Source organism: Echiichthys vipera (assembly GCF_963691815.1).
Source record: "Echiichthys vipera genome assembly, chromosome: 2".
Lineage (NCBI taxonomy): Eukaryota > Metazoa > Chordata > Actinopteri > Perciformes > Trachinidae > Echiichthys > Echiichthys vipera.
Genome location: NC_139827.1, coordinates 36,602,233 through 36,836,442, shown reverse-complemented (window position 1 = coordinate 36,836,442; position 234,210 = coordinate 36,602,233). Strand labels below are relative to the sequence as shown.

The 234,210-nt window shown below is 40.6% G+C and overlaps 2 protein-coding genes across 2 annotated transcripts; both read right to left on the bottom strand.

The window, feature by feature from the left end:
* Positions 1–954: 954 nt before the first annotated feature.
* On the bottom strand, positions 955–164,677 carry tmem132a (transmembrane protein 132A; the record flags this gene model as incomplete). Its single annotated transcript, XM_083935957.1, has 16 exons — positions 955–1,905; positions 44,884–45,075; positions 45,169–45,388; positions 83,427–83,629; positions 124,915–125,058; positions 125,174–125,369; positions 133,144–133,296; positions 133,379–133,639; positions 133,732–133,860; positions 144,040–144,245; positions 144,339–144,551; positions 144,664–144,890; positions 154,732–154,872; positions 160,848–160,987; positions 161,842–162,011; positions 164,531–164,677. 16 exons carry the CDS (start codon positions 164,675–164,677, stop codon positions 955–957), a joined length of 3,693 nt encoding a protein of 1,230 aa, XP_083792083.1.
* A 17,950-nt stretch (positions 164,678–182,627) lies between these two features.
* On the bottom strand, positions 182,628–220,630 carry cd5 (CD5 molecule). The gene is made up of 5 exons (XM_083935619.1): positions 220,531–220,630; positions 187,926–188,057; positions 185,480–185,530; positions 183,065–183,130; positions 182,628–182,886 (listed from the first exon to the last, which is right to left on the bottom strand). The coding sequence occupies exons 1-5, from the start codon at positions 220,607–220,609 to the stop codon at positions 182,816–182,818; spliced, it is 399 nt and encodes a 132-aa protein (XP_083791745.1). The 5' UTR covers positions 220,610–220,630; the 3' UTR covers positions 182,628–182,815.
* Positions 220,631–234,210: the final 13,580 nt, after the last annotated feature.

Below are 234,210 nucleotides of genomic sequence, written 5' to 3'. Positions count from 1 at the left end.
TACCGTCAGCTCTTGTCAAAGAAAAATACAAACAAAGCACATTCATGTTACACTTCTAATCAGGTGCCCCTATCAGAAATAAGAAATCACATCTCTCAGTAACCCTCTGCTCAACAAGATTAGTGGACAAGACGTGAATCAGATTCGACTATGAAAATCTTTAGTCGGGAACACCCCTAGATTTTATTTATAAGCGTGTTTCAAAGACACTTTACAAAGACAAAACAAATGCAATAAAACCACAGATAAAACCTACACACAATATACAGTAAAATGGAACAATGCAATTAAATACAGTATGCTATCTTGTACAGATGAGTTTTGAGTCTGGGGACTGGAGTCTGCGAATTTGAAAAGATCCAACCACTATGGTGCACAGTATGGCCTATAAGTGCCTACAAAGTCTGCAAAACACATTAAAATTAACAGTTTGGAACTATAGTTGACATAAAATGAAAACTTGCACATACAAGAGAGTCCAGTCACAGCTTTTCAGACAGTTGGAGGGTGAAAGCTGCAAGGCCTTGTCTCGGGTTACTATCAGCAGCAGAGGCAGATATAATGGCAGTGACACGCTAGGAACGTACAGTACAGGAAACCTGTAGGAATGCATACCATACAATCCAATTGCAAAGAGACATTTTTTCTTTTTTTTTCTAGAAAACCTAATCTGCCTCAAAAGCAAAGGTGTGTAAACAATTGCTTTCTACTAGCTGAGAATGATGCAAGACAAGGCAGGGCCGGCCAACTGGGCTAACTCAATAAATAATCATGTCACTGTTCTGGCCAATGCTTAGGATTGATCAGAAGTGAATTTAGTGATGAAATAACATATGAAAATTGTAAAAACAAAAGAACACAAAGTTTATTACTTGCTAAAAAGCTGAATCAAAATAACTATGAAAACATAACAGAGACACCCAGAGCTTACACTGGCGAAGTTCATTCATTCATTCAGCAAATGATCTCTACTTCTTTAACATCCTCTTTATTGTTCACCTCATGCTTTATCTTGTCTTTAACTTCTGTCTTTTTCTTCTCATCCTCTTCCCTGTACTCAGCCTTTTTATTTTTCCTCTCCCTTTCCTCTTCTTCCTTTGCATCTCTCTCTAACTCTCCATTCCTCTCCTCCATCGTTGTCCTTCTGCCTCGCAGGGTGCAGGGCAGACAGTTTGCCAGGAATAGGACAGCAAAGAGACCGATCAGAGAGAGGACAGTGCCCACACCCACATCCAGCTCTCGAGCTCCCTGCCCATAGACTTCCTCCTCCTTCAACTCTATCTCTTTCTCCTGGCTTGGAGAAAAATACACAGCACCCTCCTCCTGGCTTGGCATCAGCACAGCTCTTTCCAGATTGTTCTGACTAACCATCCCTCCATTCCCCACCTCTTTCCAGTTTATACCAGTTCTTTTTCCACTGATTTTGTCATAGTAGTCACTGCTTACACTCTCACTTTCTTCCTGGTCAATGTTCGGTGCATAGATGTAACTGTCTGACTCTACCAGCATGTCAGAAATATCAGACTCAAACTTCTCGCCCTTCTCATTTTTATTCCCTACTGGCTCCAGGAAGCCCAAGTATAGGTTGACTCTTATCCAACCAGATCCTCTCGCCAGCCTCCTGGTCCCACCTCCAACTCCTCCTTCTCCTCCTCCTACAGTGTCTGTCCAATCCCTGTTGCCTATGATTGGCTGATATGGGCAGGTTGAAACCAGAAGTTCTGCATGCAGTAAAGGACCGCCTCCATCGCCCTGGGCAAGGATGTGTTGGCTGAGACCAGGCGTCACCAGAACCACGGTCTCAGCCAATGAGGAGAGACGCAGAAAGAAAGGGAGGTCGCTGTAAGAAGAGAGAAGGGAGGCGGTGTCATCACTGAACTGGAGCCAGACACTAATGGAAGCCTCCTGGAAAAACAAAACAGGGGATGAAAGGAATGATTATTAAATCTCATTGTTATTGTCTTCTTTAATGTTTCACATTGTTACTTTAAATAAATACATTCATTAATAACAGCCAGTTGTTTTCAGCCAACTGCATATTCTTAAATACTGGCCTAAATTTACCTCAACTTCAAAGAGTAGGCCATTAATGATAATTTCCCTTGTTTTTATGAGCATGTTTGATCATACTTAGAAGTCTCTATGTTGTCAGATCTGTTATGGTTTTATTTGTATTTTTTATACAAACCAAACACTTCCTTAAGGTGATAAGGTAAGAAAGTCATGTTGTCGTTATCCCCGCCTCAAGGACTGGGTATGGTTTTCACATGTAAATGACCATGCTGTGATCCATACAAATGAGGAGTGTGTGTGTCTCCACCGAAAAAGCTACACAAGTAAGAAAATGTATATATAGTCTAATCAGATAGATAGGTACAGTAGACTAAACTCTTAAAAGCCTTCACTTCCTTCAGGAATTTCAGTTTATATTTTGAAAAGGCATTATCATAAAAAATATTCTATGTTCAATAAATGTATTTGCATTTTTGATCTTATTCATTTTAACGTGCAATAATAAGCCCTCTCACTCAGTTTCACTCATATGATCTCTCAAAACTCTTGCTCGCTGCACTGCAGACCGCTGCATGAACGCTCTCAATCTCTCTTCTGTACACGCTCAACTTTGCCTTTATGTTCGCTCAGCTTGGCACAGCTTTACAAATGTGCCACAATATCAACCAATCAGAGATCATGAAAAGCTCAATTCAGATTGGCTGTTTTGCCTCCAATCAGCTCGCTAGTAAAAGTATGACAGCGTACATCCCAGAAGCATTCAGAAACATCAACAGACCTCAGTGGAGCACATGAGTTGTTCGACTAAAGCTGGATTAGTATTTTTTATAATTTACAATCGTGACCTTGGGTTATAGTCATCTATACTTGGTTAGAATAAGAAATAAAAGATACAGAAACTCCATTCACTGAACGGGACGGTGTACTATTTCTTTACTCCTCTCAAGTCAGACAAACTCACATCGCCAAAACTTCCACTCTATCCCCTTCAAAATAAAAGCACTCAAGAGGAAACTGGGATACATTATTTATACAGTGTATATTAGTGCTGTTGGGTCACGTTGTTTGGATTAACATTATGCCTCCATGTATCTTGAGACATCAGCTGTTGTGGGATGTTAGTTAACTCCCCCCTCTCTTTTGGAGCAGTCCTGGCCTACATAACTGGAAGATGATGTTTAGGTTAGGTTCTTTATTGTCCCCAAGGGGATAATTGTTTTCACACAAGTCAGTAATCTTTTCCATGGCAGCATCCATTAAAAAAAGGCGCAACACACGGACATCATATACAGATAACACATTCTCTCCCCACAACAAATAAACCCTCTTCACACATATCCCCAGAACAACAGAACAAAACTTCTTTTAAAATTAGCTTTCCTCCAGTCTAACACCTTGTACCTGCGGCCAGATGGGAGGAGAGTGAAGTGTGGGTTCAGGGGGTCATCCGGGATGCTGACTATCACATGTGCCAGGCACATGATAGCTAGGTCATTTGTTTCTGTGAGGCTGGGGGTGGGGAGATTGATTATCTTAGCTGCTGTGTGTGAGATTTTGGAGGAATTTGTCCCTGCTGGTGACAGTGAGCAGGAAGACGAAGCAGGGGGAACAGTACGTGAGGATAGGTTGGTAGATGCTTTTGTATTCAAGATTCAAGAAGCTTTATTTATCCCGAGGGAAATTATTGTGCAACAGTTTCAATACAAAGGTGGGAAAGGATAAGAGTGACAATAAGCTAACCTAATCAAATCAAAATAAAGCTAACATCAAATAAATCAACAATAACTAAGTGTGACAGAGTGCAACAGACATTGTGGTTAGGCGTTGGTATATATAATATACAGCAATACGCACTGTGCAGTTTAGCAGCATATTGAAATAAAATAAGCACAAACTAAATAAGTGATAAAGAGCGATAAGTGAAAACAGTGTTAAAAATGTAGCAGCATTTCCTACAGAACTAAGTTACAGTAAACCACAGTGAAGTGTAGCAGCATTTCCTACAGAACTAAGTTACAGTAGTACTGGAGAAGTCCATAAACAAGATTCTCACTGTGGTTCCCGGTCTGTCCAGGTGGGCGCAGGCACGGTGGAGCAGGAAGATGATAGCGTCCTCCACACCTAGTCTCGGCTGGTAGGCAAACTGTAGAGGGTCCAGTGATGAGCTGACCAGGGGCCGAAGAAGTGAACGGACCAGCCTCTCCAGGGACTTCATCAGGTGCGACGTCAGCGCCACCGGTCTGTAGTCTTCAGAGGTGCTGGGATGCACCTTCTTTGGTACTGGTACCAGGCAGGATGTCTTCCACAGCACAGGGACCTTCTCAAGACTCAGGCTGAGGTTGAAGATGTACTGCAGGACTCCACACAGCTGGGTTGCACATGCTTTGAGGACCCTCGGGCTGACACCGTCGGGACCTGCTGCCTTGCCTGGGCAGAGTCTACACAGCTCCTTCCTCACCTGCTCTGCAGTGAAGCTGTGTCTGGTTTGTGCGTTGGTGGGGGTGGAGAGAGGTGATGGCGGGGGGGCAGGTAGGGCAAAATGAGGAAGGAATTGAGGGGGAGGGGAGGGTGTCAGCAGGGCTGGAGGTTTGGAGGTGGAAGGTTGTGGAGGAGCCGTGGGGGGATGGTCCAGAGCCCTTTCATCAAATTTGTTGAAGAACAGATTCAGCTCATTGGCACGTTCAGTACCACCTCCTACTGTCTGGCTACCAGATGGTTTGTAGCCCGTGATGCTCCTCATACCACTCCGCACATCCTTTAAATTGTTCTGCTGGAGTTTGTGCTCCAGCTTTCACCTGTAGGTGTCTTTGCCCTGTTGGATCCTCTCCTTAAGCTCCCTCTGGACCTGCCTCATCTGCTCTCTGTCCCCATCTCTGAAGGCCCTCTTCTTCTCATTCAGCAGGACCTTGATGTCTCTTGTGACCCACGGTTTGTTGTTGGGGAAACAGCGTACAGTCACTGTAGGAACAACGCTGTCCACACAGAAATTGATGTACCCTGTTATGCAGTCCGTGAGATCATCAAGGTCATCTCCATGTGAATCACAGAGCAAATCCCAGTCTGTAAGTTCAAAGCAGCCCTGTAAAGCTTCATCAGTCTCCTGTGACCATCTCCTCACAGTCCTGGTGGTCACAGGAAGCCGCTGGACTTATACATGGGCTGCAGGTGGATGAGGTTGTGGTCCGATCTTCCAAGAGGAGGAAGGGCAGTGGAGCTGTAAGCCTCCTTAACATTAGCATACAGCAGGTCCAGTGTCTTGTTTTCCCTGGTGGGACAGTCCACAAACTGCTTGAAAGTGGGCAGTGTTGCAGCCAGAGTGATGTGGTTGAAGTCCCCAGATATTGCAATGAATGCGTCTGGGTGCCGTGTCTGAAGGCCCGCGACGATGGTGTGGATGACGTCACTCGCGCTCGCCACGTTTGCAGTCGGAGGAATGTAAACAACCAGGACGATCACGTGTGAAAACTCACGGCAAGCAGCTCAATGTCCGGGCTGCACACGCTCCTTTACAGTAACGTGTCCAGGATGACACCACTTGTTGTTAATAAGAATGTAAGAATGAAAGTCCCCCACCTTTTCTCTTGCCAGTCTCACGGTGACTCCTGTCCGCCCGAACAGTCTGAAAGCCGTCCACAGTTACAGTTAGTAAGAGGTGGGAGTTGGCTAACGTTAGTAAAGTAAATTCAAAAATTCAGAATCAACTAAAATGGAAGGAGTTAGCTAACGTTTGTAAAGTAAAGTCAAATGTTAGGATAAACTAAATTACTAAAGAGGGGGATAGATAATGCAAGTAAAGAAAAGTCAAAAATTCAGAATAAACTAAATGATTAAAGAGGAGGGAGTTAGCTAACGTTAGTGAAGTGAAGTCAAAAGTTACAATAAACTAAATGACTTAAGAGGAGGGAGTTAGCTAACGTTAGTAAAGTAAAGTCAAACATTCAGATTAAACTAAATGATTTAAGAGGAGGAAGCTGGCTAACGTTAGTAAAGTAAAGTCAAACATTCAGATTAAACTAAATGAGTAAAAAGGAGGGAGTAAGCTGACGTTAGTAAAGTCAAGTCAAAAGTTAAGATTAAACTAAATGACTAATAAGGAGGGAGTAAGCTAATGTAAGTAATGTCAGATAATTCAGATTAAATTAAATTACTACAGATGAGAGAGTTAGCTAACATTAGTAAAGTAAAGTCAAAAGTAAAGATTAAACTAAATCACTAAAGAGGAGAGAGTTGGCTAACTTTAGTAAAGAAAAGTTAAGATTTAACTCAATGACAAAAGAGGAGGGAGTTAGCTAACGTTAGTAAAGAAAAGTTGAGATTAAATTAAATGACTAAAGAGGAGGGAGTTACCTAAAGTTAGTAAAGAAAAGTTAAGATTAAAGTATGACTAAAGAGAAGGGAGTTAGCTGACGCTAGTAAAGAAAAGTCAAAAGTTAAGATTAAACTATGACTAAAGAGGAGAGAGTTAGCTGACATTAGTAAAGCCAAAAAATTCAGATTAAACTAAATGACTAAAGAAGAGGGAATTAGGTAACGTTAGTAAAGTCAAAAGTTAAGATGAACTAAATGACTAAAGAGGAGGTAATGTTAGTAAAGAAAAGTTAAGATTTAACTAAATTACTAAATAGGAGGGAGTTAGTTAATGTTAGTAAAGTCGTGAATTTAGATTAAACTAAATGACTAAAGAGGCGGGATTTAGCTAATGTTAGTAATGTAAAGTCAAAAATTCGGATTACACTAAATTCCTAAAGAGGAGGTAGTTAGCTAACGTTAGTAAAGTAAAACTTTCAGATTAAATTAAATGCCTAAAGAGGGGGAGTAAACTAATGTTATTTAAGTAAAGTCAAAAGATAAAGATTAAACTACCTGCCTAAAGAGGGGGAGTAAGCTAATGTTATTTAAGTGAAGTCAAAAGTTCAGATGAAACTAAATGACTTAAGAGGAGGTAGTTAGCGAATGATAGAAAAGTAAAGTCAAAAGTTTAGATTTAACTAAATTACTAAAGAGGAGGGAGTAAGCTAACGTTAGTGAAGTAAAGTCAAAAATTCAGAGTGAACTAAATGACTACAGATGAGGGAGTTAGCTAACGTTAGTGAAGAAAAGACAAGATTAAACTATGACTAAAGAGGAGGGAGTTAGCTGACGTTAGTAAAGAAAAGTCAAAAGTTAAGATTAAACTATTAATAAAAAGGAGGGAGTTAGCTAACGTTAGTAATGTAAAGTCAAATATTCAGATTACACTAAATGACTTAAGAGGGAGTTAGCTAACATTAGTAAAGTAAAACTTTCATATTAAGCTAAATGACTAAAGAGGAGGGAGTTAGCTAACGTTAGTTAAGTCAAAAGATTAAGATTAAACTAAATGACTAAAGAGGAGGGAGTTAGCTAACGTTAGTAAAGTCAAAAGATAAAGATTAAACTACCTGCCTAAAGAGGGGGAGTAAGCTAATGTTATTTAAGTGAAGTCAAAAGTTCAGATTGAACTAAATGACTAAAGAGGAGGTAGTTAGCGAATGTTAGAGAAGTAAAGTCAAAAGTTCAGATCAAACTAAATGATTAAAGAAGAGGGAGTAAGCTAACGTTAGTGAAGTAAAGTCAAATTCAGATTAAACTAAATGACTACAGATGAGGGAGTTAGCTAACGTTAGTAAAGAAAAGTCAAAAGTTAAGATTAAACTATGACTAAAGAGGAGGGAGTTAGCTAACGTTAGTAAAGTCAAATGATTATGATTAAACTACATGCCTAAAGAGGGGGAGTAAGCTAATGTTAATTAAGTAAAGTCAAAAGTTCAGATTAAATTAAATGACTAAAGAGGAGGTAGTTAGCGAATGTTAGAGAAGTAAAGTCAAAAGTTCAGATAAAATTAATGATTAAAGAGGAGGGAGTAAGCTAACTTTAGTGAAGTAAAGTCAAAAATTCAGAGTGAACTAAATGACTACAGATGAGGGAGTTAGCTAACGTTAGTAAAGAAAAGTCAAGAATAAAATATGACTAAAGAGGAGGGAGTTAGCTGACGTTGGTAAAGAAAAGTCAAAAGTTAAGATTAAACTATTACTAAAAAGGAGGGAGTAAGCTAACGTTAGTAATGTAAAGTCAAAAATTCAGATTACACTAAATGACTTAAGAGGAGGGAGTTAGCAAACGTAAGTAAAGTAAAACTTTCAGATTAAACTAAATGACTAAAGAGGAGGGAGTTAGCTAACTTTAGTAAATTCAAAAGATTAAGATTAAACTAAATGACTAAAGAGGAGGGGGTTAGCGAATGTTAGAGAAGTAAAGTCAAAAGTTCAGATCAAACTAAATGATTAAAGACGAGGGAGTAAGCTAACGTTAGTGAAGTAAAGTCAAAAATTCAGATTAAACTAAATGACTACAGATGAGGGAGTTAGCTAACGTAAGTAAAGAAAAGTTAGGATTAAACCATGACTAAAGAGGAGGGAGTTAGCTGACGTTAGTAAAGAAAAGTCAAAAGTTAAGATTAAACTATGACTAGAGAGGAGGGAGTTAGCTAACGTTAGTAAAGCCAAAAAATTCAGATTAAACAAAGTGACTAAAGAGGAAGGAATTAGCTAACATTAGTAAAGTAAAGTCAAAAGTTAAGATAAACTAAATGACTAAAGAAGAGGGATTTAGCTAACTCTAGTAAAGAAAAGTTAAGATTAAACTAAATGACTAAAGAAGAGGGATTTAGCTAATGTTAGTAAAGAAAAGTTAAGATTAGACTAAATGACTTAAGAGGAGGGAGTTAGCTAATTTTAGTAAAGTCAAAAGATTAAGATTAAACTAAATGCCTAAAGAGGGGGAGTAAACTAATGTTATTAAAGTAAAGTCAAAAGATTAAGATCAAACTAAATGCCTAAAGAGGGGGAGTAAACTAATGTTATTTAAGTAAAGTCAAAAGATAAAGATTAAACTACCTGCCTAAAGAGGGGGAGTAAGCTAATGTTATTTAAGTGAAGTCAAAAGTTCAGATGAAACTAAATGACTTAAGAGGAGGTAGTTAGCGAATGATAGAAAAGTAAAGTCAAAAGTTTAGATTTAACTAAATAACTAAAGAGGAGGGAGTAAGCTAACGTTAGTGAAGTAAAGTCAAAAATTCAGAGTGAACTAAATGACTACAGATGAGGGAGTTAGCTAACGTTAGTGAAGAAAAGACAAGATTAAACTATGACTAAAGAGGAGGGAGTTAGCTGACGTTAGTAAAGAAAAGTCAAAAGTTAAGATTAAACTATTAATAAAAAGGAGGGAGTTAGCTAACGTTAGTAATGTAAAGTCAAATATTCAGATTACACTAAATGACTTAAGAGGGAGCTAGCTAACATTAGTAAAGTAAAACTTTCATATTAAGCTAAATGACTAAAGAGGAGGGAGTTAGCTAACGTTAGTTAAGTCAAAAGATTAAGATTAAACTAAATGACTAAAGAGGAGGGAGTTAGCTAACGTTAGTAAAGTCAAAAGATAAAGATTAAACTACCTGCCTAAAGAGGGGGAGTAAGCTAATGTTATTTAAGTGAAGTCAAAAGTTCAGATTGAACTAAATGACTAAAGAGGAGGTAGTTAGCGAATGTTAGAGAAGTAAAGTCAAAAGTTCAGATCAAACTAAATGATTAAAGAAGAGGGAGTAAGCTAACGTTAGTGAAGTAAAGTCAAATTCAGATTAAACTAAATGACTACAGATGAGGGAGTTAGCTAACGTTAGTAAAGAAAAGTCAAAAGTTAAGATTAAACTATGACTAAAGAGGAGGGAGTTAGCTAACGTTAGTAAAGTCAAATGATTATGATTAAACTACATGCCTAAAGAGGGGGAGTAAGCTAATGTTAATTAAGTAAAGTCAAAAGTTCAGATTAAATTAAATGACTAAAGAGGAGGTAGTTAGCGAATGTTAGAGAAGTAAAGTCAAAAGTTCAGATAAAATTAATGATTAAAGAGGAGGGAGTAAGCTAACTTTAGTGAAGTAAAGTCAAAAATTCAGAGTGAACTAAATGACTACAGATGAGGGAGTTAGCTAACGTTAGTAAAGAAAAGTCAAGAATAAAATATGACTAAAGAGGAGGGAGTTAGCTGACGTTGGTAAAGAAAAGTCAAAAGTTAAGATTAAACTATTACTAAAAAGGAGGGAGTAAGCTAACGTTAGTAATGTAAAGTCAAAAATTCAGATTACACTAAATGACTTAAGAGGAGGGAGTTAGCAAACGTAAGTAAAGTAAAACTTTCAGATTAAACTAAATGACTAAAGAGGAGGGAGTTAGCTAACTTTAGTAAATTCAAAAGATTAAGATTAGACTAAATGACTAAAGAGGAGGGGGTTAGCGAATGTTAGAGAAGTAAAGTCAAAAGTTCAGATCAAACTAAATGATTAAAGAAGAGGGAGTAAGCTAACGTTAGTGAAGTAAAGTCAAAAATTCAGATTAAACTAAATGACTACAGATGAGGGAGTTAGCTAACGTAAGTAAAGAAAAGTTAGGATTAAACCATGACTAAAGAGGAGGGAGTTAGCTGACGTTAGTAAAGAAAAGTCAAAAGTTAAGATTAAACTATGACTAAAGAGGAGGGAGTTAGCTAACGTTAGTAAAGCCGAAAAATTCAGATTAAACAAAGTGACTAAAGAGGAAGGAATTAGCTAACATTAGTAAAGTAAAATCAAAAGTTAAGATAAACTAAATGACTAAAGAAGAGGGATTTAGCTAACTCTAGTAAAGAAAAGTTAAGATTAAACTAAATGACTAAAGAAGAGGGATTTAGCTAATGTTAGTAAAGAAAAGTTAAGATTAGACTAAATGACTTAAGAGGAGGGAGTTAGCTAATTTTAGTAAAGTCAAAAGATTAAGATCAAACTACATGCCTAAAGAGGAGGGAGTTAGCCAACGTCAGTAAAGTCAAGTCAAAAAAACAGATTAAACTAAATGACTAAAGGGGAGGGAGTTAGCTAACGTTAGTAAAGAAAAGTCAAATGTTAAGATTAAACTATGACTAAAGAGGAGGGAGTTAGCTAACTTTAGTAAAGTAAAGTCAAAAGTTAAGACAAACTAAATTACTAAAGAGGAGGGAGTTATCTAACGTTAGTAAAGAAAAGTTATGATTAAACTAAGTGACTTAAGAGGAGGGAGTTAGCTAACGTTAGTCAAGAAAAGTCAAACGTTAAAATTAAACTATGACTAAAGAGGAGAGAGTAAGCTAACTTTAGAAAAGTAAAGTCAAAAAATAAAATAAACTAAGTTACTCAAGAGGAGGGAGTTAGCTAATTTTAATAAAGTCGTGAATTCAGATTAAACTAAATGACTAAAGTGGAGGGAGTAAGCTAATGTTACTTAAGTAAAGTCAAAAGTTCAGATTAAACTAAATGACTAAAGAGGAGGTAGTTAGTGAATGTTAGAGAAGTAAAGACAAAAGTTAAGATTAAACTAAATGACTATAGAAGAGGGAGTTAGCTAACGTTAGTAAAGAAAAGTTAAGATTAAACTAAGTGACTTAAGAGGAGGGAGTAAGCTAACGTTAGTCAAGAAGAGTCAAACGTTAAGATTAAACTATGAATAAAGAGGAGGTAGTTAGCGAATGTTAGAGAAGTAAAGTCAGAAGTTTAGATCAAACTGAATGATTAAAGAAGAGGGAGTAAGCTAACGTTAGTGAAGTAAAGTCAAAAATTCAGATTAAACTACATGACTACAGATGAGGGAGTTAGCTAACGTAAGTAAAGAAAAGTTAGGATTAAACCATGACTAAAGAGGAGGGAGTTAGCTGACGTTAGTAAAGAAAAGTCAAAAGTTAGGTTTAAACTATGACTAAAGAGGAGGGAGTTAGCAAACGTAAGTAAAGTAAAACTTTCAGATTAAACTAAATGACTAAAGAGGAGGGAGTTAGCTAACTTTAGTAAATTCAAAAGATTAAGATTAGACTAAATGACTAAAGAGGAGGGGGTTAGCGAATGTTAGAGAAGTAAAGTCAAAAGTTCAGATCAAACTAAATGATTAAAGAAGAGGGAGTAAGCTAACGTTAGTGAAGTAAAGTCAAAAATTCAGATTAAACTAAATGACTACAGATGAGGGAGTTAGCTAACGTAAGTAAAGAAAAGTTAGGATTAAACCATGACTAAAGAGGAGGGAGTTAGCTGACGTTAGTAAAGAAAAGTCAAAAGTTAAGATTAAACTATGACTAAAGAGGAGGGAGTTAGCTAACGTTAGTAAAGCCGAAAAATTCAGATTAAACAAAGTGACTAAAGAGGAAGGAATTAGCTAACATTAGTAAAGTAAAATCAAAAGTTAAGATAAACTAAATGACTAAAGAAGAGGGATTTAGCTAACTCTAGTAAAGAAAAGTTAAGATTAAACTAAATGACTAAAGAAGAGGGATTTAGCTAATGTTAGTAAAGAAAAGTTAAGATTAGACTAAATGACTTAAGAGGAGGGAGTTAGCTAATTTTAGTAAAGTCAAAAGATTAAGATTAAACTAAATGCCTAAAGAGGGGGAGTAAACTAATGTTATTTAAGTAAAGTCAAAAGATTAAGATCAAACTACATGCCTAAAGAGGAGGGAGTTAGCCAACGTCAGTAAAGTCAAGTCAAAAAAACAGATTAAACTAAATGACTAAAGGGGAGGGAGTTAGCTAACGTTAGTAAAGAAAAGTCAAATGTTAAGATTAAACTATGACTAAAGAGGAGGGAGTTAGCTAACTTTAATAAAGTAAAGTCAAAAGTTAAGACAAACTAAATTACTAAAGAGGAGGGAGTTATCTAACGTTAGTAAAGAAAAGTTATGATTAAACTAAGTGACTTAAGAGGAGGGAGTTAGCTAACGTTAGTCAAGAAAAGTCAAACGTTAAAATTAAACTATGACTAAAGAGGAGAGAGTAAGCTAACTTTAGAAAAGTAAAGTCAAAAAATAAAATAAACTAAGTTACTCAAGAGGAGGGAGTTAGCTAATTTTAATAAAGTCGTGAATTCAGATTAAACTAAATGACTAAAGTGGAGGGAGTAAGCTAATGTTACTTAAGTAAAGTCAAAAGTTCAGATTAAACTAAATGACTAAAGAGGAGGTAGTTAGTGAATGTTAGAGAAGTAAAGACAAAAGTTAAGATTAAACTAAATGACTATAGAAGAGGGAGTTAGCTAACGTTAGTAAAGAAAAGTTAAGATTAAACTAAGTGACTTAAGAGGAGGGAGTAAGCTAACGTTAGTCAAGAAGAGTCAAACGTTAAGATTAAACTATGACTAAAGAGGAGGTAGTTAGCGAATGTTAGAGAAGTAAAGTCAGAAGTTTAGATCAAACTGAATGATTAAAGAAGAGGGAGTAAGCTAACGTTAGTGAAGTAAAGTCAAAAATTCAGATTAAACTACATGACTACAGATGAGGGAGTTAGCTAACGTAAGTAAAGAAAAGTTAGGATTAAACCATGACTAAAGAGGAGGGAGTTAGCTGACGTTAGTAAAGAAAAGTCAAAAGTTAGGTTTAAACTATGACTAAAGAGGAGGGAGTTAGCAAACGTTAGTAAAGCCAAAAAATTCAGATTTAACTAAATGACTAAAGAGGAGGGAGTTAGCTAACTTTAGTAAATTCAAAAGATTAAGATTAGACTAAATGACTAAAGAGGAGGGGGTTAGCGAATGTTAGAGAAGTAAAGTCAAAAGTTCAGATCAAACTAAATGATTAAAGAAGAGGGAGTAAGCTAACGTTAGTGAAGTAAAGTCAAAAATTCAGATTAAACTAAATGACTACAGATGAGGGAGTTAGCTAACGTAAGTAAAGAAAAGTTAGGATTAAACCATGACTAAAGAGGAGGGAGTTAGCTGACGTTAGTAAAGAAAAGTCAAAAGTTAAGATTAAACTATGACTAAAGAGGAGGGAGTTAGCTAACGTTAGTAAAGCCGAAAAATTCAGATTAAACAAAGTGACTAAAGAGGAAGGAATTAGCTAACATTAGTAAAGTAAAATCAAAAGTTAAGATAAACTAAATGACTAAAGAAGAGGGATTTAGCTAACTCTAGTAAAGAAAAGTTAAGATTAAACTAAATGACTAAAGAAGAGGGATTTAGCTAATGTTAGTAAAGAAAAGTTAAGATTAGACTAAATGACTTAAGAGGAGGGAGTTAGCTAATTTTAGTAAAGTCAAAAGATTAAGATTAAACTAAATGCCTAAAGAGGGGGAGTAAACTAATGTTATTTAAGTAAAGTCAAAAGATTAAGATCAAACTACATGCCTAAAGAGGAGGGAGTTAGCCAACGTCAGTAAAGTCAAGTCAAAAAAACAGATTAAACTAAATGACTAAAGGGGAGGGAGTTAGCTAACGTTAGTAAAGAAAAGTCAAATGTTAAGATTAAACTATGACTAAAGAGGAGGGAGTTAGCTAACTTTAGTAAAGTAAAGTCAAAAGTTAAGACAAACTAAATTACTAAAGAGGAGGGAGTTATCTAACGTTAGTAAAGAAAAGTTATGATTAAACTAAGTGACTTAAGAGGAGGGAGTTAGCTAACGTTAGTCAAGAAAAGTCAAACGTTAAAATTAAACTATGACTAAAGAGGAGAGAGTAAGCTAACTTTAGAAAAGTAAAGTCAAAAAATAAAATAAACTAAGTTACTCAAGAGGAGGGAGTTAGCTAATTTTAATAAAGTCGTGAATTCAGATTAAACTAAATGACTAAAGTGGAGGGAGTAAGCTAATGTTACTTAAGTAAAGTCAAAAGTTCAGATTAAACTAAATGACTAAAGAGGAGGTAGTTAGTGAATGTTAGAGAAGTAAAGACAAAAGTTAAGATTAAACTAAATGACTATAGAAGAGGGAGTTAGCTAACGTTAGTAAAGAAAAGTTAAGATTAAACTAAGTGACTTAAGAGGAGGGAGTAAGCTAACGTTAGTCAAGAAGAGTCAAACGTTAAGATTAAACTATGACTAAAGAGGAGGTAGTTAGCGAATGTTAGAGAAGTAAAGTCAGAAGTTTAGATCAAACTGAATGATTAAAGAAGAGGGAGTAAGCTAACGTTAGTGAAGTAAAGTCAAAAATTCAGATTAAACTACATGACTACAGATGAGGGAGTTAGCTAACGTAAGTAAAGAAAAGTTAGGATTAAACCATGACTAAAGAGGAGGGAGTTAGCTGACGTTAGTAAAGAAAAGTCAAAAGTTAGGTTTAAACTATGACTAAAGAGGAGGGAGTTAGCTAACGTTAGTAAAGCCAAAAAATTCAGATTTAACTAAATGACTAAAGAGGAGGGAATTAGCTAACATTAGTTAAGTAAATTCAAAAGTTAACATAAACTAAATGACTAAAGAGGAGGGAGTTGGCTAACGTTAGTAAAGAAAAGTCAAGAATAAAATCTGACTAAAGAGGAGGGAGTTAGCTGACGTAAGTAAAGAAAAGTCAAAAGTTAAGATTAAACTATTACTAAAAAGGAGGGAGTAAGCTAACGTTAGTAATGTAAAGTCAAAATTTCAGATTAAACTAAATGACTAAAGAGGAGGTACTTAGCGAATGTTAGAAAAGTAAAGTCAAAAGTTTAGATTTAATTAAATGACTAAAGAGGAGGGAGTAAGCTAACGTTAGTGAAGTAAAGTCAAAAAATTTCGATTGAACTAGATGACTACAGATGATTAGCTACACTAGTAGAGAAAAGTTTAGATTAAACTAAATGACTAAAGAAGAGGGAGTTAGCTAATGTTAGTAAAGAAAAGTTAAGATTTAACTAAATGACTTAAGAGGATGAAGTTAGCTAACGTTAGTAAAGAAAACTCAAAAGTTAAGATTAAACTATGACTAAAGAGGAGGGAGTTAGCTTACTTTAGTAAAGGAAAGTCAAAAGTTAAGAAACTAAATCACTTAAGAGGAGGGAGTTAGCTAATGTTAGTAAATTCGTAAATTCAGATTCAACCAAATGACTAAAGAGGGATTTAACTAACATTAGTAATGTAAAGTAAAAAATTCAGATTAAACTAAATTACTTAAGAGGAGGGAGTTAGCTAACGTTAGTAAAGCTGAAAATTCAGATTAAACTAAATGACTAAAGAAGACTGAGTTAGCTAACGTTAGTAAAGTCAAATTATTAAGATTAAACTACATGCCTAAAGAGGGGGGGGGGGGGTAAGCTATTGTTATTTAAGTAAAGTCAAGATCAGCTGAATGACTAAAGAGTAGGTAGTTAGTGAATGTTAGAAAAGTAATGTCAAAAATTCAGATTGAACTAAATGACTACAGATGAGGGAGTTAGCTAACGTTAGTGAAGCCGAAAATTCAGATTAAACTAAATGACTAAAGAAGAGGGAGTAAGCTAACGTTAGTAAATTCAAAAGATTAAGATTAAACTACATGCCTAAAGAGGAGGGAGTAAGCCAACGATAGTAAAGTCAAGTTAAAAAAACAGATTAAACTAAATGACTAAAGGGGAGGGAGTTAGTAAAGAAAAGTCAAATGTTAAAATTAAACTATGACTAAAGAGGACGGAGTTAGCTTACTTTAGTAGAGTAAAGTCAAAAGTTAAGACAAACTAAATTACTAAAGAGGAGGGAGTTAGCTTATATTAGTAAAGTCGTAAATTCAGATTAAACTAAATGACTAAAGAGGAGGGATTTAGCTAACATTAGTAATGTAAAGTAAAAAATTCAGATTAAACTAAATTACTAAAGAGGAGGGAGTTAGCTTATATTAGTAAAGTCGTAAATTCAGATTAAACTAAATGACTAAAGAGGAGGGATTTAGCTAACATTAGTAATGTAAAGTAAAAAATTCAGATTAAACTAAATTACTTAAGAGGGGGGAGTTAGCTAACAATAGTAAAGAAAAATCAAACGTTAAGTTTAAACTATCATTAAAGAGGAGGGAGTTAGCTAACTTCAGTAAAGTAAAGTCAAAAGTTAAGATAAACTCAATTACTAAAGAGGACGGAGTTAGCTAATGTTAGTAAAGTCGTAAATTCAGATTGAACTAAATGACTACCGATGAGGGAGTTAGCTAACGTCAGTAAAGAAAAGTCAAACGTTAAGATTAAACTATGACTAAAGGGGAGGGAGTTAGCCAAAGTTAGTTAAGTCAAAAGTTCAGATCAAACTTTATGACTAAAGAGGAGGGAGTTAGCCAACTTTAGTAAAGTCAAGTCAAAAAAACAGATTAAACTAAATGACTAAAGGGGAGGGAGTTAGCTAACGTTAGTAAAGAAATGTCAAACGTTAAGATTAAACTATGACTAAAGAGGAGGGAGTTACTTAACTTTAGAAAAGTAAAGTCAAAAGTTAAGATAAACTTTATTACTAAATAGAAGGGAGTTAGTTTATGTTAGTAAAGTCGTAAATTCAGATTAAACTAAATGACTAAAGAGGAGGGATTTAGCTAACATTAGTAATGTAAAGTCAAAAATCGAGATTACACTAAATTACTTAAGAGGAGGGAGTTAGCTAACGTTAGTAAAGTCAAAAGATTAAGATTAAACTAAATGATTAAAGAGGAGGGAGTTAGCTAACGTTGGTAAAGTCAAAAGATTAAGATTAAACTACATGCCTAAAGAGGAGGTAGTTAGCGAATGTTAGAAAAGTAAGTTCAAAAATTCAGATTGAACTAAATGACTACAGATGAGGGAGTTAGCTAACGTTAGTAAAGTAAAAAAATTAAGATTAAACTAAATGACTAAAGAGGGGGAGTAAGGTAATGTTATTTATGTAAAGTCAAAAGTTCTGATTAAACTAAATGACTAAAGAGGAGGTACTTAGCGAATGTTAGAAAAGTAAAGTCAAAAGTTTAGATTTAACTAAATGACTTAAGAGGAGGGAGTAAGCTAGCGTTAGTGAAGTAAAGTCAAAAAATTTCGATTGAACTAAATGACTACAGATGAGGGAGTTAGCTACACTAGTAAAGAAAAGATTAGATTAAACTAAATGACTAAAGAAGAGGAAGTTAGCTAATGTTAGTAAAGAAAAGTTAAGATTTAACTAAATGACTTAAGAGGAGGAAGTTAGCTAACGTTAGTAAAGAAAAGTCAAAAGTTAAGATTAAACTATGACTAAAGAGAAGGGAGTTAGCTTACCGTAGTAAAGTAAAGTCAAAAGTTAAGAAACTAAATTACTAAGGAGGAGGGAGTTAGCTAATGTTAGTAAAGTCGTAAATTCAGATTAAACTAAATGACTAAAGAGAAGGGATTTAGCTAACATTAGTAATGTAAAGTCAAAAATTGAGATTACACTAAATTAATTAAGAGGAGGGAGTAAGCTAACGTTAGTAAAGTCAAAAGATTAAGATTAAACTAAATGACTAAAGAGGAGGGAGTTAGCTAACGTTAGTAAAGTCAAAAGATTAAGATTAAACTACATGCCTAAAGAGGAGGTAGTTAGCGAATGTTAGAAAAGTAAGGTCAAAAATTCAGATTGAACTAAATGACTCCAGATAAGGGATTTAGCTAACGTTAGTAAAGTAAAAAAATTAAGATTAAACTAAATGACTAAAGAGGAGGGAGTTAGTTTACGTAAGTAAAGTCAAAAGATTAAGATTAAACTACATGTCTAAAGAGGGGGAGTAAGATAATATTATTTATGTAAAGTCAAAAGTTCAGATTAAACTAAATGACTAAAGAGGAGGTACTTAGCGAATGTTAGAAAAGTAAAGTCAAAAGTTTAGATTTAACTAAATGACGTAAGAGGAGGGAGTTAGCTAACGTTAGTAAAGTCAAAAGTTAAGATAAACTCAATTACTAAAGAGGAGGGAATTAGCTAACGTTAGTAAAGTCAAAAGATTAAGATTAAACTACATGCCTAAAGAGGAGGTAGTTAGCGAATGTAAGTAAAGTAAAGTCAAAAATTCAGATTGAACTAAATGACTGCAAATGAGGGAGTTAGCTAACTTTAGTAAAGCAGAAAATTCAGATTAAACTAAATGACTAAAGAATAGGGAGTTAGCTAACGTTAGTAAAGTCAAAAAGTTAAGATTAAACTACATGCCTAAAGAGGGGGAATAAGCTAATGTTATTTAAGTAAATTAAAAAGTTCAGATTAAACTAAATGACTAAAGAGGAGGGAGTTAGCTAACGTTAGTAAAGCCGAAAATTCAGGTTAAAATAAATTACTTAAGAGGAGGGAGTTAGCTAAGGTTAGTAAAGTCAAAAAATTAAGATTAAACTAAATGACTAAAGAGGAGGGAGTTAGCTAACGTTAGTAAAGTCAAAAGATTAAGATTAAACTACATGCCTAAAGAGGGGGAGTAAGGTAATGCTATTTATGTAAAGCCAAAAAATTCAGATTAAACTAAATGACTAAAGAAGAGGGAGTTAGCTAACGTTAGTAGAGTCAAAAGATTAAGATTAAACTATGACTAAAGAGGAGGGAGTTAGCTTATGTTAGTAAAGTCGTAAATTCAGATTAAACTAAATGACTAAAGAGGAGGGATTTAGCTAACGTTAGTAATGTAAAGTAAAAAATTCAGATTGAACTTAATGACTACAGATGAGGGAGTTAGCTAACGTTAGTAAAGAAAAGTCAAAAGTTAAGATTAAACTATGACTAAAGAGGAGGGAGTTAGCTAACGTTAGTAAAGTCAAATGATTATGATTAAACTACATGCCTAAAGAGGGGGAGTAAGCTAATGTTAATTAAGTAAAGTCAAAAGTTCAGATTAAATTAAATGACTAAAGAGGAGGTAGTTAGCGAATGTTAGAGAAGTAAAGTCAAAAGTTCAGATAAAATTAATGATTAAAGAGGAGGGAGTAAGCTAACTTTAGTGAAGTAAAGTCAAAAATTCAGAGTGAACTAAATGACTACAGATGAGGGAGTTAGCTAACGTTAGTAAAGAAAAGTCAAGAATAAAATATGACTAAAGAGGAGGGAGTTAGCTGACGTTGGTAAAGAAAAGTCAAAAGTTAAGATTAAACTATTACTAAAAAGGAGGGAGTAAGCTAACGTTAGTAATGTAAAGTCAAAAATTCAGATTACACTAAATGACTTAAGAGGAGGGAGTTAGCAAACGTAAGTAAAGTAAAACTTTCAGATTAAACTAAATGACTAAAGAGGAGGGAGTTAGCTAACTTTAGTAAATTCAAAAGATTAAGATTAGACTAAATGACTAAAGAGGAGGGGGTTAGCGAATGTTAGAGAAGTAAAGTCAAAAGTTCAGATCAAACTAAATGATTAAAGAAGAGGGAGTAAGCTAACGTTAGTGAAGTAAAGTCAAAAATTCAGATTAAACTAAATGACTACAGATGAGGGAGTTAGCTAACGTAAGTAAAGAAAAGTTAGGATTAAACCATGACTAAAGAGGAGGGAGTTAGCTGACGTTAGTAAAGAAAAGTCAAAAGTTAAGATTAAACTATGACTAAAGAGGAGGGAGTTAGCTAACGTTAGTAAAGCCGAAAAATTCAGATTAAACAAAGTGACTAAAGAGGAAGGAATTAGCTAACATTAGTAAAGTAAAATCAAAAGTTAAGATAAACTAAATGACTAAAGAAGAGGGATTTAGCTAACTCTAGTAAAGAAAAGTTAAGATTAAACTAAATGACTAAAGAAGAGGGATTTAGCTAATGTTAGTAAAGAAAAGTTAAGATTAGACTAAATGACTTAAGAGGAGGGAGTTAGCTAATTTTAGTAAAGTCAAAAGATTAAGATCAAACTACATGCCTAAAGAGGAGGGAGTTAGCCAACGTCAGTAAAGTCAAGTCAAAAAAACAGATTAAACTAAATGACTAAAGGGGAGGGAGTTAGCTAACGTTAGTAAAGAAAAGTCAAATGTTAAGATTAAACTATGACTAAAGAGGAGGGAGTTAGCTAACTTTAGTAAAGTAAAGTCAAAAGTTAAGACAAACTAAATTACTAAAGAGGAGGGAGTTATCTAACGTTAGTAAAGAAAAGTTATGATTAAACTAAGTGACTTAAGAGGAGGGAGTTAGCTAACGTTAGTCAAGAAAAGTCAAACGTTAAAATTAAACTATGACTAAAGAGGAGAGAGTAAGCTAACTTTAGAAAAGTAAAGTCAAAAAATAAAATAAACTAAGTTACTCAAGAGGAGGGAGTTAGCTAATTTTAATAAAGTCGTGAATTCAGATTAAACTAAATGACTAAAGTGGAGGGAGTAAGCTAATGTTACTTAAGTAAAGTCAAAAGTTCAGATTAAACTAAATGACTAAAGAGGAGGTAGTTAGTGAATGTTAGAGAAGTAAAGACAAAAGTTAAGATTAAACTAAATGACTATAGAAGAGGGAGTTAGCTAACGTTAGTAAAGAAAAGTTAAGATTAAACTAAGTGACTTAAGAGGAGGGAGTAAGCTAACGTTAGTCAAGAAGAGTCAAACGTTAAGATTAAACTATGAATAAAGAGGAGGTAGTTAGCGAATGTTAGAGAAGTAAAGTCAGAAGTTTAGATCAAACTGAATGATTAAAGAAGAGGGAGTAAGCTAACGTTAGTGAAGTAAAGTCAAAAATTCAGATTAAACTACATGACTACAGATGAGGGAGTTAGCTAACGTAAGTAAAGAAAAGTTAGGATTAAACCATGACTAAAGAGGAGGGAGTTAGCTGACGTTAGTAAAGAAAAGTCAAAAGTTAGGTTTAAACTATGACTAAAGAGGAGGGAGTTAGCAAACGTAAGTAAAGTAAAACTTTCAGATTAAACTAAATGACTAAAGAGGAGGGAGTTAGCTAACTTTAGTAAATTCAAAAGATTAAGATTAGACTAAATGACTAAAGAGGAGGGGGTTAGCGAATGTTAGAGAAGTAAAGTCAAAAGTTCAGATCAAACTAAATGATTAAAGAAGAGGGAGTAAGCTAACGTTAGTGAAGTAAAGTCAAAAATTCAGATTAAACTAAATGACTACAGATGAGGGAGTTAGCTAACGTAAGTAAAGAAAAGTTAGGATTAAACCATGACTAAAGAGGAGGGAGTTAGCTGACGTTAGTAAAGAAAAGTCAAAAGTTAAGATTAAACTATGACTAAAGAGGAGGGAGTTAGCTAACGTTAGTAAAGCCGAAAAATTCAGATTAAACAAAGTGACTAAAGAGGAAGGAATTAGCTAACATTAGTAAAGTAAAATCAAAAGTTAAGATAAACTAAATGACTAAAGAAGAGGGATTTAGCTAACTCTAGTAAAGAAAAGTTAAGATTAAACTAAATGACTAAAGAAGAGGGATTTAGCTAATGTTAGTAAAGAAAAGTTAAGATTAGACTAAATGACTTAAGAGGAGGGAGTTAGCTAATTTTAGTAAAGTCAAAAGATTAAGATTAAACTAAATGCCTAAAGAGGGGGAGTAAACTAATGTTATTTAAGTAAAGTCAAAAGATTAAGATCAAACTACATGCCTAAAGAGGAGGGAGTTAGCCAACGTCAGTAAAGTCAAGTCAAAAAAACAGATTAAACTAAATGACTAAAGGGGAGGGAGTTAGCTAACGTTAGTAAAGAAAAGTCAAATGTTAAGATTAAACTATGACTAAAGAGGAGGGAGTTAGCTAACTTTAATAAAGTAAAGTCAAAAGTTAAGACAAACTAAATTACTAAAGAGGAGGGAGTTATCTAACGTTAGTAAAGAAAAGTTATGATTAAACTAAGTGACTTAAGAGGAGGGAGTTAGCTAACGTTAGTCAAGAAAAGTCAAACGTTAAAATTAAACTATGACTAAAGAGGAGAGAGTAAGCTAACTTTAGAAAAGTAAAGTCAAAAAATAAAATAAACTAAGTTACTCAAGAGGAGGGAGTTAGCTAATTTTAATAAAGTCGTGAATTCAGATTAAACTAAATGACTAAAGTGGAGGGAGTAAGCTAATGTTACTTAAGTAAAGTCAAAAGTTCAGATTAAACTAAATGACTAAAGAGGAGGTAGTTAGTGAATGTTAGAGAAGTAAAGACAAAAGTTAAGATTAAACTAAATGACTATAGAAGAGGGAGTTAGCTAACGTTAGTAAAGAAAAGTTAAGATTAAACTAAGTGACTTAAGAGGAGGGAGTAAGCTAACGTTAGTCAAGAAGAGTCAAACGTTAAGATTAAACTATGACTAAAGAGGAGGTAGTTAGCGAATGTTAGAGAAGTAAAGTCAGAAGTTTAGATCAAACTGAATGATTAAAGAAGAGGGAGTAAGCTAACGTTAGTGAAGTAAAGTCAAAAATTCAGATTAAACTACATGACTACAGATGAGGGAGTTAGCTAACGTAAGTAAAGAAAAGTTAGGATTAAACCATGACTAAAGAGGAGGGAGTTAGCTGACGTTAGTAAAGAAAAGTCAAAAGTTAGGTTTAAACTATGACTAAAGAGGAGGGAGTTAGCAAACGTTAGTAAAGCCAAAAAATTCAGATTTAACTAAATGACTAAAGAGGAGGGAGTTAGCTAACTTTAGTAAATTCAAAAGATTAAGATTAGACTAAATGACTAAAGAGGAGGGGGTTAGCGAATGTTAGAGAAGTAAAGTCAAAAGTTCAGATCAAACTAAATGATTAAAGAAGAGGGAGTAAGCTAACGTTAGTGAAGTAAAGTCAAAAATTCAGATTAAACTAAATGACTACAGATGAGGGAGTTAGCTAACGTAAGTAAAGAAAAGTTAGGATTAAACCATGACTAAAGAGGAGGGAGTTAGCTGACGTTAGTAAAGAAAAGTCAAAAGTTAAGATTAAACTATGACTAAAGAGGAGGGAGTTAGCTAACGTTAGTAAAGCCGAAAAATTCAGATTAAACAAAGTGACTAAAGAGGAAGGAATTAGCTAACATTAGTAAAGTAAAATCAAAAGTTAAGATAAACTAAATGACTAAAGAAGAGGGATTTAGCTAACTCTAGTAAAGAAAAGTTAAGATTAAACTAAATGACTAAAGAAGAGGGATTTAGCTAATGTTAGTAAAGAAAAGTTAAGATTAGACTAAATGACTTAAGAGGAGGGAGTTAGCTAATTTTAGTAAAGTCAAAAGATTAAGATTAAACTAAATGCCTAAAGAGGGGGAGTAAACTAATGTTATTTAAGTAAAGTCAAAAGATTAAGATCAAACTACATGCCTAAAGAGGAGGGAGTTAGCACGTCAGTAAAGTCAAGTCAAAAAAACAGATTAAACTAAATGACTAAAGGGGAGGGAGTTAGCTAACGTTAGTAAAGAAAAGTCAAATGTTAAGATTAAACTATGACTAAAGAGGAGGGAGTTAGCTAACTTTAGTAAAGTAAAGTCAAAAGTTAAGACAAACTAAATTACTAAAGAGGAGGGAGTTATCTAACGTTAGTAAAGAAAGTTATGATTAAACTAAGTGACTTAAGAGGAGGGAGTTAGCTAACGTTAGTCAAGAAAAGTCAAACGTTAAAATTAAACTATGACTAAAGAGGAGAGAGTAAGCTAACTTTAGAAAAGTAAAGTCAAAAAATAAAATAAACTAAGTTACTCAAGAGGAGGGAGTTAGCTAATTTAATAAAGTCGTGAATTCAGATTAAACTAAATGACTAAAGTGGAGGGAGTAAGCTAATGTTACTTAAGTAAAGTCAAAAGTTCAGATTAACTAAATGACTAAAGAGGAGGTAGTTAGTGAATGTTAGAGAAGTAAAGACAAAAGTTAAGATTAAACTAAATGACTATAGAAGAGGGAGTTAGCTAACGTTAGTAAAGAAAAGTTAAGATTAAACTAAGTGACTTAAGAGGAGGAGTAAGCTAACGTTAGTCAAGAAGAGTCAAACGTTAAGATTAAACTATGACTAAAGAGGAGGTAGTTAGCGAATGTTAGAGAAGTAAAGTCAGAAGTTTAGATCAAACTGAATGATTAAAGAAGAGGGAGTAAGCTAACGTTAGTGAAGTAAAGTCAAAAATTCAGATTAAACTACATGACTACAGATGAGGGAGTTAGCTAACGTAAGTAAAGAAAAGTTAGGATTAAACCATGACTAAAGAGGAGGGAGTTAGCTGACGTTAGTAAAGAAAAGTCAAAAGTTTAGGTTTAAACTATGACTAAAGAGGAGGGAGTTAGCTAACGTTAGTAAAGCCAAAAAATTCAGATTTAACTAAATGACTAAAGAGGAGGGAATTAGCTAACATTAGTTAAGTAAATTCAAAAGTTAACATAAACTAAATGACTAAAGAGGAGGGAGTTGGCTAACGTTAGTAAAGAAAAGTCAAGAATAAAATCTGACTAAAGAGGAGGGAGTTAGCTGACGTAAGTAAAGAAAAGTCAAAAGTTAAGATTAAACTATTACTAAAAAGGAGGGAGTAAGCTAACGTTAGTAATGTAAAGTCAAAATTTCAGATTAAACTAAATGACTAAAGAGGAGGTACTTAGCGAATGTTAGAAAAGTAAAGTCAAAAGTTTAGATTTAATTAAATGACTAAAGAGGAGGGAGTAAGCTAACGTTAGTGAAGTAAAGTCAAAAAATTTCGATTGAACTAGATGACTACAGATGATTAGCTACACTAGTAGAGAAAAGTTTAGATTAAACTAAATGACTAAAGAAGAGGGAGTTAGCTAATGTTAGTAAAGAAAAGTTAAGATTTAACTAAATGACTTAAGAGGATGAAGTTAGCTAACGTTAGTAAAGAAAACTCAAAAGTTAAGATTAAACTATGACTAAAGAGGAGGGAGTTAGCTTACTTTAGTAAAGGAAAGTCAAAAGTTAAGAAACTAAATCACTTAAGAGGAGGGAGTTAGCTAATGTTAGTAAATTCGTAAATTCAGATTCAACCAAATGACTAAAGAGGGATTTAACTAACATTAGTAATGTAAAGTAAAAAATTCAGATTAAACTAAATTACTTAAGAGGAGGGAGTTAGCTAACGTTAGTAAAGCTGAAAATTCAGATTAAACTAAATGACTAAAGAAGACTGAGTTAGCTAACGTTAGTAAAGTCAAATTATTAAGATTAAACTACATGCCTAAAGAGGGGGGGGGGGGGTAAGCTATTGTTATTTAAGTAAAGTCAAGATCAGCTGAATGACTAAAGAGTAGGTAGTTAGTGAATGTTAGAAAAGTAATGTCAAAAATTCAGATTGAACTAAATGACTACAGATGAGGGAGTTAGCTAACGTTAGTGAAGCCGAAAATTCAGATTAAACTAAATGACTAAAGAAGAGGGAGTAAGCTAACGTTAGTAAATTCAAAAGATTAAGATTAAACTACATGCCTAAAGAGGAGGGAGTAAGCCAACGATAGTAAAGTCAAGTTAAAAAAACAGATTAAACTAAATGACTAAAGGGGAGGGAGTTAGTAAAGAAAAGTCAAATGTTAAAATTAAACTATGACTAAAGAGGACGGAGTTAGCTTACTTTAGTAGAGTAAAGTCAAAAGTTAAGACAAACTAAATTACTAAAGAGGAGGGAGTTAGCTTATATTAGTAAAGTCGTAAATTCAGATTAAACTAAATGACTAAAGAGGAGGGATTTAGCTAACATTAGTAATGTAAAGTAAAAAATTCAGATTAAACTAAATTACTAAAGAGGAGGGAGTTAGCTTATATTAGTAAAGTCGTAAATTCAGATTAAACTAAATGACTAAAGAGGAGGGATTTAGCTAACATTAGTAATGTAAAGTAAAAAATTCAGATTAAACTAAATTACTTAAGAGGGGGGAGTTAGCTAACAATAGTAAAGAAAAATCAAACGTTAAGTTTAAACTATCATTAAAGAGGAGGGAGTTAGCTAACTTCAGTAAAGTAAAGTCAAAAGTTAAGATAAACTCAATTACTAAAGAGGACGGAGTTAGCTAATGTTAGTAAAGTCGTAAATTCAGATTGAACTAAATGACTACCGATGAGGGAGTTAGCTAACGTCAGTAAAGAAAAGTCAAACGTTAAGATTAAACTATGACTAAAGGGGAGGGAGTTAGCCAAAGTTAGTTAAGTCAAAAGTTCAGATCAAACTTTATGACTAAAGAGGAGGGAGTTAGCCAACTTTAGTAAAGTCAAGTCAAAAAAACAGATTAAACTAAATGACTAAAGGGGAGGGAGTTAGCTAACGTTAGTAAAGAAATGTCAAACGTTAAGATTAAACTATGACTAAAGAGGAGGGAGTTACTTAACTTTAGAAAAGTAAAGTCAAAAGTTAAGATAAACTTTATTACTAAATAGAAGGGAGTTAGTTTATGTTAGTAAAGTCGTAAATTCAGATTAAACTAAATGACTAAAGAGGAGGGATTTAGCTAACATTAGTAATGTAAAGTCAAAAATCGAGATTACACTAAATTACTTAAGAGGAGGGAGTTAGCTAACGTTAGTAAAGTCAAAAGATTAAGATTAAACTAAATGATTAAAGAGGAGGGAGTTAGCTAACGTTGGTAAAGTCAAAAGATTAAGATTAAACTACATGCCTAAAGAGGAGGTAGTTAGCGAATGTTAGAAAAGTAAGTTCAAAAATTCAGATTGAACTAAATGACTACAGATGAGGGAGTTAGCTAACGTTAGTAAAGTAAAAAAATTAAGATTAAACTAAATGACTAAAGAGGGGGAGTAAGGTAATGTTATTTATGTAAAGTCAAAAGTTCTGATTAAACTAAATGACTAAAGAGGAGGTACTTAGCGAATGTTAGAAAAGTAAAGTCAAAAGTTTAGATTTAACTAAATGACTTAAGAGGAGGGAGTAAGCTAGCGTTAGTGAAGTAAAGTCAAAAAATTTCGATTGAACTAAATGACTACAGATGAGGGAGTTAGCTACACTAGTAAAGAAAAGATTAGATTAAACTAAATGACTAAAGAAGAGGAAGTTAGCTAATGTTAGTAAAGAAAAGTTAAGATTTAACTAAATGACTTAAGAGGAGGAAGTTAGCTAACGTTAGTAAAGAAAAGTCAAAAGTTAAGATTAAACTATGACTAAAGAGAAGGGAGTTAGCTTACCGTAGTAAAGTAAAGTCAAAAGTTAAGAAACTAAATTACTAAGGAGGAGGGAGTTAGCTAATGTTAGTAAAGTCGTAAATTCAGATTAAACTAAATGACTAAAGAGAAGGGATTTAGCTAACATTAGTAATGTAAAGTCAAAAATTGAGATTACACTAAATTAATTAAGAGGAGGGAGTAAGCTAACGTTAGTAAAGTCAAAAGATTAAGATTAAACTAAATGACTAAAGAGGAGGGAGTTAGCTAACGTTAGTAAAGTCAAAAGATTAAGATTAAACTACATGCCTAAAGAGGAGGTAGTTAGCGAATGTTAGAAAAGTAAGGTCAAAAATTCAGATTGAACTAAATGACTCCAGATAAGGGATTTAGCTAACGTTAGTAAAGTAAAAAAATTAAGATTAAACTAAATGACTAAAGAGGAGGGAGTTAGTTTACGTAAGTAAAGTCAAAAGATTAAGATTAAACTACATGTCTAAAGAGGGGGAGTAAGATAATATTATTTATGTAAAGTCAAAAGTTCAGATTAAACTAAATGACTAAAGAGGAGGTACTTAGCGAATGTTAGAAAAGTAAAGTCAAAAGTTTAGATTTAACTAAATGACGTAAGAGGAGGGAGTTAGCTAACGTTAGTAAAGTCAAAAGTTAAGATAAACTCAATTACTAAAGAGGAGGGAATTAGCTAACGTTAGTAAAGTCAAAAGATTAAGATTAAACTACATGCCTAAAGAGGAGGTAGTTAGCGAATGTAAGTAAAGTAAAGTCAAAAATTCAGATTGAACTAAATGACTGCAAATGAGGGAGTTAGCTAACTTTAGTAAAGCAGAAAATTCAGATTAAACTAAATGACTAAAGAATAGGGAGTTAGCTAACGTTAGTAAAGTCAAAAAGTTAAGATTAAACTACATGCCTAAAGAGGGGGAATAAGCTAATGTTATTTAAGTAAATTAAAAAGTTCAGATTAAACTAAATGACTAAAGAGGAGGGAGTTAGCTAACGTTAGTAAAGCCGAAAATTCAGGTTAAAATAAATTACTTAAGAGGAGGGAGTTAGCTAAGGTTAGTAAAGTCAAAAAATTAAGATTAAACTAAATGACTAAAGAGGAGGGAGTTAGCTAACGTTAGTAAAGTCAAAAGATTAAGATTAAACTACATGCCTAAAGAGGGGGAGTAAGGTAATGCTATTTATGTAAAGCCAAAAAATTCAGATTAAACTAAATGACTAAAGAAGAGGGAGTTAGCTAACGTTAGTAGAGTCAAAAGATTAAGATTAAACTATGACTAAAGAGGAGGGAGTTAGCTTATGTTAGTAAAGTCGTAAATTCAGATTAAACTAAATGACTAAAGAGGAGGGATTTAGCTAACGTTAGTAATGTAAAGTAAAAAATTCAGATTGAACTTAATTACTTCAGAGGAGGGTAACGTAAGGTAATGTTACTCATTTAAATCAAAAGTTCAGATTAAACTAAATGACTAAAGAGGAGGTACTTAGCGAATGTTAGAAAAGTAAAGTCAAAAGTTTAGATTTAATTAAATGACTAAAGAGGAGGGAGTAAGCTAACGTTAGTGAAGTAAAGAAAATTCAGATTGAACTAAATGACTAGCTAACACTAGTAAAGAAAAGTTAAGATTAAACTATGACTAAAGAGGAGGGAGCTAGCTGACGTTAGTAAAGCCAAAAAATTCAGATTAAACTAAATGACTAAAGAAGAGGGAGTTAGCTAACGTTAGTAAAGTCAAAAGATTAAGATTAAACTACATGCCTAAAGAGGGGGAGTAAGCTAATGTTAGTTAAGTAAAGTCAAAAGTTAAGATAAACTAAATGACTAAAGAAGAGGGAGTTGGCTAACGCTAGCAAAGAAAAGTTCAGATTAAACTAAATGACTTAAGAGGAGGGAGTTAGCTAACGTTAGTAAAGCTAAGTCAGAAGTTCAGATAAACTGGTGTTGGTTGGGTCAGACTTCTGGGGGTGAGAAGAGGAAAGAGGCAGGGGACGAGGATATCGACAGAGAAACTAAGAGTAAGACAATTTAATGCCAAATGTCTGAGGGGTGTGTCGTCATGTTTGCCAGGATTGTTGCATGTACGCAAAAGAAAAAACAAAACAAAACAAAACATTTGGTGGTGGGAACTATTCATTTTAAAATCGAGGCAGTAAAGGACCATGAGAGTGCCCGAAGTCATCAGGAGAGCCTAAAGAACTTGGATGTTAGATAGATATAGAAAGAAAGATAGATAGATCCCAAGCTTGAAATGACATTTCTGCACTTTCCTTGTCTATTTTGTTGTATGTATTTTAGATAGATAGATAGATAGATAGATAGATAGATAGATAGATAGATAGATAGATAGATAGATAGATAGATTATACGTTTGAAATAAAATGTTTGCACTTTGTGTATATTTTGTTGTAATTATTGTAGATAGATGGATAAATATAATTATAGATATAGATAGAAAGATATAGATATAGATCAGGGATGGGGCTGCTACTGGAGGACCACTGTCCTGCATGTTTTAGGTTTCTCTCTGCTCTAACACACCTGATTCTAATGCTCTGCTTGTTATCAAGCAGCTGAAGCTTGTCATGGGGTTTAATAACCGTTAGACTCAGGTGTGTTAGGGCAGGGAGAAACCAAAAACATGCAGGAGCATGGGTTCCCTCCCCCTGAGATATATATATATATATATATATATATATATAGAGAGAGAGAGAGAGAGAGAGAGAGAGAGAGAGAGAGAGAGAGAGAGAGAGAGAGAGAGAGAGAGAGAGATCCCAAGCTTGAAATGAAATGGTTGCAGTTGCTGTGTATATTTTGTTGTATGTTTTGTACTTGATATGTGTTGTTTTTCTGACAACAATGTTAATAAAATGATTAATGCATTCAGTGGCACTCATAATTTTCACCGGAAAAAAATTGGCTAGTGGAAATTTTGATTGGCTGGTAACTTTGCTGGTGATCAAAAAAGTTAATTTAGAGCCTGGTTACAGTATGCAGTGGAAGGATACATTAAAAATATTAAAATAAGCAATGAAGGGGACACTACGAGTGTCAAGGCTAAAGAATACCGGTCAATGGCAAAATTAGAGAAATCCCATGATCTCTACCTCAAATGCAACGAGCACAGCCTTGTGGACCAGTCATGCTCTTGCACTGCCGGGTAAGTTCTGGACACTATGCTTCAGGAGGATGTTGACTAAAATATTTAAATTAATATGATAGTTGCTGACAAGTTACAGCTCTGGTAAAGTTAGATAGCTAGTCAACATCCTTTCAACTATCCTAGCTAACAAGCAACATTATCAGAGTCTAACTTGTTACACTAGATCCATGGATGTAAAGTTATATGTCAAGGCACCCTAATATTGCACTAGCACTAACTAGCTAGTAACAGTATTGTCATAAGGCTGATTGACAAATGCAATTCATAGTCACTGCAAATAGCATTTCCAAAACAAACACCTACTGCTACTTCTGGCTTAAATCAGTTCACCAGGAACAAAGCCAGCCCCAGCAGCGGCACAAAGCCAGGGGTAAAAAAATAACTGGACAACCTGTGAGCAGTGTGGTGGTCGCCAAGGCCAAAGTCAACCGCAAGCAGAAAACCCATAATTTCCAGTTATATCCACAATAAGTAAGGCTTTTACTTTCCATGTACTCTGCGGAAACACCACCAGTCATACTGTTTTGAATATATTCCTGTGTACTGTGTTACATGATAGACCATTATACTCACCTCTGAATGTATTTGTTAAAGGACAGAGTAAGGGACCGGAGTGTATGGTCTACTGGGAGAGATATCATATGCACCCATGAGCTACATTGCCGATGAAACTGCACCTCAGGTAGAAGTTGGAGGCAGGAAGTATGCAGTGGGGTGCTGTCTAAGCCACCCGGTGAGATCAACAACAGAAAATTCAAGCAAGCCAGTCAGAATCAAGTCAAAGTCAGCTTTATTGTCAATTCTTCACATGAACAAGACATACAAGGAATCGAAATATGTTTTCTCACTATCCCATGCATAGACTAGACAAGACAAAGACAAGACACAATTAGTAAAGTGGCAAGACACAATGGTAAGTGACACAACATACATTTTCTAACTGCTATAGTAACAACAAAACAATACAATAGGAACAATGATAATAGAATAATAATAATAATAATAATAATAATACAAATGATAATAAAAGTGCAGATGATGGCTTAATAGTGCAAAACAATTGATATCAGCAAGTCCATTTGTGCAATTTGCATAGTCATTTTCTGTGTGTCTGTAATGAGTTCATCAAGTAGCACTACTTGCCGTTGTAGATTTTCCCCACAGGTTTATCAAAGTTTCATTAAAATTGGACATTTGCAAACTCTTAATGGTGCTCACGATGTAAAAAGGAAAAAAGAAGAAAGAATCATCATTGGGCTGAGCCACATAGTATCCAGAAATCTGTATTCCTATAGCATTTTCCACAGCTCAGGCTTACAGAAATGCTCCACAGTGATGAGTAAAATCATGCTTGAATTCCACTATGAGAGGGAATAGAGTGGAGAAAATCATAGAAAAGGCTAAAAACCACCTCCTCAATGAACGCGTAAGATAGTTCAATTTCACTATTGAAGGGCTAAAGGAGAAAGCGGACCTCTCACTACAGAAACTGACATCAATCTTACCTGTTTCTATCATGGAAAAAGTTGTGGATTTCACCCAGAAATCCCAACTATCTCAACGAAACAAGAACAAAGAAAGACAAACAAAGATATTTCACAATTTAAAATCCCGGGATATTGGCAAAAACACAGAAATACTCACTTGGAGGGCAAAAAACTGACACTCCGGCAGATAAGAAACACATAAAATACGGGTTAAGAAATTGTCGGACAGCGATCTTACCCACCCAGAGAAGGAGGTCTTAGCCAAGGGCTTGAACTTTGCCATGACACCAAAAGAGGTACCCATAGTGGAGTTGATTACAGCTACAGAATTGGCTATAAAGAAAAACAACCTTACTGGAACTGAGGCTGAACAACTAAGGTTAAAAGTGTCAGCAGCGTTGTCCCAAGCTAAGGTCTCCTCATCCAACCTCACCATTGAGGAGAGAAAAGCAGTAACAGCACTGAGCAAAGACCACAACATCACAATCCTTCCAACAGACAAGGGTAGATGCACAGGGGCCTGTTTCACAAAGCAGGTTTAGTGAAAACTCTGAGTATGTTAACCCTGAAATGAGGGAAACTCTGAGTTTTCCGTTTCACAAAGGGAGGTAACTCAAACCAGAGAGAGAGGGGTAACTCTAGCCTGTTTCACAAAGGGAGGTAACTTAAACTCTCGGTCAGTTACCATGGTAACATGCTCTCTGAAACTAACCTGGTCGGGACCAGGTTTTTCTCAGAAAACCTTGAGTTTCTCTCTGTCTCCGCCCTCTTTCAGCCACACACGGTGTTTCATTTCCTCATTCATTCAGTCAGCGGGCGAGTTTTGGCGTAATATAGTTCTGCTATAGTTCTGTCTGTTTTTTCAGAAAATCACTGCAAATATCAGTCATTAGAAGTTATATTAGGTGGCGACTATTTCACTACCATGGCGTGTCCTTCTGATAACAATCCCGTGGATGAAGCTGCAGCATTACTGCGCAGATAATTATATATTCGTCGGGAGATGATTATCAGACTATTGATTATAGATGTTCTTGCATTTCCAGGCAATTCTCTGTTTGAGCGGTACCGTTTCATATCGGAGCAGATATTCTGTGTTGCGCTGCGTTTTTTTGCAAACGGGAGTTTTTGTATACAACGTATAAAAGTCATTCAGTAGGCCTACATTAGAAGTTATATTAGGTGGTGAATATTTACACTACCATGGCGTGTCATTTTGATAACGATCCCGTGAATGAAGGTGACGCATTTCGCAAAGAGAATTAAATATTCGTAGAGAGATGATTATCAGACCGCGCATAGACGTCCTTAATATGCTGCTGCCATAATTACAAAATGAATGAAATGGATCTTTTGAGCAAGTTGAATATATTTGACTCAGCGTTTCTAAATATAATTCCAGCTTTTCTTGCAATTCATAGGTTCAAAAGTGTGTGCTTTTAGTTGGGTTACCGGTATATTAACTACTCCTATACTGTATAGCCTTCTGATCCAGAATATCACCTATAATGCGAGGGGGCTGAATACGGCACAACACCGTTTCATGTCACAGTCCATCTCACCCCTCCTTACATTTCCAACATTAACAACCAGTAATGCTCTCATATCACAGCAGATATTGTGTGTTGCGCTGCGTTTTTTTTTGCAAATGGGAGTTTTTTATACAACATTGATATGTTGTATAAAAAACAGCCACTTACGGTAATATTTACTTTACGATGTAAAACCTGCTCAAAATGAGGCGTCACCATGAGACTGTGCTGAGGTTTTACCTGTTTGAAAAATGTTTTTATGTTTCATCTTAAGCTGCGCTTCTCCCCCGCGGGGTTGCACTTAAATGAAATAAATTAATAGGCTCCCACTCAAGCAGTTTCCCCTGTGATATTACTGTGATTGCAACTGGACTACATTTAAACTTATGCACTGACCCGAGCCGCAATGTCCTCCAGCACCGTCTCCCTCTCTTTAGCTGCTGCAGCGGTGTAAACCTGCTCAAACTCTCCGTATGAGCGCATTAATGTTTCCATTTCCAGTTGTAGCGTAGCCCTTCGCTTCCCCGTTGCCATGGTGACTCGTCGAATCAGGGCTCCATTGATGCTGTCTTTTTTTACTTGTGGTGCACGTGCTTAACTCCAGGTCAAACTACTCTGAGTTGATCAACCTAACGCAAATCTGCTGTTCTGGAACCGAAAACTCAGAGTTTCCTATCTCAGAGTAGATCAACTCAGAGTTCCGGGTTAGACTCAGAGTTTTTTGAACCTGCTTTGTGAAACAGGCCCCAGTTGTTCTCAATACAACTGACTACCAGGGGAAGATCTCTGCACTGCTCAGTGACTCTAACACTTACGAAACTCTGAAAAGAGACCCTACCAGCGGTTACAAAAAGAAGGTTATAGAGTGTCTACAGCAACTACAAAAAGAAGGAGTCATTGACAAATCACAATATTACAGGCTCTACCCCCAGGACTCAACCCCCTGCTTATATGGACTCCCAAAAATCCATAAAGAAGGGGCCCCGCTCAGGCCCATTGTCAGCAGCATAAACTTGGTCACTTGTAACATTGCCAAGCATGTGGCCAATATTCTGGCACCACTGGTGGGCAACACCCCACACCACATCCAAAACTCCATAGAATTTGTGCACAAAGTCAGAGACTTAAAATGGATCCAGATGAAACCATGGTATCCTACGACGTGACTTCCTTGTTCACCTGCATTCCAAGCATGGAGGCTCTGGCCACAGTAAGAGAGCGGCTGACACAGGACATCTCTTTACACAACTGAACAAATCTCAAATCAGACCACATTTGCCAACTTCTGGATTTGTGCCTAAACACCACATATTTCCAGTTTAATGGTGTTTTTTACAGATAAAAACACGGCTGTGCCATGGATTCACCAGTATCCCCTTTTGTGGCAAATCTTTACATGGAGGAGGTAGAGGACAAGGCTTTGAACTCCTTCAAAGGAGTAACCCCCGAGCCATGGGTTAAAATCAAATCCAAAGAGGTGCAAACTTTTATCGAACATATAAACTCAGTGGACAGAAACATCAGCAAGTTCACCAGAGAAGAAGTCAAGGACAACAGTTTGCCTTTCTTAGACTGTAACGTCCATATGGAGAATGACAGGAGCCTCCACAATGGGGTATACAGAAAACCAACTCACACAGATCAATATCTACTGTTTGAATCCCACCACCCCGTGGAACACAAGCTTGGAGTTATCAGAACCCTGCAACACAGAGCTGATAACGTGCCCACCAGCTCACAGGCCCAAAGGGAAGAACGCTAGCACCTGAGAGGCGCCCTCACAACTTGTGGCTACCCCAGCTGGACCTTTGTGAAATCGGCAGCTGCTTCCAGAAAGAAAACCAAAGTGGTTGAGAAAGAAAAGGAAAACAAGAGAAACAACATAGTCATTCCGTATGTGGCTAGGGTATTAGAGAAACTCAGGAGGATCTACAACAAACACTGAATCCTTGTGTTTTTCAAACCCAGTAACACACTCAGACAGAGACTAGTACATCCCAAGGACAGAACACCACACACCCACAAAAGCAATCTGGCTTATGCTTTCCAATGCAACTAGGAATACAATAAAAGCTCTACATTGGAGAAACAAAACAACCACTGCATAAAAGCATGGCCGAACACAGGAGAGCTAACTCCTCAGGCCTGGACTCTGCTGTCCACTTACATATCAAGCCCACTCCTTTGATGACAACAATGTCCACACACTGTCCTGGTTCCAGTGACATCATCGGCCTTGTGAAAGGTTAAATACCTGGATCTCCACACCAGTTACTTGAACCAGTCCCAGCCTGGTCAGAACTGATGAAGCCTCTTGGATGAGAGGTGAATCGTCTTCCTAGACAAGCCTGTGAATGTAAATTACCAAGTCCAGTTGCTTTTGACTGAAATTGCTTTGGGGATAACGATGACCTGGACAAATGAGAATATTCACAGGGCCCTCGTCCTCTTATTTCCCTTAACTAAAATATTCTCTTTTCCAGTTTCTCTCTTCCTTTGCTCTTTTTATTATATATTACAATATTATTATTGTTGTTATTATTACTATATTATCACTATTTTTATAATCACTATGACTATGACAATGATTATTATATTTATATATTTTATATATATATATAGATATATATTATACAACTCACTTTGTTCAATGTGTTTATTAATATTATCAGCACAAATACGCATCTGACTGAATATTATGGTCATGATTGTAATTATTGTTGTTGCTATTGTTATTACGATACCATCATCATAACTGAAGTTTTTTTCCCCCATCATTTGTCTTTCATATTACCATAACAACTGTACTTAACACCATCATTATAGATATAGGTTATCTTATTAATCACTGATAACATCATCATAACTATAGTTTCTTATTTTTTTATTATTATTATTATTTTCCTTCTCCCAATAATTAACCACTATAATGACATTATTATTATTATACTATATCTTGACTACTTTTATTATTACTATGACTGTGATAATGATTATTATTATGCTCATTTGCTTATGACTGAATATTAGGATTATGAACGGTTTTATTGCCGTTACTATAATTAGTATGATTGTTACCATACCATCGGAATAACTAAAGCTTCTTACCTTACTTATTTATCATATCATCATTATAGATATAGTTTCTTAACTCATTCTTCATCATAATTATAATCTCTTATTTATTATTTGTTTATTTATTATCATTGATTTATCATACCATCTTTATATAGTTTCTTTACTCATTCATCTACGAATTTATCATCATAACTATAATCTCTTATTTATTGATAGATTTTTGAATTTGTCAATTTATTATATTGATTTGTTTACTTTATTATTATTATTATTACCATACCATCATCATAACTAAAGCTTCTTACCTTATCAAACCATCATTATATTGTTTCTCAACTCATTATTCTACAAATTTATCATCATAACTATAATCTCTTTTTTTAGAATTATTACTTTTTATTAATTATTATTCATTCATTCATTCATCTTCAACCGCTTATCCAGGGGTCGGGGTCGTGGGGGGTGCTGGAGCCAATCCCAGCTGACATCGGGCGTGAGACGGGGTACACCCTGGACAGGACAACAGTCTATCGCAGGGCACATAGAGACAAACAGAGACAGACAACCATTCACACCTACGGGCAATTTTAGAGTCATCAATTAACCTAACACGTGCATGTCTTTGGATTGTGGGAGGAAAACGGAGTACCCGGAGAAAACCCACGCAGACACGGGAGAACATGCAAACTCCACACAGAAAGTTCAGGTGTTAGAGTCTTCATTTTAAGTGTGCTAACTTGTGCTTTCAGCCTTTCTATTTCAGTTGCTTTTAAAGACAGTTTCAATTTTATGTTGTTGTTTTCTTCTAATTTCTTCTCCTTTTCAGTGCTCTTTCTAGCTGGCATCCAGGAAGTGGGGGTTGTTCAGGACTCTGTAAAGAAATAATGTTTGCATGTTAATGATAATCATATATCTTTGTCACTTTTTACAGCTGCCACTTGTTGGCCAAATTGGTTAGCCTTCTGTTGACCCTGGATTAACTCCTGTCAACCAACCAGATAACCTGCCCAACTCTGCCATCCCAACCCATCAGCTTCTGCACAGTTCTGAATGAAAATGCCATGAGTTGTTACACAGAACTGAATGCATTTATTTGCATGATTCTATTGCTCTAGAATGGGACACCCGAGAACAGAGCACAAACAATTTTTGGTTCCATGCAAGGTCTGCTGAAATCACATCAACCACTTTCAAAAGAATCTTCTCTAGGAGCGCTATAAAATAAGTTGAAATTACCTGTTGGGACGCTAGGTTGAACTTTGAGGACAAAACATAACATTAGCTAAAGCTAGGGCTAGCCAAACTTAGAGGGTAATGTTCTGGCAATGATATACTATTAATATACAATTTGCTAACAGTAACCATAAATTTGATATACATTTTTTTTTTAGCTAGCTAGCTATCACTACGCCGTTAGCCTAGTCAAGCCTTACCTTGGAGCAGATGTACGTATGCGTGTTTATTTTCATGACATTTAGCTGGGAGTGGGGCCTTCCATAGCCGTTTGATCCATCATAGGCACCGCTCCTGTTGTGTTTGTAGCTTTGGAAAGGGAAAGAACACGACTCCCCCAGCCAAACTCTTGGGGTACCTACTGCCATAGGCACATCGCTTCCCCATTTTGCTTGTCGGACCTTGTTTACATAATAACGGCTGCTATGATGTATGATTGAACAATGACCTTTTGGGGCGGGGTTTGCGAAAGGTTAATTGGCATCGGTCGTGGTCCCATCCCATAGCCTTTAAATGTGCACAGGCAATGGGTTGATATAAGGCTTCTCATGTTGGTGGTGAATAACCTCCACCTGAGATCACCAATGTCCGCCACAGTGGTACCAAGCTAGTACAGCCATCATACAAAAGCTTTCCGTGTAAGGACTCTGCTTTTCTGTAGTTCCCAGAGCACTGAATCCACATACCACCTCCAGAGGACACCAAGCCCCAACCACAGCGACTTCCTGGTTGATCCAATACGGAAGTGCCAAAAACCGCAGTTCTCAGAGTGACCACTAGAGTAGTTTGCATAATAGAGCAGTTTCTCATTGACCCCCATGTTAAACAGGTCGTTTTTTAACTGCATAATTAAACCTGTTTACGGCCTGGTACAAAAAAACATTCTAGTCTGTATGTTTAGGTCATATCTCCATGACAACACTGAGGGGGCTCTTTTTTTTTTGTACCGGCTAGTTTTAATTTTATTGGAGGTTAAAGTTAAGTAATAATTAGGGGCGTGGCCTCTTGAGTGACAGCTAGCCGTGACTGATGACTGGGCTCCAACACCTGACCCACATGTGATGTATTCATCAAAGGGGGGTGTTTATAAGACTCTGAGCCTGGCACGTTTACACGTGTTAAGGTCGTCTACCTACACCAGACATGACTCCTCTCTGTGCAACGTGGACCCAGATCTCAGTATTGTTCCTAACACACATTGGGAAAGGGGAAAATACAATGTTGGCCTTATTGAAGGAGCCGAACCAGTTGTGATCATACCTAAATCTACATTTAGGCCAAAAAGAGTAGCCTCCTAAAGCCATAGCCAGCATTCAACCAGTAGTTGATTCACTATTACAGGCTGGAGTAATTATCCCCTGTGACGACCGACCTGTGTGTACCCATTTTTCCTGTTCAGAAAGCCAGAGATCCCCCAGCAGAACCTGAGTGGAGATTTGTCCAAGATTTGAAAGCAATTAATGCTGCTGTTCACGCTCAAGCTCCAAATGTACCTAACCCATGCACAATCCTCACACAAGTTCCAACTGATGCCACCTGGTTTTCTGCGGTGAACCTGTCGAACGCTTTCTTTAGTGTCCCAGTCCATCCAGACTCCCAGTACTGGTTTGCATTCCAGTTCAATGGTAGAGGGTACACTTTCACCTGTTTGTGTCAGGGCTATTGTGAGAGTCCAACCATTTACAACATGGCTCTTCATGACTCTTTGGCACCCCTGAGGAAGCTTTCCTTGCGTTGAAGCTGTCTCTCCAGTCTCCACCTACTCTTGGTCTTCCAGACCCACACAAACCTTTCACTCAGACTAAAGCCTATTCCTCCAGCAAACTCGACCCTGTAGCAGCTGGTATGCCACACTGCTTACGAACGGTTGCTGCGGCCGAAAAGGCTCTGTTGGCCTCACGTGACATTGTGGGGTATGCCCCACTGACCCTGCTTGTTTCTCATACAGTTACACTCATTCTCTCTGAGCAGAAAACATTACATGTCTCTGCTGCTAGACATTTGAAATATCATACCTGTTTTTTAGACATGCCTAACGTCACCTTGAATAGATGTAATGTTCTCAACCCATCAACTTTGCTTCCTTTGCCAGAGGATGGTGAACCACACAACTGTCTGGCCAAGCTGTCTCTCTCCTGTTCCCCCAGATCCAATCTTTCAGACACTCCCCTGTCTAATCCAGATCTCATTCTCTTTGTTCATGGCTCTGCTACTAAATATGTACACACAGGCCTCAACAAAGTAGGGTTTGCAGTTTGTTCCAAAACTGAAGTGCTAATTTCTGCACCCCTCCCTTCTCATTCCTCTGCGCAGGCGGCTGAGTAGATGGCTTTGGCTGCTGTCTGTGATCTTGCGCGGGGTAAATCTGTCACCAATCTATACGGACTCTAGGTATGCCTTTGGGGTTGTACATGACTTTGGTCAGCTTTGGAAACATAGGGGTTTCCTCAAGTCTGATGGTAAGCCCATTCTCAACCACACACTTGTTGCAGATCTTTAGAGGCTATTTTACTACCATCTGCTGTTGCTGTCTGTAAATGTGTTGCTCACACAGGAAACACCGAGTCTGTCTCGAGAGGAAACGCCAGGGCGGGTGCTGCTGCAAAGGCTGCAGCTTTGCTCCCCCCTCTCTCAGACCCAGACACAGTTGAACACACCGGCTCCTTTGTTGAGCTGTCTGCTGTGCAGTCATTTGTGACTCCTGATGAGAAGCGCTTGTGGTCTTCCAGTGGTGCCTTATTCTCGACGGGCATTTGGGTTGGCCCTGAAGGTAAACCGTGTCTTCCAAAACCCTTTTGCGCACTATGCCAAATTGACAGATGGGTTAGACCATGTGTCAAAAGGGGGGATGTGAACACAACTGAACACCGCTTGGTTTACAAAAGGGTTGCTGCCTATGCACAAAAACATTGCCAAGTACGTGTTATTTGTGCCACACACAACTTGGGCAGAACCATCCATCCAACACAACAAGCAGCACACCCACCTCCCATAGACCATTTGAACATCTAATGATGGATTTTGTTGAACTTTCTCCTTCTGAAGGTAAATCACATTGTCTGGTCATGGTGGACATGTTGTCCAAATGGGTCAAAGCGTTCCCATCATCCAAACAGACAGTCTCTGTGGTAGCCAAAGCACTGCTCACTGAACTAATTCCACATTGGGGAATACCATCCAGAATTTCCAGTGACAATGGCCCAAATTTTGTAAGCAGTGCCATCACAGAGCTTAGTCTTTATTTGGGCATAAATCTAAAAACACACTGGCCCTCATTTATCAAGCGAACGTACGGCAGAAAAACGTGCGTACGACCATTTCCTGGCAAACTTCGGCATTTATCAATTTGGACGTGAGCGGGAGCTACGATCAAATCTCACATCTGGTCTGAGGTCGTGTACGCAAATTTCAGCCTGTGTATTTAAGGTGCAGCACAGCAAAATCTGGCTGAAAATAATGAACAAACCTCAGCTGTCATTAAGCATAAGCAGTCACATATTAAGAACAGATCAAAACGAATTCTTAAAACGAATAAAAAAAATAAAAATTGTTGGAGGAATTGATTGTACTCATGTGCGTCTGAAGGCACCATCCATGAATGATTACGCATTCATCAATCGCCAAAACTACCACTCGATAAATGTACAGGTGATTTGTGATGCCAAGCTATCGCTTTTAAACGTGGTGGCCAGGTGGCCGGGGGGGGCACACGCAATTCTTTTATATTTCAAAACAGCTCGGCTCCAGCCCCCCTCGACCCCGACAGGGACAAGCGGTTGAAGATGTATGAATGAAAAGGAATGCGCACTGCAGAGCCAAAGTCATCTCTTTGGTAAGTGGCTACCCTCGATAAATTGCATTAAATCAAACAAGGTATCAGATGATTAACATCTTGGTATGGTTATTCTAGGTGATAATGGGTATCCTCTAACGGAATACCTAATAACCCCGCTACAGAGCAGGAGCGCAGGTTCAGCAGTGCGCACACACGCACACGGGTCACAGTGGAGCGCTGCTTCGGGTTGACTGCCTCCGTTATTCTTTTCCATACAGCCCTTTTATGGGCCCCTTTTATTCCACTCTTAAGACTGCCAAAAAGCACATCTTTATTTTGCTCCATCTCGGATGTCAGGGTGCCGATCTGTGTGTCGGAAAAGTTTCTTTTCTAACAAGTGTTTCGTCTCTCCATGTTTGACCTCAGTGGGCGAGGCCTCCGAACCAGGAATATTTATGGGTGTAACATGTTATTGACGATCGAATTCAGCCGCCGCATTTATCAAGGCCCGCTCGTTCGTACGCTGAGATTGGTCCGATACGAATGTTTCATAAATCACACGTGGGTCCTTTCCTACGACCAATTCTCCGCTCAGATCTGCGCCCGTTTTCACGCAAGATTGATAAATGAGGGCCACTGTGCGTACCACCCAGCGTCTGGTGGTACTGCTGAACGTGAGAATGGGACACTGAAAACCAAACTGGCAAAATGTTGTGCTGACAAAGGTCTCACATGGACAAAGGCTCCACCACTTGTACTGATGTATATGAGGATGAGAAAACGAGGCAGGAGTAATCTCAGCCCGTTTGAAATTCTGTTTGCTGGCAAGGCACGTTCCAGATCCTTATCACCAGACACACAGCAGTGAAGGTTGCTGAGAGAGCAACCTGGATCCATGTGAACCACTGCAAGAAAGTCCCAGCTCCGTCTGAACCAGTGAAAAGCTCCTAGAGAATCCCCGGGGGTGTCGTGACTAGCACACCTTCACAAGCGCCAGTTGGCGTACACAGTTACACTGCTCTAAACACATCTCTGCTATAGGGAGAAGACATCGAGTGCAGACGACTTTGGATGTGATGTCCCCAAGAGAACACATACCATCTCTTCTATTACACACACCTATCTCATAGACACAACAAGGAAGACAATTCATTGCTGAAGTAAAAAAAAGACTATGATGGCTGGTCTTAAACCAGTGCAGTCTAGATGCTTGATTAACTGGGATACTTGTTTTATATTTAGTTGATCCTAGAGGATCAAAAGGGGGGAATGTAATGGTAAAAGTATAACTCGATGTGATGCTTGTTGCTTGTAATAAACTGTGACTTGATGATCTGTTTCTGCACTTCTCCAGTACCAGGCACATCTGCTAAGAAAGGATATGCAGAGATGAAAACCACATCCTGTTCAGTTATACGCATAGTTCCTCTTTAAGGTGATATGTTGATCACACATGAACATCTGAAGTGTACTCCACATTGACACCAATGAATTAGAATTCTATAAAAACGCCCTGTTCTTGTATTCTGTATGCCATAACCTTACATTGCCTGTGCACATGTTAGTGGACGACGCCCTGCGGTATACCCAGTAAATAAATTCTTGTGCTTGCATCAAGGTCTCAAGAAGTTCTGTTCCAAAGAAGAATGATTTCTCGTTGTGTAGCAAAATAACCAGTGGAAACCGTAATCCTGACCAGTCTAGAAAAGTTTCCACGACAGTAGCTTTGGGGGAATGACACATGCGCAGTAAAATGTGGTCTGCACTATCATAGAGAGAGAACGGCGCAGCTCCAGTTCCACTGCACGTCATACCCCTGTGAAAGAAATTCTCTGGAGTCCTCAGTGTTTCTCAAATCATGTCTTTACTAAACTGCATGCATACAGGAGAGACTCTACCTCAACCAGGTCTCAAACGATCTCTGCCTCTCTCCAAGTAACTTCAGCATATATACAGTTACATCAAAGCACCTTACCAACACAAAGACATCAAAGTAATAAAAATGACCCCAGTGGATGTTATCAGTGTTTTACGACTACCAAATGTCACCATTTGCACCCCCCATGTGACTCCTTTCCCCAATCCCCCTAGTGCTTCATTCACAGCTCACTGTTGTGTTAATCAACATACAGGAACCAAGTATTTACATAATAGAGCCTTCCACAGCTCACTGTTGTGTTAATCAACATACAGGAACCAAACCATAGACTAAAAACACTTACAAAGAAAGTAAAAAAAAACCTGGTTATTTCCCACACCCCCAAAGCACTGACATCTTTGATTGTTGACTTTTCCTCTTTCTATAGCCTTGGCCAAACACCCCACCCCCCAAAAAATATCTCTGATTCTACGATTCTCGATTCACGTGAATGACCAAGAAAACGCCAATTGTCGCAGTTTGCAAGTGAGGATAGTGATGATGAAGCATGAATGAAACAGCTTTTGCAATTCAAATACATGATTTTACTACTCTTCAGTGCCTGAATTCAATTTTTGACCCAGGGATGTTGCTAAAGGAAAAGTTAGCAAAATCTTCACAATTCAACTTGCGGGAGACATACATTAAATGCATGCACCACATTTGTTGCCAATTTGTCACATAAGATAATAAATTATATTACAAAATTAGATCAGAAACTTTGACAAGCTGATGCTGTTAGGTGAAAGGGTAGGTTAATCCCCAAATCATTGAGATTCATCCTGAGTGTTGGAATTAGCGCTGTTGAAATGTTTTGTGTATTATGCTTAATGTACCATACGAGCCATGATAGTTAAGGTAATTTGAACCCCCTATTATCAGTGTGCCTTGTGCACACCACAGTGATATTATTTGAATACCTGCTTTATTAGACAATGTACAGTCAAGTTGCATTTTTCTCACCTGCTGTTGGTTGTATAAGATGTTGTAGGCTGTTACGGTTGTTGTAACAATGGAAGGGTTGGTGGGGCTAGCCTTGACTGACATGCCAAGGCCACTGACCACCTGCACATAAAGGTGTCCAGTGGTAACAGGTTCAGAGGTGACAGTGATGTCACATCTGCCAAGCACGCCAGCCCACAGCTCAGAGATGACCTGAGAGAGAGACATATGATGCTGCTGATGATGATGATGACGCTCAATAAGTGAAAATATCCAGCTAAACTTGGATTTACAACTATCACCTACATGGAGTGATGTCTTTCCTGGTTGTAAACCAATCAGGTTGTTTTGGGTGTCAAGGGAAGCCACTCTAGGGTCCTCTACTCTCAGCCAGTTACGGACCAGTTCTGTGACATCCACGAACCAATCAGGTGAGCCCAGGAGGTGTGTGGTTCTACCATGAGAATCCTGAGCTGTGAACTGAGTTAGAACCTGGACTGAGGAGCGTTGATACACTGGCACACACCTGAAGAGACAGGACACACGTGATCAATTAAAGGCCTTAACATACTGTATACATAATGTGAATCTGAAAATACATCAAAAGTGACCTTGGATCTCTTATACAGTTAAAGCTCTCGGCCTCAATAGGCCTGAAATGTTTCCTGGGGAGTTCCTGAGCCTGACTTCAGTATTGAGAAGCTTGCGTGCTACCGGTTTCTTTATCAACTGTACCACCTGATGTTAACTTGCTCTTCTACAATTGACCTGAACAATTTAACCTCTACTATTTTGGCATCAAAGCCTTCTACTTGTCTCCTAGACTCTATTCCAACTAGGTTACTTAAAAAAGTATTACCTTTAGTTAGCACTCCTGTACTAGATGGGATTAATATGTCTTAATCAGCAGGTTATGAACCACAGTCTTTTAAAGTAGCTGTTATTAAACCTCTTCTTAAAAAGCCAGGTCTTGATCCAGAGGTTCTAGCCAACTATAGACCTATATCTAACCTTCCTTTTCTCTCTAAGATCCGCAAGAAATTAGTCGCCAATCAGATGTGTGACTTTTTACATAATAATTAGTTTTTTGAGGACTTCCAGTAGGGTTTAGAAGGAATCATAGCATTGAGACAGCACTGGTAAAAATTACTAACGACCTTCTAATAGCTTCAGATAAAGGACTTGTCTCTGTATTTGTTTTACAAGATCTTAGTGCTGTTTTCGACATTATTGACCATCACATCCTGTTACAGAGACTGGAGCCTCTAATTAGCATTAAGGGAACCGCATTAAGCTGGTTTAAGTTCTATTTTTCAGATAGATCTCAGTTTGTACATGTTAATGACAAATCCTCCATGCACATGTAGCCCTGTGGTCCTTAATTGCATTCAAATTCAGACAATAAAATGTTTTTTTTAATAAAGTGAATGTTTAAAAAGATGTTGTGTTATAAAATGTTTAAAACAGTCCTTTCATATGCAGTTAAAAGTCAGAGGGAAAGGGTGCTGTTATTTAAAAAAAATCATTCATAGGTGAATGTCAGCACAAATGCCAGGAGACCATGTTTGTTTGTGTGGCAGTGAAGTATCTTTCTTATTCTCTCATCTCTGTATGTCTGTAGAACCAATCCTGTCCTCACCTTGTTCAGGTAGAAGGTGTTTAGCGTCACCGACGTGCCGCAGCAAATTTAGCGACAGCAGAGTCTGCTTTATCAGCGTCCTAGCTGTATCGCTGTAAACTGTACAAATAAAACACTCCTTACTTCCGAGACTGACGGAGAGTCACCTGGTTGATGTTTGGGAACTCTGAGAAGCTGCCAGAGGACCGGACATCTGCCAAGAGGATGATACTTAACAGGATAAGGAGCGCCATCGACCCCCGCCTCAGGGACAACCAAAACGGATTCCGAGAGGGGAGAACCACCTTAGCCCAGATCCTTGCCTTACGAAGAATCATTGAAGAGGTAAAGAAGAACAACCTGGATGCAGTGCTCTGCTTCATTGACTTCAAGAAGGCCTTTGACTCAATCCACAAAGGAATGATGATGAGGATACTCAAGGCTTATAATGTTCCTCCGAACCTGCTCAGGGCCATTGGTACCATGTACACGGCAATGAGAGCCAGAGCGACAATGCTGGACGGCAACAGCGAGGAATTCAACATCCACACCAGAGTGCTGCAGGGAGACACCCTAGCCCCCTACCTTTTTATAATAGTATTGGACTACGCTCTGAGACAAGCTATTAATGGAAGGGAGCTGGAGCTCGGCTTCACTATCGTGCCTAGAAGGTCATCAAGATGCCCTGCGGAAACCCTCACAGACCTGGACTATGCTGATGATATCTGCCTTCTATCTGACAACGTAAGTCAGGCACAGGATCTCCTAACCAGAGTGGAGCTGGAGTGTGCTGAAGCTGGCCTCAGGCTAAATGCAAAGAAGATCGAGCTCATGAACTACAACATCCCCAAAGAACATCTGCCCAACATCCCCAAAGAACATTGGAGGGAGGTCGGTGACTTTAAGTACTTGGGCGCATGGGTAGGCTCCACAGAACAGGATGTTAAAGTGAGGAAAGGGCTTGCCTGGGGAGCTCTTAATGGCATGACCAGTGTATGGAAATCCAACCTCCCCCGGCACATCAAGATCAGTTCGTTCTCTGCGACCGTGGCGCCCGTTCTCCTCTATGGCTGTGAATGCTGGACACAAGCTCTACAGAAATCCCTGGGTGGATGCTACACCAGAATTCTGTGTGCAGTACAGAATATCAAGCAGGACGAACATATCACCAACAAGTGTCTGTACGGAGCATTACCAAGTGTATCAGAAAAGATAGCAGTAAGGAGAATGACAGACACCAAGATCTCCCAGCCAAAAAGCTTGTTCTGTGGGAGCCAACACACGGGCGTCAATCAAGAAGACGTCCCACACCAACCTTTGTGAACGTACTAAAGAAAGACGCTAGTGCAGAGAGCACAAATGAGCTGGCCAGATGTATGGAGAACCAAGATGACTGGAGACAACGTTGGTTGAAGAAAAGACTTCCTCCGGCATTCAGTGTTACACCGGGGGAGAATGAGTCTATGACTGAAGGTGCTTCTGCTAGAGGACAGCAGCTGGTGGAGAGGGTGAGAGCTGTTGTCCAGGATGCTGTGCAGTTTAGACAGCATCCTCCTCTCTGACACCACCACCAAAGAGTCCAGTTTGACCCCCAGGATGGAGCCAGCCTTCCTGATGATCTTACCGATTCTCTTGGCGTCTGCTGCCCTCAGTCTGCTGCCCCAGCACACAACAGCAAAGAAGATGGCACTGGCTACCACCGACTGGTAGAACATCCTCAGCATGGTGTTACATACATTGAATGACCGGAGCCTCCTGAGGAAATAGAGACGGCTCTGGCCCTTCTTGTAAACAGCCTCAGTGTTCTTGGACCAGTCCAGTTTGTTATCCAGGTATACTCCAAGGTATTTGTAATCCTGGACAACATCCACAGTCACGCCGTTGATGGAGATGGGTGTGGGGGCAGATTTACTCCTGCTGAAATCCACCACTAGCTCCTTAGTCTTGGTGGCAATTATAATCAGGTGATTAGCTGCACACCAGTCGAGGAAGGAGTCCACAACGCCCCTGTACTCCTCCTCCTTCCCCTCGCTGACACAGCCAACAATTGCAGAGTCGTCAAACTTCTGCAGGTGGCAGGACTCAGAGAGGAGCTGAAAGTCTGAGGTGTACAGGGGGAACAGAAAGGGGGAAATAACAGCTCCCTGTGGAGCTCCAGTGCTGCTGACCACAGTGTCAGACACTGCGTCCTGCAGTCTGACATACTGTGGTCGACCTGTCAAGTAATCCGTAATCCAGGAAACCAGGGGAGGGTCCACCTGCATCGCCGTCAACTTTGATTCAAGTTGACCCTGAGGATATATGGTGTTTGTAAAATTTGAGGATAACAGGAGGGTTAAGAGTAAACTTAAAACTTTCCTTTTAGATAAAGCTTACAGCTAGGGCTTACAATCCCTTAACAATGTTGTTATTTTTAAAGTGATTTTGTTCTGCTTAATGATGCTGCTATAGGCCTAGTCTGCTGGGGGATAGTCTTTTTCCTGATACTCTGAGCTTCTCTCCTCTCTGTTTGTATCAATCATGTCTCATCAATGCATGTTACTAATTCAACTTCTTCCCCGGAGTTGTTTGTGCTTTGTCGTCTCGCAGGTCTCTGCTGTTTGTGGTGGTGCCTGCTGACGTGGTCCTGCATGACGCTTCCTGCTACTACTATAACTATTAGTTATATATACCATCACTAGTCTAATAAACTATTAAATTTGATGCCATGAAAACACCATCAGTGGTATATCTCGCTGTATCGTAGCTGCTATTGCCACTACTCATCATTGATTATGTTTGCCCCCATAATTATCATTTTCATATTCCATCATCTTAGCTGTGCTTGTTTTTTAATATTCAGCTATATTAACTGCCATAACATAAGTCATATTCACATTACTATAGATATTATTATAGTTACTGTTACTTTTGTGGTAGCTTGCATCTTTGGAAGTGTGTCTCTGTCTTTTTTTTGTGTCTGTCTTTGTCTCTCTCTGTCCATCTGTCTGTCTTTTCTCTCTTTCTCTCTTCTTTTCTTCCTCCCCAACCAGTGCAGACAGATGTCCGTCCTCCATAGAGCTGGGTCTGGCCGACGTTCCTGCCTGTTATAGGAAGGTTTTCGTGGCCACTTTGTACTCAAGGGGGAATTGTTGGGTCTATGTAAATCATAAATAAGTCATAGAGTGTAGTCTTAACCTACTCTGTAAAGTGCCCTGAGATAACTTTTGTTATGATTTGGCACTATAAATAAAATTAAATTTAATTTAATTTAATTGAACTGGAAAAAGCTAGATTTGACGACAAAGCCTATTTTTCTGTCAAATTAAAAAGCAGAATCAAAGATAACTCCTATGTTCCTAGCAGTAGGGCGAGTAGGAGGCTAGTGGACCAATAACACCGTTACAACCATCAAGAAGGTTGGATTTGCCAGATATAATTACTTCTGTTTTAGATTTGTTAATATTCAGGAAATTTAAAGCCATCCACGTGTGAACATCATTTAGACAGTTCAGCAGAGCTTGGGTGGAGGCAGGGCAATTGGTTTGAATAGGCAGGTAGATCTGTAGATCATCAGAAAAACAATGAAATGTTCCATATTCTTGTCAACTTAGCTACCATTGAGCCTCTCCTCCCTCTTTCAGCCTTACCAGCACATTTATATTGTGACTTTGTCCTTATAAACATTATTGCTGCTCTAGAAAAATTGTATTATATTTAAAATATTCATTCTAATCCTGTTCTGAATGTCTTATTTTTGGTTTTTAGTATTGATAAGAGTCATAGTATCAATATAATCCTAACGATAATCATCAGTGGTTTTGTTGTTCAATTCAATTAAATTCAAGTTCAGTTGTGGGTTATGTCTATACAATAGAAGGGTTTATTGTGTAGCAGAAACAATTTCAAATTTATATTTGAATTTACGTTGTAGCAACACTGTTTTACCAGTCTACTATGCTGTATATGCAATATAACCTCACTACTTTATAAATCAGGCCAGAATGCAGGAACTGTGTGTGCTGCTACAGTAAACCAGAGGCGGATACAGGAGACAAGAGCAAATTATTGTACCCTACAAATGATGAGAGTGCGGAAATGTGTGAGTGTCACGGGGCAATTGAAGTTCAAGTGGTATAAAACCATAGAGTGTATATTGTCAAGATCTGGTTCTGTCAGTACCCTCCTCTCTTCCGTTATGTGTGAGTTTGTCTCCACCTGTCTGTTTCCCTGCACGTTCTCTCCCTTGTCTCTGTGTTAGTCCGGTAGGCGTTCCCCCAAGCTGCAGCCTGTTATGCTGATTACCCCAACACCTTAAATACCTGAAGCTGACAGGCATGCAGCGCCGGACTGTCGTCGACCCTGTATTGGTAAAACTATTCCCCCCGGACTGGCATCCCCTTTCTTGTTGTGGTTTTCATGCTCCCCGTAGTAAGTTGATTAATTGTGTTTGTTTTCTGTTTTTCTCCGTAGTTTCCCGTGTTCCCGTTTCCCGTCCGTCTCCTGATCTTCCGTCGTCTTCCTGTTCCTGTATTCCCGTGTTCGTTTAGTTAGTCTTTGTGTTTGTATACTCTGTAGTGTTTTTGCGTTTGTCCGTCTATTATATTAAATGTTTGATTTGTAACTTTACTTTTAGTCTGTGTCTGCATTGGGTCCACCTTTTTTTGTTATACCTGAACCGTTCATGACAGAATGGTCCGGCCAGTGCCGGATCATTCTGTCATGTGTGATGACGGAGAATACACGTAGGAAGGGACCCAAATGCAGACACAGAAATCAGGAGACGGTATTAACAAATTTAATAAAAACTGATTTACAAAAGGTGGACTAAACACAAAGGAAAAACACAAAGAGAACTGATACAAACTGATACGATGAATGGACACAAGAGGAACAGGTACACAGGGACACATCAGGGTATTTTGAGAGTATGATCCGGCACTGAGTGAGGCTCAGTACCGGGTTGATATACAGAGTGGCAGGTGATCAATGTAAACAAGGATCACCTGCCAGGAAAACAAACTCAAACCGAAAAACAGAAAGAAAACACATCGAGAGAAACACCTACAGAGGGAGACAAATACAACGATTAAAGAGGAGAGAGAAGCTGTCCAGAACTAATCACAACATATATGTTAGAATAATTTTACATAAAGTAATCTCCTATTTAATGCAATTGCCTTTACATATAAACTAACCTTACTTGGTGTGTGTGTGTACAGCTAATTTGTGCAGAGTTGTTTTGCAGGTAGAAGAAATCAGATAAGCATGACTGCTGATGAGTCAACAAAGAGCTATCTGTGCAAAAACAGAAACTGCTCATCTGTTTAGAGGACAGAACATGTTTCAAGGACAAGCAACATGTGCCCCCTCTCCCTTACAGCATGTAACTCATATTGTAAACAGAGACCAACTAAAGGAAATAAAAGAAGGGCTCGGCAGAGTGTGTTTCAGAGCGGTAGGAGATTGTAACTGAACGCATCTCTGTCTGTTCTCCTTGCAAGTAAAACATATAACTCTTGTCTTTCTCTCCTTTGTTATGTTTTGGATGTTTTAGGTTGCTTGAACCTGACATTTACTTGGTCCTTCGAGCCGGATACCAACAAGCCTGAAGGATTCCGGCGGGTGTGGGGGACTCAAGGAAAGACCGTGGCCACAGCAGGCTCCATAGAATGAGTCTTTTAAGATCCATTTCCAGGACTGGAAATCAGTCCACCCGCTGGGATCCGACGGTAATCCGTAAACGGGAAAGACAACAGTGGTGAGTTAAGTTTCACTTAAAAAGATGACGAATGACTGAGGGTCATTGCGTGTAGAAAGCCCTGACAATTCTAGACACTATCAGGTAAAAGCGACCACTTAAAACCCGTAGAGGCAACGGAGGTCCGGAAAAAGAATTAATTAAAAAAAAGAAAAAGAAAAAAGAAAACCTCTGTGTAAAGGTCCTGTGACGTTAAACCCACTGGGAGACAGAGACCCGAAAGCTTTGTGAAAAAGGACAAGTGGAGTCCAGACGTCTTAAAAGTTCAGAAGTAAAAACCGGTAAAATCGTGGGAATGAAAGTGTGATTGTGAGGGTGATTGGAGATCAAAATACCACTAGGTATTTTACCTCATGCAAAACAGTAGGACTACAAGTAGCGGACCTATTGTGGATGCAAAGGCAAGAATTCTCCACTCAAAATAGTTGAATTGAGAGTTACCACAATAGGTAGTTTAATCACTACCCTACTGATTAAAACCAGTTTTTAGAACACAGTAGGTGTTAACAGGACTGGACCAAAATCTAAAAAATGGGAAAAGAGGGAAGCAAAATCGAGCCAAAAGATGAATTGTTAAGTAAAGATTGGAAGATTTTAGAAAAACAGGATCCTGATGAATTTAAACATCTCAATGAATGGATAAAAAAAATACAAATTTGAAGGCCGGCTGAACACACAAAAAATAACTGCACTACAAGATGCAATAAAAACAAACCAAAAATAATTAAAAAAAATTAAATAAGAAGGGTACGATGATACGGAGTATTGGATGAAGGCAGCGGAAAAAAAAGAAGAGGGAGACGGAAAAAAGTAAAAGACAGATACGTGAAAGTGTAGAGAAAGCTAAAGCAAAAGACGTGCTGTTTCATAGGAAGGAGGATGATGAGACAGAGCCAGTGACAAGAAGACAGGAGAAACATAGGGATGAGGAAAGTGAAGAAGAAGGAGCTGCTGCAAAGCCAGTGGTTGGTGCAGGGCCAAAAGGTCGTAGTAAAGGGATTATGTTAGTACTTTCTTTCAGGACGAGGAAGAGAAGATTTACTACCAAGGACGTAGGGGTAGAGGAGGTTTCAGAGAGAGTAGGTAAAAACCGTAGAGGACAGAGAGGAGGGGGAGTAGGAAGACAAAATTCCTTGGGCTGTTTGTCAAGGAGGGGCACATAGCCAGAGACTGCCCAAAAGAGAAACATTTTTCAGTGTGGAAGAAAATATGATTGAGAAAGTGAATAACAGGCCGAGGTCACCGTGTTCTGGGGACATAGGCCTGATAAGCACATTCTGTTTAGAAAACAATTGAACTGTATTTGGGCATGATGACGTCTGGACACAAAGTAAACGCCACTGATTGTAATGTACTGAGTGTGTATTGGAAAGACCTGATGGGGCGTGTAAACGTTGTCAGCACGCAGACCTTGGTATAAGACAGGAAGTTCCGTTAAGAGACACTTGGAATTGGAATTTGGTATTGTGAATCTTGGAACTCTGTGATGAGTGTATCAAACCTTGATTCAATAAATTCTCCTTGATTGCTGTGAGACCTCTCTGCTGACTCTTTCTTGTAGACCTTTCTATTTTTATAATACATTGTTCTACCATAAATTGGTGACCCTGGACGTTCGATTGGTTCGGACCTGCTCGCTGGGACGACAGCTGAGCTCACCATTGCAGGGGCTGTGCAGAAGGCGCCAAAAAGGTAGGAACTTTTATCCTATCTCGCACAGTTGTATGCCTGTTGAGGCTCAGTCTCGACTCAGGGTAGCGTTTTTGAGGTGCATTCCAAGTTGAACAGGCTGAGTCAGCTGGGAGGTTTCTGGCTGTCTTGTGTGTTCCTGCATGCAGGACAGCTGCTGTAATTCTTTAAAATTTGCTATGATATAACAAGAATTTGAAACATTGGACTGTGTCAGCAGCTGTGATAAAAAAGGAAAAAGAAGAAGAATACTGGCCAGAAAAAGTGTGAAATTGGGGTGTGTGGATGACCGGTCATTGTGATTGTTAAAGGGGGAGTGGATGAGTGTTTTAATAAAAGAACGGACTGAATTTTTGGTATTGGCTTAAGAGGATATTTCCAAAGAGTTTGGAAATATAATATGGAGGGAGTGCGCTTTAGAGTCTGTCTATATAGGTCACACGCACATGCTGACCCGCTACCGCCACGGGCTGATCACCGTGGTACTACAGAGTCAACTAAATCATTTTTATATACGTTAAAGGAAATTCACTAGCAACTAGAGCAGGATCTGTTTGAGCACTGTAATATAAAGATATGAACACACACACACACAGCAAACAGGAAAGAAGTGTCTCAAACGATCTAGTGTAAGGCTCACAAATAAAGTAATTCAGTCGGTAAGGAACACATTGCTTATGAAAACTCCCATAGAAATAGATAAAATCATATAAACACTGCATGTATGATATGTAAAGCACCAGTTAATAAGGGAAAGTTAACATCGAAAATAAATAAATGATTGATAAAATCTCTATATATAGATCTGTAAAAATCTATCTATAACCTATAGATATATATGTAGATCCATAAACTGGATTCTAGAGAATCTTTGAACGGGTTAATCACTCACTGACTCTTTTTAAACAAGGATATGTTCGTGTATGTCTGAAATCTGTTTTGACTGAGCGTGGAGTATTGAGATACTGCATGTGTTTTGAGAAACTGCTATCTGCATGTTTAGCAGCTGGCTTTCATGGTTCCAAGTAGAAAAGTTAATGTGGCTCAGCTGTGATCAGAGGAAAACAGCTAAATAGAATTGTGTAAGTACATACTGTGAATTAAATAAATTAGGTTTTGCGAGCATTGTTATTTTTAGGTTGTGGCGCAGTTGTAATATAGAAGTTGGGTGTGGCTATAGAGGCCAATCACCATTTTGGAACAGTGGCGCAGAAGAAAATCGGAAATAGTTGTAGTTGTGTTATCAATCGCCATTTTGGAGTTGTGTCGCAGTTGAAATTTAGGAGTTAGGTGGGGCTTGGGGGGGCCGCCATTTAAAAAACCTGATCGCCATTTTGAATCAAATGTTTGTGCAGTTTAAATTCTTGGTACACCTCATTTTTGCCAGGAGTGCTTTGGCAGAGTGCAACAGATAGCACCAACTGAGAGGACATAGCAGTTAGCTATAGGCCCAAATAGCATAGCTACCTGAAAGGCTAATCTAAGTCTTAGCATTTACAGTTGATTACAGCTATTACCATAGCCTAGCTTAGCATAACTAGCATAGCTAAGACTAAGCTAATTAGCATTGAGCTAAAGAACTAGCATATTAAATTGAACTTTGGGTAAAGCCATAGATTAGCTTAGCATAACTAGCATAGCTAAGACTAAGCTAATAAGCATTGAGTTTAAAAAATAATTAAATAAATAAAATAAAAAATAAAAAACTAGCATGTGAAATCAGACTGTGGGTATTGCGATATCCTAGCTTAGCATAACCAATATATAATAACCAATATAGCTAAGGCTAAACTAGCTAGCATTAAAGCTAAATAATGAATGGTTCAATTGATTTCAAATATCACTAAAACCGAGCAAAACCAAGGTAAGCTAGGCCTAAACTCACCACCAGTAAAACATAAAAATAGCATTCACCTCTATCAAGTGCTATCAAATATTAGCATCGCCATAATAACACAGCAACACAACAATGACTGTACGACCAATTGAGATAATGGGGGCCAAATACCCAGAATACATTAAGGATATCCCAAGATTTTCAAAGAAATGGGCAAAGCGCAAGGAAAAAATGCCTGCACCGTGGTCGAAGGAGGGCACATTTGATGTGGGAGCCTGCGAGGACATGGAGGGACAAATAAAAACTACAAACCAAAAGATGGGAGTAAAAAAAGGAAAGGGAAAAGAGAGCTTGAATTAAAGATTTTGAGCTTGTTCAAAACAGAAGGTGAAAGATACAAAGAAAAATTCAGAGAGAACGTGATAAATCACAGTCAAATGAAAAAAGAGGCGTACAAACAGCAAGCTGCAGGAATCTACCCCAGCCTAGCTGGCAATATCATATTTACTGGGGACTTTGATCTGCACAGGGAACAAACACCAACAACAGAGGCGACACACTCCCCGACACCATCCTCATCACTGGCCACTGTGAGGGATGCCTCACCACAGGCCCCTCCGTCTTATGCACAACCCGAGCCAGGGGAGATGGAGGAGAAATATGGAGCTCAGGACTCGCAGGCCAGGGCCCCCGACAGTATGACAACACAGAAACAAGGTGTGAGCAACGACACGGACAAAACTCCGACAAGAGCTAATTGCCAATCAGGCCTGGTGCCAAAGTTTTGCAGTACAGGGAAAAGGACATCCATATTGGACTGCTACAAGGACCTAGATGCAAGCAAAGCAGGACAGTCCTAATGGCTGAACATGGATACTACAGGCACTGACCTACACAGAGAATTGAATCGATCCCAAATACAAGACTTGGAGGAAGACATAGATGTATACCATGAAGGAGCACAGGACAGACAGACAAATGGAGAGCTCCAACAGTGGACAGAGGTTCCCCAGCCACCAAAAATCGACAGACCACAGACGAGAGAATTTTACCTTAGATACAGGCCAAACATACGTACACCAGACAGATATGAGGCAGGCCAGTATCCAATTTTAATAAAGGGCACTCAGGGGCATTATGTGCCGTGGCAAACAGTCGACCTTGCAGGTCTTGTCTCAAGGCTGTCTGACATTCACGAAGGAGCCTGCAAATGGATAATAGCATTTGAGAAGGAAACTGTGGGACTAATGCTGGCCCTCAGTGACATAAAAGCGATATGGGCAAGATGTTTTGGGGCGGCAGCAATGAAGAACCTTTTCCTGATGGTTGTATATGAGATACAAGAAAATCAGATCCCACAAACACCCACACAAGCGTTAACACCAGCGCAACAATCACCAGGAGCTGCCAATGTATACCAACAATCGCGCGGTGCACGGGGTGGATATGGAAACTCATATTATTCAAGGGGAGGTCCGTACAGAGGACAAGGACCACGGCGAACAAGTGGTGAATGCTGGGAGTGCGGCATGCCAGGTCATTTTGCAGACTGATGTCCAAAGAGCAATGCATTCAGAGGGAGCAGATGCAGGACAATGCAACTAGGAGCTAGAGGCTCGGCAGGCCCCTGGGGGAGACCTAATTTTGGATACTAGGGGTGCCCAGAGAATCCTAAAGGGGAGGGTCAGTTTCCAGTGTTAGTGGTGGAGGCTGATGAAGAACCTATGCTGCAGGTTCAAAATAAGTAGACAAGTACCAATGCTAGTGGACACTGGAGCCACTCACACATGTGTGGGTCCAAAGGTAGCGACGCACCTCCCAATATCAGACAGAATTGTTGAGACAGTAGGATTCTCGGGACAAAAGCAGCTAATTCAAATGACGGCTCCAGTGAAAATAACCACAGAAAACTAAGAATAACTAATAACTAAGAACTAATTCAAATGACGGCTCGAGTGAAAATAACTACAGAAAACTAAGAATAACTAATAACTAAGAACTAATTCAAATGACGGCTCCAGTGAAAATAACCACAAAAAACCTAATAATAACTAAGAACTAAGAACTAATTCAAATGACGGCTCCAGTGAAAATAACCACAGAAAACTAAGAAATTAAAATCCCAATTCTGGTTGCGAAATAAACAACTGGCAATTTGATTGGAAGAGATGCACTGTGTAAAATAAACATGACAATTTTGTGTTCATCAAAAAATATGCAAAATTCAGTTGAAAACACCCTAAAAGTACATCTTTTGATACAAAAGAAGTGGCTGAGGATGAATGAGACATTTGGAGAAGGCCAGGTGCAACAATGAGTGAACAAGGGTTATGGAGGTCACAAGACGGTTTGTTGATGGCCCCAGTGGCGTTGTCCATGTTAATATCGGAAGTGCACAGTCTAGATCACTGTGCAAGGGGGGAAGTGATGAAGAAAATTCGACAACAAGGTTACTGGTCGCCTTATATGCAAGCAATGGTGAACGAGGTGGGTAGATGCTTTGCCACTAACACTAATGAGCTATCGCATGCAAGCGCATAGAATAACGCATTTAACACCGCTTGAAATGCTAACAGGTCGACCTATGCATCACTGCAGCTAAGAGGTCCTTTTAAAGGACCACTGCTTGAACAATTGCAAAATGAGCTGAAAGCATATATGAAATATCTAACTATGATCCATAGAACTATCTACACAAAGGAAAGAGTACGAGAGGAGAGCCTGGAGCAGAAGGGGGAGTCGCCAGTGAAACCAGGAGACTTGATATTGATCAAGGTGTTCCGGAGGAAGTGGCATCAACCGCGTGGGGAAGGACTTTACCAGGTGGTCAGGGCCACGCCGACAGCTGTCCAGGTCGAAGGGAGGACCACGTGGTATCATCTGAACCACTGCACAAAAACGTGAATCAAGGATGAAGGGAACCCAATGGCAGAAGTAGGAGATGAGAAATGTGGTAAAACTGACTCTGACATTCCTGTGTGTTCAGAGTATGATGACTGTGGAGAGCAGAACCTAGCCGAACCACCGAAGAGTCCACAGAAAGAAGGAATTGGAGACGAGGAAGAGGCGATCCAGCAAGACAGGGATCCACCAGTCTAAAACAGATGAGTATGATGCAAAACTAAACACTCTGTGCCACCTGCCAGCATTGTCAGATAGAAATAAATTCAAAAACTCATTTGAGCGTCTAACACAGGAAAGCATAAAAATGCGAAAGAAAAGACAGAGCCATACAGCATGGATTTGGGAAGATAGAGAAATACTTCCAGAACAAGTTACAAGACCAGAGGTACCAGAGAAGTTAGAAGGGAACGAAGCACTTAGGACAGAGGTGGTAACAGGAGGGAGGTTAAGATTACACCTCCCAGCACATGAACGAGCAGGTTTGGTAGAAAGAAGAGAGGTGACGATTTCAGAAATCCTCAAAGATGGAAGTAGGCAAGTTATATGTGGGTGGATGTCAGATAAGTTAGGAATGTCAGTGTGGGACAAGGGGGCAGTGAAATGCATGCCGGTGGTGCGAGAGGCGTTGTGTGGATGGATCATGCAAGTAGATAATGCAGCAATTAATATTGGTAAAACATATGAACTGAATAGTGTTAGCGCTGCAGAAATAGGTGGTCAGATGAACGTGAAAGTACGATGGAGTGCAAGGTATACAAAGCCAACGATGGACGTGCTGTTAGAAGGCTGGCGAGGGATGCGATCGCCACGCCTGAAGAAGTGTCTACACCTGTGAGTACAATTATTACTACAACTAAAAGGATTACAACACCAACTAATACTATTACTACAACTAAAAGTATTACAACACCAACTAAGACGACTACTACAACTAAGAGTACTACAACACCAGCCAGAACCACCACCACACATAAAAGCATTACAATCAGTACAACAACCCAAAGAACCACCACAGTAAAACCAAAACAAGTGACCACAGGGCTTATCAAGACCACAAAAGTAGTAGTGCAGAGAATGTATAGAACAGACAATGCAACTAAAATTAAAGTAGAGTGTAACGATCCCCAAGGTGGGCTGGAGGTATTGGTGGACATGATGTGTAATCGAGACAGCCCCACGGCCGGTCCAAGAGCATTTCCTGTGGCAGGTCCAAGAACATTTAAACCTAAGTGGGTACAGCCAAAAGAATATAGAGAGATTAAAGATGAGCTGGAGGCCCGAGCCGCACAGAACTATTGGTACAAGAGTGTGTGGGCTAAGGCCAAAGACCTGACGACAAACGACTGTTTAGTGTGTTCTAAAAGTCCCGGAGCGAGACCTATGGTAATCCCAGAAAAGTATAACTCTAGAGAGTGTGCAGAGTATCAGAAACAAGTCTGTAAAAAAGGACAGTTTAATAAGAATAAACATGCACCGATGTTCTTTCGCCAACCTGTGTGTGGTCTTGGATGTAGATTACTATATGGTTCTCAGAGAATACATTCATATTTGAGGTTTGGAGACAATAAATACGACGTAAAATGCGCCGATTTTAAGACACAGACGGTTGAAGACGACGCCCCCCCGACAAATTACAACATAGACCGAGAGGCTGAGTACGAGTGCTTCGCAAGCGGAGTCTTCAGGGATCAAGGTGGTGTTGAAGTAGGAAACACCACCGTAAAGTGTAGTGTTACATGGGTACTATCCTGGTTTCCACATGTAAGCAAGACATCAATTACATCACCAGTGTGGTTCGAAAACCCTTCAGAGACTTTAGAACAGGATTGTGCTAATGTTACCATGACGTTGCCCACACTATTTTTTTTCAGTGACCAGACCTTTCCCATTGCAGACAGTTATTGGATGTGTGGAGGGGATAGAGTGATAAATGTATTACCAGCAAGGTGGGTTGGGCTGTGTACATTAGTAAGGTTAAGGGTGCCAATAACTGTGATATATTCAGGAGTGGACGAGTTAGTTGCAGGAAAGACCCGAATGAGAAGAGGTCTAATGGGCGACAAGGAAGTGTACTTGGATGTGATAGGACAACTACGAGGAATACCATACGAGTGTAAGGCCGGAGATGAGATTAAAGCGGGTCTTGAGTCTATCATACCGTGGATCATCGCTAACAAGAATGTAGAGTGGATAAATTACGTATACTATAACCAACAGAGGCTGCTCAATTACACCTTAGAGGGCTTTGAAGTATTTGGTGCACAGTTACATGCGACCTCCGAAATGACGAGACAAAACAGGCTGGCATTAGATTGGCTGCTAGCTGAACAAGGAGGAGTATGCTAAATGTTTGGGGAGCATTGTTGCACATACAAACCAAACAATACGGCCACTAATGGAACTTTTTCTATTGCTATGAACAAGTTGAAGGGGCTGCGGGCCGAAATGACAAAAAATGCTGGCAAAGATGCACGTGAGTGGAGAGGACTAGAAGCAATAGCCGGAGAGTGGGGAGCGTTATGTATAAAAGCTATTGCGGTCATATTCATAGTGTTAATTATTGTAGCATCCCTACACTGTTGCATCATACCCATACTGAAAAGGTGGATCCAGGGAATGTTGTATAAGCGGGCAGTGGAAGATTCAAAACTACAAATGGCTCGACTGGAGTTGGTTAACTGAACTACTACCCAGGGCAGATGAACTGTGGATTGTCTACATGGTTTCTGATTCTTTCTTTTTCTCTTTTGGAGCAGGAAGGAGGATGGTGAAATGGACACGCAACTGACTGAAAGAGAGCTCATCAGGACTGTGCCATGAGACATCCTCTCACGCTGAAATATTGCCCAACTGAATCTTGGTATTGGCAGAGTCGGCGACTTCCAGGACTGATGATGGGCGATGCCGACACATATTAACCCACATATTATTCCATTATTGTTTAAGACTGTACAAGAACGTTCATGCATTTCATATGTGTATGCTATCCAATATTAGAGTAAAAGTTGCAGTAGAAAGGTTACATCATAATCATACACTAGAGAATAGTTACAGGTTTTATGGTAATGAGATAATCAAGGTAAATCACATATAGTGACTTCAGGAGGGATATGGTATGGTGGATGTAAACACACACCCACACAGATTAGATGGTTATAATCACCAGATCACAGCGGATGATCTGCATAGTTGAGGGTCAGGAAAGAAGAAAGTAGTGTTTTCATTCATTATATTCAGTTAGATTAGACATTCATTTTCATTCATTATTTAGTGTTTTGACCTTGTTGCTATGGCGCCATACTAGGTGGCAGCCTGCAACAGCAGCTCCCGTGGGTTTTTAAGTTTTTAAAAAGTTTTTGTTGTGTTTGTGTTCTGGTTTTTGCTGAACTTTTGGCAACTCTTCTCCGGAGACTGGGAGAGGACGAACACCTTCCTTTTTTTCTTTTCTTTATTTGAACTTTCACGGCACTTTTTGTGTTGTTTTTGTTTTTGTGATGGTTTTGCTAACCCTAGCAACGGAGGGTCAGGAGCGCATCACTGAGCGCATTGTTTACACACGCGACCAGCTGATTGCGCAATGTGAACCTGTACTGCTGCCTGGAGCCAGACCTGAGGTCCTGAAGGAGCTGCGGAGGAGACGCCAAGGCTGCAGAGCTGGAGTGAAACGCAGGGCGAAGAGAAGGAGACACAGACCGGCTGTACTGGCGATCATCATGGGAAACGTGAGGTCTCTGGGGAACAAGACGGACGAGCTCGTCGCGCTGATAAAGGCTCAGAGGGAATATCGTGAGTGCAATGTGTTGTGTTTCACGGAGACATGGCTTCACTCACACATCCCGGACCACAGCGTGGCGATTCCCTGTTTCAGCACTGTTCGGGCGGACAGGGACGTGACAAGCAGCGGAAAGACAAAAGGAGGAGGGATTGCACTGTACGTGAGTGAGAGGTGGTGTAATCCCGGACACGCTCACGTGAAGAAACGTCTCTGTACCCCGGACATAGAACTGTTGACTGTGGGGATGCTGTCTTATTATTTGCCCCGGGAATTCACGTCTGCCATCATTATCGGTGTGTACGTTCCTCCTTCAGCTGATGCAGTGCTGGCCTGTGACGTCATCCACTCCGCTGTTGCCCAGATACAGACGCTGCATCCTAACGCATTTATTGTCATCACTGGGGATTTTAATCATGTCTCACTGGATAAAACCCTCCCAACATTTCACCAGTATGTTGACTGCCCCACTAGAGACTGTAACACACTGGATCTGTTGTATGCAAATGCTAAGGATGCATACAGTCCCACAGCCCTCCCCCCTCTCGGAAGATCTGACCACAACCTGGTTCTGCTGACCCCTAAGTATATTGCCCTTGTTCAGCGGCAGCCTGTCCACACTAGGAGCGTGAGGAGGTGGACTCAGGAGGCCGCTGACGCACTACAGGACTGCTTTGAGTCGACAGACTGGGATGCACTTGTTGAGCCACATGGAGAGGATCTGGACAGCATGACCGACTGCATCACAGAATACATTAGGTTCTGTGAATACACCACCATGCCGACCCGGACTGTGAGCTGCTTCTCTTATAATAAGCCGTGGATCACCAATGACCTGAAAGCCCTTCTTAACAAGAAGAACTGAGGAGAGAGCAGCATGAACTCAGGGATATGCTGAGGACCTGTAAAGACGCCTACAGGAGGAAGCTGGAGGCCAAACTCCAGCAGAACAATGTGAGGGATGTGTGGACCGGTCCTGTCCTACAACACCTCTACAACCTGAGCCTTGGTCAGGAGAGAATACCAGTGCTCTGGAAGACTTCCTGCCTGATTCCTGTTCCAAAGAAGTCAACACCATCAGACCTCAATGACTATCGACCAGTGGCCCTCACATCTTATGTCATGAAGGTGCTGGAGAGACTAGTTTTGGTCAACCTGAGGCCGCAGGTGAGAGCCCTGCTAGACCCTCTGCAATTTGCTTACCAGCCCCACTTGGGAGTTGATGACGCTGTCATCTACCTGCTGTAACGAGCCCATTTGCACCTGGATGGTGGAGGAGGTACTGTGAGAATCACATTCTTTGATTTCTCTAGTGCTTTTAACACCATTCAGCCACTGCTACTGGGGGAGAAGCTGCGGGTGGTGGGAGTAGATGACACAATGATCTCCTGGATTACTGACTACCTGATAGGCAGGCCGCAGTTTGTCCGTATGGGCAGTTTTCTGTCTGATGTGGTGGTTAGTGATACAGGAGCTCCACAGGGGACTGTACTGTCTCCTTTCCTGTTCACCTTATACACCACTGACTTTCAGTACAACACTGAGTCGTGTCACCTGCAAAAGTTTTCTGACGACTCGGCTGTTGTTGGGTGTATAAGTGAGGGACAGGAGGAGTACAGGGCACTGGTAGACAACTTTGTGAAGTGGACTGGACAGAATCACCTGCGGCTGAACATCAGCAAGACAAAAGAGATGGTGATAGATTTCAGGAAGAAGAGGAACACGGCTTTCCAACATCTGTGCATTCTGTGAAAGGATGTGAAGGCGGTGGGGGATTACAAGTACCTGGGTGTTACCATCAACCACAGACTGGACTGGAGATCTGGAGAACAGGACACTCTGGAGGCTGTGGTGGAGAGGAGGACACTGAAAAAACTGTTATCCATCATGGATAATCCTCTCCACCCTCTCAAACTCACACTGGTCCGACAGCAGAGCACCTTCTCCAAAAGGCTGCTTCAGCTTCGCTGTCGTAGCAACAGATTCAGGAAATCTTTCCTGCCACAATCCATCACTTTTTATAATAACTCTCTCATCTCTGCCTGACAGAGAACTTTGCTCTCTCTACTGTTTTTTTGTTTTGTTTTGTATATATTATTATTGTTATAGTATATTTTGTTGTATATATTAGTATTGTTTATTGTTTATAGCACATTGTGCACTGTATATATACACTATGTATATATTGTATATAGTGGATTATATTTTATTTTATTTGCTGACCGACTACTGCTGTTACAAAATAATTTCCCAGTCTGGGATCATTAAAGTAATTCTATTCTATTCTATTCTATTTTCATTCATTCATTTTTTATTCTAATCAAAACATGATTTAACACAACTGCACAACGCAGGCAAGCGCTAGTCTAAAGTTGCTCAGGCTTACACTACATTTATAACTCAGTTGATAGTTTTACAGCTAATTAAAGATTATGATTCATTTTGATGACGAAATGAAGGCCGGAGGTTTTTCACCTGCATGAGCCGCGGATGGCGATAACACTTTATTGAGGGTTAAAACCCTCACAGGAGGGATATGTGGAAGAAAATATGATTGAGAAAGTGAATAACAGGCCAAGGTCACCGTGTTCTGGGGACATAGGCCTGATAAGCACATTCTGTTTAGAAAACAATTGAACAATTGAACACGCCACTGATTGTAAATATACTGAGTGTGTATTGGAAAGACCTGATGGGGCGTGTAAACGTTGTCAGCACGCAGACCTTGGTATAAGACAGGAAGTTCTGTTAAGAGACACTTGGAATTGGAATTTGGTATTGTGAATCTTGGAACTCTGTGATGAGTGTATCAAACCTTGATTCAATAAATTCTCCTTGATTGCTGTGAGACCTCTCTGCTGACTCCTTCTTGTAGACCTTTCTATTTTTATAACACATTGTTCTATCATATCAGCACAACTTACACAGACACCAGCTGAGGTAGCTCCCCACAAAGCAGAAGCAGAGAGCAAAACAGACAGGGACACAGGGGAATTCCTGTTAAATTATCAGGACCTGCTCTTTATGGATAGTATAAAACCAGAGGTAATTTTGTACGTGAATGGTAAACCCATTACCTTTTTATGTGACACAGGTGCCTGCTGGACTACCTGCAGAGAACAAATACCAGGGTTTAACCCAAATCAAACAAGTGTCACTGTGAGATCAGCCAGTGGAAAGCTGACTCAGGTGCCAGAGACAGAACCCGTGTGGATAAGAGACCCAGATCCATCTTGACTGTCTTGTCAGCTGTCCATCTTAATGTCCAGTCAACCTTTTGGGCAGAGACGGCTTCTTGTTGTTAGGACTAGCACTAATACCTACACCTGAGGGACAGATAGTGGTAAAAAGAAAAGCAGAACTAAAGAATGGAAACTTTTTTGTTCTCCAAGGGACAGGACAGCCGCACTACTATTACACCCTCGACGGGCCTAACAAACCTCCCCACCAAACAGCTTGATGGCTGAAGGCAGAAATACAATTCCAAAACCACAAGATCAAATGACAGAAAGTTGTCTACACGTTACTCTCTGGTACAAATCCACACCTGGACCAGATAGAGAATACGAAAGCTAAGCTAGAGAAAGCCACTCCTGCTAAATCACTGTAACTTATTTGTATAGAGATACAGAAAGTACAGCAGTAGCGAGTGTAACCTTGTCTGATTAAACCTCCAAGCTGTATCGGATGTGGACCCCACCTCACATCTCCCTGTATAAAAGTAAAAAACAACAATGGAAAGATCTGGGTAAAATAGTGAAAATGGGTGAAAGTGCAACAGACCACATCAGTGAACACGTGGTGCAGCTCAATTACAGGTCTGACCAGAAAAGCATTGTTTTGGCCAGTCCAAGTGCAGGGAGGTACTCATCTGGACCAAAGAGCTCAGTGAAACATTATGTTAACGGAAAAAGAGGAAGAACTGCTAAAAAGTGTTCCAGATAAATTATGGTCTAAAGGTTCAACTGATGTGGGATTAGTAAAAGCAGCATTACCAGTGCAAATAAGACCTAAAACTGAGTACAGACCATGTGTGAGACAATATCCATTAAAACAGGATGCACAAGAGGGAATAAAACCTGTAATTGAGGATTTAATTGCTGCAGGAGTAATAATTAAATGTGAAGACTCCCCCTGCAACACTCCTATTTTCCATCTGAAGGATGGCGCATGGTGCAAGATTTACAAGCAGTAAATAATGCTGTAGTTCAAAGAGCTCTGTGTGTTTCTGACCCTCATACGCTGCTGAATACTTTAAGACCAGATGCAAAGGTTTTCACTGTAGTAGATACCAGTAACGCATTCTTTTCGGTGCCAGTAGACAAAAATAGTCAGTTCTGGTTCGCCTTCACCTCTGGGGGGAAAAGATACACATATACCAGACTGCCCCAAGGCTACTGTGAGAGTCCAACTACACACTCAAGTGATGAGTGCAAGTATGGCTAAATTCCAACCTCCAGGGGGATGCCAAGTGCTGCTGTATGTAGATAATATTTTTCTGGCCTCCCCTGATATGGAGACATGTAAAAAAGACACAATAGAAGGTCGTAAAGCAAGCAAAAACAAGTTTCAGATGCCCAAAGAACAGATAAAATACTTGGGACACAATCTTAGTGCAGGAGGACGAACAATAGTGGAAGACAGAAAAACTGCAATCCTCCAAGCTCCTAAACCAGTGACTAAAAAACAGATGATGTCCTTCTTAGGATTGACAAATTATTGTAGAACTTGGGTGCCTAACTATGCAGAAATAACAGCACCTTTGAGTAAATTAATGTATGAAGAAGATCTAAAAATGACATCCCCATTATGCTGGAATGCAGAGGCTGAAGAAGCATTCTGTAAAATAAAACACATTTTGGTATCTGGCACAGCACTAGCATGACCAGATTATAGTAAACCTTTTGTTCAAATGGTAGATTGCAAAGGATATTTTATGACCTCTGTATTAGCACAACAACAAGGAGACAAATTGAAGCCTATAGCATATTTTTCATCTAAACTAGACAGTGTAGCATGTGCACTGCCTCACTGTGAGAAAGCAGTCATAGCAGCCCCCGCGGCTGTAGAAACAAGCGCTACAATAGTCTTGTTTCATCCACTGGTTTGGAAAGTACCACATGCTGTGTCTGTGCTACTACTACGAACAATATGACATTCCTGTCACCAGCTAGACATCTGTCATGCATGTTTACTTTACTGTCGCAACCCCATCTGACCATTGAAAGATGTACAACTCTGAATCCTGCTATGTTGTTACCCCTCCCAGAGGATGGTATACAACATGATTGCCAGGAACTAGCAGAACAGACAGCTAAAAGCAGAGCTGATCTGAGAGACCAACCATTACAAAAGGGAGAAGTGATATTTGTAGATGGTTCTTCTAAAAATAATGAACTAGGTAAAACCCTGACAGGATATGCAGTTGTAACTCACACGAAGGTGCTAAAAGCAGAACAACTGCCATCACATTATTCAGCACAGGCTGCTGAATTAATAGCACTAACTGAAGCATGTACAATATTGGAAGAACAGAGGCATGAGAAACCTCAACAGTGAAACTAGTAACACATGTTGAACATTTAACAGATCTATTGCAAGCAGTGCAACTGCCAAAAGCATTAGCAATATGTAAATGTGCAGAACATACGTCCGGCACAGATACTGTTTCCCTGGGAAATACATTTGCAGACAAAACAGCAAAAGCAGCAGCAACAGGTCACACAACTGTGTTGACAGTGCAAGAGTGCACAACTCTAGATCAAACTACCTTAAAAGAAATGCAAGAACAAAATCCACAAACTGAAAGAGAAGAAGACCAGACAACAAACCTATCCTACCAAGAACCTGTATAAATGGGCGGCAATATTGAGCCATGGGTCAGCACATCTCAACAGGAGGCATGGTAGGACAGATACACCAATATTATACTACCTATGGATTCAACTCTTATTCAAATTTTTTTTTAACTGCCTATGGATTCAACTCTTATTAAAAAAAATTTCTGTAGAGCATGTCTGAAGTGTGCCAGGCACAATCCACAAGGTAATCTAAAACCGCGTAGAGGAAAGTTTCCTACACCTAAATATCCATTCCAAATTATCCACATGGATTTTATAGAATTACACCAAAGTGAAGGGAAAAAGTATTGTCTGGTCATAATAGATGCATTTTCAAAATGGATTGAACTTTTTCCAACCAAACATCCAGAAGCTTTGACGGTGGCAAAGACAATCTGTAAAGACATTATTCCCAGATACGGGATACCTAAGAAAATCTATAGTGATAATGGAACTCATTTTGTAAACCACATAGTAAAAAAGATTGGGATAATGTTCCATATTGATCTGAAGAATCATTGTGCTTACCACTCACAAAGTGCTGGTCTAGTAGAAAGGAAGAGCAGGACTATTAAAAATAGACTTAAAAGTGCATTGAAGAAACAGGAAGACCAATGCTTAGATTTAGTAAAAGTATACATAAACATTACCTGTACTTCTCGATTGACACCTTATGAAACGTTGTTTGGAAGACCATATAGACTTCCCCAATTTAAAAATTAATGGGAGACAGATGACGAGGCTAATTTAGCTGCTTAAATGAGGTCCATGTTTGAAAAACAAAAACAGAAAAAAACTAACGAAAACCCTTCTGTCTCCCAGCAGGAACTCCAACTAGTAGAACTGGGAGACTGGCTGCTAATAAGAAGCATAAAAAATAAATATTGGTATTCACCTAAATGTGAAGGGCTGTATCAGGTATTGCTGACAACTCCCACAGCAGTAAAGATAGCAGAAAGATTAACGTTTATTATTAATGATTATTCATTCCTAATAAGTCTATGCATGTATAATTGTAGTGAACATAAAAGTGCACCAACTGAACCACAGGTCTCTCCGGCAGGAAAACGGAAAGGAGTTTTTGCATTTGGAGAACCTAGAGCAGCGTATACTCCAGATGAATGGTAATAACAATTGGTTATTAATGGTTGAACAAGCTGCTAACATGACTAAACATGATTGTGTAATGTGTATGGGTCCTAGACCCCTCTTACAAATAATCCCAGCTATAATTCCCCAAACATATGTAGCTGATATAATGAATAATATGAATCCTAGGACAAATTGTAGTTACTTGGATACTATTTTCCCAATCACTGCGGTCGACCTTAAGAAACCAATGTTTTCTTAAAAACGTAGCCCCAGGCAACTTTACATGTATAAACATGACTGAAGGAGAGACACATCTAGGCAATCTCTCAAAATGAATGGTGTCAAGTAATTGTGCCCGTAGATGGACAATTCAAACCTGTATCCCGAAGCGACATCTGGTGGTGGTGTGGGGACGAGAGATTGTTTGATAAATTGCCGAGAGATGTGACGGGATACTGTGCTCTCATAACATTGCTCTTGCCAATATCTATTCATCCTATGTCTGCTGCAGATTTAGCAGCTAATCGATCCAGTGTAATGCCTGAACAGTGGCAACATGCGAAAAGATCCGAGAAATGAATAGATGTTAAAGAGCCAACATACATTGATGCTATAGCAGTTCCACGAGGGGTGCCAGATAAATACAAAGTAGCCAATGAGATATCTGCAGGTTTTGAATCCATTTTTTGCTTGTGGTGTACAGTTAACAAAAACGTAGACAGAATCAATTACACCCACTACAACGTGCAAAAGCTAGGAAATTGGACAGAGAGTGGTTTTGAGGCAGTTCACGATCAATAAGCTGCAACGTCTCTCATGGCATTCCAAAACCGAATAGCCCTTGACATGCAATTGGCCGAGAAAGGAGGGGTATGTGCAATGTTCAGGCGAACAGTGCTGCACTTCCATCCCTAACAACACTGCTGCTGATGGCAGCCTCACTAAGGCCATAGAAGGGCTCCGTACTCTCAACGGTAAGATGAAAGAACACTCTGGAGTCGATACCAATATGTGGGACTCCTGGATGGATGCTTTTGGGAAGTATAGAACTTTGGTGTCCTCTGTCCTAGTCTCCGTCTCATTACTACAGCTATTTCACCCATGGAGAACAAAGTGGAGCAAATGTATCCTCTGCTTGGCAGCGATCCCCAAAGTGATGATGAAAGCAATGATGACAACAACAAGGAAACTCCTTTTGATTTGCCGGAACTGTATCCTGATCCAACAGACTATGACTCTTATGATCTTACAGCTGAAAATCGAACAAGAAGTTGCTGACTAAAAGTGATATGAGAATTTGAGCAAATATGTGATAAACAGGAGGGAAATGTTATATGTATGAATAATTGTACATAAAATAATCTCATATTTACTCCAATTGCCTTTACATATAAACTAACCTTACTTGGTGTGTGTGTACAGCTAATTTGTGCAGAGTTGTTTTGCAGGTAGAAGAAATCAGATAAGCATGACTGCTGATGAGTCACCAAAGAGGTATCTGTGCAAAAACAGAAACTGCTCTGTTTATAGACAGAACATGTTTCAAGGACGAGCAACATGTGCCCCCTCTCCCTTACAGCATGTAACTCATCAAGATAATGAATTGAGCAACATGGCAAGAGTTGCAGTTGTGTCTCCAATCTCCCCTACAGCTATAAGTCATATTGTAACCAGGGACCAAAGGCAGAGTGTGTTTCAGAGTGGTAGGAGATTGTAACTGAACGCATCTCTGTCTGTTCTCCTTGCAAGTAAAACATATAACTCTTGTCTTTCTCTCTATTGTTATGTTTTGGATGTTTTAGGTTGCTTGAAACTGACAGTATAAGAAATGGATGTAGCCTCTACCTCGAGGTCCGTTCTCTCAACTTGATCTAATCGTACAGACTTTGACCCCTCCTAATTTCCTCTTACCAAAAAACAGGGAATTGGTGTGACGTTGGGGGGAAGGAGATGCATCCATCTGGCTGACGTATACTGGATTAGCCACATTAGCTCCACTGCCCGGGAGCTAGGCTAACAGAACATGCTTCTAGATAAGTGGGAGTGGGAGTCAGTGTTGAGATTATTTTCCGGGACCGGGAGTCATTTTTTTAATTTTGTAACAGGAACAGGATTTTTTAGAGGGTAGGGACTGAAACAGCACTCTGTGTCTATAGCGGAGATCACACGGCTCCACAAGTCAAGTGCAGGCACTCCCGTGCCAATCTAGTGGAAAACACACCGGCTCCTGGAACAAAGTGCAGGCAACCAGCATTTATGATCTATGATTTAAACTGATATTCAACACAGTAACATACTCATAGACTGTAAAACACCGACCCTTATGGCCCAAATCCTCCTGGTGCTCCAGATTAGCATCAAGTGTATGTCTCATAGATAGTAGGCTAACTTATATTGCACGTCATTGTGCAATTGCGGCTATTTCATTAGCATAACAGAGCTAACCATAAACCATCTGTTGGAAAGAATGACTGCAGTCCAGGTCGAGATGACGGAGTTGGCATGCTAATCCTGACAACTAGTCTCCGAGGAGAAGTGAGGCCCCAGACTAGCTGTCACTCAAGAGGCCACGCCCCTAATTTTTTCATCAACTTTAACCTCCAATAAAATAAAAACTAGCCTGGTACAAAGAAATTCACCCCTCTCAGTGTTGTCATGGTGATATGACCTTAACATATAGACTAGAATGTTGTTTTGTACAAGGCCTTAAATAGGTTTAATTATGCTGTAAAAACGGTCTGTTTTCAACATGGGGATCAATGAGAAACTGCTCTATTGTGCAAACTATTCCTAGTGGACACTCTGAGAACTTCAGTTTTTTGCACTTCTGTATTAGATCAACCAGGAAGTTGCTGTGGTGGGAGCTTGTATGAAACACAGAAAGTGTCCAACAATATAACATAATGCTTAGTTTGAAAGGTGAAGAGGAGAAGTTTGAGAGATACAGTATATCCCCAAAGAAATTTAAGTCAAAAGCAGCTGGACATGGTCTCACCTCTCATCCGTGAGGCTTCATCAGTTCATTTACAATATGACCAGGCTGGGACTGGTCCAATGATCTGGTGTGTAGATCGAGTTATTTATCCTCTAGTGAGGGCGCGCACATGGCCGAAGATGTCACTGGAATCCTTTGTGATCCAAGTGCCAGCAACCGTCATTGTGGTGACAGTCGTTGGTAGTAAGTTGTTATCGACTTGTTGAGTGCTCTACTGGGTTACAACGACAGTCATTGGAGTCACTGTAGGCTTTTGTGAACAGTTGTTCTTTGAGGTTAGATTGTTGAAACTCCTGGGAAGGGATGAAAGGGCTGCACTGTAAATTGGAGATAAGTGTTGTCTCAGATCTCCTCCTCTGTTTAGCCATCTGTCCTCTCTGTCCAGGATGTGGATGTTGTTGTCATCAAAGGAGTGGGCTTTCTCTTTGAGATGTAAGTGGACAGCAGAATCCAGGCCTGAGCAGTTAGCTCTCCTGTGTTGGGCCATGCGTTTATGCAGTGGTTGTTTTGTTTCTCCAATGTAGAGATCTTTGCATTCCAGATTGCTTTTGTGGGTGTGTGGTGTTGGTCTCTGTCCGTGTGTGTAACTGGGTTTGAAATACACAGGGATGCAGTATTTGTTGGAAATCCTCCTGAGTTTCTCTGATACCCCAGCCACATACGGGATGACTATGTTGTTTCTCTTGTTTCCTTTTTCTTTTTCAACCACTTTGGTTTCTTTCTGGAAGCAGCTGCCATTTTCAAAAAAGTCCAGCTGGGGTAACTACAAGTTGTGAGGGCGCCCCTCAGGTGTTTGCATTCTTCCCCTTGGGCCTGTGAGCTGGTGGGTACGTTATCAGCTCTGTGTTGCAGGATTCAGATAACTCCAAGCTTGTGTTCCAGGGGGTGGGAGTCAAACAGTAGATATTGATCCGTGTGAGTGGGTTTTCTGTATACCCCAATGTGGAAGCTCCTGTCATTCTACATATGGACTTCACAGTCCAAGAAAGGAAAACTGTTGTCCTTCTTTGGTGAAATTGATGTTTCTTTCCAACGAGTTTATATGTTCAGTAAAGGTTTGCAGCTCTTTGGGTTTGATTTTAACCCATGTGTCTTCCACATATCTGAACCAATGGCTCAGGGTTACTCCTTTGAAGGAGTTCAAAGCCTTGTCCTCTACCTGCTCCATGTATAGATTTGCCACAATAGGGGATACTGGTGATCCCTTGGCACAGCCGTGTTTTTGTCTGTAAAAAGTGCCATTAAACTGGAAATATGTGGTGTTCAGGCACAAATTCAGAAGTTGGCAAATGTGGTCTGGTTTGATATTTGTTCAGTTGTTTAAGGAGTTGTCCTGTGTGAGATGCTCTCTTACTGTGGCCAGAGCCTTAATGGTTGGAATACTGGTGAACAAGGAAGTCACGTCGTAGGATACAATGGTTTCCTCTGGATCCATTTTTCAGTCTCGGACTTTGTTCACAAAGTCTATGGAGTTTTGGATGTGGTGTGGGGTGTTGCCCACCAGTGATGCCAGAATATTGGCTATGTGCTTGGCAATGTTGTAAGTGACCGAGTTTATGCTGCTGACAATGGGCCTGAGCGGGCCCCCTTTTTAATGGATTTTTGGGAGTCCATATAAGCAGGGGGTTGAGTCCTGGGGATAGAGCCTGTAATATTGTGATTTGTCAATGACCCATTCTTTTTGTAGTTGCTGTAGACACTGTATAACCTTCTTTTTGTAACCGCTGGTAAGGTCCTGTTTCAGAGTTTCGTAAGTGTTAGAGTCACTGAGCAGTGCAGAGATCTTCCCCTGGTAGTCAGTTATATCGAAAGGGTTGTGATGTTGTGGTCTTTGCTCAGTGCTGTTACTGCTTTTCTCTCCTCAATGGTAAGGTTGGATAGGGGGACCTTAGCTTGGGACAACGTTGCTGACACTTTTAACCATAGCTGTTCAGCCTCAGTTCCAGTTAGGTTGTTTTTCTTTATAGCAGATTCTGTAGCTGTGATCAACTCCACTATGGGTAACTCTTTTGATGTCATGGCAAAATTCAAGCCTTTGGCTAAGACCTCCTTCTCTGGGTGGGTAAGATCTCTGTCCGACAAATTCTTAACCCATCTGTTATGTGTTTCTTTCTGTACTGGAGTGTCAGTTTTTTGCCTCCAAGTGAGTATTTCTGTGTTTTTGTCAATATTCAGTGAAATAGTAAATAGTAAATAGTAAATAGTGAAATTGACCTGTCTTTTTCACTCATTGAGGAGTGGATTTTGAGTCTTATAATTTATGATATAAATTAATATATTATCTATAATTTTCTGCGCTTAATGCTCTCTCATAGTTGAATTCAAGCATAGGCTAGTTGGTGTAAGCCTTTGTTGTTTGCATCTCAGACTAAACCGTCTGTGGTTTCTGTAATCTGCAATTTTCCGAGCCAACCTTTCACGTTCCCGCACCATTTTAAGGTTTGACGACCAAAAATGTTGTGCAATATGCCTGTTAATATTCTCATTTGTCCAGGTCATCGTTATCCCCAAAGAAATTTAAGTCAAAGCAACAGGACTTGGTTGTTTGTCTTGGAAGACTCAATAAGAGATACGAAAGGATCAAATTTTTTCTGTTCGCCAAATCCCAGAACGGCTCACTGATTTATTTCATGTAATCTTGATGATTCCGGAATACACCTTTATTCACATCAGAACCTCTTTGATTCCAGCATTTTCTTTTAATCTCAAAAGACTATGATGTTTACAACAAATGGATCAAAGTGGTGGGTGGCTTTGTTGTCTCGGCCTGGACGCTTAAGACACAGTTTCACACTATTCCACTGATCAACAGGTGACTGTAATGCAACAACGTATGCAGCAATGTATGTGTCAACAAGGGAATAGTAGACTTCTAGTTATTTAAAATACTTCAGCGGCTGCACTTTATTTGTGTGAAACAAATTCCATAATATGCTGTATTACACCCAGAATATACTGCACTATGATACCAAATTATTACGTGCGAGGATATCACAACTTCATCTTATTTTGAAAATTGCAGCTTACTTTTGCTCCCTTTACACTGGGCTCATTTTGTGAATGGATGTATTTTGCTCATCGTTTTTGCCATCACTATTGTTGCAGCGGAAGCCTTGTTGCTCAAACTTGCTGGGTACTAAGCTAACTGCCTAGCCTAGCCTGATCCGGAGACAATGCAGATCTGATTTAGAGTCTGTACATGATTTTATGAATGCTACAGTAGCGATTGCTCTAAGACTGCAAGGGAAGCTCAGCTTTCCCTAAAAGTTCACAAAAAAAAAAAAAGTAGTGAAATGTGTACTGCTGCGTGTACATTTCAGTGACTAAATATGTGCTAGAAAGCCTTCATCTTTTGTTGGGAATCAGCTACTTATCACAGGTAACCAGAGCAACTTCCTTCTCATTCATCCTTGCAGCGCCACAGCACTTTAAACAGTCGGACGCTCAGCTTCTACTGACTTCAATGGGGAAATGTAGAGCGGTCTGTTCACTGCAGAGAAACTAGACGTCATTGGATAAATGCTAGGCTTTATCCCGCCCATCTGACGCTCAGCGTATCTGGGGTTCTATGGGACAGTGGGCTGGCCCGGACGCTCGGCTTATGCATGATGATTGGATGAGCTGTCTGAAGTGGAATACTTTTTTAATTGACAGCTGAATGAGCGAATCAGCAATCTTGAAGAATAAACATCCAGCGGAGCATTTTTCAGGTTTTTCATTCCGTTGTTCTGAACTGATCCGGAGACTTTTGTCACTCTGGGGTTTCTCTCCCCAACAAGCAGCGGCAGCTGCAGAGCTTCTCCCCACGTCATTCAAACTCACACTCACACTTAGAGGCGATCACAGTTCACAGTACCTTGGCGCAGCAGCTCCAGCTGGGCTAAGGCCGTTTAAGCAGCCTAGCTCTGCTGGCCATTAAGAGGACACTGGTTAAGTCCCCGGAAAAGATGCCTAGTTGGAACAGCTGCTAACTCAACCCGCTGTCCGTCATCTGCATTTGCACTTGATTCTTAAACGGCTGAAAGGAGTATCCGGTACGGATAAAGCACTTTTGCAGAATATGAGAATGATACAAGTAATACGCATCAATATCCATGCTCGGATTGAATGAAAATCCTCATTAGCGGACTGCTGCTGTGTCCCCCTCTGCTACACACACACACATACACAACCACACACACACACACACACACACACAACCATTCAATTTTATTTATAGTGCCAAATCATAACAAAAGTTATCTCAGGAAACTTTACCACATTCTATGACTTATTTGTGATTTACACAGACCCAACAATTCCCCCTTGAGTACACAGTGGCAACGAAAACCTTCCTATAACAGACAGGAACGTCGGCCAGACCCAGCTCTATGGAGGACGGACATCTGTCTGCACCGGTTGGGGAGGAAGAAAAGAAGAGAGAAAAGACAGACAGATGGATAGAGAGAGGCAAAGACAGACACAAAGAAAGACAGCGACACACTTCCAAAGATGTAAGCAACCACAAAAGTAACAGTAACTATAATAATATCTATAGTAATGTGAATACGACTAATGTTATGGCAGTTAATATAGCAGAATAGTAAGAAACAAGCACAGCTCAGGTGATAGAATATGAAAATGATAATTATGGTGGCAAACATGATCAATGATGAGTAGTGGTAATGACAGCTGGGATACAGCGAGATATACCACTGGTGGCGTTGTAATGGCTACACACTTTATAGTTTATAAGACTTATGATAGTACATATGACTAATAGTGATAACAGTAGCAGGAAGTGTCACACAGGACCACAGCAGCAGGCACCACCACTATGAGCCGAGACCTGCGAGACGACAAAGCAGAAACAACTCCAGGGAAGAAGTTCAATTAGTAACATGCATTCATGAGACTTGGATGATGCAGACAGAGAGGAGAGAAGCTCAGAGTATCAGGAAAATTATTATCCCCCGGCAGACTAGGCCTATAGCAGCATAATTAAGCATAACAAAATCAGCTTAGGCCCCGTACATGCAGGTTCTAATTAAAACATAGCCAAGGGCTCATAAGCCCTAGCTGTAAGCTTTATCAAAGAGGAAAGTTTACTTGGGGACGGTGTCTGCAGCACTTGGGAGTTGGTTCCACAGGAGAGGAGCTTTGTAGCTGAAGGCTCTGCCTCCCATTCTACTTTTGGAGACACTCGGAACGATAAGAAGTCCTGCATTCTCAGAGCGCAGCGATCTAGTCGGGTTATACAGTACTATGAGCTCTTTAAGATACGACGGAGCCTGACCAATAAGAGCTTGGTAGGTAAGGAGAAGGATTCTAGACTTTACAGGTAGCCAGTGCAAAGAAGCTAATACAGGATGAATATGTTCTTTTAGTCAGTACTCGAGCTGCAGCATTTTGGACCAATTGGAGACTCTTAAACGACTTATTGGAGCAGCCTGATAATAAGGAGTTGCAATAGTCCAGTCAAGAAGTAACAAATGCATGGACTAGTTTTTCATAGACACAATGTTTTCACAATAATACGCAGATGAAAATATGCAGTCCTTGTTGTTAGTTTTATATGAGAATCGAAGGACATATCCTGATCAAAACTAACACCTAGATTCCTTACTGTGGTGCTGGAGGACAACCTTCGGGGCCAAGTACGATAACTTCAGTTTTTTCTAAGTTTAAATTGCAGGTCATCCAGCTTTTTATTTCTTTAATGCACAATTGAAGTTAAGCATAACAATGAAAATGTATCTAGAGCTTCCCTGTAATATTTCGTAACGGAAGCATATATAACGTAAATAGAATCATTCCAAGGACCGAACCCTGTGGAACTCCGTGACTGACTTTAGTGTGCATGGAGGATTTATCATTAACTTGTACAAACTGAGATCGATCTGGTTAATAGGACTTAAACCAGCATCTCTGGTTCACCCCAAACAAAGATAAAACCTTACAGTAATCTCACAAAATCATGTATTTAAGTAAGTCAGTCAGTGCAATTTAGATTGCATTTTAATTCGTAGACCCAGAAAATATGGGGTTAGACACTGAGATTACTTGGCTAGGTCAAATACTGAAGGAGTTTGAATGTTTTAAGGGCATCCTGCCCAACTTGGACGCCATCTTGAAAATTACACCTTTCTAGTGGTCTAACTGATAAACTTTTAGTATTTAATTAAGGACACCTAATACCAGTACTAGAGAAACTGGTGAGAAACCTTTGTTTTTTTTGTTTTGTAATTTTTTTAGGGTTGGATGTTTTTTTTCTATTTATGCAGCACCTTTCACACCCAACAGCCACTGATACATGTTCCAAGCTAACTCGCTATCTTAAGTACCTATTTTTGCTATCTTGCTAAATTACTTTTCCGCAAAGGCCCATGATTGTTTTTGTCTTTAGCTTTTATGATGTTCATAGCATATTTTATTAATAATTATACCAGGTGAAATAAAATATTTAGGCTAACCTTCATGGACAGTCCACTGCACTGCTTGCCCCAGGAGTGTCTAACTGGATTTTTATTAATTTAATGTTTATTAACATTTCTTCATTTACAGTTGTGTATTTAGTTTACATTTTTTACATTTTTAAGAAATATTTTTAGTAATTTTAACAAAGAAAATTACTGCTATGGCTACTAGGGGATGGATTCCCGATTGTCTAATTTACAGTTTTGTTTGAAACATATCCATCAACACATCTACCACCTTCTATCACAAAATAAACAATTCATGTGATTTATAATTTGCCCCACAGGGGATGCACATTTTTGGGGGGCACACACCTTTAGCCCCGTTGCTCATTCCATGAATACACAATCCTCACAAGCTGTACCTTATTGTAAAGTTGAAAAATCAGGCTTTCCAACAATATACAACACATCACCAGTTGGTATTATTAAAAAACTGCAGTTTTTATTCATCATTCATTTTGCATAACAAAAGGCTAATCCATCCCACTATAAATTATTTGATATCAGATAATCATATTGATTTATTCTGTCTGACAGAAACAGTTAGCCTAAATAAATCCACTCCTCCCAGTCATATTAATACTCATATTCGTCAAGGCGGAGGCGTTGCAGCAATGTATGACTTAGGCCTATTAACCAAGCCTAAACCTAAACTAAATTACTGTATAATTAATATTAAATTTTGTTCTTAGTCTTTCACATTCAGCCAGGAAAATTGTGCAGCCAATTATATTTGTTATAGTGTACCGTGCTCCTGGTCCGTACTCTGAATTTCTATCTGAATTCTCTGACAGAGTTTCTGTCAACTTTAGTCCTTGAATCTGATAAAGTATTCATTGTAATATATTTTAATATTCACATGGACGTTGTGTGTACAGTGTACATAAACTTACTCACTGTTTTAGTCACACCCTCAACCTTTGTTTTGGCTTATGGTGTGGAAGTTAAAGACTTAATAGTCTTTCCAGAATCCTATTTTATCAGACCATTATTTACTGACTTTTGATTTGTGTTACGGGACTACTCACCTCTAGGCTACATGTTTATATAATAGTGTTGTAACTAAATTTAAGGACGTGATTCCATCAGCCTTTTTAATTAATGCCTTGTCTCAATATGATCCCAAATTGACAGTGTTGCAGGCTCACTACAAATTACATTCAACTACTGTATGTTGCGTCTTAAAAAAAAACTGTGATAACGAAAACTATTAAAACAATCTATTATAAGGAAGCACTTCATATATTTAAATTTTTATGCAGATGATAACCGATCAGTTAGATAAACTTCGAATGTGCATTAAGGAAATAAAAAGCTGGATGACCTGCAATTTTCTGATGTTAAACTCAGATAAAACTGAAGTTATGGTACTCAGTAGTTAAAGATATTGGCCCACATTTATCAAACGAACGTACGGCAGAAAAATGTGCGTACAACCATTTCCTGGCAAACTTCGGCATTTATCAATTTGGACGTGAGCGGGAGCTACGATCAAATCTCACGTCAGGTCTGAGATCATGTACGCAAATTTCAGCCTGTGCATTTCCGGTGCAGCACAGCAAAATCTGGCTGAAAATAATTAACAAACCTCAGCTGTCATTAAGCATAAGCAGTCACATATTAAGAACGGATCAAAACGGATTCTTAAAACGAATAAAAAAAAATAAAAAATTGTGGTTGGAGCAATTGATTGTACTCATGTGCGTCAGAAGGCACCATCCATGAATGATTACGCATTCATCAATCGCAAAAACTACCACTTGGAAAATGTACAGGTGATTTGTGATGCCAAGCTATCGCTTTTAAACATGGTGGCCAGGTGGCCAAGGGGGGGGAACACGCGATTCTTTTATAATTCAAAACAGCTCGGCTCCAGCCCCACGCGACCCCGACAGGAACAAACGGTTGAAGATGAATGAATTAATGAATGTGTTGGCGCGTGCGGCTGCAGCAAGGCGCACTGCAGAGCCAAAGTCATCTCCTCGGTAAGTGGCTACCCTCGATAAATTGCATTAAATCAAACAAGGTATCAGATGATTAACATTTTGGTTTGGTTCTTCTAGGGGACAAAGGTTATCCTCTCACGAAATACCTAATAACCCCGCTGGCAAACCGTGCTACAGAGCAAGAGCGCCAGTGTTGTGCCGTATTCAGCATCCCTGCCGTGAAATGCACCCCCTCGCATTATAGGTGATATCCGGATCAGAAGGCTGTTGTTTCCACCTATAGGAGTAGTTTATAAGCGGGAGCTTGGCATCACAAATCACCTGTACATTTATCGAGTGGTAGTTTTTGAGATTGATGATTCCAATCAATTGCTCCAACCACAATTTTTATTTTTTTATTCGTTTTAAGAATCCGTTTTGATCTGTTCTTAATATGTGACTGCTTATGCTTAATGACAGCTGAGGTTTGTTAATTATTTTCAGTCAGATTTTGCTGTGCTGCACCTCAAATACACAGGCTGAAATTTGCGTACACAATCTCAGACCAGACTTGAGATTTGATCGTAGCTCCCACTCACGTCCAAATTGATAAATGCCGAAGTTTGCCAGGAAATGGTCGTACGCACGTTTTTCTGCTGTACGTTCGTTTGATAAATGAGGGCCAATGTGTTTATGAAAAACTAGTCCATGCATTTGTTACTTCTAGGCTGGACTATTGCAACTGCTTATTTCCAGGCTGCTCCAATAAGTCTGTTAAGGTGGTGATTGGTCCAAAATTCTGCAGCATATACTGACAAGAACTGGGAAAAAATATTATGTCTCCTGTCAGAAACCTGCACTCGGTGCACTAATTCTGGGGTTGCTTTATATCCCTCAGTCGGTCTGTCTCTCTGTCTGTCTATCCCTTTGTCAGTTTATTCAGTGGGGCTTTGTTGGCATTGAAAACAAGAGTTAACTTTGTCAAAGCAATCACATAAAATAATAAAAATAAGAGAAATCATGTGAATGACATATTTGATTCAAAACGGTGTATTTCGCCAAAAAGCGACTAGATTGCAAGTAAATTAACTTAAACTGTACTGTTTATGGCCCTTATCATAGGCAAAAATAAATGTACGTAGAAGGCAGCCCTGACGCTTCCTGCTGCTATTATCACTGTTACTCATATAAACTATCATTCGTTTATAAATTATAACATTTGTAGCTATAAAAACACCATCAGTAGTATGTCTCGCTGTATCGTAGCTGCTATTGCCACTACTCATCATTGATCATGTTTGCCACCATAATTACTATCACTTTTATAATCTATCACCTTAGCTGTGCTTGTTTCCACTTTTCTGCTGTATTAACTGCCATAACATATAAGTCATATTCACATTACTATAGATATTATTGTAGTTACTGTTACGCTTTGGTTGCTTGCATCTCTGGAAGTGTGTCTGTCTGTCTCTCTCTGTCTATCTGTACGTCTTTTCTATCTTTCTCTCTCCTTTTCTTCCTCCCCAACCGATGCAGACAGATGTCCGTTCTCCATAGAGCTGGGTCTGTCCGATGTTCCTGCCTGTTATAGGGAAGGTTTTAGTTGCCACCGTACTCGACGGAGGAATTGTTGGGTCTATGTAAATCATAAATAAGTCATAGAGTGTGGTCTTTACCTAATCTGTAAAGTGTCCTGAGATAACTTTTGTTATGATTTGACACTATAAATAAAATTGAATTGAATTTAAGCATCCCCTCAGCACCAACTGCTGCAAAGACACATGTAACATGTAACCTTTGAACTAAGAAAAACTCCTGGAGGAAATTAGGACTGATATTTCAAAGCCTTTGGAAAAATAGGTAGCCACATTTGAAATATAAGGAAGAGTGCAGAACGCCAATATTCAGTAGATGTCCATGATCTCTTTTCACTTGTTTGAGCACAATAAACTATTTCCCATGAGACATTTCCAGACTCAATGGTTTTCTTCAATTTAAGACTCCAGTAGATATTCTGAAAGTGAATTTTACGAAAAGTCGACAGGAGCTCCAAAGCAGTATCCTGGCCCAGGTCAGGACGTTTCAACACTGGCCTATTCGGTAAGCTGCCTTTATGGAATGGGTCTCAAAGGAGATGCTGCAGTATTATAATAAATTACCCCAACCACTTAAAAAGAAAAAATAGATCTAAAAGAGCAGGCACTATTTAAGCTCATCAATATTGTATTAAATAATTTAGCCCCAGGGACTGTTTAATACCCATCTCAACTCAGCACAAGACCACAAAGAGGTTTTGGTAATACATCACAAATTATGCACAATGTTCCGGTTGGACTGTAGTCCAGGCAAAACTTATTGTAAAGTGGAGATGGATCCTGAAGGTATGGCTGCTGGGTTTGATGATGGTGAAGGTGTGGAGTTGTGTGGTAAGATTTGAGCGAGAGGTGAGAAGGTTTAGGTGAGCAGGCAGACTGAAATGATGGCAGGAGGGGATGCGTAGGAAGGGGAAGATACAGGGAAGAAATGTCAATGGCATTACAAAAACATAGTAGTGATAATTTACTATAAATACCTAGGGAGAACCTGAGGAAGTGTAACACCAGAACAGAAACAACGACCTGGTGATGAGTGGTGCTAGAAGTACCATAGAGCTGATGAGCCACATAAAAACACATTGGGACAGTCTCCTACCCTGTCTTCGTCACGTGGTTCCAGCCGTCGATGGCATTGAGAACGGGGTCTGCCAAGGACACTTGCAGGGGCAATGAAGGAGCCCAGACTTCCACACACACAGAGCCACTGAGCACACCCAGTAGAAACTCCACCACTGCACATGTGTTGCCCAACCCTGATTCGCTTCCGTCCACAAAGATCGTTGAGCAATTGCTGGACACCTGTGGTTTAATTTAAAATTTATTTGATAGGGACCAAATATAATAAACATACATTTCAACATTTGAAATATGATGGATTATACAGTGGGTGGAGAGAAGGTTATAGTCATCCCCGGTCAGGTGAACAACAACACAACTGCATATAAACTACATACAACAAGCATCATTAAATACTGTTCACTATGTACACAGTGTCAGGGTACCATGACATCTACAGAACAGGTGTGGCTGTGATTCATGATTCAAGATTCAAGAAGCTTTATTTATCCCGAGGGAAATTATTGTGCAACAGTTTAAATACAAAGGTGGGAAAGGATCAGAGTAACAATAAGCTAACATAATCAAATCAAAATAAAGCTAACGTAAAATAAATCAAACAATTAACTAAGTGTGACAGAGTGCAACAGACATTGTGGTTAAGCGTAGGTATATACAATATACAACAATACGCAGCGTGCAGTTTAGCAGCAGATTGACATAAAATAAGTACAAACTAAATAAGTGAGAAGGAGCGATAAGTGATAACAGTGTTAAAAATGTAGCAGCATTTCCTACAGAACTAACAGAACTAAGTGACAGTATGGCACAGTGAAGTGTAGCAGCCTTTCTTACTGAAGTAAGTAAGTTACATTAAAGTACAGTGTAGCAGCATTTTACTGAGATACGTTACAGTAAACCACAGTGAAATGTAGCAGCAGTTCCTACAGAGCTAGGTTACAGTAAAACACAGTAAGTGTAGCAGCAGTAAGTTACAGTACAACAAAATAAGTGATGTAGTGGTGATATAAAGTGACAGTGTAAAGTGTAGCAGCAGTAAGTTACAGTACCATTAAATAAAGCGATGTAGTCGTGGTATAAAGTGACAGTGTAAAATGTAGCAGCATTTCTTACTGAAGTAAGTGACAGTACAACTGAATAAAGTGGTGCAGTGATGATATAAAGTGACAAAGTGACATTTTCTCAGGATACAGTGTCTCCACTGTTCCTTACCTGACCAGGGGGAGATGAATTATAAAGTTTGATGGCCACCGGAAGAAAAGACTTCCTCCGGTGTTCAGTATTACACCGGGGGAGAATGAGTCTGTGGCTGAAGGTGCTTCTGCTGGAGGTCAGCAGATGGTGTTACTGGTGTTACTGAGAATGTTCAGTCGGTGGTAGCCAGTGCCATCTTCTTTGCTGTTGTGTGCTGGGGTAGCATACTTTAACCACTTTAACTTGTTCAATGTAATTATCATAATTATGTACTATTTTTATTGTACTGAATGCTTTTCCACCACCATTGCAATATGGTCATGCTAATAAAGCTCATTCGAATTGAAGTGAACTGAGAGAGAGAGAGAGAGAGAGAGAGAGAGAGAGAGAGACTGTGAAGAATTAAAAATCATGTGTTAGTGTGTGTATTAGTAATGATTCAATTAATAATCATGTGTTAGCATGTGTATTAGTAGTGATTAATAAGAGTGTGATAATCAATGATTGAAGAATTAATAATCATATGTTAACGTGTGTATTAGTAATGATTAATAAGAATGTGATAAGTGTGATTATTAGGTATGATCATTTAAAGTGTGATAGTGATTATTAGTCCAAGCTCAAACTTTTCTGTTTCCAAAAGCACACAAACTTTTGACTCAATCTTTTTCTATTTTCTCCAAAAGCACAGGAACAGTAAGTCGGTCAAGGTCACAAAGACAATGAACTAGCCATGTTGCAAATATGCACCTGGCAAAGTTAGTTGAGATTAGGGAAATTGCCGTACGTGTTGTGCTTTCTTCACAGATAAAGAAGAAGACTCCTGCTATACAGAGGCTACTCCTACGCACAGGGAGGAAGATGGAGGCTGGAGCAACTGCTACTTCTGAAATACACATATGCACGCACAAGCGGACAAATAACCACGCCTTTGTAACAAGTTTATATGCTGGAACAGATAGAATAGATATCAGAACTTCTCACCTCTAATCACGGGTACTGTGTGCTCACAGTTACTCTAGATAGAGAATAGAACATTTCTCCAGACGTCTGTAGAATCCGAAGTCATCCTGCTAATAAATGCCTGCTGGCGCACTAAACTACCAACGACTCTGCTGACTCCAGAAAGCCTCCTGTAGAATTTGAATTACGCAAAATATATTCTCTGTGAGGTCCTTCTGATTTGTGTGAAATTCTGAAAGTATTGTGTAAAATTCCTACAGAGAAACTTGGTGACCCCGGACGTGATTCTAACAAGGAGGCTCAGGTAAAAGGAGCTGCAGAGGTTGGACCGGTGACCAAGCGGAGTCACTGGGAACCTCCTGGGGCCGACTGAACTTCTCCACAAGGGTGCCTACCACTAAAAAGGTAAGCAGTCACCTATTCTTCTTAAGAAGTAAAGATTGTGATTCGGCCTATAATCTAAATTGGTGGGGAAAGTCAGTATGTTTCCTAGAGGTTAATTCAATCCAAATTTAGCCGGGGGACTGACGATTTGAAAAAAGGCCTGGTAAACTGATTTGGAATCAGTATAAGTAAAAGGTAAAGGAGTGTTGGGATCATAAATCCCGACAGGTCCTAGGCGCATAAACGGTGCTCAGTAAGACGTTCAGGGAACGCAGAAAGGCCGGAGGCTGTAGAGACCCTTGAATATACATTAGGCATTAAGGACTAAAAGCGCCACAGGGGGATAGCCCCTAGGTGAGCCTAGAAAGCCATCATAGGTCTGGGACCTAAAGGTTCTGGGAACCAAAGAAAAAATTGTAGGTCTGGGACCTAAAGGTTCTGGGAACCAAAGTATAAGAAATACTTAAAAACTGTGTTTATTTGTGGGATTGTTGTATGGGAGGTTTCGAGGATAATAGAGAACACAAACAGATAAAAGTGTGAGTAGGTTTCTGTGATGGTGGATACACCCTGTCTGGAGCCGCTGATGGTGAAACACAATCAGTAGAAGCTTGTTGCAGACATCACAGAAAAGCCTGACAATTAAACTCACCACTGGTCTTCTCTTATCTGGGGGTACATAAATAACGGGGCTGTGACACTCGGCTTTTGGTCATTAAAACTAGTGATTTATATGTCTCACTCCGCTCTATCCAGGTAGAGTAGAAGCTTGAGTGAGGGGAGGATCACTGGGGACCAGATCCACTGACCGGATAACGAGTGTGTGTGAATAAAGAATAAATAAATACCTGTGAATAGTACTTTAACAGCTGAAATAACTATGGCAGGCCCTGTAGAGTCCCGGCTGATTGATGGTCGGACTCTTTAACTGATGGTTCACAAGTGTTTATTTTTGGGCAAAATAGATGATACCGTTGCTCCATTAAATCTTTTGACACCTTAAAGACTCTGAACACAACGTGAACACACAGTGGACAATAAGAGTAAGAGCTATGGAATGAAACAAAAATAATATGTAATAAATAAATAAATAATACCTATGTATCTATGTAATATCATGTTCAACAATATCAAAATAGTGTTTTTAACCTTTTACAGAAAATGAATTGTCTTTTACAATCATGAAGTATCCCTTTTAACCTATTATCTTGATTACAAACTCAGAATAGAGTGCAATAAACAAACATATTTAACTTAAAAAATGATATTATAACTGTCAGTTTGCAGCTTTAACTTCCAAAGATTGTTTATGCACACAAAAATAATGCTGTATTTATTAAATACTAGCATCAGTGTAATGAAATAGTTGTCCTCTTCAGAAAGACAGATACTCTGAATCGCTCCAAAACAGCATTACTGATTAAATTAAGAGCTTAAAATAGACTTGTATAAAACAATGCAAAGCAACACAAGGACATCCCACTTTGATAAAGCATTAAGCACCACATTAAAACAAAATGCGGACAAACCTTGTGCCCTTATCAGCCAGGTGCTAAACAAACTTGTCGGTTTACATGTCCTTAAGTTTTTGCACTTTTGATAGACCCGTTTGCAATACACTTAATTTCCTGTAAAGTTGTTCTTTTTTTTCTCTTTTCCGGTTACACTCTATCAAAATAAAAGCACAAGCCTAAAAACAGGAAGTAACGGTAAAATGCAACTACACATTTTAAGAGATTTCTCATGAAAATGCAACTACATATTTGGGAATATGATGTGCTATATTAAACGTAATTTACAGGCCCAGGATTAGGTTGGGATGAATACTGGCAGCGAGTAGTAGGACGGGTGAAGCGAGCCAGAGAACATGGTAAAAGATAATTCAGTTAGAGGAGGACAGAGCACCTGAAAAAGTAGTGGGAAATAGAAATAATGGTCTGAGTAGGCTGTGGCATGAGAGAAAGAAGGAGGAGAAGGAATAGGAGAAGAGAGAGGAGCGAAGAGCAGATTTGCATATGGCCGGACTGGCAGATGAGGTAGACAGAAGAGGAGAGACAGTGGCAGGAGGAAAAACAGTAGGAGAAGGAGAGACAGCGTTAGAGAGGAGCGCAATATGAGGAAAGGAGGGTGCATGAGAGGGCACAACAGAAAGGAGGGGCTTTCGGAGAGACAGTATGAAAGAAGAAGTTAGAGGGTGAAATAGAGGGAGCAGTAACAAGGACAAAACTGCCGTTTAATGAAAAAACACCCACTAACACGACAGCGACACAACGCAGGAAAACCCAAACCTGAGACTGACTTAACTGACTCAGACCACTCTGACTCTGACTGTAGAAGCCAGAAAAGCGACAAACACAGGAGAAAGAGAGAGGGATTTAAAAACAAACACGTTGATCTAAAAATCAGTATGATGAGTTCTGGCTCAGAGGGGGAGGAAGAGGAGATACTATGGTCAGAATGCGGAAGTGAAGGACCAGGAATTAAGACTAGGGACAGGACCACCAATATCTAACCATTTAGTTTAGCAGACAAGGAACACATGAATGCACAACTACCACCACTTAGTGACAGAGAATATGGTTACAGAAATTAGCTGGTCTAACCGTAGGCACAGAGCTCACCATGAATGAATGAATGAATTTAATTTTTGGTTCTACATCAGATGTCAAATAAAATGACATAATGTTTTGACAATTTCAACCAAAAAAAGGATTTGGGCCGAAGCAACTTGCTTTTATTAGCCCACCCTAACATCACAGTTCTGACTTATTTACTTATGATTAAACATATATTTGATTACAAGTATATTTACTTATACCTAAATAAATGAAATGATTTACTTACTTTATATACATTTAAACATATTATACATGTAAACATACACGCACATACTCACAAAGCAAAAATCTAAATCTGCAAAATCAAAATTCATATTTGCTTAAATAAGGTTTACTTTTGTATAATCAAAATGAATAACATTTCCCTTTTTTATTTAGTTATTTATTTTTCTCTTTTCCAATTATAACATTTATACATATGCATTAATTATTTCAAATTTCAAGGTCTTTTTAAATATCGGTCGTGTTGTAATTACTTTCAGTTTATCATTAAGGTCATTCCACATTTTTACACCAATAACGGACACGGACGCGTATCTTTGTCTAATGTTAGTTCTTGCTTTTCTTGTTTTAAATCAAAGCAGTCCTCTTAAATTATAGCAATTGTTTCTTAATTTAAATAAAGATGAAATACCTGTAGGAAGATTTTTTTACAGCTCTGAATAAGATTTCAAGTATTTTTAGCTTGACTATATCCGTAAATTTTAAAATATTAGATTTTATGAAAAGCTTCTTAGTAGAGTCACAGTATCCCACAATAGGTGATGTGAGAGGATTAAGATTCAAGATTAAAGAAGCTTTATTTTATCCAGAGGGAAATAATTGTGCAACAGTTTCAATACAAAGATGGGAAAGGATCAGAGTAACAATAAGCTAACATAATCAAGTCAAATAAAGCTAACATTAAATAAATCAAACAATAACTAAATGTGACAGAGTGCAACCGACATTGTGGTTAAACGCAGGTTTATACAATTTACAACAATACGCAGCGTTCTGTTTAGCAGCAGATGAAAATAAAATAAGTACAAACTAAAGAAGTGAGAAGGAGCGATAATTGAAACAGTGTTAAAAATGTAGCAGCATTTCCTACAGAACTAAGAATTAATTGGACAGAAATATGGATTAGGGACAACAGACCAATTAGATTTAGATGCAGGAAAGACTGGCAGGAAAGGTCAGTAACAATCCAGGGTCAGATCCACTGCAGGGATCAATGTTTAAAGCTGCACTTATGAAAGGAACAGATAAGGAAGTGCAGGCAAAGATGGAGGATAACCCCAGAGCAGACACAGAGCCACCACACATATGGATGAGGACACTTCAACATCACATGCGTAGAGCAGATGAAAGAAAGGCTGTGAGCAAAACAGAGATAGAGAATTTGAAAATACAACTGACCAAATTACAGTTAGAGACACAAGCACAGATGAGCCAACAACAGGAGGAGCCAGCGCCAATGGGAATCCCCAGTTCCAGTTGCAGGCCAATTTTATAGAGGACCCCCTCCCCAAGGACCATGGAACCCGCCAGGACCATGGGGCCCACCACAATCACATTATAGAGAAGGAAGAGGACGAGGCTTTAATCCTTGAGGAGGTTATGGAAGGGGCAGGGGCGGAGCACCGGGGGCTAGGGACAATGGGTGTTTCGTGTGTGGAGGTCATGGACATTGGGCACGAGACTGTCCACAAAACCAGAGAGGTCTACCAAGAGGGGGACCCCCGCCACAGCAGCAACAACAGCAGGTGCCATCGCAACCACAACTGGCCCTAGGTTACCAGTCGCCCCAAGGCACCTGGTATCCAGACCAATACTAGGGGTGCCCAGGGTCAAGGGCAAGGGGAGAGGCTGACCCCTTGCTACGGGGAGAAGTGAACGAACGAAAGTGGACTTTTTAGTCGATACAGGAGCAACACATTCGACTCTGATACAACCTCGGTTCGGTCAACAGCTCTCCAAATATTCCATAGACCTTGTGGGATTTGGAGGACAGCCAATGCCACTCCCTTTCACAGAACCCCTCCCCACTAAAATAGCTGATTACCGGTTCCATCAAAGCTATGTATATTCACCACAATGCCCAATCTCACTGCTAGGAAGAGATGTCCTAGTTAGATTGAAAGCATCTATCCTATGTGGCCCACAGGGGGTGCAAGTTCATTTCCCTAATGGGGTCAAAATAGACCGTTCAGAGACAATTACTTCAAGATGTAACAATGGACAATGGATCCTAGGGGAAGATCCTGATCAGCAGCAACAGTCGGCCAACGTTTACTGGGCTCAATTGAAAGAGGACCCAGACGCTCCAATTACCAATGTTTTGAAACTGTATCAACAATGGAAACCGTGGATTCACTCAGTGCACCCATATGAACCGGTCCCTGACGTTCCCCAATGTACTCTTCTCTGCTGTCATCAAAGAAAGCCCACTCCTTTGATGACAGCAATGTCCAAATCTTGGACAGAGAGGACAGATGGTTTGAAAGAGGAGTAAAAGAAACCATCTATGTAAAAATGGAAAAACCATCGCTAAACAGAGGAGGAGGCCTGAGACACCACTTATCTCCAATTTACAATGCTGCCCTTTCATCCCTTCCCAGGAGATTCAACAATATAACCTCAAAGGACAACTGTTCACACATGGCCCTGTGTGACCCCAACGACTGTCGTTCAGACTCAAAAGAGCACTAACGAAGTCGAAACCAACTGCCCACCTACGACTGTCACTCTAACGACGGGCGTGGGCTTTTGGAGCACAAAGGGTTTCAGTGACATCATCGGCCTTGTGAGAGGTTAAATACCTGGATCTCCACACCAGTTAGTTGGACCAGTCCCAGCCTGGTCAGATGCGTACATGAACTGATGAAGCCTCTTGGATGAGAGGTGAAACGTCTTCCTAGACAAACAACCAGTCCAGTTGTTTTTGACTGAAATTGCTTTGGGGATAACATCTCAGTTACAGGACTGGGAACAGACCATAATCCCGGCAGTCACATACTCTAAAGAAGGATCAGTGTACAAGATCAATCATCACATCACCTCACAATCAGAATTAGAGAAAAAGGTAATCCAGGCATCCACTCAAAATTTTGACCAGGCATAGTGTAATAGCGTTAGTCTCATCATCCGTTTTTACTCTATCAGGCTCTCGACTGAGAAAAGTAGAGGACGGCTTAAATGCGCCAAACATAACGTACACACACAAAGGAATTAATGCAGCGAGCTGTTTAGCAGTTCCAGATGACGAAAACCCACATGACTGCATTCCACTGACAGCGCAAGCCATTAAAGTAAGACCCGACTTGCATGCAAAATCACAGGACCGACCAGACATTGACTTGTATGTATACGGCTGCTGTTTCAGAAAAGATTAGCGCAGGACTAAGCGCAGCATGGGCAGTGGTTATCAAAGATCAGGGAAAGTTTGAGACACTAAGTACAGGAGAAGTGACAGAAAAACCGTCAGCTCAGCGAGCGGAAGTGATGGCAGTGACAGCAGTTGTAAGCATGGTGAGGGAAAGAGAGTGAATATATATGATAGATAGATAGAGGGAAAGATAGATAGATAGATAGATAACTTTATTTATCCCCCAGGGGAAATTAGGTCATCGTAGCAGCGGTACAAAGCAATCGTAAGTACTAACAATAAGATAAAATATATAAATAATATGAACAACAATAAAATAGAATAAAAGTACAGTATCGCAGATAAACACTATATTACAATGTGCTATGTGGATTTTAATGTGCAAGAGAGATAAAGGTGCATTTCAATGATAGTTCACTTTGAGTAGTGCAAGTTTATTCCCTGAGCGCTGCTCAGCGTTGATGGCAACTACAGGTCTATCATGATTAGACTGTTTGCCATTGGCATTATACTCTAAGAGGGCTAGTGTGAACAGAGAAAAGAAATTTACCCCTTATGAGTTAATTACAGGTTGCACCATCCCCGGACCAAGACAACAGGAACCGCTGCAGCCAGGGGCCACACCAGGACTGGCACGGTCCTACGTGACTCAACTCCAAGGCTGGGTTAAGACATTGGCAGCAAGCCAAGGGGGGGGGGGGGGGGGCAGGACCAGTACCGGCCCCATTGATGATCGACCCACATACACCATTAGTAAAGAACACCACAGTATATAGAGTTGATAAATAGGGTAAAAAAGGAGCAGAAGAACAAACAGTGTGTGTGTGGACACTTAGTGTGTTTATTGTAATATTCATTATTTTAGTGGTAATTTATCTCATATGTGCATATGTCATCATATGTGATCAACAGGGGGAATTGAAGAATTAAAAATCATGTGTTAGTGTGTGTATTAGTAATGATTCAATTAATAATCATGTGTTAGCATGTGTATTAGTAGTGATTAATAAGAGTGTGATAATCAATGATTGAAGAATTAATAATCATATGTTAACGTGTGTATTAGTAATGATTAATAAGAATGTGATAAGTGTGATTATTAGGTATGATCATTTAAAGTGTGATAGTGATTATTAGTCCAAGCTCAAACTTTTCTGTTTCCAAAAGCACACAAACTTTTGACACTTTTTTTTTACTGCTTTCTCCAAAAGCACAGGAACAGTAAGTCGGTCAAGGTCACAAAGACAATGAACTAGCCATGTTGCAAATATGCACCTGGCAAAGTTAGTTGAGATTAGGGAAATTGCTGTACGTGTTGTGCTTTCTTCACAGATAAAGAAGAAGACTCCTTCTATACAGAGGCTACTCCTACGCACAGGGAGGAAGATGGAGGCTGGAGCAACTGCTACTCCTGAAATACACATATGCACGCACAAGCGGACACATAACCACGCCTTTGTAACAAGTTTATATGCTGGAGCAGATAGAATAGATATCAGAACTTCTCACCTCTGATCACGGGTACTGTGTGCTCACAGTTACTCTAGATAGAGAATAGAACATTTCTCCAGACGTCTGTAGAATCCGAAGTCATCCTGCTAATAAATGCCTGCTGGTGCACTAAACTACCAACGACTCTGCTGACTCCAGAAAGCCTCCTGTAGAATTTGAATTACGCAAAATATATTCTCTGTGAAGTCCTTCTGATTTGTGTGAAATTCTGAAAGTATTGTGTAAAATTCCTACAACTGTCATGATGGCTTCATGGTAGCCCTCCTCTGCCCTTGTGTCTTTCTCTGTTTCCCCTTGTGTGTTATCTGGCATGTTTCTTCCCTGTCTGTGTGTCTGTAAGCTGGTGGGCATGGTGATCTCCTGCAGGCTGCACCAGGTGAAACTCATCTCCACTAATTGTCTCCTCTCCAGTATAAGAAGACCGTTTTGTTTGTACTTTTACCCTGTGTCCGTGTCTGCATTTGGGTCCAGTCTCCCAGTGTTATTTCCCCGCACCGTTCATGACACTTTTGAACAGAGAGCGGGGCCGTGACCACCTGTACAGGGGCAAATACGCGGGATCTAACACTGTGTATCGTTCATAACACAGACAGACAGTCACAGGGATGCAAGCAACCATAAAATTTACTTTAACTATGAATACTGACTATGACTAGTTAATATACTGTAATATAATATATAATATACTGTAATAACAGCTACAATACCCAAAGAAATACGCCTTAAAATGTTTTTATGGCTGTGAATACTATAATTAATAAATCGCTCTATAATTGATAAAACTAATGATAATATATGAGTAAAAGTAATAATAGCAGCAGGAATAGTCATGCAGGACCACGGCAGCAGGCACCACCATGATCAGCAGAGACCTGAGAGACGACAAAGCACAATTAACTCCGGGGCAGAAATTGAATTACTAACATGCATTATTGGGACATGAATGATATCTAGTATTGAGTCGGGAAATACAGTACTATGAGCTCTTAAGATACGACGGAGCCTGACCAATAAGAGCTTTGTATGTAAGGAGAGGGATCTTAAATTATATTCTAGATTTCACAGGTAGCCAGTGTAAAGAAGCTTATACAGGAGAAATATGTTCTCTTGGATTTGTTTTAGTTAGTACTGCAGCATTTTGGACCAACTGGAGACTCTTAACAGACTTATTGGAGCAGCCTGATAAAAAGTTGCAATAGTTGCAATAGTCCAGCCTAGAAGTCACAAATGGACTAGTTTTTCTGCATCTTTCTGAGGCACAATGTTCCTAAAAACGAGTAACAATATCTTTGCATATTAAGTTTCAGATGCCTTCGGGGCCAAGTACAATAATCTCTGATCGGTTTCTTTTGGTTTGATAAATTAATATAATTGGGTATGATCAGCATAACAATGAAAGCTTATGGAGTGCTTTCTTTCCTGACCCCTGTGGAACTCCCTCACTTAATTTAGTATATATGGAGGATTAGTCATTAACATGTACAAACTGAGATCGATCCGATAAATAAGACTTAAACCAACTTAATGCCGTTACTTGAATTTCCTTTGGGATCAATAATGTTTCTATCTATCTATCTATCTATCTATCTATCTATCTATCTATCTATCTATCTATCTATCTATCTATCTATCTATCTATCTTTAATGCCAATTAGATTCTCCCGTCTCTGTAACAGGATGTGATGGTCAATAGTATTGAAGGCAGCACTAAGATCTAGTAAAACAAGTACAGAGACAAGTCCTTTGTCTGAAGCTATTAGAAGGTCATTAGTAATTTTTACCAGTGCTGTCTCAGTGCTATGTTCTAAATCCTAACTGGGAGTCCTCAAATAAGAGAGAAAAGGAAGGTTAGATATAGGTCTATAGTTGGCTAGTACCTCTGGATCAAGACTGGGCTTTTTAAGGAGAGGTTTAATTACAGCTACTTTAAAAGACTGTGGTACATAACCTGCTGATGAAGACACATAAATCATATCTGGTACAGGACTGCTAACTAAAGGTAACACTGCTATAAGTAACCTAGTTGGAATAGAGTCTAGGAGACAAGTAGAAGGCTTTGATGCTGAAATAGTAGAGGTTAATTTGTTATGGTCAACTGTAGAAAAGAAGTCCACGTATACATCAGGTAGTACAGTTGTAAGTTCTTAGGTTCCTAGGTTTGAAAAAAAAGTTGGTGCCAAGCAGGTTGATTTTTTGTAATAGTTTTAATTTTGTCATTAAAGAAGGTCATGAAGTCGTTACTAATGAGGGTTATAGGAATACATGGCTCAATCGACCTGTGGCTCTCTGTCAGCCTGGCAACAGTGCTGAAAAGAAATCTAGGATTGTTCTTATTCTCCTCTATCAAAGATGAGTAATAGGCTGCTATGACATCACGGGGGCCTTCCTATATCTTTTTTAGACTTTCCTGCCAAACTAAGCAAGATTCTTCCAGATTGGTGGAACGCCATTTACTTTCCAATTTCCGCAATACTTGGTTTATTTCACGGGTTTGTGGGTTATACCATGGAGCTAACTTCCTCTGTTTTATTATCTTCTTTTTTAAATGAGCAACAGAGTTGAGTGTTGTTTGTAGTGAGTCTGCAACACTGTCAGCAAGGTGATTGAATTCAGAGAAACAAACTTTAGTACAGGAATCTTCAATATTAGGATAAGGAATTAAATTAAATGCTGATGGAATCACTTCCTTATATTTTAGATAGACATCAAAAGTAGAAACCTTTGCCCAGAGGTGAGTATTCCTGTAATATGAATTCAAAAGTTATTCGATAACAGTGAGGACATAGAGAGGATGACACATTGTCTGACGGAGTACCTGAACCTGAACTTCTGTGCAGACGTGGTCTCCCCTGACAAGCCGTGGGTAACGCGGGAAGTTAAGGCTGTACTCAACAAGAAGAAGGCTGCCTTCAGGAGCAGGGACAGGGAGGCCACGAGATGAAACACTGTGTTAGGGAAGCTAAGGATACCTACAGGAGAAAGGTGGAGCAGGGCAAAGCCCCAGGGATTGATGAGATTCGTCCAGAAATGCTGAAAGCTTTGGGTTTGGAGGGGCTGTCTTGGTTGACACGTCTCTTCAACATTGTGTGGAAGTCTGGGACAGTGTCAAGGGAGTGACAGACCGGGATGGTGGTTTCCCTATTTAAAAAGGGGAACCAGAGGGTGTCTGCCAATGACAGGGGTATAACACTACTCAGCCTCCCTGGTAAAGTCTACTTCAAGGTGCTGGAAAGGAGGGTTCGTCCTACAGTCGAACCTCAGATTGAAGATCACTCTTGCAAGGATCCTGGAGGGGAGGAAACGGGTGAATTGCATACTCCTGGTAGGGAATGAGTCCTTACCCCAAGTGAAGGAGTTCAAGTACCTCGGGATCTTGTTCACGAGTGAGGGGACGATGGAGCGTGAGTTTGGCCAGAGAATCAGAGCAGAGGGGGAAGTTCTGCAGGCGCTTTACTGCACCGTTGTGACGAAAAGAGAGCTGAGCCGGAAGGCAAATCTCGATCTACCGGTCGATCTTCGTTCCTACCCTCACCTATGGTCATAAAAGCTGGGTCATGACCAAAAAAACAAGGTCGCGGGTACAAGCGGCCGAAATGGGTTTTCTCAGGAGGGTGGCTGGAGTTTCCCTTAGAGATAGGTTGAGAAGTTCAGCCATCCGTGAGGGACTCGGAGTAGAGCCACTGCTCCTTTGCGTTGAAAGGAGCCAGTTGAGATGGTTCGGGCATTTAGTAAGGATGCCCCCTGGGCGCCTCCCTAGGGAGGTGTTCTAGGCACGTCCAGCTGGCAGGAGGCCTCGGGGAAGACCCAGGACTTATATCTCCACACTGGCCTGGGAACGCCTCAAGATCCCCAGTTAGAGCTGGGTTAATGTGGCCCGGGAAAGGGAAGTTTGGGGTCCCATGCTGGAACTGCTGCGCCCGCGACCTGACCCCGGATAAGTGGTTGAAGATGAATACTGAATGAATACTGAATAGATCTTAGTGCTGCTTTTCACACTATTGACCATCGAATCCGGTTACAGAGACTGGAGCATCTACGTAATAGTCCTATTTATCAGATGGATCTCAGTTTGTACGTGTCAACGACAAATCCTCCATGTACATTAAAGTTAGTCACAGTGTTCCACATGGTTCTGTCCTTGGGCCAATTCTATTCACCTTATATATGCTTCTCTTAGGAAATATTATTAGGAAACACTAAATTTTGGCTTATGCTTTTAACTCATCCTAAGGAGCGATTGGCAGCTTAAAAGCACCCAAGCCATTTGGGGATCAGTGTCTTGCTCAAGGACACTTCAACATGTAGACTGAGAACTGAACCTCCAACTTTGTGTTTTAAAGTGCAACCACTCTACCTTCTGCACCACTGTTGCCCAGTCTGTCAAAAGATAAGTTATTAGGGCCCGAGCACCAACGAATGTCGAGCCAGCGAAGGACCTATTGAAATTGAAGGAATTATTATTATTATTAGGACCTGAGAACCGGGAACGTCGGGCTAGCAAAGGCTCTATTGAAATTGAGGGATTTAAAAAAAAAATGTATTCATGCAAATAAATTACCTTTTCGAAAGCTTCCTAATATTCAAAGACTCCCCAAATTTCACACAAAATTCAAGCTCAGTGAAAGAACCTAGACATATAGAATTCTGCGAGACATACAAAAAAGTGTCTTGTAGCCATTTCTTAAACTCAACAGGAAGTCGGCCATTTCAAATTTTTTGTTCATTTTTCCACTTTTGCACATTGTCATACTTTAACAAACTCCTCCTAGAGATTTAACGAGATCAACTTCAAAATCAGTCAGTACCATCTAAACACATGTCTGATCAAACAATACTGAAAGCTTTGAGTTTTCACTGCACCGCTGTGGCCGTGGCTTGGCCCCAAAGTTATGCCTTTCGCCATAAAACAGGAAGTTGTAACTTCACCATGCAATGTCCAATCTTTTTTAAACTTCTCATGATTCATAGGAGTCCCACCCTGAACACACCTACATCTCAATATGGACTTACAGTCATAGCGCCCCCTGCTGGCGACAAGAAGTCACATGTTTTTACGTCTTTATACTTTAACAAACTCCTCGTAGGGTTTTAACACAATCGACTTCAATATTAGCCAGTATCATCTAAAGACATGTCTGACAAAACGATACTTGCAACATTTTTTTTGCTCTGTGTCCCCGTGGCATGGCACCAAAGTTTGGCATTTCACCTTCAAACAGGAACTCACTGTAACTTGGGCATACATTATCCGATCTGCACCAAAATTCTCATGAATGACAAGAGTCCCAGCATGAAGACACCTATATCTCAATATTGACTCACAATGATAGCGTCCCCTATTGGCAAACACTAAATACCAGTGTTTGCCAATAGGGAGGCTTTGGCCACACTAAGTGAGCGGCTCACACAGGTCAACTCCCTACACAACCGAACAAATCTCAAACCAGACCACATTTGCCGACTTCTGTGCACACAACATTTTCCAGTTTGATGGCACTTTTCACAGACAAAAACATGGCTGTGCCATGGGTTCACCAGTATCCCCTACTGTGGCAAATATATACATGGAGGAGGTAGAGGACAAGGCTTTGAACTCCTTCAAAGGAGTAACCCCGAGCCATTGTTTCAGATATGTGGACGACACATGGGTTAAAATCCAAATCCAAAGAGGTGCAAACTTTTACCAAGCATATAAACTCAGTGGACAGAAACATGTAGTTCACCAGAGAAGAAGTCATGGACAATAGTTTGCCTTTCTTAGACTGTCCATGTGGAGAATGACAGGAGCCTCCATATTGAGTTATACAAAAAACCCACTCACACAGATCAATATCTACTGTTTGACTCCCACCAACCCCTGGAACACAAGCTTGGAGTTATCATAACACTGCAACATAGAGCTGATAAAATGCCCACCGGTCACAGGCCCAAGGAGAAGAATGCAAGCACCTGAGAAGCGCCCTCACAACTTGTGGCTACCCCAGCGGGACCTTTGTGAAAACAGCAGCTGCTTCCAGAAAGAAAACCAAAGTGGTTAAAAAAGAAAAAGAAAACAAGAGAAACAACATAGTCATTCCGTATGTGGCTGGGGTATCAGAGAAACTCAGGAGGATATTCAACAAACACTGCATCCCTGTGTATTTCAATCCCAGTAACACACTCAGACAGAGACTATTACATCCCAAGGACAGAACACCACACACCCTCAAAAGCAATCTGGTTTATGCTGTCCAATGCAACGAGGAATGCAAAGATCTCTACATTGGAGAAACAAAACAACCACTGCATAAACGCATGGCCCGACACAGGAGAGCTAACTCCTCAGGCCTGGACTCAGTTGTCCACTTACATCTCAAGGAGAAAGCCCACTCCTTTGATGACAACAATGTCCACATCCTAGACAGAGAGGAGAGATGGTTTGAAAGAGGAGTAAAACAAGCCATCTATGCAAAAGTAGAGAAACCATCGGTAAACAGAGGAGGTCTGAGACACCACTTATCTCCAATTTACAATGTAGCCCTTTCATCCCTTCCCAGAAGATTCAACAATCTAACCTCAGAGAACGACTGTTCACAAATGGCCTCCTGTGACTCGACTGTCGTTAAGACTCAATAGAGCACTGACGAAGTCAAAACCAACTTCCCACAAACGACTGTCACTCTAACGACGGTCGTGGGCACTTGGAGCACGAAGGGTTCAAATGACATCACTGGCCTTGTGAGAGGTTAAATACCTCGATCTCCACACCAGTTAGTTGGACCAGTCCCAGCCTGGTCAGATGCGTACATGGGGTTGAAGCCTCTTGAATGAGAGGTGAAACGTCTTCCTAGACAAACAACCAAGTCCAGTTGCTTTTGACAGAAATTGCTTTGGGGAGAATGATGACCTGGACAAATGAGAACATTCACAAGCCTAAATACCAGCCCCATCCCTGGGATTGACATAAAATTCTGAAAATTGGTAGGCATATATAACAAATCGAGATGAGAGGAGGAAGTTATCACGCTGTGGTGAGGTTTGTCCTGTCTCTGGGTTTTTTGTCTTGTGAATTTCCTGTTTTATTTTGAAAGATAACTCTCCTCTCGTTCCAGGTCACTTGCCCTTCCTCTTGTGTCACCGGTCTGACGTCATTCCCTGATTCCTTGATTGTTTTCACCTGTTTTCACCTCCCTTCATGTGTATAAAGTCTGTGTCTTTTCCCCTGTCCCTTTGCCAGATTATTTCGTACCCTGCGTCGAATGAATCCAGCGTTTTTTTTCACAGTCTTGTTCATGCTCTTGGTATGTTTGTAAGTAAGTAAGTTTTCCCTTTTTGAATTCACCTGTCACTTTGTTTTTTCCTCCTGTGTGGAGCGCTTTTATTTTGTACTTTGGCTTGTTCTGACGACTTTGGTTTTGTTCATCCTGTGCGGAGTGATTTTTTGTTTGTGTCTTTTTTGCCTGTGCCACCTCCCAGTCGTCAAGATAATAAATTCAGTGTTGTTCCGCAATCCTCCGCATCTGAGTCCTCTTTCCTGCCTGGGCCTGACAGAAATAAAGAGGACAGAAGGGAAGGAGTGGGAGTGGGAGTAGATTGTGCAATTAACAATCTACTCTTACATACCTGGACACTTATCTTCTTTCTTTTGTGTAATAACTTTATCCACCACTTAAATGCAATAATTTAATCTTAATGCTCATTTCTGTCATACAGTCATACATATTTTATCTTATACATACCTCTACATTTAACTTATCTGATTTAATTTTCAGTGAATTTTACTTGACCTGTATTCTTACATCTACCTCATATATATTTGACTAAGAGTTTATTGCTTACTGTTTATTGTTTTTTGTATACTTTATGTATGTATTTAGCTAAGAGTTTATTGGCTATCTTATACTGTATTTTTTTATACCTCCCTTGTGTTTTTGTAAGCTGCTGGAAACTCAATTTCCTTGTAGGAGTCATCCCAAAGCGATCAATGAAGAGAAATCTAAGTCTACATCTCAATATTGACTCATAGTGATAGTGGCCCCAATTGGCAAACTGGGAAAATTGGTATGCATATATAACTCATCAATCAACTCATCATCACTTTGGTCAGCCTGATATGACAGATTTGATCTCAATTACATAAAATTGATACACTTGATACAGAGCGAAACAAAGTGTGTTTTGTACACTCTCTATCGCCACACAGGGGACACAGGAAGCGCTGCAAGAGTTGCGATCGATAGCCTGCCTCTGCAAGGGGGCACAGCAGCGCATGCTAGGTTCTGGCCGGCTCCCCTGATGCATGGTTGGTGCGAGGGTCCTTTCATCGCCACTTGCAGCTTTAATTTGTACTTGGAATCTGGGTGTTATTTTTGATCAGGACATGTCCTTCGACTCCCACATAAAACTAACGACAAAGACTGCATATCTTCACCTGTGTAATATTGTGAAAGTCAACTCCTTATTATCAGGCTGCTCCAATAAGTCTGTTAAGTCTCTAATTGATCTAAAATGCTGCAGCTCGTTTACTGACTAAAACAAATCGAAGACAACATATTTCTCCTGTATGAGCTTCTTTGCACTGGCTACCTGTAAAATCCGAAAAGCTCTTATTGGTCAGGCTCCGTCGTATCTTAAAGAGCTCATAGTTCCATATTACCCGTTAATGCATGTTTCTAATTCCCTTGAGTCCTTGCACCCTCACATCTCGCAGGTCTGTGCTGATCATGGCGTGCCCCCTGCTGTAGTCCTGTTTGACGCTTCCTGCTACTACTAATATTATTATTATTATTGTTACTATTATTATTATTATTATTATTATTGTCATTATATTATCATTACTGTTATCATCATGTAGGTTGACACAGTCATTAAATGAAAGAGGAACAGCTGGGTAGAAGGCGTCAAACTGGGTGAGGAACTGCCAAACTCTGCTACCAAGGTGAGGTTGTGGAAGACAGTTTCATGTTGCAAGTCATACACCATGGCAAGACTGCATCAAGTCTCTCCAAAAAAATATTTCAAAGCAGACTGGGGTTTCAAAATGTATGTTTAAGCAGGGGTCGGCCAAGGAAACGCAGTGGTCGGGCAAGGAAACTTAATGCAGCAGATGAAAAATCTGAAGATGTCAAGTAGTACTATCAGCCCAGAACTGACAGAGACCAATGGGACCCAGGTACACCCTTCTAATGTCACGAGGATTCTGGACAAAGGTAGAGTTGCAGCCAAAAAGCCAAACCTCTGACGTGGAAACAAGGCCAAGAGACTCAACTATGCATGAAAACATAGTAAATGGGGTACAGAAAAATGGCAGTCTCTGGACTGATGAGTCCAAAATTGAAATATTGGGCTGTAGTTGAAGGCAGTTTGTCCGCTGAAGGGCTGGAGAGCAGTACAATAATAAATGTGTGTGCAGGAAACATTGAAGCATGGAGGAGGTTTATGCAAGTTTGGGGCTGAATTTCTGCAAATAGAGTTGGAGATTTGGTCAGGATTAATGGTGTTCTCAATGCTGAGAAATACAGGCAGATACTTATCCATCATGCAACACCATCAGGGAGGCGTGTGATTAGCCCAAAATGTATTCTGCAGCAGGACAACAAGCCCAAACATACAGCAAATGTCATTAAGAACTATCTTCAAAAAAGAAGAATTAGAAGTCCTGATGAAGTGATGGTATGGCCCCACAGAGCCCTGATCTTAACATCAGCCAGTGTGGAAGAAAACATGATTGTGAAGGTCAGAGTGGGACATATGCCTGATAAGCACACATTCTGTTAAGATAAGAGGGGAAGTTCTGTTAACAGATGCTTGGAATTTAGGAATTTGGGATTTTGGAATCTTGGAACTCTGTGATAAGAGTGTGTTAAAACTTGATTCAATAAATTCCCCTTGATGGATGTGAGACTTCTCTGCTGACTCCTTCTTGTAGATCTTTCTATTTTTATGATACATTGTTCTACCATAAATTGGTGACCCTGGACGTTTGATTGGTTTGGACCTGCTCGCTACTTGGGACATATGCCTGATAAGCACACATTCTGTTAAGATAAGAGGGGAAGTTCTGTTAAGAGACACTTAAAATTTAGGAATTTGGGATTTTGGAATCTTGGAACTCTGTGATAAGAGTGTGTTAAAACTTGATTCAATAAATTCCCCTTGATGGCTGTGAGACTTCTCTGCTGACTCCTTCTTGTAGATCTTTCTATTTTTATAAAACATTGTTCTACCATAAAATGGTGACCCCGGACGTTCGATCGGTTTGGACCTGCTCGCTGGGCCAACGGCTGAGCTCACCATTGCAGGGGCTGTGCAGAAGGTGCCAAAAGGGTAGGAACTTTTATCCTATCTCGCACAGTCGTATGCCTGTTGAGGCTCAGCCGCTACTCAGGGTAGCTTTTTTGAGGGTTCATTCCAAGTTAAGATTCAGTAGAAACCAACCTTGACGGTCAAATGTCCATTCAATCAGAAAGAGCTAAAGTTATTGGCTGGGGAACATCACAAAGCCAGTGTAACAAGCACTCCAGAAGTGGGAGAAATATTTAAAAGTACAACTTTTGATTCAAGAAGAAGCGGCTGAGGATGAACGAGACATTTGGAGAAGGCGACGCGCAACAATGAGTGAACAAGGGTTATGGAGGTCACAAGACGGTTTGTTGCTGGCCCCAGTGACGTTGTTGTCCATGTTAATTTCTGAAGTGCACAGTCTAGATCACTGTGCAATGGTGGAAGTGATGAAGAAAATTCAACAAGGTTACTGGTCGCCTTATATGCAAGCAATGGTGAACGAGGTGTTGAACCAATGTGAAGTATGATCTCAAAATAATGTGTCGCCTGTCGGACATATTCCAGTACCAGAAGGTCCGTTTAAACATCTAGGTATGGACTATGTCGATATGATAAAATCAGTTCAAGGCAAAAGATACATGCTTGTGATAATCGACAGATTCAGCAGATGGGTTGAAGCTACACCATCAAAAGACTTGAGCGCTGAGACTGTTGTCAAATTTCTGATAAGAGGAGTAATCCCACGATTTGGGATTTCATCAGAAATCAGCTCTGACAATGGGTCTGCGTTTGTGCAGAAAGTCTCAAAAGATATCAAACAAGGTTTGAGCATCAAACAACGTTTAGGAGCAGTGTATCATCCGCAAAGCCAAGGAATGGTTGAGGGAGTAAATGGAACCCTGAAGGCTAAGCTAAACAAAATCTGTGCCGCCACTAAGCTGAACTGGGTAGATGCTTTGCCACTAGCACTAATGAGCTATCACATGCAAACGCATAGAATAACGCATAGAATAACGCATTTAACACCGCGTGAAATGCTAACAGGTCCTTATAAAGGACCACCGCTTCAACAATTGCAAAATGAGCTGAAAGCATATATGAAATATCTAACTATGATCCATAGAACTATCTACACAAAGGAAAGAGCACGAGAGGAGAGCCTTGAGCAGAAGGGTGTGGCCAGTGAAACCAGGAGACTTGGTGTGGATCAAGGTGTTCCGGAGAAAGTGGCATCAACCGCGTCGGGAAGGACTATACCAGGTGGTCAGGGCTACGCCAACAGCTGCCCAGGTCGAAGGGAGTACCATGTGGTATCATCTGAACAACTGCAAAAAAAGCAAATCAAGGATGAAGGGAGACCAACGGCAGAAGTGGGAGATGAGAAATGTGGTAAAACTGACTCTGACATTCCTGTGTGTTCAGAGGTGGAAGACTGGAGAGCAGAACCGTGCCGAGCCAGGTACAGATAAGCGAGATTCCACAGAAAGAAGGAGTCTGAGAAAAGGAAAAGGCGATCCAGCCCCGGACAGGGATCACCAATCTAAAACAGATGAGTATGATGCAAAATTAAACACTCTGTGCCATCTGTCAACATTGTCAGATAGAAATAAATGTACAAACCCATTTGAGCGTCTAACACAGGAAAGCATAAAAATGCAAAAGACAGAGTATTCAGCATTGATCTGGGAAGATAAGAAGATAAAATACTTCCAGAACAAGTTACAAGGCCAGAGGTACCAGAATAGTTAGAAGGGAACAAACTATTTAGGACAGAGGTGGTAACAGGAGGGAGATTAAGACCACACATCCCAGCAAGAACGAACAAGATCGATAGAAAGAAGAAAGGTGAAGATTTCAGAAATCTTTAAAGATGAAAGTAGGCAAGTTATATGTGGGTGGATGTCAGATAAGTTAGGAGCATCAGTGTGGGAAAATGGGGCAGTAAAATGCGTGCCGGTAGTGCGAGAGGCGTAGATAATGCAAGACACGGATGAGAAGAAGTCTAATGGAGGACAGGGAAGTGTATTTGGATGTTATAGGACAACCACAAGGAATTCCATATGAGTTAAAGGCCCGGGATGAGATTAAAGCATTGAACAATTTGAAGGGTCTGCAGGCCGAAAGGACAAAAATACTAGCAGAGATGCACATGAGTGGCGAGGACTAGAAGCAATAGCGGGAGAGTGGGGAGTGTTATGTATAAAAGCTATTGCGATCATTTTCATATTGTTAATTATTGTAGCATCCCTACACTGTTGCATCATACCCATGCTGAAAAAGGTGGATCCAGGGTATAAGTGGTATAAGCGGGCAGTGGAGGATACAAAACTACAAATGGCTCAGCTGGAGTTGGTTAACTGAACTACTACCCAGGGCAAATTAACTATGGAATGTCTGCATGGTTTCTGATTCTCTCTTTTTCTCTTTTGGAGCAGTAAGGAGGATGGTGAAATGGACACAAACTAACTGAGAGAGTGCTCATCAGGACTGTGCCATGAGACATCCTCTCACGCTGAAATATTGCACCACTGAATATTGGTATTGGCGGAGTCGACTTCAAAGACTGATGATGGACGATGCCGACACATGCACCCACATATTAACCCACATATTATTCCATTATTGTTTAAGACTGTACAAGAATGTTCATGGATTTCATATGTGTATGCTATCTAATATTAGAGTGTAAGTCGCATTATAAAGGTTACATCATAATCATACACCAGAGAATAGTTATAGGTTTTATGGTAATAAGACAATCAAGGTTAATCACATATAGTGACTTCAGGAGGGGTATGGTATGGTGGATAGATGGTTATAATCACCAGATCACAGCGGATCATCTGCACAGTTGAGAGTCAGGAAAGAGAAAAGTAGTGTTTTCATTCATTATACTTAGTTAGGTTAAGATTAATTTTCATTCATTGTTCAGTGTTTTCATTCACTATATACTCAGTTAGGTTAAGATTTATTTTCAGATATTAACACATATATACTCAGTTAGGTTAAGATTCATTTTCAGATATTAACACATATATACTCTGATTTCATGTTTTGATTTAACACAACTGCACAACGCAGGCAAGCGCTAATCTACAGTTGCTCAGGCTTACACTACATTTGTAACTCAGTTGATAGTTTTACAGGTACAGCGCCCTCCAGAATTATTGGCACCCCTGATTAAGATGTGTTCTTTAGCTTCTCATAAATTATTTTTTTTCTAAATAATATAGGACCACATTGAAAAAAAGAGTAAAATCCAACCTTTGATTCAAGTGCATTTATTCAGAAGGAAAAAAATACCAGATTAAGAAATAACTCCACCGGTAGTTTTTCTCTGTCCAGATCCAGCTCTCTCATCTGTTTGGCTCTGTGCTCATGTGGGATATTGGCCAGGACCACACGGCTGTTGCTAATCCATTTGGTTAGTTTAAACCCTCCTTTAGCACACAGGTTCCTGAGATTTCTGATGAGGGTAACGGCTTGCTTTTCTGTAGCCACGGATTCAAGGCAATCATCAACATAAAAGTTTGACTTGATGGTGTCAACTGTCACTACATCAAACTTGTCTTTGTTGTCTTCAGCTGTTTTCTGCAGAGCGTAGTTAGCTCAGCTTGGTGAGGAAACGGCCCCGAACAGATGAACTTTCATTCTGTATTGCTCTAAATGTTGGCTTGTATCACCGTCCGGCCACCATAGAAATCTCAGCATGTTTGAGTCCTCTTCGCTTACCCGAACTTGGTGAAACATCCCCTCTATATCTGCCATTATAGCAACCTCCTCCTGGCGGAACCTCAGCAGAACACCAATCAGTGAGTTGGTTAAGTCGGGCCCTTGTAGGAGTTCATTATTTAGCGATGTTCCTTTGTATGAGGATGTACAATCAAACACTACTCTGAGTGTCTTTTTTCGCTTGTGGTACACCCCATGGTGGGGTATGTACCACACTTTCCCATCTGTTTGATGAAGGTCTTTTAAGGGCACCTTCTCTGCGTAGCCCTTTGAGATGACATCTTTCATAAAGCTCTTGTACTCCTCTGCATAGGCAGCATCTTTTTTGAGTTTCCTTGCGAGATAGTGCGCTCGCTCTTCTGCCATTTTGTAGTTGTTTGGCATACTGACATCCTTATTTCTAAATGGCAGAGGTAAGTAGTAGTGATTGTCCTTTATTGTAGCTCCGCTTGATACCAGCTGCATGAATTTTTGGTCTTCAGCCGACATCTCCGGTTTTCCCTCGTACTTTCTCTCAGGGAAATCATGGTGGTACTGGTTTACAATAAGGTTTTTTAATTGTTCAATTGAGATGCGGTTGACTGATGCTAATGGTCTTTCAAATCCATCCACGGCTCCATTCACCACCCATCCTAAGAGCGTTCTCACTGCATAGGGACCATTGTCTTGGCTATTTATTATTTGCCAAGGCTCAATTGCCTTCGGGGCATCTACTCCAATCAGGAGTTCCACTTCTGCATCAACTTCAGGCACCTGTATTTCTTTAAGGTAAGGCCATCTACTGAGATAATGCTGAGAAAAAATGTTTTCTTTTGTCACTGGTATCTTTGTTTGTGTGTATGTTTTGTGCAGCTCAATAAAGTTTTTTCCATACAAACCCCCAACTTGAAGTCCGGTTATTTCATGGCTACAGACTGTTTTCTTCTGACCCATCGTTTGAAGAAGAACTGCAGTCCTTCTTCCAGTTGCATGGAGCTGTCTCATAAGTTTCTCTGTACAGAATGTTGCTGTGCTACCAGGATCCAAGAATGCATAGTCTAAAGCATCGAAATCGCTTTTAATGGAAGGAAAGCTTGTGAAAAGAAACAAGCAACTTGGATCGGGGAGACTGCCAACTGTTAGAGCCATATTTTATGTTAGTTTAAAATCTCTTATTATATTATTGAAATTCCTATTTGATTTAAGGGATGTTTATGTTTTATTCTTATTTATTTAAATATTAGATTTACATTGTATTAATCCAAAGCATGGATTAGAGGCAGCCGACAGAGAGTGGGTGGGGTCGCCAGGCCAGGTTAAGAGCCAGGAGATGGGGCATTGACGGGGTGGAACAGGGGGAATCGACACTGCTTTAGACCTCACGCTCACGCTCACACTCACACTCACACTCACCAAGTCAAATGAAATGTTCTGTGAATATAAGGAAAATAAATCATCTTAAACGAAGAAGCAAGACTCTGAGTATAATTGAACACAGACGTGCGAGTCCAGCAAGCAATCCCCTGTAAGGTGAACGGTTTAAAACTTAGGTTAAAAACTGACCGCAACAGAATTTATTTTAAGGCTTTTAACATATCTTAACCAGGGGTGCCAATAATTATGGAGGGCGCTGTAACAACACTATATCATAATTGCATTTATAATTTATAATTTACAGTTTTTATAGTTTCATTTACAAATGTTTTATCACTGGTTAATTTTTATCACATGCTAAAAGATTAACGTGAAGAAATCAATGCAGCTGTTGCTCGCGCCTAGCGCAGTCACCCTTTATCTATGTATGTCAAAACAGAGGCCATGGAGACTATGCAGGTCTTTTCTCCTCCATAGAATGATGAGATGATCAAGAATGATTACATGATAACACATTGTTCTACCATAAGCGATGCAGAGAGAGACAGATAGGGAAATATGTATCAAGCTGAACCATGCCATGGCCTGCTAAACAACTACGCTTGATACTCTTGATACTAAAATCCTAAGAAATTAAGAAGTGTTGATTGATAGACAAAAAAATACAGTAGGTTCCCCCTTAAAATCAAGAATTTTGTTCAAAATTAATATTGCTTCATAATTTTCCCTGGTGCTCTCAGCTGCTGATTGGTGCTTTGATTTGTTCATATTCCAGTCAACCTCAATCAAAGATACAGTTCACCAGTTCTTCTTATACACGGTTGTCCACTTCCATTAATATATTGTTATATTTATTCATGTATTATTTATCCATAATTTATTCATTTCTGTCTTTCTAGTAGTTTAGTTTTGTAGTTATTAGTTCAATAAATCTTAATTTATAAAGAACCTACCACTGTGATTTTAGTGTGTGAAATATTTTGACCCTGCACTCAAGAAAGAAATTGTAGCAGCCTTCAAATTATGAGACTAGATTAATTAAAATTAGATTAAGTTGAATATGAAGAATGAGCAGAACACCGCCATCTAGTGTCTCAAGATTGTAGTTGCAACAACAAAAAATAATTCCACCAGTCAGGTTGCCATGTTGGTCAGACCTGGCCCAGTAGCCTACAGGAGACTGGAGTCTGTTTGAGACTGTTTGAACCCATCCCCTCCGGCAAATGACACCATAAAAACAAGTCTTGCAGAGGAGTTTGACTGACAGTTAGCGTTAGCCATTAGTGTTAGCCGTTCCAACTAAGTAAAGATGAAAGTGATCTTAGAAATCAAGGAGAAACGTAGCCATTTGGGCATGTGTTTTAATGCCGTTGAACTCCTTTATCTCAGTCCATGGAGTGAATGCTTGGCCTATATTGACTCTGGTTTTTGCCCGTCTCCGGTCACTTAGCTGCTGGGACAAATAACGCCCCCTTCACTGAGGCTCCGAAGCACTCCATTTCACCCAGTGCCAGCCTACAGTAGCTGCACCCAACAACAGATAACCATGGCAACCAGCAACGCTATTGGCTGCTACAATGGAAACACAGCGGGACAGAAAGTCATTGTCAAACTAAACACTTTCAAATTTTAATAAAGATACTACATATTCAACCTTTAATGTATAAATTGGCTATCACATCTCTGTTCTCAGTTGAAGAATTAATAATCAATGAAAGAAGTATCATAATCATGTGTTAGCGTGTGTATTAGTAATGATTAATGAGAGTTTGATAATAAGACGCAATAAGTATAATCATTGAAGAATGTGATAGTATGTGCCTCTGCTATTATTTGACCAGGCTCAAGCTTTTCTGCTTTCTCCAAAAGCACACAAACTTTTGGCAGTCAGTCAAGGTCACAAAGACAATGAAATAGCCAGCCTGCACAAACGCACCAGGCAACTAGTTGAGATTAGACCAAAACAATACCATGTAAGGAGGCAAGGTACGAGGGAGGATGAGTGTTGTGCTTCTCTCACAGATAAAGAAGAAGATTCCTGTGGAAACAGAGGTTACCCCGACGTGCGGGGAGGAAGATGGAGGCTGGAGCAGCGGCTACTTCTGAAATACAAGTATGCACGCACAAGCAGACACATAACCACGCCTTTGTAACAAGTTTATATGCTGGAGCAGATAGAATAGAGATCAGGAACTTCTTGCCTCTTATCACGGGTACTGTGTTGCACACAGTTACTCTAGATAGAGAATAGAACATTTCTCCAGACGTCTGTTTCATCCGATGTCCATTTGCTAATAAATGCCTGCTGGCGCACTAAATTGCCAACGACTCAGCTGACTCCAGGAAGCCTCCTGTAGAATTTGAATTACGCAATATTTACTCTGTGAGGTCCTTCTGATTTGACTAAAGTATTGTGTGTAAAATTCCTACAGAGAAACTTGGTGAACCCGGACGTGATTCTAACAATTAGTAGGTAAAAGGAGCGACAGAGGTTGGACCGGTGACCAAGCGGAGTCACTGGGAACCTCCTGGGACCGACTGAACTTCTTCACAAGGGCGCCCGCCACTAAGAAAGGTAAGCAGTCACCCATTCTTCTTAAGAAGTGAAGACTGTGATTCGGCCTATAATCTAAATTGGTGGAGAAAGTCAGTATGTTTCCTAGAGGTTAATTCAATCCAAATTTAGCCGGTGGACTGACGATTTGAAAGAAAGGCCTGGTAAACTGATTTGGAATCAGTATAAAAGGTAAAGGAGTGTTGGGATCTTAAATCCCGACAGGTCCTAGGCGCATAAACGGTGCTCAGTAAGACGTTCAGGGAACGCAGAAAGGCCGGAGGCTGTAGAGACCCTTGAATATACATTAGGCATTAAGGACAAAAAGCGCCACAGGGGGATAGCCCCTAGGCGAGCCTAGAAAGCCACCGACTTGTAGCTCTGGGAGCTAGGTTCTGGGAACCAAAGAAAATTGTAGGTCTGGGACCTGAGGTTCTGGGAACCAAAGTAATAAGAAATACCTAAAAGTTGTGTTCATTTGTGGGATTGTTGTGTGGGAGGTTTTAAGGATAATAGAGAACACAAACAGATAAAAGTGTGAGTAGGTTTCTGTGATGGTGGATACACCTGGTCTGGAACCGCTGATAGTGAAACACTGTCAGTAGAAGCTTGTTGCAGACATCACGGAAAAGCCTGACTATTAAACTCACCACTTGTCTTCTCTTATCTGGGGTAATAAATAACGGGGCTGTGACACTCGGCTTTTGGTCATTAAAACTGGTGATTTATTGTCTCACTCCGCTCTATCATGGTAGAGTAGAAGCTTGAGTGAGGGGGGGATCACTGGGGACTAGATCCACTGACCGGATAACGAGTATGTGTGAATAAAGAATAAACAAATACCTGTGAATAGTACTTTAACATCTGAAATAACTATGGCAGGCCCTGTAGCGTCCCCGGCTGATTAATGGTCGGACTCTTTAACTGATGGTTCACAAGTGTTTATTTTTGGGCAAAATAGATGATACCGTTGCTCCATTAAATCTTTTGACACCCTGAAGACTCTGAACACACCGTAAGAGCTATGGAATAAAACAAAAATAATATGTTACCATCTATGTAATATCATGTTCAACAATATCAAAATAGTGTGTTTTTAACCTTTTACAAAAAATTAATTGTCATTTACAATCATGAAGTATCCCTTTTAACCTATTTTATCTTAAATACAAACTCAGAATAGAGTGCAATAAACAAACATATTTAACTTAAAAAAATTATATTAAAACTGTCAGTTTGCAGCTTTAACTTCCAAAGATTGTTAATGCACACAAAAAGAATGCTGTATTTATTAAATACTAGCAAGCAGTGTAATGAAATAATTGTCTCCTTCAGAAGGACAGATGCTCTGAATCGCGCCAAAACAGCGTTACTGTATAAAACGATGAAAAGCAACACAAGGACATCCCGTTTTGATAACGCATTAAGCACCACATTAAAACAAAATGATGACAAACCTTGTGCCCTTATCAGCCAGGTGCTAAACAAACTTGTCAGTTTACATTTCCTTAAGTTTTTGCACTTTTGATGGACCCGTTTGCAATACACTTAACTTCCTATAAAGTTGTCCTTTTTTTCTGTTTTCCGGTTACAATCATATCAAAATAAAAGCACAAGCCTAAAAACAGGAAGTAACGGTAAAAATAAACAAATTTTTAGATATTTCTCATGAAAATGCAACCACACATTTTGGGAATATGATGTGCTATATTAAAGGTAATTTACAGGCCCAGGATTAGGTTGGGATGAATACTGGCAGCGAGTAGTAGGACAGGCCATTTCCGGAAGGCCTACTCATAGTCAGAAAAAAAAGAAACATGAGACTAGATTGACAGATTTGAAGGAATATTTAAAGACGTGTAAAGGATGGGGTGAGGGCGACCCAGAGAATATGGTTAAAATTATCCAGTTAGAGGAGGACAGAGCATGTGAAGAAGTAGTGGGAAACAGAAAAAATGTACCTAGTAGGTTGTGGCATAAGAGAAAGAAGGAGGAGAAGGAATAGGAGAAGAGCGAGGAGCGAAGAGCAGATGTGCATATGGCCGGAACGGCAGCTGAGGTAGACAGAAGAGGAGAGACAGTGGGAGGAGGAAAAACAGTAGGAGAAGGAGAGGCAGTGTCAGAGTGGAGCGCGATATGAGGAAGAGAGGTTGCATGAGAAGGCACAACAGAAAGGAGGGGCTTTTGGAGAGACAGTATGAGGAAGAGAAAAAGTATGAAAGGGAACATGGGAAGTCAGGAATACTAGGAGAAGAGTTAGAGGGAGAAATAGAGGGAGCAGCAACAAGGACAAAACTGACGTTTAATGAAAAAGCACCTACCCCTTAGACGCAGACACAAAGCAGGAAAACCCAAACCTGAGACTGACTTAACTGACTCAGACCACTCTGACTATGACTGTAGAAGCCAGAAAAGCGACAAACACGGGAGAAAGATAGAGGGATTTAAAAACAAACACGTAAATCTAAAAAATCAGTATGATCAGTTCTGGCTCAGAGGGGGAGGAAGAGGAGATACTATGGTCAGAATGCGGAGGCAGATGACCAGGAACTAAGACTAGACGAGACATGAAGAAAGAAAGGAAAGGAAGGGGCGGGGAAGTGAAGGACAGGGGTGATGGTGAGGATGAGGGAGTATAAATGCAGGAATTAGTAGAGATGCAAGAATTAGTGGAAAAGAATTATAAGATGAGTTACGACTTCTGGCACAGCATGGAGCAGACGGACCAGTAGCGTTTAGAACACGTGGTAAAAAATCTCACATGATGCCTCTAGTATGCTCTAAAGGGACAGGACCACCAATATATAAACCATTTAGTTTAGCAGACAAGGAACACATGAATGCACAACTACCACCACTTAGTGACAGAGCTGGAATATGGTTACAGAAATTAGCTGGTCTTATCGTAGGCACAGAGCTCACCATGAATGAATGAATGAATTTTATTTTTGGTTATACATCAGATGTTAAAATGACATAATATTTTGACAATTTCAACCCAAAAAAGGATTGGGCTGAAGCAACTTGCTGGAATTTACTTATGATTAAACATATATTTGATTAAAAGTATATTTACTTATACTTAAATAAATGAAATCATTTACTTACTTTATATACATTTAAACATACTATACATATAAACATATACACATACTCACAAAGCAAAAATCAAAATCTGCAAAATCAAAATTCATATTTGCTTAAATAAGGTTTAAGGCTTTTTTCTCATTTCCATGTATTCAATAATCAAAATGAATAACATTTCCCTTTTTTTATTTATTTTTCTCTTTTCCAATTATAACATTTATACATATGCATTAATAATTTTAAATTTCAAGGTCTTTTTAAATATCGGTCATGTTGTAATTACTTTCAGTTTATCATTAAGGTCATTCCACATTTTTACACCAATAACGGACACGCATCTTTGTCTAATGTTAGTTCTTGCTTTTCTTGTTTCAAATCGAAGCAGTCTTCTTAAATTATAGCAATTGTTTCTTAATTAATTTAAAAAAAGATTGAATATCTGTAGGAAGATCTTTTTTTACAGCTCTGAATAAGATTTCAAGTATTCTTAGCTTGACTTTATCCGTAAATTTTAAAATATTAGATTTTATGAAAAGCTCCTAAGTAGAGTCACGGTATCCCACCATAGGTGATGTGAGAGGATTAATTGGACAGAAATACGGATTAGGGACAACAGACCAATTAGATTTAGATGCAGGAAAGACTGGCAGGAAAGGTCAGGAACAAACTCAGGGTCAGATCCACTGCAGGGATCAATGTTTAAAGCTGCAGGCCAAGATGGAGGATGACCCCAGAGCAGACACAGAGCCACTACACATGTGGATGAGGACACTTCAACATCACATGCGTAGGGTAGATGAGAGAAAAGAGGCAAGCAAGACAGAGGTAGAGAATTTGAAAATACAACTGACCAAATTACAGTTAGCAAAAGCCAGTGAGGAAGTCACAAGCCACAAACAAGCAGCTAAAGCAAAGACACAAGCACAAATGAGCCAACAACAGGGGGAGCCAGCGCCAATGGGAATCCCCAGTTCAAGTTGCCCCAGTTGCAGGCCAATCTTATACAGGACCGCCTCCCCAGGGACCATGGAGCCCACCACAATCACATTATAGAGGAGGAAGAGGACGAGGCTTTAATCCTCAAGGAGGTTATGGAAGGGGCAGGGGCGGATCACCGGGGGCTAGGGACAATAGGTGTTTCGTGTGTGGAGGTCATGGACATTGGGCACGAGACTGTCCACAAAACCAGAGACGGCCACCAAGAGGGGGACCCCCTCCACAGCAGCAACAACAGCATGTGCCACCCCAACCACAACTGGCCCCAGGTAACCAGTTGCCCCAAGGCACCTGGTATCCAGACCAATACTAGGGATGCCCAGGGTCAAGGGCAAGGGAAGAGGCTGACCCCTTGCTACGGGGAGAAGTGAACGAACGAAAAGTGGACGTTTTAGTCGATACAGGAGCAACACATTCGACCCTGATACAACCTCAGTTCGGTCAACAGCTCTCCATATATTCCATAGACCTGGGATTTGGAGGACAGCCAATGCCACTCCCTTTCACAGAACCCCTCCCCACTAAAATAGCTGGTTACCAGTTTCATCAAAGCTATGTATATTCGCCGCAATGCCCAATCTCACTGCTAGGAAGAGATGTCCTAGTTAGATTGAAAGCATCTATCCTATGTGGCCCACAGGGGGTGCAAGTTCATTTCCCTAATGGGGTAAAAATAGACTGTTCAGAGACAATTACTTCAAGATGTAACAATGGACAATGGATCCCAGGGGAAGATCCTGATCAGCAGCAACAGTCGGCTAACGTTTACTGGGCTCAATTGAAAGAGGACCCAGACCCACCAATTACCAATGTTTTGAACCTGTATCAACAATGGAAACCGCAGATTCACTCAGTGCACCCATATGAACTGGTCCCTGACGTTCCCCACTGTACTCTTCTCTATGACCGCACCCAAACTGAAGAAGTGTATGAGGAAAGATTTAGGGAAGTGGAGGGTTCCCCTTAGACACTGACTTCGGACTGTATATATGTATCAAAGAAAGGAGTAGTAGCACATGTCCTGCTCACTGCAGAACAGGCAGAGTGGTACAACATGGGTGACACTGCAGCACCCCATATTAGCTTAGCATTAGGAGCAGGAGGTCAAGCTAAAGAGGCCCATGGTAAAAACCGCCTCTCAGTAACAGGACTGGGAACAAACCACAATCCCAGCAGTCACATACTCTAAAGAAGGACAGGTGTACAAGATAACTCATCACACCACCTCGCAGTCAGAATTAGAGAAAAAGGTAATTACACGAACACATGGCAGGGAAAGTACAGATCATGAACGGACAGAAACCATGTTAGGAAGAATACCTAGCACAGTGTGGGCACAGGGAAAGAATGACGTAGGACGATGTGAACTGCCAGAGCCACCCAGATTTAAGGTAAAACCAGGTCCGCCTGTGTGGGTACCCCAGTACCCCACAAATGTAAAAGCAAAGGAAACCATAACTAAAACCATAGAAGAACTAAAACAGAATGGAGTGTTGGAACCCTCCGGCAGCAACTGGAACACTCCTATTCTACCAGTCCCAAAACCAGATGGCACTTTCAGAATGGCACATGACCTTCGATTAGTCAACAGAAGAATAGAAACCCCTCCTATTCCGGTCCCAAACCCACACACAGCACTATCAGAACTCACTAGGGAAATGTCCCATTTCTCAGTAATAGATTTGGCTAATGCGTTCTTTTCCATCCCCCTGGAACAAGAGTTAAGAAAATACTTTGCAGTCACATGGGAGGGACAGAGATATCAATACACATTACCCACAAGGAATGAATCTCTCACCCGGAGTGTTCAACAAAGTATTAAATCAGCATTTAAAGAAGGAGGTAGCACACCCAGAGAACACTGTTTGTCTACAATATGTAGATGATCTGTTAAAAGCATCAGACAGTGCAGACTGTTGCCTACAAGCAACAGAATCAGTGTTAAAAGCACTAGCTTAAACAGGCTACAAAGCCTCGAGGAAAAAGCTCCAGTGTTGCAGAACACAGGTGCAGTTCCTAGGGAGATGGATGACCGGAGAAGGAACCAGTCTCTCAGGAGCACACAGAGAGACGATTTTAAGACATCCAAAACCAGTAGACGTGAAAGGAATGTTGAGCTTCCTAGGACTGACAGGATATAGCAAACATTTCATCCCAGACTATAACAACAAAGCAGGCCCATTGAGAAGAATGGTCTTAGAGGCAGGGATGAGAAAACAGAAGGGGATTTTGAACTGGACTATGGAGGCCGAAGAAGCGTTCATATGACTCAAACAAGAGATGGCGTTAGCGTCATCTCTACAGACTCCAGACTACAAAGAACCATTTTATCTAGACACATCAGAGAAAGACGGGACGATGAATGCAGTACTATACCAGAAAACACCATAAGGGAGAGCAGTACTGAGATATGTAAGCACACCATTAGATCACATGGAGTTAAGACAGCCTCTGTGTGTGAGACATGCAGCAGGACTAGCTAGAGTCCTAGAGAAAGTAGAACACCTAGTGGCAGGGCATCCACTCAAAATTTTGACCAGGCATAGTGTAATAGCGTTAATCTCATCATCCATTTTTACTCTATCAGGCTCTCGACTGAGGAAAGTAGAGGACGGCTTAAATGCGCCAAACCTAACGTACACACACGAAGGAGTTAATGCAGCGAGCTGTTTAGCAGTTCCAGATGACAAAAACCCACATGACTGCATTCCACTGACAGCGCAAACCATTAAAGTGAGACCCGACTTGCATGCAAAACCACTGGACCGACCAGACATGGACTTGTATGTAGATGGCTGCTGTTTCAGAAAAGATAATGGAGGACTAAGCGCAGCATGGGCAGTGGTTATCAAAGATCAGGGAAAGTTAGAGACACTAGGTACAGGAGAAGGGACAGAAAAACTGTCAGCTCAGCTAGCGGAAGTGATGGCAGTGACAGCAGCTTGTAACCATGGTGAGAGAAAGAAAGTAAACATATATATAGACTCAGGGTATGCCAGTGCAGCAGTGCATTGTCAGCTAAAAGAGTGGGAGAGAGCAGGGTTTGTGACAGCTTCAGGTCTGCCTATTAAGCATGAGGAGGAGATGAGGAAACTGAAAGAAGATCTTATGAAACCAGCGGAACTAGCGGTAGTAAAGTGTAAAGGTCACAGCACAGAGAAATCAGACACAGCAGCAGGAAATGCAGTGGCAGACGCAGCGGCCAAGAAAGCAGCAGGGTATAGAGTACCGTTGCTAATGATGAAGGCAGAATTAACAGAGCCATTACCTCCAAGATGGACAGTCGATCAGCTAGTAGCTCTCCAGCAAGAGGGCTCCCCAGAGGAAAGATCCATGTGGATAGGGAGGAGCAGTTAAAGATGCAGAAGGACTGTTTCGATGTCCACAGACAGGGAAACCAGTGTTACCATCCTCACTAGCGCCCTCTCTGTTAGACGAAGCACATGGACCAACACATGAGGGAACCAGACAAATGCAGAATACTATGGAAGGATGGTGGCATCCGTTCATGACAGCTATGATAAAAAACAAAGTGAAATCATGCCCCGTTTGTAACACCTATAATGTAGCGCCAACATTTTCACCTCAGCCAGGGGCTCGTCCAAAATTGACAGGGCCAGGAGAGGAGATATGCATTGACTATACAGACATGATTGATACATGCAGAGGTTTTAGAAACCTGTTGGTTATCTATGATAGATTTTCAGGATGGGTAGAAGCCGTACCTCCAAAGAAAGAGGATGCACAGACACTGTGTAAATGGTTGACTAATGAGTGGATCCCTAGACATGGGATGCCCCGAGTGATCCATTCAGACAATGGCACTCACTTTAGATCAAAGGACCTTAGACGAGTGGAAGGGTTGTTTGGGCTCAAACATACTTATGGCATACTTATGGCAAATAGCAAAAATGATGGCAACTACAGAGTTATCATGGCTAGACTGCTTGCCTATGACATTACACTCTATGAGGGCCAGTGTGAACAGAGAAAAGAAGTTTACCCCTTACAAGTTGCTTACAGGTCGCAACATCCCCGGACCAAGACACCAGAAACCGCTGCAGCCAGGGGTCACACCCGGACTAGCACGGTCCTACATGACTCAGCTTCAGGGCTGGGTGAAGACATTGGCAGGAAGCCAAGGCGGTCCGGACCAGCACCCGCCCCACTGACTTTGCTAGGACAACCTCAGGTATATGTAAAGACATTGAAAAGAAAGTGGACACACCCCAGGTGGACAGGACCCCATAAGGTGGTGGAGCGAACCTCCACAGCAGTAAAAGTGCAGGACAGTGACAAGTGGATTAACCTTTCAAGGTGTAGACAGGGGGAGGAGCCCAAAAGGTCCCTAGACCAAGTCAGAACCGATCTAACCGAACAGGGTTAAGGGACTTCTGTAAATACATATACTCTATGATTGACCCACATACACCATTAGTAAAAACAACACAGTATATAGAGTCGATAAAGAGGGTTAAAAAGGAGCAGAAAAACAAACGGTGTGTGTGTGGACACTTAGTGTGTTTATTGTAATATTCATTATTTTAGTGGTAATCTATCTTATATGGGCATGGTCAAATAATTGTTAGAGTTATGGAACTTGGCAGGCCACGTCCGTGGCATCCCTTTAGACATCCAGGATTTTGTGGTCTCGGAGGAATGATCACTCTGTCGAGTGATCAACAGGGGGAATTGAAGAATTAATAATCAATGAAAGAAGTATCATAATCATGTGTTAGCGTGTGTATTAGTAATGATTAATGAGAGTTTGATAATAAGACGCAATAAGTATAATCATTGAAGAATGTGATAGTATGTGCCTCTGCTATTATTTGACCAGGCTCAAGCTTTTCTGCTTTCTCCAAAACCACACGTGCTTTTGGCAGTCAGTCAAGGTCACAAAGACAATGAAATAGCCAGCTTGCACAAATGCACCTGGCAACTAGTTGAGATTAGACCAAAACAATACCATATAATGAGGCAAGGTACGAGGGAGGATGAGTGCTGTGCTTCTTTCACAGATAAAAAAGAAGATTCCTCTGGAAACAAAGGTTACCCCAACGCGCGGGGAGGAAGATGGAGGCTGGAGCAGCGGCCACTTCTGAAATACACATACGCACGCACAAGCAGACACATAACCACACCTTTGTAACAAGTTTATATGCTGGAGCAGATAGAATAGAGATCAGGAACGTCTTGCCTCTGATCACGGGTACTGTGTTGCACACAGTTACTCTAGATAGAGAATAGAACATTTCTCCAGACGTCTGTTTCATCCGATGTTCATTTGCTAATAAATGCCTGCTGGCGCACTAAACTGCCAACGACTCTGCTGACTCCAGGAAGCCTCCTGTAGAATTTGAATTATGCAATATATACTCTGTGAGGTCCTTCTGATTTGACTAAAGTATTGTGTGTAAAATTCCTACACAGTTCAGCAATGAGAAGAGTAGAGAGAAAAGACAAACAGGAGAAAAGCTCACAGTTGAATCCCTCGCTATAAATAACTCTGAGCTACCATCTGAAACATGAGAGCAGGCAGAAAATTCACTAACTCTCTAAGTAGACGTCAGAGCCAAGAGCAGAGCCATTCTGGGTAACATATACTTTGGCAGAACCCGATCCAGAGGTTCAAAAGGAGCTTTAATCAATGTGTAAAAACAGCGCTAAATCCCACTTAGGGGCACAACACTAGACAATGACTAAACACTAACCTGTCCCTGAAACAGTTGTGACATGACTAGGCAGTAGTAGGGCTGCACAATATGGAAAAAAAACAAACATTGCAGTATGTATATTCCTTTATAAATATTGTGAAAGGAAAAAAAAATGTTTACTGGAAGTCCCGGAAGAACAATTTGTATATTTTAATTTTAATGCCTTAATCTGGTGAACTTCAATCTGTTAAGAACTTTGGGCTTTTAATCATAAATTTGTTTTGTATAGATATTGTTATCCTATACCTATACCTTCCATTTATTTTTCGACTCTTGAGCTGCTGTAAAGTGAATTTCCCCGGTATGGGATCACTAAAGCTTTTTATCTTATATGAATAGTGATGACATGGCGGGTCAGGCAGGTTGCATAGCCACAGACTCCTGGCCTACATTCAGTGGTCAACATCGGAAAGTTGCAGCGTCAGTAGGAGAGGGGGTAGCATGGCCCTTTGAAGTGGCAAGATCCGGGCGGGGGATGATATCTGCCACAAGCCACCTTCATAGGCCTTTCATCACACACTGCCAAGTAGGATCATTTCCCCAATGAGGCAAAGCTGGGGATACGAGGGGGTCTGTCACAGTGTCTGAGTCACTTGAATCACATGGGCAGACTGCATGGACCCCAACCGTTGAGAGATGTAAAACTATTCCTTTTAGGTCATTAGGAAAGTCAGCAACGTGTCCCTACAAATGCTGAAATTTATGTTACCAGCTGCTATAGGCCTAGTCTGCTGGTGGACAATACTGGGCGACTGTGTCTCAGTGGCAGTGTGACGTCCTTCATTTGAGAGATCGGCAGTTCGAACCCCACCTCCCCCGGTCCACATGTCGAAGTGTCCTTGGGCAAGACACTGAACCCCAAATTGCTCCCTGCTGCGCATGGGTGTGTAAATGTGGTGTGAATGATTAGATTAGATGGTATGTAGATGTCCACTGCCATCAGTGTGAATGGGTGAATGTGACAAACACAGTCCATCCATTTGTTCCTGATACTCTGAGCTTCTCTCCTCTCTGTTTGTATCATTCATGTCTCATCAACGCATGTTACTTCCCAGGAGTTGTTTGTGCTTTGTCGTCTCGTAGGTCTCTGCGGATCTTGGTGGTGCCTGCTGCCGTGGTCCTGCAAGACGCTTCCTGCTGCTTTATTACTATTACTCATATATACTATCATTAGTTTTATAACTAAATTGTTATTATTATTGGCTAAATTTGTAGCCATAAAACAGTAATATATCTGATTGTATCACAGCTGTTATAACCACTACCTTTTATGTTGAGCTATTGCTCTAAGATAGATGGGATTTACTTGAGACACACTATACAGTTTTTGTTTAGTTTTGTGCTTGAAATGATTCAAGATTTTTAACATTTTCTGTCATTTTATCTGGCCTGTCTCTTCTCTTCATCCCATGTAAGTTTCTCTCACTCAATGCCACTAGGGCCCAGATTTTCCTTCACCAAAAGTCTGATGCGACGGACTGCATTTAAAACCCAGAATGTAATATGGCACTGAAATTAGATAATTTGGTTCAGTTTCTTCATATTAACCATATCATATTATTGATAATATTATAAATAACATTATATAATATGTATTTAAAGGAGCTGTTCTCAACAGCCGCATTTGCCTGTTAGTACATGTGGCCCTGAGAAAACGGTCTGTGAGAGTCGTGTGGAGTACTGCCCCTTAAAAAGCAATTCTTACCTTTCTGGTATTTAACACTTTTTTTTGTAATCTTACAAAATGCTCCTAATAAGCGTAGGGCACACTATAATGGAAAATAATTCCACCAGGTGTTGAAACCAAGCCCCCACCACAGCGACTTCCTGGTAGATCCCATCAGGAAGTGCCAAAAACTGCAGTTCTCCGAGTGTCCACTAGGGGCAGGTTTCATAATAGAGCAGTTTCTTATTAACCCCCATGTTAAACAGGCCGTTTTCACAGCATAATTAAACTTATTTAGGCCTGGTACAAAAAAACATTCTAGTCTGTATGTTTAGGTCATATCTCCATGACAACACTGAGGGGGGTGATTTTTTTTGTACCAGGCTAGTTTTTATTTAATCAGAGGTTAATGTTTATGAAAAATTAGGGTCATGTTCTCTTGAGTTACAGCTAGCCGCTGGCCAGACGGACGTATCTCCCTCCCCCCAATGTCACATCAATGCCCTTTTTTGGTAAGAGGAAATGAGGCGGAGTCAAAGTCTGACAAGATGGCGACTCCCGTAGGAGAGGATGATTGGAACAAGTTGAGAGAACGGACCTAGATGGGTATGCTACGTCCATTTTTAATACAGTCTGTAGTTGAAACTAATTAATATTCAATTCTGATATATTTCTGATAAAAGTTTGACACTCATTTTATTTGGTCTGAATAAAATGATTTTGCCGAGCTTCCTGCCTTTCATCCATCACAGCCTTGCCTACCGCTGTCAAGGCTTGCAAGTCGCGGGCCTCTCTGTAGAGTGGTAGAGTGGTGAAAGATAGCAAGGGACGGTGAAGAACTGACAATGACCCACCAAGGCTGCTGCTCCCACAGAAATAACTATCAGCAAAAAGAAGACTATTTCACAAAAAGCTGCACTAAAGAAAAAACTTGTTGTGCCGAGAGGCAAGACTGGAGTCAACATGGGCTCTGCTTTCCAGCAATGGTGGAGGCTAATGCAGCTTCATACAGAGCTAAAAAAGAGATGAGATGGTGGAGGAGTTTCTGCTGGACAGGTACTTTTAGTTTGACTGATCCTAAAACACAACAATACATGTGATAACGCAGCATCCAGATGCTATCAGTTATCAGTTACTATAGTTCTGTAATACTATGTTATTTGTGCATGATAGATTAGGGTCAGTGTCACCGGTAGTGTAAACAAACTGACTTGTCACGGCCTGGTTTGTTCACACAACTGCTGTTAGTTAGCTTCATTGTTGGCATCCGTCTCAGTGTTTTCTGTGAAGTTGTCATTATCCCCGTCCTAGAATTGGAATCCGGGATTGTGTTTGACTTTGTTGGTCGTACAGTTACCAGAGATAGTTCAGCACATTGCTAGAGGACTTCTCCTGCTAATAGGTAATGCTGGCCCGCTGACACCAGGAACACACCTATGTTCCCCGGGACCTATGTTCCCCGCCTTGTATGCGGCCGGGTAACATCTGACCTTTTTTAAAAAAGGAGTCCGATGTTCCCTGCTTTTCCCAAAAAAGTTCACAGAAAAGGTCCTATGTTCCCCGGTCTGTTATTTTTTCCACTATCAGTGCCAAATTCCTCTGCAAATAGGCTTAATTGGACCCTAACACTACTCCCTAACCTTGACCCTCACCCTTCCCCTAACCATTACCTCTAGCCATACCAAATGCTGAATTAAATCTGCGAAGGCTTATGCGACCGGGGAAAATAGGAAGCTTTGGGGGAAAAAGGTGCAATGGGGAATCTTATTAAAGTGGGGAACATAGGAATGGCCCCCTGACATCCGTGTAAATAAGACCGATCTGTCTATGCTTGTGACTTTTTCCATCCTTGGGAAGAAGTACTGTTTACCAGTAATAAACTTTACATTGTAATAACCCGTCCATGTAATCTGCGTATGTTTGTTTAACTTGCGCTACTCACATTATCAGGGAAGAAGAGGGTGGGACTTTGGAGGAAGGCAGAGTTGTTCACATTCAAATTTTTACTAAGTGTTGTGACATGCCAGAAAGGTAAGAATTGATTATTTGATTAGTAACCACCTGTATTTTGAAAAAAAAAAGTTTGACTGTGTTGCACCTTGACAGCGTCCTCGTTGGTAGAGTGGCACGTGACTGCAGAGGTCACATCGGATACCTTCCCATCATGGTTTATTGCCAGCACAATGACAGGAAGTGACACAGGCTGGTTGGTCAGTATGGCTGTGTTGATGATCGTGTTACTCTGAGGATATAGTATGAGAAAAAAAAATTAACAAATCAGATTGGATGGATACACTTTTGAAATATGGAAATTATGATTACTGCATTGGTAATGAATGAATGAAGGGATTTAGTACCTCTGTGATGGGAGCAATGCTAAAGATGTGTCGATCAGCAAATGAGAAGATGCTCACTGCTACTGCATGTGTCGATAGGGGGTTAATAGGCCCTGAGTACTCCACCCACCAGTTAGCAGACACCGTCATCGCCACACCAAAACTTTGCCTCAGGCCGCTGACTGACAGACACACCACCTGCTGGAGTAACGTGGGACTGAAGGGCAACAGAGATCAGAGACTGAGCTGTAGTAAAAAGTACTGATGTTCAAATGAAGCGTCATGAAGCATTTTCTTTATTTTCTGAGTCCACAAGATGAAGTTCTCTGTTCAACAGAGGCTTGAAAACACACTGAATCACCATTCATTGAGCCTTTTTCTTTAAACCAAGAGCTCCATATAGTGGGCTCAACAAATACAACTAATGCTTCATGAAGCTTCATCACTAGGATACAGTGATCATTCAAGCTTTTTTAAAATACTGTTGTGCTTTTTTTGTTTTCAAATTTTTTTTAATTGAGTTCCGCAGACAGGTACACAAGAAATAATATAACAGTTTGACAGTGTGTCTGCTTTAGGGTGACAAAACAAGGACAAATACAAAAAAATAAAATAAAAAACCCAACATGAAACCCCACAAACCCATGTCAGACACAGTCACAATAACAACTAAGCAACCGTATAAAATACGTATAACAGAAGTGTATAGGTGAAGTAAAAACAAAAACAAAACTAAAACTTAAAGCAAAAATAAATGAAGTAATTCAAGAAAGAAAACAAAAACAAAAAAAGGGGGGGTCTCTCCTTCCAAGCACTAAGAAGTGTCCTCAGCATCGTCAGGAGTAACAGTAAGAGTATTACTAATAAGAGCCAGCAGTGGGTCCCAAGTTTTGTGGAATGCTATCAAAGATCCACTCTGTGAACACCTTAACCTCTCCAACCTTAGACATTGTAAAATTTCACGTATCCAACTATTATGAGTCGGTGGAGAAACAGGTTTTTCCATTTAAGGAGAATGTTATGTCTGACGAGCAGGTTGGTAAAGGCCACGACACATTGTGTAGTAATGGGCAGATTTTTAGATGGAGGGAGCCCAAAAAGAGCAGTCAGAGGATTTGTTTCCAAATTTGAGTTAAGAGCCTGTTGAGGGTTTTAAATATATCGGACCAAAATTCAGCACAAGTTTCGGGCACGTCCAGAACATGTTTGCGTGGTATGCTGGGGACTGCTTACAGCGGTTACAAGCACTGTGATTAGGGTATATCTTAGCCAAATTAGCCTTGGCGAAATGGGCTCTATGAAGCACCTTCCACTGTAATAGGCCATGTCTGGCACAAATTGAGGATGAGTGGACCAGTTTTGGAATGTCCCTCCACTGTCCCTCAGTAATGTCTATCCCCAAATCCTTTTCCCATGCATTTTTAGACGAGACAATGGGGACTGGGCTAAGAAGAGCAATGTTATTATAAATGACAGATATCAGTCATTTGTGTTGTACGTTGAGAGACAGGAATTGGTCCATCTAACCTTAAGGGGGGCGTATCAGAAAATGGGGGAATTTGGATAAAATGTCTCATTTGAAGGTACCGAAAAGAGTGGCTATTAGGCAGGTTGTATTTGTCTGACATAAATGATGCAAAAACATCTTCGTCATACAGGTCATTAAGCGTTTTGAGGCCCTTATATGACCATATGCTGAATACAGGGTGGGTGCAGGAAGCGAGAAATGCACTGTTAATAAAAACTAGGGCAAGGGTCGAAGCCATTTGCAAGCCGTACTGCCTCCTGAACTGGATCCAAATCTTTATAGTAATAACGATAACCAGATTAGGTGACACATTCTGGGCAGTTATTGGGAGCTGTGAACAAATCATAGTAAGCAAAGAGCAGGAAAAAGATGTTATCTCAGTATGAGCACAGGGCGGGCAGACGTCTGCAACTTCACCGCGGAGCCAATGTTTAAGTTTATTAATGTTGCAAGCCCAGAAGTAGTGGCGGAAATTAGGTAGTGCTAGACCCCCTTCAGGTTTAGGGAGTTGAAGAATATGTTTTTTGATACGGGCTGGTTTATTCTGCTAATAAAGGAAATAAGTTGTAGGGATGGATTAGTAAAAAAAAACTATGTGTTTAGACAAATTGGGAGGTGTTGAAAAAGATACAGGAACTTTGGTAAAATGACCATCTTAGTAAGCCGCCCATCTAGATAAGTCTGCATTTATCACTTTTTTGAATGTTCAACTTATACACCGATAGGTTCCCAAAACTGATCTAGAATTTCTGGGGGAGGGAGGATGTGGGGTTTGAAATAAATAATAGGAGGTCGTCCGCATATCTAGTGAAATTATTGATGACATCACACTTTGGAGGCGAGTGAGGACCTTTGCAAGGATCTTACAATCTACGTTTAAAAGTGGTCTGTAATGGTCTGCAGCTGCCACATGAAGTAGGATTCCTGCCTTTCTTCAGTAGCAGTGAAATAGATGCCTCATACAAGGTTGCTGGCAGTCTGCTTTCAGTAAAGGAGTCATTGAACATTTCCACAAGGATGGGAGCTAATAGCATCGAGTACTACCAAAATAACTCAACTGTAAAACCATCGGGACCAGGAGATTTCCTGTTTTGCATAGACTTGATCGCTTCATGCACTTCCAACAGAGAGGTGGGTCTACCGATCAATCTGAGGGTATGTTAAGCAGTCTAAGGGATTAGGGGTCGCTGCAATAATTGGGCTGCATTCAGAAGTACAGTATAGTGCTGTATAGAAATCAGAAAAGGACTTGTTGATAATCATTGGATCAGAAGAGTCCTACTATCAGTTTAATTTTAGAGATCAGTCTAGAAGCACTAGCTGCATGGGCCTGCTGTGCCAGGAGTCTGCTTGCCTTATCTCCCTGCTCAAAAAAGCTTTGTTTGGATTGTTGCAGCAGTCCCTCCACTAAGCGTGTCATCAAGAGGCTGTTTTCCGAATGTGTATTTAAATGAATTTGCATAATAGTCTAAGCAGGCACAGAAATTAAGATGAAAAAAACAAATGGGAATTCAAAATACATCAGAAAACACTAGATCTCAAATCAACATGCCCACGGTGTGTTAAAATGTCCATTTAGCAATCTCTGTTTAAAACTCTTTAACAGACAGAATATCAGCAGCCGTCAGGACTAACTATTAACGCTGTGGTCTCCGGTCTGTCAGGGGCTGGTTAAAGCACAGCTATACAGTTAGCACAACATCCACTCACAGTTATCCAGATAACATGACAGTGGCTCATCTGCGGTGAAATCAACAACCCTCCGCTGTCATCAGGTCTCCTCTGTGCGTGTGGATGTTATGAAGGCTTTCGCCTTGGTGAGCGAAGAGAGCCTTTTCCTCCCTTCGTCTTTCCTCACGATGACAAGCCGGCAGGGAACAGCGGGGGTCTGAAGTCCAGGTTATAAAGCTCTGGTTATAAAACCCCTCGGTATTTCTGGGGCTCTGCCACCACCTCCTCTGTACTGCAGCTTCCCTCTCATGGTGCGGGCTTCGCGTATGATTTTCTCCTTCTTCCTCACGGAAAACCTTCATGAGCAGCTCTACGAAGAAGACTGTCGGTCGCGGCCCCTCCACTGATTCAGGTAGTCCAACAACTGTGATGTTCTGGGGACGGCTCCCGGACTCCAGTTCTCCACTTTAGCCACCATCTTTGCATTGCTAAGGCGCTCGTCTTGTAAATTTGCATTTACCTCTAGGGAGCCTATCTTCTGGGCGTGGTCAGAAACTCTGGCATGGACATGGTCCAGCTTTGCATCAAGCGTTGAAACGGAGGCTTTGAAATCGACGAAGAGGGCTGTAAGGTGCTGCTCCAAAAGGTCAGTAATGGCTGGCATGTTAATCTCGCCAAATTATCCAAAGTTGCAGGAGCAAGACTCGACCCATGTCTACTCCATCTTAGCCAAACCGGAAGTCCAATTTTGTTGAACTTTCTTTATTGTGCTTTTAACAAGTGAAACTTGTAAAAAAAAAAATCAGCTCTCCAGTGAGAGGTCTTCAAAGTGGCTGTTAAGACATGATGTAACGCCCATTCAAAATATGATTTCCAAGTCCAAGCCATTCTAAGCCTCGTATTTCTACAAAGCCGCAGTGCTGTGTTCCCCGTTGTTTGAACAAATCTGAGTTTTTAAAAACAACGTAATTGTCATTTTCCTCTTTCTTATCGATGAAAAAGATGTTTAACTGACCAAAGAGGGGATTGTAATTGTTCACATCTTCGGCCGTTGTTGTCTGTTTTGTTTCAATGGAGCACTTGGACCTAGAAATCTTATTTTTGAAAGGGTGTTATGTCAGACTGAACAGCTGGATAACAGTTATAATTTTAAATTTTTAATAAAAAATGTCTGTCTTATAATACAAACATATACATTCATAGTACATTGAAGACAGTATTGCCTCAATCAATATTTTCTACCAACAGAGAAAGATTTCTAACCAAATACAAAACAATTAACTTCAAGAAAAAAGGTATACATCTTAGTAAACACAATGGCCCTCATTTATCAAACTTTGGCATTTATCAATTTGGACATGAGCTGGAGCTACGATCAAATCTCATGTCAGGTCTGAGATCGTGTACGAAAATTTGAGCCTGTGGATTTGCGGTGCAGCACAGCAAAATCTGGCTGAAAATAATTAAGAAATCACAGCTGTCATTAAGCATTAGCAGTCAAATATTAAGAACAGATTAAAACGGATTTTTAAAACAAATTAAAAAAAAATAAATTATGGTTGGAGCAATTGATTGTACTCATGTGCGTCTGAAGGCACCATCCATGAATGATTACGCATTCATCAATCGAAAAAACTACCACTCGATAAATGTACGGGGGATTTGTGATGCCAAGCTATCGCTTTTAAACGTGGTGGCCAGGGGAGACACACGATTCTTTCATATTTCAAAACAGCTCGGCTCCAGCCCCCCCGCGACCCCGACAGGGACAAGCGGTTGAAGATGAATGAATTAATGAATGAATGAATGAATGTGTTGGCGTGCAGCTGCAGGAAGGTGCAGAGCCAAAGTCATCTCCTCGATAAATTGCATTAAATCAAACAAGGTATCAGATGATTAACATTTTGGTATGGTTCTTCTAGGTGACAAAGGTTATCCTCTAAGGGAATACCTAATAACCCCGCTGGCAAACCCCGCTACAGAGCAGAAGCTCAGGTCAACAGTGCGCACACACACACACGGGTCACAGTGGAGCGCTGCTTCGGGTTGACTGCCTCTGTTATTCTTTTCCATACAGCCCTTTTTATTCGACTCTTAAGACTGCCAAAAAGCACATCTTTAATTTGCTCCATCTCGGATGTCAGGATGCCAATCTCTTTGTCGGAAAAGTTTCTTTTCTTACCAGTGTTTCTTCTCTCCATGTTTGACCTCAGTGGGCGAGGCCTCCGAACCAGGAATATTTAAGGGCATAACATGATAATGACGATCGAATTCAGCCGCCACATTTATCAAGGCCCTCGACCACATGGTCTGAACCTTGGCCAAACAGATGAACATCGCAGCAATGGAGTATAAACTTGCTGAGTTGGTTATTAGAGAACCAGATCTATTTCCTATACCTGACTATCTGAAGCTCAATCGATGCCGAGGACTGATCATTTAGCTCAGACCACATAGAACTTTGACTGTGTCGAACATTAGTTACTAAAACCCACTAAAGGGGACACTTGTAATGACGTATCATTTATACATGTTCACAGATTCAATGTATAATTGTTGAAGAAAAGTAACCATGATATGTATTTGATAGTAAATCATAACAAATATGCAATCATACAGTGTAAAGATAATTTCCCATGGTGTGCTCTGGGTAAGTAATCGTGAAGCTTGTTGGGTTCAGTTAGAATTAACACATACTAAACGCAATTATCAATAACTTAATAATCGATTTGTTTTGTCATGATAAATGAAACAACTATCAGTAGTTAGTTAAAGCGTCTGTAATAGCTTCAGGACAGTTGAGTTCTAAACTGCTAAAGTCAGTTGAACATGTGAAGAAAAGGAAAGAATGACATAACATGCTGATGGATTTGGTGTTTTCAGCGGAGCTAGACCTGAAAATATTCCAGAATACTGCTTGGTTGTTTTTCTTACAGCAATATTGTCATTAGGGGAATTTATATATCGCCCAACCCTACGCAAGTGTCAAACCTATTGTACCCCACTATAGTCACTATTATTTACTGAATCAACCACCACATCACCTGCGATCGAGATAGAAAAACAATGGAATTGAAGGGAAACTTTGCTGATGAATGATGCCCGGTCTCCCTCCACGCCCAACCTCTGCCTGATCACCGCCAGAAAACGGCAGACTTTTGCAGGCGGGTGTGTAGGGTTCTGTGGCATGAGGGGAGACTAAGCGCATTTTTGGCTGTAAGGCTGCTTTCAGACCGGACACGATGGATGTGATATCATAAGAAATGGAAATAATGCATCGCTTGATCATATTTGAGAGATTGGTCCAATCGGGAGTGTCAGAGAGGCAGACGAGGCAGTTAAAGTGCAGCCGCCTTTAGCGAGACCGAGGCAGCTAGCTAAGTGCAGCTCAGCAGGCTCAGGGTATAGCTGTAGGCTAGCCTTGTTGTGCTAAATGGGAAGTTATGCTAGTGTTAACCAGGTTCTGAATGCTTCTAAAAGAACAGAAAAGAGATGAAGTGTGCAGCTCTTAAAAGAGCCGTTGTGTTGTAGTGAGATCAGGCCGTCAGTGATTTAACCGTACAGGGTGCTGCTCTGCCCCTTCAGCACACATTGGGACTCCTTGTAGATCAGACCGGGGACGAGCATCACTCCACAATGCTTTCTTCTTCTTCTGGATTTCCAGAAGACTAGATACCTAGGGGCACATTGCTGCCATCCACAGGTCAGAGTTATATCCATTATTTTATTGTATCCATAGAACGGTTCGGTTTCCTCGATATACTCAAGACTGCAACTAGGGATGGGCATGAGTAGTTCATTCCAAGATTGAGGGATCGCGTCAATTTGTCAATGGCCAATCAAGTACTCGTTTTTTTTAGAACCCAATGCATCTTCCTGCAGAAATAATGATGCACAGCAATACAGCCTACCCAACACCTAATGCTTATTCTCTATCTTATTCTCTCTCTAAAACAGTCACAGTTCCTTTAAGGATTGATTTTTCACAACCACAACTTTAAAACATTATTTCTTTACAAAAACCTGATTAAATCCTCGTTCCCATTCTGTCAATGATCAGTCAGCTGCGGAAAAAAGGTGCTCCTCTGGAGAGGAGGAGGAGGCAGGTATCAGCAGGTGCTGCCATAAACACAAAGCTCAGTTTTTGTCCTGGTGCCTGTTGGACTTCCACCAGTCCAGTGGGCATCCAGTGCCTCTGTGCTTGCGACACTGCGGCCACAAACGTCACTGCTACCCCCCTCCATGTCGTGTGGGCCAGTAACCCTGTCAAGTAGGTCACATAACTGCTCTCAGATGGTGAGTAAAATCTAAAGTTTGTGTCTCGGGTCATGCGCATATCGGAGGTTGCTTCTCACACACACACACACACACACACACACACACACACACACACACACACACACACACACACACACACACACACACACAGACAAACTTGAGTGCTGTTTACCAATTTAATTTCAAAAAAGGACTACTCGAGGAATCTATCACTCACGCCCATCCCTAACTGCAGCAATGGTGGCTTTTGTGGTACCCTGGATCTATACTGGAGAACTTTACAATGACGCTTACTGCTATCTCATGATTGGCTGATGGACCACAGCGTCAGGCAAATCACCTGAACAGTTTGATATTTGAACCGCTTGCGTTGCGTGTAACTTGTGTAATACACCGCACATCTTGTAATTGACGGGCTTTGTTTCTAATTGCGCCACGTCCGTCCATCGTGTCTATTGCGTCTCGTGTCAACGCAAGCTTAATGGTTCATTGACACTGGACTGAGGTGACCTACTTGTGTGCTTGCTTGATTGTGCTGTGTTTGTGACAGAGGATGGAAACCACATCTTGTTTGGAGCCTTGGCTTTTCTCCAGGGTCACTGCCCACAGGTCAGAAGTCAGAGTTCTCAGGGCCACCATCGAAACTAAGCCCTTCTTTACCTTCATTCTGGAAAGACAGACAAATTTTCTCTGTAAAACTATGTGTGTTAGCAGTTACTGAACATTTAGTAGGGTTATTCTTTGTTTACCTTATGACAACAAACTCTGCACTGAAGTTGGCTCTCACATTCACAGACACTCTGATTGGCTGTCCTATTAGGACCGGGCCCCTATGATAGCGAATCATGACATGGGGGTCCAAGATAATCCCCTCCTCTTCCTGCCCATTCAAACAGTTTCCTCCTTTTTTTGCCTTGCTCGGCTCTGTCTCTTCTGCCTGCTCCTTCAGTGTCACTGCTTTGATATAGAAGAGCTGCCTCTGGGACTGAGCTGCTTTATCCTCCAAACATCTGGTAAATTGGTACAAGGAGATCGTTGGATAATGACAGATAGAAATGAATTCTTCAGGCAAGAATTGGAGTTCCCACATTCATTCACATACCCTGGTGGTGTTGACTTCATGTCGGCCACAATGTCGGAAAATGAGTAGTAAAGCTGTATTTGGTTTCTCATGGGAATCCGTTGATATCTGAAGTCCCATGGAACATCCTCTTCCACACCTAGATGGTATCTGAATGCAATCATAAATTGAAGGTTAATTATGGAGAATGAGCAGAACACAGCCATCTAGTGTCTCAAGATCGTAGTCTCAGTCGAGTTGCCAGGTTTGTTGCCAAGTGTGTCAACTGATGAATCATACAGGGTAATGACTAAATTTAACCAATTTGCAAGTATTGCAATTCAATTCAATTTTATTTATAGTGCCAAATCATAACAAAAGTTATCTCAGGACACTGAGGTAAGGAGGAAGAAAAAGGAGAGAGAAAGAGAGAAATGACGGACAGATGGACAGAGAGAGACGAAGCCAGACACAAAGACAGAGACAGACACACTTCCAGTAACTATAATAATATCTATAGTAATGTGAATATGACTTATATGTTATGGCAGTTAATACAGCAGAATAGTAGAAACAAGCACAGCTATGGTTATGAATTATAATTGTTGCAGGAAGCATCATGCAGGACCACGGCAGCAGGCACCACCACGATCAGCAGAGACCTGCGAGAGGACAAAGCACAAACAACTCCGGGGAAGAAGTTGAATTAGTAACATGCAGTGATGAGACATGAATGATACAGACTGAGAAGAGAGAAGCTCAGAGTATCAGGAAAAGTATTATCCCCCGGCAGACTAGGCCTAAAGCAGCATAATTAAGCAGAACAAAATCAGCTAAAAAATAACAACATTGTTAAGGGCTTGTAAGCCCTAGCTGTAAGCTTTATCAAAAAGGAAAGTTTTAAGTTTACTCTTAAATATGGAGACAGTGTCTGTATTCCGAATAACACTTGGGAGTTGGTTCCACAGGACAGGAGCTTGGTAGCTGAAGACTCTGCCTCCCATTCTACTTTTGGAGACTCTAGGAACGACAAGTAGCCCTGCATTTTCAGATCGCAGCGATCTAGTCGGGTGATACGGTACTATGAGCTCTTTAAGATACGATGGAGCCTGACCAATAAGAGCTTTGTAGGTAAGGAGGAGAATTTTAAATTCTATTCTAGATTTTACAGGTAGCCAGTGCAGAGAAGCTAATACAGGAGAAATATGTTCTCTTCGATTTGTTTTAGTTAGTACACAAGCTGCAGCCTTTTGGACCAACTGGAGACTCTTAACAGACTTATTGGAGCAGCCTGATAATAAGGAGTTGCAGTAGTCCAGCCTAGAAGTAACAAATGCATGGACTAATTTTTCTGCATCTTTCTGAGACACAATGTTCCTAATTTTCGCAATATTACACAGGTGAAAATATGCAGTCCTTGACGTAAATTTTATGTGAGAATCGAAGGACATATCCTGATCAAAAATAACACCCAGATTCCTTACTGTGGTACTGGAGGACAACACAACATCATCCAGAGTAACAATGTCTTTAGCTATGGAGTTTTGGAGGCCTTTGGGGCCAAGTACAATGACAGTTTTATCTGAGTTTAACATCAGAAAATTGCAGGTCATCCAGCTTTTTATTTCCTTAATGCACATTTGAAGTTTATCTTACTGATGGGTTTCATCTGGTTTGATCGACAAATATAATTGTGTATCATCAGCATAACAATGAAAGTTTATGGAGTGCTTCCTTATAATATTTTCTAAGGGAAGCATATATAAGGTAAATAGAATCGGTCCAAGGACAGAACCCTGTGGGACTCTGTGACTAACTTTAGTGTGAAATGAGGATTTGTCATTAACATGTACAAACTGAGGTCTATCTGATAAATATGACTTAAACCAGCTCAGTGCGGTTCCTTTAATGCCAATTAGATGTTCCAGTCTCTGTAGCAGGATGTGATGGTCAATAGTGTCAAAGGCAGCACTAAGATCTAGTAAAACAAGTACAGAGACAAGTCCTTTGTCTGAAGCTATTAGAAGGTCGTTAGCACTGAGACAGCACTGGTAAAAATTACGATGATTCATTCTAAATCCCGACTGGAAGTCCTCTAATAACTCATTATTATGTAAAAAGTCACACAGCTGATTGGCGACTAATTTCTCGAGGATCTTAGAGAGAAAAGGAAGGTTAGATATAGGTCTATAGTTGGCTAGTACCTCAGGACCAAGACTGGGCTTTTTAAGAAGAGGTTTAATTACAGCTACTTTAAAAGACTGTGGTACATAACCTGCTGATAAAGACATGTTAATCATATCTAATACAGGAGTGCTAACTATAGGTAACAATTCTTTAAGTAACCTAGTTGGGATAGAGTCTAGGAGAAAAGTAGAGGGCTTTGATGCTGAAATAGTACATGTTAATTTGTTAAGGTCGACTGTAGAAAAGCAGTCCAAGAACATATCAGGTCGTACAGTTGGTTCCTGGGTTCCTGGGTTTGAAGAAAAATCTGTGCCAAGCGAGTTGATTTTGTCTCTAATAGTTATGATTTTGTTATTAAAGAAGGTCATGAAGTTGTTACTACTGAGGGTTATAGGAATACATGGCTCAATAGAGCTGTGGCTCTCTGTCAGCCTGGCTACAGTGCTGAAAAGAAGTCTAGGATTGTTCTTATTCTCCTCTATTAAAGATGAGTAATAGGCTGCTCTGGCATTACGGAGGGCCTTCCTTTATGTTTTTAGACTTTCATGCCAAGCTAAGTGAGATTCCTCCAATTTAGTAGAGCGCCATTTACTTTCTAATTTTCGCGTTTCTTGTTTTAATTCACGGGTTTGTGAGTTATACCACGGAGCTAACTTCCTCTGTTTCATTATCTTCTTTTTTAACGGGGCAACAGAGTCAAGGGTTGTTCGTAGTGAGCCTGCAACACTGTCAACAAGGTGATCAATTTCAGAGAAACTAACGTTAGTGCAGGAATCTTGAATATTAGGATAAGGCATTATATTAAATGCAGATGGAATCGATTCCTTAAATTTAGTTATAGCACTATCAGATAAACATCTAGTGTAGAAACTTTTGCCTAGAGGTGAGTAGTCCTGTAATATCAATTCAAAAGTTATTAAATAATGGTCTGATAAAATAGTATTCTGTGGAGAGACTTAAGTCATTGATTTCCACACCATAAGCCAGAACAAGGTCGAGGGTGTGATTAAAACAGTGAGTAGGTTTATGTACACTCTGACTAAAACCAATCGAATCTAATAGAGAGATGAATGCAGTACAAAGGCTATTATTAACAACGTCCACATGAATATTAAAATCTACTACAATGATTACTTTATCAGATTTAAGGACTAAATTTGACATAAACTCTGAGAATTCAGTCAGAAATTCAGAGTACGGAGCAGGAGCACGGTACACTATAACAAGTATAATTGGCTGCACAGTTTTTCAGGTTGAATGTGAAAGACAAAGAACAAGACTTTCAAATGAGTTATAATTTAGTTTAGGTTTAGGGTTCATTAATAGGCCTGAGTCATAAAAAGCTGCAACGCCTCCTCCTCGACCACTGCCTAGAGGAATATGAGTATTAATATGACTTGAGGGAGTGGATTCATTTAGGCTAACATATTCTTCAGGACACAGCCATGTTTCAGTCAGACAGAGTAAATCAATATGGTTATCTGATAGCAGATCGTTTACTAAAACAGCTTTAGATGACAGAGATCTGATGTTTAAGTCCACATTTTATTTTCTGATTTTGTTGCATTATCGCAGATTTGGTGTTGATTTTTTATCAAGTGTTTCTGTATAGCGCCTTTTCTGTTCATTTTTGATCTGGTTAATTTAGATGATCTTAGGGCACACAGCGTTTGTATACTATACTGAGCTGGAAAATGCTCCACAGGGAGCGCAGAGAGGTGTGTTAGACTGCCACTCTGCTTCCTGGGCACCTGCGATAAGGGCAGCGCAGAGTGGTGTATTAAACTGTGACTCTGCTTCCTGATCCCAACACTGGGTTGGCATGGTTTTAGACCGCTAACAACTGCGTCCAGGTTCTTAGATATGAGAGTAGCACCCTCCAAAGTAGCCCCAAAGTGAATAACAATCTTATCATATTTACGTTTATCCTTAGCCAGCAGTTTCAAATAGGACTAAATGTCGCCCGCTCTGGCCCCTGGGAGGCATTTTACTATGGTCCCTGGTGTCACTAAGTTCACATTTCTCAGAATAGAGCTGCCAATAACCAGTGTTGTTTCCTCAGCATGTGTGTCACTGAGTGGAGAAAACTTTTTTGAAACGTGAACGGGTGGATGGTTAACCATGGGCTTTGATTTAGAACTATGCTTTCCTCTCACAATCACCCAGGAGGACCCTGGCTGCTCAGGGATTGTCGGGGGAGGGTTAGCAGAAGCTAACGCTACACTATGTGGCTTTGCACCGGCTAATGATATAGGTGGCCGGCTAGCTACCGTAGCATAAGACTGAGCTTCCATGGTGCTGAGCCGTGCCTCTAACTCACTGAGCCTCGCCTCCAGCGCTACAAATACACTATACTTATTACATCTACCATTATCACTAAAGGAGGCAGAAGAGTAGCTAAAAATAAGACACTCCGAGCAAGAGAGATCAGGAGAGAGATCGGGGGAAGCCATCACCAGCAGAGAAGCTAACTTCTAAGTTAAAGTGGCTAACAGCGCGTAACGTTTAATTAGCAAGAAAGCGTGTGAAAGAAGGAGAGCTGTGAGTGCTTGAGTAGAACTAGTTGATGTTTAAATGTTAAGTGGTTACTCTCCCTCTTCCTGTTACCGTAACAACAAGCAACAAACAGAACGCGACTGACACATTTACTCAAACAAAACTATAAAGACTGATCAGATAGGTAAAGTTATGTTTGACACCGTCATAAAAAACTTAACATAGAGGTATCCAGGAGGACAGCTAATGTTACTCAGTCTCTTCCTGTTTATCCGTCACTACGGCAACCTCGTTATTGGTTTTGTTTTATGAATGTACTAAAGTAGATTTAGTACATTGACCAAATCAATTTAAAAACAAACAAACAAAAAACAGATTTAGTTGATTGACTTAAATAATCTAAAAATAAACAAAAGCAGATTTAGTACAATGACCAAACCAATTCAAAAATAAACAAATAAGAAGCAGATTTAGTACATTGACCAAACTAATTTAAAAATAAACACACAAAAAGCAGATTTAGTACTTTGACTAAATTAACTTAACAATAAATACATATAAAGCAGATTTAGTACATTGACTAAATTAAATCAAAAATAAATAAGAAGCAGATTTAGTACATTGACTAAATTAATTTAAAAGATAATAAAAAAAGATAATGATAAAGTAATCCTGTGTTTCCACTGCAGCTTTGATACACACACTTACCAGCAGCCGCTCCTTACTCCTTCAGAGTAATTTAAGTCCCTCAAAAAGGCAGGTAGTCCATGTAAAAGAAGTGCACGAGAGGACAGGATTATGAAGAGGAGTTTGACTGATAATTGGCATTAGCCGGTCCAGCTAAGTAAAGATCCACTTTCAAGAAGAAACGTAGCCATTTGGGCATGCCTTTTAATGGCGTTTCTCTCCTTTCTCTCAGTACATGGAGTGAATGCTTGGCCTATATTGACTCTGGTTTTTGCCCATCTCCGCTCACTCAGCCGCTTGGACAAATAACGTCCCCTTCACTGAGGCTCTGAGGCAGCTGCAGGATTGGCAAACTACATTTCACCCAGTGCCGGCCTACAGTAGCTGCACCCAACAACAGACAACCCTGGCAACCAGCAACGCCTGACAATATTGGCTGCTACAATGGAAACAGAACGGGACAGAAAGTCATTGTCAAACCTGTCAAAAAGAATGTGAAATATTAATCCAGGGTAAATATATTTTTTTATTCAGCAAACTTGTCGTAAATGGATTGTTCGAGCCTGATGAATGTGACCTGTACTTATAAAGTACAATTTTTTGTGAGATTTAATCATCACCAAATCTCGTGCCAACTGGTCACAGTGCTATTTTGTCAGGACCCGTGATAGATACCATGAGAAAAATAAGTAAGAAAGGGTTTTAGTTAAGGTTATCATTCTTATTCATATTGTATCACCTTAACTGCAGTTGTTGCTACTATTCAAATCACTCTGGTATATTAACTTCCATAACATGTTAGTCATATTCACATTACTATAGATATTATTAGAGTAACTGTTACTTTTCTGGTTGCTTGCAGCTCTGGCACTGTCTCTCTGTCTCTTCTCTCTTTCTCTCTCATTTTCTTTCCCCCCAACCGGCCAACAACTGGCGGCTCAAACCCCTGAGAGAAGCCCGGTTGGATGTAGCTCTCAGCGGGATGTGACGCGTGGTCGTACAGACCCCACAACAACACGGCCAAGTAGAGTAGACACTTTTATCCCGTGGTGTAGTAGCTTTTTAAAATGAGTGCTGCAACGACCGGGTTGGATTCTTACCTCTCTCTCTCTCTCTCTCTCTCTCTCTCTCTAGCGGCCTCTGTGTCGGTAAGATGTAACTGCAGCAGAGCCTGTTCTTTCAGAGCCTCCATCTTGTCATGGTCACTGTGTGTTGACTTCTGCTTTTTTTGTTGCTCTTCCGGTCCGTCCCCTCTTAAATCCATACACACACAAACATTCCTTTTACACTTCTGACCTTACTACAAGCCTGACTCACAAGTTGGAATTTCCGATTACAAGTGAACGCAGCATGGCTGTTAGTGATGATCTGGGCTGACAGACCAACCACTGTCAGCAGCATCTGACATCTAGCCCGCAAAGTGCTTTCATTAGCGGGTCATATGATCAATCACCATTGCTCGAACTCACTCTGTGTTAGGTAGGAACTGAAAAGACAATTAGATAGATGGAAATCTTATGGAGCATAACTTTAAGTCTTGGATTTCTTTCGTCAAACTATCCAGATGCTTGTTTGTCTAGTCCTTAATCATCTGGACAAAGTCTTTGAAGTGCTTTGAAGATAATGAAACAGAGGAAGTTAGCTCAGTGGTATAACTCACAAATCCGGGAATTAAAACAAGTATCGCGAAAATTAGAAAGTTAATGACACTCTACTAAATTGGAGGAATCTCACTTAGCTTGGCATGAAAGTCTAAAAACATATAGGAAGGCCCTCCGTAATGCCAGAGCAGCCTATTACTCATCTTTAATAGAGGAGAATAAGAACAATCCTAGATTTCTTTTCAGCACTGTAGCCAGGCTGACAGAGAGCCACAGCTCTATTGATTCATGTATTCCTATAACCCTCAGTAGTAACGACTTCATGACCTTCTTTAATGAAAAAAATATAGCTATTAGAGACAAAATCAACTCGCTTGGCACAGATTTTTCTTCAAACCCAGGAACCCAGGAACCAACTGTACGACCTGATATGTTCTTGGACTGCTTTTCTACAGTCGACATGTACTATTTCAGCATCAAAGCCCTCTACTTGTCTCCTAGACTCTATTCCAACTAGATTACTTAAAGAAGTGTTACCTATAGTAAGCACTCCACAGTCTTTTAAAGTAGCTGTAATTAAACCTCTTCTTAAAAAGCCCAGTCTTGATCCGGGGGTACTAGCCAACTATAGACCTATATCTAACCTTCCTTTTCTCTCTAAGATCCTCGAGAAATTAGTCGCCAATCAGCTGTGTGACTTTTTACATAATAATGAGCTATTAGAGGACTTCCAGTCAGGATTTAGAATGAATCATAGCACTGAGACAGCACTGGTAAAAATTACTCACGACCTTGTAATAGCTTCAGACAAAGGATTTGTCTCTGTACTTGTTTTACTAGATCTTAGTGCCACCTTCGACACTATTGACCATCACATCCTGCTACAGAGACTGGAGCATCTAATTGGCATTAAAGGAACCGCACTGAGCTGGTTTAGGTCATATTTACAGCTAGATCTCAGTTTGTAAATGTTAATGACAAATCCTCATTTCACACTAAAGTTAGTCACGGAGTCCCACAGGGTTCTGTCCTTGGATCGATTCTATTTACCTTATATATACTTCCCTTAGGAAATATTATAAGGAAGCACTCCATAAACTTTCATTCTTATGCTCATGATACACAATTATATTTGTCGATCAAACCAGATGAAACCTATCAGTAAGATAAACTTCAAATGTGCATTAAGGAAATAAAAAGCTGGATGACAATTTTCTGATGTTAAACTCCGATAAAACTGAAGTCATTGTACTTGGCCCAAAAGGCCTCCGAAACTCCATAGCTAAACACATTGTTACTCTGGATGATGTTGTGTTGTCCTCCAATACCACGGTAAGGAATCTGGGTGTTATTTTTGATCAGGTTATGTCCTTCGATTCTCACATAAAATTTACAACAAGGACTGCATATTTTCACCTGCGTAGTATTGCGAAAATTAGGAACATTGTGTCTCAGAAAGATGCAGAAAAACTAGTCCATGCATTTGTTACTTCTAGGCTGGACTACTGCAACTCCTTATTATCAGGCTACTCCAATAAGTCTGTTAAGAATCTCCAGTTGTTCCAAAATGCTGCAGCTCGTGTACTAACTAAAACAGATCAGGGTGGCAGTAGCTCAGTCCATAGGTGACTTGGCTGGGAACCGGAGGGTCACTGGTTGGAGTCCCTGTGTGGACCATGAATGGAGCGTGGACTGGTGGCTGAAGAGGTGCCAGTTCATCTCTTGGGCACTGCCGAGGTGCTGTTGAGCAAGGCACTGAACCCCCAACTGCTCGGGGCGCCGGTCACTGGCAGCGCCCTCGCTCTAACATTTCTCCATTAGTTGCATGTATATAGGTCCTGTCTGTGCATGTGTGTGTATTTCGGGCCTGTGTGTGTGTAAAATGATAAAATAGAGTGAAAATTGAATTTCCCGATTGCGGGACGAATTAAGGAATTCTTCTTCTTAAATTGAAGAGAACATATTTCTCCTGTATTAGCTTCTTTGCACTGGCTACCTGTAAAATCTAGAATAGAATTTAAAATCCTTCTCCTTACCTACAAAGCTCTTATTGGTCAAGCTCAGTCATATCTTAAAGAGCTCATAGTACAGTATTACCCGACTAGATCGTTGTGCTCTGAGAATGCAGGGCTACTTGTCGTTCCTAGAGTCTCCAAAAGTAGAATGGGAGGCAGAGCCTTCAGCTACCAAGCTCCTGTCCTGTGGAACCAACTCCCAAGTGTTATTCGAAAAACAGACACTGTCCCCATATTTAAGAGTAAACTTAAAACCTTCCTTTTTGATAAAGCTTACAGCTAGGGCTTATGAGCCCTTAGCAATGTTGTTATTTTTAAGCTGATTTTGTTCTGCTTAATTATGCTGCTATAGGCCTAGTCTACCGGCGGATAATACCAGATACTCTAAGCTTCTCTCCACTCTGTCTGTATCATTCATGTCTCATCACTGCATGTTACTAATTCCACTTCTTCCCCGGAGTTGTTTGTGCTTTGTCGTCTCGCAGGTCTCTGCTGATCTTGGTGGTGCCTGCTGCCGTGGTCCTGCATGACGCTTCCTGCCACTTTTATAATCTATAACCTTAGCTGTGCTTGTTTCTACTATTCTGCTGTATTAACTGCCATAACATATAAGTCATATTCACATTACTATAGATATTATTATAGTTACTGGAAGTGTGTCTGTCTCTGTCTTTGTGTCTGTCTTTGTCTCTCTCTGTCCATCTGTCCGTCTTTTCTATCTTTCTCTATCCTTTTCTTCCTCCCCAACCGGTCAAGACAATTGGCCGTCCTCCAAAGAGCTGGGTCTGTCTGACGTTCCTGCCTGTAATAGGGAAGGTTTTCGCTGCCACCGTACTCTACGGGGGAATTTTGGGGTCTATGTTTGTCATAAATAAGTCATAGAGTGTGGTCTTTAGCTAGTTTGTAAAGTGTCCTGAGATAACTTTTGTTATGATTTGGCACTATAAATAAAATTGAATTGAATTGAATTGCCTGTTGGCTGATCAAATCTATCTGTAGAATGTCTTTTGTCATTCCAAAAGTTCATGCAACACCTTAAGTGATACAATGTCCTTATCTGGTTGTTTTTTTCTCTATACTATAAATATATACTGTATACACTATACATAAAATGTATTGAATCGAATGGAACTGTAATACATAAATAAATCACTGTAGTGGTCTAGACCTACTCTATATGTAAAGTGCTTTGAAATACATTTTGTTATGATTTAGTACTATAAATAAAATTCATTGTGATTAAATTCCATTCATTCAACAATCCATGGATTTTATGTTAAAGCTTGCAAACATGTCCTAGTAGAAACCCAAAATAAAAGTATGAACCTGAAAATGAGCAGAATATGGTGCCTTTAAAACTTCACCTCAGTGAAGGAGAAGTTGTATGGTGGCCGTTGACAAATTTGCCGTGAAGATGTCCCCTCTGCTGCCGTTCCCGCTTCTGCACCCGGCGATGAGGCTGGATGTTACTGTGCCACTTTTCCAAATCCTGATGTGATTGGTTGGTGTGTTGATCCTCAAACCAGTCACTGGGCAGTGTCAGAGTTACCACACACAGCCCTAGAGGAGGCTGGGAGACAGGACGGACAGATGGACAGACAGATTAAAAGGGAAATGGTATAATGAATGAGTGGGAGGTAGAGGTGACGTTGTCAGTCATCACCTGTGTGATACAGGAGGCCTTGTGCTCCGCTGTCTCCTTGAAAGCATGCAGGGTGATGCACGTCCCTCGGCTGCGGTTGCTACCCCGCTTGTGGAACAGTGTGTGCACCCTGAACCTTTTTGTCTTGCCCTCATCCCTCTCACTCTCCTCATGCTCTGAGAGGAGGGAGGCAGACAGAAGGGGAGAGAGAGGTAGGACAGGCTCTGAAATGAGCTGCGGAAAAAGAAAGGTGTATGTTGCTTGTTAGCTTTAGAATGAAATGTAGAATTTGCTTACATTGGCATATTCAGTTAACTCACTTATCTCTTCCTCTTTTCTCTCTTACCTGTGTTACCGAGTAAGGGCCAAATGAAGCCCGGAGGCCAGGCCTGGTGGCCTGACCAGGAGAGGGCACCATAAACAGGCTTTGGGAGAAGGAGAAGGGGCTAGAGTTGGAAAAAAGAGGGCCCAGCTCCGCCTGAGACAGAGGAAGCAACTGCCATGTTTGAGGGACAACCGACATGTGGACCGGCAGGGAGAGAGGCAGAGGAGGCTGCAGGAGGGATGGAGGGACTGATGGAATAAAAAAGAAAATTTAGGGATAACTGAGACTTGTCTTGACAAGTCTATCTGGGGCCTCATTAATAAAAAAAACAAAAAACTTTGGCTTAACAGGCAGAAATGTGCGGTAAAATGTGTGGTGGCAAACGTTTGTAGAAAGATTATTTGCGGAGAAGCGTGCGTATTCCTACAGACTGGGGGTGAAGATGACAAGTGGGGCAAATGCTTGTTAAAAACAATGGTGGCTCCTAAAGATGTTAGCTTAGATGCTGCAATAGCATGAGTTTGATCAGAAATAAAGTTTTTCTTTATTAAAGGAAGATAAAGTCTCTCTCTCCTCCTGACTGACTTTGGCTGTAGAGTGATAGACATAATTTCATCCAATCACCTGCCATGTATGTTTTCAGTGCCTGCCCTTTCCCAAATGTTTCCAATAATAATATTTATGTTATGTACAAGTTTTTATTTGCTGACCCAACAGGTTCAGTCAAGGTAGGTTACCAGGCTCACGAAAGTCACATCACACTAGGCAGTTCTGATCAAATATGACTTGAAATCCTGTTATTGTGAAGCCAATTTCTCTCCTAAACTGTTTTCAGAAACACATTTTAGAATTTGCATATTAGTCTGGTGATGGCTAGAACAGAGAGGCAGAATATGATATCTGGATGGGATATTTTCAGAAAAAAGGTGTAAATAGGAAAATAAACAGAGAGAAAAACAACAAGGTGCAAACAGCACTAAAGCTGAATTGAACAAGAATGAATTCCATAAACAAATATGAAAAGTTCACCTCTGTGAAAGTCCACTCTACTGTGACACTCTCTAAATGACCATAGACAGACAAAGAGATCTGGTTATGTCACAATAAAAACTTACCTACTGGTAAAATCCAAAAGAGCACCAGAATGTGAACTCCTCTTCTGCCCCACCACACACTGGCCCGGCTGACACATGCCATCACTACAGACCTGATGCTGCGACTCTGCTGTGGATGAAGTCATCATGAAACTAGTCTGCATTAAATATTCTCATTCAGTAGCAGTGCGGGAAATGCTGACATTTGACCATATTTGTGTGTATTTCCGGATTTCAGTTTTCAACCTGGCCACTCTCTGACTATCACATTAGTTGCATTATTGCTTCTTTTAAAAAGAGATAACGCATGCAGTTTTTGTGGAGTTGAGTCAACTTTCCATGTGTTTGTCTCTGATGCACCTGTCGACCGTGTCAAATAATAAATCAAAAGACAATCCCTCATCGCCACCATGTCCCTTCTTGTGACTGTCTCTGTACCTGCTCTGTTTCTCTGTCTGTACTGTTATCATTATTATTCATGCCACATTCATTATTGCTCCTGTTTACTTTTTGCTGTCTTTTGCTTGTCCCGCCCTGACTTTCACTACCCCTTTCTTGTTTTTTGTTTTTTGTTTTCATGTGACTGTAAGCGACTTTGGGTCTTTGAAAAGCTTGGTATAAATAAAATGAATTATTATTATTATTATTATTATTATTATTATTATCATTATCATGTTTATTATGCACATAAGCACGGTGGGTTCTATGCTTGTTGCATAAAATTTGACCTTGATCTGTTGTGTTTTTTGTGGCTTGACATTGTGCAACATCACTATAGTTAAATCAGCAGGCACACATGCTGTTTTGCCCGACATGCTTTGCGAAGGCGTTATTGAAGCGATCGCGCCTGTACTGATTGATTTTGGTGCGAGATCAGTTCCACCGTCACTCTGATAATGTCTATTTAAAATAGCTAGTGTTGCTTATCAACTTACACCATCGACTGCATGCTAGAGATGGGTATGAGTGATCGATTCCTTGAGTAGTTCTTGTTTCAAATTAACTCGATTGGTAAACAATGGCTCTCGGCATTGGTCCTGAGCAAAACCCACTGGAGTGATGGAAGTCCAACAGGCACCGTTACAAAAACTGAGCTTTGTGTCAAAGCAACAGCTGCTGATCCGCAGGATGGTAACGTGAATTTAATTAGGTTTTTGTTAAGAAACAATGTTTCGAAGTTGTGGTTGTGGTGAAAAATCAGTCCTTAAAGGGGAACTGTGATTGTTGTGATTGAGAATCATTATTCGTCATTATTCCTGCAGGAAGATTTTAATAATAAAAACATCGATTCGTGCCTGTTGATACAAACAACATATGTCATCAGAGGCCATTTCTTTTTGAAAAACAAGAGCTCTACTTTGTTGATTGAGTGACTAGCCCCACAGAGAACAGATATACATAGCACTGAGACAGCACTGGTGAAAATTACTACTGACCTTCTAATAGCTTCAGACAAAGGACTCGTCTCTGTACTTGTTTTACTAGATCTTAGTGCTGCCTTCGACACTATTGACCATCACATCCTGCTACAGAGACTGGAGCATCTAATTGGCATTAAAGGAATCGCACTGAGCTGGTTTAAGTCATATTTATCAGATAGATATCAGTTTGTACATGTTAATGACAAATCCTCCATGCACACTAAAGTTAGTCACGGAGTCCCACAGGGTTCTGTCCTTGGACCGATTCTTTTCACCTTATATATGCTTCCCTTAGGAAATATTACAAGGAAGCTTATATAATTGTGTATCATCAGCATAACTTTCATTGTTATGCTGATGATACACGATTATATTTGTCGATCAAACCAGAAGAAACCCATCAGTTAGATAATCTTCAAATCTGCATTAAGGAAATAAAAAGCTGGATGACCTGCAATTTTCTGATGTTAAACTCAGACAAAACTGAAGTTATTGTACTTGGCCCCAAGGCCTCCGAAACTGAATAGCTAAAGACATTGTTACTCTGGATGATGTTGTGTTGTCCTCCAGCACCACAGTAAGGAATCTGGGTGTTATTTTTGATCAGGATATGTCCTTCAATTCTCACATAAAACTAACAACAAGGACTGCATATTTTCACCTGCGTAATATTGCAAAAATTAGGAACATTGTGTCTCAGAAAGATGCAGAGAAACTTGTCCATGCCTTTGTTACTTCTAGGCTGGACTATTGCAACTCCTTATTATCAGGCTGCTCCAATAAGTCTGTTAAGAGTCTCCAGTTGGTCCAAAATGCTGCAGCTCGTGTACTAACTAAAACAAATAGAAGAGAACATATTTCTCCTGTATTAACTTCTCTGCACTGGCTACCTGTAAAATCTAGAATAGAATTTAAAATCCTTCTCCTTACGTACAAAGCTCTTATTGGTCAGGCTCCGTCGTATCTTAAAGAGCTCATAGTACCGCATCACCCAACTAGATCTCTGCGCTCTGAGAATGCAGGGCTACTCGTCGTTCCTAGAGTCTCCAAAAGTAGAAGTGGAGGCAGAGCCTTCAGCTACCAAGCTCCTCTCCTGTGGAACAAACTCCCAAATGTTATTCGGGAGGCAGACACTGTCCCCTTATTTAAAAGTAAACTTCAAACTTACCTTTTTGATAAAGCTTACAGCTAGGGCTTACGATAAGACTTTATTCTACTTAGTTATGCTGCTATAGGCCTAGTCTGCCGGGGGATAATACTTTTCCTGATACTCTGAGCTTCTCTCCTCTCTGTCTGTACCATTCATGTCTCATCAATGCATGTTACTAATTCAGCTTCTTCCCTGGAGCTGTTTGTGCTTTGTCGTCTCGCAGGTCTCTGCTGATCGTGGTGGTGCCTGCTGCCGTGGTCCTACATGACGCTTCCTGCTGCTATTATCACTGTTACTCATAAATACTATCACTAGTTTAATAAACTATAAAATTTGTAGCTGTATCGTAGCTGCTATTGCCACTACTCATCATTGATCATGTTTGCCACCATAATTATTATCATTTTCATATTCTGTCACCTTAGCTGTGCTTGTTTCTACTATTCTGTTGTATTAACTGTCTTAACATATACGTTATATTCACATTACTATAAATATTATTATAGTTACTGTTAGGCTTTGCTTGCATCTCTGGAAGTGTGTCTGTCTCTCTCTGTCCATCTGTGTGTCTTTTCTCTCTTTCTCTCTCCTTTTCTTCCTCCCCAACCGGTCAAGACAGATGGCCGTCCTCTACAGAGCTGGGTCTGTCTGACGTTCCTGCCTGTTATAGGGAAGGTTTTCGTTGCCACCGTACTCTACAGAGGAATTGTTGGGTCTATGTAAATCATAAATAAGTCATTGAGTGTGGTCTTTACCTACTCTGTAAAGTGTCCTGAGATAACTTTTGTTATGATTCGACACTATAAATAAAATTGAATTGAATTGAATTGAATTGAATAGATCCAAGATGGGGTTTTGCTCTCTGTCAGTGCTAACTAGAATTACCGCCAGTCAAGTTACAGTTTAAATCCCTACAGGTTTTCCTGAGATATCACATTCACAGGAATGGGGCAGATTTCCGGACAGACAGTCCAAAAACATAATGCCTCTTCTAAAAACAGGTATAAAAGGCATTAAAACAAAGTTTGCTACAAAGATTGTGAAAATTAGCTTTTGGCCCCAGAAAGGCTGAGGTCAGCTTTGCTAAGTAAAAAGGGGTGTTTCACAACATCTGTAGAGGAATAGAGGAAGAGTCTCCACATTTAACATGGAAGACACAGCCACCAAATTGGGAAACAATGTTCTACAATTCAGACTGCTGTGATATAGTCACACTCACACAGTCATGTACCTCAGCTGGGTGGATGTTCTGCACAAAATCAAAGACCAGACAGCAGGGGGTGCCCAGTGGCTCAGTGGTTACACCAGGCTCCCCATATAGAGAGGCTAAAAGTCCTTGTTGCAGCGGCTTAGGTCAGGTGACTCTGACCTGCTTCCTTTTGCTGCATGTCACCCCCCCCCCCCCCCCCCCCACTGTCTAAATAAAGGCCAACAGGTCTCAGAAGACATTAATCACTATGAGCATGTCAGTTGATATAATACTGTTAGGTTTGAGACAACACACAGAATTAAGTCACTCCATAACACACACAAACACTTTTTTCGTCTCCTTTTACCCACCTGTATCTCTATATTTCAGCTCCAGATTACATATTTTCCTTCAGGCATTTTCTGAGTAGGTTGCTCCCTCTGTCCTTGCTCAGAGCCACAGGACTGCTTTTAACAGGAACTAAAAAAAAAAATTCTAATGATTAAAGAACTTTTGAATAAAATAAAATTACATAAATTTGCTTCTTTCTTTGTCTCTTTCACTCTTACTTGATCTTCTGCTGCTGCTATGAACCTTCTCTGTCTCTCTCTCTCGCCCCTCCCTGTGCCGGATTCACACAATACAGATTTATTTGTTTAAAACGGTAAATAATCCCCACTCTCTCTGTTATGCGCCTTTCCCCTCCCCTTCTCTATGATCTAATTTTTTTTCTCATAGGTTTTGCTTCTTGCTCTCTCCCTTCCTCAACACTCCCCTGAGTTACTCTTTTTGTCCATCCTTCTCTATTGTACCTCCCCTCCTTCTCATAAAACTGTATGACATTAACATTATTATGATAACGTGACATTTCAAGCTTAGCGTTAAAGCCACGTGTTGCCAGAGTGCATCAATGTAAACACTCTTCACTACAAATCCTATATCACTGTCAACTGGGCTCGGATAAGCACGACCCTTAATGCCTGTTTGTCACGTGTCACATGGTATATGTTTTCTAATAACATAGACTTTATAATAAAGATGGACGTAACTTTCTGATGTGATTTCTATAGACCTAGTCTGCCGGGTGGTTATACTGTTCCTGATCCTCTGACCTTCTCTCCTCTCTGTCGGTATCATTCATGTCTCATTCAACTTTTCAACTTCTTCCCCGGAGTTGTTTGTGCTTTGTCGTGTCGCAGGTCTCTGCTGATCGGGTTGGTGTCTGCTGCCGTGGTCCTGCATGACGCTTCCTGCTGATATTATTACTATTACTCATATTATCATTAGTTTTATAAACTATAACATTTTTAGCCATAAAAACACCATCAGTGGTATGTCTCACTGTATCACAGCTTTTATTACTACCACTCATCACTGATCATATTTACCACCATTATTTTTATCATTGTCATATTCTATCACCTTAGCTGTGCTTGTTTCTACTATTCTGCTGTATTAACTGCCATAACATATAAGTCATATTCACATTACTATAGATATTATAGTTACTGTTACTTTTGAGGTTGCTTGCATCTCTGGGATTGTCTCTTTGTGTCTGTCTTTTTCTCTCTCTGTCCATCTGTCTGTCTCTCTTTCTTTCTCCTTTTCTTCCTCCACAACCGGTCAAGACAGATGTCCGTCCTCCATAGGGAAGGGAAGGTTTTCGTTGCCACTCTGTGTTTACATGCAGGTTAAAAACCTGATTATATTCAGGTTAAAGAATTTCCCCTCTGGGATGAATAAAGTATAATTGATTGATTGATTGATACCCCGGTTTCTTAAACACATGTAAACACCATACCCCGGGTAAATCGTGGTTCTCATACCCCGGTTAACAGACCTAGAGAACTCTTTCAGTTCCCCGATTATTCATACATGTAAACAGCGCTCTCTCGTCTGCGCATGCTCCCCACTCCGCTGGGATGGCTTTTGACCCGGAAATAGAATAGAATAGACTAGGAAGCAACGGCGCCGAAAACAATGTGAAAAAAAACCCAACAGCTGCATGAAAACTCAAATTATCGGGCCGGTGAACTCCCGATGATTCCTGATAACCTCACAGATTCTTGGCAGTTATCGACAGTTGTCTGGGAAGTTCACCCTTGTCGATGACTGTCAATAACTGCCAAAACTAGACTCGCAGGAAAGGGGGTAAGGGGGCCGGGGTTGACAGGGAAAAGCGCAACCCCCGCTAGGTGCAAATGTCTATAATCAGCATTTCAATGTCACACTGTCTGGCCTGCCTGAATGACACAATCAACCATTGGATGACACCACAGACAGCTCATAAGTAAAATCACCTGTGATTGGACAGCAAATCTCTCACTTATTGGTCATTTTTGGGACATGTGGTCTTGTGCCCCTCCCATTATAATAATAATAATGATACTGCTATTATAAGTAATTATAATAATAACTAATGATAATACTGCTACTACTAATTATCAGTATTGCTATTATTAACTAGACCTGTCACAGTAGCAGTTTATTGAGAATAAAAGAGACATACATCAACAATATACTGAAATAGTAAGGCTTTATTCGAAAAATAAATTAAAAACAAATACTTTCCACTGTGTTCCCCTGTGCTATATTGCAAATGAGGTTGCTCCTCAATATATTCCCAAGTTTAAATAAAAATAAATAAACAAATTTACCTGTTGCCATGGTGAATGGTAGTATCAGAGCTCCATTGATGATGTTTTTTTTATGTTCATGCTCAACCTACTCAGTTGATTGAAACAACTCTGATCAGCTGTTCAGAAAAGGCAGTTTCCCATCTCAGGAACAACTCAGAGGTCAGGCTCAGAGTTTGTTGGGCCTGCGTTCCAAGTCCCGGTCGGTTTCATTATCTTCGATGGCCGAGAGCTCAACAGCAACCACAACAACAACCAAGAGAACAGTCACAAACCACAAACTTGTCCACTAAGTTACACTCTACACAGTGTCAGCGTTTTGTGAAGCCAGGTGTTAGGTTACTTTGGTAGTTACTAACATTTAGTAAGTCAATAGCAGTGTTAGAAATTTGTGTTAGCATGAATGCTAACGTTAGCTATTGTTATATCACGCTAGCTGGCCAGCTTACATTACCCAAGCTATCATTGCTACTAATGGATGCTGTTACGAATGTAGTCAGTAACATTAAATTGGGAAACCAAACAGCTTAGAAATGTATAGTTGGTTTGCAACAAGGTGAAACATTTGGAAAATAAAACTTACCAGGTTAAGTGACGTTGGTTGAACTCTGCAGCAGGTATCACTGTCGCCTCGGGCCAAGCTGTGTCCGACGGTGGTCACACCATGTCTGTATACATTAAATGGGGATTTCTCCGAGACTCCCTCTAGTTTGTTCTGTCCCTCTGAAAACAACCATTTATAACCAGCCAAATGACAGAGCTGTCTGTAGACTGATTAGTGTAAAGTGGTGTAAAGAGGTTATAATAATAATAATAATAATAATAATAATAATAATAATAGTAATTATATATATTTATTTTACCCTCATTGGTATAAATATGGAAATATTTTGTAAAATCCTTTTCTCAGATAGAAGAAAATGGTGTTTATGTAGATACTTCCATACTTTAAAACATGTAAACTGTTTTAAACCATCAGGCACTGTTAAAGATTTAAAAAAAAGTTATTTTCTTATGTTTTCTTATAATTAATAGTAAACAATGAAGAAGAAGACCCATTTTGGTTGTGATTCTATCCAAAAGTCGGTCGTTTGTGATTTTGACAAAGGTGAACCGGAAAAAAGCTGGATTCAGTCCAGCTGTAAGCCCCTCTCATCTATACGAAGGGAACTTCATTAATCCGACGATTCCCTGAAATGTGGTAAGTCTGTGTGCCCAAGATTGCTACTCATGGGGGAATTGTTTGGTCTCTGTAAATCATAAATAAGTCATAGAGTGTGGTCTTTACCTACTCCAGATGTAAAGTGTCCTGATGTAAATTTTGTTTTGAATTGTCACTGTCAATACATTGAATTGATCTGAAAAGGTAAGCCGAAGCGGAAGTGCCTTAGACCTGTATTCTTTCTCCTTTCTGACAGGTGATGACTCCACTGGTTGCAAAAGGAAGTCCACTGGTATAGAAGTTGAGGAAAATATCCCTACTTCTCACTTGTACTGTGTACTTGTACTACTTATTAGAGATAAATAGACATTAAAGCAGGGGATCCTTTGGGGCATGGTTACCTTGTGATTGACAGGCCGCTGTGCTAGCAACAGGGTAGAGGTTTAGTGATGCATACACAGGGCACTGTATATGTTAAAATAGTGAACTTGTTTTTGGGTGTTGTCTGTGTTAAATTCTTTGGACTTGTCCCTGTCATAGTGTGTTTTCTGCTGGAGGAGCAGATGTCTGTGCACTTCTCGGAGATTCAAACGTATTCCTGGCAGCAATAGTTGGAACATGACTAACCCATAAACCAATCACTGTCTAATGTGAAACATTATTTGATGAGGGACAAACTTGGACACAGCTGTCATGAACCGTTAAGGGAATAACGCAGTGAACCGGACCCAAATGCAGACAAGGACACAGAACGGTTTAAACAAATATTTAATAACAAAGAAAACAAGGGAATCCAAGAACAGGGGAAAAAGGGACGAAACGTGTCGAGACGGTCAAGGGGGGCAGGCACGGGATCATGGAAAGCTATAACAAAAGAGAACAAAGAAAGAATAATTAGCAAACAGACAACTACGAGCGAAGTAATACATAAGTGAGGACAACGGTCTGGCGCCGAATGTGTCCCACATTTGGCCTTTTATGCAGCATGGCAGGTCATCAGTGGAACTGGATATAGCTGGGTGGAACCATGCCTACCAGCTCCAGAGAGACAAACACCAAGAGGGGAGACACATGCAGGGAACAACAGACAGAGGAAGACAAACACAAAAGGAAAGGGAGAGGGTTGGCAGAACAGGAACCCTGACATAACGCAAGATGCGGGAATGATGTGGTCCGACCCGGTTTCCTCCTCCTCAGCAGGTTCGAACTGGCGAGAAAGGGCATCCGGTTTCACATTCTTGCTTCCTGGAATGTAAGTCAAAGAAAAATGTAAACGTCCGAAGAACAATGCCCACCGGGCTTGTCGGGAATTCAGTCTCTTAGCCGTCTGGATGTACGACAGGTTCTTGTGATCAGTCCAAACCACAAACAGGCTCTCTGCCCCCTCCAACCAGTGTCGCCACTCTTCCAAGGCTAATTTGACCGCCAGTAACTCACGGTTCCCAACATCATAGTTCCTCTCAGCGGGAGACAGCTTCTTGGAAAAGAATATCCACGGATGAACTTCGTTGTCTGTAGCCATACGTTGTGACTGGGCAAATGAGAAGCGCTTCTTCAGGGTCTGGAAAGCACTTTCAACTGAAGAAGACCACTCAAAGGGAGTAGTGGAAGAGGTTAGCTTAGTCACAGGGGACACTAGAAGTTAGCAAAACCCAGAAAACGCTGTAGTTGCTTCCTGGAAGATGTCGTCGGCCACTCCGTCACAGCCTTACCCTTAGCTGGACCTGCCCGCTCTCAACAATGTACCCCAGAAAAGTCACTGTTGAAACGTGGAATTCACATTTCTCTACCTTGACGAACAACCGATTCTCCTGTTGGCGCTGGAGAACCTGGCGGACATGATTTACGTGCTCAGACAAGTCCTTCGAAAAAGTCAAAATGTCATCCAGGTAAACGAACACAGAGCGGTTCAGCATATCATAGAGAATGTCATTCACTAATGCCTGGAAGACAGCTGAAGCATTAGTTAAGCCAAAGGGCATGGCCAGATACTCATGGCCAAGAGTCCCCCTCCTTAATTCTGACTAGATGATAAGCGATGTGGAGATCTAGTTTGGAGAAGACAGTGGCACCATGCAGCGGTTCAAACGCAGAATTAATGAATGGCAGAGGGTACTTGTCAGGTTCAAACAACCTAAAACACCCAAAACTTAACAAAAGAGAGAAAGACAAGAGTTATTTTACTTGCAAGGAGAACGGACAGAGATCTGCTCAGTTACAAATCTCCTACCGATCTGAGGTAATCTCTGCCGGACCCCTTCATTTTATTGGCTTTTGGTGGTTACAATGTTTACAATGAATTACCATTCTTAAGGTGAGGGTCACATAGCTGCAACTCAAGACATATCCTGTCCTTAATCAGTTGAGCAGGGTCTGTGTTTCACAGACCCCCCTTTTGGTGACTCATTAACCGTCAGGCTTATCTGATTTCCTTGACCTGAAACCACTTAGCACTGAATTGGCTATAAACACACACACCAAGTAATGTTAGTTTAAATGTAAAGATAATTGGAGTAAATATGGGATTACTTTATGTACAATTATTCTAACATTTCCCTCCTGTTTATCACATATTTGCTCAAATTCTCACATCACTTTTAGTCAGCCACTTCTTGTTTGATTTTCAGCTGTAAGGTCATTTTCATGAGCACAAATACATTTACACTCAGAAGTTTCTTAATACTTGTCAGAGTCATATTCTGTTGAATCAGGATACAGCTTCGTCAAATCAAAAGGAGTTTCCTGGTTGTCGTCATTGTTGCTTTCATCATCACTTTGGGGATCGCTGTCAAGCAGAGGATACAGCTGCTCCATTTTGTTCTCCATGGGTGAAATAGCTGTAGTAATGAGACGGTTAAGCAGAGCACGCAGACAAGGAACACAACAGCATCCACACAAGGTTAAAATAGCAGCAAAAACTGCTATTGAAACTAGGACAGAGGACACCAAAGTTCTATACTTCCCAAAAGCATCCATCCAGGAGTCCCACATAGTGGTATCGACTCCAGAGTGCTCTTTCATTTTACCATTGAGAGTACGGAGCCCTGCTATTGCCTTGGTGAGGCTGCCATCAGCAGCAGTGTTATTAGGGATGTAAGTGCAGCACTGTTCACCGAACATTGCACATACCCCTCCTTTCTCGGCCAATAGCATGTCCAGGGCTATTCTGTTTTGGAATGCCATGAGGGAAGTTGCAGCTAATTGATCATGAACTGCTTCGAACCCACTTTGTGTCCAATTACCTAGCTTTTGCACATTGTAGTGGATGTAATTGATTCTGTCAACGTTCTTGTTAACTGTACACCACAAGCAAAAAATAGATTCAAAACCTGAAGATATCTGATTAGCTATTTTATATTCATCCGGCACCCCTCGTGGAACTCCTATAGCATCAATGTATGTTGGATCTCTTACATCTATCCATTTTGCAGATCTTTTCACACGTTGCCACTGTTCAGGCATTTCGTTGGATCGGGTAGCTGCTAAATCTGCAGCAGACAAAGGATGAATAGATATTGGCAAGAGCAATGTTATAAGAGCACAGTATCCCGTCATATCTCTTGGTAATTTATCAAACAATCTCTCGTCCCCACACCACCACCAGATGTCGCTCCGTGACACGGGTTTAAATTGTCCATCTACGGGCACAATTACTTGACACCATTCATTTGAGAGATTGCCTAGTCGTTTTTCTCCTTCTGTCATGTTTATACATGTAAAGTTGCCTGGTGCTACTTTTTTAGAAAACATTGGTTTCTTAAGATAGACCGCAGTGATCGGGAAAATAGAATCCCAGTATCTGCAATTTTCCCTAGGATTTGTGTTATTCATTATGTCAGCTACACATATTTGGGGAATTATAGCTGGGATTATTTGTAAGAGGGGTCTAGGACCCATACATACTACACAATTCTGTTTAGACATGTTAGCAGCTTGTTCAACCATTAATAACCAATTGTTATTGTGTCCAGATTCCCCTGTGGCCGCCTGGAACCATTCATCTGGAGTATACGCTACTGTAGGTTCTCCAAATGCAAAAACTCCTTGTTCACTACATTTATACATGCATAGACTTATTAGGAACAAAGGATCATTATTATTAAACAGATAGATGTCACTCAGCAATAAATGGCATCTCCTAACCATCTTTGGATCATTTTGGCTAAATCTCCTCTACTTGGTTTGGTGTCTTATAAACGCTTCACTGACTTTCAGGTCTATCCAGCCTCTGTACGTCTGAATCAACCCTATTATCAGATTTTTTCTCACTTCCCCTAACGGAGTCTTTAACCAAAATGATCCTTTTGCATTGTGTTAAATGGATCCACGTTAATCATTCTGCTATCTTTACTGCTGTGGGAGTTGTTAGCAATACCTGATACGGCCCTTCCCATTTAGGTGAATACCAATGTTTCTTCTTTATGCTTCTTATTAGCACCCAGTCTCCCAGTTCCACTATTTGGAGTTCCTGCTGGGGGACAGAAGGGATTTCGTTAGTTTGTTTCTGTTTTTGTCTTTCCAACATGGACCTCATATAGTCAGCTAAATTAGCCTCATCATCGGTTTCCCATTGATTTTTAAATTGGGGTAGTCTATATGGTCTTCCAAACAACGTTTCATAAGGTGTCAATCCAGAAGTACAGGTAATGTTTATGTATAATTTCACTAAATCTAAACATTGTGTCCATGGTCTTCCTGTTTCTTCAATACACTTTTTAAGTCTGTTTTTAATAGTTCCGTTCATTCTTTCTACTAGGCCAGCACTTTGCGGGTGGTAAGCACAATGATTCTTTAGATCAATATGGAACATTATCCCAATCTTCTTTACTATCTGGTTTACAAAATGAGTTCCGTTATCACTATAGATTTTCTCAGGTATCCCGTACCTGGGAATGATGTCTTTACAGAGTGCCTTTGCCACTGTCAAAGCGTCTGGATGTTTAGTTGGAAAAAGTTCAATCCATTTAGAAAATGCATCTATTATGACTAGACAATACTTTTTCCCCTCGCTTTGGTTTAATTCTATAAAATCCATGTGGATTATTTGGAACGGATATTCAGGTGTAGGAAACCTTCCTTTACGCGGTCTTAGATTACCTTGTGGATTGTGCCTGGCACATGTCAGACATGCTCTACAGAAATTTTTTGAGTAAGAGTTGAATCCATAGGTCGTATAATATTGGTGTATTTGCCCTACCATCCCTCCTATTGAGACCTGTGTTAACCCATGGCTCAATATTGCCGCCCATTTATACAAGTTTCTTGGTAGGATAGGTTTGCTGTCTGGTCATTTGAATATATTGTCTTGTAATTTTGCTCCTTTTTTAATCCAAACTTCTCTTTCAGTTTGTGGACTTTGTTCTTGCATTTCTTTTAAGGTAGTTTGATCTAGAGTTGTGCATTCTTGCACTGTCAACACAGTTGTGTGACCTATTGCTGCTGCTTTTGCTGTTTCGTCTGCAAATGCATTTCCTAGGGAGACACTATCTGTGCACGACGTATGTGCTGCACATTTACATATTGCTAATGCTTTTGGAAGTTGCACTGCTTGCAATAGATTTGTTAAAAGTTCAACATGTGTTACTAGTTTCCCCGTTGAGGTTATCATGCCTCTGTTCTTCCAATATTGTGCAAAAGTATGAACTGTAGCATATGCATATTGACTATCAGTATAGATAGTTACTTCTTTGTTTTTCATTAATTTACATGCTTCAGTTAGTGCTATTAATTCAGCAGCCTGTGCTGAATAATGTGATGGGAGTTGTTCTGCTTTTAACACCGTCGTGTGAGTTACAACTGCATATCCTGTCAGGGTTTTACCTAGTTCATTCTTTTTAGAAGAACCATCTACAAATATCACCTCTCCCTTTTGTAATGGTTGGTCTCTCAGATCGGCTCTGCTTTTAGCTGTCTGTTCTGCTAGTTCTTGACAATCATGTTGTATACCATCCTCTGGGAGGGGTAACAACGTAGCAGGATTCAGAGTTGTACATCTTTCAATGGTCAGATGGGGTTGTGACAGCAAAGTAGACATGCAAGACAGATGTCTAGCCGGTGACAGGAATGTCATATTTGTTTGTAGTAGTAACACAGACACAGCATGTGGCACTTTCAAAACCAGTGGATGAAACAAAACTATTGTAGCACTTGTTTCTACAGCCGCGGAGGCTGCTATAACTGCTCTTACACAGTGAGGCAGTGCACATGCTACACTGTCTAGTTTAGATGAAAAATATGCTATAGGTTTCAGTTTGTCTCCATGTTGTTGAGCTAATACAGAGGTCATAAAATATCCTTTGCAATCTACCATTTGAACAAAAGGTTTCCCATAATCTGGTAATGCTAGTGCTGTGCTAGATACCAAAACTTGTTTTATTTTGCAGAATGCTTCTTCAGCCTCTGCATGCCAGCTTAATGGGGATGTCATTTTTAGATCTTTTTCATACATTAATTTACTCAAGGGTGCTGTTATTTCTGCATAGTTAGGCACCCAAGTTCTACAATAATTTGTCAATCCTAAAAAGGACATCATCTGTTTTTTAGTCACTGGTTTAGGAGCTTGGAGGATTGCAGTTTTTCTGTCTTCCACTATTGTTCGTCCTCCTGCACTAAGATTGTGTCCCAAGTATTTTATCTGCTCTTTGCACATCTGAAGCTTGTTTTTGCTTGCTTTGTGACCTTCTTCAGCTAAATATTTTAGGAGTGCTATTGTGTCTTTTTTACATGTTTCCATATCAGGGGAGGCCAGTAAAATATCATCTACATACAGGAGCACTTGGCTTCCCCCTGGAGGTTGGAATTTAGCCATACTTGCACTCATCACTTGAGAGTAAATAGTCGGACTTTCACAATAGCCTTGGGGAAGTCTGGTATATGTGTATCTTTTCCCCTCAAAGGTGAAGGCGAACCAGAATTGACTTTTTTTTCTACTGGCACCGAAAAGAATGCGTTACTGATATCCACTACAGTGAACACTTTTGCATCTGGTCTTAAAGTATTTAGCAGCGTATGAGGGTCAGGAACACACGGAGCTCTTTGAATTACAGCATTATTTACTGCTTGTAAATCTTGCACCATGCGCCATCCTTCAGATGGTGCTTGCTTTTTTACTGGAAAAATAGGAGTGTTGCAGGGGGAGTCTTCGCATTTAATTATTACTCCTGCAGCAATTAAATCCTCAATTACAGGTTTTATTCCCTCTTGTGCATCCTGTTTTAATGGATATTGTCTCACACATGGTCTATACTCAGTTTTAGGTCTTATTTGCACTGGTAATGCTCCTTTTACTAATCCCACATCAGTTGGTCCTTTAGACCATAATTTATTTGGAACACTTTTTAGAAGTTCTTCCTCATTTTCCACTAACATAATGTTTCACTGAGCTGTTTGGTCCAGATGAGTACCTCCCTGTACTTGTACTGTCCAAAACAATGCTTTTCTGGTCAGACCTGTATTTGAGCTATACCACGTGTTCACTGATGTGGCAATCCAGTCTGTTGCACTCTCCCCCATTTGCACTATTTTACCCAGATCTTTCCATTGTTGATTTTTACTTTTATACAGGGAGATGTAAGGTGGGGTCCACATCCGATACAGCTTTGAGTCAGCTTTCCGCTGGCAGATCTCACAGTGACACTTGTTTGATTTGGTTTTAAGCCTGGTATTAGTTCTCTGCAGGTAGTCCTGCAGGCACCTGTGTCACATAAAAAGGTAATGGGTTTACCGTTCACATACAAAATGACCTCTGGTTTTATACTATCAATAGACAGCAGGTCCTGATAATTTAACAGCACTTCCCCTGTGTCCCGGTCTGTTTTGCTCTCTGATCCCGCTTTGCGAGGAGCTGCCTCAGCGGGTTTACGTGTTAGTCATGCTGAAAAATATCTATTTCCTGGGCAGTCTCTGGCTATGTGCCCCTCCTTTCCACATGACCAACAGCCTAATGAACCTTGTCTGAAAACTCCTTTCCCTGCTCCCCCTCCTCTCTGTCCTCTACGGTTTTGACCTCGACCTCTGAAACCTCCTCTCCCCCTACTTCCTTGGTAGTAAATCTCCTCTTCCTCATCCTGATAGAAAGTACTAACAGGTTTCTTAGTGTTCTTTATTTTTATAACTTTTTCTGCGTGGAGGGCATGATTAACATAGTCCTCCAAATTTCCTGTTGGTAGACCTATGTAATGTTTATTCACCCAGCAACGTATTGCATCTTTGGTTCCTGCATGCAAGGCGTTTTTCAGTTGCTGTTGGAAAGGCCCATTTCCATCACCATTGTCTTCTAACCCGCTGTGTGTTTTAAACACGGCTGTCATCCTGATTCTATACTCTTCAAATAGTTCATCCTCTTTTTGCTTTATTCTTCCTATTTCAGTGTAATTTGCTCTCCGTCTAAATCGGTGCATGACCCTTTCAACTAGCCCTTGCACACGGTTGGTTAATTCCTGGCTACGATGAGGTAGGATTTGGCCTGCGTTCATGGGATCCCATGTGCCCCTTACATAATGCCAATCTGTTTTTAAAGCAGCCATCCAGATTTGCTGCACTTCTTGCCCGTTCAAATGGTACGAGTGCCTCAGACTCTCCATGTCTTGGACAAACTGAGGAACATCCTCCTTATGAGGAGTCACTCCTTCCACAGCCTTTTTAACATCTTCCATGGTCCATGTTCTGTAAACCAGTATTGTTGGTGGTTGTCCATCTTCGGTGTTTGGATTTGCTACCTGAATCATTGGATACATTTCGGACTCATCAGGAGAGTTTTTTGGCTCTGGAGCGGAGGGTGCTGGGGAAATTCATTTCCTATGGTTCGAGACCATGTAAGTGGGCCTGTCTTTCCTGCTCGAGTCTCTCGCCGAGGTGTTTCCTCGTACTGTGGTGGAGACTCGGGTGATAAATCAGGATATAATCCCTGCACTGCGACCTTTGACCCTGCAACAACCACTGGCTTTTCAGCAGCTTCGTCTCCTTCACTTTCCTCATCTCTCTGTCTCTCCTGTCTTCTTGTCACTGGCCCTGTTTCATCATCTTCCTTTCTATGAAACAGCACCTCTTTTGCTTTAGCTTTCTCTCCACTTTCAAATACCTGCATTTTACTTTTTCTGTGTCCCTCTTCTCTTTTTTCCGCTGCCTTCATCCAATATTCCGTATCACCATACCCTTCTTGTTTCATTTTTTTTTTATTCTTTTTGGTCTTTGTTTTTATTGCATCTTGTAATGCAGTTATTTTTTGTGTGTTCAGCCGGCCTTCAAATTTGTATTTTTCTATCCATTCATTGAGATGTTTAATTTTATCAGGATCCTGTTTCTCTATAAACTTCCAATCTTTACTGGACAATTCATGTTTTAGTTCAATTTTGCTTCCCCCTTTTCCCATTTTTGAAATTTTGGCCCAGTCCTGTTAACACATAGGGTGTTCTAAAAACTGGTTTTAATCAGTAGGGTAGCGATTAAACTACCTTTTGTGGTAACTCTCACTTCAACTCTTTCGAGTGGAGAATTCTTGCCTTTGCATCCACAATAGGCTCGCTACTTGTATTCCTACTGTTTTGCATGAGGTAAAATACCTAGTGGTATTTTGATCTCCAATTACACTCACAATCACACTTTCATTCACACAATTTTACCGTTTTTTTCTTTTGAGCTCTTAAGACGTCCGGACCCCACTTGTCCTTTTACACAGAGCTTTCGGGTCTCTGTCTCCCAGTGGGTTTAGCGTCACAGGACCCCGCCGTCCTTTACACGGAGTTTTTAATTTTCATTTATTATCATTTTTTATTTTTATTTTTATTTTTAAATATTTTTTTGCGGACCTCCGTTGCCTCTACGGGATTTAAGTGATCGCTTTTACCTGATAGTGTCTAGAATTGTCAGGGCTTTATACACGCAATGATCCTCAGTCATTCGTCCTCTTTTTAAATGAAATTCACTCACCACTGTGGCACCACTGTTGTCTTTCCCCTTCACGGATTACTGTCAGCCGTCGGATCCCAGCAGGTGAGCTGATCTCCAGTCCTGGAAAAGGATCTTAAAAGACTCACTCTATGGAGTCTGCCGTGGCCACGGTCTTTCCTGGAGTCCCCCACACCCGCTGGAATCTTTCAGGCGTGTTGGCATCCGGCTCGAAGGACCAAATAAATGTCAGGTTCAAACAACCTAAAACACCCAAAACTTAACAAAAGAGAGAAAGACAAGAGTTATTTTACTTGCAAGGAGAACGGACAGAGATCTGCTCAGTTACAAATCTCCTACCGATCTGAGGTAATCTCTGCCGGACCCCTTCATTTTATTGGCTTTTGGTGGTTACAATGTTAACAATGAATTACCATTCTTAAGGTGAGGGTCACATAGCTGCAACTCAAGACATATCCTGTCCTTAATCAGTTGAGCAGGGTCTGTGTTTCACAGACCCCCCTTTTGGTGACTCATTAACCGTCAGGCTTATCTGATTTCCTTGACCTGAAACCACTTAGCACTGAATTGGCTATACACACACACACCAAGTAATGTTAGTTTAAATGTAAAGATAATTGGAGTAAATATGGGATTACTTTATGTACAATTATTCTAACAGTACTTATTCTTCACAGTAATGTTGTTAAGACTGCGGTAATCAATACAGGCTCGTAATGACTTATCTTTCTTGGCCACGAAGAAAAAAACAGCTCCCAGGGGGGAAAAGAAAGAAAGAATGATCCCGGATTTAAGTGAGTCATTAATGTATATCTCCATGGACACACGTTCGGGTCCTGACAGGTTATACAGACGACTTGTAGGGAAAATTGGACCGGGTAGCAACTCAATGGGGCAATCATATGGACGGTGAGGTGGCAGGGACAACGACTTGGCCTCGCTATACACCTCGGCGAAATCATGATATACTGGTGGCACTGAGGACAAGTCTGGAGATTCGGGCAACAAAGTTCTGGGTTCACTGGGGCACCTAGAAGGGGCCGAACGAAGGCAGGAAGAGTGACAATTGCTGCTCCAACTCACAACCCTGCCTGTTACCCAGTCAATAACAGGGTTGTGAGTTATAAGCCAGGGGAGACCAAGAACAACAGGAGCATTAGCGGACGGCACGACCGAACACGAGCGAGCATTGAAATAAGAAAATCTTACACTCTCCCAACTTCCCATTATAACGTTTAGGTGCAGGGACATAAGGCTCATGGGGCAGAGGGGTACTCAAAGTGGTAGCAGGTGACTCAGCATTCGCAGAGGAAGCAAGGAGAGGCCCAACCTGTCCTCCCTCCTTGCGAGAAACACAGGTGGACAGCTGGTTCAGACTCCCAAGGATTCCTTGCGGTGTCTGTGAATGCTGACCGAGCACAATACCCTGAGCGGATACCGCCTGATGATCGCAAAAGCCCGGAGGGTCGACTTCCATGTCTGCGGGGTCCATGTTATGGCCAGACCGTTCTCTCACGTTTCAGGGAATACCACAGTGAACTGGACCCAAATGCAGACAAGGACACAGCGAACAGTTTAAACAAATATTTAATAACAAAGAAAACAAGGGAATCCAAGAACAGGGGAAAAAGGGACAAAACAAAAAGGGACAAAACAAAACGTGACGAGACGGTCGAGGGGAGGCAGGAACAGGATCACAGGAAGCTTTAAAAAAAGAGAACAAAGAAACAATAATTAGCAAACAAACAACTACGGCCGACTGTTCAAACAAACAAAGTATGGGAGCCAACTGACCAGAAGTACCACGTAAATGAGGCCAGCGCTCCGGTGCGGAATGTGTCTCACATCCGGCCTTTTATGCAGCATGGCAGGTCATCAGTGGAACTGGATACAGCTCGGTGGAGCCACGCCTACCAGCTCCAGACAGACAAACACCAAGAGGGGAGACACATGCAGGGAACAACAGACAGAGGGAGACAAACACAAGCACAAAAGGAAAGGGAGAGACTGGCAGAACAGGAATCCTGACAACAACACTAGGAAAGAAATCTGAAAGGTCCAGCTCAGAGCGGACTGTCAGTACAGAGAGAAAACGCACTGCCATTATAGCTTTCAGACACCGACAGTTACAAGCTAACAAGTTAACGAACAACAGAAACTAAGAAAAGATTCTGATAGGTCTGCTAGTCGCTGATTTGAATGACAACAGACTCCTCATCTGAGTCAGGGTCTGATTGATGCTGGGCTCAGGATGCCAAAACTAAAACTTAGTAGCCGGCTCAAACATGTAGGCCTTTGGCTGATTTTCTCCAATGTGTTTAGTCATCTTGATGAGTCATTCGAGGGGTTCAGTTTAAACTTTGGGACCCCTTTTATAAACCTCTGGTAGAAGTTACAAGTAGTCACCGAAGATCTCAAGCAAGCGGAGCACGCATGGGTACAAGCAGCGGGGGGAAGGGCGAGGGCCGTGAGGCCAGATCCAAAATTCCTTAATAGGGAGGAACAGCAGAAGTGCTTTGCAGCTCCATGAGAGTTTTTTACTTTCTATGTGGGAAATCCATATCAAACAGATATTAATCAAATATTATTAATTTCACATGCTAAGTGAACCTTCCTTATTTTTTTAAACTACAACTAGCAGCCATGTTGGTTGGCCGGTCTGTCAAAGCAAAAGCTTCACAGATACAGTATAGGACTGGGGATTTCTGTCCCTCGGTGGACTGTCATGTGGGATCCTGGCGTTGAAATTAGTAATGATCGGTTAACTGGTCACCCAGCTCTCTTACCCTGCTCCCTAAAATAACTTTAGTAACCATTCACTCAAGTATGTCAAGTTCTCCCAAATGTTTCACTATTAAATGAGAAATTTCATCAAACATATATCATGAGATGTTTACAACCCAACAACAACAACATAGAACTCTATATATGCTGCCAAATGTTATATACCCTGCGGCAATAAGTTTATTTGCATCATCAAACGTTACCTGGGGGGCTGAATGAGCCACAGTCAGTCTGAGATCCGGATCAGGATCCATCCGGGTACATGGAGAATCATGAGAGAGATGCTGAATCAGCTGATTGACAGACAGTCTGAGTCGCTGCTGCATCCAGAGAAAAGACCAGCACTTCCTCAAGTTAAAAGCCCACCACTCATGTAACTGATTTATAGCAATATTTGACTGTGCTTTGGGTGGAAGGCTACTACAAATGTTTAAAATCCATTCCTTGAATCCTCATATGAATGTTAGGTTATCTGACCCTGTTTCATGCCGAGGATGAACAGACTAGATTTTCTTGTGGCCTATTACTTGAGTGGTGAGTGCCACTGGAGACAGAGACCCACTACACAGCTGACTCGGCTCCTGCACTGTCCTGTTAGTGGATCAGTGAGACTCACTCAATCCCAAACTCTATGTTTGTGCACGGTTGAAGATAATATGCCCCTACAGATCCTCGGAGCACATTTGGTCCTGCACTCACTTAAGTAAGTGGCTGCATTAAATGAGGACTATTAATCTGTAAATCAATAGATTTAACACAGATTGGATTTTTTTTAATGTCAGTGGTTGGAAATAGTGGACTAGGAACAAGTTTCAACCTGGATCAGTGAGTGACTCAGAATAACCTGAATCCTGAAAATGATCCAGGTTTCAACCATTAGTTGAAATGTTTGTTTGGAGTCACTGGGCCAGATGGCTCATAGCTTATGATGCATTCAATTTAGGATAATAATAATAATAATAATAATAATAATAATAATAATAATAATAATAGTAAAAATAACCCACTTGATTTACACAGCACCTTTCATGACAAAATGCAGCACAAAGTACTTTACAGATAAGCAAGAGGTAAGAAGATACTAAACCATTTAAAGCCTTAAAAACAAGTAAAATAATGTTAAAATCAATCCTCAATGTCCTGTTCCTGTTTCTGGTTTATATTCTTGCTGCTGCATTTTGAACAAGCTGCAGTCGTTAACTTTATTTAAATTTTAGGTAATCCAGTACAGAATGCATGACAGTTATCAAAGCGGGGGGGAAAGGCATTAGTCAAAATTTTGGCGTATGGCAAATGACTTTGCCCTTTCTCAGTGTTTTTCCTTCACCAGCTCTTAATAACCAGACTCATCTTCATCAGTCTGTGCATGTCAAACACTCTTTCTATTTCTCTCAATCCCTTTTCTCTTCTACCCAACTCCCTCTCTATTTATGTTACACACCCCACCCCCCATCAACCCCATTTGATAATCTGCTGCTGTAATCTGCAGTCATCTGTCATTGTTTCTCTGGATGGGACATTTGCAATGAGGCCAGATTATTATATCATATCTTGACCTGACCAGGGGAGGATGGCAAACTACACCCACTCATACACAGACACACACACACACACAAGCTAACAATGCAAAAAGGGGACTGTTGAGCTACATCAACCAAGTGTGGACTTCTGTTTCTGGCTGTATTAATAGAATAGAATAATTACTTTTGAGCCCTTTGACCATAATATTACTGCAAATGTGCTTTTTAATTTATTTATTTTTTTAAATACCAAGAGGGGACTTGAGTCCTTGAGCGATATCTACATATCGAAGAGGGGACATACTGTATACTGCAGTCAAACAGTCTGCGTCCATTCTCTTCTTTAATGGGTGTCTGTTTACTGTAAAGACTACTTTATTTCTTTCAAAAAACGATCCTTAAACATTAATTTCATCATTATTTAAACAATTTCTGTCATACAAATATTACAAAAAAAACATTGCCACTTTAATTGAGAAAAAATGTATTACCTGCAAATCAAATGTAACTTGGCTTCATGTACCAATATCAGGGACTGCAGTATTGGCAGCAAAAGTTCCTATTTTCTAGATTTTGCATACTTTTGTAAATTCCCCCTTTAAGGGTACTTGCATTAAACATAATGCCCAAGTGTTTTATATGGAAATGTTCAGACCAAACTCAGCTTTATGTAGAGTTAGGCCCAAATGTCCTAGAGCAATGTGTAAAGAGATTATTTGGCCCAAATGCTGAAAACTGAATTCCGCTTTCAAATTCTTCATATCTCTTATGAAAACACACCTTTACTCATGTGGACGAACTGTTTTGGCGCTTGAATTAAGTTTACCAAAGTCTTAAGTTCACAAAAGTAGTGGAATATTTATAAATTAATAGATACATGTAAAATGATTGTCTTAAATGGAATTGTGTCAAGATCACTTTTTGAGAAAAAGTGTCTCTCACTCTATTTTCACCATGAGATGAAATGGGACTTAATACTACATATCTAGCTTCATGGGATATGTGCAAATGATGAAAACTAACATTACAAATATTCTCAAACTAAATATTTATTATATACAAACATTACATAATGTGCATGTTTTTATGCTTCATATTTTCAGCTGTGCCATGTGCTGGTGAGGTGGTGATGGCTGTGGTGCAGGCATAGGACCAGAAACACAGGACAAGGATGATGTGTTTGTCCTGTGGTGGCAGATTTCAATGTTTTCACATTCAGTATAAAAATCACATACAAATGAAGAAATGCAATTCTGTGAAAAACAGTTTCATTTGCACAGAACAGTGTGCGGAACTAGTGACCAAAATATAATATTAATCTAGACCAGGGGTGTCAAACTATCAACTAACTAATTCAGTAAAGGGCCACTGTGGCTTCAGGTTTTCATTCCAACCAAGCAAGACGATTCCGGTGATTGAATAAGTCGTTTCAGGTGTGTTCTTGCTTGGTTGGAATGAAAACCTGCAGCCAGAGCAGCCCTTTACTGGATCTGTTTGACACGAACGCTCACTACTCAGTAATACAAAACTAAATAACTACTACAGAGTCATACTTTACTAATAGAAAGTCAGTTTTGTCAAACAAAGTTCATGACTATTGATACACAGACCAATTTAGGCAGAACCATTATCCTCTTCCCCTAATGTCCTCAGTGTTCGATCAGCTTCAGCAAGCTCAAGTGTTCACCAAACTGGATCTCCGCAAGGCGTACCATCTGGTGCGGATAAGGGAGGGGACGAGTGGAAGACAGGATTCAACATCCCTAGTGGACACTATGAGTATCGCGTCATGCCTTTTGGTCTCACCAATGCGCCGGCAGTATTTCGGGCCATGATTAATGACGTGCTTAGAGACTTTCTTGACCACTTTGTCTACGTGTATCTCGACGGCATTTTAATTTATTCCCCCGACCTAGACACCCACCAGAGCCATGTTACCCAAGTGCTCAAATGACTTCTGGATAACCATCTTTATGTCAAAGCCGTGAAAAGTGTTTTTCATGCCGACACCGTATCTTTTCTGGGCTTTATTGTAGCCCCTGGAAAGGTACAGATGGACCCGGCTAAAGTTAGCGCTGTGGCCGATTGGCCTACGCCTGACAGTCGCAAGAAGGTTTAGCAATTCTTGAGATTTGCTAACTTCTACAGGCAATTTGTCAGAGACTTCTGCGCAACAGCTGCTCCTCTCCATGCTCTCACTTCCACCCAGGTGCAGTTCTGTAGTCGCCGGAAGCAGAGAAGGCCTGGCAGAACCTCAAGAGGCGCTTCACCTCAGCCCCCATCCTCACCATGCCTGACCCGCGCCGCCAATTCGTGGTGGAGGTGGGAGCGGAGGGGTGGGAGCGGTCCTCTCGCAGTGTTCAGAGCAGGACGGCAAGATGCACCCTTGCGCCTTCCTGTCGAAATGGCTGTCCAAGGCAGAACGAAACTATGATGTCGGCAGCCGAGAGTTGCTGGCGATGAGAGTTGCCCTGGAAGAATGGAGGCATTGGCTGGAGGGGGCCGACCACCACTTCATAGTCTAGACCATGGGTTTCAAACCCTGGCCCGCTGGCCAGATTTGACCGCCGTGTAATTTCATTTGGCCCTTGAGGCAATATCAATTTAACATTAGAGCTGGCCCGCCGGTATTATACAGCGGCACCGCCGCTGTAACACTGCAGTAATACTACAAATCCCATAATGCTCTGCTGTTGTTTTGGCGCGCCAGTCAAGCTCTCTCCTCTGTGTCAGTAGCGGCCTCATACTACAACTGTCAGTGTCACTGTGTTACCCCTACCAAAAATGGCGAAAAGGAAGGGAGAAAACAGAACTTTTATGGACAGGTGGGAGACAGAATATCTGTTTATATTTGTAAAAGACAGACCTGTTTGTCTCGTCTGTGGAGCCAACGTGTCGGTAACTAAGGAGTACAACATTAGGCGACACTATGAAACGAAACACCTGGACAAGTACAAGGACCTGGACACGACTCAAAGGAGCCAGCAAGTAGAGGAGATGAAAAGAGGTTTGGTTTCACAACAGAAGATGTTCAAAAAAGCCACAGCACAAAATGAGGCTGCTGTTAAGGCAAGTTATATCGTGGCAGAAGAAATTGCCAAATCAACCCGACCCTTTAATGAGGGAGAGTTTGTTAAGAAGTTCATGCTGAAAGTTTGTGACCAGGTGTGCCCAGAGAAAAAGCAGGCCTTTTCAAACGTAAGCCTGAGCAGGAACACAATAGCTGAGCGCACATGTGATCTTGTTTCTTTTTCCCTTGCTGTGGACGAGAGCACTGTCTGATACTGCGCAGCTGTCAGTCTTCATCCGCGGTGTCGACTCAAATCTGTGTGTTACGGAGGAGCTTTTGGGATTTAAATCCATGCATGGCACAACCACAGGGAAGGAAATCTTTGAGGAGGTTAACAAATGTGTAACTGAAATAAACCTGCCATGGGATAAACTCGTGGGATTAACCACTGATGGTGCGCCAGCGATGAGTGGTAAAAAAAATGGAATGGTGGGCAGGGTTTATGAAAAGATGCGAGAAGAGAACTGTGCAGGTGAGCTATCTGTTTATCACTGCATCATACATCAAGAGTCACTGTGTGCTAAAGCCCTACAGATGGAACATGTTATGACCACAGTAACACAAGTTGTTAACTTTATAAGAGCCAAGGGTCTGAAACACCGCCAGTTTAAGTCTTTTCTGGACGAGTTTGGTTAGGAACACACAGACGTGCCGTATCACACCGAGGTGAGATGGTTAAGCCGCGGGAAAGTACTGAACAGATTTTTCGAGCTGCATGAAGAAATATATCAGTTTCTGCAAAGCAAAGGGAAGGACACAGCAGAGCTCCGGGAGCAAAAGTTTCTGTGTGAGCTGGCCTTTCTGTGTGACATCTCAAGCCATCTTGATGCGCTGAACCAGCTACAGGGGCGGGGCCGCATCATCACAGATATGTACTCGTCAGTGAGAGCTTTTAAAACTAAACTCTGCCTGTGGGAGAATCGGCTGCTGCAAGGAAACCTTGGCCATTTCCCCTGCTGCCAAACCATAAAAACGCAGATCTGTACTGCCGTGTGCGCACAGTTTGCTGAAAAACTCGGCGCTGAGTTTAGCCGGCGATTTGGCGACTTTGATGGTCAGAAATGTAGATTTGAACTGCTTAGTAATCCCTTTGCGGTTGATGTGAAAAAAGCGCCAACTAACCTCCAAATGGAGCTGATTGAACTCCAGTGTGATGACACGCTGAAGTCAAAGTATAATGCTGTTGGCGCAGCACAGTTTCCTCAATTCATCCCTGACACAATGCCTCAGCTCCGCAACCAAGCGGCTCAATTGCTCTCCATGTTCAGCAGCACATATCTATGTGAGCAACTTTTCTCCTCAATGAAGATGACGAAAACGTCTCACAGGATACGTCTGACTGATGAACACCTTCGTTCGGTAATGAAAGTTGCCTCAGCTCAAAGCCTGAACCCCGACATTAATGAACTAGCATCCAAGAAAAGATGCAAGGTATCTGGCTTGGGCACATCAGATTAGAGCAGTGTGTCGCAAACTGAGCAGTAAAAAGGTGGTTGATTTATTCATTGTTTTATTTTCAAATTTATTATTAGCCTGTGGAAAAAGCTAAGTTTTCGTTTGTTTTTTGAAAGTTTATTTTGCACTATTAGGTTATATAAGTGTTGCTTGTTCCATATTCAGTGTTAAAGCAAATCAGTGTAGCAAACTGAGCAATAATTAACGTGTTATTCATGCACTTTCTCTTGCTATCTCAAGGCTTGAATGTTTGATTCATTCACTATTGTTATTTTATTTTCAAATTTATTATTAGCCTGTGGAAAAAGTTAATGTTGATACTTACCTCAGAAGGCTGCAAATAGAAAAGAGGCATTACATTTTCATTTAAATTTTATTTGATATGCCATTGATATTTTTTAATTATTATTATTATTATTTGAAACTCGGTTTTGCATGTCACTATAAAATAATATAAGCCTTGCTTGTTCAATATTCCATGCAAAACTTGTTTGGGTCCCTATTAAAAGTTTAATTTGTTCAACCTTGGCCCGCTGCTTTGTTCAGTTTTAAATTTTGGCCCACTCTGTATTTGAGTTTGACACCCCTGGTCTAGACTGATCATAAGAGCCTAGAATACATCAAGAAAGCCAAAAGGCTAAACTCACGCCAGGCCAGGTGGGCTCTCTTCTTTCTCCCTCTCTTACAGGCCGGGGTCCTGCAACGTCAAGCCTGACGCCCTGTCACGAGTGTTTGACCCCGAGCCTGAAGCCAAGGAACCAGAAACCATCCTTCCACTGAACCGTGTGGTTGGAGCGGTGACTTGGCCCATAGAAACTGAGGTAAAGTAAGCTAATGGTGGAGCCCCATCACCTACTGGATTTTGTTTGTCCCCACTGAGTTGCGGCCATAGGTGATTCATTGGGCTCACACCTTGCTGCTTTCATGTCATCTGGGAGTCAGAAGAACTATGTCCGTCATCTCCCGGCGGTTCTGGTGGCCATCCATGGAGCCGGAGGTCCGGGGGTATGTGGAGGCATATTCGGTCTGCATGGACTTGCTACAACCTCTTCCAATTCCCTCCAGACCGTGGTCAGATATCTGCCTTGACTCTGTCACAGGGCTCCTGGTCTCCTGGCTTCACAGAATCCCTCCACATGGAGCAGGCACCTGGTCTGGGTTGTGTATGAACACAATGCTCTTCCCACATCTGCTACTGGTTTTTCTCCTTTTCACGTTGTCTTTGGTTATCAATCACCTCTCTTCCCAGAGAATGAGCTGGAGGTGTCGGTTCCCTCAGCCCATGCTATGATCCGACGCTGTCGCAGCATCCGCACGTCAAGTACTGATTTGACAGGGGGATCGAGTGAAAAGAGCAGCAGACCGCAAGAGACGTCCTGCCCCTACCTATCAGCCAGGCCAGAAGGTTTAGTTGTTGGCCAAGGACTTACGGCTGAAGGTCCCCTCCAAAAAGCTGGCCCCACGATTCGTCGGGCCCCTCCCAGTAACCAGACTCGTCGGACCTGCGGCAGTTCGACTTCGCCTGCCCCGGTCTCTTCGCGTACATCCCACCTTTCACGTCAGCCAGGTGAAACCATCGAAGGAGAGCTCCGTGGTATCGACATCGGCACCTCTTCTCCCCGGGAGTTGATCGACGGGGGACCAGTTTACAAGGTCAAGCAGTTACTGGCGGAAGCAACCGGGGCCGGGGCAGACAGTTTCTGGTGGACTGGGAAGGATATGCGCCCGAAGAGAGACAGTGGGTTCCCTCTCGCCACATCATCGCAAGATTTTTTTCAAGCTCATCCTGAACTCCCTGAGTTGTCAGGAGTTGGCCCTAGAGGGAGGCTTTGTCCTGTCTTTGGGTTTTTGTCTTGTGAACTTCCTGTTTAATTTTGAAAGATAACTCTCCTCTCGTTTCTGGTCACTTGCCCTTCCTCTTGTGTCACCGGTCTGATGTCATTCCCTGATTCCTGATTGTTTCCACCTGTGGCTCCCGTTCCCTCATGTGTATAAAGTCTGTGTCTTCCCCCTTGTTCCGTGCCAGATTATTTCGTACCTTGTGTCGAATGTATCCAGCAGTCTGGTTCATGCTTTCGAGTTCTTTGTTTCCACGTTCAGGTTTTTGTATTCCTTCTTTTGGTCCAAGTAAGTTTTCCGTTTTTGAATTCTCTTGTGACTTAGTTTTTTCCTCCTGGTTGGAGCGTCCATTTAATTAATTATTTTGTTCACTTTGTTTTTGGTTATTCCTCCCGTACGGAGCAATTTTGTTTTGAGATGTATTTGTTAACTTTGCCTTTTGTTTTTTCCTCCTGTACGGAGCGTCTTTATTTTGTACTTTGTTTTATTACCGGCGACTTTTGTTTTGTTCCTCCTGTGCGGAGTGATTTTTTGTCTGTGGCTTTTGTTCTGTGCCATGTCCCTGCCGTCAGCTAATAAATTCAGTGTTGATCCGTTGACATCTGAGTCCTCTTTCCTGCCTGGGCCTGACAAGTATGACTTTTTCTGTATTTTTCCAAAACAAACAGGGGTCTTCAGTTAAAACTTAAGATAGAAGTGGGGACATCTTTTTCAGAGCACAAAGTTTTAAACATGACTCTATATCTCAAGCCCTCTTTAAAGGTCTGGTGTTCTGAGAGAGAATGTTTGGCACTCCATCATAACAATGGATATTTAAACACGTTAAAGTGGGCATGCTGAAGAAGCATTTCACTTGACATTATTGAGATATGAATACCTGTAAGGCTTGGGACACATCCTACATGAGCAGTGTGTGAAAGCAACCTTGTTCAAAGTGCTGCAGCTCACACACATATGTTTCCACTCAGAAAGCATTGCTGCAGTGCTTCTCTTGTCATTATTTACAATACAAGCAGGGACATGTTTTCTATTTTAGAGCACAAAATGGTTGTAGTGCTGCCACACTGCAAAAATAGACAGGACTTAACCTCAAGATTCCTGCATGTAATTAATCAATTCACTAAAACTAAAGTAAAGTTGGCAATTTATTTTTCCTTGCCGAGACAGATCTTTATCCAAAATTTCCAAAAGCTAGAATGAGGCTCAGAGTGAGGGCGGGTCATTCTCCATTTGAATGAACACTTGATTCCCAGCTCCTTTGGTCCCCACGTCAAAGTTTCAAGACACTAAACCCCAAATTGCTCCCACTGCTGTGCATGGGTGTATATATGTAGTTTTAATGATTAGATTAGAGGAGATGATGGGAAAGGTAGCCTCTGTCATCAGTGACGTGCAGTCAGGGAGGCGCGTGAGGCTGGGCCTCCCCTGTCATCATGAGACGAAAAAGAAACGAAATACCTGCCTCAGGCATGGACAGCCGAGCCTCCCTCCAGATTGCGCAATCCCTCACAAACTGTATTGAGCGCGTGCAAATGGCACATGCTTGTTCCCATTTCTGTTTATGTTTCCAATATGGTGGTTGAGGACACTTTTATGTCATAAAAGTATACGTCTTCTTTTCCATGGTGTTCAGTAATGTATTTTACGTATGTGTGTAATATTTACATCTTATTGATATGTCATAAATCCACAGGGAAAATGCTTGCCTTGAGGCAGGCAGTATCTGCCTCAAGGAAGGCGGCGATTGTGAGCAGCATGATAGCCTGCCAGCAGCCAGGTCACGGTTAACTCTAACCCGTGTGCAAAAAGTGTGCTGTGAGACGCTGTAGAGCTTAGCGACAAGCTGTCATTTCTCGCCCTGAAAATGGAGGATTTGATTTCTAAACTAAGACATTTTTCAAAGCTGGACTTTCAGTCAAAGCAATAAGTCATTTACAAGTAAAGGTAAGATATACTGCAATATACAGTGGCACTGGTGTTTTAAAATGGTTTTCAGCATCCTATTCTCTCCTATTCTCTCATCCTATCCTATTAGCATCCTACTGTATGTTTCTAAATCTGACTTGTGAGTCAGTGCCTCCCCAACTCCAACCCTCACTGCACGTCACTGTCTGTCATCAGTGTGAATGTCTGTGCGAATGGGTGACTGTGACAAGTAACATAAAAATGCACTGAGTAGTCAGAAGACAGAAATGTTCTATGTAGTATACAGTAAGTCCATCTACCATACACAAGACCATGTTCAGCCTATGTATGGGAATCAGAATAAGAAATACTTTAATAATCCCAGGGGGAAAGTGATGGCTTCTATTGGTCATCCTGTATGTGACTGGGGTATCAGAGAAACTCAGGAGGATTTTCAACAAACATGCATTCCTTTGTTTATGCAAAAGTAGAGAAACCATCGCTGTTCTTTCCCCCTTTCTGTTCAACCTGTAAACTTCAGACTTTCAGCTCCTCTCTGAGTCCTGCCACCTGCAGAAGTTTGCTGACGACTCTGCAATTGTTGGCTGTGTCAGTGAGGGGAAGGAGGAGGAGTACAGGGGCGTTGTGGACTCCTTCGTCGACTGGTGTGCAGCTAATCACCTGATTCTCAACCCCACCAAGACTAAGGTGCTAGTGGTGGATTTTCGCTTCACTTATTTAGTTTGTACTTATTTTATTTCAATATCCTGCTAAACTGCATGGTGCGTATTGTTGTATATTGCATATACCTACGTTTAACCACAATGTCTGTTGCACTCTGTCACATTTAATTAATTGTTTGATTTATCTTATGTTAGCTTTACTTTTATTTGATTTATATTAGGTTATTGTTACTCTGACACTTTCCCATCTTTGTATTGAAACTGTACAATCATTTCCCTCGTGATAAAGAAAGCTTCTTGAATCTGGAATCTAAACAGAGGAGGAGGTCTGAGACACCACTTATCTCCAATTTACAATGCTGCCCTTTCATCCCTTCCCAGGAGATTCAACAATCTAACCTCAAAGAACAACTGTTCACAAATGGCCTCCAGTGACTCCAACAACTGTCGTTAAGACTCAATAGAGCACTAACAAAGTCGAAACCTACTTCCCACCAACGACTGTCACTCTAATGAAGTTTTTTGGCACTTGGAGCACAAAGGGTTCCAGTGAAGTCATCAGCCTTGTGAAAGGTTAAAAACCTGGATCTCCACACCTGTAAGTTGGACCAGTCCCCGCCTAGTTATGCGTAAATGAACTGAGAAAGCCTCTTGGATGAGAGGAGAAACATCTTCCTAGACAAATAACCAAGTCCAGTTGCTTTTGACTGAAATTTCTTTGGGGATAACGATGACCTGGAAAATGAGAACATTCACAGGTGTCTTAAATATAGCTTCACCAAATATTTTATTGGGAGAAACATTTAGTGTACATAATTATAGAAATACAAGGCAAATATAATTCAAATTCAATTTTATTTACAGTGCCAAATCATAACAAAAGTTATCTTAAGAAATTTTACATATAGAGTAGGTAAAGACCAAACTCTATGACAAACAAATAAAAGATGCAAACAACACCTACAGAGTTGATGTCATCTGACTGATGCCAAAATTATAACTTAGTTGCAGATCACTAATATTTGCTCCATGGGCAGGGTTCTGTGTCCGTCCATCCACCAGCGACGTTCTGCAATTCACACATGTAGGCCTATGGCTGATTCTCTCTGATGTTTTTAGTCATCTTGATGGGCGGTGTGTATGCTTCTCTTTCACCTCGGGCTAGCACCTAGCACAAGTGGGGGCTTTTTTGTAGAAAAATCATGTTAAACAAAATATTACTCATAGCAGAGTAGTTTTACAGACTTTAAAACGTGTATGGAGTGGGACTTTAAGCCTTAACATAATTTGATTTATGATACGCTTTTACTGCCAGGCCTCTCTCAACTCTGTGTTTTTCCTGTTGCCTTATTGTTAGAATAATTGTTTTTATCAGGTGGGAGCTCCACTAGGTGCTTTTTGGTGTATTTGGTGGTGACTACTCAAACAGCAGCATGAAGTTAACATACATGCACACTTACCTTGTTAGGAGCCACCATTGTTATAAAGTTGCAAAGCAGACTTTGGATCCACTTTGGAGGCTTGATAAATAAGGGTCCTGGTTTGGTACTTTAGCTGCTTATTGCTGCACTACTGTGTGTTCACAAGCTAGTCCCTATGTCTGTCTACTATTTGTTGATGAGCAGGTAGTGTGCAGTGTGTGTTTATCAGAGCTTTTTAACTACCTCTTTGAGTTACAGTACTATTCTGTCCCTCACTGAAATCTAGAATGGTACAAAGTTAGTAAAAGTTTTTTTTATATCAGCTAATGTCACAAATTGCAATCTTTATTTCAATTTGAGCCAACTAAAAACAACCAGTAAATCTCAAGTTGACTGTAAACAGAGTATACATTTGATGCAGGCAACAGCATGGCCAAACAAAGCAAGACCGTGTTTGGTGTGAGTTACAGTGTCACTTCTTTTCAGGCATGAAAATCACTCACCTTTTGGTGAAACTCGCCGTTTTGAAACAAAAATGGGGGAGGGGGCATTATTGTACGTGCGTGTGCCTGAAGGGAGACTGGAATTCTATAAAAACATTCACTCTGCAAGCACGAGTGCATGGAAATATAAGCGTGAAGGGCCTCGCATTACCAGTTTTTTTTCTCTGGGAAGGGAATACTGCAACCTGATTGGTTTGTGAAGTGTACAAACAGTCCGCTTGTGCAGACCAAAGCGCTTGGGACATGGAAAAAAGATACCTCGCTGATTTGGAAAGTGGAATGGCTAACATCAGTAGCCTGACTGAATTTGATGAGTGATGATTTCAATCATTGGAATAATTTCAGGTACATCTAAGTTACCCAGCAGCTCTGTTGACACAGGGTTAACGTTAGTTTCAGGTTATATTGTCATGAACGGTGCGGGGATAACACAAAGAGACTGGACCCAAATGCAGACACGGACATGGAATAAAAGTATAAACAAACAGTTTAATATAAATGACGAACAAAACACGTAAAACACTACAGGGTAACAGGGAACTAGGGACGAGACGGTCGAGGGAAAACAGGAACACGGCAATGACGGACGATCAGGGAAACGGACGAGGAAACAGGAACACGGGAAACTACAGAGAAAACAAGCAACAATTAGTATAATTACCGACGGGGAGCTTGAAAACCACAGACGAGTAAGGAATGCCAATCCGGGGGTAATAGTTTACCAAGGGAAGGATAACAACGGTCCAGCATGCCTGTCAGCTCTGGGTTTAAGTACTCCACCAGGTGATTAGAGTAACAGGCTGCAGCTGGGGGGGACACGCCTACCCTAACCCTAACCCTAGACGAAAGAAACAAGAGGGAGACACATGCAGGGAAAAACAGACAGAGGGAGACAAACTCACACAAAAGGGAGACATATATATCACTAGAAGAATTAAAGTTGCTGAAAGAGGCATCAAGTCATTGAAGCTTAACGTTAGCGAACACAACAGGAGAGATAAAAGAGTTAACAAGCCTTTGATGGAAAATGAATGAATTAACAGTGAAAGCGGGCCATGGAGACACTGGTCCAGACACGTCCATATTAATTTAGTCAAAACACTTTTTCAAAACCAATATTCATCTTGGCAACTAGTTTGCTTTTTTTATTCTGTGTCAGATTGCGCTATTGAAGTTTTGCTGTTGCGCATTTCATGAGAGAAGTTGTCAGTCTCATTTCTTGTATAGCATAATTGGACCATGTATAGATAGTTACTCTATTATACATTCATATTGATTATTCTCTCAAAATGCATCAGATTGATGCTTTTAACTAATTTTCAAAATTTTCTTCCAGGAGGCGCACCCCCCCTAAGCCCGCGTAGTATCCATCTCACCTTTTTCACCCCTGGCCCGTTTTCATACCTGTCTGTTACACTGCCACAAAATAATTTTCCATTCCATAGTTTTGTTTAAATCCTTGATAGCTGAGATGTGTGGTGAGGAACAATCAATCTCAACCCTGGCTTCACCAATCAGGAGACAGAAAGAGAAAGTCAGATGAATTAAAGAACAGAGGCAGACAAAAGAGAAGAAACAAATCAAAAGAATGAGGAGGGATTCAGAAACATGAGAAGAAGAAAAGGAAACTGGGCGACAGAGGGAAGATATACAGGTTACGACAGAAATAACACAAACAGGAAGTTGGTGACAACTGCAGCGGAAACCACATCTGCACTGAGTAACCACCTTCGTCTGTCACTCTCTCCTCCTTCTCCTCCTCCTCCTCCACATCTCTGTCAGTTTGTTCTTCAGAATCTACAATATTTCCATTCACTGACTTCAAAGGCAAAAAAAATCAGGTTCACATCACTTTACTGAAAACAAAACGGTTAGCAATATTAATCAAAAGAAACATCTTATGTTGAAATATCATTGAAATGTTTGATATAAATGTTACCTGATTAAAGGAATATTCAAATATTTTGGAAACATATTGAGTCCCTCAGTTTTACTGGTACAGAAGGTGAGTAGTCTGGCTGAGCAAAAAGACTGGAAGAAGGGGGATGCTGCTTACCTAACTGAAAGGGAAGAAAACACCTAACAACTTTAAAGCTATCTGGCGTTGTAGCAGGTTAGCAAACAAGTTAGTAACCAATATATCCAAGAGTAAACTTTTTTTTCTACAGCTTTATTTAAAGGAGCTGACATAGATACAAATAGTATACAGGGAACAGTAAACAGGGAAAATCCAGAGAACCTGTGCGAGGGCCGATGTTCATTATACAACAAGTTTATACAAAGCTTAAAGCAAAGTTACATTTATTTTTGAAAATCATAAAAGCATGGGATTTTCTTAGAAAAACTAGATTAAAAAAAGAGATAAAAACAGATTTATTATAAAGTAACATTTTCCTTCTTGCTTAAGGTAATTATGGAAACCAAAAACAACATTTTCCCAAAGTAAAGTAAAATCTATAGTGAAAGAGTCAATAATAAATTTGCTTAGGTCTGCCCATAGTTTTTTTTGTGTAAGAGCAAAGCCAGGACAAATGAACAACTGTCTCTGGTTATAAATCACAGATTGAGCAGCTAGTATTAATGTCTTTAAATTTTTGTATATTATGATTAGCTTGATAATATTTGTGTATGATTTACATACAACCTCCTTAACTTTATGTTTGATTAAAAACTTGTTAGGAAGCATCCAAGTTTATTTTTCAATCAATATGATCTGTGAAAAAAGGGACTTATTTTTAACTATGATATCTCTATTGTTCCTAATAATATATCGGTGTGGTGAAAAGTTGTGCTTATAGATGAGAGGCCAGGCAAGGAAGACCTGTATCCAAGAATGAACTGGATGGAGCTCAAAACTGGCATCTGACTCTGAGATGCAGTGAAAAAGACTCAGCTGGACTGCAAATTACTGTGCCCAGAGGGTGTCATTAAAAAACCAGGATCAATGAGGACAATGTACAATGATGGCTACATAAATGGTTCTTTGTAAGTACTGTAAGGTTACATTAAAATATCACATCATAATTTAACTTCAGTTTATATAGGTTTGTTCAGGTGTCATCTCCAATTTAATTTATTAAAAGGTCTGCTAAATTGATGTCAAAACCTGTATTAGACACTTGCGTTTACAGTTATAAATATTGAATCTGTTACATCAAAACAAATAGTATGTGATGCTGTAAATGTAGGCATATCAAGAGGTGAATGATCAGTTTGACATAATTTTGAATAATGTCTCAGTAGGGGAGAGCGATTGAGTCGATTGAAACACTTTTCTGTTATAACGTCTTTTTCAAAGATGACATTCCGTATACAAATATTGTATTATGTGATTAACGACATGTGTATTCTTTAAGTTACAAGTGTAATTTCATGTTTTGTTTTTTTTAAAGATCTTTTTTGTTGCCGTTTTTCAAGCCTTTTATTATGTAGGACACATGAAATGGGGTGAGAGGGGGGGGGGGGGGGGCATGCTGCCTTGAAGACCTTCAGCCTCTTTACACAGGGCGGCTACTCTAACTACTGTTCCACTGGCCGCCCCGATATGAGGAACGAATTAAACAGCGTATTTTAAACAGAAACTATTGACCTTACTCTTGTTTTTATGCAACATACCAGACAACATACTAGTGCACTTGTCCCAGCTAAAATTTCACATAATTTCTCAGGATATAAAGACGTCAAAGAAATAGTTTTTTTCATTTGCGTCATGGTCAAGATGTGCATTTCGATTAAAACTCACCTTTCTTCTTTTATACCAGTTGGACGACTGCATTTTCATTTAATTGACTTATTTTCCTCCAAGGTCAAGTGAATGTTTAGGATTAATCTGTTGATGCATGTTATAAACATGTTTTGTTGATTAAAAATATCATTGTCAATGTCATTCATTGCAAAACCTTAATGAATTAATTCATTAATTCTGTGATTTATGCTGGTTTTGATCACGCAATGTGACCGCAATTATGCATGGTGCCCACTGACATTAAAACCTTTCTTGCCTTTAAACTTCAAAACTCTGACACTGCACACTTCAGGACGTGTTAAGTACTAATTCATAGTACATATAGTCATATTATTATGACATGAAACAAAAAACACAACTGTTTATTTCAAAAAACCACCGCACGAAAGATTTTATTTTCCTCATTCATAAACAGGTTAGCGGGGATAACTTCTGAACGGTATGACGCCATTACATGATAATTCACGGGGCTGAAGTTTGACGTGTCAGAATTCAATGTGTTTCATTCATCCTGTGTTTCAATCGTACCGGCTCTCCCCTATGTAATTACTCAACAAACACTGTCAAAGATACAATCTGGGAATAGGCACATATGAAAATATATGCCTATAGAAAATGTTTAGCCCACATACATATAGAGCATGATGATGATGATGATGATGATGCTGCTGATGCATTTAGACAACCATGTCAGAAGTTGTAATCACTGTTCCTGTTGGATGAAGGCTCTCTGCTGTCACTGACTGCCAGTCGCTCCAGAGCTGATTTGACATCACACAGAGAGAGCAACCATATTTAAACCAATACAATGCCTGCTGGGGGAGCAATGAGCTAACCATATGACTATGTGGTTGGATGTGGTTGGTTCTTAAAACATTTTAAATGTGTATGTGTAAGAGAGAGTGTGTGTGTGTGTGTGTGTGTGTGTGTGTCTGTTACCAGGGTAGGACAGTCTCTTCTCTCCGTCATTGATTTTAACAGCAGTTTTTCCTCGATTGTAAGACACTGAAACATAGATATTTACAGATGAGAGATGAACTTTAAAAGGATACATTGGGTGTTATTCTACATTGTTCTTCTTGTCAACTAATATCATGTGTAGACCCAAACCAACAAATTGTTAGTCCATCTCTACCTACTCTGAGGCTCTCCGTTCCAATCCCAAATGGTTCCTACATGAGAATGAGAACATTCACAGGCTTACAGAAGACACAATTTCCTGAAAAAGCTGCTCACTTTGTTAGGGGCTATTTTCCATGGAACCTCTACTGGATATAAACAGTTAGCTTTCTCTTCCGCATGTCTGAAATGAAACCTGTGCTTTTCACCAACCTCTGTATAATGGAATAATGCTGTATGGCTCAAAGGCTCCGTTCACACTGCAGTTCCAAGTGACCTAAATCAGATTTTTTCGCTCATATGTGACCCATATCTGATTTGCTTTTGACAGTGTGAACTGCACAAGTTGCATTGAATCTGACATTTTCAAATCAGAATTATTCCACTTTTAAATGTTCTACTGAATCAGATACTTTGACGTCATTCTGACCCACACTGCACTGTTTTGTAAATTAATGACAAATAAAGTTGATTGAAAAAGAGTGTGCTACAGGCGTGATCCAGGAACAGAATCAAAACAAACATGGAAAACAGCAGTGAAGCAGGCGGCCAGTGGAGGGACAGTGACGTTTTAGACCTCATTAGCATTTGGGCTGACACTACATGCATGCTAGACTTGAACGGTCTTATTGTAACCGATCTGTTTTCGATAGCATTTTGAGAGAAATGTCTGAACAGGGCCATAAAGTCTTACAATACCGGTTTCCGTTGCCATGTTCACTTCCAAAAACCCCGTTGTGGCGTGATGTCATCAATGATCAACTGTGCATGCAGGTCACTACAGGAGATTAAGCTGTTCACACAGCAAACCACAGACAGGCCACATTTAAAGACGTAATGTGAACAGACAAACAAAAAATTTGAGTTGAGATATAAATCGGAATTGTGCATTAAGACCTGCAGTATGAACGGAGCCAAAGTTATTCTGTATTGTTTCCAAATATATATTGTCCTGTAAATCAACTTTTCTCTGTTTAATGATACTGTATCTCTGCTTGGTCACCACACATTTAGGCAGGATTTACATCCTTTTTTGTCTAGTTTGAGGAAGTCAACATCTTAATTGTGCATGCGGCACTTATTGTCAATGACACATTAATTGATTTTAATTCCTTTATAAAACCCTGGACTGCAATAGCATTCATATGTGTTTCAGCAAGATACTGTATCTGCATAATGTGTATAAAATCATATTATTGAAAGAAAAAATCCACCTGTTCTACAGTCTGCTGTGTATTGCATTATCCCTCTGCCTGTCTCAACACCCCGTTGGGGAAAGTCTAGGGAAGTGGCTCTCCTCTTCATGGAGTTGGAAAACTACAGCCATGGCAAAGACGTCTGCGGCAGTCTGCCTGCAGTATAATGCATCCACAGAAATCTACTGAAGCTACTACAATGACTGAATGACAACCATGCAAAGGAAGGATACCACAGAGCAGTCCAGACTTTTTACAAGTAGAAAATAACTGGAGCACTCTGAGCAGCCTGACAGTCTAGGGCAGGGATCTGCAACTCATGCTCTTGGGCCACATGCAGCTCTTAAGCCCCTTTTCAGTGGCTCCCTGTAGCTTTGCAAAAAAATAACATGGAAATAAATAACATGTATTTTTTTAACAGTAGACAATCTTTCCAAGGGAACACCTGTTATCTTGGAGTTCAAGGTGATTTTTAAAAAATATTACATGAAACTAAAATATGCGTCAAATCCTATGTCTATGGCCCTGCGCCTTTCACTGCAGGTGACTAATCTTAAATTTCTGACCCGCGCTGTCCTTATGCTAACCATGGATAAATAACCCCCAAAAAATAATCTGAGGAAACTAGTGATGGTGGACATTAATTTGTTTATGCTTGATGCAGGGTGAGAAATTAGCAAACAACAACTTTTTTTATAACAGGTAATAATAGGAATAAAATGTCAACAGTTTTGTTTATTTTCGTTCTATAATTTTACAAATGCAACAAATTATATTTTTTTGTATGAGTCACATAATTATATATAAACCTTTATAAGCTGTGACATCAAATATGTTTTGTGGCTCCAGACAAACTTTATTTGTTGGAAGAGGGGACAAAATGGCTCTTTTGATAGTAAAGGTTGCAGACCCCTGTTCTAGGGCCAGCCTTGTGCATTTGTTAGTGTGTGTGTGTGTGTGTGTGTGTGTGTGTGTGTGTGTGTGTGTGCGCGTGTGCGCGTGTGTGTAGGAGAGAGAAGAGAGCAAGAGAGAGACTCACCACTGTGACTCTGTGTAGGTCCGATCCAGCGATTTTGCCTCCTTTCTGACACTGAAAACCAACAACACAGCGACCAAACCACTGAACATGCATCCAGATACTGGAGTGATAATTCATACAACCATCAGCTGCTTTCTCTCAGTCTGAAAGTTTGGGCCATAAGCAATGAACTCTTGGTACCTCTGTTCTTGGCACCCTACCTCTTGTCTATCTGGGCCGGAAACTCAAAAGCAAGCAGATCTCTATATAAGTGCAACAATATTTTCAGATTTGCATCAACTGACCCTTCACGGCTCTTAAAGCTAAATTTCTAAATAAGGTTCTTCTATATTTTTAATTGTGCTATCATTAGATGTTTACACAGCTAACAGCCATATTTAGCATTACAAAAATGTTTTATCTGAGGCGTTCATTAATGTTAGCAGAAGTTAGCTTGGACAGAAGAAGGTCTCAAACAAAGTTAATTTTCTTGTGATTTGCTATTTCAGTGTCACAATGTTCTAGAGCATTGGTGCCAAAGTCAAGGCACAGCCCGAAGAAGTGACGTTAGATTAGATTTCTGTGCTATTCATGGATCGTCTATAAAGAACACCATGTTCGAACATAAGGATGCTCATAAGTGTACATGCTACCAGAGCACCCTGAGCCAAAGGTCGATGATCGATTTTGTGATCGTATCATCTGATCTGAGGCCGTATATTTTGGACACTTGAGTGAAGAGAAGGGCAGAGCTGTCAACTGATCACCATCTGGTGATGAGTTGGGTCAGAGGATGGGAGAAGATTCTGGACAGACCGGGTAAGCCTAAACGGGTAGTGCTGGTGAACTGGGAACATCTGGAGGAGGCCCCAGGAGAGTTCTTTAACCCACACCCCCGGCGGAGCTTTTTTAGGAAGCTGTCCAACTGAAGAAGTGGTCCTTCCGAGATATGTTATCCCTGAATACTCCGGAGGCAGCTGCAAGGCACCGACAGGCCTGAAGGGCTGCAGCCTCTCCTATGTTAGAGGCAAAGCAGCGGTTGTGGGATAAAATTATGGAAACGGACTTTCGGGCGGCAGCAAAGTGCTTCTGGAAAACCATTCGAAACGTCCAAGCTGTTAACAGTAAGGGTGGGACGCTAGTGACCTTAGCTGATGAGGTAATCGGGCGGTGAAAGGAGCACTTTGAGGAACTCCTTAATCCAACTAACACATGTGACATGTGCTTTGTGGATCTGGAGAAGGCATATGACCTGGTCCCCCGGGGGATACTGTGGGAGGTGCTGCAGGACTATGGGGTGAGGGGGTCACTTCTGAGGGCCATCCAATCTCTGTACACTCAAAGCGAGAGCTGTGTCCGGATCCTCGGCAGCTCGTTGGTGGGGAGGAATTGCAGTTTGGTCGGTTGAGGATCTCATCTCTGCATTTTGCAAAAGATGTGGTCCTGATGGTATTGTCAGTGACCTTCAGCACTCACTGGATCGGTTCACAGCCGAGTGTCAAACGGCTGAGATGAGGTTCCCCCAGGTGTTCCAGGCACGTCCAGCTGGGAGGAGGCCTCGGGGAAGACCTAGGACTAGGTGGAGAGATTATATCTACACACTGGCCTGGGAACGCCTGGGGATCCCCCAGTTAGAGTTGGTTAATGTGGCCCGGAAGTTTGGGGTCCCCTGCTGGAGTTGCTGCCCCTGCGGCTCGATCCCGGATAAGCGGTTGAAGATGAGTGAGTGAGGGACTTTCAATGTTTATAAGTCACAATGTTAAAAAGATCAGAATTAGTTTCACACAGGATTTGAACCCAAGTCTTGTGGTCGAAATTCAATTATTTAACTAATTCCATCCTTGTCCATGTGCACTTACATACGTATGCATTACTGCACTATGTTACATATATATCTGTATTGCAGACTTAATTTAATTCTTTTGAATATATTTGGAGAGCATGAAACTTTGGATTCATGGTTAATGACTAGACTGTCTGCTGTAAAGAAAAAAAAAGAGGACAAGAAAACAGTGCAGTTAGAGACAGAGCTAGACGACCGAGAAATTGATAAATTAATCCTAACATGAACAGAACATGTTATGGGCTCTGGCAGTGTTTAAAGAAAGACTCTGACAGTTTCTGCTGAGGAGGACGCACTTCCAACCGTAGAATCTAACAGACTATTTTAGAGCAGAAGCGGTAAATTATTTATAAATCAATAAATATTATTTAGCTCAATAATTACATTTTATATCAAATAATCATTTTTACATTTTTTTAAATAATTGGCTGTAGGTGTTCCATTGACAATAATGTCCAGCTCTCTCTACATTATCCCTCACATATCAGTCTGACAGAATCCTTTGGATTTAAAACAGCAGCCCTTCTTGGACATAATCTGTAATCTGCACAGTCTAAAACCTAATCTGAAAATATTTTCAGGTCACAATACTGATTGCATATGAACCTATGTGCATGTACTCACATCTCTTCTGTAGGGCTTTGACAGTTGGTCTGGTGAAGCGGACCAGTAACAGGACCAGCAGAATGCAGCAGAGCAGAGCTGTCACCACTTTGTAGGCCTGCAGGTGACCCTGTACATCAGGGAGGAGCTCAACTGGAAACACACAAACACACAGATACAGCATGCTTTTCTTTCTATCTACACATTAACACATGCAGCAGAAGCACATATTTCCATCAAACACAACTCTTTCAATCATTCATTACACAATGGAAAACTAAATATAAAATACAGCTATCCATATGAACCGGTTCAACCTTATTTTGAGCAATATGTCTGTGCTTGTTGATACTTTACAACTTACTCTAGTTATAGTTTGGGCCAAAAATGGCAAGCAAGAAGATCACAGCATGTAATGTATAGACGGTGAGCCGTTTGTGTGTGTTTGTGCTATTACTACAGTGGCGTCTCCCTCCAGTATGAGTGCTTGAAAGGGAGCTGTGATTAGAAGTGAACCTTTTCTACTTTTACCCGTTCTCTTATGCAGCATTCATTTTGACAACGATGTCTAGGAAGTCGAGAAGAACCTGTGCAATTCTCTGCTGCTCCAACAACAGTGTGAACTACACAAACCTTTACCTCATAAAGAGTGCCCCTGTCTGAGGCCGTACGGCCTACATGGATTCCCTTTCTTCCCAACAGCAACAGACGTTAAGTTTTGGTTAAGACTAGCATGCGGCTGCCTAGCTTAACACAGTGAAAAAGAGTAATGTCAGCGAAACTAACACTGCTTAGCTAGCTCATATTAGACGGCTCTATCAAGGCTGCCGTGGTCACACACAGTAAATTAACTCAATGTGGTGTTATTGTGAAATATAACGTAGGTTGCTCTAACTAGGGCAACCTAATGAGCACAATGAAAACGTCAAGTACCTGAGTTAATCAGTGATGGAGGTAAATCATTGCAAGCTCTCTTCATGAGGTAAAGGTTTGTGAAGATTGTAGAAAAGGTTCGCTTCTAATGACAGCTCCCATTCAATCGTACTCATACTGGAGGGAGACGCCAACGCAGCAGTGGGGACTTGTTCACTTCGGGTACTTTGCCCAAATCGCCTATTCTTTCCCCTAAAGATGATTTTCACTGTGCACCTGTTATACTTTTTGAGATGCCCTGTTGAAATACTGTTAAATAACTTTTCTAGGCAAGTTTTCTTCATTAATGTTGTGTTTGTGTGCATGTTTTGTGTTGTTGGCATGTAAGACCCACAGTAAGCACCTTAACAAATTCACAAATTAATCATGGTACATCTTTTGTACTGCATTCTTTCTTCCCAATAAAGAACCAATAGAATTGACTCCAAAACTCAGAAACTTTTCTTTTTAATTGTACTGTATCAGATTTTTCCACGTTGTTATCTGCTGGACAACAGTCATCTACTAGGTTTCAAACTTGTCTTTATTCATACTTTTTATATATATATACTAAATTTATTCTGAAATACTGTTATTTGTCATTGTTCAGAATTTGATAGAGAATCTCTGGAAAATCCTCAGCGACAAAGTCATGTGCAAGAAACCCACTCCAGTTAGCGAACTGTGGAAGAGACTGAAGAAGAATGGAACAAGATCTAACCAGAGCAGTGTGAGAAACTAGTAATGTCCTGTGGGCGCAGATGTGCTGAAGTCATTCAAAGCTGTGGCCTCTACACTTCTTATTTATTTTTGAATCCTAGAGCCCGGAGAAAACATTGTTGAAATCTTCTCTTCTGACACTGGTTACTGTTCTCTAATTTTGATGGGTTTTTTTCACAAAATAAAAGTTTTTGTTGAAGTTCCTTGGTTATTTAAAAACATGATAGTACAGTAGTGGTATATACGTACACAGCTTATATTCTATCAAATTCTGAACAATAAAAACAACAATATTTCAGAATAATATTTATAATTTGTTCTCTAATTTTGATCTCCAGTGTAGATTATTCAAACTGCAACTATTCTGTTTTTCCTCACTTGGAGAAAGAAGTGCTGCAGCTCTGCTCTGTTGTATCAACAATTACCCTAGGATCAATACGTCACCTCCTGAGTCTGATAAATCCCTCCGGGGTCCTTTTTTGTAATGGGAACATGCCGAGTGAGAGGACTTTAGAGAGGGCGTGCTCTGCAGCTTTCCCTGCAGCCCACTGGCAATGGTGCGTTTCCATTTAGGTCAAATATGATCTACTAGACCTCACTTCAAAAATCATCCTAACCCCACACTAATAGATGTCATACTTACTAACAGACCACACAAATGCCCTATCTCTGGGGATTTGCCCTTAATATCAATTATTATTATTATTATAAAAATAATAAGCATGTTAACCTTCAAGGTATTTTAAATGATGCCATCTCTGACATTGATAATGTCTTTTCCTTTACTGATCTTGTCTTGGCACTGGAAAGCTTCTCACAGTCTTTTAACATTATGCTGACAGACATACCCCTGATAAGAAACCTTGCTTCTCCCCACACCTGTCTAATGCCATCCACAACAGAGACATAGCCTGGTCCAAGGTTAGATCCAGTTGCACTCCAGAGGTCTGCTCAACATTTAGGCATCAAAGAAATATCTGTCTTTCTGTGTGTGATAGCTCCAGTCAATTTTGGAAACTATTGCATCACATTTGCAAAACGCATCACAGTCACCTCACGTCTCAAATCAAACAAGTATCTAGTCATATTACAGATTGATTATCTATGGCTGAAGCTCCCTCTCCTCTGGTCTCTTGTTTTGTCGGCCAGCAAATTCAGCTGTAGACAATTATATGTCCAGCGGAGGGATTCCTAAATGGATCAGCTTCTTTTTTTTCCTTTTCTTTTCTTTTAGTCTGCCAAGCAGTACTGATGTTTACGAAGCTCTGCTTAAAGGTTGAATATGGAGATTGAGCAGAACACCACCATCTAGTGTCTCAAGATCCTAGTCTCAACAACAAAAAAATAATTCCAGTAGTCACGTTGCCAGGTTGGTCAGACCCGGCCCAGCAGCCTACAGGAGACCAGAGTCATTTTGAGCCTGTTTTAACCCATAACCTCCGGAAAATCGCACCATAAAAACAAGTATTAGAGGAGTTTTACTGACAGCGTTAGCCTGTAGCGTTAGCTGTTCCAGCTAAGTAAAGATGAAAGTGATCTTAGCCATTTGGGCATGTGTTTCAATGCCGTTGAACTCCTTTCTCTCAGTCCATGAAGTGAATGCTTGGCCTATATTGCTTCTGGTTTTTGCCCGTCTCCGCTCACTCAGCTGCTGGGACAAATAACGTCCCCTTCACTGAAGCTCCGAAGCAGCTGCAGGATTGGCAAACTCTTCATTTCACCCAGTGCCAGCCTACAGTAGCTGCACCCAACAACAGACAACCCTGGCAACCAGCAACGCCCAACGCTATTGGTTGCTACAATGGAAATAGAATGGGACAAAAAGGCAATGTACAACCTGTCAAAATTAAAAAAAAATATTAATTCGAAGTTAATAGGTATAATAGGTAATATTTTAATTTCATACCCCAAAAAAACACCACGAATCTTAAGAGACATCTCAGGTCATCCCATAATGAAATTAACGATACTCTCTGTTTTAGAAAGCTAAAGCAACATGCCAACTCATGAGGCTACGTGTCGGATTTTAACACTAGCTTTAGACGTAAGCCACTGGAGTTGAGAACAAATATGTGTGACTAGCATGTGTATGTATATTTGTTTGTGAGAGAGTGTAACGTGGGTTAACGTGTGTGAGAGTGTGATATGAGAGGCCGTTTAGGAAATAATTCATATTTGCTCTCACATATAGTCACATACACATACTCTCTTACATACACTACTATTGTCACACACACTACTATAGTTACACACACACACACTTACTATCATACTCTCTTACAAACACTACTATAGTCACACACACTGACTATCATACTCCCTCACATACACTACTATAGTCACACACACTTACTATCATACTCTCTTACATACACTACTATAGTCACACACACTTACTGTCATACTCTCTTACAAACATTATTATACTCAAAATTACTAAAACAGGAATTTAGTTTGTTTAAACAGGAAATAGTATAAAGCCTCATTCTTTAATTGGTGCACAGCTCTGGGAGCTTACTGCGGAGATGTGTGGAAGAACTGAAATCAAGATGGCAACTTTATAAGTACAACTTTATAATTTTGTAAATTGCTGCAGTTGCAAATCTGATTTTTCCACTAATTTGCCTTCTTTTTCAAAGTAACTTTTTGTTAGCATTAAATGGTAATGAGGAGAGTATGAGGATTTTTTTCACTAATGCAATGAGGTGCCTTCAGCACATTGCAAGGGAAACTGACAGAGGTGGATGTGACATCATGATTTTGGATCGGTTATTCTTTGAGCTTAATGGATATGCACGGGCAATTTTGTTCCCTAGCAAGCAGTTTGAAGGAGGTGTCAATCAAGAGAACTTTGTAACACTGGAGGCCCTACATTTATGTTTTTGTTTCATTATGAATTCATTTCAAAACTCAAGATCACTGCAAATGAGCCAAAGGGAAATGCTGACCTCAAGGGGCCCACCAACAATAATAACTGGCCGTCCTGGTAGCCCACAATACAATATTCTACCTGAACAAATTACCTACTGTTCAGCTGGCAAAGAATAGCTTTATGCTTTGGTATCAATAGGAGGACATTGTACAGCCACATACAAAATCTTCATTTTGGATCACTGGCCTGCACAAAAATTGTCTGCTATATCTTGGGTGATATAGTCCGTTACATTCTTCAAACAACTCCAAATGCTAGAGAAAGATATACATGAAAGCCATAGATCAAGGAACATCTGTTTACAGTGGTGCCGTCTAAGACATTGCCTGCAAGAACTTGATACTATAGGACGTCGCTGTGCAATTCGGCAAAGAATATACAGTATAATGTCCAAACTCCCAATCAACTGTGAGTATTTTGGTTGTTACTCAAAACATTTTATTTATTACTCAGCACTTGTTATTAATTTCTAACTAAGTAATTTGTAACACAGCTCATTATATAAGTTTCCCATTACTCCTTAAACTCCTTAGAGGATATTAATAGACTTTGTCATATTTGAAAAGTGTTCAATTCAATTCAAAAAATTTTATTTGTCCCCGGGGGGACAAAGTGTGTCATTCTTTCAAGCTTGCTTGCTGCAGGTCAACATGCATACAAAAACTAGTAGCCCAATGTAGGTAGGCCTAATTGCAGTGTACAATTAACAATCAGCCAGAAAACGAAGGCTAACAGGATGTTTTATGAAAAAGTTACTGTAAGTGATTAGTTGTATTATGGGGAAAAGTAATATTACAGTATTAGTAGCTGTAATGGTGGGTGTCATCAATTTGAGCTGCAAGATTGAGGAGGACTTCTCGTGCTAATTCTGTGTTCGTTTGTTCAGATACACTGTTGCGTGAAATAGAGAAGAAATAAATATCAATAAAGTGTTACAATTATCTAGTTTTATGGATAAAATGTGATAAAACAATCAAAGTTGGTTTCTTCAAACATAGCCACTGGATCTTCAGTGTTAGTAAAATGTATCACTATGGCAAACTAAAATTGATCGGAACAGAAAGTAGTGTTTGATAAAAAATAATTTATTATGTAGAATGAAAATCAGGTCTTGTCCTCGTCAAAAACTAGCTATCAATGGCACGGTTATCTACTGTAGATGTATAACAAATACAAATTTGCATCTCTTAACCATCTGAAGCATCTAGCTTCTAGCATAAATGTTCATGAAGAAACTAATTCAAAAATATGTGATTCATGGGCTACAAACATATGACTCTCAAGACTAGCCATTATAACCTGGATAAGATCCTCTTCATCAGAAAAGAGGTCTGGGGTTGAACCCATGATGGACAGGTAGGCAGCATAGTGGTCAGTCCTCCCTGCAACACCACAAGCACTGGGTGCTTCAGGTGGTTCAGTTTCAGTCACAACATCACTCCATGCTTGTGGTGCATAGAGCAGTGTAGCTGTTGAGGTGGTGTCACTGGATGCATGTGGGGTGGCAGGAGGCTAAGTTGAAACTTGGTTTCCCCTGGACCGTCACACAGTCATCTGAATCTATGCTGTCAAACTAAAACAACAAAAATACAAAATGTTGGGAGTTATTCTTAAAAATGACAACTGAGTGCTTTCTGGATAAGCATTCATTTTAAATCCCTTACCTGAAATGGAAGATCCCTTCCTAGCCGTATGTACAACGCTTTTGCTTTAAACACTTTATGGATAATGAAGCCATTCAACCTTCGCGCAGCTTTGGTGTCACATGCCATCAACAGTTCAACACTGGGAAAATAATAAAAGTAGAATAAAGAAAAATATAAAGAAATAATCAATTGCAAGGCCAGTTTCAATCCATGATGTATCAAAAATTCAAATAATATAATACCTGACATCCTCTGGAATTTTGTTTTGGAATGCCTCTCGAATCTCTGCAATGACTGTCCTGTTGTCCCACATTTTCCTAATCTCAAAGGTGCTTAGAATTAAGCAATTCTCATGAAGTTTTCTTTTTGTTTTGTGTTTACAAACTTCATCCCATGCAGAATAGGCTAGCAGGGTGACGTCTTTGTTGAAACTGGAATGGTGCTGGGTGTTGGCCTGAAAGAAAAAAAAAGAAGAGGGCACTCTAATTGCTTGTTGTCAGTAAGCCAATGTTTTTGTTTGTTTTTGTACATGTGAAATTGGTGAATAATTTCATCTTAATATGGGTAAGTTTATGTTTCACTTTCAGATGAGTGCCTGGAAGTGGAGCAATTCTAAAGCCTGGAATACACTGTACGATTTTGTAAACGTTCCTGTTTAATGCCTAATCTAAAGTAGCAAGTAAAGTAAGTAAATCTGCTGTGATGTGAGGCACAAGCTCAGGATTTCTCTGCTCACACTGTACAGCCTGATCTTCGGGTACGACCTGAGTGCTCACACTGGCATTAAACAGGAACGTTTGCAAAACCATACCCTGTATTCCAGGCTTTAGAATCGCTCCACTTCCAGGCAATCATATATGGTAAACACATGGTGGTATATACCGGGGGTATAGCCGTACTCTTTTCGAAGCAGAAAATGAGAGCGACGTAATTCTTGTTTTAATGAAAGCGGGACACTTAAGCCTTTGCTTTATTTACATCGAAGCCGAGCAATCAAGCCGGTAGGATTGGGTGTAATCATAAAACCACCCTCCGCTGATAGATTTTTAACCACTTCCTTAAAAACTGTGCACGACCGGGAGGAGGTTTACCACAGCAAACCAGGCTTGCATGGTTGCCCTTGTGTGATAGGCTACTAGCTCAAAGTTTAAATGTGGCAGCAAAAACATTGCTGATCTGTGAAAGTAGACCTAGACACCCAAACAGACCCACGTGAACCCGAGTACGTACTCTTAATGTTACTAAGCAGTCCATAAGGCTCAATTGAAATTGACATTACCTCCTCCTTGCTCTGCTGGAAGCCCATCCGCCAAAGTACTGTTGTGTTTGAAATCGAGGTTGATCTGCTTGGTTGCCATTAGCTTGAGAGGATCCGCTCTGCCCTGATACACCTGATGCTCAGGTCTGAAGACCCGCCGCATTTCCTCATCGACCGCGCTACGTGAGGGCTGTTGATTACGGTTCGGCATTTCCGACATTGTGGTTATCACATTGGAATGAGTTAGAATGTTATTTAAAAGTCCAATTGCCTCATTGACATGCCCCCGGTCGACCATTTCCACATGTTAACATCCATGCAAATTGGTCATCTTAGAGGAGGCGGGACATTGTCCTTGGGATCCCGCTGGAGAGACACATCCGTTACCTACACCCGTGATGAGCCAATCAAAAACTGAAAATTCAAGTTGACTTCCATTTCAATCAAACTCTCTCACACATACTACTATACTCACACACATCACATATTATCCCCGCATACATTCACTATTATGTTGTTCCATCCATAAAAGCGTTTAAGAGAGTATGATAGTATGTGTGTGTGACTAAAGTAGTGTATGTAAGAGAGTATGATAGTATGTGTGTGTGATTATAGTAGTGTTTGTGAGAGAGTATGATGTAACATGGGAGAGCAAATATGAATTATTTCTTAAACTGCCTCTCATAGTGTGAAGTGGGTTTTTAGTTCCTACCTGACTGACTCACTCTATGTAGTGAGTGTACTAAGCATCCCTTGTTGGCCAAATACTTTCACTAGTTTTGTTATTCACATAGCAATCACACTGAACTGAATTTGGCATCAACATGACTTTGAATAACTTCTTCTAGACCGGTACACTTATGTAAACAAAAGATATTTGCATTGGTTTGACTAAAACTAATAAAAACTAAAATGACAGTTTGACACAAAGACTAGACTAAAACTTAAAGTAAAACGGGCCACCAAAAACAAAACTACTTATCACATCCTCCAGGTCATTTGTATCTGCAAATGGATCCCTCACAAAGCAACTCTCGCAATATGAGCTGACGTGTTACGGCGAGTGTATTGCGTGATTTCCGGTGCTTGTGTGTGTTGGTCACTCGTTGTTTCACTGTTTGCTGCTCTCACTAAATTCAGCTGTTTTTGCTATAATATTCACCACAGCGCCTAACTACCGCTTAACATCCAGTAGTTCTTCTCTCCTGCTCTCTCTTGCTCAGAGTGTCTTATGTTTAGCTACTCCTCTGCGTCCTTTAGTAATAATGATAAATGTGTAATTCATTTGTAGCGCTGGAGGTGAGGCTCAGTGAGTTAGAGGCACGACTCTGCACCATGGAAGCTCAGTCTAACCGGGCATTCACACCAAAAGCGATGGAGGCGATGAAAGTGTCAAGCTGCCATTCAAAATCAATGTAAATGACACAATGACAAGCGATGTCACTTTGGGCGATGCGTTCCGAGTGTCAAGAGTGATGCGATGAAGCATCCATCACCACTTTTTTTTTTTTTTTGATGACATTTTAGGGGAAGCTGAGCTTCCCTTGCCAGTCGCCAGTGGCTCTTTTGCACAATTTCAGCTTCTTTACTATTCTTTTCAAATTGTAAGCTTTTTCATACTTTTGCAAATACTCAGCTTTTTAATATTCTTTTCAAATATTCAGCTGTTTCATATTTTTGCACATATTCAGCTTTTGAAAATTATTTTCAAATATTCAGCTTTTTCATATTTTTACACATATTCAGCTTTTTAATATTCTGTTTAAATATTCAGCTTTTTCATACTTTTGCACATATTCGGCTTTTAATATTATTTTCAAATATTCAGCTTTTCTATACTTTTGCACATATTCAGCTTTTGAACATTCCTTTCAAATATTCAGCTTTTTATATTTTTGCAAACATTAAGCTTAAAAATTTCAGCATTTAAGCATTACCACACATTTTCCGCAGGGAATGCATTTTCTAGTTTTTTTTCCACAATTATTACATATGTTTTTTGGCTCTTCACTACTTCAACAAACCTTAAGCTGCCATAACTATTCAACTATCAAAATGTTCTTTTGTGTTCAACCTTTTTTTTTTTTTTTACCTTTTCTACTTTTTCATATATTCAGCTTTTTCAGATTTTTCTTTTATAATGTAAGATGGAGAGAATGTTCAAATCCTCTAAAACATACTCCACTGGGAATTGTGGAAATGGGAACTTCCACAAATTTTCAGCTACAGACTAAATTTTAAACAGCCTTAAAGACTTTGAACTATTCAATTTCGAACCAGATTCTTTATATCTTTTACAGTTTTTAAATGATCGCCTTTGAAAATGATGTTTTCCGACTTTTTTGAGTTTTCAATAGGCGTGTATTGGCCGGAATGTTCTGCCACAGAGCATGAACGAGTCTCAACCGTCAACAGAGAGAGAAACAGAAAAAAAATCTCTCCTAAACTGCTATGATCTCCACAATTTTTACTCTTCCTACATCAATTTGACATTAAAATGTAGGAAAACTTGTGCCCTTTCTAAAGATGTAGCTTTGGAAGCAATCAGACTCGTATATTCGGCACAGTGAGCCTCCAAGTGACAGAAAGTCAACCAACTGCTGCATTGACTCCAGTAGTTATGGAACAAAAGTTGATCAGTTTCCGGGTCCTTGTAAAAACGTCTCTCACGCTCACAGTTTTTGGACTAATCACACAAATTTTACACACATTGTCCAACAGGGTGTCTTCACTCTCACCACCAGAGATCTAAGCACTCAGACTTAGGGTCTGAGTTTGAGAGGTACGCTCCAATACATTTTTTTATCAGTTTCTCTCTGCCCCATGGGTCAAAGAACATTATGTTGCCATAGCGATGTCAGTGCTCCCAACAATTATGGTGGTAAATATGAAGTTGAATTAGTAACATGCATTAATGAGACATGGATGATACAGGTAGAGAGGATAGATGGTCAGAGTATCAGGAACAGAAATATCCCCCAGCAAACTAGGTCTATAGCTGCCGAAATAAGCATAACACAATCAGATAAGGTAGCGTAGATGCAGGCTCTAAGAGAAATTGAATGCCAATAACAACATAGCTAAGGACTCGTAAGCCCTAGTTGTAAGCTTTATCAAAGAGGAAAGTTTTAAGTTTACTCTTAAATAACGGAAACTGACCAAGAAGAACTCTGTAGGTAAGGAGAAGGATTTTAAATTCTATTCTAGATTTTACAGTTAGCCAGTGCAAAGAAGCTAATACAGGAGAAATGTGTTCTCTTCGATTTGTTTTAGTGAGTACTCTAGCTGCAGCATTTTGGACCAATTGGAGACTCTTAACATACTTAGCAGCCTGATAATAAGGAGTTGCAATAGTCCAGCCTAGAAGTAAGAAATTCATGGACTAGTTTTTCTGCATCTTTCTGAGACGCAATGTTCCTAATTTTCGCAATATTACGCAGGTGAAAATAAGCAGTCCTTGTCGTAAGTTTTATGTGAGAATCGAAGTACATCAAAGATAACAACCAGATTCCTTATTGTGGTGCGTTCTGGAGGCCTTTGAGGCCAAGTACAATAACTTCAGTTTTATCTGAGTTTAACATCAGAAAATTGCAGGTCATCCAGCTTTTTATTTCCTCAATGCACATTTGAAGTTTATCTAACTCATGGGTGTCAAAGTCAAGGCCCGCGGGCCAGATTCGGCCCGCCAATGAATTATCTTGGCCCCCGGGATGATATTTGATTAGTATTAGAACCAGCCCACACGCCACAGCCGCCTGCTGGTGGTTTTCACGCAAAAAACTACATTACCCACAATGCAACGGTAGCCCGCGAGCTCACTGTAGCGCCGCAAGTGGGCCGCCCCTTTTCAATATTCTTAAGCATTCAGGGCAGATGTCAACGTTCAGCACCCCCCCAATAATGGCTAAACGGAAGGTGGACGATGAGAACAGGGTGTTTTAAGGTCGGTGGGAGGCAGAGCACATGTTCACGGAGGTAAAAGGCAAAGCTGTGTGTCTTTATCTTGATATTAAGGAACACATTTTATTTTTGAAGGACATTTTCTTTTTTGCTGTTTGCCTGTTGAAAATGTTTTCCTTGAAATAACTAAAGTCATAAGAAAATATTGCTTTATTCATTTAATGTAAAGGATACAGATGTGTTTTCTCTTTGAAGGAAGTTTGTTTTTGTCTGTGAGCCTGTTGAAAAATGTTTTCACCTGAGATTACTGCTGGAGCCATACAAAAATATTATTAACATATTATATATATTATTAATTGAATTATTAAATAAAATACGGTACACTGTGTTAGGACTTGGTTCAATAGGTTATATGCAATCATTTTAATATGTTTTAATAAACATTGAACCAGTCCGGCCCTCGGCTTGTAGCAAATTTGTTTTTTTGGCCCTCTGATGTATTTGACTTTGACATCCCTGATCTAACTGATCGGTTTCTTGTGGTTTGATCGACAAATAAAATTGTGTATCATCAGCATAACAATGAAAATGTATGCTTCCTTATAAATTTCCTAAGGGAAGCATATACAGTATAAGGTGAATAAAATCGGTCCAAGGACAGAACTCTGCGGAGTTCTGTGACTGACTTTAGTGCGCATGGAGGATTTGTCATTAACATGTACAAACTGACATCTATCTGATAAATAAGACTAAAACCAGCTTAATGCGGTTCCTTTAATGCCAATTATATGCTCCAGTCTCTGTAGCAGGATGCAATGGTCAATAGTGTCAAAGGCAGCACTAAGATCTAGTAAAACAAGTATAGAGACAAGTCCTTTATCTGAAGCTATTAGAAGGTCATTAGACATTTTTACCAGTGCTGTCTCAGTGCTATGATTTTCTCTAAATCCTGACTGGAAGTCCTGAAGTGACTCATTATTATGTAAGAAGTCAAACAGCTGATTGGCGACTAATTTCTCGAGGATTTTAGAGAGAAAAGGAAGGTCAGACATAGGTCTATAGTTGGCTAGAACCTCAGGATCAAGACAGGGATTTTTGAGAATAGGTTTAATTACAGCTACTTTAAAAGACTGTGTTACATAACCTGCTGATAAAGACATATTAATCATATCTAATACAAATGCTGAATAAAGGTAAAACTTCTTTAAGTAAACTAGTTGGAATAGAGTCTAGGAGACAAGTAGAAGGCTTTGATGCCGAAATAGTAAAGTTTAATTTGTTAAGGTCAACAGTGGTATATCATGTTCACCTATTGGCGTGCACGCACGCGTGCGGGGTGTCGCGCACGGTCCATTTAATAGTGTGTGTTATAGTATGTTGTATAGATATAAATAGTTTATGTTTTAACTATGGTGGTTTTTGTGGGCGGCCCTTTTGTTAATGTATTTTCTGAGCGTCTGTCTGTCTGTCTGTGCGTGATCCTGCTTGTGTGACTGTGTTGACACAGCACATGCGTGGTAAGGCTCCTGGTTTTTTTTTGGTTTTTTTGTTTTTTAAGTATAGGTCTTTTTACATAAGTTGATGTTTCCTGACATGTTTTAATGTGAGGGTTTTACTGAATCCTTATGGTGTAAATAATGGGAATGGGTTAGAGTTGTGTTTAAAAAAAAATTGTAAGACCATGTTTTCATGTATAATAGGATAGATGCTAATGTAGTGTTTTTAAATAGAGGTTTTAAGTTAAAATTGAGATGGGCAGAGTTACAAAAAAAATTAGCAGGATTGTATATAGATGAGAATGTAAGTCTATTTTAAAATAAAAAAGTATGCCAGAGTACTATATGAAGTGGTGTTTTACAATCAAATTTAGTTAAAACATTTGTGTCTATATGAGTAGAGATTTAGTCAAAATAGTTTTTTTTTTATTTCTGTCTCTTGTGATTTAGTTTAAATTAGTGTTGTTTAAACAAGAAGAGATATAGTCAAAATAGTATTTTCTCTTAGAGGCTGTGTTTTCTTGTTAATTTTTTCTCATTAGAGATTTGTGTGTGTGTGTGGGGGGGGGGTGTTGTAGTGTTTTACAGATTTCTTATCATTATAAGTTTTTAATCTTAATCTGTGGGGGTCTCGAAAAGGATACATCAGAGAGAGCAGTGAACCACCTCTACAGACACGTCTTCCATAGCCTTATTTGGGCATAGAAAGTGTGTGTGTGTGTGTGTGGGGGGGGGGGGGGGGGGGGGGTGTCAACGCCTTGATGGAGTGGTGTTTCCCCTGAGCGACTATATAGCGGGGGTGATTGAAGCAATTATTTTGCAAAATAACGATTGCGAGACAAAGGCTGCATTACATTTGAGCAATTTTTTTCTTCTATTCTACAGTCCCTTGTGAAAATAATGCCAAGGACATGGGTGACATAGGTACTTATAGCAGTGTCTTGACGCCAAAATACCGTTTAAACCTTGTTGATGCTGAGATTCTTATGGCACCTAAAAAGATAAGGGGAGTTCCTAAAAACCTGGCAGAATTTTTGGATCAAAAAGCATTGTCTCCAATGTATGAATGAGATGTTGCAGACTTTAGGGTGGCTGTTTTTTTTTAACAGTGAGCAGTATACCTGTATTTAAGAAAGGCTGATGAAATGTTTGTGCATGGTACAACCCCTCACATTCGTTTCTTTGCCGAAGACTGGCAGTTAAAAATGATTTATTTTAAAATTAATTGATTTTTTTTTAGACGCAGCGCACTGGTGGTGAATTGTGCTATTTTTAGAACAGGCCTGCAGGTGCCTCACATGGTCCTTGCGGGTGACCTGGTGCCTGCAGGCACACTTAAAAACCAGAGGGGCTCTCTCCTTCCCGGCACTAGGAAGTGTCCTCAGCATCATCAGGAGCAACAGTAAGACTATAACTAATAAGAGCCAGCAGTGGGTCCCAAGTGTTGTGAAATGCTGTCAAAGATCCACTCTATGAAAACCTCAACTTCTCTTACCTTAGACATTGTAAAACTTCACGTATCCAACTATTAAGAGTCATTGGGGAAAGAATGTTACGCCTGGCGAGCAGGGTGGTAAAGGCCACGACACGTTGTGTAGTAATGGGTAGATTTTGGAGAGGGTGGAGAGGATCATCCATGATGGATAACAGTTTTTTCAGTGTCCTCCTCTCCACCAAAGCCTCCAGAGTGTCCTGTTTGCAGCCAATCACAGAGCCAGCCTTCCTGATCAGTTTGTTTTATACTGTTGGTGTCGCTGACTCCAAAGCTGCTTCCCCAACAAACCACAGCAAATAAAAGTACACTGGCCACCACAGACTGATAAAAGATCTCCAACATCTTGCTGCACACGTTGAAGGATCTCAGCTTCCTCAGGAAGTAAAGTCTGCTCATCCCCTTCTTGTAAACAGCTTCAGTGTTAGATCTCCAGTCCAGTCTGTGGTTGATGGTAACACCCAGGTACTTCCTCCACCGCCTCCACATCCTCTTGTGTCTTCCTCTTCTTCCTGAAATCTATCACCATCTCTCTGGTCTTGCTGATGTTCAGCCGCAGGTGATTCTGTCCAGTCCACTTCACAAAGTTGTCTACCAGTGCCCTGTACTCCTCCTGTCCCTCACTTATACACCCAACAACAGCCGAGTCGTCAGAAAACTTGTGCAGATGACACGCCCCGATGTTGTACTGAAAGTCAGTGGTGTATAAGGTGAACAGGAACGGAGACAGTACAGTCCCCTGTGGAGCTCCTGTATCACTAACCACCACATCAGACAGAACACTGCCCATACGGACAAACTGTGGCCTGCCTGTCAGGTAGTCAGTAATCTAGGAGATCATTGTGTTGTCTACACCCATCACCCACAGCTTCTCCCCCAGTAGCAGTGGCTGAATGGTGTTAAAAGCACTAGAGAAATCAAATAATGTGATTCTCACAGTACCTCCTCCACCATCCAGGTGCGAATGGGCTTGTTGCAGCGGGTAGATGTCAGCGTCATCAACTCCCAAGTGGGGCTGGTAAGCAAATTGCAGAGGGTCTAGCAGGGCTCTCACTTGCGGCCTCAGGTTGGCCAAAACCAGTCTCTCCAGCACCTTTATGGCGTAAGATGTGAGGGCGACTGGTCGATGGTTATTGAGGTCTGATGGTGTCGACTTCTTTCTGCAGAAAGTATTCCAAAGCACTGGTGTTCTCTCCTGACCAAGGCTCAGGTTGTAGAGATGTTGTAGGACAGGAGACAGCTGGATGGCACCTGGAGACGACAGAAGGCTGTGAGCTGAACCTATTGAAGAATCTGTGCAACTCGTTTTCATTCTCCAGGCTGCCTGATGACTGTCTGCCGCTCACCTTAAACCAGTGATCTGCTTCATACCAGTCCCCACATCCCTCACATTGTTCTGCTGGAGGTCGTCAGCATATCCCTGAGTTCATGCTGCACTCTCCTCAGTTCTTCCCTGTCTCCAGACCTGAACGCCCTCTTCTTCTTGTTAAGAAGGGCTTTCAGGTCATTGGTGATCCACGGCTTATTATTAGGGAAGCGGCGTACAGTCCGGGTTGGCATGGTGGTGTGTTCATGGAACCTGATGTATTCTGTGATGCAGTCGGTCATGCTGTCCAGATCCTCTCCATGTGGCTCAACAAGTGCATCCCAGTCTGTCGACTCAAAGGAGTCCTGTAGTGCGTCAGCAGCCTCCTGAGTCCACCTCCTCATGCTCCCAGTGTGGATAGGCTGCCGCTGAACAAGGGGAATATACTTAGGGGTCAGCAGAACCAGGTTGTGGTCAGATCTTCCAAGAGGGGGGAGGGCTGTGGGACTGTATGCATCCTTAGCATTTGCATACAACAGATCCAGTGTGTTACAGTCTCTGGTGGGTCAACATACTGGTGAAATGTTGGAAGGGTTTTAGTGAGACGTGATTAAAATCCCCAGTGATGACAATAAATGCATTAGGATGCTGCGTCTGTATCTGGGTAACAGCGGAGTGGATGACGTCACAGACCAGCGCTGCATCAGCTGAAGGAGGAACGTACACACAGATAATGATGGCAGACGGGAATTCCCGGGGCAAATAATAAGGCCTCATCTCCACAGTAAACAGTTCAATGTCTGGGGTACAGTGACGTTTCTCTACGTGAACATGCCCGGGATTACACCACTGCTCACTCACATACAGTGCAATCCCTCCTCCTTTTTTCTTTCCACTGCTTGTCACGTCCCTGTCCGCCCAAACAGTGCTGAAGCCGGGAATCGCCACGCTGTGGTCTGGGATGTGTGAGTGAAGCCATGTCTCCGTGAAACACAACACTCTGCACTCATGATATTCCCTCTGAGCCTTTATCAGCGTGGCGAGCTCTTCCGTCTTGTTCCCCAGAGACCTCACGTTTCCCATGACGATCGCCGGTACAGCCGGTCTGTGTCTCCTCCTCTTCACCCTCCATTTCACTCCAGCTCTGCAGCCACGGCGTCTCCTCCACAGCTCCTTCAGGACCTCAGGTCTGGCTCCGGGCAGCAGTACAGGTTCACACAGCGCAATCAGCTGGTCGCATGTGTAAACAATGCGCTCAGTGATGCGCTCCCTACCCTCCATGGCTAGGGTTAGCAAAACCATCACAAAAACAAAAACATCACAAAAAGTTAAAAAAAAGAAAAAAAAAGAAAGGTGTCCTCTCCCAGTCTCCGAGAAGAGTCGCCGAAAGTTGAGCAAAAACCAGAACAAAAACACAACAAAAACTTTTTAAAAACTTCAAAACCCACAGGAGCTGCTGTTACAGGCTGCCACCTAGTACGGCGCCATAGCAACGATATAGTATCACACGACATAGTATCACACTTTCTCTGATGTTTTACTATGCTTTGTATAGATAAAGTCAGTATATCCAGGGTTATATCCCGAAAATTTCATGGTACATGCGTGTGCACAAGAGCCGAAACGTGCAAGCTCCTCACGTAACACGTGCATGAGGTGTCAAGTCACTGAATACTGTGAGCCTAAACCTATGAGCCTATAGGCCTATTTAATATACATTTTAAAAATAAATAGATTGAGATACAACTTTATTGTCTTTATTGTCATATACACTTCAGTGCCTACAGCCAGGGTCTGTAAAACACAGATGTCATTAATTCTTAGATGAATATGCGCTATTAATTAAACTTCAATTCAATTCAATTTCAATTCAATTTTATTTATAGTGTCGAATCATAACAAAAGTTATCTCAGGACACTTTACAGAGTAGGTAAAGACCACACTCAATGACTTATTTATGATTTACATAGACCCAACAATTCCTCTGTAGAGTACGGTGGCAACGAAAACCTTCCCTATAACAGGCAGGAACGTCAGACAGACCCAGCTCTGTAGAGGACGGCCATCTGTCTTGACCGGTTGGGGAGGAAGAAAAGACACACAGATGGACAGAGAGAGACAGACACACTTCCAGAGATGCAAGCAAAGCCTAACAGTAACTATAATAATATTTATAGTAATGTGAATATAACGTATATGTTAAGACAGTTAATACAACAGAATAGTAGAAACAAGCACAGCTAAGGTGACAGAATATGAAAATGACAATAATTATGGTGGCAAACATGATCAATGATGAGTAGTGGCAATAGCAGCTACGATACAGCTACAAATTTTATAGTTTATTAAACTAGTGATAGTATATATGAGTAACAGTGATAATAGCAGCAGGAAGCATCATGTAGGACCACGGCAGCAGGCACCACCACGATCAGCAGAGACCTGCGAGACGACAAAGCACAAACAGCTCCGGGGAAGAAGCTGAATTAGTAACATGCATTGATGAGACATGAATGGTACAGACAGAGAGGAGAGAAGCTCAGAGTATCAGGAAAAGTATTATCCCCCGGCAGACTTAGAGCTTTGTACGTAAGGAGAAGGATTTTAAATTCTATTCTAGATTTTACAGGTAGCCAGTGCAGAGAAGCTGATACAGGAGAAATATGTTCTCTTCTATTTGTTTTAGTTAGTAAACGAGCTGCAGCATTTTGGACCAACTGGAGACTCTTAACAGACTTATTGGAGCAGCCTGATAATAAGGAGTTGCAATAGTTCAGCCTAGAAGTAACAAATACATGGACAAGTTTCTCTGCATCTTTCTGAGACACAATGTTCCTAATTTTTGCAATATTACGCAGGTGAAAATATGCAGTCCTTGTTGTTAGTTTTATGTGAGAATCGAAGGACATATCCTGATAAAAAATAACACCCAGATTCCTTACTGTGGTGCTGGAGGACAACACAACATCATCCAGAGTAACTATGTCTTTAGCTATTGAGTTTCGGAGGCCTTTGGGGCCAAGTACAATAACTTCAGTTTTGTCTGAGTTTAACATCAGAAAACTGCAGGTCATCCAGCTTTTTATTTCCTTAATGCACATTTGAAGTTTATCTAACTGATGGGTTTCTTCTGGTTTGATCGACAAATATAATTGTGTATCATCAGCATAACAATGAAAGTTTATGGAGTGCTTCCTTATAATATTTCCTAAGGGAAGCATATATAAGGTGAAAAGAATCGGTCCAAGGACAGAACCCTGTGGGACTCCGTGACTAACTTTAGTGTGCATGGAGGATTTGTCATTAACATGTACAAACTGAGATCTATCTGATAAATATGACTTAAACCAGCGATTCCTTTAATGCCAATTAGATGCTCCAGTCTCTGTAGCAGGATGTGATGGTCAATAGTGTCGAAGGCAGCACTAAGATCTAGTAAAACAAGTACAGAGACGAGTCCTTTGTCTGAAGCTATTAGAAGGTCGTTAGTAATTTTCACCAGTGCTGTTTCAGTGCTATGATTTGCTCTAAATCCTGACTGGAAATCCTCAAATATCTCATTATTATGTAAAAAGTCACACAACTGATTGGCAACTAATTTCTCGAGGATCTTAGAGAGAAAAGGAAGGTTAGATATAGGTCTATAGTTGGCTAGTACCTCAGGATCAAGACTGGGTTTTTTAAGAAGAGGTTTAATTACATCTACTTTAAAAGACTGTGGTACATGACCTGCTGATAAAGACATGTTAATCATATCTAATACAGGAGTGCTAATTAAAGGTAACACTTCTTTAAGTAACCTAGTTGGAATAGAGTCTAGGAGACAAGTAGAAGGTTTTGATGCTGAAATAGTAGAGGTTAATTTGTTACGGTCGACTGTAGAAAAGCAGACCAAGAATATATCAGGTTGTACAGTTTGTAAGGTTCCTGGGTTTGATGAAAAATTGGTGCCAAGCGAGTTGATTTTGTCTCTAATAGTTATAATTTTGTCATTAAAGAAGGTCATGAAGTCGTTACTACTGAGGGTTATAGGAATACATGGCTCAATAGAGCTATGGCTCTCTGTCAGCCTGGCTAAAGTGCTGAAAAGAAATCTAGGATTGTTCTTATTCTCCTCTATTAAAGATGAGTAATATGCTGCTCTGGCATTACGGAGGTCCTTCCTATAGGTTTTAAGACTTTCTTGCCAAACTAAGTGAGATTCCTCCAGTGTAGTGGAGCGCCATTTACTTTCCAACTTTCGCGATATTTGTTTTAATTCACGGGTTTGTGAGTTATACCACGGAGCTAACTTCCTCTGTTTTATTATCTTCTTTTTTAAAGGAGCAACAGAGTCCAGTGTTGTTCTTAGAGAGCCTGCAACACTGTCAACAATGTGATCAATTTCAGAGAAACTAACGTTAGTGCCGGAGTCTTGAATATTAGGATAAGGCATTAAAGTAAATGCAGATGGAATCGCTTCCTTAAATTTAGTTATAGCACTATCAGATAAACATCTAGTGTAGACACTTTTACCCAGAGATGAGTAGTCCTGTAATATGAATTCAAAAGTTATTAAATAATGGTCTGATAAAATAGGATTCTGTGGAAAGACTATTAAGTCATTAATTTCCACACCATAAACCAAAACAAGGTCAAGGGTGTGATTAAAACAGTGAGTAGGTTTATGTACACTCTGACTAAAACCAATCGAATCTAATAGCGATACTGAGACTATTATTACCGCTGTCCACATGAATATTAAAATCACCTACAATGATTACTTTGTCAGATTTAAGGACTAAATTTGACATAAACTCTGAGAATTCAGACAGAAATTCAGAGTACTGACCAGGAGCACGGTACACTATAACAAATATAATTGGCCGCACAGTTTTCCAGGTTGAATGTGAAAGACTAAGAACAAGACTTTCAAATTAATTATAATTTAGTTTAGGTTAAGGGTTTATTAATAGGCCTGAGTCATAAATAGCTGCAACGCCTCCTCCTCGACCACTGCCTCGAGGAATATGAGTATTAATATGACTGGGAGGAGTGGATTCATTTAGGCTAACATATTCTTCGGGACGCAGCCATGTTTCGGTCAGACAGAGTAAATCAATATGGTTATCTGATATCAGATCTTTTACTAATACAGCTTTAGATGACATGGATCTGATGTTTAAAAGTCCACATTTTATTTTCTGATATTGTTGCATAGTCGCAGATTTTGCGTTGATTTGTATCAAGTTTTTCTTTATAACTCCTCTTCTGTTCATTTTTGATCTGTTTAATTTAAATGATCGTGGGGCAGACAGTGTTTGTATACTATACTGAGCTGGAAAATGCTCCACAGGGAGCCCAGAGAGGTGTGTAAGACTGCCACTCTGCTTCCTGGGCACCTGCGATAAGGGCAGCGCAGAGAGGTGTATTAAACTGCGACTCTGCTTCCTGATACCAACACTGGGTTGTCATGGTTTTAGACCGCTAACGACTGCGTCCAGGTTCTTAGATATGAGAGCGGCACCCTCCAAAGTAGGATGAATACCATCTCTCCTAATAAGACCAGGTTTTCCCCAGAAAGACTGCCAATTATCTACGAAGCCCACATTATTTACCGGGCACCATCCAGACAGCCAGCGACGGAATGATGACATGCGGCTACACATGTCATCGCAAGTCAAGTTGGGCAGGGGACCAGAGAAAATTACGGAGTCCGACATAGTTTTTGCATAAGCACACACCGACTCCACATTAATTTTAGTGACCTCCGATTGATGTAATCGGGTGTCATTACCGCCGACGTGAATAACAATCCTACCATATTTACGTTTATACTTAGCCAGAAGTTTCAAATGGGATTCAATGTCGCCCGCTCTGGCCCCTGGGATGCATTTTACTATGGTCCCTGGTGTCACTAAGTTCACGTTTCTCAAAATGGAGCTGCCAATAACCAGTGTTGTTTCCTCAGCAGGCGTGTAACTGAGTGGAGAAAACTTGTTTGAAACGTGAACGGGCGGATGGTTAACCATGGGCTTCGATTTAGAACTATGCTTTCCTCTCACAGTCACCCAGGAGGACCCTGGCTGCTCAGGGATTGCTGGGGGAGGGCTAGCAGGAGCTAACGCTACACTATGTGGCTTCGCACCGGCTAAAGTTGTAGGTGGCTGGCTAGCTACTGTAGCGTAAGACTGAGCTTCCATGGTGCAGAGCCGTGCCTCTAACTCACTGAGCCTCGCCTCCAGCGCTACAAATACACTACACCTATTACACTTACCATTATCACTAAAGGAGGCAGAGGAGTAGCTTAACATACGACACTCCGAGCAAGAGAGAGCAGGAGAGAGAGCGGGGGAAGCCATCACCAGCCGTGAAGCTAACTGCTAAGCTAAAGTGGCTAACAGCGTGTAACGATTAATTAGCAAGAAAGCGGCTGAAAGAAGGAGAGCTGTGAGTGCTTGAGTAGAACTAGTGGATGTTTCAATGTTAAGCGGTAGTTAGCCGCTGTGGTGAATATTATAGCAAAAACAGTTGAATTTATAAGAGCAGCTAACAGTGAAACAACAACGAGTGACCAACACACAAGCACCGGAAATAACGTAATACGTCACCGTAACACGTCAGCACGTACCAGAGCAGGAGGCGGGCAGTCCTGGACTTCACAATAGGACTATAACAATGCAATAGATTTGGTCAGTTGGCATGAACCTGAGTCACTGCACCATCTACGTTTATGTCACACTGGACTCTATTAGCTCCAAAATAATTTTACGCACACCACAAGGAAATAATATCTGACTATTTCCGCACGGTGGTGCAGCAAGAAGGTTACAGGTTCGCATCTCGGCCTGGGCCTTTCTGTGCGGAGTTTCCATGTTCTCCCTGTGTCTGCGTGGGTTTCCTCCGGGTTCTCCGGTTTCCTCCCACAATCCAAAGACATGCATCTGTTAATTTAACTGATGACTCTAAAATTGCCCATAGGTGTGAATGGTTGTCTGTCTCTGTGCGTCTCTATGTGCCCTGTGATAGACTGGCGTCCTGTCCAGGGTGGACCCCGCCTCACGCCCGATGTCAGCTGGGATCGGCTCCAGCACCCCCGCGACCCCGACCCCAGGATAAGCGGTTGAAGATGAATGAATGAATGAATATTGAACAGTTCTCCACATCCATTACGCAAAGAACACACAAAGAAAATACCACACTCCATCCCCGGCGTTAAACTGCATGAATAGACTTACTACTTACTTTGAGCTTCAGGCAGGGCGCCATGGTTACAGGTGAACAAATGTCGAGGTCGATCTGGGGTAGTGAAGATAAAGTCTCTCATGAGGGGACGAATGTCCAGAGTGGAGAATGTCTTTGTGGGCATGCATTAGCGAAAGGTGTTTTAGTCTTTTCTGGGTCATGGTGCTCCGTACCCATGTCCTCAAAAGACGGAAGGCGGAGAAAGTGCGCTCGGATGAGGCCACAGAGATGGGTAGGCACCGACATGAAAACATGGATCTTGTTTGTGGCTGGAGCTTTGTCAAACATGATGCTACATCTTGGCCTGTGACACATTTAGGCCCTCTGCCTGTGGACCATGAGATTTGAGGGCAAACACAGTTTTTTTAGAGCAAGTTGCCCATCACACCAAGTGTTTCAAGAATTTTGCTCTAACAATGTCAAGAAAACACCAGATGATGATTGCATATTACTTGCACTCAATATGTCCACAGAAACCTGGAGTTGAAGTATCAGGTGTATCGCGAGTCCCTGTTGAGGTGCTGAAAGATGATGTATCATTGCCTCTTCAGCAGATGTACCCTAACATGGCAGAAGTAAACATGGCTAAAAGTGCAGATTACAAGGGGATCAACTATAGTAAGGGAATGTTAGTCATTTGTGGATTTACTGATGGGCTACCCGAATCGGAGAGATAATTTAGAATTTAGAATTTATTAATTCAGGAAAGCCCCTTGAGATGAATCATCTCATTTTCAAGGGGGTCCTTCCATATAATGATATACATAATACAAAGTTAAAAAAAAATACAGTGAGACACAATACAGGACTTTTACATGCACACAAACACAGTCACACAGACAGGACTCTCCTTACCCCAGCTAATCCCCAGACGGCCAAAACTCAACTACGTAGTCAATTCAGAGATTCTTAAAGAGTACAGTGATGAGTCCTGTATGAACATCTAAGAACAAATATACAGATGTTGTTATAAAGCACAGTGAGAGGATGAAGATTTGATTCTGTGGTGTTCCGATAGATAATATCTGCATAGATAAGGAAAAACACCTGTAGTGTAAAACGGAACGATACAGTAGTTTTCAAACGGCAATACATTTCTTTGTAATTGAGTCAATGTGGGGTTTAAAGGATAACTGAGAGTCAAACAAAAGGCCCAAGTATTTAAATTCAGTTACATTTTCTAGTGGTGCTCCATCAAGAAACTTTAAGGATCATTCGTTAGATTGTAAACCAGATCAAGTACTGAAAAACATGCAATGAGCTTGTCTGATGGGAACCATATTTGAACTAAGTTAAAATAAGATTGTTGAGAGTGCTAAATTTGTGAAATTTCAGGCTTAGAAGAGTAGATTTAAGTATCATTAGCATAAAGATGAATTTGACAGGAACAGATTTGTTGAAGATCATTAACAAAAATAGAAAATAAGAGGGGACCCAAAGATAAGCCTTGCAGTACAGCTTTTGTTATTAACAAAGTCTGACTGATTGTTCTGAAAGGAGACACACTTAAAAAATAAGACTGATTCTGTTGACAGACCAATTGCATATAGCTAGCTAATATGGTTAGCAGATTACAAGTGGATCAACTATAGAAAGGGAATGATAATCATTTGTGGATTTACTGATGGGCTACCCGAATTTGGAGAGATAATAAGGATATGTGTGTTTCAGGATACACTGAACTTCATAGTCAAGATGTTCTCAGCTTGGTTTAGGGAGAACTACCGTGCCTTTGAACTGCAACCATGTGTAACTGGTACAATGGCCCTGATAACACATGACAAAATTGCAGAGAATAATATAAATTATTATTAATATCAAAAATCTTGTCATGTAAATATCTTGTAGAAGCATTATAGTCATCCCCACTATATCATCACAATGTCGATATTGAGGTATTTGTTCAAAAATGTCATATCGCCTATTCCAACCTAAAGCAACTAATTTGAGCACTGTTATGGTTAGCATCATAGTATGACACTTTCGTTTTCCCTGCTACTATCATTATGTCACTGTGGATTGCTCAATGTTTGCTTCAGTGTCCTGTTTGTTTTACATATGACCAATGTCAGTTGTTTCTTTCTCATTTGAATGCTTTTAATTTATACATATTTAATGACTTTATACTTGTCTTTTAATCTTCTCTAGATCGACGCATTTGGATGATGGCTGCACCAGTAGAACTGCAGATTATCCTTGGTTCCAACAATGCTTAAAAACTGACCATAGAATCAGGCATGCCAACGTCTGTTGAGGATCTTGCAAATGAGATCAAATGTCAGTTTGATATAGAGGAGGACATTAGACTCCAGTACATGGACAGTTACTTTAATTAAACAAGATTGTTAACCTTAACAAAATTTGCGACATTCAAGACAAGATCACATTGAAAATTATCCGCTTGTCACATGCTCTAGACCTCAGCCAAGGCAGCATGAACCAGAGTGGGGAAGAAGCATCCTTGTCATCTTCTGACACATTAATACTCTTCTCTGATTCAGAATCTTCTCAATCACATTGGCCCACAGAATTCCAAATTCCAAAGTTATCATATGACGTGGAGATTCAACTTCGAAGTGCAAACCAGGACTTTGTATCAAATGGAGTTTTTCGGTCATAAACTTCAATCAGACATCTTGGAAAGTCTGGCTCAAGAAATCATCAAGTTCAAGGCATATCCCTCAAACTTGGAAATTGAATATTTTGCTGTAGCTTTAATCAAAGCACATCCATGTTTGAGAAAACAGGGATCCTTCAGTGGTTTCTATGGCTGGAACATTAGCCTAAAGTATAAGATGGCAAACTACAGAAAAAACCTTAGAAACTTGGGGTGCCCAGAACTGAGCATCTATTTCCTCAAGCACAAACCTGCAGATAGATGTCAGCCTGCCTATGATGTCAAACAACTGAGGAAAGCCAAAGTAAATGTTGGTGCACCCTATCCTGCTGGAGAGACCCAGGACAGTCTTGAAGGGGAAAGATTGGCGTTGTTATCTGAGTTCAAGAAGAGACCTAATGATAAAGTTGTCAAAGAAAAGATGGCTAAGACCTTCGCATACAGAAGGCAGGAGGTCGTCAGAGACAAGCCTATGATCATTGAGTTCAAGATCAGATGCCCAGGACTCTTCACTGTGGAAGAGTTATGAAATGCTTTTGAAATCAGCTATAGTCAACAATTTTTTTATTTTTTGCAATTCTGCTACATTGGATAGTGACAGTGTAGAGACATGGAGGGCAGGAGAGAGAGAGTTGTAATGGCTTCCAGTCACATCGGAATGTTAATCATTTTGTGAATCCTATTTGAAACTGCTGGCTAAGGATAAACGTAAATAAGGTAAGATTGTTATTCACGTCGGCGGTAATGACACCCGATTACGTCAATCGGAGGTCACTAAAATTAATGTGGAGTCGGTGTGTGCTTATGCAAAAATTATGTCGGACTCCGTAATTTTCTCTGGTCCCCTGCCCAACTTGACTTGCGATGACATGTATAGCCGCATGTCATCATTCTGTCGCTGGCTGTCTGGATGGTGCCCGGTAAATAATGTGGGCTTCGTAGATAATTGGCAGTCTTTCTGGGGAAAACCTGGTCTTATTAAGAGAGATGGTATTCATCCTACTTTCGAGGGTGCCGTTCTCATATCTAAGAACCTGGACGCAGTTGTTAGCGGTCCAAAACCATGACAACCCAGTGTTAGGATCAGGAAGCAGAGTCGCAGTTTAATACACCTCTCTGCGCTGCCCTTATCGCAGGTGCCCAGGAAGCAGAGTGGCAGTCTTACACACCTCTCTGCGCTCCCTGTGGAGCATTTTCCAGCTCAGTATAGTATACAAACACTGGCTGCCCTACGATCATTTAAATTAAACAGATCAAAAATGAAAAGAAGAGGAGCTATACAGAAAAACTTGATACAAATCAACGCAAAAACTGCGATTATGCAACAATATCAGAAAATAAAATGTGGACTTTTAAACATCAGATCTCTGTCATCTAAAGCTGTATTATTAAACGATCTGATATCAGATAACCATATTGATTTACTCTGTCTGACTGAAACCTGGCTGTGTCCTGAAGAATATGTTAGCCTAAACGAATCCACTCCTCCCAGTCACATTAATACTCATATTCCTCGAGGCAGTGGCCGAGGAGGAGGCGCTGCAGCTATTTATGACTCAGGCCTATTAATAAACCCTAAACCTAAACTAAATTATAATTCATTTGAAAGTCTTGTTCTTAGTCTTACACATTCAACCTGGAAAACTGTGCAGCCAATTATATTTGTTATAGTGTACCGTGCTCCTGGTCCGTACTCTGAATTTCTGTCTGAATTCTCAGAGTTTATGTCAAATTTAGTCCTTAAATCTGACAGAGTAATCATTGTAGGAGATTTTAATATTAATATTCTGATACTCTGAGCTTCTCTCCTCTCTGTCTGTACCATTCATGTCTCATCAATGCATGTTACTAATTCAGCTTCTTCCCTGGAGTTGTTTGTGCTTTGTCGTCTCGCAGGTCTCTGCTGATCGTGGTGGTGCCTGCTGCCGTGGTCCTACATGACGCTGCTGCTATCATCACTGTTACTCATATATACTATCACTAGTTTAATAAACTATAAAATTTGTAGCCATAAAAACACCACCAGTGGTATGTCTAGCTGTATCGTAGCTGCTATTGCCACTACTCATCATTGATCATGTTGGCCACCATAATTATTATCATTGTCATATTCTATCACCTTAGCTGTGGTTGTTTCTACTATTCTGTTGTATTAACTGTCTTAACATATACGTCATATTCACATTACTATAGATATTATTATAGTTACTGTTAGGCTTTGCTTGCTTGCATCTCTGGAATGTCTGTCTGTCTCTCTCTGTCCATCTGTGTGTCTTTTCTCTCTTTCTCTCTCCTTTTCTTCCTCCCCAACCGGTCAAGACAGATGGCCGTCCTCCACAGAGCTGGGTCTGTCCGACGTTCCTGCCTGTTAAAGGGAAGGTTTTCGTTGCCACCGTACTCTACAGAGGAATTGTTGGGTCTATGTAAATCATATATAAGTCATTGAGTGTGGTCTTTACCTACTCTGTAAAGTGTCCTGAGATAACTTTTGTTATGATTCGACACTATAAATAAATTTGAATTGAATTTAATTGAATTTGTGTAAAATTGAACACAGAAAAGGCTGTTATATTACAGAACAGCCTGTTATTTGTACATTCTTGTGAGAGTATTTATTTTTAAATGTTAAATGTTTTAATAGGTACCAATAATATGTTCTTCGTGGACATTGTTTTCAGGTGGAAGCAGAATTTGTGAGAATCACTACTGGTCCCCTTGTCTCAAAGTTCCATGCACAGCTTGACCAACACACTACCCAGCTCATCAAAGTGTTCAAGAAGAAAGGAGGCTCTGCAGGGACCAACATCAGCAGGATTTTGGTCCCAAGCACACAGGTATGTTTTGCTATCGGTAGTGAAAAATATGGAATTATAAATTGATGATGACTAGTTTTTTGGTTTTTTTAAAGATTATCTTTTGGCAGTTTTTCAAGCCTTTTTTATTATATAGGACACACAAGAAATGGGGTGAGAGAGGAGGGAGAGAGACATGCAGCAAAGGGCTGCAGTTTGGAGTCGAGCCTGTGGCTGCTGCCTTAAGGACCTTCAGCCTCTTTACATGGGGCGACTGCTCTAACCACTGTTCCACCGGCCGCCCCGACTAGTAAGTTTTGGCAGGTATACTGACAAGTTAACAGTTAAAATAATATCTCTGTATTTTTTTCTTTCTTTAGAATTAAACTGTTGAAAAGAGGAGGGGGTGCATCCTCAGGGCGCTTTGTATCTACCTCAACGAAGACCCGAACATCCTCTTCTAAGAATCCCTGGTTGGTAATTTTAATAGTTTAGTTTCTACCTGTAATAAATCAATTTCAATTTCAACCTCTGTGGGGGTGTTACCAAGGCCATTGGCGTTGATGGCTCTGGGTATGGTGCTCCATTTTGTTGTAACGACAGCCAACTCTAAGAGATATATTAGATTTAATAACTCTGGTGACAGATTAATTCTCAAAAAATTAGCTGGAATCACTCGGCACTGCTTTATCTTGTTTTTACACAAAAGGCACTTTTTGAAGTATCAAGTTATTTTCATTAAAAGTAAACCTAAAAGGCAAAAGTTAATCTTTAGAATTTGTGAATTCATAGATTGGTTGTGTCGTTTCTTTCTCCCCTATGTAAAGGATACTGATGATACCACTGCACAGAGGGAGCTTGAGCAATTTGCTCTTGGCATCTACATCATCAAAGTCATCATCTACTCCTCCAGCTGATGTTGCAATAGTGATCGAGGGTGTTAAAGTTCTACAGGACCTGGGAGACGTCACCTCTGCATGTGCACTCTAAATGGTTGTAATATATGCACTGAACCTCAGTTATCCTGAGGAACTGAGGACCTTATCTGAAGTACTTCAAAAGCTCTTCCTACTCTCAACCAAGGTAGAGATGCTCATGAACAAACTGTATGAATGAACCAAACGTTAATTTGGATTCTGAATGTGAATAAAATGATTATCCCTTAGAAAATAGAAGGAAAGGGGGAAAAAAACACTTCAGATAGTGAATAAACATTTGGAAAAGTTTTGGAAAACTACTACCATTAGTGAAAATTCTAGTGGAACAGAGTTCCCACACTTTTGAAGATCCTGGAAAAGTTAGGGAATTTGTATTTCTTAGGTAAAAAGGAGTAGGAACTCTGGTTGTACGACTAAGTGACAAGTTAATTGAGAGATCATGCAGCACCAAAATTGTTTTTTGATTTGATAATTGATATATTGCAGACTTTAAAAACCAGCTACACCCAAAACAACTGCAGAGAAGTTGAACAAGACCATCTTTTATACTGACAACTTAAAGCCAACACAAGGAACCTTAGTTTGGCAGTTCCTGTGAACAAAAGGCACCATACTAGACTAACTTACTGCCATACTAGACAACTTACTGTATCATACTTACTTACTGCCAAACTTTGCCTGAGAAAATGTAAACATAGGCTTTGCTCTGCTTACCGTAAATAGTTTGCCCGCCTCTAGCCCAGTGGCAACCAATTAGAATGGAACATCCCAGTAATTGAAATATCAACATTTCTATCTGAAGTTCTTGTTTGTTTATGTAGATATGGAAACTCTTTCATAACCAGTTAAGAACTCTGCAGTGGCTGCTACACAAGATTTTTTCCTTCCACACTACTAAATTAAAGGTTGGCAGCAGCACATGTGTTGTTATAGTTTGACCATTATGCTGTTTCAAAAAAAAACATAATATCAATAATATTGACAATTCAGGGATGTTTTGTTGGATGTTTTATTTGTTTATGCTGCATCAAGGTGGTTTATAACTGTTAGCGTTGGGTAACAATGCTGCAAAACAAGTTGACATGTTTGTCAATATAATTACATTTCAGGGTATTCCCTCCACAATATTAAAATGAAAGTTGCAAGCAGCACGTGTGTTGTTATGGTTAGATTATAATGCTGTTACAAAAAAAAGTTGAGAACTGCAAGCCTGTTGTATTGTTGGACTGCATAAAAGCAGTTTAAAACTGTTTGTGTTTAACCATGCTGCACCCTAATGTCTTTTAAGGGTTTTATTGTGGACCAAGTGGCAAGAAAATGTTAAATGAATATGAATTAATAAAGGAAACAACACAAATATGTTGGGTGTACGAAATCATTTGTTTGGAACCTGTTGACAAACTAGAATTAGGTCCCACTAATTAGTATAAGATAAATTGGATGAAAACCTATTTTAATAAATTTATCTTAAATATATTATTTTACTTCTATGAATAAAATATATGCTTAAAGGACAAATGTAAAATATGTAGCCTTTATATATATTATATATGTCCATATAACATAACTGAATATGATTGGATAAATATCTCTTATTGAACAGAAGTAATTTTATTTAGTTGTGTCAATGCACATTGTAATAAATGTAATAAAAGTTCATAAAGTTAGATGACCTTAACATTTTTGCTTTTAACTAACATAATACATTTTTGTGGAACCTTTCAAGGTTACAGCCTGTCTGTCAATACACACTTTGACGGCCAGAATTTTTAAGGTGCAGTGTTTTCTCTCATGTTACTTGTACATAAGTTGATGTTCATCAAACTGCAACTATTCTGTATTTCTCACTTTTAGAAAGAGCAGCACGCCACTGTATCACTGATCAGCTGATCACCGGCAATCCAAACCCATTCAGAGTGATCCGTCACTTCCAGAGTCTCCTAAATCACTCTGGGGCCTTTTTTGTAATGGAAATGCAGCGAGCAACTTTCCGATTGGCCACATTTTACCCTAATGGAAACGCACCTATCAGGCCCCTTTCACAGAGAATCTGTTGTGTGCTGAATGTATGGAAGATGCTGCAGCTCGTGTACTAACTAAAACAAATAGAAGAGAACATATTTCTCCTGTATTAGCTTCTCTGCACTGGCTACCTGTAAAATCTAGAATAGAATTTAAAATCCTTCTCCTTACGTACAAAGCTCTTATTGGTCAGGCTCCGTTGTATCTTAAAGAGCTCATTGTACCGTATCACCCAACTAGATCTCTGCGCTCTGAGAATGCAGGGCTACTTGTCGTTCCTAGAGTCTCCAAAAGTAGAATGGGAGGCAGAGCCTTCAGCTACCAAGCTTCTCTCCTGTGGAACAAACTCCCAAATGTTATTCGGGAGGCAGACACTGTCCCCTTATTTAAAAGTAAACTTAAAACTTTCCTTTTTGATAACGTAGCCATAGCTTACAGCTAGGGCTTACGATAAGACTTTATTCTGCTTAATTATGCTGCTATAGGCCTAGTCTGCCGGGGGATAATACTTTTCCTGATACTCTGAGCTTCTCTCCTCTCTGTCTGTATCATTCATGTCTCATCAATGCATGTTACTAATTCAGCTTCTTCCCCGGAGCTGTTTGTGCTTTGTCGTCTCGCAGGTCTCTGCTGATCGTGGTGGTGCTTGCTGCCGTGGTCCTACATGACGCTTCCTGCTGCTATTATCACTGTTACTCATATATACTATCACTAGTTTAATAAACTATAAAATTTGTAGCTGTATCGTAGCTGCTATTGCCACTACTCATCATTGATCATGTTTGCCACCATAATTATTATCATTTTCATATTCTGTCACCTTAGCTGTGCTTGTTTCTACTATTCTGTTGTATTAACTGCCTTAACATATACGTTATATTCACATTACTATAAATATTATAGTTACTGTTAGGCTTTGCTTGCATCTCTGGAAGTGTGTCTGTCTGTCTCTCTCTGTCCATCTGTGTGTCTTTTCTCTCTTTCTCTCTCCTTTTCTTCCTCCCCAACCGGTCAAGACAGATGGCCGTCCTCCACAGAGCTGGGTCTGTCTGACGTTCCTGCCTGTTATAGGGAAGGTTTTCGTTGCCACCGTACTCTACGGGGGAATTGTTGGGTCTATGTAAATCATAAATAAGTCATTGAATGTGGTCTTTACCTACTCTGTAAAGTGTCCTGAGATAACTTTTGTTATGATTCGACACTATAAATAAAATTGAATTGAATTGAATTGAATTGAATTGAATTGAATTGAAGATAAACTAGAAACTACTATCTTCAGACCTGATTCTCCCGACATTGTCTTGGGTTCATGAAAACAGCTTTACAAACACGTCCACAGAATTACAACAGTAGACAAACAGCAGACCAACCTGTGCATCGGAACTTCAGTATCTCACACCGTCCAGTCCTTGTCGTTGCTCCCCTCTCTGTGATGTCATAACCCTCCATTGTGTATCCACCTTTTAGCCAGAGGAGTGTGTCTTTACAACCTTTTTGGTTCTCACACACATTTCCAAAAAGACTCTGGGTGTTTCTTTCACTACTGTGACATACAGGTGAGGAGTTGGTGTGAGGATAGAGGATCAGGTTAAATTTTCCTTCACACTGTTTTATCCATTTGATTGTGATAAGGCCCAGAAGAATTGCAGAGCTGCCGGATTTCGATGTGTGGCCAGCAGCGGATGATGGAGCAACACTAGGGTTGTTGGTCTGAGTGCTGAAGGGAGATTCACTACTGTTTGACCCAAGGGTTGTTTGGTTTGATTCTGGGAAACAGAGAATAGTGAGAAAAATAGATCAACACAGCGTTAAAAAAAAATCCAACAACACCAAGAGGTGTATCACTCTGTTTTGGCCCACATTAATGTTAAACCATAATTAATCTATATCAATAATCAAGTCTTGACCCTACCGAATAGTCAAACCCATGTGAACCCAATATCTTGACACAAAAACAACTGCAAAATGTAAATTAAAACTGCTTACATCAGGAACTTTCCATTTGACTTCCAGTCAGAATTTTACAGTTTAATTCAATTCAATTCAATTTTATTCATAGTGCCAAATCATAACAAAAGTTATCTCAGTACACTTTACACAGTAGGCATAGACCACACTCTATGACTTATTTATGATTTACATAGATCCAACAATTCCCCCGTAGAGTACGGTGGCAACGAAAACCTTCCCTATAACAGGCAGGAACGTCGGACAGACCCAGCTCTATGGAGGACGGCCATCTGTCTTGACCGGTTGGGGAGGAAGAAAAGGAGAGAGAAAGAGAGAAAAGACACACAGATGGACAGAGAGAGACAGACACAAAGACAGAGACAGACACACTTCCAGAGATGCAAGCAAGTTTACAGTTTGAATATGTAGAATGAGCAGGACACCGCCATCTAGTGTCTCAAGATCGTAGTCACAACAACAAAAAATGCCAGGTGCGTTGTTGAGTGTTTCAAGTGATCAGCCTGCTCCATGTCAAGTGATGAATCATACAGGGTAATGACTAATTTAGACTAATCAATTCATTTAACAACAGTACTTTAATTTTCATTAGCCAGTCTCCAACTGAATAGCTATTTGTTAGAGGGTGTACGTATCCTGAGAGGACAGTGCCTTTTGTGGTGAAGATAGAAAAATATTGTGTGTGTGTTTGTGTGCGTTTGTGTGTGTAGCTCTTATATATATATATATATAATATGATGACCCTAATTGTACAATGGCTAAACAGAACACAACCATTTGCCAAATACAAAGGCAATTCACATAATATAAAGTTGCATTTCCTCTGTTAATATGTTTTAAAATATTATTATTAATAACAGTATTATCATAACATCATCTACGCTAGTAGAGAGACAGTAGCAACACCGCTGATCAGTCAATAACATAGGTTCTTTCCAATTTTGTAATAAAGATCAACTAGACAATAACGTAAGAAGGCAAAGTCACAGGTGAGGCAGCACCTATTATCCTCATTTTAACATACAAGGAAGGCCTCTTATGTGGATGACCATGGACTGTGCAGGTGGGCTTGTCTTTGGATTGTGGACGGCCATTACTTTAGGGAAGCGGAGCCTCCTCCAGCTGTTTACTGTGAATGGCAAGCAATAACTTTCTCAATGACTGCAAACATGCAGGTTTATTTGAAGCATCAGCAAAAACCTATTCCAATACTCATATCTACTGCAGCAATGACAGCAGCCCACTTACGGCTATGCCATTCCTGTGTAGATGATGCTCAGCTGCTTTCAGGTCCCCAACAGCTCATACCACTACAACAAATCTAATTATCATGCAAATCATCGCATAAACAATAAAGAGATACAAGAGAATGTAAATACAGTAACAGTAATAAAGACTGGAGGTAATGTGACAAAGCTATCCGTGGTGGAGATGTAGGTATTGCAGTTAGGGTAGTGGTCCATACTCTGAAGAAGGTTTTGCCAAATGGTGTTGTGTTGGACCAAGCAGAATCAGGCCCCACTCTGATCTTTCTAAGGGAAACAGCAGCTACTTGTGATGAGATTGCAAGTATGTCTTCAGAATTTTACCTCAACGATGATGTACTTGTGAAAAACTGGAGACCCCTGGATCCACATGCCATTGATGACTGGAGTGTGTAGTCCTGATAAGGGTTATCGTGAAGTTGTAATGTTTGGCCTATGAGACACCATTAGATGGCCGCTAGGAAGACTCAGGCTAAGGCCATGAGGCACTTTGATTTGCCAGAGGCTCCATTAAGATGTGGTAGCTTGTCGTCGCTCCTGTGATTAGGGGAAACCTAATCAGAAAGTCCCTGTAGTTCCATTGACCCCTTTGCATGTGCTGGGATCTTTTTTCAAAAGTATTCATAGATTGTGTTGGCCATTTACCTTAAACCCGTAAAGGTGTTGAGTTGAGTTTTTGTTGACCATACTTGATGCGACTACTCGTTTTACTGAGGCTATCCCCACAGGCTCATAGAGGCGCTGGTTTGGATTGCTAAAGCAAGTGAGTATGATCGGAAGGCTGTGGATTATTGTTTTTTTTCTTCATTTATGACTGAAAGACATGTTGTTGTTGTTTGTTTATGATTGATAGACATGTTGTTTTATGCATTGTTTCTGTATGTTGTCCTGTTGTGTGCATGTACTGTCTGCTCTGGTGAGTTACTGCCTGTATGTGATGCACATGGGCTCTTCCTATTATGTTTGATGCTGACTCTTGTTTGTCCTGCATGCTTTATTCAATTCAATTCAATACAATTCAATTTTATTTATAGTGCCAAATAGTAACAAAAGTTATCTCAGGACACTTTACAAACTAGGTAAAGACCACACTCTATGACTTATTTATGATTTACATAGACCCAACAATTCCCCCGTAGAGTACGGTGGCAACGAAAACCTTCCCTATTACAGGCAGGAACGTCAGACAGACCCAGCTCTGTGGAGGACGGCCATCTGTCTTGACCGGTTGGGGAGGAAGAAAAGGAGAGAGAAAAGACGGACAGATGGACAGAGAGAGAAAAAGACAGACACAAAGACAGAGCCAGACACACTTCCAGTAACTATAATAATATCTGTAGTAATGTAAATATGACTTATATGTTATGGCAGTTGATACAGCAGAATAGTAGAAACAAGCACAGCTGAGGTTATAGATTATAATAGTAGCAGGAAGCGTCATGCCGGACCACGGCAGCAGGCACCACCATGATCAGCAGAGACCTGCGAGACGACAAAGCACAAACAACTCCAGGGAATAAGTTGAATTAGTAACATGCATTGATGAGACATGAATGATACAGACAGAGAGGAGAGAAGCTCAGAGTATCTGGAAAAGTAGTATCCCCGGAAGACTAGGCCTATAGCAGCATAATTAAGCAGAACAAAATCAGCTTAAAAATAACAACATTGCTAAGGGCTCGTAAGCCCTAGCTGTAAGCTTTATCGAAAAGGAAAGTTTACTTTTAAATATGGGGACAGTGTCTGTATTCCGAATAACACTTGGGAGTTGGTTCCACAGGAGAGGAGCTTGGTGGCTGAAGGCTCTGCCTCCCATTCTACTTTTGGAGACTCTAGGAACGACAAGCCCTGCATTCTCAGAGCGCAGCGATCTAGTCGGGTGATACGGTACTATGAGCTCTTTAAGATACGACGGAGCCTGACCAATAAGAGCTTTGTAGGTAAGGAGAAGGATTTTAAATTCTATTCTAGATTTTTACAGGTAGCCAGTGCAAAGAAGCTATGTATGTATGTTATGTATTTCATGCTGTGAACTATAGCATATCTACAGGATATATGGTTATGATAAATGTTGTACCAGAAAGTGTTGTTCTTATCTAAGTGAATGTGTTGTGTTTAAACCCTTCGTGTTTTTTTGTTTTTTAGGGAGCCTATTGTTACATCTGGACAGGGACTGCAGAAGGAAACTGGCCTTCTGGCAAAATCAGGTATATATACAGAAATGTTTATTTATATGCACTGTCCCTGTCAAATAAAATATAAATAAATAAATTGTCATTTTGCAGTTGGGGACCAGGTCCTTGCCTTTGGTCCTTAGTGCTAAAGTGGGCCTCTGATCTGAGTGCATCATTTCGTGGTCGCAACAAACAATGGGGGACAAGATGTGGATGTAGGTAGCTCAACAATTCAACAACATTCATATAGAGTTGCGTTAAATATATCTAAAGTTTTTGGGCCTCAGAACATTGGCAAAGTGAGTGGAGTGGAGTTCAAGCAGTGCTTGTTCTGAAACCAGATGACACATCAAGACTTTGCATTTACTACAAAAAAGTGATTCAGGAGACTAAAGCTACATTCACTTTACAAGCAAATGTGATTGACTTTTTTGAGTAATGTGACACAAAAATTAGATATTTTATATATATATATATATATATAAAATAACACATTTACAATAGTTGCAAATACAGGTTAATAAGATGTTAATTTGTTGAATATAATCTGATTGTTGGCAGTGTTCGAATATTTAGTCAGGCATCTTTTAGTTAGCCCGTTATTGGGTCAGGCTGTATATGGGACAGCTATGTTGTTGTTGGGGTCCTTACAGTGAGCGTGTTTACATGTGTATACGCCGCTAGCAGCTAAGAAGGTTTTCTTTGTATTAAGTAAGTGAAACGCCAACAGTGTCCCTCGTATTGTCTTACCAGAATATGCACACGGGTGAAGAGTTCCCTGCATAATGGTGTCACACACTCAAAGATATTAAATATTGGTCCCTCGAGCCGGAGTTTTCACTCATGACGGCGAAATGGACACTCCGATAACAATGGCCGTAGATAGCGGGGGACTCGGAGCGAGACAGCGACAGCCTCTGGCTTACCTACAGAGCTATCAGGTTAGCCTGCCACAGTTCCTCACTCATCACGGGGCCTACGCCAGAGACCGGAGTGGGAGCGTCGGCACGCAGCAGCTGCAGTCACTCAGCAGCTGCAGTCACTCAGCATACAGGCCGAGTCTCTACGCATGGCTATTGTCTCTCATCGCCAGGAGCGGCCGACACAGTGGGTGAATTGAATATGACAAATCAAAGCAGAGACTTGCCTAGCCAACTAACAGGCCATATAAGCCCAGAGCAGAGCTATAAAGGAAGCCATGGTGCTCCTGTCTTTACAGCCATCAGCTAATGTAAATGTGAGCATCCCACCATATCAGTCACCCTGGTCAGACTCTCAAGTAGTTAGCAGCACCCCTCTGCTACAGCCATCCAACCTTCAGCTTGGATCATCTAGACAGCTTCAGCATGATTCACAACTGTCTGCGCTGCCACACAACATCTCTGCAGCATTACATCTTCAAACAACAATGACTCCTACATCAGGTAGTAGACAGGATAACTACACAATGACTCAGTCTCTGCCATCGACTGTGACATCTGCATGGGCACCACCTCCCCCCACTACGTTAAATATGACCATGTTCCAGCCTACTCCTCAAGTATCACAAGCAGTGAGTTATGCAAGCCTACAGATACCAGCTACATCTAGCTACCAGTCTAACCAGCCTTATACACCGATGGTTAACAATGTACAAGGCAGAGTGCCCCCAGCTGCACAGATTCAATACCTGCCCATGCAGACAACAACAGTAAATCCAGTACCAGCGCAGTAACACGCTCCACTCATGTCTGCACAACCAGTGTATCGACCACTCCAGATAGCAACAGCACCGTATTCTGCACCGCAGTTACCCGCTACAGCTTCCACTCAGCCAGTTATCAGTCCACCACTTTACAGCCCAGACATTCCTCTGGGGACAGTCTCTCAGCCTCCAGTGCCCATCTCTACACATCCAATATACCAGTCACCATCACCGCAGCTGAACCGAAGTCTGCAACAGTATCAGTCTCCATATGCCCCCTCAACTCAGCCAGCTTATCAACTGGTGCCTGCCCCCCAGGGTTCCACCCTTCAACAGCCTACATCAGCTCTACAGGTTCAGAACAGCCCCCAGTTCCAGTTTACACCACAGCAGGTGCATTACACCTTCCAGTTCCCCAGACAGTCCAAGTTGGTACATGACAGTGAGAGAGAGCTCGCTGACCTGAAAATGGCCCTGGACCATCTGCTCAATCCACACACTGAGCTTTCTGAACATTACAAATACCGTGTGCTTATGGAACACTTGGTCCTGGATGAAACCAAGCTAATAGCTCAGTCATGCAGACATTATGTACAACCCTTCACCACCGCCATTAAAGCTTTGCAGAAGTAGTACGGGCAGCCTCATCAGTTGGCACAAAGTGAAATTGCAGCCATCCTGAACTCCCCTGATCTCAAGCCAGGAGACCCCAAAGCCATCCAGCGCTTCACCCTCAACGTTGATCTGCTAGTGGGAATGCTTACTTCAATGGGGGGGGGGGGGGGGGGCAAACGGGATGGAAGTGATGTCTACTGGCCATGTTGACCGGCTGCTTAGCAAACTCCCTAGACATATGAGGGACAACTTCGTGGAGCATCCACAGGAGATTGAGAATTGGATAGCAGATAGAAAACGCTGTCGCAACTGTGGCCGCACTAACCACAACCAAGAGAGCTGCACTTTAAAGAAACCATGCTGTGTATGTCAAGAGGTTCACCTGTGAATGCTGCATGATGTCGCTAGGCTAGCCCCCCGTGTATACCTTATCACTCCAAAAGACTGCACCTCAGCCACTAACTCTATGCAAGGAGGGAAAGTATTCCTCAAGGTGGTGCCAATCGTCCTCAGTCATGGGACCAAATCACTGCAGACCTACGCAATCCTTGATGATTGGGCTGAGCGCACCATGATACTGCCAATACTGTCATCAGGAACTACCTGCCCACTCTCCACACGCCAGAGGTGGACACACAGATCATCTTCCCATGGACACAGTTGTGATGATTGTTGATCCTCAGTTTCCATGTGCTCACTGGCCAATTGGAAAGGTGGTCAAGTTGAATGCATCAATGAAGTGATGATGGATGCATCAGAACAGCTGAGGTCAGTGTTGGCAATAAGATTTACCTGAGACCGGTGGCTCGGCTGGTCCAGTTATCTAGCTAAAGGACTCTTGTTGTGGGAATTTATGTTTTTGTTTCAAAAAAGCCATGCTATTTAGGGGGCGGCTGTTATAAATTCCCTTAAGAGTATGCAAATACAGGTTAATAAGATGTTAATTTGTTGGATATCGAATATAATCTGATTTAAGTGTTCGAATATTTAGCCAGGCATCTTTTAGTTAGCCCGTTATTGGGTCAGGCTGTATATGGGACAGCTATGTTGTTGTTCCTTACAGTGAGCGTGTTTACATGTGTGTACGTCGCTAGTGGCTAAGAAGGTTTTCTTTATATAAAATGAGTGAAACGTCGACGGTGTCCCTCGTATTCTCTTACCGGAATATGCACACTAGGGAAGAGTTCCCAGCATAATAGTGTCACACACTCAAATATATTCAATATTCAATAATTAGTTATATATACAAATCAAAAGTACTGTAATAATGTGCAAAGTACCGTAAAAATGTGCAAAGAACAGATTGTTTATGATTGAGCCCGTATTACAGAGAGGAGGTGACAGACTCTCCAAGGGATGTGTTGTATAGTTCAATGACCACAGGCAGGAAAGATTTCCTGTGGCGCTCTGTGGTGCATCTTGGTGCAAGGAGTCTTCTGCTGAGGGTGCTCCACTGCTGGGCCAGTGTGTCGCATGGGGGGTGGGACACATTGTCCAGGATAGACTCGACAGCATCCTCCTCTCTGCCACGGTCGTCAGGGTGTCCAGCTCCTCCCCCACGACATCACTGGCCCTCCTGATCAGTTTGTTCAGTCTGTTGGTGTCTGAGACCTTCAGCCCACTGCCCCAGCATGTGACAGCGAAGAAGATCGCCCTGGCCACAACAGACTCAGAAAACATCCTCAGCATCGTCCGGCAGATGTTAAAGGACCTCAGCCTCCTCAGGAAGAAGAGTTGACTTTGGCCCTTTTTGTAGACAGCCTCTGTGTTTCTAGTCCAGTTCAACTTATTCTTGAAGTACACCCCCAGATACAGGGGACAGGGGTCACAGGTGTTTTCACCCTCCTCAGATCCACAACGAGCTCCTTTGTTTTAGTCACGTTGAGCTGCAGATGATTCAGCTCACTCTAAGTGACAAAGTTGTCAACAACAGTCCTGTATTTACTTTCATCCCCCTTTCCACTGCAGCCAACTATTGCTGAGTCATCAGAAAACTTGTTTTTTTGAAGGTGGCAGGACTCAAAAAAGTGCAATAGTTTAAGTCTGAGGTGAAGAGGGTGAAGAGAAAGGGAGAGAGGACAGTCCCCTGTGGGGCCCTCGTGTTGCTGACCACCCTGTCAGACAGACACACAGTTCTGTAGACGTACATACTGTGGTCTGCCCATCAGGTAAACCACAATCCAGGACATGATGGGGGCCTCAACCTGCATCGCAGCCATCTTCTCACCCACTAGAGCCGGATGGATGGTGTTGAATACACTGGAAAAGTCAAAGAACATGACTCTCACAATGCTCCCAGGCTTGTCAAGATGGCTGTGGACTCTGTTAAGCTGGTAGGTGATGCAGTCCTCAACTCCCAGGCGGGGCTGGTAAGATACTGTAGTGGATCAGTGAAGGGCCTGACCATAGGCCTTAGCTGCTCCAGGATGAGTCTCTCTATGGTCTTAATGATGTGGGACGTCAGGGCCACCGTTCTGTAATCCTGGGTGCCACTGGGACGCGGCATCTTTGGCACAGGCGCAAGACAGGACGTCTTCCACAGCACAGGGACCCTCAGGAGGTGGAGGCTCAGGCTGAAGACTTGATTCAGTACTCCACACAGCTGGGTGGCACAGGCTTTCGGGGCCTGTGGCTTGTGGAGGACATGATGTAGAGAAGGGGGGAGTGGTGGAATATGTAATTGTGAAGTGAGGTGGTGAGGGAAAGGTAAGGGGTCTGTAAGGAGGAGTAGTAGGGGGAGGTAAAGTGGCAGTCGTTGAAGGGCAGCCAGAAGTAAAATCATGTGGGGATGGGCCGATGTATCAAACCTATTGAAAAATAGGTTCAGTTCATTTGCCTGGTCCACACTGTCCTGCAACCCTGTGCTACCAGTCTTCTGGAACCCAGTGATTTGTCTCATGCCACTCCACACGTCCCTCATGTTGTTTTGCTGGAGTTTTTTCTCCAGCTTTCTCCTATAATTGTCTTTAGCCTCCCCGCTTTTAAGTTTGAGTTCCCCCTGCACTCTCCTCACCTCATCACGATTGCCATCTCTGAAAGTTTTCTTCTTTTCATTCAGGATGGCCTTAATATCCTTGGTGATCACGGGTTTATTGTTGGCGTAACAGGTTACAGTCCGAGCTGGGACATTGCAGTCCACGCAAAACCGTTATGTAGGCAGTGATGCACTCAGTGGCCCTCATCTATCAAAGAACGTACGGCAGAAAAACCTGCGTACGACCATTTCCTCGCAAACTTCGGCATCTATCAATTTGGACGTGAGCGGAAGCTACAATCAAATCTCACATCAGGTCTGAGATCGTGTACGCAAATTTGAGCCTGTGGATTTGCGGTGCAGCACAGCAAAATCTGGCTTAAAATAATTAACAAACCTCAGCTGTCATTAAGCATAAGCAGTCACATATTAAGAACAGATCAAAACGGATTATTAAAACGAATAAAAATAAATAAAAATTGTGGTTGGAGCAATTGATTGTATATGTGCATCTGAAGGCACCATCCATGAATGATTACGCATTCATCAATCGCAAAAACTACCACTCGATAAAAGTACAGGTGATTTGTGATGCCAAGCTATCGCTTTTAAACGTGGTGGCCCGCTGGCAAACCCCGCTACAGAGCAGGAGCGCAGGTTCAACAGTGCGCACACACGCACACGGGTCACAGTGGAGCGCTGCTATGGGTTGACTGTCTCCGTTATTCATTTCCATACAGCATTTTTATGGGCTTTTATTCCACTCTTAAGACTGCCAAAAAGCACATCTTTATTTTGCTCCATCTCGAATGTCAGCATGCCAATCTCTGTGTCGGAAAAGTTTCTTTTCTACCAGTGTTTCTTCACTCCATGTTTGACCTCAGTGGGCGAGGCCTCCGAACCAGGAATATTTAAGGGCGTAACATGTTAATGACGCCGCATTTATCCAGGGCCGCTCATTCGTACGCCTAGATTGGTCAGATACGAATGTTTCATAAATCACACGTGTGTCCTGTCAAACGACCAATTCTGTACTCAGATCTGTGCCCGTTTTCACGCAAGATTGATAAATGAGGGCCAGTGAGCCCATCAATGTCCTCCATGTGCGGCTCAGAAAGTGCAGGCCAGTCAGTCACTTCAAAGCAGCCCTGCAGTGTCTCATAAGTCTCCTCAGACCACCTCATCCCTGTCCGTGCGGTCAAAGGCTTCCTCTTCACCAGAGGAACATAGCAGGGTTTGAGGTGAACCAGGTTATGATCTGACCTGCCCAGAGGGAGGAGAGTAGAGGAGAGAGTCCTCTCGTAGGACAGCTCACGTACTGTTGAAAGGTCGGCAGAACTCTATCCAAGGTGACGTGGTTAAAGTCTCCCGACATGATGATGAGGGCACTGGGGTGTGGAGTCTGGAGTCAGGTTTGTAGAGGGAGTCTAGGGCAAATGGAATGGAGTCCAACAGCCAGCAGTTCAAACTCTGAGCTACAGAGCTGTTCTTTAGTCATATAACCAGGACTACACCATCGGCTGTTTACTCGAACCTCCTTTTCTCTTATCGGTGCAATTCCGGTCAGCCCGAATGGTGTGGAAGCCATCCACAGAGACCTTCTGGTCCGTGATGTCCCTGTGCGGCCATATCTCCGTGAAACACATCAGACTGCACTGACGGCATTCCGGGTTGCTCCGCGTCGGCGCTGCCAGTTCATCCATTATATTGTACAGAGACCGTACATTGCTCATAACAACAAGCTTCCCACCTCTGCGTCCGCGGTTTGTTTGGGTGGAATATCCGCTGGTCTGGCCGCTATGCCAGCCGGCATTAGCGCGATCAGTTGTTCTCCAGAGTAAACAAAGACAGCGTGTCCCGGTGGAAGCGGCAATGATAAAGACAGCACGAAAAGAAACATGAAAACAATCAAAAATAACCTCATTGTAGAGGGCAGAACTTCACAGAACTTAGGGTGAAGAAACAGAACGAACAAAAGGAGATAAAGGTTAAGAAAAGTTTAAAAAAGCGAACTCAATGGCTGGAGTAGAAACAGGCAGCGTGCAACTTTTTGCACAGCTTCTATAGTGAATGTAAGAACTGGTCCAAGAAATTGATCCTTCAGGAAAATTGCATGTTTAAACAAAAATGATATATATTTGACAGGTATGGCTCTCATCATATCCTTTCCAATATCATGACCAACATAAAAGAAAGAAATATAAATGCTTATTTTGATTCTGCAAATTAATAATATATAGGACAAGAAGAATTACTCACTCATCAAGAATTAGTCACCTGCCACACTGTAACTGTGCTTAAATGTTTTCATTTTCACTTTTATTATCTAAGAATAATTAGGATTTATACAACACATATTCTTCAGAGCCAGTTCACATATTTTCTCTTTTACCCATTGTGTTATGTAAATAAATACGTCAGTTATTCAAATGGCACTTTTTGATGCTCTGAACACCACAAACCTGTTTCTATTCAGCTCCGCTGCATTTGGGTGGCGGCACAAGTTTCAGCAGCATGGAGTTCAAAGCATGTGTGACAATGTGGACCGAAGTTTTCAAACTTCCAATAAACATTTTAGACATCACTGAAATTATTCTTTTTTCCGTTTGTGTTGTGAGAGCTGGCTCGATGAAGTCTGAGAACTTTGAGAGACTCTCTTCTGTTCCTGGGCCTTGGGGTAGCTCTTATTATTCTTTATATATATTTAAAGTGTGGTCAGCAGTTGAAGCTGCACAACCTAAAATTAAACAAGCTTGCTTTTTTGGCTCACGTGATAAATTAAATTATTGTACTTACTTTGTACCCCAATGTATTGATTTTTAAATGAATAAAACAATTACACTTTGAGAATTTGGAATATGTAGGCCCTCTAGACAATATGAAATGCTCTACAAACCAGAAATGCATTACAAGATTAAGGTAGGCAAAATCACGTTTTAATAAGCTGACCCACTAGGCTTTTCAAATAAAAAAGACTTAGTTGTAAGCCTGATTGGCTTAGCCATGCCTATATTTAAAATGTTTTAAATTAAGTCCAATGTAGAAGTTAATATCTTCTCCAATCTTCTCCTATAATATTGTCTATCTTAATAAAACACAACTATGCAAATCAAATCAGTCTAAAGCTTTCAATGTATAACCACTGAAGGCAGAATACTGAGCTACTTTACTTCAGTAAAAGTTAGGATCTGAACCCAAAATGAGTGGCAGACTCATTTTTATTGGCTTGCCTATCAGCAGAGGTAAATGCAGTGAAGTGAAGTTATTGAAAAATGTGCTCACACTCTCTGCCTGAGGGAACTCTATTCACTTAGGGTAACATGTATTCATGAAGTATTTCATAAGTTTGGGTCCAGGGATGACACCAAATTTCTCTTTTGGGTCTCAAGCTGAAAATAAACTGTTTAAATACTTAAGTAACATACAATCACTTCAAACAATACAGTACAATAGTAATACTTTTCTATAATCGTACATTACCTAATTATAAAATGGAGGGCTTGAATCAAGCAATCTGATTGGTTGTTAGCTGTGATATAATACCCATAGGCTATATTATGGCTATGATGTCCAATTACATATACAGTTCTATATCACTCCGCTTTCATCTTTTTATACAGTTTAGGGACTTTAACTTAAACTTGCAGAATTTATTTATTTATTTATAAAGTGATTGGTTAGTCTTTTTTTAACAACGCTCTCTGGCCAATATGTTTTAACAGATTTAGTAGCCTAGCTAAATCTGTCCATGGCAGATATCTTAGTTATAACAAGACTGATCTTGTAAAGCAGTGTTTATGTGTGTGGCATTTATGCAGTATGAGAAACTCCACAATCCCTTCAAGCTAACGTTTGCTTAAGTCGACTGGCTGACTCAAAGAGGAGTAGAAAACGTCTCCGTTGCTTAAATCTGTCCATGGAAAAATTGTATTTTTCAGTAGACATCAAGACTGAGCTGGCAAAGCAGTTAAGTGTTTCTAAATGTTGTATTAATTCAGTTTTTAGAAGCCCAAACCATCTCTGCAAGCTAACAATTAAAAAACGGTAAGGTACGCTAGGTTAAGCTAACAGGGCAGGAAAAGTCAAGATAATACATTCCATAGCAACCGCCAGCCAGGAGGGCCTAGAGTATTTCTTTTTAAGAACAATGCTCTAAAGATAATTTTTGTTCATATAAATGGTTTAAATTGGAATATGTCCATCACTTTAATATTGCCATAGTAGGGTAACTGTTATAAAAAAGCAATAGCTCACTTCCGGCCGTGATATGTTGGGATTATATCACAGATAAGGGACGTTGTTTGGCCTGATGAGAAGCGAAGCTGTCGTGAGCTGTTGCTTAAGTGTTTAATATGCAAGTCACAAATAAA

Coding starts and splice junctions, on each gene's coding strand:
- cd5 (XM_083935619.1), bottom strand. CDS start 220,609: ATGGAGGGTTATGACATCACAGAGAGGGGAGCAACGACAAGGACTGGA. Junction 188,058..220,530: donor ACTGAAGTTCCGATGCACAG/GTTGGTCTGCTG, acceptor GTGTGTTTCCAG/TTGAGCTCCTCCCTGATGTA. Junction 185,531..187,925: donor CAAAGCCCTACAGAAGAGAT/GTGAGTACATGC, acceptor GTTGGTTTTCAG/TGTCAGAAAGGAGGCAAAAT.